Raw genomic sequence first — 288,358 nt, forward strand, 5'->3', positions numbered from 1 at the left:
CTAGCTAGAGGTCTATCATTCTAAAGGAGGAGGGTGAACAGCCTGAAGTCATAGTACCAGTGACATAGGTAGGAAAAGGGAGGAGGTCCTGAAGAGAGAACAAAAGGAACAAGGTAGAAATCTGAAAAGCAGGGCCTCTAGGGTAGTAAACTGTGGATTGCTGCCTGTGCCACACACCACCAGTAAGGGTAAGAATAGGATAATTTGGCAGATGAATGTGCAGCTGAAGAATTAGTGCAGGAGGCAAGATTTCAGATTTCTGGATCACTTCTGGGGGAGGTATGACCCTTAGAAGAAATGACAGGTTATATCTGAGCCCAAGGGGGAACAAATAGATTGGTTTGCTAGAGCTGTTGGGGGGAGTTTAATATAATTTGGCAAGGGGTTCAAAAGGTTCCAAGGTTCATTTATTTTATTATCTAAGCATGTATGCAGTATACCACACTGAGATTAGTCTTCTCCAGATAGCCACAAAACAAAGAAAACCATCAAAGAGAAAAAGCAACCCCCCATACAAAAAAAAGAACAGCAACATGTTCATCAACCCCCAAGCCTTCTCCTCAAACAAAAATTAACAAAACTCAACAAGCACATTAACCCCCAAACCTCTCTCCCCCTGCACAAAAAAAACAAGAAAGAATGAACGAAAACACAATATAAAACCATAAGACTGAAAAAGTCCATTGTTCATAGTCCAACCCATAAATGCAGAACCTCGGTAACATCATCCAATATCATCAAAAGAGAGAGACACCACATGAATGGAGAGGGCTACCCTCTGGGCACAGCAAGCTCCACTCAGCCATAGGCTGCCACAGTCTCCTTTTCTGGCAGCAGAAGGAACCAGTGACAGGGCTGAAGATGGGGCATTTGATTACATGTAAATACAGTGTTTAGTGAAACTGTGAGGAAGGACAGACAGATGATAGAGCAAAACTGCAGTCAATGGGATGAGTTAAAGTGCAACTGGGGGCCAAATAGGGTGATGAATACAGGACTGGAGATGTTATATTTGAATGCATGCAGCATACAGAGTAAGGTAGATGATCTTGTAGCATAATTAGAGATCAGCAGATATGATGTTGTGGGCATTGCTGAGTCTGGGCTGAAAAATGATCATAGTTGAATGGTTAATATTAAAGGATACACATTGTATGGGAAGGATAGACGGATAGGCTTAGGGGGTGGGGAGGCTCTGTTGGTTAAAAATGAAATTGAATCCTTAGAAAAAGATTACATAGTATTGGAAGGTGTGGAATTCGTGTGGGTAGAGTTAAAGAACTGTAAAATTACCCAATGGGAGTTATATACAGGCCTCCAAACAGCAGCTAAGATGTGGGCTACAAATTACAACGGGATATAGAAAAGGCAAGTAAAAAGGGCAATATTGAATTAGTCATGGGGTATTTCAATATTCAGGAAGATGGGAAAATCAGTTGGCTGCTGGATCTCAAGAGAAGGAATTTGTAGAATTTCTACGAGATAGCCTTTGACAAGATACCACACGCAAGGCTGCTAAACAGTTTAAGAGCCCATATGTCATTTGGTATATTTAAGGCAGAGTTTGATATGTTCCTGATTAATCAGTGAGTCAAAGGCTACAGAGAGAAGGCAGGAGAATGGCCTTGAGGGGGATAATAAATCAGTCAATGGTGTATTATATTTGATGGGCCAAATGGCCTAATTTGATCCTATGTCAAATGGTTTTAAGGTTTTATTATTGGTGTTCCACAAGGATCTGTACTGGACCTCTACTGTTTGTGATGTATATAAATGATCTGGATGAAAATGCTAATGAAGTGTGCTAGTAAGTCTGTAGATGATACAAAGACTGGCAGTTTCATGCATAGCATAAAAGACTGGCAAAGAATACAATGGGATATAGATAAGTTGCAGATATAGGTGGAGAAATAACAGATGGAGTTTAACCCAGCCAAATGTGAAGTTTTGCACCTCAGTAGAGCATTGTTAAGGGCAAGACTCTTAACAAAGTTATTGAGCAGAGAGGTCTCAGGGTCCAAGCTCATAGCTCCCTGAAAGTGGCTATATGGGTTGATAGGGTGGTGAAGAAGGCTTGTGGCATGCTTGTCTTTATTAGTTGAGGCATGATTTTCAAAAGTTAGTAAGTTATGTTGCAACTTTATAAAACTAGTTTAGCCACACATTGTGAACATTTCTGGTCGCCCTGTTATGGGAAGACTATAGAGGCTTTGGAGAGGGGTGCAGGAGAGTTTTAACATGCTGCCTGGATTAGAGGACAGGTGCTATAATAAGAGCTTGGACAAACTTGGGTTGCTTTCTCTAGAGCGACAGAGGCTGAGGGCAGATCTGATAGAGGTTTATAAAATTTTGAGAGGTATAGAGAGTACACAGACAATATCTTTTTCTAAAGCTTGAAGTGTTTAGTACCATAGGCATGCATTTAAGGTGAGAAGGAGTAATTTTGAAGGAGATGAGAGGGGCAAGATCTTTTACACAGAGCATGGTGGGTGCTTGAAATATGCTTCTTGGGGTAGTTGTAGAGGCAGAAACATTACAGAATTTTAAGAGACATTTAGGTAGACACATGAATGTGAGGAACATGGAAGATCACAAGACAAAGGAGCAGAGGCAGGCTATTTGGCCCATCGAGTCCACTCCGTCACTGCACCATGAGCTAAACTATTCTAGTCCCGTCTAGTTCCAATTTCTGGCTTTTTTCCCATATGGATATTGTATGGTATGGATATTGTGTAGGCATAAGAGATTAGATTAGTTAGCCATTTGATTACTAATTTAAGTGGTTTGGCACAACATTATGAGCCAAAGGGCCTATTCCTCCGCTGTCTTGTTCAAAGTCCTATGAGGGTATACAGTATGTGTCTTCAAATTCCATGTATTGAACAGTGGAAAGCGTGCAGTACCTTATAAATATGAAGGACATAGATAAAGTATTATAGATATACGTTTTTAGGTCGGTTTCGTTTCATTAGGTGTTTGAAGAGAATTGGTATATCACTAAAGATTCTACAGATGTACCATTCTGACTGGTTGTTTCATGACCTGGTATGGTGGGGCCACTGCAAAGGATTGGGAAAATCTGCAGAGTTGTAAACTCAGCCAGCTCCATCATGGTTTGTTTTTCCCAGCTTTTTACAGAACCTAAACCAGGAGATTCAAAGTGAGGTGATGGAGAAAGATGATTCACTCCCCCCCAAACACACAGAAAATGCCCCACCCATTGTGAAAGTCAAGTTGATTTTTATCCGCACAAGTACAAGTATGCACCGGTGCAATGAAAAACATATTTCTAGCTGCATCACAGACAGAAGGTATTAGAAACATATTCACAATAAAAACAAATTATGCACAGTTGTTACAAGAAAGAACACAAGCAGCACAAAAAATCAACAAAGTCCATTTCAGTGCAAAGTGATCAGAGTGGTCATAGCATTACTAAACTGTAGTTATTGGGTTTGCAAAGGTTGGTTCATGAAACAAGTAGTTGAAGGGAATTAACTATTCTTGAACCTGGTGGTGTGGCACTTCAGACTGTTACATAGGCACACCATGTATATCTACAGGATGTGCTGCTTCAAGAAGGCAACATCCATCATCTCCACTATCTGGGTAATGCCATCTTCTTGCAGCTTCCATTGGGCAGGAGGTACACAGTCAGGCATCTGTATCTCCTGTCCAGTGATTCATGTAAGAAGACTGCACAGCCCACATAGTGGGGATCCTTGATGATGAATGCTGTGCCTTCTGTAGATTTTTCCTAGAATAGGTCAAATGCATTTTATACTTCTTTACAGTTTTGTCAATTTATTGTCAATAATGAAATGTCACTCACATCATGTGATATGCTCACAGGCAGCATACTAACTACATCCTGCTGGCTATTACACATTCACCAACAAAAGCCCTGACAACAATAATTTATCAAATGTCCTCTTTTTTCAAGCTATATTTAACTGAAATTCTGAACAGAGAATAATGTACATACACAGTATTATAGTAATATATAATAAATTACCTATAATAAGAGTCTTGACCCAAAAAGTTGACCATCTCTTTCCACAGATGCTGCCTGACCTGCTGAGTTCCTCCAGCAGTTTTCTTTTGCTCCAGATTCTGACATCTACAGTCCCTTGTGTCATTTGAATAAGTTTAATGATCAAATCTCATTCAAGTCTTTTACATACTACTCATGATATGCGAGTACAATTGGATATATACCTGAAGGACTAAGCAATAAATAGCAGGGGACGTTGCAACCAATTGGATGTTGTGCCGACCCAGGAGCAATGGGCTAACTGGTTTCATAGAAACATAGAAAACCTATGTTTCATTCAGTGCTGGTACTCTCAGTTGTCACTTTACCAGGGACACCTGTACGCCTGCTCGTTAATCCAAATATATAATTAACCGATCATAAGGCAACAATGTATTCCATAAAAAATAAGCAGACCAAACATGAGAAGGGGAAAGAAATGTGATTTCAGTGACTGACTGTGGAAAGATTGTTGGTGCCATATGGGGTGGGTTAAGTAGATCAGAAACTGCTGATCTGCTGGGATTTGCAGTCTCTAGAGCATACAGAGAATGGTGTGAACAACAGAAAACATGCAGTGAGCGGTAGTTCTGTGGATGAAACAGACAGGAAGACGACAATAACTCAAATAATCACACGTTACAACAGTGGCGTGCAGAACAGCATCTCTACCCACAACATGGCAAACCCTGAAGTGGATAAGCTACAGCAGCAGACAACCATGAAGACACACTCACTGGCCATTTTATTAGGTACAGAAAATTGTATCTAATGGGAAGCTTTTCGGAAGGCTGACCTATAGGCAGTGGGTCGAATGGTTTCCTTCAGTCTTGCTTGTTTCATTAACACGTTGTTCCCCCACAATTATACTATTAGGGAGAGATTTATGATATCTTGTGTTGGAAGGAAGTAGATCATTTTATATAGCAAGTGTTCAGTCTGAAATTCAGCTCTCCCCAGGCTCATTTTGCCTGATGTACTCCAGTGATGGAATGACATCAAACTACAAAGTTGAACTCTTCATTCCCTTCAGGAATTTTCTTGACTAGTCCATGTGGTCAAAGTACTAAGCAATGCTGTGGAGCAGTTAGTTCCAGGTTTTGACCCAGCAACAATGAAAAAAATCGGTGATACAAACTGTTTAGTTTTCATTCAATACTTTCACATATATTTGTTCCAAAGTTATTCAGCTGGTTGGCAGATGTGATGCTTCTGTACTCGCAGACATGTTGTCCTCTATGCACTGCAGCTGTACACATGGGATACTCTGCAATCTGATAGAGAGTTGAGATGTAAGTCCCTTTGGTGTCCTTCCACTTTCCCCTTTCTCTCACGGTCCACAGACATCCCCTATCAGATTCCTTCTTCTTTGACCCTTTAGCTCTTCCACCTATCACCTCGCAGCTTCTTACTTCACCCTTCCCCCAACTCACCTACCTTCCCCCTCACCTGGTGTCACCTATCATCTGCCAACTTGTACTCCTACAGCCTCGGCCCAAAACACTGACTGCTTATTCCTCTTCATAGATGCTGAGTTCCTCCAACTTCTTTTGTGTGTTGCTCTGGATTTCCAGCACCTGAAGAATCTCTTGCATCTTTGTAAGTGCTAAAAGATTGACTCATGACCCCACATCTGTGCTGTTATGGTGTTACACTGTACTTTCTCTGCAATTTACACACTTTATTCAATATTCTCATTGTTTTACCCTGTTCTACTTCAATGCATTGCATAAAGATTTGATTTGGTATAAACAGTATGCAAGACACACAAAATGCTAGAGAAACTCAGTAAGTCATTCAGCAACAATGCAATGGAATAATATCAGGTCAAGACCATTCATCAGTACTCGAAAGGAGAGAGAAGATGCCAATAAGAAGGTGAAGTGAGCGGGGGGAACACAAGCTGGCAGGTGATGGTTGAGACCTGGTGACGGAGAAGGTTGGTGGGTATGGGATGGAGGGAATGATGCAAGAAGCTGGGAGGTGATAGGTGGAAGAGGGCTGAAGAAGAAGCTAAAAGATTAGCTTTATGTGTTACATGTACATCAAAACATAGAGTGTTATATGTCACATTGTTCCTCTCCACGCTTGCTGGCACATCAGGCAGCAACCCTACCACTTCTTTAGCATTTGTCTGGTTTTATTAATAAGTTGCTAGCTTGATGGTCAACCCAGCACAGACGGAAAGTGTGCAAGGAGCAGGCCAGATTCGAACCCGGGACCACTTGCTTTGAAGTCTGGTCTGGATGCCACAATAATATGTCATTTGCACCAAATTAAATCAGTGAGGATGGTGCTGAGCAGCCAGCAAGTGTGACCATGCTTCCAGTGCTAACAGTACAATATGCCCACAGTTCACTAATGCTAATCCGTATGCCTTTTAGAATGTGGGAGGAATTAGGAGCACAAGGAAGAAACCCACAAGGTCACATGGAGAACGTGAAAACTCCTTACAAACAGCAGCAGGAATCAAATGCCAACCTTATTCAGCTGGCTCAGTAAAGCATTGCTACTGTGCTGCCCAGCAGATCAGGTTGGCATGGACTAGATGGGCCAAAGGGCCTGTTGCAATGCTGTATTGTTCTATTACTATATGTCCCAATAATCACTTGTGTAACTAAAAATTGCCACATGTACTGAAGATACCAAAGATCAAAGTCTGAAGGATGATTGAACATCTCGAAGTAGAAGCTTGATGACCAAAGCCTTGATGCCTGTTGGCCTGCCATAGAGTAGGAGGACTATCATGTATGTTGGTTGGAGGGAGAAGAGGTAAGGGCTATTTTGTTGGTGTTGTTGCTTGTTGTGTTCGGTGTTGTTCTGCCAAGCATTGTGAGCATGCTTGTTGGTGCCGAAATATGTGTAGATACTTGTGGGTTGCCCCCAGTACATCTATAGGTTGTGTTGGTTGCTAACACAAATGACCCATTTCACTGTATGTTTTAAGATACATGTGATAAATAAATCCAAATCAGAAGAAAGCATTTTGACTCAAGAGATGACGTGGGCACATTGTGAATCTGATACAAGGCAGATGGATACTTTTGCAACAAGATGTAAACCTTAGTTTGAAGAATGATGCCAACAGCCCACAACCAATGAAAGAAAAAAATCAAAGGCATCACATGTGCCAAAGCAGAGTTGGGCTCATTCCTAAGAATGGTGCAATACAACTCATCATTCCTTCCAGACCTTGAAGTGTTACTCAGACCATTGCAAAACATGTTGGAAAAGGATCTAAAATGGGTATTGAGCAAACAACAAAATGCATGCGATGAATGTAAGAAAAGGTCAAATGTTAAAGCTCTTTTGATTACTTTGGGCCTGTATGTGCTGGAGTTTGAAAGAATGAAGGGAGATCTCACTGAAACCTATTGAATATTGATAGGCCAAGACAGAGTAGAAATGGAGAGGGTATTTCCTATATTGGGTGAGTCTTGGACCAGAGCATCAGAATAGAATGTTCCTTTAGAACAGAGATGAGGAGTAATTTCTTTAGCTAGAGCATGGGGAATCTGTGGAACAGATTGCCATAGATGATTGGGGAGACCAAGGCATTGGATATATTCAAAGTGGAGATTGATAGGTTCCTGATTAGGAAGGGCAGCAATGGTTATGGGGAGAAGGTAGGAGAATGAAGTTGAAAAGGATAATAAATCAGCCCTAAAGGGAAGGTGGAGCAGACTCGATAGGCTGGATTGGCAAACTTTGCTCCTATGTCTTGTAGCCCTGTGGCGACCCATTTCCTGGCACATCCGAACCGACTCACAATTAGATAGCCTACGGGGGTTTGCGAGCACAGAGCTTTGGAGCCTCTGCGCCATGGGGGGCAGGTTGAGGGAGGCTTAAAAGTGAGGCTGAAGATTTCGAATAAAGTTTTTTCCTTCGACTGCAGTTACCGACTCCGTGTCGTAATTTTAGCGCTGCGTGTAGCACACCGCTACAGCCCTACGGTTTTATTGCTTGTAACAATACTAATTGTGCACTGCATCAGTTTTATGGGAGATGTGCCATGATGTATGATGGATAATGGGTGATGGGTGAATACAATCCATTGCCTTCACACTTTTCTCTCCCAAGGACAGTGTAAAAGTTAAGATTCAGATTCAGATTCATTTATTCCTTGTACATTGAAACATACAGTGACAACGAACACACCCAAGGATCAACATATGTTGTGAAATAAGTTGCTTTGTGGCAGTAGTACAGTGCAATAAGAAATATATAAAAAATAAAATAAAATAATAGGTAGAGTTCATGGTCTGTTCAAAAGTCCGATGGCAGGGGAAGAAGCTGTTCCTAAAATGTTGAGTGTATGTCTTCTAGCTCCTGTACCTTCTCCTTGATGGTAGCATTGAGAAGAGAGAATATCCTGGGTGATGAGGTCCTTAATGATAGATATCTCCTTTCCGAGGTATTGCCTTTAGAAGGTGTTCTCGATGGTGGGGAGGCTAGTGGCCATGACAGAGCTGGCTGAGTTTGCAGCTTTTTCAGATCCTGTGCTAGGAGCAGCCTTCAAGCATCGCCACACATTCTGTAACTAAAATAGCATGGCCACCAAGTCGGCAGCACAACACACCAAACAAGAAAACAGAACACAATAAGCAACAAAATAACATCAAAACAAGCCCCTTCCCTGTCTCCCGGCCACCCGTGCACAAACCTAGTCCTCCAATCCCAGGACAAGCCATCTTCTGCATCCAGCGGACTTGGATGAGGCACAAAATCTAAGCAATAACAGTGAAGGAATAAACCTGCTTCCAAATCCAAAACCAGACTGTAATTGTTTTCCAAAAGCACATATTTACTGCTCCTTAAAAAGAGAAAAATATTTGTAATTATGAATTACTTAAAGCATATATATCAATGAGATACTTTAAAGTTCAAAGTTAAAGGTAAATTTATTATCAAAATACATTATATTCTACCTTAAGGTTTGTTTTCTTGCCTGAAGAAGAGTCTCATCCTTTGACTGCACATTTCCATCCATAAATGCTGCCTGGCCTGCAGAGTCCCTCCAGCACTTTGTTTATGTTACCCACTCACTTTTTTGCAAGCATTTACAGAAAAAAATACAGCAGAATTTATGAAGATCTATACATAAACAAAGGTTCAAAGATTCAGTTTATTGTCAAAGTATGCATGCACAATACAACTGATATCTGTCTTCTCCAGCCAGCCATGAAATGCAGAAAGAAAAGACAGCAATGCCCCCTCCTGCACATATAAGCAAATGAAAAAAAAACAAAACTAGCAAACTCCAAACCTCTTCCCATAATTCCCTCCCTCACACAAAAAACTAACAGATCACCCATGGCAGGAAACCTGAAACCCACACCCCCAACCCCTCCCTCACACAAAAACTAACAGAGCGAACATCCAAATCCCCAAACCCCCAACCCCCTCCCTCGCAAAAAACAGCAACAATAAGATCAAACCCCCAACCCCTCTCCCACACACAAGAACTAACAGATCGCCCACACAGAAAACACCAACAAGAACATCAGAATCCCCAACACTGCACTCACAAAAAAAGTAACATATCACCCACCCAGGAATCAGCAACAGGAAAGAAAACACAGAAAACTGAAGGAGAGTATTATAAACTATAGTCTGATAACTACAAATCTAAGAATTTCTAAAACATCTTCCCATCACATCGAGGAGAGTGGCCACACGAACTCTGTCCTTCTGTGAGGAGCGACTGTCATCGATCACATCGCCTCTATGAAGAACAACAAGTAACCTCCTCTGCATCCATCTCGTTGCTTCAATCTTCCTCAACGCTTTGAAATGTCGTCGCTCTGGTCTTTTCAACAAGGCAACTTGTGCTCTTGGTCCTCTGGGGACAGCAGAGTGCTAAATCACTCGCTCAGACTCCAAACTGTACATCACTGGCTCCAACAGATTCTGAAACACAACCAAGGCAAAAAGAACAAGCAGAAGATGTAGGGAAAGTGAAATAATTGAAGAGTTTGGCTATCTGAAAGACGTCACCTGAGAAATCATTGTTCACTGGCACTACCTTGACCAGAACAAACAATGACTGACAAACATTGTAAGGAAATAGCTGTTCCTGAACCTGGTGGTGTAGACGGAAGGCTTCTCTACCTCCTGCCCAATGGTAGCAGTGAGAAGAGAACATGGCCTCGATGGTGGGGGTCTTTAATGATGGACGCTAATTTCTCCCAGGGTTTCCCAACCTGAGGTCCACGGACAACTTAGTTAATGGTAGGGGTCCATGGCATAAAAAAGGTTGAGAACCCCTGCTTGTGGCAGTGCTCCATGTAAATGCATTCAATGGTTGACTTAAAATTCCAATGATGGTATGGACAAAAATATACTTCTTGGGTAAAATGAAGCAGATTGTGCCTCTGCATGCATGGACATGCTGTTCTCTTTATAGCTATATGTGTTGACATACTGTAATCTGCTGAATAGCAGAGTCATGAGGTGTGCTTGCTTTTTAACAAGGCAATAGTGACACCGACAGAACATCAAGTCTGTAATAGAAGTTTAAAGACACGACATGTACATTCAGTGGCCAGTTTATTAGGTATACCTTTTCTTGTATGCAAATATCTAAATAGCTAATCATCTGGTAGCAACTCATGCATAAAACAATGCAGACATGGTCAAAAGATTTAGCTGGTGTTCAGACCAAACATTAGAATGGTGAAGAAATTTGATCCAAGTGACTTTGATTGTTGGTGCCAGATGGGATGGTTTGTATGTCACAGAAACTGCTGTTCTCCTGGGATTTTCATGCACAATACTAGTCTTTAGACTCTACACAGAATGTGTGAAAAACAGAACAACATCCAGTGAGCAGCAGCACTATGGGCAAAAATACCTTGTTAGTGAGGGAGGTCAGAGCAAGATGGCCAGACTGGTTCAAGCTGATAAGAAGGCAACAGAAACTCAGATAACCACGCACTACAACAGTGGTGTGCAGAAGAGCATCTCCAAATGCTCAACATATCAAATATCGAAGTGGATGGGCTACAGCAGCTAAAGACCAGTGGCCTCCTGTACCTAATAAAGTGGTCACTGTGAGGATATACTGCTTTCAATGTATCTGTCCTATCTTTATGCACTGATGAAAATATTACTACTGTCACCACTGAAAAAACAAACAAATGGGTGCCTTCCTTCATCTGTGAGAACACATGGTGTAGAGATTTCCCAAAGGACAGAGTTCATTATGCAACATGTAAAGGGAAGCAAAATCATCAGAGGTCACCTTCCAGAGGAAGACCACCTGCTCAGATCAAGTCACCTGAAGAGTTGGCCCATCCAAGTTAAGTAATAAAACCTACAACACATGAAATTGAACTGGTCATTCATGAAAATGAATTGTTTCCAATTCTGAATGATATTCCTTTGGAATTGGAATTGGTTTATTACTGTCACATGTACCAAGATACAGTGAAAAGTTTTGTCTTGCATACTGTTCATGCAGATCGTATCATTATATGGTGCTGTGAGGTAGAACAAGGTAAAACAATAACAATGTAGGAGTGTGGACTGTTATTTTGAACAAACTGTTGATCCCCATGATGATCAGAACATATGGCTTAGAGATGCATATGTACCTTGCAGGAAAACTCACCTTTCTCTTACAAGCAATAATGATTCCCTAAGACACACACAAGACTGAGACTGAGTCCAAATGTCACACACAAAATGTTGGTGGAACACATGAGGCCAAGGCAGCATCTATAAGGAGGAGCACTGTCGATGTTTTGGGGACAAAGGATCTCGACCTGAAACGTCGACAGTGCTTCTCCTTATAGATGCTGCCTGGCCTGCTGTGTTCCACCAGCATTTTGTGTGTGTTGCTTGAATTTCCAGCACCTGCAGATTTCCTCGTGTTTGCTGAGTCCAAATGTGTTTCAGTTCCTACTACCCCCCTCTCACAGCTTCTGAAATAACTCATGTGGCAATAAAGATCAATTTTGGCACGATCTTTTCATCTCTAATCAGGGCAAGGAACTACAGGAGCTCAATTACAGATATTCTACTCTTTCCTGAGGTTCAGGTCTATTAATTTTGTCTCGCACCTTCATCTGTTTGAACAGCCACCGAATGCAGAAAGGGCAACTAGGGATTCAACCAAGCATCCAAGAAGCAAAGATGTGATTTTTTTGTTCTGATCTCTGAGGCGGAGCACCACTTTGACAGCTGGAACATTGTGTTTCAACATTCTGCAAGCTGCTGGTCTCCAGCCGATAAATCACCTTCCAACTCTGATCTTCTTTGTAGACACACTGTTGTCAATACACTGTACGCTTTGATTTCTAAAAGTACATCTAGAAGTGACATTATCAAATGGAGATCCAAAAAAGCTAATTTACCAAAGTATTTTGCTAGGAAGGTTTGCATGGGATTGTTTTGCAAAAATCCTCAAATTCAGCCATTTGTACAGGTTACCTGTGAATGAATGCACATTTTATATTATCATTACCAACAGACTGCAACATGTTGTAGCCATGAGGGACTTATTGTATGCATGTCGTCAGTCAGATGTCTCAGCTACAGCAGTGACCATATTCTTAAAGCACTTAAAAATTTAAGCTCAACCACAGGTGCTGGAAACCTGAAATAAAAACAAACAAGAAATGTTACAAAAACTGAGTAGGTCAGGCAGCATCTGTGCAGAGAGGAGCAGTCAATGTTTTGTGTTTGTAACCATTCATCACATCTGGGAAAGAGAGAAGTACAAGTTAGTTTTCAAGAGGGAAAAGGGCAATCGAGGAATATGTAAAACACGGGATGTATGTGGTAGGGCAAGTTGGAATGGCTACACAGGGGCAGTTAGCAGCACATGGTTTCTTGGTCTGTGTAAAGTGTTATTAGTGATAAGACCTGCCTCATGCTAAAATCAAATGTGAATTTGAGTCAGAGTGATACAGCAGAGAAACAGGTCCATTGGCCCAATCAGTCCATGCTGACCAATTTCTTGCTTTCAATCTATCTCCCTCCAAGCCCTGGCTTTCCATTTCTCTATCCAAATGCTTCTTAAATAATACTTTATGTACTTGCTTCAGCTGATTTCTCTAGCATCTTGTTCTACATACTCACCACCCTTTGCATAGAAATGTTGCCCCTCAGATCCCTTTTATGTATTTCTCCTCTCACCCTAAGCCTATGCTCCTATTGGTCTTCCCCTCCCTGAGGAAAAGACTGTTACCATCCACCTTACTTATGCCCCTCACAATTTTAAGCATTTCTATAAACTCATCCCTTCATCCTCCCATGCCCCAAGGAGTAAAGACCCAGCCTGGCTAACCTCTCCCTGTAACTCAGGCACTCTAATCCTGGCGAAACTTATCTGCACCATTTCTAGTTTAACTACATCTTTCCTATAACAGGGTGACCAAAACTGTACACAGTACCCAAGTACAGTATCACCAACGACTTACACAAGGAATTGCAGGTTCAAACACAACATGCAATATCTCTCTAGAAGTATAGACCAGTCAAGGCAGGTTTTAGTTTTGACAGAAGACAAAACTGAAATAATATTAGCTGTAAGACTGAGCTCCATGGGCCAACGGCAAATGTAAGCGTCAGTTAATTCTGTCAGTGTGATCCACAGTAGGGGAGTTCGTCGCCCAGGGCAAACAACGTCCTAAAGCTGAAACAGCCTGCAAACTCTTTGTATTGAAAAGAAAGAACATTAGTCCATTCAGTCCATCAGATTCTTCCCTTTACTGCTACTTTTCATATTGGGATTGGTGCTTTGTGAAAGCCTTTAACTGCCATAACAAATACATATATGTCACCATATATTACCTGGAGGTTCATTTTCTTGCAAGCATTCACAGTAGAACAGAGAAGTACATTGGAATCAATGAAAAGCCATACACAAAGACTAACAAACAATGTGCAAAAGGCAACAAACTGTACAAATAAAGAAATAAATAAATAATACCAAGAACATGAATTGTAAAGTCCTTGAAAGTGAGTCCATGGGTTGTGGAATCAGTTCATTGTTAAGGTGACTGAAACAGCATAGTCTGGGTGGTGGGGGTCCTTGATGATGGATGTTGCTTTCTTGTCAATAAACCCATCCTCAAGAGCAAAGGCCCTGATAACATTACCAGGGTCCATATATTGTGCAGGCAAGCCTTCACATGCGCTTCTTCCATTGTCATGATCAGAGCTAGTGCGGGGTCAGCTCATCAGCTGGATGGGAAAGTCTGCATCCAAAGAGCTTCCAATGCCAGAGGTCACCACTGAGCCCAACGTAGTTTGGATGGATCCTTCAACAATAAGTTGGAATGCACCCATAATATACGCTCTGATTAATACGAGGTTTTTCCAGATCCAGAAATCCAGAGCAACGCACACACACACACACACACACACACACACACACACACACACACAGAGTGCTGGAGGAACTCAGCAGATCAGGCAGCATCTATGGAGAGGAGTAAACATGTTTCTGGCAGAGACCCTTCATCAGAACTGGCAAGAAAGGGGGAAGAAGTCAGAATAAGAAGGTGGGGGTGGGCAAGGCATAAAAACGGGCAGCTTATACAGTAGGTGAAGCCAGGTGAGGGAGGTTAAATTGGTGGAGGAGGAGGGATTAAGTGAGAATCTGTGAGCTCCTCAGCACTTCAGCCTTTCTCTACCCACATTTCCCTCCTGCTCTGCTCACTCTAAGGCTGACCTGTTCCAGAAACCTTGATTGATGCTTTTATCCCCACCATCCTTCTCCTACTCGTACTCCTCTCCCTCCCCTTCCCTACTTACTTATTCTGGCTTATGCTCCCTTCCTTTCCAGTCCCGATGAAGGGTCTTGCCCTGAAATATGGACTGTTTATTTCCCAACCATAGATGCTACCTGACCTGCTGAGTTCCTCCAGCATTTTGTATACAGGTTGTCCCCAAATTACTAACGTCTGACTTACGGACAACTCGTACTTACGAACTGAGGAAGGAGAACGCTGTCCGCCATTTTAAGTCGGATCACGACACCATCTGCCATTTTAAGTCATTGCCATTGACACTGTGTTGAGTATTTAACTTTGTATTTGGCTTAAATATTTCTTAGGAAGATTCACCCTGACCCCTGACCCCCCCCCCCCCCCCCCCCCCGTTCCGGTTGGCTGGTGGCGCAGTGAGATCAGCACCAGGCTGAAGAATGGAGGTTTCCGAGTTCAATCCGGTGACAGATTGCTCCCGTGCCGGGTTGATATCGATCCAGTGACTCCCGTACCATCTGTGCTGGGTTGATGTCGAGCTCGCAACTTGACCTCGTAAAAAGAACACTGCCACCTCCAGTTTAAATTCCCAGGCGGAATATTGTGGATGATCAAATACCCAAACCCAGCACAGCCCCCACTTGTCCAATTTAGCGTGTCTCAGTGCGGTGGTCCTTAGGACCCAGTGGACCTCGGGAGCCGGCACAGCTCGGGTCCCGCCGCCCGCAGTGTTTCTGTTCCATCGACATGAAGCGATCGTGATTGAAAATAAAGTGGAAATAAACAGCGTTTGGAAAGAGATTAAATGCCATTGGACATTAGAAAAGCATTAGGCTACAGTCGGTCAATGATTGGAACAATTTTAAAGGATAACAGATAAAGTGAGAATAATGGAGCATGTGAAAGGCCCTACCCCGATGAAAGCTACAATTATTACGAAGCAACACAGTGGTTTAATTATCGGAATACATACGTTCCTTAAGTGTTTTATATGCATAGAAAGATAAAATATATACTAAGACAAATGTTTGACTAACTGACACTAAATAATACCAGATGTACTTGTTCCGACTTACATACAAATCCGACTTAAAGACGGACTCAGGAATGGAACTTGTACATAACCCAGGGACTGCCTGTATTGCTCTGGATTTCCGGTATCTGCAGAGTGTCTAATGATATATGATAAACTCTTCGTGGTGCTCAGATGCAATGGTCTTGTCACACTCTTGCTCTCCTGAGCTGAGACATTTAATGATTAAGTGTTGACCATTCTACTTACTTAGAGTTTTCTTTTCCATGATCCTGACATACAGCAAAGGCTGATTTAAAGGCACACACTCGAGGTACTGAGTGCAGTGATTAGCAAACCAGAAACAACCTACTCCGACACCTTTCAGATCATTGTCGGGGAATTCAATCAGGCTTGTCTGAAGAAATCTCTGCCCAGTTATCATCCACGTATCACCTGCAGCATCAGGGGTCCCAACACATTCAACCACTGTTATACTGGATTAGGCATACCTAATTGTCCATTGATAGACTGAATTTTGGGCAATCTGATCATGTCGTTCTCCTCCTTCTATCCGCATATACACAGAGGCTGAAAGGCAAGTCTCCAGAGAAATGAATAACAAGAAGGTGGTCATTGGATGTAGAAGAGTGGCTACAGACTTGTTTCAAGTTAGTGGACTGGCCTGTGTTCAAGGACTTATCAAGAGATTTGAATGAATAAGCCACAATTATCACTGGCTTTATAAAAACAATCATAGACTGTTTTATCCTCACATAGTCATTCAGAGTCTTCCCAACCAAAAGCCCTGAAGGAACCAAGCAATATGCAATTTACTGAGAGCCAGATCAGTAACATACAGGACTGGCGACCAAGTAAAATACAAGAGGTCCAGGTACAACCTCCAGAAAGGCATCTCACGTGCAAAGTGGAAATTCTGGACCAAACTTGAATCACTGAAGGATGCTCAATAGCTATCACAAGACTTGAATGCTATCACTTCCTGTAAAGTGCAACCAAATGACATAGGTGACAACAAGGCTTCACTTCCAAATGAACTCAATGACTTTTATGCTTGTTTTGAGCATTAAAACATGGGGGCACCTTGAAAATCTACCACAGTCCTCGATGACCCTGTGTTTTCAGTCCCTGAAACCAATGTGAGAGCATCCTTCAGGAGGGTGAAACCACGGAAATCATCTGAGCCAGACGGGGTATGTGGCCTAGTACTAAAGACTTCGGGGTTCACCAATATCTGTAACGTCTTGCTCCAGCAGTCTGAGGTACCCACCTGCCCCAATGACTACAGCACAATAGCACTTGCATCCACTGTGGTGAAGAGCTTTGAGAGGTTGGTGATGAATCATATCAACTCCTACCTGAGTGACTTGTATCTGTTCCAATTTGCCTACCATCACAATAAGTCAACAGCAGATGCTATTTCATTAGCTCTTCACTCAACCTTGGGACATCTGGACATTGAAGATGCATACATCAGGATGCTCTTCATTGACTGCAGCTCGACATTCTAGATTATCACCCGCTCAAAACTAATCATTAAGAGCCAAGCCCTTGACCTCAATACTTCCTTGTGCAACTGGAACCTCAATTTCCTCATTTCCATACCCCAGTTAGTTTGGATTGGCAACAACATCTCCTCCATGATCACCATCAGCACAGGTTCTAGCTGTTTTACACTTATGACTGTGTGGCTAAGCACAGCAGCTCCATTGCCATATTTGCCCTCAAATCTGCCCACAGGGATGTTGGTCCTCCTCAGGTTCAGGTGCAACCCATCCCTTTTGTACACATCATACCTTGCCCAGAAGAGATCCCAATGATCCATAATTCTAAACCCCTGCCTCCTGTACCAGTTCCTCAAAATTCACAAATATGAGGTGCAAAGGGACTTGGGTGTCCTTGTTCAGGATTCCCTAAAGGTTAATTTGCAGGTTGAGTCAATGGGGAGTAAGGCAATGGTAATGTTAACATTAATTTCAAGGGGACTAGAATATAAAAGCAAGGATGTAATGTTGAGGCTTTATAAAGCCCTGGTGAGGCCTCACTTGGAGTATTGAGAGCAGTTTTGGGCCCCTTATCTAAGAAAGGACATGCTAAATTTGAAGAAGGTTCAAAGGAGGTTCACAAATATGATTCCAGGATTGAAAGGCTGTCATATAAAGAGCAATTAATGGCACTGGACCTGTCCTCACTGGAATTCGGAAGAATGAGGGGTGATGTCATTGAAACTTGAACCAAAGGGATTAACATCACTTGACCTCACTTACCCAACACAGAACTGTTCCGACATCTATGGAATCTCATTCAAGGACTCTTCACCTCATGTCTCAATATTTATTGCTTATTTATTCATTATTTTGATTTGTTTTTTTTTCTTCGTATTTACCCTGAAACCAAGAAAGTTCCTGTCCCCTCCCAGTAGAGTAGCCATTGTCTGTAACAGCAGCAGACACAAGTAAGACAGGCAGGACAGACAACATCCCAGCTGAGTACTCAGGGAGTGTGTATACTAGCTCACTGACACTTTTACTCATCCAGGCTGCTGTCCCCACTTACTTCAAATCAGCCACCATCATCCCTTTACCAAAGAACTCTACACCTTCAGTACTAAATGACTACTGCCTAGTAGCTAATCATCATGAATTGGTTGATAATGATCATGATTGGCTGATAATGGCACATATTAAAAACTCCTTAGAACACTCACCAACATGCTCTACAGCAGATGCTCTAGCATCTGTTATGAACCTGGCCCTGACACACCTGGAGAATAAGTACACTAATGTCAAAATGCTGTTTCTGGATTACGTTTTTGGCATTCAACACTACTGCCCCATGAACCTTGGAGAACGCACTCCTACTCCTTGGTCTAAGTACACCACTGCACCACTGAGTGTTGAACTTACTAACAAGTAGACCTCAGAGTCAGGATGCACAACCATTCTTCCCTCCCCTGCATCCTCAACACCAGTGACCACCACCCTCCCCCCCCCCATCCCTAGCTTTGTGCTGAGCCCACTGATGTATACTTTGATCATAGATCACAAACACCCAAGCAATCACATTGCCAAGTTCGCCAATGACATAACAGTGGTATGGCTCATCACCAACAACGAGACAGTGAGGAGGTGGGGGAACTCGAGGCCTGGTGCTGGGCAAATAACCTTTTCCTTAATGTCAACAAGACAAAGAATAAGGTTCCTTCAGGAGAACTCTTACCATTTACAGCACTCCCCCTTTACATCGGCAGCACAGCAGTGATAACTGCAAGCAGTTTCAAACTCCTGGGAGTGCACAGCACATACAACCTCTCATGGTCCCAGAACACATTCTACATGGGACAGCCACAATGACTAGGTCTCCAGCACCAAGTCTGGTGTTGTGGCTCAAAAGAGACGAGAGGTGAAGAGGACTGCAGTAGCAATATGAAATCCCATAGTCAGAGGAACAGAGACAAGATTCCATGGGTGTGATAGAGACACCTGGATGGTATGTTACTTCCCTGGTGCCAAGGTCAGGAATGTTTCAGATCGAGTCCATGGCATTCTCAAGGGTGAGGGTGAGCAGTCTTGGAACATATTGGCATAGGCAGAAAAGGTAAGGAAGTCCTGAAGAGAAGTTTTAGGGAGTTAGGTAGAAAGCTCAAGAAACAGGATCTCCAGAGTAGGAATCTCTGGACTAATGCCCATACCACATGCCAGTGAGGGTAAGATTAGGATGCTTTGGCTGATGACACAAAGGATGGGGGTGTTGGGGATAGTGTGGAGGGCTGTCAGAGGTTACAGTAGGACATCGATAGGGTGCAAAACACAGTGAAGAAAGGCCTTTTCTCCTTGGAGAGATGGAGAGTGAGAGGAGACCTGATAGAGGTGTATAAGATGACAAGAGGCATTGATTGTGTGAATAGTCAGAGGCTTTTTCTCAGGGCTGAAATGGCTAGCATGAGAGGGCACAGTTTTACGGTGTCTGGAAGTAGGTACAGAGGAGATGTCAGGGATAAGCTTTTTATGAAAAGAATGGTGAGTGCATGGAATGGGCTGCCGGCAGTGGTGGACGTGGATATAATAGGGTCTTTTATGAGACTCCTGGATATGTACATGGAGCTTAGAAAAATAGAGGACTATGAGTAACCCTAGGTAATTTCTAAGGTAAGGATATGTTTGGCACAACACCTGTATTGTACTGTAGGTTTTCTATGTTTCTATGAATGCATGGTTGAGGAACTGGTGCAGGAAGCAGGAGTTCAGACTTCTGGATCATTGGGATCACTTCTGGAGAAGGTACGAGCTGAACAAAAAGGACAGGTTACCCCTGAACCTGAGGGGAACCAAGATCAGGTTTGCAAGAGCTGTTTGGGAGGGTTTAAACTAATTTTGTAGGGGCATGGAAACTGGAGTGATAATGCTGAGGATGACGTAATTGGCTTACGGAGGCAGCGTGTAGTGAGACTGCTAGCAAGAAGACTATCAATACAGTTTGGTATTGTGGGCAAACTTCACAACACATGCCAGTGATAATAAACCTGATTCTGATCACTGAATCATAGCTGAAAGGAGATTTATAGTTGTGTGTTTATTGTCCAAGGATACACATTGAATCGATAGGATAGGCAGGTTGTCTGAGGGGTGATGTGGCTCTGTTAGTAAAAAATAAAATGAAATCAAATCATGAGAAAGAGGTGACATGGGGTCAGAAGGTGTTGACTCAATGTGGGTAGAGCTAAGGAATTGAAAGGGTTAAAAAAACTTCAAACAGTAGTAAGAATATGGTCTACAGATTACAACCGAAGATAGAAAATGCATGTTAAAAGAACAATGTTATGATAGTCATGGGGTGATTTCAATATGCAGATAAGATTGGGAAAATCAGGTTTTTGGTAGATCCCAAGAGGGGGAGTTTCTAGAATATCTACAAGACGACTTTTTAGAGCAGCTTGTGGTTGGGCCCACTGGCTGATCAGCTATTCAGTACTGGATGTTATACATTGAACCGGAATTGATTAGAAAGCTTAAGGTAAAGGAACCCTTAGGGTAACATGATCACGATATGATAGAATTCATCTTGCTATATGAGAATGAAAATCTAAAGTCAGATGTTTCAAATTACAGTGGAGTAAAGGGATTTATAGAGGCAGGAGAGAGGAGCTGGTCAAAATTGATTGGAGACAAACACCAGTAGGGACGATAGCAGAGTAGCAATGGCTGGAATTTTGAGAAGCAATTCAGAAGGTGCAGGATATGTATTTCACAAAGATGAAGAACTATTCTAAAGGCATTACAACACAACCGTGGCTAACAAGAGAAGTCAAAGCCAACATAAAAGTCAAAGAGAGGGCATTTAATAGAGCAAAAATTAGTGGGAAGTTAGACAATTGGGAAGCTTTTAAAACCCAGCTAAAGGAGTCAACTAAAAAAGTCATAAAGAAGGAAAAGACGGAATACAAAGGTCAGCTAACCAATAACATTAAAAAGTTTCTTCAGATGCATTAAGTTTAAAAGAGGGGCAAGAGTAAATATTGGAATGCTGGAAAATGATGCTGGACAAGGGAATGGCAAACTGAATAAGAATTTTCCGTCAGTCTTCACTGTGGAAGACCAGAGAGTCAGGGGGCATAGGTGAATGAATTTGCCATACTAGGGAGAAGGTTCTTAGGAAACTGAAAGGTCTGAAGGTAGATAAAACTTGGCCAAGTTTGTGGATGATACAAAGATAGGTGAACGAGTAGGTAGTGTTGCAGAACCAGAGAGGCTGCAGAAGGCCTTAAACAGATTAGGAGAATGGGCAAAAAAGTGGCAGCTGGAATACAGTGCAGGGAAGTGTATGGTCATGCACTTTTGTAGAAGAAATAAAAGCATAGATTACTTTCTAAGTGGAGAGGTGAAGAGAAAAATCTGAGGTGCAAAGAGACTTGGGAGTCCTTGTGCAGGATTCTCTAAAGGTTAAATCTGCAGGTTGAGCCAGTAGTGAGGAAGGCAAATGGAACGCTAACATTCATTTTGAGAGGATTAGAATATAAAAGCAAGGATGTAATGTTGAGCCTTTAAAAAGCACTGGTGAGGCCTCACTTGGAGTATTGAGAGCAGTTTTGGGCCCCTTATCTAAGAAAGGATGTGCTGAAAATACAAAATTCCCTAGAAGTGGTGTCACAGGTAGATAGGGTCATAAAGAGAGCTTTTGGTACATTGGCCTTTATAAATCAAAGTATTGAGTATAAGAATTGGAATGTTATGATGAGGTTGTATAAGACATTGGTGAGACCAAATTTGGAGTATTGTGTGCAGTTTTGGTCAACAAATTGCAGGAAGGATATTAATAAGGTTGAAAGAGTGCAGAGAAGGTTTACAAGGATGTTGCCGGGACTTGAGAAACCGAGTTACAGAGAAAGGTTAAATAGGTTAGGAGTTTATTCCCTGGAGCGTAGAAGAATGGGGGGAGATTTGATAGAGGTATATAAAATTATGATGGGTATAGATAGAGTGCATGCAAGCAGGCTTTTTCCACTGAGGTTAGAGGAGAAAAAAACCAGAGGACATGGGTTAAGGGTGAACAGGGAAAAGTTTAAAGGGAACATGGGGGGGGGGGGGGGCTTCTGCACACGGAGTGGTGGGAGTGTGGAATGAGCTGCCAGATGAAGTGGTAAATGCAGGCTCACTTTCAACGTTGAAGAAAATCTTGGACAGATGTTGTAAACTATGTATACCTGTCTGGACACGCCCCTCTGCTGACTGCTCCTGTGGCTCCTCCTGCAGACTCCTGTATAAAGGCGATTGGGGCACTGCTCCTTCCTCAGTCTTCGAGATATCATGCTCCCTTTTGCTGTTAATAAAAGCCTATCGTTCACTTCCAGTCTCCAACAGTTATTGATGGTGTATCAACAGGTACATGGATGAGAGGTGTATGGAGGGATATGGTCCAGGTGCAGGTCAGTGGGACTAGACAGAAAAATGGTTCGGCACAGCCAAGAAGGGCCAAAAGGCCTGTTTCTGTACTGTAATGTTCTATGGTTCTATAAGATTGGAGAGGGTTCAAAGGAGGTTCATGAAAATTATTCCAAAATTGAAAGGCTTATCACTAGTGGAGTGTTTGATGGCTCTGGGTCTTTGCTCACTGGAATTCAAAAGAAGTGGGGATCTCATTCAAACCTATCGAATTTTGAAAGGTGTAGACAGAGTGGATTTGAAGAGGATGTTTCCTACGGTGGGGAGTCTAAGAGCACAGTCTCAGAATAGTGGGACATCCATTTAGAGGAAGAATTTCTTTAGCCAGAGTGTTGTGAATTTATGAAACTCATTGCCACAGTCAGTTGTGGAGGCAAAGTCATTGAGCACATTCACAGCAGAGGTTGATGGATTCATGATTAGTCAGGGCATGAAGGGTTTCAGGGAGAAGACCAGAGATTGTGGCTGAGAGGGAAATGGATCAGCCATAATGAAGTGGCTCAGCAGACTCGGTGGACCAAATGGCTTAATTCTCTGCTCCTATATCTTACAATCTTATATATACAGAAAAGTGCCAGAGAACGGCCAGTAATGTTATGAAGGATCCCACACACACACTGCTCACAGTCTGTTTGTCCCACTGCCATCAGGGTGGAGGCTACATAGCATCCACACCAGGACCACCAGACTCAATAAACAGTTACTTTTCCAAGCAGTAAGTCTGATCAACAGTCCTAATAAGAGTGTCTTGACTATTTACTCTTTTTCATAGATGCCGAGTTCCTCCAGCATTCTGTGCGTGTTGCTTGGATTTCCAGTTTCTGCAGATTTTCTCTTGTTTGTGATCAACACCTCCACTCATTAACCCCTCCAGTCACTTTTATTCCCCACCTTATGTGCAGCCTAACATCCCTTGTGGACAGGCAAGCAATCTATGTAGATATAGAAGCTCTCATGTATTTACATTTACTGTGTTTTTTTATTATTGTCGTGTTCATTATCTTCTGTCCTTTCTTTGTGCTGTATCAGATGCAGAACAATTCTTATGTTCCTGTTTTCACTTGTGTACAAGAAATCACATTAAACAACTTTGAATTGTGAATGGTCATGAAATCATAAATTTTGGGGTTGTGTTTGATGACATACATGTACTTTATTAATACATTTACTTTGAACTTTAGGATTAGGTTATTGTCACATATTGTACAATACAATAGTATAATATCTTGTAGTAAAATACCTTACTCATGTGAAGTTTCCAACGCACAATAGTAAAAAATGCAATGACAAGCACAAAACAACTGAATGGTGCAAAAACAGAGGTACACGTTAAAGAGAATTAGTAACGTGACAGGAATTGAAAGGGGTATAATTAAGGGTTCATGCCCCTGGGAAAGGGTATGTGAATGAGGTGGAAATGACAAAAAGAAAGGAGAATCAGAGGCAAGTGATGGGGAGGTGAGGGAAAAAGGTTGAAGAGGGTCACAGCAGGGCCTCTCCTCTGCTACCTTCCCTCTGACACCTTTGCTTTCTTCTCCCCATTCTGGATCAGGAAAGGAAGGGGGCCGAAGCCAGAATCAGTAGGTGGAAGGTTGGGGGGGGGGGAGGATTGCAAGCTGGCAGGTGAGGGCAAGGGAGGGAGGAAAGGATGGGGTGATCAAATAAGAAGCTGAGAAGGGATAGTCAAAAGAGATAAAGGGATGAAAGAAAGGGAAGGAGGAGGGGAACCTGATGGATGTAATGAGGGTGGAAGAGGAAAAGAGAAGGGGTGAGAGGGCCATGGGAAGGGACTGCCAACATTTTGTTTTCTTCCATTCTGGCCCTCCCACCTACATACCTAGAGCAATTTATAGTGAGTAATTAATCCACCAGCCCACACGTTACTGGGACGTGGGAGGAAATCAGAGCATCCTGGGGCATCCCACATGGTCACAGGGAGAACTTGCAAACTCCACACAGACAGCAGCCCAAGTCTGGATGGAACGCAGGTCTCTGTCACTGTGATGCAGCATCTCTATGCATCCCAAATTATATCTGGAGTAAATCCAATGGTAGATGCACGGGACATAGAGTGAATAGAAGGCAGAAGCATCACAGGTTTAGTTTCTCACGTTCAGTTCTATTTTGGATGTGTGGTCCCATAACTATTCCTTGTTTGGATGGCTTGTTACTGTTATATTAGTGATTACTTCAGTGACAATATGTGAGTTGAAAACAAACATAACTAGTCAGCCCAAGCAGATGGAAATATTCAGATTTGGCTGTAATCCAAATGACATCATGGCTAGATTATAGGAAGTTAGCTCACTGTAAAATTATGGGAAATAACATGATGTTTATAAAACCACTGTTCTTTCAGTGTATATAGATGACATCTTAAAGCCAGAGAGAACCACATTTCCCTTCCACACCAAAGTTCTGAATCTGACTCTCTTTATATAAGCCATCTAATCCAGACAGCATTTTGATAAACCACCTTCCTAAGCCTCCACATCCTTCTTGTAATGGAGTAACCATTACTGCAGGAGAGGCCTGACAAAGACAGACATAGTCATCGTTATCTTTGAAGTAGATTATTGGGCCTAGGAAACAACTGAGTGGTGTCGGTTTCCTCCTCTTGTATCAGACACTGACTGCTTAGAGGAAAAGCCAACCTCTTTTTTTTAAATCAGAAGTTCAAGGTTCAAAATTAATTTATTATCAAAGTACATATATGTCACTGTATACTACCCTGAGATTAATTTTCCAGAGGCCAAGTCATTTGGTGAATTTAAAGTGGAGATTGCTGGGTTCCAGGTGGGTAAGGGAGTTAAGGGTTATGGAGAGTAGGTAGGAGAATGGGATTTTTAAAAACTCAGCCATGATTGAATTGCATTATTCTGTTCCTAAATCTTATAATCTTATGATGGCACATGTCACAGTCTTGGTTTCAATTAAATCAGCTAAAGCATGCATGCAATAAGATCAAGAATAAAGTATGCAGCTCTTCAAGCCCATTTTAATAAGATCTTGGCTTGTGCTCCACTCTCCTGCCTGCTCCCAATAACTGCTGACACCCTATAGACCAAAATCCTGCCTATCGAAGCCCTGAATATGTTCACTGGCTCTATCTCCACATTGCTATAAGGTAAGGGATTACAGAGTCTCACCCTTCAGAGAAGATAGTTGTCCTCATCCCCATCTTATACAGGTAAATGCTTACGGTGAAACAATAGTCTTTAGGTCTACCTCCTGTACCTAATAAAGTGGCCACTAAGTGCATCATGGTTTTCTGCTGCTGTAGCCCATCCACTTCAAGGCTCAATGAGTTGTGCATCCAGAGATGGTCTTCCAGACACTACTGTTGTAACATATCTGAGTTAATGTCACCTTCCTGTCAGCTTAACCAGTCTGGCCATTCTCCTCTGATCTCTCAGAAAACAAGGCCTTTTCACCCACAGAACTTCCACTCATTGGATGTTTTTCTTTCCACACCATTCTCAGTAAACTCTAGATTTTGAGCATGAAAATCCCAGGACATCAGCAGTTTCAAAGATACTCAAATCACCTTGTCTAGCACCAACAATTATTTCATGGTCAAAGACATTTAGATCACATTACTTACCCATTCTGATCTTTGGTCTGAACATCCTGAGCTGGTCTGCATGCCTTTTTTGCAATGAGTTGCTGCCACATCATTTGGCTGATTAGATATTTGCATTAGGTGTATCTAATAATGTGGCCACTGTGTGTACATCAAGGACTAACTCATCAACTAATGGTCTGCCCAGTTTCATTGCAATTAATCTCAGCAATTCTTTGACTGAGTGGTTTAATGAGACACTTCAGTCAAGAGTCGACCACACAGGAAGCCTGCTAGAATCAACAGGGGGACGCTGGAGGTCAGGACCAAACAGAAAACATTCAAATTGCACGGACAATCATCTATAGGATAGGATAAGATTAACATTCCTGTTTTTTTGACCTTTCATCTGAACTGAGTTAAAAATTAAAATTGAACTTTAAAGGTAGACTATGTGGAGAAAAAAGAAAAAAAGGAAGGCAGAAACTGATGTGGATGGTAAACTACAAGCAGTAATAGAATTGAGAGAGTGTCAAAACCAGATGTGGAGGAGGTGTAAACATAAGACAATACCAGGAGGATGTGTGAGACAAAGGCTGGAATCACTGATTATCTGTATTTGTTCCAGCTGCCCTCTCCTCTTTTCTCTGAATCTTAGAACTTGCTCCATTTCTAACTTTTCCTAAATAATCACCCTGAAACACAAACCATGTTTCAGTTTCAAGTTCCTGGATCTCTGAAGGTCTATCCTCCACGCAACGTATTGATGCAATTATGAAAAAGGCATGACAAGGGCTACATTTCATTAGGTGTTTGAGGAGACTATGCATGTCACCAAAGACTCTACAGGTGTACTGAGGGGAGCATTATAATTGGTTGCATTACCACCTGTATGAAGGCACCAATGCACAGGATTGGTAAGAGGATTACAAACTCAGTCAGCTCCATCATGGGCACTGGCCTCCCCAGCATTGAGGTCATCTTCAATAGGCGATGCCCCAAAAAGTCTGTATCCCCATCCCCATTAAGGACCCCCATCACCCAGGACATACCCTCTTCATATTGTTACCATCAAGGAGGTACTACAGGAGCTTGAGTACACACACTCAGTGTTTTAGGAATAGTTTAGATTTATGAAAGGTTAATGAACACGTGAACTCTATCTCATTGTTTTGCTTTCATTTTGTACTACTCCTCTCCGCAGTGAACTGCCTCCGTGGCTGTGGGCCCACTGCTGGGGACTTTGAAAGCCATATTCTGTGTATTATTTGTTTACTTATGTTATTGTTTGCACAATTTGCTCCTTTCCTCACACACTGGATGTTTGCCAGTCTTTATTCTGTGTTGTGTGGATTCTATAGTGTTTCTTTGTTTTGTGGCTGCCTGCAAGAAGATGAATTTATTTATAAAATTCTAAATGTATTTATTTATGAATGATTACAGTTGTTTAATTATTTATTGAGACACACCACGGAGGACGCCCTTTTGGCCCACCAACCTCCGATTTAATCTTAGCCTAATCACAGGACAATTTACAATGACCAATTAACCTATCGACCGGTATGTCTTTATACTGCGGGAAGAAACAGGAGCACCTGGAGAAAACGCATAAACTCCTTCTAGGTAGTGGTAGGAATTGAATCCACATCGCCTGTACTGTAAAGCATTGTGCTTTACTGTAAACCACTAATCTACTGTGCTACCTTCTATATGCTATACCCATTTTGATAATAAAAGTACTTGTAGCTTTTAAATTTGAAATTGTTTTTATATATATACATATTTCTTATTATAATTTATAAAGCAATTAATGTACTACACTGGACTGTTACAGCAAAACAACTAATTTCACAACTATGTCAGTGATAATAAACCTGATTCTGATTTTGATTCTCTCTCCACTGATGCCACCTGACCCACTGAGAACCTGCTTTGTCTTGACTTGATCTGGCCCATAAGTGACTCCAGCAATGAGCTGGCTCTCACTGAAGTGACCCAGCAAGACCACTTTGTCAAACTGGACATGGATCAAGAAGACGTTAACTGCGAATCACAGCCTTTAAGAGAAAAGGGATCAACCAAGATGTTCAAAATGAAATTAAATATTATTGGTTATTTATTATTTTTCCACAAACACCATGATACAGTAAAAAGCTTGTCTTGCATACTGCTTCAGACAGACCAATTCGTTAGGTGGCACAGTAGCATAATGGTTCGTGCAATCGGCAATCAGGATTCAATTCCTATTGCTGTCTGTAACACATTTGTATATTCAACCGGTGACCATATGATTTTCCTCTGGGTGTTTCGGTTTCCTTCCACATTCCAAAGATGTGCAAATTAGGGCTAGTAAATTGTGGGCACACTATGTTGGTACTAGAAACATGGTGACACTTGCCAACTGATCCCAGTATATCCTCTGACTGGGCATGTCTTAGACAAAAATGATGCATTTCACTGTATGTTTCAATGTACATATGACAATTAAGGCTAATCTTTATTATCTTAGACCATAAGATCATAAGACATAGGAGCAAAATTAGGCCATTCAACCCATCGAATCTACACTGCCGTTCCATCACGGCTCATCCCGATCCCACTCAACCCCATACACTTACCTTCTTGCCATGACGTTTGAAGTCCTGACCAATCAGGAAACTATCAATTTTCGCTTTAAATATACCCATGGTCTTGGTTTCCACAGCTGTCTGTGGCAGAGCATTCCACAGGTTCACTACTCTCTGGAAATTCCTTCTTACTTTTGTAATAAAGGGTCACCCCTCAATTCTGAGGCTGTGCCCTCTGGTTCTGGACACCTCCACCACATCCACCTTATCTAGTCCTTTCAACATTCGGTAGGTTTCAAATAGATACACCCGCACTCTTCAAAATTCCAGTGAGTACAGGCCCAAAGCTGCCAAATAATCCTCATATGTTAACCCCATCATTTCCAGAATTATCTTCATAAACCTCCTCTGGACTCTCTCCATTGACAAACATCATTTCTGAGATATGGGGCCCAAAACTGTTGACAATACTCCAAGTGCAGTCTGACTAGTGTCTTACAAAGTCTCAGCATTATCTCCTTGCTTTTATATTCGATTCCCCTTGAAATGAATGCCAACATTGCATTTGTCTTCTTTACCAGACTCAGCCTATAAATTAACCTTCTGGGAGTTTTGCACTAGGACTCCTAAGTGCCTTTGCCCTCTGATGTTTGAATTTTCTCCCCATTTAGATAATAGTCTGCAATATTGTACCTTTTACCAAAATGCATTGTCATACATTTCCCATTACTGCCATATAGTCATACATTTCTCATTCCATCTGCCACTTTTTTGCCCATTCATCTAATTTGTCTTCTGCAATCCATTGCTCCCTCAGCACTACCTACTCCTCCACTTATCTTCATATCATCTGCAAACTTTGCCACAAAGCCACTGATTCTATTATCCAAATCACTGACAAACAATGTGAAAAGTAGCAGTCCCAATACTGACCCCTGAGGAACACCACTATTCACTGGCAGCCAAACAGAAAAGGCCCCATTTATTCCCACCTGCTGTCTCCTGCCTATCAGCCATTCCTCTAATCAGGCCTGTATCTTTCCTTTAATGTGATGGGATTTCATACTGTTAAGCAGCTTCATGAGTGGCACCTTATCAAATGCCTTCTGAAAATCCAAGTAAATGACATCCACTGCCTTCTTTTTCCACCCTGCTTGACACTTCCTCAAAGAACTCTAACTGATTTGTCAGGCAAGATTTCCCTTTACAGAAATCATGCTAACTTTGACTTATTTTATCATTATTTTCCAAGTAACCTGAAATCTCATCCTTAATAATGTTATACAACACTTTCACAGCCACTGAGGTTAGGCTAACTGGTTTATAATTTCCTTTCTTTTGCCTTCCTCCCTTCTTAAGAGTGGAGATCTTCACCTTTACTCAGCTGTTAGTGCCAGAACTGATTTCATGAACCAAATGCATATTCCCAAGTTGGTGTGCTTCAGATTCCGATTCAAGTTCATATTCAGATCTATTTATCATATGTAAATCGAAACATACAGTGAAATGCACCACTTGCATTAACAACCAACACACTCGAGGATGTGTGAGGGGCCACCACACATTTTGGCATGAACCTAGCATGCCCACAATGCTCAGCATTACACAACCAGCAACAACAAAATCAGCAAAACAAAACGACAACACAAAATAAGCCCCTTTCCCATCCACTCACACACACAGACAGGCGTACGACAGGCAATTTGGACTTAAGTCTTTGGATCCTAGCCTCAGAATTGACGGTCCACTAGCCATTAAAGACTTGACTGGCCCAGTGGCTTCCTTCTGGGCTCAGTTCAAGGGATTGATACCAAAAACTGAAGCCAAATGTCGATCGGCACCCAAAGCCCAATGGCCAAATCTTGGAGAGCAGAGGCCCAGAGGCCTAGGGTAGGAGGATTGTTTGTGTGTGTGGGAGGGAGGAAAGGAGCTTGTTTTACAGCTGTTGTTTTTTTGCTTGTTGTGTTCATCTTTGTCGTGTTCTGCCAAGCAATGTGGACATGATATTGTACGGTAATGTAATGGGTAACAGGTGACACATACTATTCATAATAGAAGCTGTTCTACATCATTCACAAGCACCGTCTTTGAATTGTTGTGTTCACTTTAAGAGATCGTGTCTGATGTACTGATGTCAGTGGAAGGCGATGACGTTTGGGTTTGTTTGTAATGGAAGTAAAAGGCTGTGGCTTTTGTTAAGCACAAAAATGGACCCTTGCCTGATTTATTTGCAAAATCCTACACTATGTTTTTGGCAAAATGTGTGGTGACGCTTGCACGCTGCCCCCAGCACACACTTAGTTTGTGTTCATTGTGAACACAAATGATGCATTTCACTGTATGTTTTGATATACATTTGTTAAATAAATATATTTGAATCTGAACAATTCTAACTTAACCAACTATACCACTGTACTTTCTCAGCAACTGTGACAGGCCTCCTACTGCCAGAGATCAGATTATCAACTTTGCCTGAACTAGGTGCCTCTGTGACACAAGATCTGTTGCATATGTTGACTCATCAAACCAATCAATCTCAATTCTGTTCACTAACAGCAGGCCCAGATGTTCAATGAGGAAACTCTAGTCAAGAAGAGTGCTTCAGGGATCAGCCAGGTGGTCTATTCATCCCAACAACTGTCAAACTCGGTTTATCATAAGCCTTCTGCTGCTTATTGATTATTACCCAATACTGGCTTCTTAAATAACTATATACATTTTCAACGTGTGTCTAATTATTAACTTCTATAGAGAAAAAATGTTGTAAGGCAGAATTGCCTAGAAAACGGGGGCAGACTAGGACCAGCAGGCTCAGCCTCCGAATTGAGGGACGTCCCTTAAGAACAGAGATGAGGAGGAAAGTCTTTCGCCAGAAGTGATGATTCTGTGAAATTCATTGCCACAGATGACTGTGAAGGTCAAGTCATTGTGTATATTTAAAATAAAGTTTGATAGTTTTTTGATTAGTAAGGATGTCAATGGTTACAGGAAGAACCTAGTAGAATGGGGGTGAAAGGGGTAATAAACCATCTGTTGGAATGGCAGAACAAACTCAATGGGCCAAATGGCCTAATTCTGCTCCCATGTCTTATGGTCTTATAGTTTTAAATTCACGCTGGGTATTGTTGCTAAATATCTAATATAGTCAATGAAATTGCATTCTGTACTCAAGGCCCAAGATGTTACCATATTTTATAGATTATTCATCATATCAGAATCAGAATCAGAATCAGATTTATTATCACTGGCATGTTAAATTTGTCAACTTAGCAGCAACAGTTCAATGCCATACATAATCTAGCAGAGAGAGAAAATAATAATAAAAAATGAAACATAATAATAGACAAGTAAATCAATTATGTATATTGAACAGATTTTTAAAATGTGCAAAAACAGAAATACTGTATATTAAAAAAGTGAGGTAGTGTCCAAAGCTGCAATGTCTGTTTAGTAATCAGATGGCAGAGGGGAAGAAGCTGTTCCTGAATCGCTGAGTGTGTGCCTTCAGGGTTCTGTATCTCCTACTGATGAGAAAAGGGCATGCCCTAGGTGCTGGAGGTTCTTAATAATGGACGCTGCCTGAGACACCATTCTCTAAAATGTCCTGGGTATTTTGTGGGCTTGTGCCCAAGATGGAGCTGACTAGATTTACAACCCCCTGCAGCTTCTTGTGCAGTACCCCCCCCCCCTCAATACCAGACAGTGATGCAGCCTGTCAGAATGCTCTCCATGGTACATCTATAGAAGTTTTTGAGTGTATTTGTTGACATACCTGTGGTGAACTACGTATGCCTGTCTGGACACGGCCCCTGCTGACTGCTCCTGTGGCTCCTCCCACAGGCCCCTGTATAAAGGCGATCTGAGGCCTATGCTCGGCCTCAGTCTCCAGGACGTAATATGATGGTCACTCACTCCTGGTTCCTTCTTCCAGTCAATAAAAGCCGATATCTCGCCTTACGTCTCAGAGTGAGTTATTGATGGTGCATCAATACCAAATCTCTTCAAGCTCCTAATAAAGTATAGCCGCTGTATTGCCTTCTTTATAACTGCATCGATATGTTGGGACCAGGTTAGATCCTCAGAGATCTTGACACCCAGGAACTTGAAGCCGCTCACTCCCTCCACTTCTGATCCCTCTGTGAGAATTTCTAAAAAACTCTGTTACTTTACTATGGATTTGTGCCTATTTCTTTAGATAAGGGTTAAGGGGGGAGGGTTAATAATATTTTTCTCACTATTTTATCATCACATTTATTCTTTGTCATTTTCTAAAATTTAATAAATAAATAAATATTTTTTTAAAAATAAAAAAAGAAAGAACTGTAAGTCTAGATTGCTGATAACTAAAAGACGGGGGCTGCACAGTGACACAGTGGGTAGAACCATTGGGGGGGATGGATTACAGTTGAAGAGAATGTGGGGATAATAAAAATTGACATTGATATCTGCTTAGTGTAAATAGGTGGTGCATGCTGGTGTAAACTCAGTTGGCCAAAGGAAAAGGTGGCCCCTTGAGTCCTGATGACGTCTCAGCCTGAAATGTCCACTATTTATTAAACTGCATAGATACTGCCTGATCTGCTGAGTTCCTCCAGCATTTTGTGTGTGTCACCAAAATGAAACATCTCAGTTACGAGGAGAGACCAGAGGGGCTGGGTTTGTTTTCCTTGGAGCAGAGGAGGATGAGTGGAGGTCCAGACTATGATACAGTGGCACAAACAAGCTAGATAGGAGGGAGTTTTTTTTCTAGTAGCAAAGATTTCAAAACGAAGGGCACAAGTTTTTGGTCAGATAGGAGGCTTCTGACGAAGATTTTTTTTTTCACTCAAAGGGCTGTTTGAAATCTGTAATGGATCCTGATGCTTTTTGCGATCGAAAAGTTCTTCAAAAGTCAAGAATGAGGCATAAAACTTGTTGCTTACAATCATTTTATTAAGTGTAGCAAGAGCAAAGGAAAAGCATTGGGAAAGACTAAGAAAAGAGAAAGACTAAAAATAATTGTGGTTTTCTCATACCAAACAAAACATAACAGAAATTCCATTGATCACAGTTAGCCAATAAGATAGCCAGATTCAAGTAGTATGACACCCACCACAGAAATCAAAAAGTTTCCAGAAAAATATAGAGGTACGTTTAACCACTGGAAAACTCACAGAACATGAATATTGGCGATTGTATAAAAGTACAAACAATCCATAGGAAAGATAAACTACACGAAGTCGCATCAAGGCAGAGGCTACCCAAGACCACCAGACTCAAAAACAGTTTCTTCCCCAAAGCCATCAGGTTGATCAACATCTCCACCCATTAACCAATCACCACCATTTATCATTTCCTGACAGTCACCTTATGTGCAGACACTCATCATTTCATAAACATACAACAGTTATGTATATAAGCTAATGACACAAAGGTGGGGAGGCTGTGGATAGTGTGGAGGGCTGTCAGAGGTTACAGCGGGACATTGATAGGATGCAAAACTGGACTGAGAAGTGGCAGATGGAGTTCAACCCAGATAAGTGTGAGGTTGTTCATTTTTGTAGGTCAAATATGATGACAGAATATATTATTAATGGTAAGACTCTTGGCAGTGTGGAGGATCAGATGGATTTTGGGGTCTGAGTCCATAAGACACTCAAAGCTGCTACACAGGTTGACTGTGGTTAAGAAAGCATACAGTGCATTGGTCTTCATCAAGCATGGGATTGAGTTTAAGAGCTGAGAGGTAATGTTGCAGCTATATAGGACCCTGGTCAGAACCCACTTGGAGTACTGTGCTCAGTTCTGGTCGCCTCACTATAGGAAGGATGTGGAAACCATAGGAAGGGTACAGAGGAGATTTACAAGAATGTTGCCTGGATTGGGGAGCATACTTTATGAGAATAAGTTGAGTGAACACGGCCTTTTTTCCTTGGAGCGACAGAGGGTGAGAGGTGACCTGATAGAGGTCTATAAGGTGATGAGAGGCATTGATCATTTGGACAGTCAGAGGCTTTTTCCCAAGGCTAGAATGACTAGCATGAGAGGGCATAGTTTTAGGGTGCTCGGAAGCAGGTACAGAGGAGACATCAGGGTTAAGTTTTTTACACAGAGCGTGGTGAGTGCGTGGAATGGGCTGCCAGCGACGGTGGTGAAGACTGATAAAGTAGGATCTTTTAAGAGACTCCTGGACAGGTACATGGAGCTCAGAAAAATAGAGGGCTATTGGTAACCCTAGGTAATTTCTAGGGTAAGGACATGTTCGGCACAGCTTTGTGTATTGTGCTGTAGGTTTTCTAGATTTCTAATCTTCATATTTATTTTTATTCACATATATTGTGTTCTTCATGCTTATCGTGCTATTTTCATGTTGCATCATATCTGGAGTAATAATTATTTTGTTTTTTTTACACTTGATGAATGAATAAATAATCGAATATGGAATTTTGAAGAAGGAACAATTTAACAGCCCAATCTAACATCTGAAAGATGTTTCTGGTAGATGCACTCACAACATTCAAGAGGAACCTAGTGAAATAGTTAAATTACCAATGCAGAGAAGGGTACAGGGGCATAAACACAAGGGAGTCTGCAGATGCTGGAAATCTAGAGCAACACACATGAAAAATTCTGGAGGGACTCAATAGGTCAGGCAGCATCAGGCTGAAATGTTGATTCTCTTATTCTTTTCCACAGATGCTGCCTGAGCTGCTGAGTTCCTCCAGCATGTTGTGAAAGCTACAAGAGACTTTGTGCTGTAAATGAGACTAGTGTAGGTGGGTAACTGATGGTTTGACATGGTAAGTGGTGAGCTGAAAGGATGGTTTCTGTGCCATATGACTCTATGAGGTCTAGGTAGCCAGAGTTCAGTTCGAGTTATCCAGGGTTATTTCCCGTACACATTTAGATGTTATCTTCAGTTTCAGAGTGTGCTGAGACACAACTGGACTTAAGGCTTTTTTTGCATCTGTAGCTCTAGGATTTTACCACACTACTCTTCGGGCAAAGGTGACAGCCTTTCTGAAGGAGCCGCCTTTGCCAAGTCCTCTACCTGCTACGGGCCTAGTTCAGATACATCATGGCTGCAAAGCCAGCACAAGCTCATTAAGAACCATTCAGGGGCAGTGTTTCCTGGTTTAAAATAACTGTGCTTCATGATACGAATCTGATAATTACATTGTGACTGTGATTTAGAGTTCTAAAGAATCAAACAGCATAGCAGCAGGCCATTTGGTCCAACTCATGTTCTTTGTTGAGTGAGCTAAGACTTTTCTCTTCAGAGCATAGAAAGACGAGAGGTGACGATCGAGGGGTACACAATGATGAGGCACAGAACAAGTGGACAACCAGAGATTTCCTTCCAGGGTGGAAATAGCTAATATGAAGGCCATAACTTTAATGTGATTTGGAGGAAAGTATAAGGGGGATGTCAAAAGTAGGTTCTTTACACAGAAAGTGGTGGGTGAATGGAAGAGGTGGTGGAGGCAGATACATTAGGGGCATTTATGAAACTCTTACATAGGCACATGGAGAGAAGAAAAAAGGATAGCTAGTGGGAAGGAAGGGTTAGATTGATCTTGGAATAAGTTAAAAAGCCAGTACAACGTTGTGGGCCAGAAGGCCAGTATTGTGCTGTACTGCTCTATGTTCTATTCATGCCAATCAATGGGCACCTCTATATTACTCCCATCATTATAACTTGGTCTTACACCTTCTATGCCTTTGCAACCAAGTGTTCACCTGGACATTGCTTAACTGCTTTCAACAATCTGACTTCAGCCAGTCTCTCATGCAGCATTCCTGGTTCTTACTGGTCTGTAGGTGAAGAAGGTGTCTCTTACATTATAAACTCCACTGGGTCGCTGGAAAAAACCCAGGAAAGTCCATTACAGGACCTAAGCTAGTCCCATTGTTAGGTCCACATTCCTCTAAGCATTTCCTATCTATGTACTGTACCTGTCCGAGTGTCTCTTAAATATTACCATTGTTATTACTTTCTCTGACAGATGGTAGTTTCTCCCAATGTTGACCTTAAATGGTACAGCCTATACCCTGAGGCTGTCCCCTTTGCCCTAGACACTCTGCCACTGTGAACGTCCTCTCTGTCAAGCCTCATTGGATTTGGTGGGGGGTGGGGGTTCCTCCTAGGCAGTATGAAGGTGGATAAGTCCCAGGTCTGATGGGATTTACCCCAGGTTATTGAAGAAGGTATGAGACGAGATTGTTGGGCCTTCACCCATATCTTTGTGTCCTCTCTAGCCACAGCACTGGTGGGTGGTTACTGTTGTACCACTATTTAAGAAGGGAATCCTGGGAACTATAGACCAGTGAGACTCACGTCACTTGTAGGGGAATTGCCAGTGAAAAATCTTAGGGATATATATAGAATTATCTTAAGGGTAATTTTTAGGGAAAATTCTCAGTGTATAAGGAATAATATTAGATCATTAGAAAGGAATGACATAGGATTGGAAGGTGTAGAGTCTCTATGGGTTGAGTTAAGAAATTACAAGGGTAAAAGGACCCTAATGGCAGATGTATACAGGCCTCCAAACAATAGCCAGGATGTGGATTACAAATTACAGCAGGAGATAGAAAAGGCATGTCAGAAAGGCAATGTCATGATAATCGTTGAGGATTTTAACATGAAAATGGATTGGGAAAACCAGGTCAGTACTGGACCTCAAGAGTCTAAGGGATGGCTTTTTAGAACAGCTTGTTGTTGAGTCCACTAGGGGATCGGCTGTGCTGGACTGGGTGTTGTGCAATGATCCAGAGGTGATAAGAGAGCTTAAGGTTAAGGAACCCTAAGGGCACCATTCGAGTTCACTTTGAAATTAGAGGAGAAACTAAATTCCAATGCATCAGTATTTCAGTGGAATACAGGAAATTACAATGGCATGAGAGGGGAACTGGCCGAAGTTGACTGGAAAGGGACACTAGCAGGAAGGACAGCAGAGCAGCAATGGCTGGAGTTTCTGTGAAAAAAGGAGGGAAGTGCAAGACAGATATATTCCAAATAAGAAGAAATTTCGAATGGAAGGAGGACACTACTGAGGCTGACAAGTGTAGTCAGAGCCCAAGTAAAAGCAAAAGAGAGGGCATACAAGGAAGCCAAAGCTAGTGGGAAGATAGAGGATTGGGAAGCTTTTAAAAACTTGTAGAAGGAAACTAAGAAGGTCATTTGGAAGGAAAAGATGAGTTCATGAAAGAAGCTGGTGACTAATATCAAAGAAGATACAAAAAGCTTTTTTAAGTATATAAAGGGTAAAAGAGATTTGAGGGTAGATATGGGACCAATTGAAAATGATGCTGCAGATATTGTAGATATGAGACCAATTGAAAATGATGCTGGAGATATTGTAACGAGAGACGCAGAGATGGCAGAGGAACTGAATGCGTATTTTGCATCAGTCTTCATAATGGAAGACATCTGCAGTATACTGGACATTCAAGAGTGTCAGGGTAGTGAAGTATGTTCAGTGAAAATTACGACTGAGAAGGTGCTCAGGAAGCTTAGTGGTCTGAGGGTGGATAAATCTCCTGGACCTGATGGAATGCACCCTCAGGTTCTGAAGGAAGTAGTTGGAGAGATTGCAGAAGCATTAACAATGATCTTTCAGGAATCGATAGATTCTGGCATTGTACTGGATGACTGGAAAATTGCAGATGTTACTCCGCTATTTAAGAAGGGTGGGAGGCAGCAGAAAGGGAACTATAGACCTGTTAGCCTGACATCAGTGGTTGGGAAGTTGTTGAATCGATTGTTAAGGATGAGATTACTTAGTACCTGGAGGCACATGACAAGATAGGCCAAAGCCAGCATGGTTTCCTGAAAGAACAGTCTGCCTGACTAACCTACTGCAATTTTTTGAGGAGGGTGGACAAATCAGATGCAGTAGATGTGGTGTACTTGGATTTTCAGGCCTTTAACAAGGTGCCACACATGAGGCTGCTTAGCAAGTTAAGAGCCCATGGAATTACAGGGAAGTTACTAGCATGGCTGGAGCATTGGCTGGTTGGCAGAAAACAGAAAGTAGGAAGAAAGAAATCCTATTCTGGCTGGCTGCTGGTTACCAGTGGAGTTTCACAAAGGTCGGTGCTGGGATCGCTGCTTTTTACGATGTATGTCAATGATTTGGACTATGGGATTAATGGATTTGTGGCTAACTTTGACGATGAAACAAAAATAGGTGGAAGAGCAGCTAGTGGTGAGGAAACGGAGCCTGCAGAGAGACTTAAATAGTTTAGGGGAATGGGCAAAGAAGAGGCAAATGAAATACAATGTTGGAAAGTGTATGGTCATGCACTTTGGTGGAAGAAATAAACAGGCAGACTATTATTTAGGTGGGGAGAGAATTCAAATTGCAGAGATGCAAAGCGACTTGGGAGTCCTTGTGCAGGATACCCGGAAGTTTAACCTCCAGGCTGAGTCGGTGGTGAAGAAGGCGAATGGAATGTTGACATTCATTTCTAGAGCTATAGAATATAAGAGCAGGGATGCGATGTTGAGGCTCTATAAGGCACTCATCAGACCACACTCGGAGTAATGTGTGCAGTTTTGGGCTCCTTATTTTAGAAAGGATACACTGACATTGGAGAGGCTTCAGAGAAGATTCACCAGAATGATTCCAGGAATGAAAGGGTTATTCTATGAGGAACGTCTGGCAGCTCTTGGGCTGTATTCCCTGGAGTTCAGGAGAATGAGGGAGGATCTCAAAGAAACATTCCAAATGTTAAAAGGCCTGAAAAGATTAGATATGGCAAAGTTATTTCCCATGGTAGGGGAGTCTAGGACAAGAGGGCACAACTTCAGGATTGAAGGATGTCCTTTTAGAACTGAGATGCGCAGAAATTACTTTAGCCAAAGGGTGGTAAATCTGTGGAATTTGTTGCCACAAGCAGCTGTGGAGGCCAAGTCATTGGGTGCATTTAAGACAGAGATAGATAGGTTCTTGATTAGCCAGGGCATCAAAGGGGGAGTGGTGATGACTGGAAGAATTGAATCAGCTCATGAATGAATGGCGGAGCAGACTCGATGGGCCAAATGGCATATTTCTGCTCCTATATCTTATAGTCTTACAGGATATATGAGCATTTGGAAACCCATGGCCTACTTCGTGAGAGCCAGCATGGCTTTGTGCATGGCAGGTCGTGCCTTACCAACTTGACTGACTTTTTGACAAGGTGATGAGAGAGATTGATGAGAGAAGGGCAGTGAATGTTGTCTACATGGATTTTAGAAAGGCAGTTTAGAAAGTCCCTCATGGGAGGCTAACCCAGAAGATTGAGATTCATGGGGTCCATGGCAAATTGGCTGTTTAGATTCACAACTGGCTTGCTCCTGGAAGATGGGGATAGTGGCAGAAGGGACTCATTTGAGCTGGAGATCTCTAATCACTGGAGTTCCGCAGAGATCTGTGCTGGGACCTCTGCTGTCTGTGATGTATATAAATGACCTGGATGAAAATGTAGGTGGGTGGGTTAGTACGTTTGCGGATGATACCAAGATTGGTGGAGTTGTGGATAGTGCAGAAGACTGGCAAAGAGTACAGCACAATACAGATCAGTTCCAGATATTGTCTAAGGAATATCTAAGAGTTTAACCCAGATAAATGTGAGGTGTTGTTCCTCAGTAGGCCAAATGCACAGAGACAGTACACTGTTAAGGGCAAGGTCCTTAACAGAGTTGCTGAGCAGAGACACCTTGTAATTTCCAAGCTCATAGCTCCTTGAAAGTGGCTACACAGGTCGACAAAGTGGTTAAGAAGACGTATGAAATGCTTGCTTTTACTGGTGAGGCATTGAGTTCAAAAGTCAAAAGCTTATGTTGCAATTTATAAAACCCTGATTAGGCCCCATCTGGAGTATTGCGTACAGTTCTAGTCATCCCGCTATAGGAAGGATGTTGAGGCTTTGGAGAAGGTGGGGAAGAGGTTCACCAGGATGCTGCCTGCTTTCAGAGAGCACGTGCTATCACGAGAGGCTGGATAACCTTGGGTTGTTCTGTCTGGAGAGGCGAAGGCTGAGGTGAGATTTGATAGACACTTACAAGATTATGAGAGACACAGATATAGTGGACATATATCTGCTTTCCTGGGTTGAAATGTCTAATACCAGAGGGCGTGCTTTGAAGGTGAGAGGGACTAGGCTCAAAGGGGATGTGAGGGTTAACTTTTTTACTCGGAATGCGCTGCCTGTATGTTGGTAGAGGCAAATACATTAGAGACTTTTAAGAGACATTTAGATAGGCACATGGATGTAAGAAAGATGGAGGGATATAGATATGGTGTAGGTACGAGGGATTAATGTTTGAGTGTTTTTGATATCCTTTTTAGCTAGTTCAGCATGGCGTCTTGGGCCAAATAGCCTTTTCCCACATTGCACTATGCTCTATTCTATGAAAAACTATCTGAAGTTTCTAAACTCGGCAAGTCTGCAGTGAAACAAAAAAACAGGATTAATATTTCAGGTCAATGACCTGCTGAGTATTTCTATCACTTTCTGACTTTATTTCATATTTTCATACATCTGCAGCCTTTTAGTTTTTAAATCCTGGACTATAATGGAGGGTTGGTAATGTAACCTTAGAAAATTACAGTCTACTTGACAGGATGGATCGACTTTTGAGTCTAGAGTCACATATAAGACCATAAGACATAGGAGCAGAAATAGGCCAATCAGCCTATCAAGTCTGCTTTCTCTGTCATATCATCATGGCTGATTTATTTTCCTGCCTTCTCCCTGTGCCTAAAGTCCAGACCAGGTAATAACGACAGATTCCCTTCCATAAGACCATAAGATATAGGAGCAGAATTAGGCCATTGAGCCCATCGAGTCTGCTCCGCTATTCAATCATGGCTGATCCAATTCTTCCAGTCATCCCCACTCCCCTGCCTTCTCCCCATATCCTTTGATGCCCTGGCTAATCAGGAACCTATCTACCTCTGCCTTAAATGCACTCAATGATTTGGCCTCCACAGCCGCTCATGGCAACAAATTCCACAGATTTATAACCCTCTGACTAAGGTCATTTCTCCCTCAAGGGCATTAATAAATCTGGTGAATCACTTTGGTATAGAGGGTGATAAGCCAAGTCCTGGGCAATAGGATGAATATGAAATGGTACCTATGGGTTGGCATAGATAAGTTGGGCTGAATGGACTTTTTCCATGTTGTAGGATTCTGTGTTGCTCTTTTCTTTAACAAAAAACAATTATTCACCATCAAAGCACCATATCAGGGTTTCATACCTGGGCACAAACATAACCCCCAAATAAGGGCAATCAATCAGCTCAGGCAGAGCCCTCGACTTGCTCCTACCTACTCTGTGTGACTTTAAACCATTAAGTTATGATAACCTAGTTATGTCTTGGGCACTACTGAATTCCAGATTCATTTAATTTCTTGAATTTAAATTCTCCAGCTGGGATTTGAATTCATGCCTCTGGATCAGCTGTCCAGAGCTCCTGATGATAAGTTCAATGAATTAATCATTGTGCCACAGTAATTACCCAATGAAGTGGCCCGCGATGCATGAGTTGACAGCTGATAAAAGATTAACACTGGATGATCCCTGCATCAAACCTCCTGAAAACTAGGCTGTTCCCTTTGCGTTTCTTAACACTTAGCCTTTCCTGAAGTCCAGATGGTATGTCAAACTTACCAAATCTACACATCCCAAGTCCTTGCAAGTGCTCTCCTCCTAAACACAAGATACTCTGCAGATGCTGTAAATCTTGAACACCACATATAAAATGCTGGAGGAACTCAGCCAGTCAGGCAGCATCTACAAAGGGGAATAAACAGTCAACGTGTCAGGATGAGCTCCTTCAACAGGACTGTCCAGCATCACCCTCTGGTGCTCCTTTCTCTTTCTGTTTCTCCCATGGTCCGCTCTCCTCTATCAGATTCCTTCTTCAGTCATTTTCCTCTTCCACCAATCCCTTCCTAGCTTCTCACTTCATTCCCACTCACTTGGTCTTACCTAACACCAGACAGTTTGTAGTCCTTTCCCTCCCCCATCTTCTTATTCTGGCTGCTGCCCCTTTCCTTTCCAGCCCCCAATGAAGGGCCTTGGCCTGAAAGGTCATCCTTCATTCCTCTCCATAGATGCTGCTTGACCCACTGAGTTGCTGCAGCATTTATGTGAGATGCACTCCTCCTAACTGGGTGCTGCTTTGCTGACTCCTTGCCATCTCCCCTCTAATTATTGATCCATATCACCACATCTCCACTGCTGGGAAAGACCATAAGCCATAGGAGCAGAATTAGACAATTCGGCCCATCAAGTCTTCTCCACAATCCCATTAGGGCTGCTTTATTATCCCTTTCAACCTCATCCTCCTGCCTTCTCTACTGTAACCTTTGCCATCCTTACTAGTCAAGAACCTGTCAGCCTCAGCTTTAAATATAGCCAGTGACTTAGCCTCTAGAGCCATCTGTGGCAACGAATTCCATAGATTTACCACCATCGGGCTAAAGAAATTCCTCTTCATCCCTATCTTGTATTCTGAGACTGTGCTCTCTGGTACTACCCTCCTCCACTGTAGGAAACATTCTCTGCACATTCACTCTTTCTAGGCCTTTTAGGCCTTTCAATATTCGATGTGTTTCAATTAAATCTGCCCCCTTTCTTCTAAGCTCCAGCGTCTACAGGCCCAGAGCCATCAAACACTTCATTTGTTAACCCATTCATTCCCAGCATCATACATATTCACCTCCTCTGGACTCTCTTCAATGTCAGCACATTCTTTCTTACTTAAGGGAGTAAGCCTTCCTGAGTGGGCTCCCTCTAGAATATCTGTGGCACCCCACTTCCCTCAAGGCTACTTGCTGGATCTGGAGGCTCCCTTTCACTCTCGTACATCGAAGCGCAGGAACAAAAAGAAATGCTGCAAGCTAGCACACACTGCAGGTGTAAGACAGTGTCTGCCTACTCCATAAATCAGAGGCAGCAAGGGAAGGAAGGAGGGAGGGATAGTGAATGCTTACAGGCAAGTGTCGTCACTGTTTCCTCCGTGAGGCTGCAACCAATCAGACGCTTCGCTTCCCCTAACAGATGGGCACATAAAGAGTGCTGAGCACTCTGCAAAACCATCCTGCATAAAGTCAAGGAAACAAGTGTATCACAGGGACTGTGTGCAAAGACCATCAGTATCCCTGACTAATCCTTTTTTTTATTTTGAGAAACTGCGTGCGTGCGTGTGTGCGTGGAAGTGTGAGTGTAGGAGGGTGTGTGTGTGTGCGTGTGTGTGTGTGTGTATGTGTGTGTGCATGCGCGAGTGCCCCTGTGTGTGTGTGTTTGCGTTAGTGTGTATGCACGCGTGTGTCGTGTGCACGCGCGCCTGTGTGCAATACTTTATGTGCATCGAAACCAACCCTCGAAGGCAGAAGAGAAAATAAGAATTTGACAACTGTGTCGATATTTTATTTCCAACGAGACACACAGCTGCATCGGACTTAAGACATCGCCTCTCTGCACATTAAGAATGGTCACTGTAGGTATTTGTGGTCTTTTTTTATTCTCATTCCTTGCGGCTTTGACCACTCCTTTATTCTCCCTCCTCTTTTATGTTGCCTTTTGTTCTAGTAGCACTGTTGCTAAGACTTGTGTTAAGCAGGCTTTTGTGCATGTTTCTTATGTAAAATGGCTCCTCTCCTTCGCTCTCTTTCTCTCTCTGAGAGAGCTGGGGTGGGTCTTTATTCTCCAACGACATGGGACAGACAGAGGGCAGGGAGACTATGGAGACCTTGTTGCCCCCCCCACACTCTGTCCTCCTCAAATTCACCCACCCCAAGGTGCTCGGTCGAGCCTTACTGAGCCTTCGGCGCAGCCGGTCAACAGAAGCTTTGCGGTGGAGATGGCTCTCCTTGCTGCTCACTGTATCTCGGTGCAAGTTTTGGAATAGGGAGGCAGGCTGAGAAGGGAACCTTCACTGAGCTTGTCACCACCCACCAGGGTACAGCACTCATAGCCAAGTGCCCGTGAAACCATCCTACGGGACCGGCAGAGGGGAGGGGGGTGAATAAAGGCAGATGGAGGCATCGCCACGCTTGCAAATGTGGCGTGTTCAAACTCATCACACAATTCCAGGGAAGACAAAAGCAGGAGGGAATTTTTATTTTAAGGAAAATGGATTTCTTTGCCATAAGAGTAATGGAATTAAAAGCTACATTTCTGATTCGGCACAGAGCCAGGATAAAGCAATTTCCTTTCTACTGAATTTGTGCTTTGCTTAGCAAGGGACTAATATTGACTGAGGGGGGATTCAGGGGACTCCTCCCTCCTGGTACACCCACCACCTCATACTGCTTATTTATCATCATCCTATTTAGCAAAATGAGAAGGAGGAATATCGAACACGTGTAATAACCCGGTCAGTTCCCATCAAATGCGACCTGCTTCCTTACCCCCTCCCCACACCCACCAACCCTCCGAGGACAGAGGATGGCAAGAGCATCTGATTTAGCATTCCAGGTCAGGCGGGGCTGGCTGCATCTTGTCGGGGGAACAGCGGGTTTAAAATGGACAAAAGGAGCAGTTTATCCGCAGAGGTGGCAATTCCAGTATTGTAATCCAGTAATGGTTTCCTGTAAATCCTTTTGAAATGGGCAACGTGTTTAGTGCCTCTCAAATATCAGGTCGACTTGTTCGCTGACTCCGGTACCCGGCTCATTGCATAACAAAGGCCGTAGTTTGTTTGCCGACATGTTCCTCCTTTTTCTCTCCAACGCCAGTTCTCCCCACCCGTGCATCGCTCACGTCAGTTCTACACCGCGCGCACCCGCACCCCAGCCCCTCCTCCTTCCTCTGAGGAAACGTGAGCATTGCTGAGGAATTGCTGGAATCCAACATAGCAGTTCAGACCGTTGCAGGGTTTGTCAGGTGGATACGTGCACAGCATTTCACAGAAGCAATGTACGCTTGCCTTTCCAGCACTGGCCAGCAGAACCCAGGGAATGGAGGGCTGAAACCTCTGCCCTGCCTCCAGAAGGCTCCGGATTAATCCAGCCGTACCTCAGGGACAAGTCCAAGCTGTCAATGGGTCAACACTCTAATTGCCCCAGAACCCCACACAAAATAAATAGTTCTCACTCTTCGCTGACTTATGTGGAGCAAGGATTAGGCCAAAAATGGGGCCGCATCCATGCCAGAACCACCATGGCAGGGCTCCAGGGCTGGAGGGCAGCTGTTAGAATTGCCACTAAGTTCATGGATGACTGGACAAGGGCAGCCAGTCAGCAAATCAACCGCACCAGGCTGCCCCTCCACTTAATCCGAACCTATGACAAAGTGGACACCAGCCCCAACCGCACCCAGCTGCCCCTTCACTTAATCTGAATCCACGATGAGGTGGACACCAGCCCCAACCGCACCCAGCTGCCCCTGCACTTAATCTGAATCCACGATGAGGTGGACACCAGCCCCAACCGCACCCAGCTGCCCCTGCACTTAATCTGAATCCACGATGAGGTGGACACCAGCCCCAACCGCACCGAGCTGCCCCTGCACTTAATCTGAATCCACGATGAGGTGGACACCAGCCCCAACCGCACCCAGCTGCCCCTGCACTTAATCTGAATCCACGATGAGGTGGACACCAGCCCCAACCGCACCCAGCTGCCCCTGCACTTAATCTGAATCCACGATGAGGTGGACACCAGCCCCAACCACACCCAGCTGCCCCTGCACTTAATCTGAATCCACGATGAGGTGGACACCAGCCCCAACCGCACCGAGCTGCCCCTGCACTTAATCTGAATCCACGATGAGGCGGACACCAGCCCCAACCGCACCCAGCTGCCCCTGCACTTAATCTGAATCCACGATGAGGTGGACACCAGCCCCAACCGCACCCAGCTGCCCCTGCACTTAATCTGAATCCACGATGAGGTGGACACCAGCCCCAACCGCACCCAGCTGCCCCTGCACTTAATCTGAATCCACGATGAGGTGGACACCAGCCCCAACCGCACCCAGCTGCCCCTGCACTTAATCTGAATCCACGATGAGGTGGACACCAGCCCCAACCGCACCCAGCTGCCCCTGCACTTAATCTGAATCCACGATGAGGTGGACACCAGCCCCAACCTGGGCAAGTAGCCTCCAAATATAAAATAACAGGGGGAACAAACCAGTTGTCCCTCCCTCCCACAGCGGCTGGGCCACGGTCCCTATTATCCAAAAGAAAAATGATTTGTACTCGGTGAAGTACTTAGGGAAGCCAGTCCTGAATAATCTCTCCGGCTGGCTGTTTCTCCTCCAGTACATTTCCAACGAGTTTACACACTTTCCCCGCACAGTGGGAGATGCTCAATTTACTTCTTTTCCTTATTACCTTGAAAGCAAAACATCCCAGCATTTAATGTCCTCGATATCAGATTAACCAGGAATTAATATCATTCGGGCTGCTAACAAGAGTCTCCTGAAAAAGCTCTGGAGGTTACACACCCACAGCCAGTGGGTGAGGTTTATGGAGGATAGAGGGGTGGTTCAATCTGCACGGCTATCGGTGTAGAGCCCTTTACTTTTGTGTGGCTATTTTCTCTTTATTTTTAATTAAAGAAGGGATTTAGTCAAATAAAATTAAGAAACCCACTTTGATGAATCATGGAGAAAGTGTAAAGATGGTTTTCTTCTGAAAAAATAATGCTTTGGTAAAGAATAGGGTTGAAATAAGCAGAAGTAATGCATTTTGTTTAAAATTAAGCTTTAGCTTTTTGCTGATACCTGTGTAAAAACCTCCTGTGATTGCGTACTCACTAATGTCTCCATCACCCAGCCCATGCCCACTCCCATACCCAGAACGTCCTTTGTTCTTGTGTCTCTGTGGGTAAAGGCCACAGTGGAGAGCAAATTTATGAAACCTCACTGGTGTCAATGATAAACACCAAGGGTACTCTTTGGTCTGTAGGAGCCCCTCATCACTGCAAAATACCCGGAGTGCAGTTGTAACAAAGGCGGCGGTCGATGTTTTGTGTAATCGAGGTGGGTGTTCTTGGGGGCCCTCTGATGTTCTTACTCTACAGAAACAAAAAGTAGCAACCTTATTTTAGTGGACTCAAACCCAGAGAGAGACAGACAGACAGGGAGAGAGAAATCGGGAGAGGCAGAGAGAGATGAGTAAAAGAGTCAGAGAAAGACACAGAGACAGAGAGAGAAGAGATATAGAGACAGAGAGAAAAGGGGAAAGAGAGACAAATAGAGACAGAAACATACAGATAAAGAGAGAGTGAGAGACTACAGCAGATTTTAATCCATAACGCATACAGCAATAACTGCACCTGCTTTACTGTAGGCATTTATTTAAAGAGGGTTTCTTGTGGCTATTTGCCTAATGCTTACTTGTGACAATTACCTCTTCTAAAGACTCATGGAATAAATAATCAGCTATTAGCAGGCTTGGCTGCATTAGCAGACAAAGAGGCAGGAAATAGGCCAAAAGAGATGAGAGAGAAAATGTATAACAAATCTAAATTGATTCCCTATTTATTTAACATTTATTCAAATTAAATCATTCAAGATTTATACATCTCGAGGATGATTTAGTAATGTGCACAGCACATAATCTGTTAAAAGGCACACTTAATGGTGGGGATATCTTTTTAAATGGGACCAGTTTCTTTAATTAACTGAAGCCCCACCCCTCAGACATTCTCTGCCATTGTGGCTAATTGGAATAGTGGAAGAAGGGGCGTATTCTTCTCACAAAGCGAAGTCCTTGTTAAGATGTTCCTTTTGAAAGGGAAAGTTATTGTTTGTCAAATTTAGGAAGGCATGTCCCTCATTTTCTCTAAGGTACTTGGGCTCCTCAATAGCTCCCTGGTATGACACACTTCTGACGAAACGACTCACTCTGTCTTCCAAGGCACATCAACGGCAGGGAGACAACACCCACTCCTTGGCCACCACCACTCAATCACACCCGTCTCAAAATCCTTGAACCTCACCGCAAACTATGCTTCTTTTCCTGGCTCCCAACCCTCCTCCAGCTCTGCACCCTCTCAGGTCTCTCTGCCCTACTGATTTTGACCTGGATCGTGCTTGGAAATAATCACACCATCATCAGTGAATTGACCGTAATACATATGAGTAGAATTAGGTCTTTTGGCCCATTGAGTCTGCTCTGCCATTCCATCATGGCCTATTTATTATCCCTGTCAACCCCATACTCCTACCTTCTCCCTGAAATTTTTGACACCCTTACTAATCAAGAACTTGTAACCCCTGCTTCAAATATACCCCATAACTTACCCAATAACTCTCTGGCAATGAATTCCACAAATTCATCACCCTCTGCCTAAAGAAACTACTCCTCATTTCCGTTCTAATGGGGTGCCCTTCTATTCTGAGGCTACGCCCTCTGTCCTAGACTGCTCCATTACTGGAAACATCCTCTCTATATCCACTCTATCTAGGCCTTTCAGTATTCAATGGGTTCTAACGAGACCCCACCTCATTCTTCTAAATTCCAATGAGTAGATGCCCAGAGCCATCAAACGATCCTCTTACATTAATTCCTGGTATCATCCTCATAAAGCTCCTCTCGACCCTCTCCAATGCCAGCACATCCTTTCTTAGATATGGGGCCCAAAACTGCTTGCATGACCCAGAATCTCTGAAAGTTCCACCCTCCTGCCACTTCCCCATATACTTCTCACCCTCAACCTCCCTCTGCAACATACTATTCTCCTTTCCTAACACCTTGGTGTTTCAACACATTGGTTCTCAATTTTATCAGTAGGAAATTGGTTTGGAAAATTTTAATTCCCTCGTGAAGGCAAGTTGTTGGCAGCCAGCAGCGCATTCTGGCCATTCTAAAAAACACTGAAAACATATGCATCTATCTTTGTGGGATTCACTCCCTTCGCAGCCTTTGCCAAGGGGGATAGTGAGAACATTCTTTCCAAGATGTATATTAATAATCACTTCCTTATGAATTTTAAATCAGTGTAATATAATCTGTAATTACTAATCTTCCATTACAGTCACAATAGGCTGTGATCATTATCACATTTTTCCATACCATCAGTACATGAGCTGTGTTATCCCAGTCGAGCCTTCGAAATATATTCAGTGGCCACTTTATTAGGTACACCTGTGCACCTGCTCATTAATGCAAATATCTAATCAGCCAATTACGCAGCAGCAGCAGCTCAATGCATAAAAACATGCAGACATGGTCAAGAGGTACGGATGTTGTTCTGACCAAACACCAGAATGGGAAAGAAATGTAATATAAGTGACGACTGTGGAATGATTGTTGGTGCTAGAAGGAGTGGTATAAGTAGTTCAGAAACTGCTGCTCTTCTGGGATGTTCATAGATAACAATCTCTGGAGTTTACAAAGAATGGTGCGAGAAACAAAGAAATTCAGTTCTGTGGGTGAAGATGCCTTGTTAATGAGAGAGGTCAGATGAAAATGGTTCAGGTTGACAGGAAGGTGACAGTAACTGAAATAACCACGTATTACAACAGTGGTGTGCAGAAGAGCACTTCTGAATGCACATGTCTAACCTTGAAGTGGATGGGTTAGCCAGCAGACCACACAGGGTTCCAGTTTGGAGCAGGATTCCACTGAAGGTGTTTGGTACTTCAGTTAGTTCAGTCATAACAATATCTATTGGTGCAGAATTTTGGAATGGATTTTATCTATATTAAATATATTGCTGGTCACCTTTTAATTCCCAGTCACTGGTCATATGCTCTGTCTATTCATGTTCAAATTTTTGGATTTGTTTTAATTTTTGCTTCAATTCAAGTTTGCTTTTAATAGTCCCTATCAAAACTGAATTATTTTTAGGGATGCATCAACTTCCTGTCTCCCTCCAAAGCACCACATCCGACACTCAAGTGAGATTGGTTAGCAGCATTTACGTGCATTCTGAGAGCCCTATGTGGCATTCTCAAAGAAAGATGAATAAAAATTGTAGATTGTACAAGGCTGGGATTTATTTCCACCAGCATATTATATCACTGAAAAAAAATCTCTGAAAGTAGTCCTTTGGACATGGGGAGGGGTGATAGGGGGTAAGGGAAAGGTTGCCAATTAAAACCAAAAATTCAAGCCTCACTCTCTTCGTTCTTGGGATACAGCCCTGTTGTAGTCTTTCCACTCAGGGGGAGTAAAGGGGTTGATTTTTTTAAAAATCGTAACCCAGCTTTCTTGGGAGAAAAGCTCCACCCTGAGTCTGTTAATGAGAAATATCCACATGGCAATTAAGCTGTCTCCTTTCTCCAAATGGATCCTATTAATGGGGGAGGGGGAAAGAGTTCACATTAATCACGACAGAGAACGAATGAACAGCCAGCTCGCTCAGAAACAAGCACTTGCAACATCATTGACTGCTATTCGGCTGCTCAAAATGGTGGCAGAATTTCTGAGGCATATGTTTCCAAACATCTGGTAAAATCAACCAGTAGGCAAGGCACAAATGTTTCATTGATAATTTGATCAGGGTGAGAGTATTTGTCAGACTGTTACAGATACCTCCCTCTGAATAAAAGAAAATGGAGTCTTTAACAACCGAGTGAATTTCAAAATTCAAGATTGTTTATTGTCATTCTTCAGCAGGGAGTGTAAAGGAGGATGAAATAACTGTTACTCCACATCCAATGCAGCATTAAAAAAAGCACAATAAATATAAATATCAAAGCCGCAGTCCTATAAAACACAATACACAAGTAGCTGTTGAGTGCAGCCGTACAGTGTGTATGTATATATGATCAGTTTATATACCCAATTAAAATATTACAGAATTTAATACTTTTATGTGACAGTGAAATTTGTTATTTTGTGGCAGCAGTACAGTGCAAAGATATAAAATTACTATAAATTACAAAATCAATAGCGCAGATAAAAATGAATAATGAGGTACAGGGTAGATACGAGGGAATATTTTGATTGGATTTAATCTTGTATATTTGCATGCAAAAATTCAAGATATAAGCATCTCCTAAAAAGTCTGCCTTTTATTAGCTGGCTGTGACTAATGGGGATTGTTTGAGCTCTGGTGTACGAAGAGATGGGTGATAATAGAATCCATCGGTGTCTGGTATTGGACAACGGCTCAGGGCAGTGCACAACTCAAAGCTTCATTGTTAAACTACAGAAACCTCTGACTCATTGTGCATGTTTTATTTCATTTTATTCCTCCCCAACGGGAAAAAAATAAATAAAACTCAACAATGAAAGGACCCTTTCTGATTTGGAAAGCACGAGGTGTCGCCTGTTTTATTTCAGAGACTGTACCGTCTGCCCTTTGTTAAGGAAAAAAGATGCATGTAGGAATTGATTTTGTTTTTAATGTTGTCCAGATTTTCCCCAGTTCTGGTCAGGATATCACACAGGGTGAGAGGACTGCCGAAATATCATCTGTCCCCTTCCCCTGTGTCACTTCAGGAAGAGGTGGGATTGAAAGCAACATTTCAGAAAGCTTTCCTCACTTGCTCAATATGTAAAAAAGATCCCAACCCTGAATTGCTTAAAAAATAAAAGCCCTCTAAATCCATAATAGGCACAAGCCTCCCCACCACCGGAGACATCTTCAGAAGGTGGTGCACCCATAAGACAACATACATCATTAAGGGCCTCACCATCCGGTGCAAGCCCTCTTCTCATTACTATCATTAGGAATGAAGTACAGGAACCTGAAGATTCACACTCAACATTTTAGGAATAGTTTCCGACTGCATTTGCCTCCCCACCTTTGGAGACTTCTTCAAAAGGTGGTACCTCAGGAAGGTGATGTGCCCTCTTCTCATTACTAATTGGGAACAAGTACAAGAGCCTGAAGATGTGCACTCAACATTTTAGGAATAGTTTCTGACTCTTCACTGTCATATTTCTGAATGGCCCATGAACCTGTGGACACAATCACACGATTCCACTTTGCACTGGTTATTTATTTTATTGTAATTTATGCCTGCACTGCCACAAAACAAAAAACTGCATGGCACAAGAGATTCTACAGATGTTGGAAATGCAGAGGAACACTAACAAAATACTAGAGGAACTCAGCAGGTCAAGCAGCATCGATGGAGAAGAATAAAGATGCGCTGATTTGGGCCGAGACCAAACAGGACAAATTTCACATGCGAGAGGTGATTGATAAGTTCGTGGCCTAAGGTAGAAGGAGTCAATTTCAGAAAACCTAGCACATTTATTTTTCCTACATTTACACACTTAGTCCAGCAGTTGTGGAGCATACAGGTCCTTTCTTTGTAGAAGTTGGCGTTTTGGACCTCCAGAAGTGGTCCACAGCATGGGGTGATTGACAAGTTCGTGGCCTAAGGTAGATGAATTATTAACTTCAAACTTTCTGCATTTTCACTCAAAGAGTTGAACTGCACATGCATGTAATGAGAGCTGTATAACTCATCTCCTTCTACCGTGGGCCACGAACTTATCAATCACTACTGTTGTGGACCACCTGGAGGTCCAGGATGCTCTCGTTACATGCACGTGCAGTTCCACTCTTTGAGTGACAATGCAGAAAGTTCAAAGTTAATAACTTATCTCCTTCTACCCTAAGCCACAAACTTATCAATCACCCCTCGTATGTCAAAGTTCAAAACTTAAAGTAAATTTATTAACGAAGTACATATTTGTCACCAGATACAAATCTGAAATTCGTTTTCTTGTAGGCATACTCAGTAAATCCAAGAAACATAATAGAATCAGTGGAAGACCAAACCCAACATGATGGTCAAACAAACAATGTGCACAAAACAACAAATTATGAAAATATGAAACAATAATAAATAAATAAACAATAAATATTGAGATAATGAAATACAAATCCCTTGAAAGTGAGTCAATAGGGTGTGCAACAATTCAGTGGTGGGGCGAGTTGAGTGAAGTTATCCTCTCTGGTTCAGGAGCCTGATGGTTGAGGGGTAATAACTGTTCCTGGACCCGGTGGTGTGAGTCCTGAGGCTCCTCTATCTTGTTCCTGATGGCAGCGTCAATAAGAGGGTATGTCCTGGGTGGTGGAGACCTTGATGATAGTCATTGATGGTGGAGACCTTGAGTGCTTTCCTGTGACAGCACTCCATGTAGATATGCTCAAGAAGCAGGGCTCTACCTGTGATGGACTGTGCCACATTCACTACTTTTGTTTGATTTTCCATTGAGGGGTATTTGGTGTCTCCATACTAGGCTTTGATGCAGCCAGTCAATATACGCTCTACCATACATCTGCAGAAATTTGTCAATGTTTTAGATGTCATCTGAATCTTCTAAGGAAGTAGAGTAAGGGCGTATTCAGTGACTATAAACATGATACTGAAATTGCAGTTCGGGCATTTCCATGTTGGACATGGTTGATCAAATTAACTGCCTGGGGGAAGAAGTGTTAAGATGGCATGAAGTGTTTGTCTTAATACTCCTATAACGTGTTCTAGAAAGGAATTTTTGGAAAAGGCAATTTGCAGAATTGGTAGTGTCCACAATGACTTTTCCTGCCCACTTCTTTTTCCTGGGCATACAAGTTCTGCAGTAATGGTAGACTGTAGCCAGTGACCTTTTCTGCTGACCTGACAGTTCACTGCAGTTTTCACTTGTTGTGAGAAGACGCTCCACCGAACCAAACCAGACAACAATGGCTGATAATAATGGGTGTGCTGCTAGAAGTGAGGTTTGTTCCAGGGATGTAGTGAATGCAGAGTACACCATTAGGTGTGATGAGGGTAGAGAGGCCCAGCTCAGTGGCCTGGTCCTGTTGTGGGGCATGGGAGAAGTATTTTAATACACATCAGAGGCTGTCTCACTTTGTTCTGTTGCAAGATGAAGTGGAAGAAGAAATGTGGAATAAGACATATTAAACACAAGAGATTCTGTAAATGTTAGAAATCCATAACAACAGACAAAAAGTGCTGGAGGAACTCAGCCAGTCAGGCAGCATCTATGGAGAGGAATAAAGAGTTGAGGTTTTGGGCTGAGACACTTCATCAGGATGAAGGCATTTTAAAGGCAAAGGTACAAACACAGGTGAAAATTAAAAGAGATAAAAACATAACCAGTGTTGTGCCAACATACGTTTCCCAGAGAATTTCCCCCTTGCCTGCTTCCACTTTCCGCTTCTGGTCTGGCTGACTATGCCCACACCACCTCATCCCCAGAGACACCCCAACCCGGCATCTAATCTAATCAACCAGTCTAGTTAACACCCAACACCCCCCTCCCCATCACTGCACTGCACTGTAAACACTTCAAACCACCTTTCATAATGCTGCTTACATTGTAAACACGCACTGTGATTTATACACATTTTATTCCATATCCATACTTCAAACTCCAAATTTATTATTTATATAATTCTTTATTCTTTATAAATGTCATACCCTGACCAATAGATCACATCAAATTTCTAATACATGTACAGTAGATGTCTGTGGTGAATAAAGTTAATCTAAGCTTTCACTGTCCTCTCAAGGTGGATATAAAAGACCCCAGTGCACTGTTACCCTGCTTCGCAGTGGCCTTTCATTCCATGCTACAAAGATATACTGACTCAGCCTTCTCCCTTGTTAGTGCTCCCTGTGTTTGAGTTTAGTCTTATCACTTCTTACATCACAGCAGTGAAAGGCTTCTTCTTCAGATTTATTTATCACATGTACATTGCAACATACAGTGAAATGTGTCATTTGCATTCACAACCAACACAATTTAGGGATGTGGTGGTGAAGGCACGAGAGTGAGTTTGAGAGGGATAATAAATCAGCCACGATTGAATGGTGGAGCAGACTCGGGCCAAATAGCCTAATTCTGCTCCAATATACTTATGTAATGGGGAAAGCCCACCAGTGTTGCCACACTTGGTTTAGTAACACACACACAATGCTGAAGAACACAGCAGGTCAGGCAGCATCCATGGAGAGGAATAAACAGTTGATGTTTTCGGCCAAGACCTTTCATCAGGACACAAGAAGGCACACTTGGCTTCTTGGCTTTTCCCTACATTCCAATAAAATGATGGATGGAAGCTGACATTCCAGCTCAGTAAGGACTGGCTATATGGTGCCAGGGGTTGGAGATGACCACTGTGGTCAGGGAAGATCCGAGGACATGACCTCAGTGTAATCTCCATTAGTGTGCCAGTAAGTGTGGAAAGCTGTAAAGGGGTAATGTGCAAATTGGCGTTACTCTAAGTGTGTTGGTGGAAAAAAGTCACACAGCAAGAAGCCAATATTGTTATTGCAAGCGAGGAAATCAGAAAGTCCATCCAGTCTTTACTTGCTCTTAGACTGGCATTTAAGAGACTCTTAGATAGACAAATGCATGAATGAAAAACTGAGGGCTATGTGGGAAGGAAGGGTTAGATTGATCTTTGAGTAGGTTAAAAAATCAGCACAACAACTTGAGTCTTGATGTGGGCTAGACCAAAAAGATGACTGTGGACCCTAGGAAGATGCAAACTGACAACTCCTCACTGCACGTACATGGCTCTTCCATGGACAGATTTAAGAGCACCAAGTTTCAGGGAGTACACATAACAGACGATTTCACCTGATCCCACAAAACCCCCACTTTGATCAAGAAAGCACAGCAGTATATCTACTTTCTGAGGAGACCGAGCCATCATTTTAAACTATTTTTTACAGGAACACCATCGAGAGTGTCCTGACTGGCTCCATCACTGTCTGGTACAGGGATTGCAGGGCATCTGACTGCAAGTCCCTACAAAGGATTGTGAGGACTGCTGTGAGGATCATTAAGGCTTTCTTCCACCTATTAGAGATATTTTTCAGGAGCATAGGGCCCTTAGCATTGTCAATGATACCTCCCATCTGTCCAACAATCTCTTTGACCCCACCCCCCCACCATCAGGCAGGAGGTACAGTAGCAATAGGACCTGAACTATTAGGATGGGAAACAACTTCTTCTCCTAGGCCATAAAACAACTGAACTCCTTGCCATCACATACGAAGACCCAGTAGCATGGTTTACTTTTTAACTTGTATCATATATGCACTTGTTATTTGTTAATTTACTTGTGCTAATATTACTTTATGGGTGATGTGTGTGAGTTATGTGTACTGTGTGGCGCACCTTGTTCTGGAGGACCATTGTTTTATTTGGTGATATACATCTGTATTGCTGAATGAAGATAAACTGAAGTTGAACTTGAATTTGAACATCATGGGCGGAAAGGCCTGTGCTCTGCTGTGAAGTTCTATGTATTAGAGGAACAACTTCATCAGTCCCATTTGCCTTTTGATTCCGTAACTTGCACCCCTGTGAGGAGGTGGGTTCCAGATCATCACAACTCTAAAAGAAAAAGTTTCTCCATATACTACATCCTGCCCCATCTTCTGCCAAGAACATTAACTCTCTGCCTCATCACCCCCATGAGCATAAGCTATTTACCAATGGGAATAGCTTGTCTTCATGTGCCTCTCTATGCCACTCCTAATCTTGTATGTGTCCATTTCATACTTTATGCGCCTAAGTCATATCCTTACCTAATTGCCGATATCCTCCGGATTACTCATAAAATGTCAACATCGAAGAAATTGTAATTCAAACCTGCATTTTGTTTGAACAAGTGAGAGATCCTTACAACCTTACATGGCATTTCATTCAGAATTAAAAACTCAGTTGTTAACTAAAATCCCTTTGCCTTCCAAGACTGAAACTACAGCCAAGTGGAATTCACTTAAGAAGTTGTTTACACCTGACAGTTTGTGAGGTCAGAAAGTGGATAAATTTGAACTATATTCAGGCCCATAGTCTTGGGCATTTTCAAAATGAGAGGGATTCTTACTGAAAAGTGTAGGATTCTAAGAGAAATTGACAGGCGAGAGCCTACAGGAAGTGATGGACTGGGCTATATCCATCACAGAAAAAAGCCCCTCCACCATTGAGCACATCTCAAAGGAGTACTGCCACAATAAAGCAGCATCCATTATCAAGGGGCCCCACCATCCAGTCCATGCTCTCCTCTCACTGCTGCCATCGGGTAGGAGGGTAGAGCCCATACCAGCAGGTTCAGGAACAGTTATTACCCGACAACCATCGGGCTCTTGAATCAGCATGGATAACTTCAATTATCTCCACTCTGAACTGATCCCACAACGATTCTGCAGCTCACGTTCTCAATACTATTTATTTTTATTTGCGCAGATAGTCTTCTTTTGCACAGCAGTTGTTTGTCAGTCTTTGTGTAGCTTTTCATTGATTCTATTGTATCTTTGTCTACTGTGAATGCCTTCAAGGAATGAACCTCAGGATAGTATATGGTGTCAAATGTATCTTTTGATAATAAATATACTTCAAATTTTGAAATAGCTCTCTCATTAGAGAAATCTACAATTAGACACAGAATAAGCGATTGCCTGTTTAAAATGGAAATTAGGAGAAGGTGCTTAATCAATGGAATTCATTATCTCAAAGAAGTGTTAAGATGAAACCACAAAACATATTCAGGAGTGAGATAGATTTTAGTCTACAAGGACATGTTTGGTTTATGAAAAGGCTGCTATTTTGTTTAACGTGGAGACCAAAGGTGATTTCATAGATAGAGTGATAGATAGAGTGATTTCTTAGATAGCATAGATAGAGTGAATGTGTCAAATCATGAGGACTATAGATAGAGTAAATGAACACAGTCTCTCTTGCAGGGATATGGGCAAGAAACTAGAGGTCATGGGCTAAAGGTGAGAAGTACAGGTTTAAAATGGATTTGAGGGCAACCTCTTCCCACAGGAGGTGGTCATATATGGAACAAGTGGTTGGGAAGGTACATTAACATCACTTAAAAGATGAACAATCTGCAGGAGGGACTCTGCAGGTTGAGCAGCATCTGTGAGGGTGGGGGGAAGAAAACAATTGTCAATCTTTCAAGGTTAGTTCCTGATACAGGGATTGAATGTGAAACATCAATAACTCCTTTCTCCCTTCAGAAGATGCTGCTCGATCCATTGGGTCCCTGCAACAGTTGTTCTAGATTCCAGCATCTATTGTCTCTTGTGTCAACATTTAAAAGGCACTTGGATTAATGTATGGATAACAGGATTATGTGGAGAGGAAGTGTAGAGGGATGAGGGCCAAACATGGGCAACTGGGACTAGCTTGATAGGCTGCATGGTTGCCATGGACTAGTTGGGCCAAAGAGCCTGTTTCCATGCTGTCCAACTGGATGACTCTCACTATACACTCAGTAGCCACTGTTATCAGTTACTTCCTGTACCTAATAAAGTGGCCACTCAGTATATTCCTGTGGTCTTCAGCTGCAGTAGCCAATCCAATCAAAGTCCAATGTGTTGTGCATTCAGAGATACTTTTCCACACACCACAGTTGTAATGCATGGTTAGTTGAGTGACTGTCACCTTCCAGCCAGCTTGAACCAGTCTGGCCACTCTTCTCTGACCTCTCTCATTAACAAGGCTTTTTCACCCACAGAACTGCCACTCACTGGATGTTTCGTTTTTCACCATTCTCTATAAACACTAAAATTTGGTTCCCATACTTACAAAAAAATAGGATTAAATACATAGGTCCTTTGAAGATAAAATTATAGTAATTGGGGAAAGTAAAAATAAATATCAAAATTATTTTGAACTCCATGGAGCATGTGGGGATCCTCCGATATCCAGGCAATCTTTCTCTTCCTTCCTTTTTTCTCTTTCTTTAGATAAGGGTTAGGGGGGCAGGGTTAAGGGGAGGGGGGAGGGTTAATATTATTTTTCTTACTATTTTATTACCACATTTATTCTTTGTAATTTCTGAAATTTAATAAATAAATAATTTTTTTTTTTAAAAGACTGTTGTGTGCGCAAATCCCAGGAGATCAGCAGTTTCTGAGATACTCAAACCAACAATCATTCCATGGTCAAAATCACTTAGATCAGATTTCTTCCCCATTCTGATGTTTGGTCTCAACAACAACTGAACCTCTTGACCACATCTACAAGCTTTTCTGCATTGAGCTGCTGCCGTATGATTGGCTGATTAGATATTCACACTGAGTATATGTACAGGTGTACCTAATAAAGTGGCCATTGAGTGTAAATTTGAATCTGATAAGTATGTGGAATGGAGAGGTCTAGAGAAATATGGTGGCCACCATGGTTGGCATGGACCAGTTGGGCTATGATGTATGACTCTAAGAGTTGAAGGTTATGGGGAGCAAAGCATGAAAATCATGCTGAAGCCAGAATTACACCATCTGCAATCTTACTGGATGGCAGAACAGGCTTGAGGGTCAGAATCTACTCCTAACTCTGATGTTCGTTTTCCTCAGTTTCGACTCCATCATTTTGTTGTCTGATTACCGTGCCAGTAACTCACGTGATTTTTACCATCGTCTGTATCCTCTCCCCATACGTGTACATCTTCTGACGCTAACTTATCCCTTCAGATGAAGTACCTGTTGACTCACTCAGGCTATTTTTAAATGAAAATGACGACAACGTAATTTTTTTTTAAAGTTGCTGATATGCAAATCCTGTCAAAAAGTCTTGCTGTCCAGCAGTCAATCAGAGAGACTCAAAAGATTTGTTTTGTGGCTGTCAGTTCCAAGCAAGTATTTAAGAAAACGTAATTTTTGTGAAATTTGGGTCTTCTCCTTTTCAAACTGATAGATACACCGCATTCAGATGCAATTCTTAACTGATTATTACAACTCAGGACGTTTCAGAGTTCAGTTCCAGCACTGTTCTGTGAGTAGACTGTATGTCCCCCCCCCCCCACCTGGGTTTTCCCCAGATGCTCTGGATTCCTCCCACAGTCCAAAGATGCACTGGACAGATTACTTGGTCATTGTAAATTGTCCCTGATTTGATTAGGGTCAATTGAGTTTGTCAGGGGTTGTTGGGACGGCATGGCTCGATGGGCCGGAAAGGCTGACTCCATGCTGTATCACTAAATAAAAATAAAAATAAAGTAAAATAAAACAGACAACACAAGAGATTCTGCAGATGCTTGAAATCCAGAGCAGCACACACAGGATGCTGGAGGAACTCAACAGGCCAGGCAGCATCTATAGAGGGGAATAAACAGTCGACATTTCAGGCTGAGGCCCTTCATCAGGATCGGGAAGTAAGGAGGGGAAGCAGCCAGAATAAGATGAGAGGAGGGGTAGGAGTACAAGCTGGAAAGTGATAGGTAACACCAGGTGAGGGGAATGTGTAAGGCAGAGAACGATGAAAATACTCAGTAAGTGATGAAGAGTCTTCGCCCAGAAACTTGTCTACACTGACACTCTCTACACAGATCCTACCTGGCCTGTTGAGTAGTTCCAGCACTTTCTTCTTCCTGTCCCTGGTTGTTTTTCACTAGATAGTCAATATAACATTTGAGGGGAAGTGGGTGTTACTTCTAAACTTTTCTTCCTTGAATCTTGAGAAAGCAGAGACTGACTGCACTTTATCGTGTACTTGGGTGTCTTTAGTTAAGGGTCAGAGAATTATCGAAAACTTGCAAGACAAGAGTCCAATTGGCCCATTGTGTCTGTGCCAGTAAATGAAGGACTTCCCAGGTCATATTCGAAGCCCTGGAGGTTACAACACTCTGAATAACCACCTGAGTGTTCCTTGAATGCAATGAGGTCTTTGTTCCCCATCCCCCTATTAGACAGTATGGTGCAGATGTATTGCTCCTCTCAGCCTTCCAACAGTTACTCTGCCTCATTGTTAAGAGAAGACATAAGAAATTGCAGATGCTGAAACAATCTGCTGGTGGAACTCAGTGCATTCGGCAGCATCTGTGGAAGGAAAAGAAATTGTCACAATTTTGGTTTGGGTCCTGATGCAGGGTTTTGACCCAAAACATCAACAGTTTCTCTCCTCTCACAGATGCTGTTCGACCCACTGAGATCCTCCAACTGATTGTGTGTTATTTTCCTAAAGATTCAAGATTGACTTTACTTCTCACAAGTACTTCAAAACATTCAAACATACAGTGAAATGCATTGTTTGTGTCAAAGACAACACAGTCCAAGGGTGGAGCATCTCGCAAGTGTCACCATACCTCCAGAACCAATGCCCACAACTTTTTAACCCATAAGTTGGAGAAAGTTAAAGCACCGGGAGGAAACCAATAGGGCACGTGGAAAACAAACTCCTTACAGACAGTGGCAGGAATTGAACTGCTATTGCTGGAGCTGTAAAACATTACACTATTGTGATACCCATTGTCTTAACATCTGTCTGAACAGACTGATCAACAACAGAAAAAGTTGATACGTCTGTTCAGACAGACGTAAGACAATAGGCAGCACAGTAGCATATTATAGGTCTGCTTTATTTTATCAAAACCCATTTAAAATTATTCACCCTGGTTCAGTTACTCTTTGGCTTCCTCCGTTCCAAAGAAAACATCTACACTTTCCACACATCCCCTACACTTGCATGTATATTTCAACTCCACAGTATGAATACAGATTTATATCTCAGAGCACACAGCAAAGCCCTGCAGAAGGTGCAGGGAGGAGGCCCTAGAATGCAGCCAGCAATTAGGATTGTCAAATATGTTGACATATTCTAAGTTCAAAGTTTAAAGTGAATTTATTATCAACGTACGTATCATGTCACCATATACTATTCAGAGATTCATTTGCTTGCAGGCATTCACAGTGAATACAACAGAATCAATGAAAAACTATGCACAAAGATTGACAAGGAACCAATGTGCAATAGATCAACTGTGCTAAACAAAAGAACAAATAATAACATCAAAAAAAATGTAAATAAGTAATACTGAGTTGTAGAGTCCTTGAAAGTGAGTCTGTAGGTTGTGGAGTCAGTTTAGCATTGAGGTGAGTGGAGTTATCCACACTGGTTCAGGAGTCCGATGGTTGAAGGGTAATATTTGTTCCTGAACTTGGTGGTGTGGGACCTAATTTTCTTGTATCTCCTTCCCAATGGTAGCAATGAAAAGAGAGCATGACCTGGATGGTGGAAGTCCTCGATGACAGATGTTGCTTTCCTGTGGAAGCTCTTCTTACAGATGTACTCAATGATAGGGAGGGCTTTTCCTGTGATGAGCTGTATCCACAACTTTCTGTAGACTTTTCCATTCTCTTATTCCATTCCATTATTTCCACACCAGGGTCTGAAATAACTACTGAAATTTGTCAAAATTCTAGATAACGCTGCTGTGCTTCTCCACTCTGATCTGGCTCATGGACTCGTTGTTTGGCATAATGCCTAACCAGGTTAAGGGGAGGCTTTACAAATAAGGATTTTATACAGACAGGCAGAAGGGGGAAATAATGACGACTGGACATGCAACTAGCTGTAGATGCTGGAGCAAAAAATGAGATACTACGGAACTCAGCGGTCAGTGGTCAGGCAGAATCTGTGGAGGGAAATGGAGAGTCAATGTTTCTGGTCGAGACCCTTTTTCTGTACTGATCCTTCACCAGTCCTGATGAAACGTGTCAACCCAAAACGTTGACTGTCCATTTCCTTCCATAGTTATTAAGGGAAAATGAAATCAATGAATTTGCAGATGCTAGGAATCTGAAATAAAAACAAAATACTGGGAAGACACAACAGGTCAGGCAGTGTCTGTGGAGAATGAAACAGAGTCAATGTTTCAGGTTGAAACAGTTCTGATGTAAGCACATATACCTGAAACGTTAGTTCTATTGCTCTCTCCATAGATGCTGCCCCGCTGGCTGAGAGTTTCCAGGATTTTCTGCTTTTATGTTTATTTCCAAACATTACTTTCTGCCATGTAAAGGCAGATGCAACAAGAACCTAAAAATGTCACATAAAGTTGATTGCCATGTGCACAAGTACAGTGAGGTACAGGTACAATGAGAAACTTGCTTGCAGCAGCATCTCAAGCACATAGGTAGAGGTCAACACAGGACATAAACACAAATTACACAAGACAATGATGAAGAAAAGACATAGTAAGACATTTGTACAAAAAAAAACCGTGCAATCAGAGAAAAATTCATGGTAGTGGAAGAGGTGGTCCATAGTGTTCTGTTGCTGAGGTAGGGTTAGGGTTGTACAGATTCTGTGCAAGGAATCTGATCGATATAGGAAAGTGGCTATTCCTAAACTTGGTAGCAGAAAGAAGGCAGCATGATTCAGATGTTGGGAATCCTTAATTAATGAGAGATGCCATGTCCTTAAGGAAGTGCCACTTACAGATTTGCATTGGTACTGGTTTATTTACATGTACAGTACCAAAATACGGTTAAAAGCTTGTCTTGCATATTGTTTATACAGATCAAATCATTACATGGTGCATTGAACTGGAAGTGAAACCATACAATGCAAAACAAAATGTGAAAGCATCCAAAAAGCAGGTAAATGATAAAGTGCAAGATGATAACAAAGTAGATTTGAATTGGTTGCACAACTTACAGAGGGATATCTGTAGGGCTGTTTGCAGAGAGCAGTGACAGACTTATTGGAAAGCTCTATCAAAGAGCTGGCATGGACACAATGGACCAAATGGCATTCAGCAGTGCACAAATTATGTGGTTCAAGAAGGTAACTCACTAGTATCTTCAGAAGGCAAACTCAGAGGGAAAATAAATGCCATTCTTTTCAGCATTCTGAATGAACATAACCCAAAAGAATAGTAGTGTGGGTATAAACAGCACAACATTTGTAGGATCAGATATGTCAATCAATGGTCTGGCATAACACAGCAAGCAAAGTCATCAGAATCAGAATCAAATTTATTATCATTGACAAATGTCCTAAAGTTACTTGATTTGCAACAGTAGGACAGTGCAAAGGCATTACCAAATCACCATAAATTACAATGTACTGTAAAGAAATGTCGTGCAAAAGAGCGCAAAAAATTAGGTAGTTTTCATGGTCTGTCATAAATCTGATGGCGGAAGGGAAGACGCTGTTCCTAGACAGCTGAGTATGTACCTTTAGGCTCCTGTACCTCCTCCCTGATGGTAGTAATGAGAAGAGGGTGGTGATGGATGCCGTCTTCTAGAACCTTGATGGAGCTGGCTGCATCTGCACCCTTTTCCGATTCTGTGCATCAGCACCTCCATACTAGGATGTTGATGCATTCAGTCAGAATGCTCTCTGCAGTACAGAAATTTGCTCGTCTTCAGTAATACACCAAATCTCCTCAAACTCATAATGAATCATAGCTGCTAATATGCCCTCATAATTGCATGAATACAGTACAATACTGTGCAAAAATCTTGGGCATCCCAAATTTATTATATGATTTCAGGTGGTATGTCCTCCACTGAGCCCTGATCACAACATTATTGAGGTTGTCTGAGATTACCTGGAGAGACAGAAGCAAGAAAGAAAGCTAAAAGTCTGTAGAACTGTGACAAGTCCTCCATGCTTAGAACCTACCAGCTGATTTTCTTATGAAAACTGCACAACAGTGTACCTTAAGAGAACTGATTCATTTCCAAAGGCAAGAGGTGGTCAAATCAAATACTGATTTCAGTTTTTAGTTTACAGCTCTGTATAGTTGTTTTTGATATTTAGAAACTTTTCATTATTTTTGAAAGCATCTTTGCTTTACAGAATTATTTTACATTTGCCTAAGACTTTTGCACAGTACTAATGTATATTACGTTCAAAATAAATTTTTGAGATGTTGACACCTGATTGTTAGCCAGTCTATCTCAGCAATAAACACTTCCTCAGCACTATCTGAGATTCTGCCGATTTGGTGAATTGGCGGGTTCTGGTGTCCAAAATCCAGGCATCTAGTCTCACCTCGATAGGGAAAGACCCGGAATTACCAGATAGATGCTGGAGCTATTCGCAACATCAGGAACATTCAAAACCAGAGCAGAACCTTGCATGGTGTTCATTGCTGAGTGCAGGAGTTCTGAAGGAGAGGGACTGGTGGATCCACATGATGTACTACTAGTAGTGTGATCACTCAAGTATGATGTTGTCTTAAGGCACTGTCTATAGGTGGGTTCTCAGGTGACTGTAGAGGCCAATCCAGCATCCACAAGGCCTATGTATACTACGAACTATGGTGCCACATTTAAAAGCTTGTCTCTAAAATTAGGTTGGGTTTTATGTAAAACTAATCCCTAGACCATGCTAATCCTGAATTGGGCCATTCAGTTTATCAACTCTGCTCCATCATTCAATCATGGTTGATTTTTTCTCAAACCCATTCACCCTGTAACTCTTCACCCACTTACCAATCAGGAACCTATCAATCTTTGCTTTTAATACACACATTGACTTGGCCTCCACAGGCATCTATGGAAACAAATTCCACAGATTTACCACCCTGTACCAATTGAAAATTGCTCACTCCGCTAACCCAGGTCATGTTCTTCTTCTTCAGCCCAACACCCCTTCTCTGGGGCACAAGCCACGGAACAGCAGCTTCTCTGGGGCACAGGCCACAGAAAAGCAGCTTCTCTGGGGCACAGGCCACGAACAGCAGCTTCTCTGGGGCACAGGCCATGGGCAGCAGCTTCTCTGGGGCACAGGCCACAGAAAAGCAGCTTCTCTGGGGCACAGGCCACGGACAGCAGCTTCTCTGGGGCACAGGCCACAGAAAAGCAGCTTCTCTGGGGCACAGGCCATGCACAGCAGCTTCTCTGGGGCACAGGCCATGGCACAGGCCACAGAACAGCAGCGTCTCTGGGGCACAGGCCATGGAACAGCAGCTTCTCTGGGGCACAGGCCACTGACAGCAGCTTCTCTGGGGCACAGGCCACGGACAGCAGCTTCTCTGGGGCACAGGCCATGGATCAGCAGCTTCTCTGGGGCACAGGCCACGGACAGCAGCTTCTCTGGGGCACAGGCCATGGACAGCAGCTTCTCTGGGGCACAGGCCATGGACAGCAGCTTCTCTGGGGCACAGGCCACAGAACAGCAGCTTCTCTGGGGCACAGGCCACGAACAGCAGCGTCTCTGGGGCACAGGCCATGGACAGCAGCGTCTCTGGGGCACAGGCCACAGAACAGCAGCGTCTCTGGGGCACAGGCCACGGACAGCAGCTTCTCTGGGGCACAGACCATGGACAGCAGCTTCTCTGGGGCACAGGCCATGGACATCAGCTTCTCTGGGGCACAGGCCTTGGACAGCAGCTTCTCTGGGGCACAGGCCATGGACAGCAGCTTCTCTGGGGCACAGGCCACAGAACAGCAGCTTCTCTGGGGCACAAGCCACGAACAGCAGCGTCTCTGGGGCACAGGCCATGGACAGCAGCATCTCTGGGGCACAGGCCACAGAACAGCAGCGTCTCTGGGGCACAGGCCACGGACAGCAGCTTCTCTGGGGCACAGGCCACAGAACAGCAGCTTCTCTGGGGCACAGGCCACGAACAGCAGCTTCTCTGGGGCACAGACCATGGACAGCAGCTTCTCTGGGGCACAGGCCACGAACAGCTGCTTCTCTGGGGCACAGACCATGGACAGCAGCTTCTCTGGGGCACAGGCCATGGAACAGCAGCTTCTCTGGGGCACAGGCCAAGAACAGCAGCTTCTCTGGGGCACAGGCCATGGAACAGCAGCTTCTCTGGGGCACAGGCCATGGAACAGCAGCGTCTCTGGGGCACAGGACATGGACAGCAGCGTCTCTGGGGCACAGGCCACGGCACAGGCCATGGACAGCAGCTTCTCTGGGGCACAGGCCACAAACAGCAGCTTCTCTGGGGCACAGGCCACAGAACAGCAGCTTCTCTGGGGCACAGGCCACGAACAGCAGCGGACAGCAGCTTTTCTGGGGCACAGGACATGGACAGCAGCGTCTCTGGGGCACAGGCCACAGAACAGCAGCTTCTCTGGGGCACAGGCCATGGACAGCAGCGTCTCTGGGGCACAGGCCATGGACAGCAGCTTCTCTGGGGCACAGGCCATGGAACAGCAGCTTCTCTGGGGCACAGGCCATGGACAGCAGCTTCTCTGGGGCACAGGCCATGGAACAGCAGCTTCTCTGGGGCACAGGCCACGAACAGCAGCGTCTCTGGGGCACAGGCCATGGACAGCAGCGTCTCTGGGGCACAGGCCACAGAATAGCAGCTTCTCTGGGACACAGGCCACGAACAGCAGCTTCTCTGGGGCACAGGCCATGAACAGCAGCTTCTCTGGGGCACAGGCCATGGAACAGCAGCGTCTCTGGGGCACAGGCCACGGACAGCAGCTTCTCTGGGGCACAGGCCACAGAACAGCAGCTTCTCTGGGGCACAGGCCATGGACAGCAGCTTCTCTGGGGCACAGGACATGGACAGCAGCGTCTCTGGGGCACAGGCCACGGCACAGGCCATGGACAGCAGCTTCTCTGGGGCACAGGCCACAAACAGCAGCTTCTCTGGGGCACAGGCCACGAACAGCAGCGGACAGCAGCTTCTCTGGGGCACAGGACATTGACAGCAGCGTCTCTGGGGCACAAGCCATGGACAGCAGCTTCTCTGGGGCACAGGCCATGGACAGCAGCGTCTCTGGGGCACAGGCCATGGACAGCAGCTTCTCTGGGGCACAGGCCATGGACAGCAGCGTCTCTGGGGCACAGGCCATGGACAGCAGCTTCTCTGGGGCACAGGCCATGGACAGCAGCGTCTCTGGGGCACAGGCCATGGACAGCAGCTTCTCTGGGGCACAGGCCATGGACAGCAGCATCTCTGGGGCACAGGCCATGGACAGCAGCTTCTCTGGGGCACAGGCCATGGACAGCAGCTTCTCTGGGGCACAGGCCATGGACAGCAGCTTCTCTGGGGCACAGGCCATGGACAGCAGCGTCTCTGGGGCACAGGCCATGGACAGCAGCTTCTCTGGGGCACAGGCCATGGACAGCAGCTTACCAGAGTCCTCTGTCCTTGGCCACATGGCTTTCACTTTCACAACACAACTTCATATCTCTTCTAGTAGAAAGTTCTTCCTCTCTCAGGGATGAGGTCTTTGGTGCTTCTTATGGAATTACTGTGGCTCTGGGTTCTTAAAGGATGAGTTTCCTAGTCTCATGCCCAACCCTCCACCTTTCGCAGCTTGACTTGGGACCATCCATGGATGGAGTTTGGTCATTTTCCCTTCTCCCTATAAGCCCACCCAGCCTGTCCAAAGACGACTTTGGCATCACCAGATAGTCCTCTACCGAGCATCCTGTTAGCAAATGTATAGTCACTGGAGAACATGATTGGGGACTTCAGGACAAGATTGCTGTACTGGAAGAAAATGAGGGATTGGTGTGTTCTGTGTTTCATGGAGACATGGCTCGTTATGGACATACTCGATACATTGGTTAGAACTGAGTGCTTCTTGATGCACCAAAAGGTGGGAGTCTATGTTTCATAATAAACCCTTTGTGGTGCTTGGACATAGTAGTCTTGTTCCTCCACCAGGAGCATCTGATCTACTTCCAAGAGAGTTCTCCTCTGTGATTCTGACTGCAATTTATGTTTACATTCTGAAAAAAGATGTTGAACAAGCACTCGATGCTTTTAATGGCATAATTAACAAAAAAGAGTCAGGTTACCAAGACATCATAGTCAGAGACTTCAATCAGGCTTGTTTGAAGACATCTCTGCCCAATTATCATCAATGTATCACCTGCAATACCAAGGGTTCCAACACATTACACTTAAGAATGCCTACTGTTTCATGCATTTTCAGGAAACCTGATTACTTAGCTGAATTGCCCCTAACTGCTTACAGGAAGGGACTAAAGAGCAAGGCTCCAGAAATAAGAACAACAAAGTCATGAGAGGCTGAGGAGCAGCTGCAGGATTGCATCGAATCAGTAGACTGGGCCATGTTCAAGGACTTACCTGGGGATCTGAACAAATACATCACAGTTGCCGACATTATAAATACATTCATAAGCAAGTGTGTCCCCATATAATCATTTAGAGTCTTCCCTAACCAGAAGACATGGATGAACTATCAAATCTGCAATCTGCTGAGAGCCAGATCAGTGGCATCCAGGTCTAGTGACCACATTAAATACAAGAGGACAAGGTACGATCTCCAGGAAATCATCTCACACATGAAGCAGCAATTCCGGACCAAACTGGAATCACTGAAGGAAGCTCGACGGATGTCACAGGGCTTGAATGCTATCACCTCCTACAAAGTGAAACCAAACGACATAGGTGACGACAAGGCTTTGCTCCCAGATGAGCTTATTGCCTTTTATGCTCACTTTGACCATTAAAACATGGAGGCACTTTCAAGAACCCCCACAACCACCAATGACCATCTGATTTCAGTCTGAGGCCAACGTGAGAGCATCCTTCAGGAAAGTGAACTCACTTTCAAGGGCCCTTCATTTCATGTTCTCAATATTTATTGCTTATTTATTTATTTATTTACTTACTTTCTCTTTTTGCATTTCCCCAATTTGCTGGGGGGGGGGGGGTTTGGCACATTGGGTGTTTGTCGGTCCTGTTGGATATGGGCTTTGATTGATTCTATTCTGTTTCTTTGCATTTATTGCGTATGCCCACAAGAAAATGAATCCCAGGGTTGTATATGGTTACATATATATATATATATATTGATAATAAATTTACTTTCAACTTTGCAGAATCAACGAAGTAGAATCACAGTTATAGAACCAATTGTTACATAGAGAGCAGAAAAATGTCTGAGTGCGTAATTGTCTTGGACACCGAGTATTTTAGTAACTGGAGACCGTAATCACAGCGAAGAGTGTCTCTTGTCTCAGGGGGAGGAATGAAATGGATTTTGTTTTGCCGCCGAACAATCCATGATATTGGACACAGTAATTTCAGCAAAATTAACATTCTGCTGGTGAATTGGCTGTCAGCTTGCAATGTGACAAGGTTCAATCATTCCCTCTTTGGGGAATTCGATTAAATGAATACAAGGTGTTATTTAAATGTTACATTGTTTCTGTTTTGCCTTCATAGCATTGGAATATAATGCATATTCCACGGTTCCACTGTATAATTTGATAGCTTGATACACTAAGCCATTTCAAGGTTACTTTTGTGTGTCTGAAAATTACAGTGAGTGCTTTATTCTGAATTTATTTTTCTTTTGTGCATTTTCCCCTTTTGACTTACAAAGAAAGGCCTGTCACAGCCTACTGAAATGGCACATCACACAGACAGCAAATTACCTCAAAGCACAGTGACTGTTGTTAGCCGGGTAGATGGGGAAGCCATTTTATACACACAGAGGATGAACTATTAACAGGCAGGGTTAGGTTGATCAAAAACAAACAAAGCAGAAGAAGCCAGAAATATATGGCAGGCCAAGCAGCATCTGTGTAGAGAGAACCAGATCAGCTTGATACACTTCTCTTCCTGTGGAACTTGGTGATCCTGCTGAGGGTTTCAGGCATTTCCCACTTTTGTTTTGGATCTCCAGCTTCTGTAGGTCTTTGTTCCGACTGTCAGAGTGGTGTGAGGTAAGGAAGGATTGGTGACTGGTGAAAACAGAAATTCTTTAGTCCACTTTATGAGGATATGTTGAGTGAATGAGGGCTTTTCTCTCCCTGAGACAAACGAGGATGAGAGATGATTTGACAGGGGTGCACAAGATGCATAGGTCAAATGGACAGCCAAAGACTGTCTCTTAGTGCAGAAGTAGCTAATATAAGGGTGCATCATTTTACAGCGACTGGAGGAAAGCTGAGAGGGTTATGTCAGAGGTAATATTTTTTTACACAGGGAGTGTTGGATTTGTAGAATGTGCTGCCAGGGGTGGCAGTAGAGGCAGATACATCAGGGGCATCTTAGATAAGACATGTGGAAAATGGAAAAATGGAGGGCGACATAGGAGGGAAGGGGTGGAGTGGGTGAAAAGGTTGGCAAAGCATTGTGGGACAAAAGGGCCTGTACTGTGCTGTAATGTTCTATGTTTTAGGTTCGATTTTCTGGTCTAGAGGGTGTTGGCCTCCTTGTTCAAGGAGGATTTTCTTGCAGTGCAAGCAGTGCAGAGAAGGTTCACTGGGTTGATTCCCTGGAAAATAAAGTGGGATGTGCAGCCTTACTTTGAATGGGAAGCACCGTTGATGGTCAGCATGGGCTCGATGGGCCAGGAAGTCTGTTTCCACACTGCATCAATCTGTGACCTGATGAGTAACAGGAAGCCATGGATTCTTTACAGAAGAAACCAGATTTTTTCAGTCATGTTATCCTCACAAACAAATCCTGTTTCCCAGTAACTTCCAAAGGTGTGATCAATAGTGTTGGAAACAGCATATTTGTGGAAATGTGTTGCTCTTGTTGAAAAATCTACTCTCTCCTATCTCAGACACAAGCTGACAAGCCTGAAGCTGCACATCAGAGATAGTCTTGCTTGAACAAAATAGTGGGCAATTGTCACACACTTCACACATCATTCTATAGCTGTGCAGAAGAGAGCATCCTAACAAGCTCCACTTCAGCTTGGTACAGAAACAACACTATGGCGGACAGGAAGACTCTATAACAGGTAGTCAAAACTGACACCAGCCGACCCACCATCGAGGATGTATACACAGAATGGTGCCAGAAATAGGCCAGTAACATCATAAGTGATCCCACACACCCTGCTTATGGACTGTTTGTCCAACTCCCATCAGGAAGAGGTGACATACGTCCACGCCAGGACCACCAGACTCAAAAACAGTTACCTTCCCCAAACAGTAAGGTTGAACTCACTAACCCACTCCTCTACCACTTCTTTATTATTTCCTGTCTGTCACCTTATGTACAGACACTACTGCTCCTCGCGTCACTTTATGGGCATACAATCAATCTATACATATAAGCTATCTTATGCATTTATGTTTTTGTGTTTTTATTATTGTTATTGTGTTCTTTATCTTTTGTGCTTTTGTGCTGCATCGGATCTGGAGTAACAATTATTTCATTCTCCTTTACATTTGGTTATTAAACCATCTTGAATCTTGAACATCAACTTCAAGCCATTACTTGAGATTTCAAATAAATAAGCCTCTTTATTATCTAAGAAACTGAGTATCTGATTTATTCAGGGCTGTTAAGGACTCCTACCCAAGGACCACCTCAGCCAGAAGACAGTGCAGAGAAAAATATCATGTTAATACAAAGATCCAAGGGAGAGCTGCACTGTCTGAGGTGCCTCCTTGCAATGTCAAATCAAAGTTGGATTTATTGTCAGATGCACAAGTATATGTATGTACAGGAGCAATAAAAAACTTGCTTGCAGCAGCACCACGGGTGTACAGCATCAGAGACACTATTTTAACAAGAAAGACAAATTATACAACAAAGAACACAATTAGAATAAAAAAATAGGTCCATTGTGGTGCAATCATAATGTTGCTAAACTGCAGTGATTAGGATTGTGCTGGTTGGTTGAAAAATCAAATGGCTGAAGGGACATAGCTTTTCCTGAACCTGGTGGAGTGAGATATTAAGACAAGGTCATGTTTGTTGACTGAGGCGATTCCTTGGTGTTATTTGAAGGAAAATAGGTAAATTTCCCTGGTGCTCAGATCATCCCTGTTACCACTGAGGAAAAGCAACTCCACAGTCATTTCATGTAAATACTCTGTGGGATTAGCTGCCTCATGAGCCAAAAATTAAACCTCTTGAATAAAAAATCAGGACATTTGATTAAAAACTTAACCAAATGTGGGAATTCTGTTTCTTTATTCATTCTTTTCCAAAAGTTCCCTTCTGAAAAGCACTACACGACCATTAAAACAAAAACTACCCACCACCTTAAAAAATCATTCCCTCAGGCAGTTAATCCGATCAACCATTCCAGTTAGTCCCCTCGCCCCCTCTATCTATCACCCTCATTACTGCAGAGCACGGTAAATACTTTAAACCACTTCTTATAATGTTGCTTACATTGTAAATAACCTACTCATATTTGTGTATTTATGCTCATTTTAGTCCATACTTTAACCTCTAACTTTATTTTTTATATAATTCTTTATTCTTTAGAATCATTGAGTGTTGTTATTTTTGTCAATGTCACACCCTGACAAACACACCACAGCAAATTCTTAATACAAGTAAATGTATAAGGAGAATAAGGCTGATCCTTGATCCTTGGCCCATTGAGTCTCTCCGTCATTCAAACATGGCTGATTTATTTTCCCTCTCAATTCCATTCTCCTGCCTTCTCCCCATAATCTTTGATACCCTTATTAATCAGGAACCTATCAAACTCCGCTTTAAATATACCCAATGACTTGGCCTCCACAACCATCTGATTGCAAGGGCATCAAAGATTACAAGAAGACAAGATAATAAGACTAGAGAAAGTGTAGAGGAGATTTACCAGGATGTTGCCTGGATTAGGGAGTATTTCTTAGGAGGATAAGTTGAGTTAGGACTTTTATTTATTTATTTTATTTAGAGATACAGCATGGAGTAAGTCCTTCTGGCCTTCAAGCTACACTTACAGCAATTCACCAATTTAACCCTAGCCTAACCACAGGAAAATTTATAATGACCAATTAACCTTTTATAATAATCAATTACATCTTTGGACTGTGGGAGGAAACTGGAGCACCTGGAGAAAACCCTCACATTCCACTGGGAGGACGTACAAACTCCTACAGAGAATGCTGGGATTGCACTCTAAACCCCGACGGTGTGAGATGTAATAGCATCACGCTAACTGCTCTGCTTCCCATGGCGCCTTGGTGAAGTGAAGGAGCATTGATGCTTGTTAGAGATGTCCAAGATGATAAGAGCAGACATTTTCACAGGGTGGAAATGGCTAAGTCAAGGGGCCGTAATTTTAAGGTGATTGGAGGAAAGTATAGGGGGATGTCAGCGGTAGGTTATTTACACAGGGAGTGGAAGCTGTGTGGAATGCACTTTCAGGGTTGGTGGCAGAGCCAGATACATTAGGGACATTTAAGAGACTCTTACATACAACAGATGATAGAAAAATGTTGGACTATGTGAGAGAGAAAGATTAGATCAATCTAAGAGTAAGTTAAAAGGTCAACACAGTATTACGGGTCAAAGATTGCCTACTGTGCCGGAATGTTCCAGGTTCTATGTTTTCACAGATAATCTCAATGTGATGTACTTTGAAACATAGTCTCTATTGCAATATTGAAACTGTGTTTGCCAGTGCTCAGGGGGTTCATTGTAAGTGAATGCAAGAAACACATAAATCATATCAGAGCAATTAGTAGGAAGAAAAGAAATATTAAAAATAGGATTAATGTAAGACTACAGTAAGTTGATGGTTGACGGTTGACCTGAACTCAATGGGCCAAAGGGTCTGTTTCCCTGCGATCTATGACTGCATCTCTAAATAACCACCTACAATACCTTCATTAAGGAAAAAGGCTATCAAGCTCAACAATCAGGGCCCCTAATAAAAATCCTTCAATCGAGAAAACTCTTAAGAGAATAAAGCCCTGTAAATCTCTGCCAAGTCATGAGCATCGATAAAGGCGCTGATAAAACAAAAGGTTTAGCAAGGAGTTATTTCTGGTGTTCTGCCCAAGAGACTGCCTGTTCCCTGGCGAAATTTACCAGCAGATGACTCAGAGTCTCATTCTGTCATTTTATTGCAGACTGCCCCTCCTCCTCCCTCAACACCACCCCCCACACACACGCACACCTCCTCCATCTTTTCTTCCCCTTCTCCTACCCTTCTACTGATATGATTTCCATAGAACCTAAGGGTGCCAATGCCTATTCAGAGGCACGTTGTACAAATAGGATTAAACAAAGGAGCTGAATGAAATATAATCAATTGTAGGGAGAGGAAGGAAGGAGGAAGGTGTCAATTGGGGGGGGCGGTGTGTGTGTGTGTGTGTGTGTGTGTGTGTAAGTGGCACTGGGGGTGGGGAGGAGAAGGGATAGAATAGAAAAGGCAATGAATAGTTGCCAAGGCAACAGGCTCAGAGATGCCAAATGTTCGAATGTTCGGGAAAGAAATCTCTAAAGGGGACAGGTGTGATGTTTACCCTAATGCATAATCTGAGCTATTGTCCCATAGCGCCTGGTATCAGAAAGGGATCCCATGGTTTTTGACAGTGAACACAATAGGATTAAGCCTGGGGGAATTTATTGATGATTTGTCAGAGCAAAATCTGGTGTATTGAATATCGAAAGTGAGCTAGTTAAAAATTCACTGGAATATTGACAGAATCAGCAGCATATATTTTGCCCAGAGCTCGATACGCAGAGTAACCACATTCGAGGCCAGCAGTATCTTTGTCAGGTTCAGGGTGCGTGACATTACGACATTTTCTCTTCCATCTCGGAACAGAGACTTTGTTCTAACTGTTCATTCTTGTAAAAATTGTATATAATTTATAAAACTAGAACAGTATACCATAGCACAGGTCCTTCAGCCCATAATGTTGTGCTGACCTTATAACCTACTCCAAGATCAATCTTCCATTTTTCTATCATCCATGTGCCTATCTAGGAGTATCATAAATGTCCCTAATGTATCTGCCTCCACCACCACCCTGCCAGCACATTCCACGCACCCATCTTCTATGTAAAAAACTTATTTCTAACATGCTCAGTAAACAGAATGTGTCTGTTGGGTTTGAGCATGAGATAATAGAGAGTCTGTGTGTTTGCCTAAGGGATATGGACAGGAGGCTTCCTATAGTGGGGGTGTTTAGGGCAAGAGGGCACAGCCTCGGAATATAGAGATGTCTCTTTAGGACAGAGATGAAGGGGAATTTTTTTAGCCAGAGGGTGGTGAACATTGCCACAGACAGTTGTGAAGGCCAAGTCTTGGGTGAAGGTTAACAGGTTCTTGATTAGAAAGGGCGTCAAAGGTTACAAGAAGACAAGATAATAAGACTAAGATTGAATGGCAGAACAGACTCAATCGGCCAAATGGCCTAATTCTGTTCCTATGTCTTATGGTCTGATGACTTGCAAAACTCCCCACTTATTCACCAAAATACAGCGGTAATTTGAAGGACGTCATTTTAGGTTTAGTTATAAGACGTTAAGCAAGTTTTAAAATTATTTAATTAAAGTAATTAAATCTTCCCAATAATGCCAGACACAAATAAGCCATTTAGCCCATCAGGTCTGTACTCTACAACACTCTTACCCCACATAATCACCTCATATCTCCCACGTGTTTTCCTTCCTCTGCTTAACGGGTATATGTTTTCTCCAAAACTGGATAGTGGCAGAGATAGAGTGAATACTCACAGTCTTTTTTCCCAGAGTTGGAAAATCAAGAACTAGAAGCAATAGAACTAAGGTGAGAGGAAAGATTAAATAGGGACCTAAGAGGCAATTTCCTCTCGCAGAGGGTGGTCAATGTATGGAACAAAATGGAACAAAATGAAGCAGGTACATTAACAACATTAACAAAATACCTGGACAGATATGTGGATAGGAAAGGTTTAGATATGGGCCAAACATGGGTAAATGGAATTAGCTCCAGTGGGTATCTTGACGGGCATGGACTGGTTGCACTGAAGAACCTGTTTTTGTGCCATATGACTATGTATAAGATTAACACTATAATAGTACAATTACATTTTAATTAGTTAGCAGTATAGTTATAGTTTAATATCTTTTCCTTTATCAAAGGGCAAAGGTTTAGTACAAGTCAGAAGGGGCTTAGGGGGGATCAGAGGAAGAATTTCCTTCACCCAGAGGGTAATTGTGAACAGGAGCACACTGCTTGTGGGCTTGGTGGAAGCAGAGACTTTTGCTATCTGGATGAGCAGTTGAACCACCAAGGCAGTGCAAACAGTAGAGCAAATGCTGATATATAAACAAAGGACCTGTTTCTGTGCTGCTTGCCGTAACCAAATATTCCAGAGTTTTTGTACAGATGACAGCCCTCAATACACAGACATTTAAGACCATAAGACAAAGAAGCAGAAGTCAGCCATTCGGCCCATCAATTCTGCTCCGCCATTTCATCATGAGCTGATCCAATCTCCCCTTTAGTCCCATTCCCCTGCCTTCTCACCATAACCTTTGATGCCCTGACTACTCAGATACCTATCAATCTCTGCCTGAAATATACCCAATGACTTGGTCTCCACTGCCATCCATGGCAACAAAGTCCTTAGATTCACCACCTTTATATATATAGTTATAAGTTATAAGTACCTTTTTATAGTCAACAAAGAGAATATATTTTAGCCTTAAGCTGCGGACTTAACTGTATATTATTTTATGGAATCAAAGTTCATTCAGGAGAGCCCATGTAACCACATTATGTGTTATTAATCCCCATCTTCTGAGCAGCAATTGTACTCTTAGCCTCTGTACAATTCCAGTTATCTTTCTGTCCTTTCCTCTGCATGAGTGAACCAGTAAACATCGTTCACCTCCGTATAAAGTTCTGAGCTAAAAAAACTGACCCATTTGTCACTGACATCAAACGATTTTAAATCAACTCCTCCATTTGATTCTGCTGAGGTTAGTCATGATAATCACATTCTTATCGAAGGAAGCTGACAGCATCTGTAAATTATAGCTTTCTGAATCACATTTAACAATTCACAGAAATCCACATAATTTACAAAATGGAAACAGCATCTGGTCCATGTTGGCATTTCGCCTCAATGAGATTGCAATCTTAGTCATATCCACCTGCCTTGTTCCCATGTTTAGAAGTATTTGAACTCAAAGAGGGACATACTTCATACTCAAAGGCCCCATCTGCCCCAGACATTTGCTCTTCTCCCCTCTCCCATCAGGCAAGAGATACAAAAGCCTGAAAGCATGTACCACCAGGCTCAAGGATAGCTTCCATCACACTGCTCAAAGTTCAAAATCCATTTATTATCAATGTATATACATTGTACAACCTTAACAGGCAGCCACGAAACAAAGAAACCCCAAAGAACCCATACAAAAGAGCTTTGAACACCCAACATGCAGAGTGAAAAAACACATAATGCAAACAATAACTGGAAGTAAGTAGCATACTGAACTGAGGAGAGCCCTAATAGTTCAGTGCTGAGCCAAGTAGTGGAGCACTGATCTGAATCAGCCCGGTCTGCGCCTCGGACCCAGGCATCCTGACCTCTTCAATCTGATCCAGCACCTAGACTGACTTCCAAGCTCCAATCCGCTCTGATGCCTGGATCCCGCTACCTCAATTTGGCCTGTAACCGCCTTTTTCAAATCAGCCCTGTGCTTGAGTCTCCATCCGAACATTGACTTCGGTCACTTTGGTATGCTCTGGTGCCCGAACCTTGCCGCCTCGACTTGGCTTCAGCAGGGTGCTTAAAACAATCAAAGCTCGGTTCTTCCTTACTCTTAGCAATGGGCCGACCGCCTTGCCTTGCCTCAGTTCTGCTTCATCGAATTGCCTTCAAGTCCAATAGGAAGTTACAGACTATTAATTGCAATGATCGTTTGCCAGGAGAAGTGTGACTAACAAAGTATTTTCTCCTTTTCCTTGTTTCATTAGCCACCAGCCAGGAAGTTTATCAAAGAGTCTGATCTCAGATTCTTGTATAATATGGTGGACTTTTGACCTAACTGGCTACAGTCTAACTCTTGCAATTATTCATATACCTGCACTGCATTTTTCTGGTAATATTTACATTTTATTCTGCAGTGTTATTGTTTTACCTTATTCTAGCACAATGCACTGTGTAATGATTTGATCTGTATGACAAGCTTTCCACTGTATCTTGGCACATGTGACAATAATAATCAAAACCAAACATACTTGTCAAGTAAGCTGTGCAGATAAGGTTCACCATGTTGATCCATGGGATGAAGAGGTTGTCATATAAAGAAAGATTGAACAGCTTGGATGTCTACAGTACATTCAATACACACTGACAGGACTAATGCAGGTAGAGAAGATGTGGAAAGGATGTTTCCATCAGTAAGAGGGAGTCTAGAACCTGATTGCACAAAATCAGAATAAAGGGACATCCCTGTAAAACAAAGATTAGTAGAAATTTCTTCAGCCAGAGGGTACTAATTCTGTGGAATTCATTGCCACAGACAGCTGTGGAGACCAGTCATTGGGTTTATTCAAGGCAGAGATTGATCAGTTCTTGCTTGGTGAAGGAGGTTAAGGGTTATATGAGAAAGAATGGAGAAAGTATTTAAAATCATAAGAGGCACTGACAGCAGCCTTTCCCCTAGGGTAGAGAAGCTCAAAGTTAGAGGTCTTAGATCTAGGGTGTGAGGGGAAATGTTTAAAAGGAACCTAAAGGGCTACCTTTTCACACAGAGAGTGATGAGGATATTGGCTGAGCTGACAGAAGTGGTTGAGCCAGGCACAATAGTATCATTTAAGGAGGATTTGGATAGGACCACGAAGGGGTGGCTCTTGGAGAGATATGACTGTACTCAAGAAAATGGAAAGAGCTGGGAAGATACCATGGTCAACATGAACTAGTTGTGCTGAAGGGTCTGGTACCTGTACAGTATTGCTCTATGGCTCTACAGAGGTTGGAATACAAAATCAGCTATGATTGAATGGTGCAGCAAACTCAATGAGCTGAATCACCCAATTCTGCTCCTAATCCTTCTGGTCTTATGGAAGAAGGACAGGACATCTTCTGAAATAATGGTAACTCTGAGGAAACTTGACAAGGTGGATGCTGAAAGGGAAGATTCAAAACCAGGGGGTAAAGATTCAAGAGGATGAGTCTCACATTTAAGGCAGAAATGTGAACGGTTTTTTTTTCTCAAAGGATTGGTAATCTTCAGAATTCTCAACCCAAAAAAGCTAGAATCAGAGACACTGGATGTATTCCAGGCCGAGATCTGCCCTACAGGCTGAAGGTTTGGGGAGCTTCAAGAATGCAGAGGTGACCCCAAGATCAGAACAGGCATGATCTCCCACTGTGGCATAGCGGATGGAGCCATTGCCTCAAGCTCCAGAGAGCAGGGTTTCATCCTGTCCTCTGGTGCTGTCTGTGTGTGAGGCTTGCGCATTTTCCCTGTGACCAGGTGGCTTCTCCTCCCCTTCCCAGGGTGCTCCAGTTTCCCCCACATCCAGAAGATAGGCCAATGTAAATGGGGACACAGATGTTGGAGCTCCAAGGGTCAGGCTGCCTCTGTGGGGGCAAAGAGATAGCTGATGTTTCAGTGCAAAGGGGTGCTTAATTATCAGTATGGAGTAAGTGCACCAAGAGGCCATCTCCTACAATGTCACCCCACAGAATGCTGTAGCAGATTGAGGAAGCTTATGGCCAACTCTCTTTCCTGTCTGTGTTCACACACTTCATCCTGTATCAGCAATAATTCATGGAACATATTAATGGACAAGGATATTACACAGACACCATGATAAATTCTGAATTCATTCAATTTTAACAGACCAGAGGAGACCCAGTTATTACCTGAATCATCTAACCTTCCCTGAACCATCCATTCTCTTTTTAAAGACCATAAGACAGTGGAGCAGAATTAGGCCATTCAGCCCATCAAGTCTGCTTCACCATTCCATCATGGCTGATTTATTGTACCTCTCAACTCCTCGAAGCCTTTGATGCACTTAATAATCCAGAACCTATCAACCTCCGCTTTAAATATACCCAAAAACGCCACAGCCACCTGAGGCAGTGAATTCGACAGATCTGGCAAAAGAAATTCCTCATCTCTGTTATAAAGGAACATTCCTCTATTTTGAGGCTGTGCTCTTTGGTTCTCGACTCCCTCATTATTGTAAAACTCTCTTCGCGTCTTTTCTATCTAGGCATTTCAATGTTGGATAGGTTTCAATGACATTCCCCTCATTCTCCTAAACTCCAGTGACTACAGACCAAGAGCCAACAAATGTTCCGCATACATTAACCCTTTCATTCCCAGGATCATTCTTTTGAATCCACTCCAGACTCTGTCCAATGGCAGCACATCATTTCTTAGATAAGGGGCCCAAAACTACTCATGATATTCCAAATGCACTCGTTCCCCTTATCCCCCCCTCCCACCACCCCCAGACACTCCCTCAAACTTCAATGTAGGACCAAGCTTAACCACCCTAATAATAACTGTCAGAGAGCTCAGTCTGTTGATTAATTCTGTACTGCTCCATGGGACATTGTAATACGTCAAAGTCACAGCACATCCAAGCTGTTAAAAATTCTATTTAACACCTCATTATTGGATGACACTTATAAATAATGGAGCACTCACTCAATATGAACTATAACTCCGGAAAGTTCTAGGCACCAATAATCCCATTGGATTTTATTAACCAATAAGTAGTTTTGTTTCTAAATTTTGAGAATAACATGTACAAAGCACAGTAGCATAGCATAACGCTATACGGCATTGGAGAGCCAGGTTCAATTCCTGCTTTAGTCTGTAAGGCACTTGTACATTCTCCCCATGACTGTATGGCTTTCCTCTTTGTGCTCTGGTTTCTTCCCATATTCTGAAGATATACGGGTTTGTATGTTTATTGGTAATGTATGTAATTAGGAGGTGCGGGCTCATTGGGTGGGAAGCAAGGGCCAGTTACCATACCAAAATATTCATTAGTCAATTATTAGTGTTTCATGAATTTAGATAACTCAATTATTAAGAATAACATGCAAAATTCTGAAGGAACTCAGCACCTATGGAGAGGAACAAAAGTTTCAGGCTGAAACCCTTTATCAGTCCTGCCTAGTCATTGGATATATTTAAAGCCAAGGTAGATAGGTTCTTGATTAGTCAGGGTGTCATAGGTTCTGAGGAGAAGACAGGTGAATTAGGTTAAGATTGATAATAAATCAGCCATGATGGGATGCAGAGCAGGCTTGATGGGCTGAGTGGCCTGGTTCTACTCCAATGTCTTATGGTCCATTATAACTGAGAGATGGTGCCCATTCAAAGGTAGGGTGAAGGGCAAATCAATGCTCAAGCCCAAATGTGGACTCCTCAGGAAGGAAATTGGAATCCCCTACTTTGAGAGGAGATAAAGAGAGAGGGTACAAATGAAAAGATCTGAGCCAAATCACACTGACAAAGGTACATGAGAAGTGATTCTTGTCAACTCTGGGTACCTGGAGTCTTTGACCCTCTCTACCCTAACCAACTCCCATCAGATTCCTTCTCCTTTAGCCCTTTATCTCTTCCGCCTATCACCTCCCAGAGTTTTACTTCATCCCCCTCTCCCCCACTGACCCCCTTCCCCCTCGCCTGCCAGATGGTACTCTGACTTCTGCCCCCTTCCTTTCAGGAGTAACACAGTAACATAGCAGTCAGCTGAATACTTTGAAAAGTCAACTAGCCAGGTTCATTTCCCATCGCTTTCTGTAATGAGTTTGTACACTCTCCTGGTGACTGTGAGGGTTTCCTCCAAATGTTCTAATTTCCTCCAAAGACATACAGGTTAGTAGGTTAGTTGGTGACATGGGTGTTATTGGGGGGGGCATGAGCTCATTGTGCCAGAAAGATCTGTTATCATGGTGTATCTTGAAACAAAAAATAAAAATAAATTAATTTCCAGTCCTGAAGGAGAATTTCAGCCTGAAACACTGAATATTCTTCTCTATTAGTGGAGTGTGCAGGGCAAGCTTTCATTTTACACAAAGGTTGGTGGGTGCCTGAAATGGGCTGCCAGAGGAGGTGGTGGAAGCAGATAGGCCAGAAATGTTTAGGAAGCTTTTGGTCACATGAATATGCATGGAATGGAGGAACATGAACAAGAGAGAATTAGTTCAATTTGACATTTTGTTCATCACAAGTATCATGAGCTAAAGGACCTATTCTTGTGCTGTACAGTTCTATGTTCTTTGATGCTTCAGCTTCACTGGCTAGGCTACTTCAGAGGGGACCAAAGTGTTGGGCTACATAAGGCTGGGAAATGACCGGTTGCTGTTTGTGGAATCTGCCACTAGACAGTTTTCAGTTGGTACCTGTTTCTGTGATATATTGTACTGATTCTAAAGAGGTTGGAAAATAAAGTCTGCCATAATTGTAAGGTTGAGCAGACTTGATGGGCTAAATGGCCAATTTTGCTCCTATACATTCTGATTTTACAGAGGTTGGAAGAAGGAGAGGTCATCTTCTGAAATAAAGGTGACTTTGAGAAGGTTGACAAGGTGGATGCTGAGAGAAAGTGTTTCCCCTCATGGGGGATGATTTAGAACAAGCGGCATAAGTTCAGGAGGATGAGTCTCAGATTTAAGACAGAAATGTAGAGGAGCTTCTCTCTCCAAGGGCTGTGAATCTTTGGAATCCTCAACCCAAGATAGTAGGAAGGCAGAGCAGTGAATGTATTCCTGGCTGAGATATGCACTACAGAACAAGAGCAGGTACGGGGAATTATATGAACATGATCTGGTTTTGGGCTGGGAAGAGGAGACGATAGGCGGTACCAACTCAAATTGTCCAGTGGCAGATTTCACAAACAGCCACCAGTCATTTCCCAGATCACTGCATGACTCTACGATTCCTTGAGAAGCCTTAGGAGGCTTTGCCACATCAAGGGGCAAACATGAAAGAAAGATTTTGTTGTTGCTGCTGCTTGATGAGCAGATGTTTGAGAGAAGAAGATAGCTGAGTAGTAATTTGAGTCTCAGTGGAGTACCGAAACAGCAATCTCCAAGCGGAGAGCTCTAGAAATGAACCAAATACATCAGAGCAAAGAGCTGATGGAGTACTAATTAACCCAACACAATATAAACCATCCACTGGATTTATCTACTGGTCTTAGATCTTTGGGAATTGTATGATAGTACCATAAACATTAGAGAATAAATGGCTTTTCAAAGTCCTTAATCGCATAGTTGACAATTATGAAGGGACTTGAATAAATTTTGCCAGTTATTATTTGGTCTCATAAAGGATCTGGATAAGGAATACTATTGGGAATGCACTTGACATGTTCCCTAAGTGAAGCCACTTGCACCAACAAAGCTAGTAGCCAAGAGTTTTTAGATTTAAGATAATTGGTGAAAGGAAGTGAAAATTGAGGACTTTTTGTTCAAAGCAGTGAGCTGTTATGACATACTTGGATGAATGGGTGGTGGAAACACATTCAATTGTGATGTCCAAACAGAAAGAAGAGCAAATATTTGGCAAGGGATCATGAAGAAAATGTGGGAATAATTGGATCCATCTTTCAAATAGGTGATATCTCAATGAGCAATAGGTTTATAAACCACACACACACACACACACACACACACACACACACGCACACACACACACACGCACACACGCACACACACGCGCGCGCACACACACACACACACACACACACACACACACACACACACACACACACACACACACACACACACACACACACACACACACAATGCTGGAGGAACTCAGCAGGCCAGGTAGCATCTATGGAAAAGATGCAATCTATGGAATAGTCAACACTTTAGGTACGCTGTCTGGCCTGCTGAATTCCTCCAGCATTTGGATTTCCAGCATCTGCAAATGTTCTCAGGTTTATAAACCAGATGTTATACAATATTGTGTTTGGAAGTTTTAGACACAAGGTGAAAGTATCTGCTGTCATAGACCTTGAGAAAATGTCATCTCTGATGTCACAGAGTTGTATAGCATGGAAAAAGACCCTTCTGGCCATTCATGGTAACACACACAAAATGCAGGATGAACTCAGCAGCACGTATGGAGAAAAATAAAGAGTTGGCGTTTTAGGCTGAAACCCTTTGTCATAACATTTATATCCACACCAAACAAAATATATAGTCAAGCTAATCCCATATTCCTAGCACTAGGCCCATATTCCTCTAAACTCTTGTCATCTATATACCTGTCCACATGCTTTTTAAATGTACCTAATATGCCTTAACCATCTCCTCTGACAGCATGATCTCCCACCCATTCTGTAAAAATCTTGCCCCTCTGGTTCTTATTAAACCTTTTACCTCTAACCTTAAAACTACACTGATGAAGAGTCTCATCCTGAAAGTGACTGTCGATTCCTGTCCATAGGAAAAAACCTGATCCATTGAGCTCCTCCAGCGTGTGTTGCTTAGGTTTTCCAGCATCTGCAGAATCTCTTGTATTTACTACTATTGATGTCCCTCATGGTTTTATGCAACTTTATGAGAGCACCCCTCATTCTCTTTCACTCCAAGGAGTAAAGGTCAGGCCTGTCTACCCTCTTCCTATATCTCAGTCCCTCAAGTCCTGGCAACATCCTTGTAAGTCTTTTCTGTACACTCATCAGTTTAATGATATCCTTCCTATAAGAGGGTTACCAAGACTGAATTCTTAGTACAATTACAACATAACCTCCCAAGTTCTAAATTCATTGCCCTGATTGATGAAGGCCAGCGTGCAAAAAAGCCCTCTTTGCTGCCGTGTCTATATGTGACTCCATTTTCAAGGAACTATGCACCTGTACTCCAAAGTCCCTCTGTTTCAATATAGTACCCAGGGCTCTTTCATTCATGGTATGTCCAGCCATGATTTGTCCTTCTGAGATATTACACTTCACACTTATCTGAACTAAATTTTATTTGCCACCCTCTGCCTATCTACCTAGCCGATCAAGACTAGTTATTTATTTAACACGGTAATGGACGCTTCCAGCCCAACGAGCCCAAGCCACCCAATTACATCCATGTGACCAATGAACCAACTAACCCATTCATCTTTGGCATGTAGAAGGAACCCAGAGCACCCAGAGGAGGCCCATTCAGTCACAAAGAGAATATACAGAACAAACTCCTTACAGACGGTGGTAGAAAATGAACTCAGTCACTGGTGGTGCAATAGTGTTACGCTACCATACTGTCCCATAGTCCCACTGCAATTCTTGATAATCTTCTTCATTCTCTATAACACCACCTACATATACAACAGCTGCTCTCATGCCTGTCTCCAATACATTTCTATTAGGGAGTTAGCCTTATTTCAATGCAAGTCACACATGCCCCAGAACTACAAGACACAGAATTATACCCCACCTCTCTCGGGACCTGAGCTTGAAATCCAGCTGATAAAGGGATCACTGAACAGATGGACATGCCATCTTCCAGATGGGACTTTTAGCCAGGGTTCTTTCAAACACTTACGGTATTCTCAATAGGGGTAGCGGAGATCATCATGACCAATATTTATCTGTCAATCACATTCTACCAAATCACATTTGTCTGGTCTCATCCCCTCTGTGCCGAGTTGGGTCTTTACAGCATATTATAATCACAATACTATGATAATAAAGTCAAAATCAAAATCAAAGTAAATTTTTGATCAAACTACATTCATATCACCATATACTACCTTGAGATTCATTTTCTTAAAGGGATTTACAGAAAAGTGAGACTGTAGATTGTGAAATCAGTACAGAGTTGTGGTGAGTGTAGCTATCCACACCAGTTCAAGAGCCTAATGGTTCAGAATCACAATCAGGTTTCTATCACTAAACCTTGTATGTAATAAGTGTTCCTGACCTGGTGGTGTGGGACCTAAGGCTCCTGTACCTCCAACCTGATGGAAGTAGCGAGAAGAGAGCATGACCTAGATGGTCGAGGGGTCCTTGATGATGGATGCTGCTTTCTTGTAACTACACTCCACGTAAATGTGCTCATGGGAGGGAGGGTTTTGCCTGTGATGGACTGGGCTGTGTCCAACACTTTTTGTAGGCTTTTCTGTTCCTGGCCATTGGTGTTTCCTTAGCAGGTCGTGATGCAACCAGTCGCTGTGCATACAGCATATAATTTTATTATAATTAACATGCTACTTTATAACAATGAGTACACTTCAAAAGTTCTTAATGTAAAATACAGATACAGATTAGGTGCTACGTAAATGAAAGCTCCTGATAAAAGATGTCAGATATCACAGCATGAAAATGGTTAAGAATATCAACCATTCTAATTCATGAGGTAAGGTTAATGCATAGTCTTTGTCTCAGAGTTTGGGAAATCAAGGAGTAGAGGGCTTAGATTTAAGGTGAGGGAGAGAGGTTTGAGGGGAACATGAGAGACCATTTTTTGCTTTAAGCAGAGAGTGGAATAAGCTGGCAAAGGAAGTGGTTAAGGCACTTACAATACCAACATTCAAGAGACAGTTGGATAGATGCATGCATTGGAAAAGTTTAGACAGTTATGGATCAAATAGGTCAAGCTTGGATAGGGCATGTGGACTGGCATGTACCAGCTGGGCCAAAAGGCCTGTGCTATATGACTCTGTTAACCTCAAAGCCAACAATTTTAGAACTCTAGCAATTAAGAAGCTTCAATTTTTTTTTAATTTCTCATTTCTTCTGATCAAGGAGGTCACTCAATCCAGTTGGTTTATGCTATCTCTCAGAATTCTCCCATCAATTCCATTCCTCACCTGTTTCCTGAAACTGATTCTCTCGGACGTTCCCATCAAATCCTTAATATAATCAAATACCCCACTTATCACCAAGCAAGACTCCATGTTGTACTAAACTACTGCTAAGAGTCTAGACCACCAAACACTGGCTAGGCCAGCATAACCAGTTGATCTGAAGGGCCTATTACTGAGCTGTATGACTCCATGGCACCTGCTAACTGGAAGGGCAATAAATACCAATAATTTTCCAGTAATTGTCCTCCAGAGAATGATCAGACGAACAGAAATACATCTGTTTCCAAGAAGCAGCGGAAATGAGAGACAGAGTGGAATAAGTGGCTACAGATAATTTGAAGGACAATCTCTAAACTGGAGGAAGACATTTTGAAACTGAATTAAATGTTAGCGAATGGAAAGATGACTCAACATTACTGAATTAATTTTCTACCTGAAAAACAGCACATTTAATACATGTTGACATATTTGCAGCCAGCCAGTAATTTTTTTCTTGTTATTTATTTTTTGCAATTCTAAATGCATCATGGAAAATTCTTTGTGTTTTACCGTTGGGAGTTTGTTCTGCCACGCTCTATAAGAGGCGATGCAGTAGTCACAGCTTGGAACAGAAATTTTATCTCCATTGGGACCATGCACAACTCAAAACAGCTAAACAAAAAATCTTTTTTACCTTTGAAGGTAATACCACAGAATTTTTAAAATAGAAACTGTCAAATCTAAAATCTTTTATAATTCCTGGCTGAACTTCCAACTTTGAAACTTTTAATTTTTTAAGTAATTATTTTTGTCTATAAACGTATCTGTGTTTTAATGACAGAGACTGAACCTTTGGAATTACACTTGCAGTATTTCCTCACTGCAGATCTTTATATATATTTTAAATTTATACACTCTTTAAATACCTCCTGTACCTAATAAAGAGGCCACTGAGTGTGTGTTCATGGTCTTCTGCTCCTGCAGCCCATCCACTTCAAGGTTCAATAGATTGTGTGTTTAGAGATGCTCCCCTGCACTCTGTTGTAACATGTAGCTATTTGAATTACTGTCGCCTTCCAGTCAATTTGAACCAGTTTGGCTATTCTCCTCTGACCCATCTTACTACCAAAGCGTTTTTGCCCACAGAACCATCACTCACTGGATACTTATTGTTCTCCGCACCCCTCCCTGTATACTCTAAAGACTGATGGGTGTGAAAATTCCAGGAAATCAGACCACTCCATCTGGCATCAACAACAATCCCATGGTAAAAGTCACTTAGATCATATTCCTTCCCCATTCTGAAGTTTGGTCTGAACAACAACTGAACCTCTTGACCATGTCTGCATGCTTTTATGCATTGAGTTACTGCCACATAATTAACTGATTAGATATTTGCATTAACAAGCAGGTGTACAGATGTATCCAATAAAGTGGCCACTGAGTGTATCTATTTTTTTAAATTTATGTATAAATTTGCCATTTTTTACTACATATTCCTAATTGCCCTAAATTGAAGGGGCAGATAAGAGTCAACTGCATTGGTTGGTCTGGAGTCACATACAGATCAGGTTGGGTAAGAACAACAGACTTTCTTTCCTGGGGAACCAGATGGTTTTTAAGCTAATCCAATTGTTGTTAGAGAGACTTGCTTTATACACCAGATTTATTTCTTGAATTAAATTTCCCAAGCTACTGTAATTGGATTCGAACTCACTTCCCTGGATCAATAACAAGCAATTAAGGTATATGCTGCAGTCTTGCTTTTTTTTTGTCATTAATGCTGCTCTCAGCAGAACAAGATCCAAATGCATTCCCCAAATATATGACCCAATCAGATTGCAATGCAATTCTCAAGGCCAACTGCACCAGTCCTTGAAGGGGACTGATTGGCTGGCTGATGTTATTTTTTGTTTGTTTCCAAGAGCAAGTTGAGCATTTATTAAGTATTATACAGTAGCGAGCAGTGAGTGCCATGCTTTACAACAGCAGATGTAAGATCAGGGTTTGATTCCCACCGCTGTCTGTCAAGAGGTTTTACCTTCTCCCTGTGACTGCATTGGTTTTGTCCAGTGCTCTGGTTTCCTCCCACATTCCAAAGACATACTGTACCAGTTATGGCTAGTGAGTTGTGGTCATGCTATGTTTGTGCTGGAAGCATGGTGACTCTCACGGGCTGCCCCCAGCACATCCTCCGACTGTGCTGATCTTTGATGTAAATGATGAATTTCACTGTATGTTTCAATGTACATGTGACAAATAAAGTTCATTTCCACAGACACTACCCACCCTGCAAACTAATTTTTCCAAAAGCTCCCTTCTGTTTAGTGCTATTGGACTAATAAAACAAAAATCTTCATGCATTTTAAAAGTTTCTTCCCACAGGCAGTTAATCTGATCAACTATTCTAGTTAGCATAACCCCCCATCACATATCAATCTGTGACCCCTGCCACTGCACTGCACTGTAAAGACTTTAAACCACTTTCTATAATGCTGTTTACTTTGTAAATACATACTGGTATTTATGTGTTCATGCACATTTTATCTCATATTTGTCCTTTAACCTCAAACATTATTAGAGGCCACAGTTTAAGAATAAGGGGTAGGCCATTTAGAACTGAGATGCGGAAAAACTTTTTCACCCAGAGAGTGGTGGATATGTGGAATGCTCTGCCCCAGAAGGCAGTGGAGGCCAAGTCTCTGGATGCATTCAAGAGAGAGTTAGATAGAGCTCTTATAGATAGCGGGGTCAAGGGATATGGGGAGAGGGCAGGAACGGGGTACTGATTGTGTATGATCAACCATTATCACAGTGAATGGCGGTACTGGCTAGAAGGGCCAAATGGCCTACTCCGGCACCTATTGTCTATTGTCTATTGAATGTTGTTTTTTGTTACACGTTGCACCAACACACCACAGCAAATTCCTAATGTATGTAAATGCATATGTTAAGTAAAATTGATCTTTGATCCCAATCTTATAAACTCTTTAATCTTATTGTCCATCCACATTTGTTCTTGAGAAGATGGTAAGATCTTCACCTTGATGAATAGTTGCATTGCATCTGGTGAGGGCACCCCCCCCCCCCACACACACACACACACACACACACACACAGAGCGATGTTGGGGAGTTCAATTGTTCATAGGGAAAGTCGGAATTGTGAGACCAAATTCAATTGTACTTTCAAAGAGTTTGCAGAAGCTTGACCGAGCAAATCAAAGACATATGAGTTTATTGTCATATGCACAAGTACAGGGTTGTGTTCAGTTCTGGATGCCTAATTATAGGAAGGACGTTGGAATTTTAGAGAGGGTGCAAAGGTTTACTAGGATGCTGCCTGGATTGGAGAGTGTGGTTTATGAGTATAGGCCGAGCAAACCGGGGATAATTTCTTTAGAGAGGTGCTTTGACAGAGGCGTATTGCATGATAGGCATAGATCAAGTGGATAGCTAGAGACTTTTTCCCAGACTTGAAATGGTTACTATGAGGGGGCATAATTTTAAGGTGTTTTAAATTTTAAAATATAGGAGCAATGTCAGAGGAGGGTTTCTTTTACACAGAGAGTGCATGGAATGCTTTGCCAGGGTTGGGGTGGAGGCAGATATAGAAAGGACACTTAAGAGACTCTTAGCACATGGTTGAAGGACTGTATGGGAGGGAAGAGAAGGGTTAGATTGATCTTAGAGTAGATTAAAAGATAACATCATAGGCCAAGAATTCTGTTCCATGTTCTACTGTTTTACGTTCCATAAATTATGTAGAATTTTTACAAGAAAGAACACAACTGGAACAAAAAAAAAATCCCATTTGGTACCAAGTGATCAAATTAAGTGTTGCTGTTCTGAGGGAGTGATTAAGGTTATACAGCGAGTTGAAGAATCACATGTTTGAAGAGAAGTAGTTGTTCATGAAGCTGTTGGTGTTAGACTTCAGAGTTCTGTACTTCTTTCCCGATGCTAGTTGCAAGAAGATGGCATGTCTCAGAGATGATGGCGATCTTAGACGATGAATTCTAGTCGTCCTGCAGATATTACCAATGGTGGGAAGGGATCGACCAGTGATATATTGGGTAAACTGCCTTCCAGTATTTTTATAAAGTTTACTAATTAAAGATGGGATTGTAAGGCGCATGAACAAACACAAGCAGGTTTTCATGCTAAATTTAACAAACCAGTTCAAAACAAATTAAAGTCAAAATACACCTTATTTGCACTAAACATCTGAGGCAATAACATATCCATATTGAATCCATGTTTAAAGTTCAACAAATGATCCATTCCAAGCCATTCAATGGAGGTTTCAACAGCGTTATTGTGTCAGGTTACTGTTCAGAGACACATAGAGTACTACTAAACAAAAACAGGCCCTCCAGTTCATCTAGTCCACACCAACCAGTTCTCCCTCCTAGCTCCTATCTACCTGTACATGGACCATTTCCCTCTAAACCACTCCCATCTATTAATCTATCCAAACTTTTCTTAAGTGTTGCAATTGAACCTGCATCTACCACTTTTGCTGGCTGCTTTCACACATGCACCACCCTCTGTGTGAAGAAATTTCCCTCAAGTTCCTGTTATTTCACATTTCACCCTAAACTTATGTTCTGGACTAGAACACCTCTAGTTCTACTGTCACCCAACCTGAGGGGAAAATACTGAATACATTTACCTGATATAGAGTATATCCTCACGATTCTGTATACCTCTATAAAATCTCCCCCCATTCTTCTACTTTCCAGGAAACAAAGCCCTAACTTATTCAGCCTTTCCCTATAACTCAGGTCCTCTGGTCTCAGCACCACCCTTGTAAATTTTCATTGTTCTCTTTCAAGCTTATTGACATCTTTTGTGTGACGAGAACTACACACAGAACTCCAAATTCAGCCTCACCAATGCCCTATACAACTTCAATATAACTTCCCAACTCCTGTCTCAGTGCCCTGATTTGTGAAGACCAATGTACCTAAAGATCTCCTTAAGGTCCTGTCTACCTGTGATGCCCAAGTCAAATCTATTTCCCCATAAATATTCTTTAAACAGGTTGCCATCTGCTTTAATGTAATGAACAAATAATTTGGCACAAATATGGCAAAGAATGAACTATCCCTAAAGTTTACTACCCCCAGAAGGGTTTTCTTTCTGGGTACTTCACTGTGAAGGTAAAGGGCCTTAATATTCAAGTGTGTCTTATTTATAGGTGTCTTACTGTAATTAATGTAAAATGTCTGCTTCTTCACACCCCTGAACACCTGCCTCCCAGTTAATGGGCTTCCCGTTAGTTCAGCAGGTAACACATCCTACCAAATGATGTACAGATAAGACAGCAATCAAGAGCCACATAGTCCAAATACAAGAGCTCTCCCAGTAACCACGGATGTCACGGTAGCGTAGCAGCTAGAGCAAGGCTGTTTCAGCGCAGGGCATGAAAGTTCAGAGTTCAATTCCGGCGCCGGCTGTACGTTCACCCCATGACTATATGGGTTTCCTCCAGGTGCTCCAGTTTCCTCTCACATTCCAAGAACATAACAGTTAATAGGTTAATTGGTCATGTAAATTGTCCTGTGATTAAGCTAGGGTTAAATACATGGGTTGCTGGACTGGAAGGACCTGTTCTGTGCTGTATCTTTAAGTAAAGAAATAGATAGATAAATAAAAAAACTCCACATTACACGAAGTGTTGTTATTTGAGGTCTGACTATCTCACTAAACCCAATTCACAATAATTATAGAGCTGTGATCATTCTTTCAACACTAACGTACACAGAAAAAAATGAGCTTCAAAAAAAAAATCCCAGACAGAAATCTGATGGTGCTTAAAACAGTTAAATACAAATCTGTTTCTATTTGGGGAAAAGGCCCTCATATTCAGTTGTAAAGTTGCACTTCATGACTGTGAATGTAAAATGTAAAGAACAAACCCTGTCAGTGGTAGACCCGTAACTGTCACATCACAAGTCTATGATGGTACTAATTGGGTAATCTCAATGTGAAAGGCCCCAAGGATAAAGAAAATGGAAGAATAGAATTCAGAGCGCAGGCGGAGGAGTTTGCTCTGAAGTAGGGTTAAGCATATTTCTGGAGCACTTGAAATGAGCCCCAGTTTCCTCTTAGCCCACAGCACAGTGCCTTTGATATCTCAACTTCTAAGCAAAGTAGAGATGTAACCCCATCCCCACAACTGATACATATCATCATGGAGAATGAATGTAGTTTCATTTTTATCTTAAGGGATGTTAATTTTTACAGGCTGTCCAAGTTAGAGAGCCCTGCTGTCAAATGAAAACTTCCAGATCTCCCGCAAAAAAATGAGCAAAATGCGAATCAAAGAGAAACAGGCCCTGCCATTCCATACTAATAGATCATTTCCTGTGGTAAAATGAAAAAAGCAGCTTCATTTATATTAATTTATGGGACGTGGGTGTTGACGAGGAGACTCGCAATTATCGGCCATCCCCAATTGCTCTTGAACTGTGTGTTCCACGTGTGTGCTGGAGGGGATGATGAACAGTCCAGCACAATGTCAGACCAAGTTATGGCAGCAATCCTTCACTGGACCAGATGGGCTTTCAACAGTCCAGTACTTTGATCATTGCCAATTCTAATACTAGGCTATCTTTAAACAAAATTCCAGATTTATTTAATTAACTCTAATTAAGCGCTCAAGCTGCCCATTGTAGGATTTGAACTCTCCCCAGATCACTGACTCAGGTCTTTGATTACAAGTTCCTTTGCCTGTACTTGAGCAGTTCCTTAGTGGACTGTTGAGGTAGCTGGAAAAGAAACAGAACAGTACAGGAACAGTCCCTTCGGCTCACTGTGTCTGTGTCAAACATTATCCCTAAACTAATCCTGTTGCCTGTACAATGTCCATATCTCTCCATTCCTTGCCTGTCCAAGTGCTAGTCTAAATGCCTCTTAAACAATGTTATTGTATTTGCTTCCACCACCCCTGATATCCCTTTCCAAGTACCCACCACTCTGTGAAGCACAGAAGTTCAAGCAACACTTTACCACAGTTGGCTTTAAGATCTGAGTTCGATTCCTGTTGCTGTCTAAGAGGAGTTTGTACATTCACCCCATGGGTTTCCTCTGGGTGCTCTAGTTTCCTCTACATTCCAAAGACGTATGATTAGGTTTATGGTCAGTGAGTTGTGGGCATACCATGTTGGCACTGGAAGTGTGGGGACAATTATGGGCTACCCAACACAATCCTCGCTGATTTGATTTGACACAAACAATGCATTTCAATATATGTTTTGATGTATATGTGATAAATAAAGCTAATTGTTTCATATTTAATACCCGCATCACACATCTCCTTTAAACTTTCTCCCTCTCATCTTAGACCTGGACTCTCTAGTATTAGATATTTTGACCCTGGGAAAATGAATCTGTCAACCTTATGCTTCTCATAATGTTATAAACCTCTATCCAATCAGATCTTCCCTTCAGAAAAAACAATCCAAGTTTGTCCAAACTCTCCTTATTGTCCTTGCCCCTAATCCAGCAGCATCCTGGTAACACACACAAAATGCTACAGAATCTCAGCAGCTCAGGCAGTGTTTATGGAGGGGAATAAAACAGATGACATTTCAGACCAAGACCCTTCATAAGGACTCATGGCACATCTAAAAACAGCACTGCCATAAGAAAGAAGCATCCATCATCAAAGAAGCCCCTCATCCAGGCCATACTACCTTCTCGCTGAGTCCTAGGTCCTGTGCCACTAGTATTACACTTCAACCATCAGGCTCCTGAACCAGCATGGATAACTTCACTCACCACAACACTGAACTGATTCCTGAACACAGAATAAGAATCAGGTTTAAAATCCATTGAAGAAGTGGAGCGGATACAAAAATTGTCATGATCTTAGACCGGTGGAGAAGACCTGAGAGGCCACTGACCAGTTAGTTAGATCTCATATTTCTTGACTAGCTAACCACACCAACTCACAGAGACCCATAAGACCATAAGACATAGGAGCAGAATTAGTCCATTCAGCCGATCAAGTCTGCACCCTATTCCATCATGGCTGATTTATTATTCCTTCCAACCCCATTCATCTGCCTTCTTACCATAATCTTTGACATCCTTACTAATCAAGAACCTATCAATCTCCGCTTTAAATATATCCAAATGATTTGGCCTCTACAGCTGTCTATGGCAATGAATTTCACAGATTCATTGGCTAAAGAAATTCCTCCTGATCTCTGTCTAAAGGGAAGTCCTTACACTCTGCAGCTGTGCCCTCTGGTCCTAAACTCCCCCACTATACGAAACATCCTCCTCACAGCCATAACTGCTTTTCAGTTATTGACTTATTCTTGTGTGCATCGTTGGCAAGACCAGCATTTATTGCTCATCCTTAATAGTCCTTGTCAAGGTGGTGATGAGCCATCTTCTTAAGTTACTGTGCTAGTGTTGTGGTGCTAGTGTTCCTGCAATGATGTTGGGGAGCGAATCTCAGGGTGCAAACCCAATGACAAGGCTCCCCATTGTGCTGAGATAGTCCGGGAGGTGCACGCACAGAAGCGCAGGTACAGGGAGTAAGGGGTATGGGCATCAAAGTAGCATAATGGTTAGTGTAACACTATTACAGTGCCACGGATCTGGTTCAATTCCACAATTTTATGTAAGGAGTTTGTACATTCTCCCCCTGACCACATGGGTTTCCTCTGGGTGCTCCAGTTTCCTTCCACGTTTCAATGGCGTAGGGGTTAGGGCTAGTAAGCTGCGGACATGCCACATTGGCACCAGAAGTGTGGCAACATCGGAGTTAGAATCAGGTTTAATATCACTGACATACTGTACGTGTGAATTATTTTATTTTGCAGCAGCAATAGAGTGCAATTTTTTTTCAATCTATAAATTACAGTAAGAAATATAAATTAAATAAGTAGTGCAAAGAGAACAAATGAGTAAGGGTAGTGTTTATGGGTTGGTTCATTTTTGGACACTTGCGGGCTGCCCCCAGCACATCCTCGAGCTGTGTTTGTTGTTGATGCAAATGATGCATTTCACTGTATGTTTCGATGTACATGTGACAAATAAAGCTAATCTTTTAAGAGTCCCATTTAAGCTAGTTCCATTTACCCACATTTGACCTTTCCTATTCTTGGTCGTCAAGTACCTTTTAAATGTTGCTGACTGCATGACTGGAGGGTGGGGGATGATGTCCACAATCCATAAAGTTCTAGAAACTTGTATTGTCCCTCATTTTGACTCAGAATAATTTATACTTCTGCCATCTCTAACTTGCTGCATTATATCAGGAGTTTTCAAAAGATTTGACAGGCCTGGTTCCTTTTTTTGAATGATAATATAACCGTAAGATGTAGGAGCAGAATAAAGCCATTTGGCCCATCAAATCTGTTCTGCCATTCGATCATGGCTGTTTTATATTCCCCCTCAACTCCATTTTCTTGCCTTCTACTTGTATACTTCTACTTGTACCCTTACCAATCAGGAACCTATCAATCTACGCTTTAAATATACCCAGTGACTTGGCCTCCCCTGCAATCTGTGGCAATAAATTTCACAGATTAATTACATTTTAGCTAAAGAAATTCTTCTTCATCTCAATTCTAAATTGATGTCCTTCTATTCTGAGGCTGTGCCCACTGATACTAGTCTCCGCCACTATTGGAAACAAACCAATAGGTTTCAAGAAAACCAATTCCAGGTGTGAGCCCCTGAACAATTTGCCCACAATTTTCAGGCTTGCAGCACCTCTCCATCTCTCTCCCGCCCCTTTGAAATCTAATACACAATCCTGTACTGATGCGGAGAATTTTCTCTTACACAGTTCAAAATATCCACCTTCAATCTCTGATGAGCTAATGGCCAGACTCACATTGTCTAGCACTTGCTAAAATTAAATCATCTATTAATGGAACCCAGTTATCATGTAACAAATTTACCAGAGGCTTGTTATTGCTCCATTCTCCATAAGGCAATTACCCCAGCAAGCTCAACCAGGCCGTTGGCACATTTATCACAGAATAGTAATGGCAGCACTTCATTTTCAAGGCCACTGACCCTTCTGCCACAGAGCATGTTAAATCACAGGCTATGGAATCCACTCAAGCCTTGACAACTGAGAATGTCGTACTCCCACCACAAGGTACATTGCCTTGTAAACATATTCAGCCCCAATCCTTTGTTCACATAAATGTGTATTACAATTTAACTAAAAAAAATTATTTGTGAATCACATGTTCCTGGTTTTCACAGTAGAGCCCAAAAAAAAACAAACTGTAAAACATGAAAAACTAAAAATTAAAAACGGACATGTCAGCAGTTCAAAAGTATTCATTCCCCTTTTGCCTAGTACTTTGTTGAAGCACCTCTCGCAGCTATTACAGCCAGAAGTCTTTTTGAAAATCTCTATTAGCTCTGCACAACGTGCCCGTTCCTCCTTGCAAAATAGCTCATGCTGTGCCAGGTTAGTTGAGGAGCAGCACTGGACAGCAATTTTGAGGTCTTCCAGAGATGTTCGATCAGGTTAAGGTTAGGATTCTGACTGGGCCACTCAAGGACACCAATTTTCTTCATTTGAAGCCACTCCATGTTTGATCTGGCAGTATACTCTGGGTTGCTGTCCTACTGAACAATGAGCTTTAGACTTTCTGACAGAAGCTGGCAGGTTTTTATCCAGGATCTCTCTATATTTAGCAGCATTCATCTTCCCATCAATCCTGGCCAGGTTTCCAGTCCCTGCTGCTGAAAAACATCCCCATAGCATGATGCTACCTCTACCATACTTTACAGTAGGATTGGTGTTACCTGGTTGATGTGCAGTATTAGATTTATGCCACACATACCGCTTAGTGTTGAGGCCAAGAGTTCTGCTTTATTCTCAATCAACCACAATACTTCCTTCCACATCTTCACAGTATTTTCTAAGTGATGCTTTACAAAGTCTTTTGGCAAGGATATGCTTTTCTTTAAGCGAAGAGTTCTTCCTTGCCATAAAAGTCCTTTTTGTGCAAAGCTTTAGAGATTTTGGAGACATGAACTTCAGCTCTAGTTGTAGCCAGTGACTTCTGCAGCTCACTCAGAGTGGCTGTTAGTGTCACAGTAGTCTCTCTTATAAGTGCCATTCTTCTGCAGCAACTAAGTGTAGAGGGGCAGCCTGTCCTAGGCAGTGTAGCTGTGGTTTTGTTTTTTCCATTTTTTTTACAAAGGATTGTACTGAGCTCTGAGGTATGTTCAGAGCCTTTGAAATGCTCTTTTCCCCTCTCCAGATTTGTGCTTTTCTATTATCTTTTCCCTGACTTGTCTTGAATGCTCTTTTGTCTTCATTTTGGTTTGGTCTTTAAAAATCCACCATACTGCTGGACCTTACAATGGAAGAGAGTAATTATTCAGGTGATCCTTCAATTTTCTACATCAACAAATTGGGAGAGTTGGTAATATAAAGTATTGTACTTGAAGAAAGTTAGCATAGTAATTACAAATGGGATGAATATTTTTTCACCCTCACAATTTTGGTTTTTAGTAAATTTAGCAGATTTTGGAATTTTTCTTTTGATTTGACATGATGCATAATCCTCAAAAATATCCTACTTTAATATATTTTAAAATTAGAAAATGAGACAGAAACATTTGAAAATAGTTGTGGGGGCTGAATACTTTTTCCAAGCACCATACAATGATGAATTCGTCTGACAGTAGGGGCTGTCAGTGAGAAAGATGGACCTCTTTTGGTTTCTGGTCAAGACGCTTGTTCCAAATAGGACATGATTTTGTGGGGGATGTGGAGAGCAGGAATTAAATTTGACAGAAGTAGTTACAAATCTCTATTGAGATTTAGAAACAGTACAAATCTATTTCCAAAGTACAAGAACTGGTAAACAAGAAATGTATATTCAAAACTAAATGTTAAAAAAGATCAAGAATAAGTTGACTGCAACACACATAAAATGCTGGAGGAACTCAGCAGGTCAGGCAGCCTTTATGGCAAAGAATAAACAGTTGATGTTTTTGGCTGAGACTCGTCATCAGGACTGAACAGGAAGGAGGAAGAAGCCAGAGTAAGAAGGTAGGGGGTTAATTGATTAGTTTTGTGGAGAAAATGGCCTAATTCTGCTCCTATATCTTATGGTCTTATGGTTTTTTTTTACGAATTTTATTCTGGAGATTTTGAAATAATATTTATTTTAGGTGTGGTGGACTCAGCAAAGCACCACTGGTCAAAACAGGGAGAACATGTTGAGAACAGAGTGAATCAAGCAAGACTGATAGGCCTATAAGAACCTACGATGCACAATTTATCAACACACACAAAATCAGAGGAAGTGACAGGATTCAGTCCTGATGAGCAGTCTCAGCCCAAAACATTGTTCATCCCACTACATAGGTGTTGCCTGGCCTGCTGAGTTCCTCCAGCATTCCATGTATTTTGCTCACGATTTCCAGCATCTACAGAATCTCTTGTGTGACAGTAGCAATTAGAGTGGCACAGATTCTATCCCTTTGGGTGGTTATCAATCTAAGGTGCATTGACAAAAACAGATGTTGATCCCCCTCCATTTCAGTCCCAGTCTTTAGCCCCTTAGGGTTATTCTGGGGACAAAATAATTCCATTTCTCATTCCCTAGGTCAAAATTTCATGAAACCCAGCATCCCAGCCCCTCTTCCTGTCTGCAAATACTAACTCCAAATAAAACTGGGTTCTGCTCTTCATATGGGTCCTAGGAGATGGCTTTGAAGAAGGGAGGAAGGATTGGTTGTCCTCTAGACTAAGGGTTCCCAACCTGGGGTCTACGAACCCCTTGCTTGATGGTAGAGGTCGACGGCATAAAAAAAGTTGGGAACCCCTATTCTACGGCAATGTTTATTCCTCATTCATTACCCTAGAAATTATCTTCTCACTTCCATCTTGATGGTTAGGAGGATAAGAAAGGGGTATGAGATTATAATAGGCATAGAGAGAGTGAATAGCCACTGCCTTTTTTCCAGGGGGGCTGTGGCAAATACCAGACAACATTCTTCTAAGAAAGGTTCAGGGGATATATCAGAGGTACAACTTCTTCTTTTTACACAGAGTGTAAGTGCATGGAACAGACTGCCAGGGGTGGAGCTGAGGTAGATACATTAGGGATGTTTACGTGCCTCTTAGATAGGAATATGGATAAACTGAAAATGGAGGGCTATGTGGGAAGGAAGGGTTAGATCGATCCTGGACAAGGTGAAAAGGACAACACAATATCATACACTGAAAGGCCTGTACTGTGCTGTAATTTTCTCTGTTCTATGTTTCTGGAGCCCACACTAGAGAAACAGTCTGCCTTCTCCAGCAGTGACTACATTCACTGAAACTTTGGTTCCTTGAATGGTGTTGTAAAAACCTGCACAATTTGCTGGAGGAACTCGACGGGTCAGGCAGCATCCATGGAAGGAAATAAACAGTCAGCATTTGAGGTCAAGACTCTTCACCTGAACTGGACCTGTCCATTCCCCCTACGGAAGCTTCCAGACCTGCTGAGTTCCTCCAGCAGATTGTGTGTTACTCCCGATTCCAGTGTCTGCAGGATAGACTCATTTCACTTTGTCTGTCCAGAAAATACTAGTCTGCACAAGCAAAATTGGCAATATTTTGACACCTTTCTTTTTCCAAAGAACACCACTGTAGCTTACCTAATTGCAAATAATGATGAAGGAAACTATCTGGCCTAGTGGGTTGAAGCTAACTGCCACCCCTCCCCCATCTTTTAGTCCTGTTCTTCCTCTTCCTGTACATGTAGCCTTCAAGATGTCAGCAACACATTGTTGTCATGTTCCCTGCATTCCATTAGTAACCACATGAGTAACCTATTGGTTGTGGAGGTACTCTGCCCTGGGTTACATAAAAATCAAATAATTATCAGGAGTCAAAGTGGTGCAATGATTACATGGATCAGTCCTGACCTTGGGTGCTGTCTGTGTGGAGTTTACACATTCTCCCCATGCCTGTGTGGGATTCCTCTGGGTGCTCTGATTTCCTCCCACAGCTCAAAAATATGCAAATTAGCAGGTTAATTTGCTGCTGTAAGTTGCCCCTTGTGTAAGAGGATGGCAGAAGCATCAGGGGAAATGAATGGGAATGTGAGTAGAATAAAATGGATTAGGGTAGGATTAATGTAGGATTAGGTGCTTGATGATTGACACAAATTTCATTTAGCTGAAATACAAGTCTGTATCTCTCTACCACTCTACAAAATAGACCATACGAACATAAGACATACAAGCAGAATTAGTCCATTCAGCCCATTGAGTTGGCTCCACCATTTCATCATAGCTAATTATTATTCCTCTCAACCCCATTCACCTGTCTTCTCCCTGTAACCTTTGACGCCCTTACTAATCAAGAAACTATGAACCTGCACTTTAAAACACCTAATGACTTGGCCTTCACAGCCATCTGTGGCAACAAATTCCACAGATTCACCACCCTCTGGCTGAAGAAATTACTTTCCATCTCTATTGTAAAGAGATATTTTTCTATTCTGAGGATGTGCACTCAAGTCCTAGACTTGTCCACTGTAGGAAACATCCTCTATCTCGGCCTTTCAATATTTGATAGTTTTCAATGAGATACACCCCTCATTTTTCAAAACTCCATCAAATACAGGCACAAAGCCATCTATAACCCTTTTCATTCCTGGAATCATTTTTGTGAACCTCCTCTGGACCCTTTCCAATTCTAGTAGAAGCTTCCTTAGACACGAGAGACTACAGATACTGGGAATCCAGAGGAATACACATAAAATGCTGGTGAAACTCAGCAGGTCAGGTAGAAAAAATGGCAGGGAATAAACAGTCAACACTTCAGGCCAAGACCATTCATCAGGACTGGAAAGGAAGTGGAAAAGAAGCCAGAATAAGAAGTACAAGCTGGCTGGTGCTAGGTAAAACCAGGAGAGGGGTTAATGGAAGAGTGATGAAGTAAGAAGCTGAGAGGTAAGAAGGGAGAAGAGGAGAACCAGAATAGGGGAATAGAAAAAGAAAGAGGGAAGGGGGTGAAATCCAGGATGGACAGATTTGGGTTGTTTTCTCTGGAGCAGCGGAGGAAGAGGCTGAAGTGAAATCTGATAGATGTTTATAACAATATAAGAGACATAAATAGACAATATATTTTTCCAAAGGTTGAACTAATACCAGAGGCCATGCATTTAAGATGAGAGAGGGTAATTTCATAAGAGATGGGAGAGGGTAGTTTTTTTTTACACAGAGTAGTAGGTGCCTGTAATGCTCTACCTGGGCTGTTGGTAGAGGCAGAGACATTAAAGAGTTTGAAGACACATTTAGTTGGGCACATAACCATGAGGAACATGGAGGATATGGACATTGTGTAGGCAGAAGAGATTGGTTTTGAATTTAATTGGCTCAGCACAACATTGTGGGCTGGAGAACCTGTTCCTGAGCTATACTGTTCTATGTTCATGCCATAAAGCTGAAGGTTACCCAGACAGAATATGAAGTGTTCCCCCTCAAACCTGAATGTGGCCTCATCATGACGAAGATAAGGGCCCCATATCCTTCATTGACTTTTTTTTTAAACTTTTGATCACCCTCAGGCAACCGTTGAAGGCAATGTATCTATATCAGGTGGTTGAGAGGAAGATAATGCTCCACCCTGCTCTATCACACTTACAGTACAGAGTGTGGATCACTCTGTTCTTATTGTGAAGGACTCCACAAGTGGTTCTTTATATCTCTGGTCTGTTCTCCCACTTCAGCTTTGCCATTTCCTTGGCCTATTTGAGTATACTCCTTTTTTTAAGGCAGCCTCAGGTCATTGGCTGCAGTATACCACCACTGCAGGACTTGCCTATGTCCAGGACCAAGAAGCAGACAGGAAAAATCATTGCAGCCACTACCCACTTTGCAAACTGCCTTTTCCAAAAGCCTCCTTCTTAAAAATGCTAATGGGACATTAAAACAAAAACTTCACTCCATCTTAAAAGCTTCTTCTCCCAGGATCAGAGTTAGCCCCTGAACCACTCTATTTATTACCCTCCCCCCAGAGACTGCTCTGTGCTGTAACCATTTTAAACCACTTTTTACAATGCTGTTTACATTGCAAATACATGCTAGTATTTATGTATTTATACAAATTTTATTTAATTTCCATACTTTAACCTCTAACTTTATTTTTATATAATTCTTTACTCTTTATAATTGTTGAAATGTTGCTTTAGTTGTATGTTGCACCCTGACCAATGTATCACAATAAATTCCTAATACATGTAAATGTATATGACAAATAGAGTTTGTCCTTAATAACTGAAAGAATATTGAGTGAGGAATGATGTGTCACCATTTAATGAGACTATGGCAGGAAGGCAGCCCACTAAAGCAAGCTACAGTATTTGTCCCATTGGTTCAGCTCTACCCCAAGCCGTAGTTCTGAAGATCCCTACTATGAGAAGCTGCACTGAACAAACACTCACTTCATTCATAGTTTTAATTACACAATGGATGAGGAAAATAAGATTCACCTTGCATCATTTTCTGATGCTGAAGTTAGACAAAAAAGTGTTGCCAAATGTTCTTTCCCTTTTGATTGGAATTGTCCCAGGCTTGTTTGCACCTTATCTCCTGGCATCTGAATAAGTTTTCCAAGGCTATCTTAATGCCTGGAGTTTATCTATGGCATTATTTTGTTTTAAAAAAGTAATTCATAGCTTGCTTTTAACAATTGCTTTAAAGATGTACCTTGAGGGGAAAACATTTGACGTTTATGTTCTAAAATGAATAATTATTAGATTCCATCCACTCTTGCTTCTAATCAGAGTACTGGTAGTGGTACAAAAGCTATGGTACACTTTCACAAATGCAGATGAAATATGAAATTAGTATAGACACATAATAAATATATTTTCAACTTTTGACTCCCATGCTCATGAGGGGATAGATGTCAAGAATCAGGACTGTTGTCCTGCAGGATAGTTCCAGTGAGTTAGCCAAAGTCAAAATAATTTTATTTTCGAAGTACAAATATGCCACCATATACTAGTTGGAGATCTATTTTCTTGCAGACAAATAAAGTAATACAATATAATTTATGAAAAGCCAGACATAAACAAAGATTAACAAAACCAATGTGCAAAAGAAGACAAATTCTGCAAATAAAGATACGAATAATATAGAAAATATGAATAGTAAAGAGTGAAAATGGAGGCACTGCTTTCTCCTTATTAGGGAGAGAGAGAACCCTATGTCGAATACCGGGTGAACGAGCAGACTTTGGGGTAACTGCAAGTCTGTGTCTTTACTGTTGCTTTGCTCACGCTTGAGTGCTCGGTGGTGGTGCCTTTTTTTGCCGGTGGGGGGAGGAGGATTGTTGCTTGCTGCCACTTACGCACAGGAGAGAGGAGCTGGGGGAGAGCTTCGGGGTTCTAACATTTGACTGTCATTCATTCTTTGGGGCATTCTTCTGTTTTCGTGGATGGTTGTGAAGAAAAAGCATTTCAGGATGTGTATTGTATACATTTCTCTGACATTAAATTGTACCTTTGAACTTCTGAACCTTTGAAGTCGGTAGGAATCAGTTCAGAATTGTGACCAGTAGAGTTATCCACAATGGTTCAGGAGCCTGATGGTTGAAGGGTAACAACTGTTCCTGAACCTCATGGTTTGGGAACCAAGACTCCTACCTGATGGTAATAGCTAGAAGACAGCATGGCAAAATGAGGAATAATTTCTATGGCTCGAGAGACCTGATTAGGGAGGGGGTGGGTTGGAACTACAGATCAGGAGACAGCAGGGAGAAGATAGGCCAAATCACCACCCATAGTACAGTAACCATTCTATAAGACTGCATACGTTTCTGACTTGGACAAACATGGTGTACCAGAGAAAAGGACTCTACCTTCCTCAGGTGGCTGTGACTGAGCTCTCTCTCTCTCTCTCTCTCTCTCTGTTCCCTCGGGAACAGCTTATCACAAGGTGCTAAAAAAAGCACTCCAATGACTTTGCAGGGCCTCACTGACACGATAATAAACAATTTATATTTTTATTTCACAAAGTCACATGCTGTGGCTGCATTTAGATGGTGGCTTTCACAGCCTCTTGAAGTACTTCACAGTTTCTGAGGAGTATGCACTGTAGCGGCTGAATTTGCACACAGCAAGATCCCACAAGTAGCTGTGCAACGTTGACCACACCTTCCACCTTGTTGGTGCAGACTGAGGGTAAATAATGGCCAGGACACTGGGAAGAAATTCCCAGCTCTTCCAAAATTAAAAGCACAACAGAACTGTTCACACAGCTTGACATCTCACTAGAAGAGCAGCGTGCACGGTGAGGAAGAATTTGCAAGAGTATTAGGAATTTATAGAGAGTGGCGGGTATGTGGAGTACACTGCCGGAGGGTGGTGGTGGAGGCAGATACATTAGGAATGTTTAAGAGTCTCTTATGTAAGCACATGAATGATGGCGAAATGATGGTAGGAAGAGTTAAATTGATTTAGAGTAGCTTTAAAGGTCGGCTGAACATTGTGGGCTGAAGACCCTGTGCTGTGCTATACTGTTCTATGTTCTTAAATGCCATCTCCAGATTAAGGTAATTCTGTGCTTTACTGTTCTACGCTCTGTGGTACAGAAAACTGGTTGTGAGATGTGCATGGAGAGAAACAGCATAGATATAAAGGACCAAATTATGTCCTTTGGTGCTGTAACTGTTTTATGAAATTAAATTACAATTCTGACTTAGATTTAGGTCATACACACACACACACATGCACACAAAATGCTGGAGGAACTCAGTAAATCAGGCAGTATCTATGTAGAGGAACTGACAGTTGATATTTCAGGCTGAGACCTTTCATCAGATCCTGAAGAAGGGTCTTGGTCAACAAAAATAACTGTTTGTTGCCCTCCATAGATGTTGCTTGACCTGTTGAGTTCATCCAGCATTTTGTGTGTGTTGCCCTGGATTTCCAGCATTTGCAGAATCTTGAATTAACAGTAGATTTAGATGAACACTACCCTGGATCAAAATCCTCCTCATCCAATGCAGAGATTTCCCAATTTAGTCACCCCGCTTTCCAAACCCGTAAGATCCTCACTCAGAATCACTGGGTTGTGACTGACATTTGAATACTGCATTACCATGACATGCAAGGCTCCTGGGTATCCCAGATGTATAACCTTCCCTGAAAAACAAGCTGGCTTCTTAAGAAATACAGAAAGTAAAAGATATTTGTTGGCAAAGCTGAAACTCTTCATAACCATCATCTGAACCCCATGATTCGATTAGTGCTTTGAAAACACTCTCTTGTATTCTACCTTCTCTTTACTATTCTAATGTTGTGTGGGAGTGTAATTCAGATTTATGTCTTTACCTTAAGTCTCCCTCAGCTAGGCTGCACCAATCCTTTTCAGCCAAAAGGCAAATAATTTGCTGCTGATTTACCAAGAAATAATTTCCAACTAAAACTCTGGGGAATCGGGTTCTCAAAACTGAGCTTCTCTGTTTTTAATGACGGTTTGCTCAAGGCCTCTGATTGGACAAGTCAGGGCTTGTCTTACTCTGTTCCAGATTGGCCTAGTGTTACTATTGTTTGCAATTGGTTCTCCCATTGTCGTTTTCCAACATTCCTGATCCAAATGGACATGATCCAAAATATATTGCTCTTCATTTATACATCTTATAACATTACAACATGCTGAAATTGGTTTATTATTGTCACATGTACCAACATACAGTGAAAAGCTAGCCTTGTATACTGTACATATGGATCAAATCATTACACCGTGCTTTGAGGTAGGACAAAACAATAATAATAAAGTGCAACAGCTACAGAGAAAGTACAATTAATAACAACGTAGATTGTGAGGTCAAGAGACTATCTTATCATTCAACCGCGTAATAGAGGTTGTCCTTGAGCCTAGTCGTACATGCTTTCAAGCTTTTGTATCTTTGGCCCAATGGGACAGCGGAGAAGACAGAATGTCTGGGGTGGCTGACTGCTTTACCAAAGCAGTGAGAAGCATAGACGAGACTCCATAGGGGGGAGGTTGGTTTCGATGATGTACTGAGCTGTGTCCACACTCTCAGCGGCTTCTCGCGGTCACTGGCAGAACCGTTGCCATGCCAGGCTACTGTGCATCCACACAGAATGCTTTCCTTTGTATATTGATAAAAATTGGTGAAGTCTGACTGCGCTTCATATCCACATTTACTACATATCAAAATTAACTCTCATAGCACAGCAACAGGCCCTTCAGCCACAAATGTCGGTGCTGAACAATGTTAAATTACATTAAGTCTCTTCTGCCTGTACATGATCTCTATCCTCCATTCCTGTACATTCATGTGTCTATTTAAAAGTCTTTTAAACATCTCTGTCATATCTGCTTCCACCAGCACCACTGGCAGCTCATTCAGGCACCCACCACTCTGTGTGGAAAAAAACTTACCCTGAACATCTGCTTTGAATCTTTCCCTCCCCCACCTTAAAGCTAGCCCCACTAGTGTTCTAATATTTTCCTTCAAAATCTCCGCAAATGAGCTGTTCACTTGGGCAAGGCGAACAATGGCCTGGCCACACAGACTTCTCCTACAAGACAGTACCCCCATGTGGAGAGCAAGCTAATATCTGTTTGATAGAGGGAACCCTTCCACTGGACACACAGCCAGGCCTAAATCTTCTCGACTCTTATGCACATAAAGTACCACGGCATGGAATCAGGCCCTTGGCCCATCATGCTCTTCCCAGCCATTACCATTTATATTGCCCTCCTTTATTCCCCATCCCTTCTCATCAATTGCACCTGCGCTAAATTCCACCGCTCAGCAGCACACCAGGCGCAATTAACCTGCCAACGTACATATCCCTGGGATTTGAGAGGAAACCACAATACTTGCAGGAAAACACAGGGGGAACATGAAAACTCCACACAGTCAGTACGAGAGATGAGGACTGAACCTAGATCACTGGAGTTGAGAGGCAGCAGATCAACTGGCTGTGCTGCAGTGCTTCTTTTGTAGCAAAGTCAGTTGGCAGGAACAGCAGCCGAAACCTTGGCTGATTTTCCCTTCTTTATTCCAGGGGCATTGGAGCAATTGCCTCTCCCTTCTCCCCTCAGTTTGGCTGAGATAAAGTTAAAAACCAGGAATGGAACCTGTATCTTTAGCAGTACATGTGGTTCAGCTACTCATTTCATGAACTCTGAGTCCATCAGATTTGATGACAATTCTGTGAAAGACAAGCTAAGTACTTTAGACAGCTGGAAGTCAACCTCAGGTCAATGTCATTCCCCTTACAAGTGAAATAATCAGACCCAGGCAACTTTAAAGTAACCATTCAATCTTACAGCAAAGAGAGAGGCCACTTAGCCCTGTGCTCCTGTGTTAGCTGTTCACCAAAGTAATAGTGCATGTCATATCACAGTTATATTCCTCTCCCAGTCCTACCTTCATCAAATAAATTCAAGTCGTCACTTTTATTGTCATTTCGACCATTACTGCTGGTACAATACATAGTAAAAATGAGACGTTTTTTCAGGACCGTGCTGTTACATGACACAGTACAAAAACTAGACTGAACTACATAAAAAACAACACAGAAAAAACTACACTAGACTACAGACCTACCCAGGACTGCATAAAGTGCACAAAACAGTGCAGGCATTACAATAAATAATAAACAAGACAATAGGGCAGTAAGGTGTCAGTCCAGGCTCTGGGTATTGAGCAGTCTGATAGCTTGGGGGAAGAAACTGTTACATAGTCTGGTCGTGAGAGCCCGAATGCTTTGGTGACTTTTCCCAGACGACAGGAGGGAGAAGAGTTTGTATGAGGGGTGCGTGGGGTCCTTCATAATCCTGTTTGCTTTGCGGATGCAGCATGTGGTGTAAATGTTTGTAATGGCGGGAAGAGAGACCCCGATGATCTTCTCAGCTGACCTCACTATCCGCTGCAGGGTCTTGCAATCCCAGACGGTGCAATTTCGAAACCAGGCAGTGATGCAGCTGCTCAGGATGCTCTGAATACAACCCCTGTAGAATGTGATGAGGATGAGGGGTGGGAGATGGACTTTCCTCCGCCTTCGCAAAAAGTAGAGACACTGCTGGGCTTTCTTTGCTGTGGAGCTGGTGTTGAGGGGCCAGGTGAGATTCTCCATCAGGTGAACACCAAGAAATTTGGTGCTCTTAACAATCTCTACCGAGGAGCCATCAATGTTCAGTGGGGAGTGGTCGCTCTGTGCCCTCCTGAAGTCAACAACCATTTCTTTTGTTTTGTTCACATTCAGAGACAGGTTGTTGGCTCTGCACCAGTCCATTAGCTGCTGTACCTCCTCTCTGTAAGCTGACTCGTCGTTCTTGCTGATGAGACCCACCATGGTCGTGTTATTGGCGAACTTGATGATGTGGTTCGAGCTGTGTGTTGCAGCATAGTCATGGGTCAGCAGAGTGAATAGCAGTGGACTGAGCACACAGCCCTGGGGAGCCCCCGTGCTCAGTGTGATGGTGTTGGAGATGCTGCTCCCGATCCGGACAGACTGAGGTCTCCCAGTCAGGAAGTCTAGGATCCAGTTGCAGAGGGAAGTGTTCAGGCCCCGTAGGCTCAGCTTTCCAATCAGTTTCTGAGGGATGATTGTGTTGAACGCTGAACTGAAGTCTATGAACAGCATCCGAACGTATGTGTCTTTTTTGTCCAGGTGGGTTAGGGCCAGGTGGAGGGTGGTGGCAATGGTGTCATCTGTTGAGCGGTTGGGACGGTATGCAAACTGCAGGGGGTCCAGTGAGGGGGGCAGCAGAGTCTTGATATGCCTTATGACGAGCCTCTCGAAACACTTCATGATGATGGATGTGAGTGCAACGGGACGGTAGTCATTTAGGCAGGACACTGAAGACTTCTTCGGCACAGGGACGATGGCTGCAGCCTTGAAGCACGTTGGATCGGTGGCGCTGCTCAGGGAGATGTTGAAGATGTCAGTGAGAACATCTGCTAGCTGGTCTGCACATCCTCTGAGCACTCTACCAGTAATGTTGTCTGATCCAGCAGCTTTCCGTGGGTTGACCCTGCACAGGGTTCTTCTCACATCGGCCACAGTGAGACACAGCACCTGGTCATTTGGAGGAGGGGTGGACTTCCTTGCCACCAGATCATTTTCCGCCTCAAAACGGGTGTAGAGGTTATTCAGCGCATCTGGGAGGGAGGCATCACCCTCACAGTCAGGTGATGTTGTCCTGTAATTGGTGATGTCCTGGATGCCCTTCCACATCTGTGTTGCCGCTGTCCTGGAAGTTACTGTGGATTCGCTGGGCGTGTGCACACTTTGCCCCTCTGATGGCTCTTGCTGTTGTTAGGGCTGCCTTGTCACCTGCTCTGAAGGCAGAGTCATGGGTCCTCAGCAGCGCACGCACCTCCGCAGTTATCCATGGCTTCTGGTTAGCGCGTATAGTGATGGTCTTGGACAGAGTAACATCATCAATGCACTTGCTGATGTAGCTGGTCACTGATGCTGTGTACTCCCCTAAGTTGGTAGAGTCGCCATTGGTTGCAACCTCCCTGAACATGTGCCAGTCAGTGTGCTCAAAGCAGTCTTGAAGAGCAGAGATGGCTCCCGCTGGCCAGGTTTTCACCTGCTTCTGAACTGGTCTGGAGCACCTGACGAGCAGTCTGTATGCTGGGATTAGCGTAATTGAGGTGGGGCAGGGCTCTGCCCGGTACGCGTCAGGGATGTTTGTATAAACCAGGTCCAACACGTTCTCCTCCCCGTTGCAAAGTCCACATACTGATGGAATTTGGGGAGCACTGACTTAAATCCTGGATTACTGAAGTGTTACTGGAAATTTGTAAATTAGTGTCACATACCGAAATACAGTGAAAAGCTTTTATTTCTAAGTTCAAAGTAAATTTATTATCAAAGTACATATATGTACATATAAGTACATTGAGATAGTAGAATGCACAATATAGTGTTACAATTACAGAGGAAGTGCATTGCAGGTAGACAAAGTACAAGGCTTGTGACAAGGTAGACTGGGAGATCAGTGCTCATCTTTATTTAACAAGAGATCCGTTCAATAGTTTTTTTTATAATAGAAGCCGAGCTGAAGCCTGGTAGTGCATGTTGTCAAGCTTTGGCATTTTCTGCCTGATGGGAGGGAGAGAAGGAAGAATGTTCAGGTCCTTGATCATTTTGTTTGCTATTCCAAGGCAATGGAAGTGTAGACCAAGGTACATCCACAGCTCCTTGAGTTTCTTGTGGTCAAGGGCAGAGCAGTTGCCACACTAAACTGTGATGCATCCAAATAAGATTCTCTCTATGGTCCATCTATAAAAATAGGCGAGGATCATCAGGCACTACAAATACCTAGAAAGCCAAGAACAGTCCTGTGTATAGTTTTGCTCTCTCTACCACAATGAAGAGCATATTTGTTTTGTAACATAGCCTTGCCAGACTGGTTCCAGTTAGAATGTCAGAGCAGATTCCATGGCCTAATTTTGCCCCCGTCTTATTAATTGTATTTATTTATTTAGAGGAACAGGTCTTTCTGGTCCTTCAAGCCAAGCTGCTCAGCAACCCCCAACTTTTAATTTAATCTTAACCTGATCATGGGACAATTTACAATGATCAATTAACCCTACTAACCGGTACATCTTTGGACAGTGGGAGGAAACAGGAGCACCTGGAGAAAACACACACATTCCATGGGGAGAATGTCCAAACTCCGAACAGAGGACAGCAGAACTGAACTCCAATGCCCCAAGCCGTAATAACATCATGCTAAGTGATATACTACATATGGCCTTGTGTACAGTCCTGATATTGGCCACTAATTTTGTTCCATTCTCATTACCACAAGAAGCACCCCAATCACTTTTAAAAAATTATGTCTTTTAATTAGCTTGTTCATGGCTTTTGCCTCAACTCATGGCTTTTGTCTTTCTACTTTAGCAGATACTCAGCACCATGGAAACTCAGGTGGCAAATGGTCCTACAAGCAACAACACATCCAACGGCCCTTCCCTGAACAGCACAAACTGCTCCATACCAATGATGGCTGGGCCTTCCGATGACAGCAAGACTAACCTCATCGTCAACTATCTACCACAGAACATGACACAGGAAGAGTTCAAGAGCCTGTTTGGCAGCATTGGGGAGATTGAATCCTGCAAACTCGTTCGTGACAAGATCACAGGTGGGTCACTGAGGTATATGTCATTGACATGTGAGGCAGCTACTCTACCAGATGCACCACTGAGCCACTCTGACATGTTTAGTCTTTTACAACCACCTGAGAGAGCAAACAGAAACACCAGTTATTATAACATCCAAGGTGAACCATGACCTTCAGACTCAGAAGTAAGACTGAGCTATAGTTCACACGACTAAGTCATAAGGCTTTCGTCAGCTTGTATGTTTACAAGGACTTGTATGTTTATCAAGCTCATCAAAATTTTACTACTTGCTCAGAAAATTCTTTCAGGATTAAACCACAACATCTGTATTCCAAATGCAACCCAAGCCAAATTAAGTTATTTGCAACATTAACAACATAAATGAAACACTGTTATTTTACTTCAATTGCAAATAAACTGGGTGACTTTCTGAAAGAAGCATAAATCTGTGAAATCAGTTCCATAACCAGATACCTGCCAAGTAATGGGAGGAAGCCATTTTCTGCCAACTACCAAAAAAAACCTACACCATTTCCTGCGGTAGACAAGAAGTTCTATTGCATTGCTTTTTACAGCAGACAGGAAATTGTGCTACATTTCTTTTCAAAAAAAAATCTCGACATAAAATCTTATTCTATATTTTGTGAATAACCGACAATTCAAAAAAGAAGTTTGTAGTAAAAATTTGTATATTAAATTGTCATTGTGATAACAAAATGTGGACAAACGCCATTTTTAAAAAGTTCTTACATGTGGAAAAAGGCCAAGTGAATGGTTGAAACTACATTGTTACATAAATGTACTGGTAAAGGAAGGGCTGTCTGCTTCTCTGACAAACTCCTTGCTTTCCTCCTTGGTCCAAATCTCATTCAATGTGGCCCAGGATATTCACCACCATATAAAAAGACATCATCAATGCTCACAAAGCCTCAAAGATCAGGCAAAAAATGTGTTACTTACTCATGGACATCTCATTGTTGCTCATTGTAGCAAACACTAGACCTCTTGAAAGCTTGTACAACCGGCCACAAGGACAGCTGTTATAAGAATATTGAATGGACCTCTTCTATGTTGAAGGTGATCTCTTAACTTCACAATTTTCCTCAACGTACCCTAGCATCTTATTGTCTCTGTAATCGTAACATTATATTCTGCATTCTATTATTGCTTTTTTCATTTATATGTCAATATACTTATGTTTTGATATGATAGAACGTAAAACAATCTTTCAAGTTCCAAGAGAGCAAAGTGGCAAGGGTTTTAAACCATAAGACTATAAGATCAGAATTGTTCCTTTGGCCCATCAAGTCAGCTCTGCCATTCCATCTTGGTAGATTTATACCTCTCTCAACCCCATTCTCCTGCCTTCTCTCTGTAACCTTCGATGCCCTGTCTGATCAAGAACCTGTCAATCAGGTGGCCATCCATCGGTTAATGTCAAGCATGGATGCTGCATCCTAGCTGTCTAGGTTGTTCATGCAGCGGTCTGTGGCTGACGAGACTAATGCGAGAGTGAAAAAGTCTGTTACAAAGGTCGCAGCCCTGTTGGAGCAGCAGCGTTCCTTTCTGCCTGTTTGTCTTCTGCTACTTTCAGGAACTTTTGTCGCCTGACTGGCTGTTTCAGGGCACTTCTCTACCTGGTGCAGTTGGCTGCAAGTTCCTCTCTGGACAGTGTTCGTGTCCAGCACCTTCAACTCCCACTTGCGGACATCCTTGTAGAGCAGTTGCAATTGATGAACTGTTTTCTTGCCTGAAACCAGTTCACATGAAGATGTGTTTTGGGATGTGGCCATCCTGCATGCAGCAGACGTGGTCCAGCCAGCGCAGCCCGAGCAGGGTGTACACACTAGGGAGTCTGGCACAAGAGGGAGTTTCAGCATTGGTTACTCTGTCTCTCTCGGAGATGACAAAGATGTGACGACGTGGAAGGTGTAAGCATTCTCTCATGCTTAGCGTATGTAGTCCATGTCTCACCGTCATACAGCAATGTGCTGGTAACACAAGCATTGTACACTACCAACTTTGTTTTGACTGAGTGTTTAGTGTTTTCCCAGTCTTGTAAGGCAGGCAAGAATTGTTTAGCCTTCCTGATGCATTTTCCGATTTCTCACTGATGATGGGCTTCAGGTATGTGAAGTGATGAACACCATCCAGTTTGTCATTATCAATGGCAGTGACTGGTGGTGCCTCCACGTCTTGTCCCAGGATGTTTGTCTTTTTCAGGCTGATAGTCAGACCTAATTCCTTGAAGACCTGGAAGAAGCGATCCATCAAGCTCTGAATTTGCTGCAGAGTGTGGGTTGCAACTGCTGCAGCGTCAGCAAACAGCACATTTCTGATCGTAGCCTCATCCACTTTGGTTTTGGCTCTAAGGTGGGCTTCCATCTGAACTAGTGTGGAGATAGATCCCCTCTCTTGTGGACAAGTGCTTGCCTAGGGAGAATGGCAAAGAAGATCCCGAAAAGTGTTTGGACAAGAACACAGCCTTGTTTGATGCCATTGTTTATGTCAAAGTGCTCCAAAGAGCTGCTGTTGTACTGCACAGTCCTCTTTACATTGTTGTGGAAGGCTTTGACCTTGGTGAGCAGCCTACCTCAGAGAGGCTCTGAAAGAGTCTGCCACTGCTGACCAAGTCAAATACATTGGTGAGATCAATAAACACAACACTTCTTTTGTTCTCTGTACTTCTCCTGGAGTTGCTGGAGAGAGAAAATTATGTCCACAGTTGACCTTCTGGCACAGACACTATTTTATAACTCTGGTAGACAAATTCAGCCAACTTCAGTCAGTGGACCAAGAAGACTTGGGCAAAGAGTTTGTCCAGTGCCTTCCCTGAGGCAAAACTGCTGATTGCCTTGCTGAGCTTCTCTAGTGTCAGTTCTGCATCCAGTTATTCCATTGTCAGCAGGCACTGAATGGTATCCAAGACTGATGACAGTATTCACTCTGGTCTTCCCATCTCCCCATCTGTTTGTCCCTGTCTGTGTTTACATCCCTATTGATGGATTTCAGGGGAACCATCTTGCTCTGAAAGGGATCAAGGGCTTACTAGATGTCATCAAACATATTCTTAATATTGCCCGAGTGTTGTGCTCTGGATGTCTTCACTAAGCTATATCTAGTACTCATTAGCAAAGAACCGACAGTCTGCTACACTTTATTCTAGCAACCCTGAAGATCTGTAGGCTCCTCGCAGCTGGCCAATGCTTACATTTGGCTAGTTCAGTAGATTTGGCTTCAATGATGGGGGGTTTATCTCATTGGATTTGGCTTCGAACCAGTCATTTGCTTTTGAAGTTTTCTTCCCAAAGGTAACTAAGATTGTGTTGTCGATGGTATTCTGCAGAAGTTCCCATTTCTCAGTGATGGGTTTCCAGGCTGCCAGGCACTCATTCTTTCTCAAAGGGCTCAGCAAACTGCTCCAGTAGGTCCGGGTGAGACACTTTGCTGATGTCAATGCAAGGATTCCCTTCTTGTTTAGCACAATGGAATTTCTTTGACTGCAATCTAATCTTGCAACACACCAGTGAGTGGTCTGTGTCACAGTCTGCACTACAGTAGGGATGTGTTAAAAGCACACTGCCAAGGAAGGATCACCTGACCAGGATCGAGTCTAGCTGGTGCCAGTGTCTGGAGTGAGGGTGTCTCCAAAAAACCTTATGATGAAACTTGGTTTGGAAGTATCAGTTTGTGATACATAGATTAGGAGAACAAGATGTTTCTTGCTGGGGGTATTCCTGATGGCGGCTACAATATTTTTATAAAACTCATCATTTTCCTCAAATGGGGAGCACAGCGCGGGAGCATACTCACAGACGAGATTAACTGGACCTTTGGTGGTGTTGAGGTGAGGCATAAGGAATCACTAAAGATACATTGTTGCCTGGTTCCACCATCTTCAGCAACGTGCTCCTCACTGCATAGCCCTCTCCATGCTCTCTGGGCTTGTCAGGGCCCTTCCCATGCCAGGACTCATGCAGAAAAAGATGCAGTCTTTCTCCTTTGGTGTGCCCAAATCAGCCAGACACATTCTCTGGAGGTTGGCTATCTACATGTGAACTCTCTTGATGAGGCTTCTGTTGGTCAGAGTCCACCATGGAAGTTGCATCCAAGCTCGTTAGATATGCGAGCCAGGGCAGTATGATATGGAGTGCTAGCTGTTGCCCATGCAACAGGCTCCCCCTCTCCACACAGCTAATCAATCTGAAGAAATAGAAGAGACTGATAGTTTTGCACCAATGGTGCCGCAGGAGTTGCCAGTCAGCGCTGAACTCAACGTGGGACTGCCTTAGGGATTCCAGCTCCATATTTTTCCTCTGGATTTATTCCTGAAGCCTTCCCCATAGCCACAAGGTAGTAGATGTTTGAAATCAGTGTTTTCCTTCTCCTGAATGAGCTTCCAACCATGCCTAATTAACCTCATCTGCCTGAAGTGATGGGTTTCCAGGCACCAGCCACCCGCCTTTGCTCCTTCTCCTGTCAGAAGAAACCGTTCATCTTCTGGGCTTTGTAGCTGAGCCACACATGAAGGCAAGGAAGTAGCCTTGTTTGTCAGCAGCTATAGTTATGTCTGTGGTACTGGGAAGCTGGGTGACCGTGAATAACACACACGAGAGACGGAGTGGTAAGGAAAATGCATGGAGCTGTTTATTTTGCTTGTAAGTCTTCTCATCAGAATGCCCTGTCACATTACATTCAGTACGCAACACACAGGGAAGCTTGAGAGAAACCCATAAGGGTCAAAATATACACAAACATATAACATATCCCTGTCCGCTTACTTTAACGGTTTCTCCCCCTTACCATACACAGAACGGCTGCTGAACTATTAACATTCAATGGAATTATCATCAAATTTAACCAACAACAAAAAGTACTTTTTTTCTAAACTGGGGAAAGAGGGTAGACTGCTCTAGTCCCAGACATAACCCTGGGGATTATTCTGCCTCGTGTGCTGTGCGTTAATCACTAAACTAGAGATTCAATCCTTCTGGAGGCCGCCTGTTCCGGTGAGAGTACTGATGACGAGGGGACAATGCCAAAGTCACTTTACCTCTTCACCTGGGTACTGCATTGTTATTGCAGGGCACCTCATAAAGCACAGGTAATGGGGAAGCATAGGCTGTTTCATTATCTCAGAATCCTGTTCCATTTCTACAACTGGATCTGGATTGGTCAGTTTCTGTTGGTTTTCAGTTGCCTCAGAAGTGGGCAACAGCTGATCAACATGTCTTCTCCATATGTGGTCACTGGTTTCCACTGTGTATGACACAGGACCAGTTTGTGCCACCACCAGCACAGGTACCCACTTTGTTCCAGAGATGTAGTTCCAGGCAAGTACTCTCTCTCCTGCTGTGACAGTTCTGTAATGTGCATTTGCTGGTCTACATTTGGGTTTTCTGTTCATTTAGCACAATCTGCTTTGTGTTTGGGAGTCTAAGCAGGTCAAGACTGGTGTGAAGGCATCTTTTTCATCAGTGCAGTGGCTGGAGCTGTTTTGGTGGTGGTGTGAGAACTGTTGTATGTCAACAAGAAATGGCTAAGATGCTGGTTGAGGGATCCACTTCCCACTGAAGTTTTGAGGACTTGTTTCATTGTACGAATCATTCAGTAAGCCCATTTGCAGCCGGATGATATGGTGCTGACTTGATGTGCTAAATAACATTTGATTCCATAAATGCCTTGAATTCTTCAGACAGGAGTTGAGGAAGTCCAAACTCACTGATGCCTTGGAGGTTATCAGAGAGGCCAGTCATCATAGTTTTAGTACTGGTCTCCATGTTGTGTTGCTTGCCTAGTGCAGCATTGTTGGTCTGCAGTTCAGATAATACTGAATCCCCATGCACCTAGTCAGGAAAGCAGTCTTTGGCTGGGCAGCACCTTTTTGACTGGGGCTGCCCAACTTAAGATGGACAGTAGCTGTCCAGTGAGATCCAAGAATCTCTTCCACAGTCTGAAGCAAACCCTGGTGTCACATTCGACCTTAGTCGAGCATAGTGGCCTTGTCCACCAGAGCTGACTTCACATGCTGGGACAGGCATGTCCCTAAATCACCTGCGTATGAGGCCCATTGGCTACCTTACCTGGTTTAGCCCACCTGTCTAAGTGTCATACCAGGGTGCAGCCACTGTCACTTAAATATGGCGACAGAGCCACAGGTGAGAGCTCAGTGCCTAGTGGGGCCCAAAGGTTAGTGAGTTGTCCCAGAATAGACACGACAAGCTTGTTCACCGAGGTGCTGCTCCTCCCTAGACACCCCATGCACTCCAGAATCCATCCTAAATAGCCCTTCATTTTTCTTTCATCCACGTACCTATCTAGGAGTTTCTTAAGTGTCCCTGATGTATCTGTCTCTCTGGCAGGGCATTCCACACACCCACTCTCTGCATAAAGAAATTACCTCTGACGTCCCCTGTATTTACCTCCTTTCCATGTTCCACTGTTCTTTCCACCTTTGTGTCATGTGAATTAATATGCATCTCTGTACATTTTTGGTAAGAAGCTCACAGACAGAACGTCAGATTTTTAAAGATTAGCTTTATTTGTCACATGCACATTGAAACACTGAAACATACAAATTCCTTACAGACAGCATCAAATTAAACCCCAATCTATAGTGCTGTAAAGCATTATGCTAACCGCTACACTATCGTGACACCCCAGATGACCCCCGTATTATGGGAAAGTTGCGTTCCAAGAAAACTGCCTGTATCACCATTTATCATAAAGTGAAAAATATCCACTACAAGAAGTGGAAGTGAAATAAAGTAAACTTTGTGTTTATTTACAGCTAAATTTCCAGCATCTGTAGATTTCTTCGTGTTTGCTCTTTGTGTTTATTCATTTACTTTTCTTTTGCATTCTGTGAGAACTCATTTTATTCCATATCCCAAATGTTTTGGCAGTGATTTGTTAATTTCACAACAACGAAGTTTCACATAATGGATGGCCAAACTGTAGGGGTCCCCTGTGTGTAGAACCTAATCATAGACAGTCAGTAACAATGACAGGGAGTATTGAAGATCAGGAAGAATGGAATGGGTTGTTGTCCTTATAACATAGGGCTTTATTTGACATTTTGAGACATTTTTAGTCAAAGTAAATTTTGAAGTGATTGTTGGTGTGATTTTAAAATAAAAATTTCCCTAACCATGTTGCATGCAGTAGGATTCTTGTGAGACAATAACATTGTCAAAGTCAAAGTCCAAGTAAATTTATTATCAAAGTATATATTTGTTACCATATACTAATTTGACGTTCATTTTCTTGCATTTACAGGAAAATATAATAGAACTTATGAAAAACTATACATAGATACTGACAACCAATTTGCAAAAGTAAAAAATTGTGCAAATATAAAATAAATAATACTGAGAAACTGAATTGTAGAGTCCTTGAAAGTGAGTCTGTAGATTGTGGAATCAGTTCAGATTTAAGTTATCTGTGCTGGTTCAGAAGCCTGATAGTTGAGGGTAATAACTGTTCCTGAACCTGGTACTGTACCTCTTGCCCAATGTTATTTTTAAATGATTTAGATTCTAGAATAGATGGCTTTGATGCCAAGTTTGCTGATGATACGAAGATTGGTGGAGGGGCGGGTAGTATTGAGAAAACAGGTAGGATGCAGAAAGATTTAAACAGATTAGAAGAATGTGCAAGAAAGTAGCAAATGAAATACAATGTTGGTCATGCACTTTGGTAGTAGAAATAAATGTGCCGACTATTTTCTAAATGGGGAGAAATTCCTGAAATCTGAGATGCAGAGGGACTTGGGAGTCCTTGTGCGGGACACCTCGAAGGTCAACTTGCAGGTTGAATCGGTGGTGAGGAAGGCAAACACCATGTTAGCATTCATTTCAAGAAGCCTTAAATACAAGAGCAGAGATGTAGTGCTGAAGCTTTATAAGGCAGTTTTGGGCCCCTCATCTTAGAAGAGATGTGCTGGCATTGGAGAGGGTCCAGAGGAGGTTCAAAAGGATGATTCCAGGAATGAAAGGGTTGTCATACATTTGATGGGTCTGGGTGTGTACTCACTGGAATTCATAAGGATGAAATTGGAAATGGTTTCTCATTGAAACCTTTCGAATGTTGAAAGGCCTAGGCAGAGTAGATGTGGAAAGGATGTTTCCTATGGTGGGAAGAGTCTAGGAGAAGACGGCTCAGCCTCAGGATAGAGGGGCGCCCTTTCAAAACAGAGATGCAGAAAAATTTCTATAGCCAAAGGGTGGTGAATTTGTTGCCACATGCAGCTGTGGAGGCCAGGTTGTTGGGTATATTAAGGACAGAACTTGATAGGTTCTTGATTGAACATGGCATCAAAGGTTATGGGGAGAAGGCCAGGAACTGGAGTTGAGGAGGAGGTAAAAGAAGTATCAGCCACGATTGAATGGTGGAGCAGACTCAATGGACCAGTTGGCCTAATTCTGCTCCTATGTCTTATGGTTAGTCGTTAGTAGTGAGCAGAGAGCATAACCCAGCTGGTGGGAATCCCTGATGTTGGATACTGCTTTCTGTGGCAGCGCTCCATATAAATGCCTGTGGAGGACTGGCTGCATTAACCACTTTCTGTAGGTGTTTCCATTTTTAATCAGTGTTCTGCAAAATCAGTTAATTTTGGCTGTTTGCATCAAAAAATTTTCTCTATAAGCACAATTGAGGAACGGTTTCTCTAGCTGATGGGTTCTGCTTGTGCACCAATTTTGTGAACAATACGTTGAGATCCTTCTGTGATTTGACATCTTATTTCCATGATTCCAGTGGAATACACATGCAGGGGACTTGCACTTGTTAGAGGAGTTTGCAGATTTCACAAGTCATGCTGTTTTATTGAAATATGCACAGGAGGGGAAATGAGTTTACGTTACAATCTGACAACAAAGGGATTTAGCACCTAAAGCAATACCCATTTACTGAGGTTGTCACTAGCTGGAGAATTGCAATAAAAGGGATGTAGCAGCGAAATAAGAAACTGTTCATTTTAAATTATTTGCCTACCCTTGTTTATGTATGGTTTTTGTAGATTTTATTGTATTGTTTTTACTTCTCCTGTAAATGAATCTTAGGGTAGCATATGGTAACATACATCACATGTATTTTGATAATAAGTTTACTCTGAACTTATTTCAAATTTTGGTTTAAGTTTATCATCACTCAGTGGCCACTTCATTAAGTACCTGTAAACCTACTCGTGAAAGCAAATCTCTAATCAGCCAATTATGTGACAGCAACTCAATGTATAAAAGCATGAAGACATTGTCAAGAAGTTCAATTGTGTGGTTCAGGCAAAACATCAGAATGGGGAAGAAATGTGATCTAAGTGACTTTGACCGTGAGATGATTGTTTGTGCCAGATGGAGTGGTTTGAGGATCTCAGAAACTGCTGATCACCTGGGATTTGCACACACAATGGTCTCTATGGTGCAAAATACAAAAAAAAAGTGAGCAACAGTTCTGTGGGTGAAAATGCCTTGTTAATGGAAAAGATCAGAGGAGGAGAATGGCCAGACTGCTTCAAGCTGACAGGAGGTGCGTAATAAAGTGGCCACTAAGTGTACAAGCAGGGTATAACTAGCAGGAAGGAGTTCAAGATTGAAATTAGGAGAGCCAGAAGGGACCATGAGAAGGCCTTGGCAGACAGGATTAAGGAAAACCCCAAGGCATTCTACATTTATGTGAAGAGCAAGAGGATAAGACGTGAAAGAACAGGACCAATTAAGTGTGACAGTGGAAAAGTGTGTATGGAACCAGAGGAGATGGCAGAGGTACTTAATGAATAATTTGCTTCAGTATTCCTTACGAAAAAAGGATCTAAGCGATTGTAGGGATGACTTGCAGCAGAATGAAAAGCTTGAGCATGTAGATATTAAGAAAGCAACAAGTTGGATAAGTCACTGGGACTGGATGGGATGTATCCCAGGCTACTGTGGGAGGCGAGGGAGGAGATTGCTGAGCTTCTGGTGATGACCTTTGCATCATCAATGAGGATGGGAGAGGTTCTAGAGGATTGGAGGGTTGTGGATGTTGTTCTCTTATTCAAGAGAGGGAGTAGGGATTGCCCAGGAAATTACAGACCAGTGAGTCTTACGTCAGTGGTCGGTAAACTGATGGAAAAGTTCTTGAGAGGCAGGATTTATGAACATTTAGAGAGACATAATATGATTAGGAATAGTCAGCATGGCTTTGTCAAAGGCAGGTTGTGTCTTACAAGCCTGACTGAATTTTTTGAGGATGTGTCTAAACGCTTTGATGAAGGTAGAGCAGTAGATGTAGTGTATATGGATTTCAGCAAGGCATTTGATAAGGTAACCCATGCAAGGCTTATTGAGAAAGTAAGGAAGCATGGCATCCAAGGGGACATTGCTTTGTGGATCCAGAACTGGCTTGCCCACAGAAGGCAAAGAATGGTTGTAGATGGGTTATACTCTGTATGGTGGCCGGTGACCAGTGGTGAGCCTCAGGGATCTGTTCTGGGACCCCTACTCTTTCAGTTTTTATAAATGACCTGGATGAGGAAGTGGAGGGATGGGTTAGTAAATTTGCTGATGACACAAAGGTTGGGGGTGTTGTGGATAGTGTGGAGGGCTGTCAGAGGTTATAGTTATATATAGGATGCAAAATGAGGCTGAGAAGTGGCAGATGGAGTTCAACACAGATAAGTGTGAGGTGGTTCATTTTGGTAGGTCAAATATGATGGCAGAATATAGCATTAAGTACAAGACTCTTGGCAGTGTGGAAGATCAGAGGGATCTTGGGGTCCAAGTCCATAGGACACTCAAAAGCTGTTATGTAGGTTGACTCTGTGGTTAAGAAGGCATACTGTGCATTGGCCTTCACCAACTGTGGAATTGAATTTAGGAGCTGTGAGGTAATATTGCAGCTATATAGGACCCTGGTCAGACCCCACTTGGAGTACTGTGCTCAATTCTGGTCACCTCACCACAGGAAAGATGTGGAAACCATAGAATGGGTGCAGAGGAGATTTACAAGGATGTGGCCAGGATTGGGGAGCATACCTTATGAGAATAGGTTGAGTGAACTCAGCCTTTTCTCCTTGGAGCGACGGAGGATGAGTGGTGACCTGATAGAGGTATACGAGATAATGCCAAGCATTGATCATGTGGATTGTCAGAGGCTTTTTCCCAGAGCTGAAATGGCTAGCACAAGAGGGCACAGTTTTAAGGTGCTTGGAAATAGGCACAGAGATGTCGGGGTAAATTTTTTTATGCAAAGAGTGGTGAGTACGTGGAATGGGCTGCCGGTGGTGGCGGTGGAGGTGAAAATGATAGGGTCTTTTAAGAGACTCCTGGACAGGTACACGGATCTTAGAAAAATAGAGGCCTATGTAGTTCTAAGGTAAGGGCATTTTCGGCACAGCTTTGGGAGCTGAAGGGCCTGTATTGTGCTGCAGGTTTTCTATGTTCTATGTTTCTATAAATGTCATTAAAGTTCACTGAACAGTTCTCCTTTGAGAAGCAGTGGATTTCTGTAATTCTCTGCCCCTGGGAGTGGTGGAGGCTGGGTGACTGGATATATTTATGGTGGAGGTGGCTAAATATTTGAAAGATCAAGACCCTGAGGGTTCTTTGAAACATATGGAAAAGAGGTGAGGCCAGATACAATAGCCATGATCACAACAAATGTTAGGGGGGAGGCCAAGCGGCCTACTCCTGCTCTGGTTTCCATGTGTTCTTATGAGGCTGCTCTCTTGATTAGGTGGTACAAGTGGAACAGTTAGTGTCCTGAACATTCACCCTGTGACCACATTCACCCTGCTTCCCCCAGTGCCCTGGTTTCTTCCATCACCCCGAAGACATGGGTTAGTGGTGGGTTAATGGCTATTGTAAATTGCCTCCAGTGTGTGGGTGACTGGTAGAATCTGCGAAGGGAATAAAAAGTGGGATTAATATAGAATTCAGGTAAATGTGTGGTTGATGGTCTCACGTGGTTTAGAAAGAACACACGAAATGCTGGAGGAACTCAAGAAGTCAAGCAGCATCTATGAAAGGAATAAGGTCCTTTCCTTCTTCCCCCTTTCTTTCCAGTCCTGAAGTAAGGTCTCGGGCCAAATTGTCCACTGATGGTGCCGAACTTGCTGCATTCCTCCAGCATATTGTGTGTGTTACTCAAGATTTCCTGCAACTGCAGAATCTCTTATGTTTATGAAAAATAATCAGGATATGACTGCACTGGAGAGGCTGCAGAGGACATTTACCTGCAGTAGCCTCAGGATTCAAGTTTATTTCTCACGCAGACATCAAAGTATACAATTAAATGTGCTGTTTTCGTTATCAACCAACACATCTGAGGGTATGCTGGGGACTGCTCACAAGAGCCCAGCACCAATACAGCATGCCCACAATGCTCGGCAGGACATCACAGAACAAGCAAACAGCAGCAGCAAAAACAAGCCTTGTTTCTTCTTCATTCCTTCCCAGGCACATACAACAGTACTTTAACCCCGGGACAGGTCTCCATCCTCCAGCATCCAGTGGGCATGGAATCAGGCCAGTAGACACCGGTCTTTGACTTCCCCAGACGTCTCACAGAGATTTGCAGAGTCGAATGGAACATTTCAGTTATCAGGAGAGGCCAGTGGGTTGGTAGGCTGATAGACCACAGTAAATTTCCTCTAGTGTCTAGGAGGGGGTAGAATCCAGGAGAATTGGTGGGAATGTTGGGGAGAATAAAATGAGATTCTTACAGTGAAAAAATGATTCAGGGTTAGAAAACATAGAAAACCTGCAGCACAATACAGGCCCTTCGGCCCACAAAGTTGTGCCGAACATGTCCCTACCTTAGAAATTACTAGACTTACCTATAGACCTCTATTTTACTAAGCTCCATGTACCTATCTAAAAGCCTCTTAAAAGAGACTATCGTATCCACCTCCACCACTGTTGCTGGCAGCCCATTCCACGCACTCACCACTCTCTGTGTAAAAAAACTTACCTGATATTTCCTCTGTACCTAGTCCCCAGCACCTTAAACCTATGTCCTTTTGTGGCAACCATTTCAGCCCTGGGAAAAAGCCTCTGACTATCCACATAATCAATGCCTCTCATCATCTTATACACCTCTATAAGGTCACCTCTCATCCTCCTTCACTCCAAGGAGAAAAGGTTGAATTCACTCAACCTGTTTTCATAAGGCATGTGCCCCAATCCAGGCAACATCTTTTTAAATCTCCTCTGTACTCTTTCTATAGCTTCCACATCCATCCTGTAGTGAAGCGACCAGAACTGAGCACAGTACTCCAAGTGGGATCTGACCAAAGTCCTGTATAGCTGCAACATTACCTCTCAGCTCCTAAATTCAATTTCACGATTGATGAAAGCCAATACAACATACCATAATGATATTTGAGTTCAGTACAAACTGTGTTTGGTTATAACAGTAATAGAGTGAAAGAGTGGATGCAGGCCCTTCAGCCCAACCAGTCCACGCTGATCATCCAGTTTAGTCCAATTGGCCTGAACTTTTCCCACTAAATCTTTATTTTGAAAAATTGATATAAATTCTGTGTGGTTACCATTCACTAACAGCACTAATAAACTACATCTTTCACAAATTTCTTTTTACTATATAAAACTAAAACTTGGTTAAAACCAAAGATTTGTACTCCTGCTTCTCACCAGGAAATAACTAAGTTAAATGAAAAATATAACAGTAAGTTTTAACAGCTCTAGTTCTCAGGCACTCCTCAAGGATGAGTGCTTATCCCACTGGTCTACCCTCTCTACACTCCTAACTGTGTTACTTGGCATAGTTCAAATGCTATCTATAAATTCACAGATGATACCACTATTGTTGGCAGAATTTCAGATGGTGATGAGGAGACATATAGGATTGAGATGGATTGGCAGGTCGATTGGTGTCACAACAACCTTGCACTCAACATCAGCAAGACCAAGGAATTAAATATGGACTTCAGGAAGGGGAAGTTGGGAGAACACACACAGGTCCTCATTGAGAAGTTAGCAAAGGGAAGGGTGAGCAGCTTCAAGTTCCTGCATATCAATATCTCAGAGGATCCATCCTGGACCCAACATATTTATGTAATCACTAAGAAGGCACACCAGCAGCTATATTTCATTGGGAGTTTGAGGAAACTTTGTATGTCACTAAAGACTGACAGATTTCTACAAATGCACTGTGGAGAGCATTCTGATTGGTTGCATCACCATCTGGTATGGAGGTGTCAAGGCACAGGATCATAAGAGGCTTTAGAAGATTGAATATTCAGCCAGCTTCATCATGGGCACAACCCTCCTCACCATCGAGGATATCTTCCAAAAGCAGTGCCCCAAGAAGGTGGCATCCATCACTATGATCTCTCATCATCCAGGACACGCCCTCTTCTCATTTCTACTATCAGAGGGGAGGTACAGGTGCCCAAAGACGCAAACTTAATGTTTTATTTATTAATTTATTTAGAGGTACAACACAGTGATAGGCCCTTCCAACCCAATTACACCCATCTGACATATTACCTTCTAGCCTGTACATCTTTGGAACGTGTTCAGAACAGCTTCTTCCCCTCAGCCATCAGATTTCTGAACAATCCGTGAACACATGAACACTACCTCACGATTCCTCTTTTCTAATATTCATTTATTTATTTTTATTGAAACTTATAGTAATTTGTTATGCCTGCACTGCACTGGTGCCACAAAACAACAAATTTCATGATTTATATCAGTAACAATAAGCCTCATTCGGATTCTGATTCTGAAGAGATTATACATAGTTTACAACATCAATCAATGATGTCTCAGTCATTTTGTTAGATTATATCCCACAATCTATTATACTACACTTATGTCATTTATATTTCAGAAATAATGTGACTGCATTGGATCACATTGTAATAAAATTTGCAAACACTATTTCTTATATAACATAAAGCAGATCATTTTCATTTCCTTTACAAAGTTCTGTTCTTATTTTCTTGTTTTAGGGAGGGATGATTAATTTTAAAATTACTACTGTCTGTGAGAAATAGAATTATTCAGGGTTTTTGTTTTGTTATCCTGAGCACAGAGGACAGAACATTACCAGAAAGATGTGGAGACTGTGGAGAGGGTGCAGAAGAGGTTCACCAGGATGCTGCCTGGATTAGAGGGCCTGTGCTCTAAGGAAAAATTGGACAATTCTCCTTAGAGTATCAGAGGCTGAGTGAAGACCTGATGGTGACTTTTAAGATTATGAGGGGTATAGATAAGGTAGACAGTCAGAATCTTTACCTCAGAGCACAAAAGCTTTTAAGGTGAGTAGCGAATATTTAAAGGAGATTTCAGGGCAATTTTTTTTACACGAGATGCATGGCATCACCAAATGAAGTTCGATTCCTACCACATTGCTGCATAAATGTGTGGGTGCTCCAGCTTCTTCCCATATTCCAAAAGCATATGGCTTAGTGTTAGTGATGGGGATGCTATGTTGGCACTGGAAGCATGGAGACACTTGCAGGCTGTCCAGCACAATCCTCGCTGATTTTATTTTATGTAAATGATGCATTTCACCATAGGTTTATATGTTTTCATGTACAGGTGACAAATAAAGCTAATCTCTCTTGTTCTGGCAGGAGTTAGTAACAGAGTCTCCACTGCCCTCAAAGGTAGAGAGTTCCAAAAATGTTCCAACCACTGAGTAAAAAAAAATCCTTTCAATCCTAAATGGCTTACTTCTTGTTATTTATTCAGAGAAACCGTGTGGAATAGGCCCTTCCAGCCTTTTGTGCTGCACTGCCCAGCAAACCCCGATTTTACCCTAGCCTAATCACGGGATAATTTACAATGACCAATTGACCTACTAACCAGTACACCTTTGGACCGTGAGAGGTAAGCGGAGCGCCCTGAGGAAGCCCACGCATTTCACAGGGAAGATGTATAAACTCATTACAGAGGATGCCAGGACTGAAGTCAGAACTCCAACGTCCCGAACTCTAGTAGTGTCCTGCTAACCACTATGCTACCATTACGTCTGGTTTTGGGATTGATAATCATTCTATAGAAAAGTTCCTTACAGTTAGAACATAGAACATGGACCCTTCAGCCCACTATGTGGTGCCAACCCTTTAATCTACTCAAAGATCAATTTCACCCTTCTCTCCCACATAGCCCTCCATTTTTATTTCAACCCTGTGCCTATCAAGAGCCTCTTCTATCATCCTAATGTATCTACCTCTACTACCACACCTAGCAGGGCATCTCATTCTCCCACCACTGTCTGTGTTAAAAGTTCTACCTTGACATCCCCCCATACTTTCCTTCAATCACCTTAAAACTTTGCCCTCTTGTATTTGCCATTTTCCTCTTGGGAAAAGGGACTGGTTGTCCACTCGATCTCTGAATCTTAACTTATACACTCCTACAAAATCTCTTTTCATCCTCAAATTCTAAAAGATTGCCGTCTCTAAATTCAGAGGAGAAAGCTGTATCCTGTTTCTGACATACAAATGTTAGCAGGTTCAAACTTCACTCAGGTATATATTGGCATCTAGAACAGTAGACATGTCAAGGTTGTAGTTACAGTAGTTTGCATTTAAATGATAAGAGTCATAAAGCTGTACAGCACTGTCTTCGGCCATCATCTCCATGTCAATTTTTATTCCCATCTACACCAATCCCACTAGTCTCATTAGGACCTCAAAGTGACATCAGGTACCACCAAGCTCAAGGATAGTTTCTATCCCGCTGCTATAAGACTACTGAATGTAAGATAAGATGGACTCTTGACCTCACAATCTACCTCATTACTGTCTACTTGCACTGCACTTTCTCTGTAACTATAATACTTTATTCTGCATTCCATTATTATTTCCCTGTTGTACTCAGGCAATCATCTGTATGGGTGGCATGCAAAAAAAAACTATCCGTAATTCTCCTGGCACCCACTTACATTAAAGGGCGTTTTTCAGTAGGCAAAGAGGCCAATGAATCCTTGTGTCATTTTTACCAGAATCAATGGATTAGCGAGCCACTCAGAATCAGACTCAAAATCAAGTTTATTATCACTGACATACGTGATGAAAAGGACTTCAGCCTGAAATAAGACTATTTATTCCTCTCCCTATATACTTCCTGGGGTCTTTAACTATGCTGGCTGCTTTACTGAGGCAGCAAGAAACACAGACAGAGTCCATAGAGGCAGAGCTGGTTCCTGTGATGTGCTGACTTCAGCAATCTAAGGTGCGTACTTGCTTCAGTAATACCAGTGCCTAAGAAGAACGTGGTAACCTGCCTCAATGATTATCATCTCGTTGCATTTATATCCACTGTGATGAAGTGCTTTGAGAGGCTGGTGATGAAACATATCAACTCGCCTGAGAAGCAACTGAACTTGGATCCACTCCAATTCGCCTCCCTTCACAACAGGTCAAAAGCAGATGCCATTTCATTGGCTCTTCATTCAACCCTAGAGCAGTAGACTGTGAAGAATCAGGATGTTCTTCTTCCAATACTATCATCCTCTTAAAACTAATGAATGCTTTAAGTCATAGGCCACAATACCTCCTTGCACAAAAGGATCCGCAACTTCCTCACTTACAGTCTACTCAGATTGGCAACATCTCCTCCACAATCTCCATCAGCACAGGTGCACCACAAGGCTGTGTGCTTCACCCCCTGCTCTACTCACTTTAGACTTATGACCGTGAAGCTAAGCACAGCTCCAATACCATATTCAGGTTTACCGATAACATCACTGTTGTACACCAAATCAAAGGTGGTGACAAGTCAGATTATATGAGGGAGGTTGAAATATCTTACTGAGTGGTACTATAACAACCTCTCACTCAATGTCAGCAAAGCCAAGGAGCCGGTTATTGACCTCAGGAAGAGGAAAGCAGAGGTTCATGAGCCAGTCCTCATCAGAGGTGCAGAGGGTCAGCAACATTCAATTCCTCAGTGTTATCATTTCACAGGATCTGTCCTAGGATCATCACATAAGTACCAAGCAAGCAAGCACAACAGCGCCTCTACTTTCTTAGAAGTTTACGAAGATTCGGCATGACATGTAAAACTTTGGCAAAATTTTATAGATATGTGGTGGAGGGTACAGTGCCTGGTATGGAAACATCAATGCCCTTGAATGGAAAAGCCTACAAAAAGAATTGGATATGGCACAGTTCATCATGGGTAAAGCCTGCAGAAACATTGAGCACACTTAGTTGTGTAGTTGAGAGTAGTACCTTAGAGACTTCCAAATCTAAACTTAATGGTTATTTCAACACACTGTGTGAATAGGAATTTGGCAAGCTTTGTTGGGCCAAATGGCCTGTTCTTGTCAAAAACTTTCTAATATTCTAATCTGCAAGGAGCACTGTTGCAGGAAAGCAGCATCATCAAGGACCCCACCATCCAGGCCCTCCTCCCTTCTCCCTGTTGCCATCAGGAAGCAGGTACAGGAGTCCCAGGACCCACATCACCAGGTTCAGAAACAGTTATTACTCCTCAACCATCAGGCTATTGAATCAGAGGGGATAACTTCACTCATCTCATCACTGAACTGTACCCATAACCTCTGGACTCACATTTAACGACTCTTCATCTCATGTTCTGGATATTTATTGAGTTTTGATGTATTATTCTTTGGAGTTCTTTTTGCTTTTCTTTTTGTATTTGCACAGTTGGTTGTCTTTTGCATATTGGTTGTTTCCTGATCCTGTTGTGTGCAGATTTCATTGATTCTATTGTGTTTCTTGGATTTACTGTGAATGCCCACAAGAAAATGTATCTCAGGTTTGTACTGTATATATTACATATACATATTTCAATTATAAATTTACTTTGAACTTTAAGTGATGAACTTTGAATTCTGTTCTCAACTCTGCAGTTTCTTGCGATCACTGGCAGACCAGCTGCTTTATCAAACCGTGATGCATCCGGACAGGATGTGCATCAATAAAAATTGGTGAGGATCAACTTGACTCAGTGAATCAGACACATTCCGAGTGAACCGGAGCACAGGCAGCCAAAACATAAATTTGATCGACCAAAAGTGATTTGTACCTGCTGACTGGATTATGTCTCTGCACATGGCACAACAATTTTTGTGAGACTGTCATGGCAACATAGCACTCTAAAAATGGAGCAAAAATAGCATCACTAAATTTCCAGAATTTTTTTTGAATATAGCTGAAGGCAGGATACTAGAGGGAAAAAGATCGATTTAAAAACCTTTGCTTCCAGTGTTCAACAATATACACACTTTCTAAAATACAGTACATCATCTGCAAACTGGAGAGGTTCATGCATTTTTCCCAAGCAAGGATGCAGCCCTTCATACACCATTAGAACATAAACCATAGAACACTACTGCACAGTACAGGCCATTCAACTCATACAGTGGTGCCAACTTTTAATCTACCCTAACTTCAATCTAATCCTTCCTTCTTACATAGGCCTCCATTGTCTTGTCATCCATGTGCCTAGCTAAGAGCATCTTAAATGTCGACAGTCTATCTGCCTCTACCAGCAACCCTGACACCCACCATTCTCTGTATTAAAAACTTACCTCTGACATTCCCCCTATACTTCCCTCCTTAAAATTATACCCCTTGTATTAATCAGTTCCATCCTGGGAAAAAGTCTCTAAGCTATCCACCCAATCTATGCCTTTTTATCAGTTTGTACACCTCTATCAAGTCACCTCCTGTCCACCTTCACTGCCTGCCAATAGAATCTTTCTCATTATTATTCCTACTGGAACATAAGTACCTTCTTCCTTCTCTCTGTAGGTCAGAGCTTAGGATACGGTTTCGTAAACTACGTGGATCCAAATGACGCCGACAAAGCCATCAACACTTTAAATGGACTCAAGCTACAGACTAAAACTATCAAGGTAAGCACGAACCAAAACATGAACTGTTTATTCATCTCCATACATACAGCCTGACCAGCTGAGTTTCTCCATCATTTTGTTTGTTGCCCTGGCAAGCACAGACCTGGCTCCATGTACTTTCCAGCTGTAATAAGCAGAGGGAGAAGGGCAGGGTGACAGGTTGAAAGGAAGAACATCCTCTGAAACGTAAACCTTGGTTTGAGCATGAAGGGCTGAATGGCCTGTGATATAAACACTGAGAGTTCTATGTGTTTTCCTGTTATTTCTCCATTATATTTGCCTGTGTCACCAGCCCACAGTGGTGGTGTGGGGGGGGGGGGGGGGGGTGCCGGTTAGAAAAAATTATTTGTTTGTGACTCATCCCAAGCAGTCTCCTCTCCTCTCTCTCCAAACCACATCACACTTCTAAACACCCCTGTTTATTTCTCCTTTCCATCTTCCTTCACTCGCCTCCACGGCCTACATTCATCCCCAGGGTCCTACCGTTCTAACTCCTTTTTACCTATCACCCATCTAATCACCTCCTGTGTTGAACTACATATACCTGTCTGGACACGCCCCCCCCCCCCGACTGCTCCTGTGGCTCCTCCCACAGACCCCTGTATAAAGGCGATTGAGGCCTGAGCCTGGCCTCTCAGTCTCCAGCATGTAGTATGGTGGTCACTCACTGCTTGTTCCTTCTTCCAGTCAATAAAATCTGATATCTCGCCTTTACGTCTCAGGGTGAGTTATTGATGGTGCATCACCTCCCACTTCTCATCAGTTCTCCAACTGCCTACCTCCCAACCTCGCAGTTCCTGAAGCTCCCAAACCATGCCACTATCTCTCAAGTTTCCACTTTCCTCAGCTCAACTACCAGCCCCATCCACCATTTCCCCATTTGAAGATTAAAAATTAATTGTCACATGTACGGTACACTGAAACATCACTGTGAAATGTGACAATTTGTGTCAATGACCAACACAATCCAAGGATGTGTTAGAGGACAACTCGTAAGCGTCGTCATGCTTCCCGTGTTAATCCAGCATGCCCACAACCTAACCCAGTACATCTTTGGAGTGTGGCAGCAAACTGGGGCACCCGAACAGGCACATATGAACTCCATACAGTGAACCCAGGCTGCTGGTACTCTGAAGAGTTACACGAGCTGCTACACTATCATGATGCTCTCTATGTTGCAATGATACCATCTACACTCTGTGCTACCCGTTCTGATGGAGTACAGGCCAGTGTCAGACAGAATGAGAAAGGGCTCACGTTTCCATGGCAATGTGGTGATGTATGTGATGCACCATCAATAACTCTGAGACGTGGGTTAAGGTAGGCTTTTATTGGCTGGAAGAAAACACAAGAAGCAAGCGACCACCACACTACATCCTGGAGACTGAAGAAGGAGCTGTGCCTCCAATCGCCTTTATACCAGGGTCTGTGGGAGGAGCCACAGGAGCAGTCAGCGGGGGGGGGGGGGGGGGGGGCCCGTCCAGACAGGTATATGTAGTTCACCACAGTATGTCAGGTAGGAAATGATAATGCAGACACAGGAGACTACAAATGCTGAATTTCAGAGCAGCACAAAAAATGACGTAGGAATTTGGTAAGTTAGGTGGCATCTGTGGAGAGAAATGGACAGCTGACATTTCAGGTTGACACCCTTCATCAGGACCAGAAAGGAAGGCGGGGGCAGAAACTAGAATAAAAAGGGAGTGGGTGGAAAGTGGAAGGAGTACAAACTGGTAGGAGACAGCAGATAAAGGGTCTTGACCAGAAACATCCCCTCCATAGATGCTGCCTGACTAGCTGAGTTCCTCTAGCATTTAGTGTACGTTTCTAGATATCCAGCATCTGCAGAATCTCTTGTGAGTCAGTGATAGGTAAGACTAGATAAGGGGGAAGGTAGGTGGGTGGGGAAGGGGGAAGGTAGGTGGGTGGGGAAGGGGGAAGGTAGGTGGGTGGGGAAGGGGGAAGGTAGGTGGGTGGGGAAGGGGGAACAAAGTGAGAAGCTGGGAGGGGATAATTAGAACAGGTAAAGAAATTTGCTGCCTGACCCACTGAGTTCTTCTAGCGCTTGGTGTATATTGCTCCAGAACAGAAACCCTTGGCAAGAGCCAACAATTTTCATGTCAAAGACACGGAGAGTGTGCACTTACAATAGAATTACATAAAAAGCTATGACAACGGACCTGACAAATAAGTCACACTGGCTTCTATTTATAACACGGCGATGGAAGATTCTGGGTTGTGCTATTTTGAGAGAAGTTAAAGCAATGCTACAGATATTCAGCGAGCTGTCAAAGCAACTCTATTCCAGTGCCGGCTGCTCCAGAATTTGCTGCATAATTATTTACACTAAGTGGCCACATTATTAGGTACCTGCTGTACCTAATAAAGTTGTGAATGAGTGTACATTGTAGTCTTCTGCTGCCCATCCACTTCAAGGTTCAACATGTTGTGCATTCAGAGATGTTCTTCTGCGCACCACTGTTATAACACGTGGTTGTTTGAGTTACTGTTGTCTTCCTGTCAGCTTGAACCAGTCTGGCCATTCTCCTCTGATGACTTTCATTAACAAGGCATTTTCACCCATAGAACACTGGATGTTTTTGTTTCTCACACCATTCTCTGTAAACTCTAGAGACCGTTGGGCATGGCAGGAGATCAGCAGTTTCTGAGATAGTCAAGCCACACCATCTGGCATTGACAATCATTCTACAGTCAAAGTCACTTAGATCGCATATCTTCTCCCATTCTGACATTTGGTCTGAACAACTGGACCACTTCACCATGTCTGCATACTTTTATGCATAGAGTTGTTGCCACATGATTGGCTGATTAGATATTTGCATAATAAGCATGTGCACAGTATATCTAATAAATGGCTGCTGAGTGAATTTAGGCTCAATCCACCTCTTCACGGCAAAGAAAAGGATCAGAACCTGCACAGATTAATCTAATTGCTATAGTGTTAGAAACTCAGCCTTCCAACAGAGGATTGAGATTCACCAAGCTCTAGTTGTAAGGGATTTGTATGTTCTCTACATGATAATGTTTTCTGTGGGCGCTCTGGTTTCCTCCCACAATCCAAAGATGTACTGGTCGGTAGGTTATTTTGTCATTGTAAATTGTCCTGTGATTAGTCAAGGATTAAATCAGGGGATTTGCTGGGCAGTGCAGCTCGAAGGGCTGTAAGTGCCTATTCTGCCCTGTATCTCAATTTTTTTTTAAATGAAGATGTTCCTGCTGAAGTGATGTCCTTGTTACCTCCAACAGTAGTGGAAGTCTTTGAGAGGTATGTGCTTATACATGCTGCTCACTATAGCCTCCTAGTGTGATAAGATTGACTTTTGGGCTCACAATCTACCTCATCATCCCCTTGCATCTGATTGTCTCATTTTCTGTTACTGCAATACTTTATGCTACCTCAGTACTACCTTGTGCTACCTCAATGCACTGTTTTAATGAAATAGCCTCTGTGGACGTGTAAATAGACTGTGAGAACTACAACAACATGCATTTATATACCATCTTTCCTAAATAATTCACAATCACATTAACACAGTTAATTGGTTCCTGTAAATTTCCCTCTAGTGTGTAGCTGAGTGGTAGAATCTGTGGGGATTTCTTGAGTACATGGGAGAATAAAATGGGATTAGTGTAAATAGGTGATTGATGGTCAGCACGAACTCTGTGGACTGAAGGAACTGTCTCATTGGCTCTTCAACAAACAACACTGGACATTGTGTTAGATGGACACAGAAGAGAAGTGAATCAAAATTAATTCTAAAGAATAACACATACAAAATGCTAGAGGAACTCCAGCAAAAACTGATATGGCAGAGCAGACTTGATGAGCCGATAGGCCTAATTCTGCTTCTATGTCTTATGATCAAGATCAGGTTAGGTAGCATCTGCAGGCAATCAACGTTTTGGGCCAAGACTCATCAGAACTAGAAAGGGTCTCGGCCCAAAGCATTGACTCTTTATTCCTTTGACCAGACCTGAGCCACCCACCTACCCCTTTACCTGGTCTTATCTATCACCTGCCAGCCTGCACTCTTTCCATACCCGCCACTTCTTATTCTGGCTTCTACCCCCTTTCTTTCTAGGCCTGGTGAAGGTCTCAGCCTGAAATATCAACTACTTATTCCTCTTGACAGATGTTGCCTGACCTGCTGATTTCCTCCAGGCTTTTGTGTGTGTCACAGACAAGAGAAAATCTGCAGATGCTGGAAATCAAAGTAATATACGCAAAATGCAGAAGGAACTCAGCAGACCAGGTAGTTTCTATGGAAAAGAGTAAACAGTCGACATTTCCAGCCAAGACCCTTCTTTAGGATCAGCATTTTGTGTGTGTGCTCTGGATTTCCAGCATCTGAAGAATCTTTTCTGTTTGTCAGTCAAAAACTATAAGTTGTAGTCAATATCCTTAAATGAGATATCACGTTCCGAGACAGAATGGTTTTTGGGGGGGGGAATGCTGATATTTTAGATACTAACCAATGGATGTGTGGGCACTGAAGAAGGGGAAAAGAAAATCAGGGATGTATCCGAGAACATAACTAAAGGAAGGCAGAGCCCTTCAAGGAGTAAAGATCAACTTTATTCACCATTTACACGTATTAGTAATTTGCCATTGTGATTTGCCATTGTAATTTGTCATTTAATTGTGATTTGCCATTGTAATTTGTGTTGGTGTAACTTGTGATAAAACTTCTGAGCCATTTATTATGGGTTCCATTCTCACATAGATCTGGACTGGTGTTCCACGTAGGACTGAGGTACTTAGGAGTATTTCACTGGCTTTTTGAGATATTTTGAAAGGTACTTTATAAAACATAAAAGCACATAACAGTATAACACAGGAACAGGCCCTTCTGCCACTATGTTATGCTAAACTAATTAAACTGGATATTAAGCACTTGACTAAATGAATCCCTTCTAAACAATGTCCATATCCCTCCATTTATGTGTCTAAGAGCCTTTTAAACACCTTTATCAACCCTGACAGCACATTCCTGGCACCCAGCACTATATGTAAAAAAAAATTGCCCCACATATCTCCTTTGAATTTACCCCTTTTCACCTTACTCTCACATATTAGGCATTTTAACCCTAGGAAAAAGACGCCGGCTGTCTACTTTATCTGTGCCTCATAAAATATTTAAACTTTAATCATATCTTCCCTCAGCTTCTGCTGCAGAGAAAATCACCCTGGCTTGTCCACCCTCTCCTTATAGCATGTGCCCTCTAATCTAGGCAATATCCTGATAAACCTCAGCTGCCCCTTTTCCAAAGCCTTCAAATCCTTCCCATAATGGTGTGACAAGAATTGAATGCAATACTCCAGAAATGGTCTAGCCAGTATTGTCATTAAACACAAAAATGCAATACCTTTTCATTTAGGTAAAGGGTAATAAACAAATGACTTATCTCCAGGGAACTGATTGGAAATATTTTCATTTCCAACCACCGTCACTAAAAGCTAATTCGTTTTTCTCTGAGGAATGTTGCTGTACACAAGTTTCCTATTCCAAAGCAACGTACACAAAATGCTGGAGGAACATGGCAGGTCAGACAGCATCTGTGGAGGGGAATAAATAGTTAGCATTGCAGGTCGAGACTCTTCGAAAGTCTTGATATGAAAATATCTCACTCAGAGGGTGGTGAGAGTATGAAATAATTTAAGTTCCTTCCTCAGGACTGGAAAGGACGGGGGCAGAAGCCAGAGAAAGAAGATGGGGACCTTTGCTGAGAACAGGAAATGTGATTCTGGCCTTTCCTTTCCAGTTCTCATGAGGGGTCTTGACCCGGAAGTTCAACTATTTATTCCTTTCAACAGATGCTGCCTGACCTGCTGAATTTCTCCAGCATTTTGTGTGTTACTCTGGATTTCCAGCACCTGCAGAATTTCGGATGTTTCCTCTTCCTGAGCCTTGTATAGAAAAGGAGGCTCTTTTATTGTGGATTTTTTTTTTAAAAAGCTTCACTGCCTTTCAAACAGCGTTTAGCACTCTACTTTGGTATAAGTTGGATTTCAGCTGTGAAGTATCAAGACAGATTTGGCACATTAACCAAAACCTGGCAGCATTCAAGACAGAAGGGCTTTTCAGTATTCGGCTATTGTTCCCCGAAACACGCTGAGAGTTCTCCATTTCACATATGTTCCTGCCCATATGTGAGAAAGTGGGACACTGATTTCCCCTCAAACACCGAGTGCAACGTTAAATGGCCAGTGTGCATTTCACCTCCCACAGGCACATCCAATCCCATTTCTTTATTCCCTAGTGATGGCATCACCCCCACACTGTGGCAGCCTGGCAATTAGCTTCTCAGAGCACCAGATGGGACCCCCATCAAATCTGTTCTATATCCTTGGCTGCCTCTTAATTATAATCACGTGTAAAGAGGGAGTCCACTGTGCAGTCCTCCTGACCCCAGAGATATTGTCTAAAGCACAATATATCTCTGCTGTCTGGCTTGTTGTCAAAGGGGAGGGCCATATTTTTCTGTTGATTTTATTATTAAGATACACAGCTTCAATCCCTCTGTGAACAAGCTCCTATACAATAAAATGGACTCTTCTTAGTTCAAAGTAAAATTTATTACCGAAGTATATGTCATCATATATCCGAGATTCATTTTCTTGTGGGCATTCATAGTATACAAAAAATACAATAGAAACAATGAAAAACTAGCCACAAACTAATGTGCAAAAGAACACAAAAATAAATTATATATAAAAATGAAATACTGAGAACATGAATTGTGTAGTATTTGAAAGTGAATCAATAGGTTGTGGAATCAGTTCAGTGCTAAGGTGAGTGAAGTTATCCACTCTAGTTCAGGATCCTGATGGTTGAAGGGTGATATCTGTTCCTGAACCTGATGATGTGGGGTCCAAGGCTCCCCGACGGCAGCAATGAGAATACCGGGTGCATCCTCCATGTGGAATGTGAGGGTTTTCTTCGGGTTCTCTGGTTTCCTGTCACTGTCCAAGGACATACATGGTAGGTTAATTGGTCTTTGTAAATTGTCCTGTGATAAGGTTAGGGATAAATCAAAATTGTCGAAGGTTGCAGGCGGTGAAACCCAGAGGCCAGAAGAGCCAATTCCGAGCTGTACCTCAAATTAATAATTATAAATAAGAAAACACAGCCTAGATGGTGGGGGTCATTGATGATGGATGCTCGGCTTTACAATCTCCCTCATTACAATCTTGCGCTTTCTTGTTTTGCCTTATTTTAGCTCAAAGCATTATGTAATGATTTTATCAATCCGAACAGTATGCAAAATGCTTTTCACTGTATCTGGGTACATGTGACAATAATAAACCAAGTCAAACCAAATTAACTATCAGGCTGATCCGACAAATCCTTCTCAAGTGCAGTTACGATTGCAATGTGGAAAGCACAGTAACCAACCTGTGCAGGGTAAGCTCCCACAAGACAATGGAATAAAACAGGTTGATTACCTGTCTTTAACTGTCAGTTACTGTTAGTTGGGGTAATTAGCTGAAAGCTTCCAGTCTTTTACAAATTCCAGGCATCCACATCAAGTTCAGAATAATAAATTTAACGGCATCGATAGAATGGGCAGCCAGCACGTTTTCCCAGGGGGAAAATGGCTAATATGAGGGCATAATTTTAAGGCAATTGGAGGAAAGTACAGGGTTGATGTCAGAGGTAGATTGTTTTTTACACAGAGTGGTAAATCTGTGGAATTCACTACCGGGGTCATGATAGATTAGATTAATTTTAATAGTCACATGTACATCAAAACATACACTGAAATGCATTGTTTGCATTAACAACAACTGGGTGCAGCCCACAAATGTCGCCATGCTTCCAGTGCCAATGCTTCTGTTGTGCCCACAATTCTGTGCTGCACAGAAAAGATGCAGCCAACATACAAGATGACAGGCACAGCAACAGAAAATCAAACCCCTTCCTACCACCCACTTCGTATCAGGGATCGCCAGCCCTCATCCTTAAGGCACAGACCACGGTTCATGATCACAGGTCTTTGTCCTCAGCGCCTGCTGATCTGACCTCCATCCTCATGACATCCGAACCTGCTGACCAATTTCATGCTCCGGACCTGCCAGCTAACCTCAGACCTCCGACCCCAAAGTACATTAGGGAAATTTAAGAAACTCTTAGATAGGCATACGGATGATAGAAAGATGGAGAGCTATGTGGGAGGGAAAGGTTAGATTGATGCTGGAGTAGGTTAAAAGGTTATCACAATATAACAGGCCAAAGGGCCTGTAGCCTGCTGTAATGTTCTATAAAGCATCATTCTCATACAGTATGGAAACCAGTCCTGCAGCCCATCGGGTCCATACTAACCATTAAACACCCACTTACAACACTCTTTCAATCTCCTTGTATTAACTTGTCACTAGTTCTACCACTCATCCGCGGACCGTGGGAGTTTTCAGCCTGTTCATCTTTCAGATGTGGAATTAAATCCCCATGCAGTCATAGAAAAGACCGTATATGAGTGTGAGTATTAGGCCATTTGGCCCATCTCCTCCTCTGATCAATTATGGCTAATTTTTCTTTCAACATTATTCTCATATCTCCTCCCTGTAACTGCTCACCCCCTTACCAAACAAGGACCAACCAATCTTTGCCTTCAGTACACCTAATGACCAGGCCTCCACAGACATCCAAGACAATGAAGTCCACAGATTCACAACCCCCCAGCTAAAGGAATTCCTTCCTGTCTCAGTTCCAGAGGGATGCCCCCTTATTCTAACACTGTGCCCTCTCCTAGGAATGAAAACATCCTCTCTACATCCACTCTATCCACGCCTCTCAGTTTCCAGAAGGTTTCAATGAGATCCTCCCATCATCCTTCAAAACTCCAAGTGCAGGGCCATCACATGCTACTCATTCATTAACCCTTTTATTTCTGGGGTCATTCACATGCAAGCTCCACATGGACAGCACCGGAGGTCAGCACTGAGCCCAGGTGACCAGAGCTATGAGACGGTGTCTTCTCCAACTGTGCCATCTCCCAGTACTGGGTGTCACAGAGTGACTTCACTTCCTCATGCTCTTACAGTGGTGATAGTGTGTTGGTTAAATTACTAGTCTCGGAGCCCAGGGTTCAAATCCCACTGCAACACCAATTAATTATCTGAATTTTTTTCAGTTGAGAGAAGCAGCTGTTATTAGTCATAATGACCACAAAATTACAGGATTATTGTACAAATTAATGTTCTTCAAGGATAAAAATCTGCAACCCTTCCCTAGACCAGTCTGTTTGTAACTCCTGGCACACAACAACATTATCGATGCCGAAATGGCCTGGTAGACTAAAGGGTGAGTATTTAAGATGAGACAGGATGCATGAATCAAGTTATCTTTCACAGAGAGTGATGGGTGCTTGTAATGCACTTCCAAGGGTGAAGACCATAAAACCATAGATTTTGCAGCAGAATTAGGCCACACAGCCCATTGTGTCTACTTTATCATTTGATCATGACTGATTTATTATCGCTCTTAACCTCATTCTTCTGCCTTCACCCTGTAACCCTTGATGCCCTGATCCATCAAGAAACTTATCAACTTCTGCTTTCGATACACCCAGTGACTTGGCCTCCACAGCTGTCTCTGGCAATGAATTCCACCATCTGGCTGAAGAAATTCCTCACTGAATGTGCAGAGAATGGTGGAGATGGACATTGTGTGGGCAGAAAGGGATTAGTTTAATTAGTTTGACACAATGTTGTGGGTCAAAGGTCAGTGCTGCACTATTCAATGTTCAAAGCTACTGTTTAGGGTGTGGCGTAGTAGTGAAGTGGCTAGCTTTATAACACAAGTAATCAGAGTTCAATTCCCACCACAGTCTGTAAGAAGTTTGGGCATTTTCCTTCTGACTGCTTGGATCTCCTCTTTACCTGGTTACCTCCCATTTTCCAAAGGAGTATGACTTAAGGTTAGTAAGTTGTGAGCATGCTACACTGGTGCAGAATGCACGCTGACATTTGCAGGCTGCCCCCAGTACGTCCTCGGGCTGTGTTGGTCACAGTCATAGAGCACCACAGCACAGAAACAGGCCTTTCAGCATATCTAACAACGCATTTCACTTTATGTTTTGATATTTTTATGTACTCGTGACAAGTAAAGATAATCTCTAATGAGGGAAGCGTATTAAATGCTGGACACACCCATGTCCTGAAAAATGTATTATTTATCAGAAGAGGCTTCTAATCAGAACAATCGATCAATAGCTGACATTATTCTAGCCCTGAAGCTGGTTTGGGGACCAGCATTTTATTTAAGTTGCAGAGTGAGGATGTAAATGAGCAGTCAGGAAGTACTTTGGCTCAGGTAGGGATGGAGAGTGGCATATTACTCTCAGAATTTCAGATCGTAAGTCGGGAAGGATTGCAACAGTTTGTGCAGAGTCAGAGAAACATACAGCACAGAAACATGCCCTTCGGTCCGACTAGTCCGTGCCTACCAGGATTCCCATATATGCTAGTCCTAGTTGCCCACAATTGGTCAACAGTTGGCTACGTAGGTTAGAGAAAGTTGATTATATCAAGAAGGCTGAGAGAGCAATCTTGGGTGACACAGGTTGAGGTGATGCAATAGGGAAGGTTTCTTTTTATTATCTTAATTTGATTCTGGGGTTGCACAGTGAAACCGTGGCTCTGCTGTTCTCAACAGGAACCAAACAACTGCAGTTAAAGCCACTGTTGGTATAACAGACCTTCAAATTTCCTTTCCCTTCAAAGCTGGTTAGAAGAATGAAGGAACGGAGTGTTAGTTACCAGAGTAACCACAAACAGCCAACTCCATCCACTGTACCACACAACAAAACTCTTAAAGCCAGCAGAGGCCTCCTGTGACTGGCTTCTAATGAGCACCCAAGCTCTTCCTCTCCCAGCAACAACAAAGAAAACTTATTTCCAACATTATCCTCATTTATATTTTTCTTTTAAACAACCAGGAGGCTGGGTCGTTGACAGAAAGGACGTGCATGTGTTGGAAGTTACCATGGAGACAAGGGTCCCTGAGGGTTAATTTATGAAACATTTTGCACTTCGTCCCCTGGGATGTCACTGTAATGAGTGTCTTAGTTCATAATGCTGGCCTTTCCTTGCCTTGTGTGCATTGGATTAGACGAGCGACTTTTTTAAAAGCCAATTTATGTGACAGATGGAAGGGCCTCATTATTACCGTGGCAAAATTAGCTCGGGAATTCTCCTGAGAGAGGTGGCTTGGGTTGTGATATGTGATGGATTATGGAGAGGTCACTACAGTAAGGCTCCACTATACAATCTGTTCAATGTAGTTGGCAATTAATGGCTTGTTTTAACAGGATCGGCAACATCAGCTGAAAAAAGAGATTCTAACCTTTTGCAAAATGTATTAACAGAGTAGTCGCCTTTTATTTTGCTTTTCAAGTCTGAAAGGTTGCTGGAACCTTTATTGCTTTGCCACTTTCAATTGTGTGGATATTTAATTGGATTGGTTTTCAAATAAAAATGATAGATGTCCCCAGTGAGATACAGAATAGCCACAAATAGTCAAGATGGTGTCGAGCTGCTGACCATCTAGATCGTGGTCAGACTGAATTGTTTTTTAAGTTCATAGGAACGGTTTTGGCAACAAAGAAGAGAGTTGGGGATAAGGTTATGATTTAAGGACAAGGATCTAGGAAAGTTAAAGGACAGACTAGGGTTTAGAGAAGGGATATGGGGGAGTATTATTAACTTGTTATTATTTAATTATTTATGGTTTATATTGCTATATTTCTTCACTATTCTTGGTGCGGCTGTAATGAAACCAAATTTCCCTCGGGATCAATAAAGTATGTCTGTCTGTCTGTGAGTAGGAGTTGAGGTCTCTGCTCTGAGCTCAACGGGCAGCAATATGTCCAGCTCTTCCAGATCAGTGGATTCATGAAAAGCGAGAAGCACTCGGGTCAGTCTGCAGGCACACCTGGAGTTCGAGCCTGGAGTTTGGGAAGAATTAGAAGAATGAGAGGGGATCATAAGGGTCATGGGGAAAAGGCAGGTAGGAGGGGCTTAGACATTGGCCAGATCAGCCATGATCTTACTGAATGGCTGAGCAGGTTCACCAAGCTAGATAGTCTAACCTGGCTCCTCTTTCTTATGATCTTACACACCAGGACCCTGCATGACTTACAGGCCAATTGGCCTCTTTCTATGCTGTAACAATATTCAAAAGTTCATTTATTATCAAAGTATGTATGCTGCATACAACTCTGAGATTCTGCTTCTCCAGCTAGCCAAAAAACAAAGAACCATGGAAGTAAATTCAAAAAGAAACAGTAAACCCACCCCCCGCACAATAAAGAACGCCAACACTATTATCAACCCCCAACCCTTCTGCCACACAAAATGCAGCAAGAACATCAACCCCCAAACCCATTTGCCCCACACAAAAAGGAGAAAGAATGTGCAACAATACAGAATATAAAAACTGTAAGACTGAAGAAGTGCACAGACCATAATCCAAATCCATAAATGCAGAACCTCAGCAAAATCCTCTGACATCATGGAAGGAGAAAGACACAGATAGAATACAGAGGTCTACCCTCAGGACACAGCAATAGGCCTCACAGGCTCCTTGTCCAACAGCAGAGGGATTAAAAGGCAAGTAGTCGCTGCTGAATGCTTCTTTACCTTCTGCATTTGCCTCAATGTTTCAATCTTCCTTGTCACTTTAATTGGTGAATAATTGAAGCTTTAAACATCAAAATGGAGGCAATCGCTGGTTCACAGCCTATCTCGAAATTTCTTTGACTCAAGGGTTCAAGCTCAAGCTTGAGCTCCCTTCCTGAAATCTTCTCCGCGACAGCAAAGTGCTGGATTACTCAATTGATCTTCAAACTGTAAATCACAGGCTCAGTTTCAGAAACACATTTCAGATGAAAAACAAATGTAAAAGAAGCAAAATAAATAGGTTTGTGATCTATCCAGAAGATGTCAACCAAGAGAGCATTGTACACAGGTGCCATCTTAGCTAGGTTGTGACTTATTTCGCCTCAGTTACACCATACTGAACCGGTCACATATTAAGCACAACTATTTCTACCCAACACACACAAAATGGTGGAGGAACTTAGCAGGTCAGGCAGCATCTAAGGAAAGGAATAAATAATCAACATTTTGGGCCTAGGACTAAAAAAGGAAGGGAGCTTAAGCCAAGGTAAGAAGGTAGGAGCCATCGACAAGAGGAAAACTTATTAGGACTTCTACCCTCTTCCTTTCCAGTTCTAATGAAGGATCTCAGCTCAGAATGTCCATTGTTGAGTCTCCTCCATAGATGCTGCCTAACTGGGGGGAGGGGAGGAGTGAGTGAGTGAGTGAGTGAGTGTGTGTGTGTGTGTGTCTCTCTCTCTCTCTCTCTCTCAACATTTACAACATCTGCAGAATCCTAACTCTTTCTTCCAGGTTTCCTATGCTCGACCCAGCTCGGCCTCCATCAGAGATGCCAACCTGTATGTCAGTGGACTTCCCAAGACCATGAGCCAAAAGGAGATGGAGCAACTCTTCTCCCAATATGGCAGAATCATCACGTCACGCATCCTTGTCGATCAAGTTACAGGTACGACTCCTGTCAGGTCTCTGTGAGTCAAGTCAAAACTGGGGACAGAGGGTTCGATAAAGACCATAAGACTTGGGAACAGAATTAGGTCATTCCGTCCATCGGCCACACATGAATGTTTATCCTCCGTGCTGAGTTTCCAAATACAGTAACAGAATACTAAGTATACAGTGCAAAAAATAAAAGTTGGGAACCCACTACCTTCTGATATAGTGGTGAGAAATTACAGCAGTCAAGACGGGGGTAAGCTACTAAATAATAGGTTCACATTGTACCTAACGTATGTAAATTATTCTCTGTTCATACAGACTCTACATTATTTTGCATTCTTACAACAGGGGTTTCCCGAGGAGTTGGCTTTATACGATTTGACAAGAGGATAGAGGCAGAGGAAGCAATCAAGGGACTGAATGGCCAGAAACCTCTAGGGGCAACAGAGCCCATCACAGTGAAGTTTGCCAACAACCCCAGTCAAAAGACCGGCCAGGCTCTGCTGTCGCAACTCTATCAGTCAAGCAGCCGACGATACCCTGGTCCATTGCACCACCAGGCACAGAGATTCAGGTGAGGCCATCATCACCAGTGGCATGTACTAGTCAATGTCTAAGATGGCCAAGTGCATTGTGGATCTCTCTTCACCACCCCGCCCCCACTTCCGAAATTCAGCTCAGAATCACAATCAGGCTTATCATTGCTGACATATGTGCAGTGCAGTGCAGTGCAAAACTAAAATATGCTATGACTTACAATAAGAAATATATACTTAAATGCAAAAAGAGAGCAAAAATAGTATCTCCATGTTCCTGGGCCAAGGACCCAAAGCCCCTACAATGCACTACGTTACCAGAGCAGAGTGAACGGGTGGTTGAGGTAGAACACACCAGACATGACTGCTGAAACAGATTGTGCATAGTCTCGTATGGTGCCTGCAAATTTCAGCACTTTAAATGCATTACTGAAATGTCTTAATGCAAGAATATTGCTTTGTATGAGTTTGATTTTAAAAATTAGATAGAATAAAACATACTGCTAAATGTATTTAATTCCAGCCTAACTATTTCAAATTCTTGGGCTCTAGTAACTAAATATTTATTTAGAAATACAGCACAGTATTTCTGGCTCAACGAGTCTGCTCTGTCGAGTTACACCCATGTGATTAATTAACCTACTGACACATACATCTTTGGAATGTGGGAGGAAACCGGAACACCCAGAGGAAACCCACTCAATCACAGGAAGAAAGTACAAACACCTTACAGCCAGCAGCGGGAATTGAACACTGTGATAACATCATGCTAACTGCTTTGCTACTGTGCCACCATTAATATTTAACAACCTATTAACCAATCATTTGGAAGGAAAGTTAAGACCACAAGTCTAACCTCATGAGTTTTATGCTATTGGAGCTTTATAAGTAAGAATACAGTCGGCCCTCCTTATCCACGGGTTCCACATGTGCAGATTCAACCAACCACGGATCGGGAAAACCTGGAAGTTCTCTCTCCAGCACTCGTTGTTTGAGCATGTATGAACTATTTTTTCTTGTCATTATTCCCTAAATAATACAGTATAACAACTATTTACATTGTGTTAGGTATTATAAGTAATCTAGAGATGATTTAAAAGTACAGGCAGTCCCTGCGTTATGAATGAGTTCCATTCCTGAGTCCGTCTTTTAAGTCGGAACAAGTACATCCAGTATTATTTAGCGTCAGTCAAACGTTTTTCTTAGTATAAAGTATATATTTTACCTTTCTATGCATATAAATCAATTAAGAAACATACATTTTTCAATAATTAAACCACTGCGTTGCTTAATAATAATTGTAGCTTTCATTGGGGCAGGGCCCAATATGCTCCATTAAAATAGTTCTGATCGTTGACCAACTGTAGCCTAACGCTTTTCCAATAACTGATGGCATTTCACCTCTTTCCGATTGCTTTATTACTTCCACCTTATTTTCAATCGTGATTATTTTCGTAAACAGAAACGGTGCGGATTTGGAGCTGAGCCTGGTTCTAAAGACCACCGCACTGCGACGTTAAATAAAGGACTTGCGCATCCGCGTATTTTGGTATCCGCGGGGAGTCCTGGAACCAATCCTCGTGGATAAGGAGGGCTGTAGTCACAAATCACTCACAGTGATAATGTCTTGCATGTTAGCACTCATGACAGTCAGATTGGTTACGGTAATTAATATAAGATCATGGTAAATTGGTGGTTGGTGGTTAGCACAGGCTCAATAGGCCTTTATTTCCCTGCAGCATCTCTTTATTACTCTTAAGTGCATCCCTAAAGAATCAACGATTAAGGATCAACTTTATTTGCCATATACATTTACACATATTAGGAATTGCAGTAGTGTATTGGTCAACATATGATGTGCAACAAAAAGTAACAACATTCAACAATTATAAGGAACAAAGAGACATACGGGTATGGAGTAAAATGTACATGAATACATTCACACAGACTTCTACTTGCAATGTAAACATCATTAATAAAAGTGGTTTAACGTATTTACAGTACAGTGATGGGGCAATAGATAGAGAGATGGGGAGCTGTCTAGAATGTTTAGAAGTAATCTGCTAGTTACTTGCACCTTCATTCCTGTTGCCCTGGGGGCCAGCTGCTCACTTTTGCGCATTGAATACTCAGTCGCCATTTAATAAATGGATGTGTGTTTAAAGCTCATCTAAGATCAAGCCAAAATTGCAAGGTAGACATACCAATTGAAGAGTTCTTTCCCATGAACAGAATTACGTAGTCCATCAGAATCCAAAGAAATGTGATCAAGACAATCCATAACAGAATATCCCAGATCATCCCAGTAAAAATGAAGAAGCTAGGTAAAGAATAGCAAATAACCAGCCACACAGAATTGTAGTGTCCAAGAGTAATACAGTATGGAAACGGGTCCTTCAGCCCAAAATACCCCTGCCAACCAAGTACCCACCAAGCTGGTCTCTTTTACCCACATTTGTCCCACACCCCTTAAAACCTTTCCTATCCACATACTTATCCAATATCCTTTTAATATTGTTATTGTACCTGACTCAACTACTTTCACTGCAGATTTCTCTATAAGATCATAAGATGTAAGAGCAGAATTAAGCCATTAGGCCTATTGAGTCTGATCCACCATTCCATCATGGCTGATTTATTGTCTCTCTCACCCCCTTTCTCCTGCCTTCCCCCATAACATTTGAACCTTTACTAATCATAAACCTATCAACCTCTGCTTTAATTACCCAAATACTTGGGCATCACAGCGTCTGTGCCAATGAATTCTCTGCCCTCTGGCTAAAGAAATTTCTACTCAGTTCTTTTCTAAAGTGATGTTCTGTCTGAAGTTGTGCCCTCAGGTATTAGACTCCCCCACTATTGATAAGAAAATCTCCACATATACCCAATGATTTGACCTCGACAGATTCACCACCTTTTGCTGAAAGGAATTACCCCTCAAGTCCCTTTTAAATCTTTCCTCTCACCTTAAACCAATCGGTTGTCCTTCCCTGGGAAAAGGTGAGTGGCCTCCAACCTACCTTGTTCATTCCAGCAAAAAAGCAGCACTTAGCCTGTTCCTACATTGTCCATGAACTTGCAGATTACACTACCTTTCGAGAATGTCCAGTTACATTCACCTGTACTGATAGCTCCTCCCTCCATCTGTGAGTTCCAATCTCTAGACAATGAGAAATTTTCTTCATTTCCTTTCTGATAGCTCTGGCCTGTACTCACTGGAGTTTAGAGTAATGAGGGAATATCTTATTGAAACTTATCAAATATTGAAAGGCTCAGATGGAATGGATGTGCAGATATGTTTCTTATAGTGGGGGAGTCCAGGATCAGAGGGCGCAGCCTCAGAACACAAGAACATCCCTTTAAAACAAAAACAAGAAGAAATTTCTTTAGCCAGAGGGTGGTGAATCTGTGGAATTCATTGCCACAGACAGTTGTGGAGGCCAAGTCATTAGGTATATTTAAAGAGGCGGTTGATAGGTCCTTAATTAGCAAAGATGGCAAAGGTTACGGGGAGAGCATGAGAGAATGGGGTTCAGAGGGTTAATAAATCACCTATGATGGAATGGTGGAGCAGATTCAGTGGGCCAAATGGCCTAATTCTGCTTCTATGTCTCATGGTCTTAAGCTTTTATATGTACCACACTTTGCAGAATAAAACTTTCCCCTCAGGTTCCTATTAACTCTTTCTCTTCTCATATTAAATTTGTCCTCCACCTCCACAGCCAAGTGGTAATTAACAACGGGACTTGAATTTGAAGCAGCTGATTGGATCAGAATGACTTTAACACCATAAAGACATTGGAGCAGAATTAGGCCATTCAATCCATCAAATCTGCTCTCCCATTCCATCATGTCTGACACGTTATGTGGAATGACCTGCCAGAGGAAGTGATTGAGGCAGATACAATAACAATTATGAAAAGACAGTTGGGCAGGTTCATGGATAAGAAAGGTTTATAAGGTTATGGGCCAAATGCAAGCAAGTGGGACTAATTGGGCATATTGGTTGGCATGGACAAGTTGGGCTGAATGGCCTGTTTCTGTGCCGTATGACTTTTATCATTTATCATTTTTTATCATTGTGACAACCAAATGCGGTGATTGAGTAAAGCCTGTATAACCATCTTTGGATAGTGTGTGCCATTTTAATTCAGCAGTCATGTTAACTTTATGTTTCTGCCTACTTTTAATTGAAAGTATTGATACTCCTATTGTCATGTATTTGCTATTGGTCTGTGTCTTTATCTACCTCTCTCCCTCTTTCTGTGTATCTTCAAATAAAGGCTCAACTGTTTCATAGATACTAACATCCACCCTTCCTTCCATCTCTCCTTCCTTCACAGGCTGGACAATTTACTTAATATGGCCTACGGCGTAAAGAGGTAATTAATGTTCCAAAGGGCATCTAGTTGGCAAAGACCTAGAATTTAATATGCACCCCAGTAATCCAGTTAAATTTACTAGGTTGTAAATGTTTACTTGGTTGCCACTGATCTTCAGAACTGTTGCCAGCTCTTCTATAAATGTCAGCGATACATACTCTATTTACTTGTTGTTTACTTTGACCATCCCATACCAAACCGACCCAGGATACATTTGTTTTGCTTTGAAATATCTCTGCTCACTTTCCTGTGGTTCAGTGTCCAATTCTTTGGCAATTTTTGAAATGCACCCAAGCAGACAAATCTTATTCTTAAACCACCAGCCCTTGTTGTTTTCCCGAATGTGATGTTTTACTGGACTTCCCTTTTGTCCGACAAAAGATATCGGAGCAGAATTAGGCCATTCAACCCATCAAGTCTGCTGCACCATTCCAACATGGCTGATTATTCGCAACCCCATTCTTCGGCCTTCTCCCCATAACCTTTGATACCCTTACTAGTTTTGTAGCCTGTGGAAAAATACACACGCAGGACAATAAATACATTTCCGGGTCTTAAATTCCTTTATTTGTTTTAGATGTTTTATTGCAGAAAAAGCGTATTAAAAATAAAAACGACAAGATAATTTTTTTTTTAAGTTCCCGCTATTGCAATCTCAGTTTGACTTAGGACCACACCGTTGTTATGCAGTATGAAAATAACTAAAAATATACAAATCCAATTCGGCAGTAGCAATTCTTAAAAAAAACATTAGAATCCCACCATCCTGCATGACATCAAAAATACGAATGAATATATCTCACCTGAACTAAGAGATATACTCACATTTGACACACCAGATCTTGACTTCCAAACACATGTAGGCTAGACCTTGAAACGAGTTCTCACGCTACGTGAACAGAGATTAACACATTCACATTACTCTGTTACATTCATATTCAGTTATGAAACGATAAAGAAAAACAAATAAACTTTTACAATATATTGCCTCGTAGTTGAATTACTAAAAAGGCGAACCGAGTAGGCCGATTAAAGAAATTCGCAATCACGCTATTCCAGTGTCGATCACTTTTACTCGCGAAAATTTAAACCATCCACATGTAAATCACGTCAGATTACTGATCTTCTAGATTTATAAATGAATTTACATGGATATTATCAAATATTATTCACCTTTCCTCACCAAACCTGTGAAAAGCATTCGAACGTCGTCCTTTCCAGAACACGGCACCTCTTCCTTCCACCCCACCCATGCCAAATGACGTCACCGTCTGCTCTTAAAGGCACAGGCACCTATTTTTAGCATGACCAAGGTGAATAAATATGCACATGGTTACACTAGTGTAAAAGTGAGTGAAGTCATTCTTGCTAAAGTTTTCCCAGAGAGGAGTCAAGAAAAAAGAAAAGTTATTATACCAGGGATGTGCATTCCCAAATCTGCTACACTCTAGCTGAGCTGTTTCCATACAGTCACATTCTGTGAGTAATCGCCCAAATCTGCCTTGTTCACACCATAAGACCTAAGGTGTAGGAGCAGAATTCCGCCATTTGACCCATCAAGTCTGCTCCAGCATTCGATCATAGCTGATTTATTTCCCCTCTCAGCTCCATTCTCCTGCCTTCTCCCTGTAACCTCCGACAAATCAAGAACCTATCAACTTCCGATTCAAGTTTTCCCAATGACTTGGCCTCCACAGCTGTCAGTGGCAGTGAATTCCACAGATGTACCACCTTCTGACTAAAGAAATTTCTCCTCATCTGACTTTTAAAGTGATGTCCTTCTGTGCCCTCTGGTCCTTGACACCCCCACACAAGGCATACAAATCCAACCCAGCCTGTTTCTATGCAATTTATCTACTGTCAAACCTCAACAAAATCATGGAAGTCATATTCGATAGGACAACTATGCATGCTAGGGCTTTTCTCTTTGGAACAAAGTCGGATGAGAGGTGGCTGATAGATGGTAAGAGGCATAGATCAAGGCGACGTCCAGAGATGTTTTCCTAGAGCAGAAGTGGCTAATATGAGGGGCATAATTTTAAGATGATTGGAGGAAAGTATAAGGGGGATGTCAGAGGTAAGTTTTTTTACAGAGAGTGTGGTGGGTGTATGGAACACCCTGCCAGTGGTGGTGGTAGAGGCAGATACATTCAGGGCATTCAAGAAACTCTAAGTGGGCACAGGGATGATAGATCAAAGAAAGACATATTTGTGATTCATTTTGCACATGGAACAGTCCACAGTTTGCTGCAAAGTCTAAAGAAGGCTGAGAGGAGATTTGATTGAAATGCTCCAAATCACCGATGGTTTTGATAGTTTACATAGTGAGACTACTGGGAAACCAGAAGACATGATTTTCACATAATTGTCAGAAAAGCCAGAAGCTACAGGGGAATATATTTCCTGTACAATCTGTTGCGATGATGTGGGATGTACAAGACTATGGAAGTCAGGTCTAGGAACTGGTGTCATCAAAGAGATGGTGCTGGAGCAAATGGCCTCTCACTGTAAGAGTCAATGGTGACATCAATAGTGACCATAATATGATATGTTTTAACCTTGAATTGGAGGAGAAGGGAAAATCGGTTGTGTCAGTATTACAGTTGAACAAAGGGAACTATGGAGCTATGAGGGAGGAGCTGGCCAAAGTTCAATGGAACAATACCCTAGCAGGGGAGACAGTGGAACAAGAATGGCAGGTATTTCTGGGAATAATGCAGAAGGTGCAGGATCGGTTCATTCCAAAGAGGAAGAAAGATCCTAAGGGGAGTAAAGGGCGGCTGTGGCTGACGAGGGAAGTAAAGGGCAGTATAAAAATAAAAGAGAAGAAGTATAACATAGCAAAGATGAGCGGGAAACCGGAGAACTGGGAAGCTTTTAAAGAGCAACAGAAGATAACAAAAAAGGCAATACGCCAAGAAAAAATGAGGTACGAAGGTAAACTAGCCAAGAATATAAAGGAGGATAGTAAAAGCTTCTTTAGGTATGTGAATAGCAAAAAAATAGTTAAGACCAAAATTGGGCCATTGAAGACAGAAATGGGTGAACTTATTATGGGGAACAAGGAAATGGCAGATGAGTTGAACAGGTACTTTGGATCTGTCTTCACTAGGGAAGACACAAACAATCTCCCAGATGTAATAGTGGCCAAAGGAACTAGGGTAAAGGATGAACTGAAGGAAATTTATATTAGGCAAGAAACGATGTTGGATAGACTGTTGAGTCTGAAGGCTGATAAGTTCCCGGGACCTGATGGTCTGCATCCCAGGGTACTTAAAGAGGAGGCTCTAGAAATTGTGGACACATTGATAATCATTTTTCAATGTTCTATAAATTCAGGAACAGCTGATTGGAGGGTGGCTGATGTTGTCCCACTTTTCAAGAAAGGAGGGAGAGAGAAAACAGGGAATTATAGACCGGTTAGCCTGATGTCAGTGGTGGGAAAGATGCTGGAGTCAATTATAAAGGAGGAAATTACGACACATTTGGATAGCAGCAGAAGGATCAGTCCGAGTCAGCATGGATTTATGAAGGGAAAATCATGCTTGACTAATCTTCTGGAGTTTTTTGAGGATGTAACTATGAAAATGGACAAGGGAGAGCCAGTGGATGTAGTGTACCTGGACTTCCAGAAAGCTTTTGATAAAGTCTCACATAGGAGATTAGTGGGCAAAATTAGGGCACATGGTATTGGGGGCAGAGTACTGACATGGATTGAAAATTGGCTGGCTGACAGGAAACAAAGAGTAGTGATTAACGGGTCCCTTTTGGAATGGCAGGCTGTGACCAGTGGGATACCACAAGGTTCGGTGCTGGGACTGCAGCTATTTACAATATACATTAATGATTTAGATGAAGGGATTAAAAGTAACATTAGCAAATTTGCTGATGACACAAAGCTGGGTGGCAGTGTGAAATGTCAGGAGGATATTATGAGAATGCAAGGTGACTTGGACAGGTTGGGTGAGTGGGCAGATGTTTGGCAGATGCAATTTAATGTGGATAAATGTGAGGTTATCCACTTTGGTGGCAAGAACAGGAAGGCAGATTACTATCTAAATGGAGTCAAGTTAGGAAAAGGGGAAGTACAACGAGATCTAGGTGTTCTTGTACATCAGTCAATGAAAGCAAACATGCAGGTACAGCAGGCAGTGAAGAAAGCTAATGACATGCTGGCCTTTATAACAAGAGGAACTGAGTATAGGAATAAAGAGCTCCTTCTGCAGCTGTACGGGGCCCTGGTGAGACCCCACCTGGAGTATTGTGTGCAGTTTTGGTGTCCAAATCTGAGGAAGGACATTCTTGCTATTGAGGGAGTGCAGCGTAGGTTCACAAGGTTAATTCCCGGAATGGCGGGACTGTCATATGTTGAAAGATTGGAGCGACTGGGCTTGTATACACTGGAATTTAGAAGGATGAGAGGGGATCTGATTGAAACACATATGATTATTAAGGAATTGGACACGCTGGAGGCAGGAAGCATGTTCCCGCTGATGGGTGAGTCCAGAACTAGAGGCCACAGTTTAAGAATAAGGGGTAGGCCATTTAGAACGGAGATGTGGAAAAACTTATTCACCCAGATAATGGTGGATATGTGGAATGCTCTGCCCCAGAAGGCTGTAGAGGCCAAGTCTCTGGATGCATTCAAGAGAGAGTTAGATAGAGCTCTTATAGATAGCGGGGTCAAGGGATATGGGGAGAGGGCAGGAACAGGATACTGATTGTTTATGATCAGCCATAATCACAGTGAATGGTGGTGCTGGCTAGAAGGGCCAAATGGTGTACTCCTGCACCTACTGTCTATTGTCTATTGTCTATTATCAAAATTGCCTGGAGCTGATTAACTCACTAGTGAGGGGAAAGATATTGACCCAAGATTGGCTTCCAGCTGTCTAAAATACTTAAAGTCATAGGAGAGTATCTGAACTCCTTCCAGACTGCAGTGGGAATTGAACCCTGGTCTGTGATCTGGCACTGTTATAGCATTACACTAACTGCCATGCCATCATGGTGCCCCACAAGTCAGGAGTGTAAATTGGATGCTTCACAGTTGCAAGGATGATTGTAGCTTCAACTATCCTCAAGATGCCCAGCACAACTGAAGTCAAGGCAGCCCGTGTTATCAGCATCCCATTCTCCATTGGTTCTCTTCACCAAACGACTGCAATGTTTATACAAACATGTCCAGCACCCCCCCCCCCCCCCCACCGCCACTACAAATCACATATCAGAATCAGAATCAAATTTAATATCACCGGAATATGTTGTGAAATTTGTTAACTTTATGGCAGCAGTACAATGAAATATGTGATAAATAAATATAGCGGGAAAAACTGAATTTTAATATATATATATATCTACTAAATAAGTAGTGAGAAATAACAGAAATAAAAAAGTAGTGAGGTAATGTTCATGGGTATCATCCACCTCATCTTTCCATCATGTCTATATCCTGGAACTCCCTCCCAATGGGGACTGTGGCCTCGGCAGCATCTTTACCAGAAGGACAGTACAGCTGGGTCAAGGGTTTGCTCTTTACTGGAGCCTGTTTCTCCAAATCTATCATCTTCTGGGGTCTTCCTCTTAGCACTTTGTTATCAATAAGAATGTTGTGTTCTGTGTGTTTCCATTGTGACAAAGATAGAACATAGAAAATGGAACATCTCAGCAAAGTAGGGGCTGACCATGTCCATAAGGTGTGGAATTATACGGTAGGGAAACAGGCCTAACTCTCCCATGCCTACCAAGATAGTCTGTTTTGCCTACATTTAGAAAATAGAACACTACAACACAGTACAGGTCCTTCAGCCCACAGATACTATTCCAACATTTAATCAACTCTACTATTACTATACTATTTAATCAACTCTGAGATCAATCTCACACTTTCTTCCCACAAAGCCCTCCATTTTTCCGCTATCCATGTGCCCTATATAAATGCCATTAATCTATCTGTCTTTACCTCCAGCCCTGATAGTGTTTATACATAGTTGCCATTCTCTGTATAAAAAACCTGCATCTGACATCCCACCTATACTGTCCTCCAATCATTTTGAAATTATGCCCCCAGGTATTAGCTATTTCCACCCTGGAAAAAATGTCTCTGGCTATTCCCTCAATCTATGCCTCTTATCAGCTTGTACACCTCTGTAGGGTAATAACAACAGATGACACATATTGTTCATAATAGAAACTTCTACATAATTCACAAACACCATCAACAAGTTGCTGTGTGTGTGTTCACTTGAAGAGACGATGTATAACGTAATGGCATCAGTGGAAGGCAACTGCTTTTGGCTTTTTCGTAGTGGAAGTAAAGGGCTACTGCTTCTGTTAAACTCATAAAATGACATTTGCATATTTCAGTCACAAAATTCTACACCTCTATCAGGTTGCCTTTCATCTTCCTTCACTTCAAAGTGAAAAGCCCTGGCTCACTGAACCTATCCTCGTAAGACGTGCACTCTAATCCAGGCAGCATCCTGGTAAAATTAGCAGGAATTCACAATCTTAAGGATGAAAATACATACCACTTTCGTCCTTCCACAACCAAGTAAACCCAAAGCTCGAGAGTTATGCAGGCAGAGAGAAGACCTCCTTGTCATTCCCGTGCCAGCTCTTTGGAAAGTTACATGCATTGGTGCCATTCTACTCTATTTTTCATTAATCATATACCCAATTCCCTTTAGAAGGTGAATCTGTGCAATAAACAATTCAGTCTACGTCACACAGAGGCCTGTCAGAAGTGCTCCCACTGTTCAATCACCAATCGTCTTCAGCCCTGCGGTTACTGAGCAAATGGAACCATCATAAAAACTAGACCTCATAGGTTAATGGTGAAAGGAACCTGAGCGGGAACTTCTTCACTCAGAGCGTGGTTGGTGCAAGTGTGGAATGAGCTACAAGCAGAAGTGGTGGATGTGGGTTCAATTTCAACATTTAAGAAAAACTTGGATAAGTACATGGATGGGAAGGGTATGGAGGTTTATGATCTAGGTGCAGGTTGATGAGACTAAGCAGGGTAATAGTTCAGCACGGACTAGGTGGGCTGAAGGGCCTTTTTCTGTGCTGTAGTGCTCATTAACTCAATAAACTCTCATGTGATCTCATTTCAATCTTCCTTCAGTCTTTACTTGGGCCGTAGAGCACTACAGCAGAGAAACAGGGCCAACCCATCCATGCCAAACAAGGTACCCACCAAACTTATCCCATCCGCCCACGCTTGGTCTAACACTCTTCCTATCCTCATACTTATCCAAATGTCTTTTCAATGTTGTTACAGTACCTCCCTCAAACACTCCCTCTGCCAACTCATTCAAAATACCAACCACCCTCTGCATCAAGAAGATGCCCTCTGCTTCATTTTATACCTTTCACCTCCTGCCTTAAATTTATGTCCCCTAGTTTTAATTTTCCCTTCCCTGGGGAGAAAAAAAAGATCACATACATTCACCCAATCTATATTATACTGCTCTAAAAGGTCGCTCCCCTCGATCTTCAAGGAATAAAGTGGTAGCCTGTCCAAAGCTTTCCCCATAATTCAGACCCTCAAATCCTATCGGCATCATCATAAATCTTCTCTGCACTCTCTCCAGTTTAATGATGCCTTTCCTAAACCAAAGTGACCAAACTGTCCACAAAACTGCAAATGTTTCTTCATTGGTCCTCTTGAAGTTGTGGACTGGGGTGTTTCAGTTCTTACCTCAGAGAATGCAGTCTTTGTCTGCAACAGTAATTAGTAGAATAACTGGATTACTGTTAAATTCTAGTCAGTGCCTCATTTATATTTCTGAACTAACATTTTCTTTCCCCAGCATGGGATATGTTTTAATTTCTTTTTCAATGCGTAGTCTCTCAGTTGCATGACCTTTATTCTCCTCTTCCCAGTGGCTTATTTGTGCTGCTTTTATTTAAGTACCTCTTTCTCAGCATCTCATGGTTTTATTATTCAAATCTAATCGTTTACATTTCCATACCTGGAGTTTTCTCCTAACGCATGTTTCGATATTTTTGTTATGTTGTTGTTGCTGCATATTTTAAATGAGAGAAGCAAGTTGTTTTTTTTCTAATAATGTACAAATGTGTCAAAATGTGACTTTGATTTCAATAGCGCACACACAAAATGCTGGAAGTGAGCAGATCAGGCAGCTTCTATGGAGGGGAATAAATGGTCGATGTTTTGGGCTGAGTAGGTCTCAACCCAAAATGTTGATTCCCCTCCATAGATGCTGCCTGACCTACTGAGTTCCTCCAGCATTTTCTGTGTGTTTCTCTAGATTTCCAGCTTCTCATGTTTATGTTTTTGAATTTAACAGATTAGTTTACATTTTATCTGAATATTTTATTCTTTTCTGTGTAAGTGGTTGGCATTGCTGCAAGGGTGACCACTGTGTGGTGTGTTGAGGATGGATTATTTGAAGGTGGTTTTATACTGGGGGGCAAATATCATTCACAGTGACTGTAACTCCTCACCTCCATTTGATTTCAACAGCACCCTTAAAAAAACCTGTTTAATGCAAACCTAACTGGAAGTATGAAATGTCCAGTAGATACCCATCTTGAATTCTTTGTGGGGAGGAGTGGCTGGCTTATACCTCCATTTGTGGTTAAAAAAAAAATGCTTCCTGGGAGTCCTTGTATAAGATTCCTGAAAGGTTAGCTTGCAAGTTGAGTAATTAGTAAGAAGGCAAATGCAATGTTAGCGTTCATTTCCAGACAACAGGAATATAAAAGCAAGGCAGTAATGCTGAGGCTTCCCAAGGCATTGATCAAACCACACTTGGAGTATTGTGAGCAGTTTTAGGCTCCTTACCTAAGAAAGGGTGTGCTGGCCTTGCAGAGGGTCTCACAAGAATGATCTTAGAGATTAAAGGGTTAACTTATGAAGGGTGTTTCATGTCTCCACACCTGAACTCACTGGAGTTCAAAAAGACGAGGGGGATCTCATTCCAACTTACCGAATATTGAAAGACCTGGATAGAGTGGACATGAAGTGAACATTTCCAATACTGGGAAAGTCTAGGGCAAGAGGGCATTGCCTCAGATTAGAAGGATGTTCCTTTGGTACAGAGATGAAAAGGACAACCAACATAGTATGCTTGTAACTCAGGCCAAATGTGAGGTTTTGCATTTTGGTAGATCAAACGTAAAGAGATAGTACACTGTTAATGATCCCAAACTGTGTTGATGAGCAGAGAGATCCTGGGATCCAAGTCCATAGCTCCTTGAAAGTAGCTGCACAGGCTGATAGAGTGGCAAAGAAGGAGTATGTCTTTACTAGTCAAGTAATTGATTTCAAGAGTTGGGAAATTATTCTGAGCTTCAGAAAACTAGTTTGGTTATATCTGGAGTTTTGTCTGCAGTTGTGGTTGTCCCATTATAAGGACGATGTGGAGACTGAGCAGAGAGTACAAAAGGGCTTCACCAGGATGCTGCCTGGATTAGCGGACTTGTGCTATAATGAGTGGTTGGACAAACCTGGCATTTTCTCTAGAGCAGCAGAGGCTGAGGGGATGTCTAATAGAGATTTATAAGATTATGAGAGGCATGAATAGAGTAGCCAGCAGATATATTTTTCTAAGGGTCAAAAGAGCATGGATTTAAGATGAGAGGGGATATGTTCAAAGGAAGTGTGTGGGGCAAGTTTTTTGTTTAACAGAGAGTAGTTTTTTTTACTGCCTGGTTTAGAGAGCATGTGCTATCACGAGAGGCTGGATAAACTTGGGTTGTTTTCTCTGGAGCATCGGAGGCTGAAGGGAGATTTGATAGAGATTCATGAGATTATGAGAGGAATTGATAGAGTAGACAGAGTGTATTCATTTCCCAGGGTTGAAATGTGTAATACCAGAGGGCATGCATTGAAGATGAAAGGAGCTGGGTTCAAGGGGGATGTGAAGGGTAAGTTTTTTTACTCAGAGAATCATGGATGCCTGAATTGTGCTCTCTGATATGGTAGTCAAGGCAAACACATTAGAGGCTTTTAAGAGTTGTTTGGATAGACACATGGATTTGAGGAAGATGGAGGGATATGAACATGGTGTAGGTAAGAGGGATTAGTGCTTGGATGCTTTTGATTTGCTTTTTAGCTGGTTTGGCACAACTTTGTGGACTGAATGGTCTGTTCCTGTGTGTTCTCTTCTAAGGTCTATGTTCTAAATGGACATTCCTCTATTCTGAGGCTGTGTCCTCTGGTCCTAGATTCTCCCACTACATGAAACATCCTCTCAACATCTACTCTTTGTAGGCCTTTCAATACTTTAATAAGTTACAGTGAGATTCCCCCCTCATGCTTCTAAACTTCAGCAAGTACAGGCCCAGAGGCATCAAGCACTTCTCATATATTAGCCCTTTCATTCCCAGGATCATTCTCATGAACCTCCTCTGGATCCTCTCCAACGCCATTGCATTTTCTTAGATAAGGGATGCAAAATTGCTCACAGTGCAGTCTGACCAATACCTTATAAAGCCTCAGTTACATGCAGGACAACGCATGGACTGGAATGTATTCTGCATGAAGTGATTCATAGACTGGATTGTGTATGATCCACATAGGGCAAAACAACTTTGTTAACATTATAAATGTTTGGAACAAGAAGCACAGTGGTGACACTGAGACAAGGAGAGAGGCAGGTGACCAGACGTTTGGTCAGAGAGATCAATGTTAACAAGTATCCAGAAGGAAGAGAGATGAGGAGATGTTTGGAGAGGAAATTCCAGATCTTAGGGCCTACTGATATTTGTATTATCACATGGACCAAGATTGAAAGAGTACAGAGAAAATTTACAAGGGTGTTATAAGGGTGTAGGTAAGACTTCAGGTAATAGACTTCAGCAACTGAGATATAGAGAAAGTTGAATAGATTAAGACTTTATTTCCAAGAGTTTAGGAGAATGAGGGGAGATCTGACAGAGTTATACAGATTTATGAAGGTCATAATTTTTAGGTGACCGATGTAATATTTAAGGGGAACCTGAGGGAGGACATCACTCAGAGGGTGGTGCAAGTGTGGAAAAGTCTGCCAGAAGTAGTAGATGTGGATTTGCATCACTGAAGAGATGTTTGGATAGGTAGATGGATTGGAGGAATATGGAGGACTATGGTCCAGGTGTGGATTGATGGGATGAGGCAGAATTGTAGTTCAGCACCGTCTAGGTGGGCCAAATGGCCTGTTCTGTGCCGTAGTGTCCTATGACTCTGTGACTTTATGAAATACAGTGAAAGGCCTTTGTTTGTGTCATCCAGACAGAACATTCTGCACATCTACATCAAGGTAGTAAAAAGAAAACTACAATTTAGTAAAATTCATTCTAACAGTGCATTGACATAGTACAAGAATGCAGAATGTGGTGTTAGTTACAGAGAAAGTGCAGTGTAGGCAGACAACGAAAGTGCAATCAGGTAGATTGTAAAGTCAAGATTCTATCTGTTCATGCCAGAGGTCCATTCAGCTGTCTTATAACAGTAGGTTGGAAGCTATCCTTGGGCTTGGTGGCACATGATTTCAGTCCTTTGTGTCTTACGTCCAATGAGAGAGGGAGAAGAGAAAATCTCTTTGACTATATCATCTGCATTCCCAAGTGTAGACAGAGTCCGTGGAGGAGAGGCTAGTTTCCGTGCTGTGCTGAGCTGTGTCCACAACTCTCCGCAGTCTCCGCAGTCTTGTGGAACCCTACCTGATCCTCCGGAATGGAAAAAGGGATGGGGACCTTCTAGAAATGTCACAAAACAGAAATCCTACCTTTAATGGATGTTGAAGATGACCTAGAGTTCTCTATGCTGAACTAATACTTCTACTTTCAATTGGTTATAATTAAAATAAAATCAGAAGACCAGGTTCTTCCTGTTTGTGGGATCTTCGTGTGCACCGTACTCTGCAGTACTTCCTGTCTGTAGCATAGTTCATCACAGGCAGAGTTCAGGATGTGGCACCGCATTTACAACAAAAGAGCAATGCAGGCAGCCAAATAATGTGCAAGAGCTGATACAGGATAGATTGGGAGTTCCTCCTTAGCATGTGAAGCTTTTAGTGCAAGAAATAGTAATGGAGCAAATCAAATTGCAGATCCAACCATTTCAAGGAATTGAAGAAGATGACTTAGACAAATGAGACAGCATTGAGCATCTGTAAATAAATGTGTGGATTTGAAAGTTGAGGCCTCTGTGCTTTATTTAATCAACCCAGAAGCAATTTGATGATCTTCACCTCTGCCTGGTAACCCAAAGATGGGTTATTGATAAAGGTTGGTCAGGCCCAGAAATGTGATTATCATCCCTGGGCTACAATTTTCAGTTTCAGGAATATAAATGGAATAAAAGTGGGTATCACCACTGCCCCACCTGTTACCTAAGTTGTATAATAGGCTTAAAAATATTCCCTTGTGAATTATTTCATTAAATGTACAGTTGGACCAGATGCTACTTCTTGTTTAGAACAGGTTTTTTGTACCTTCAGGGACAAGAGCTGTTCTCCTAATCAATCATTAATTTCTCACACACCTCACCATGCAGGAAGACTCTGCCTCTTTGTGGGTGACATTTTCACGTTAACCCATGTTCTGATTTCAACCCAGTATTAGCAGTGGCTAGCACTGAGTTATGATGTGTAGATTTAATTGCCACAACAGCAATCTGGTAGAGTTACTGTCAGCGAGTTTAGGTCCCATCATGGCAACTGCAGAACTTAAATTTGATTTATTAAATAAATCTGAGGGTGAAGTCAAAGTCAAAGTAAAAATGAGAGGGGGTAATCTAATTGAAATGTATTGGATATTGAAAGGCCCAGAATGAGACCTGCTCTCTAAATCCAGAATTAGTTTGGGACTTGAACTTAAATCATCAGATCAACAGTCTAATTTCTGCGCTTGAGGAGAGTAAGAGAAAAAGAAGAGAGAACAAAAGACAGAGAGAGCGAGGAGAGTACAAAGCAGGAAAGATATGAGAGATAGAATGACAGGAGAGAGAGGGGGGAACAGAGAAGATGAACCTGCAATCTTTGTTTTGTAAGCTTTTCCATTCAAGGGCATTGGTGTTCCCATACCAGGCCATGATGCAACCAGCCAGCATATTCTCCACCACACACTTATAGATCCTGTGTGCAATGTCATTAGAAGGTCATTAGCCAAGTGAACTCTTACCTAAAGGGTTAACATATGAGGAGTGTTTGATGGCTCGGGACCTATACTTGTTTAGAATAAGGGGGGGATCTCATTGAAACCTACCAAATATTGAAGGGCCTAGATAGAATGGATGAAGAGAGGATGTTTCTAGTAGTGGAGGCATCTAGGGCCAAATGGCATGGCTTCAGAATATAAGGATATCCCTTCAGAACAGATATAAAGAGGAATTTCTTTAGCGAGAGGGTGGTGAATCTGTAGAATTCGTTGCTACGAAGGCCAAGTCCTATTTAAAGTGGCAGTTGATAGGTTCTTGGCAGCACAGACTCGATGAGCAGAATGGCCTAATTCTGCTTCTATGTCTTATGGTTTTATGGTCAAAGTTCAAAGTAAATTTATTATCACAGTACATATATGTCACCACATACAACCCTAAGATTCAATTTTTTGCTGGCATACATAGTAAATATAATAAACACAATAGAGTTGATGAAAGACTGCACCCAACAGGGCAGAAAATGTGCAAAAGACAACAAACTATGCAAATACAAAAAGAAAAAAAGAAACAGTAATAAATAAATAAACAATAAATATCCAGAACATAAGGTGAAGAGTCCTTGAAAGTGAGTCCATAGATTGAGGGAATAGTTCAGTGAAGGAGCAAGTGAAATTAACCCCTTTGGTTCAAGAGCCTGATGGTTAAGGGGTAATAACTGTTCCTGAATCAGGTGGTGTAGGTTCTGAGGCTCCTGTAGCTTCTTCCTGATGGCAGCAGAGAGAAGAGAGAATGGCTTGGACGGTGGGGGTCCGTAACGACGGAGGCTGCTTTCCTGTGACAGTACTCTGTGATGGGGAGGGTTTTACCCGGGTGGACTAGGCCATATCCCTACTTCTTGTAGGGTTTTCCGTTCAAGGGCATAGGTGTTTCCATAACAGGCCGTGTTGCCACCAGTCAATATACTCTCTACCGCACAGAAATTTGTCCTACCTGATCTTTGCAAACTTCTAATTAAGTTGAGGAAAGGTCGTGCTTTCTTTGTAATGTAATTTTTGTGTAGGACCCAGCAGGGAATCTCTGAAATGATTACATTGAGAAATTTATAGTTGTCATTCTTATGGAACATCAATGATTTTGAAGTAACTGTTGATGATATTGAAGTTCTTTTTGTTGTTGTGTGTATGAAGTGGTTAAATATCTGATTCACACCCAAGCAGCCCTCTCTCTCTGTCCACCAGGTTCTCTCCAATCACAATAGAGGGGATGACAAGCCTGGCAGGAGTGAACCTCTCAGGCCCCACGGGCACTGGCTGGTGCATCTTCGTGTACAACCTATCCCCCGAAGCAGATGAGAGTGTCCTCTGGCAGCTGTTCGGGCCTTTCGGAGCCGTCACCAACGTCAAAGTCATCCGCGACTTCAACACCAACAAGTGCAAAGGCTTCGGCTTCGTCACCATGACCAACTACGACGAGGCGGCCATGGCCATCGCCAGCCTGAATGGCTACCGCCTCGGCGACCGAGTCCTCCAGGTGTCCTTCAAGACGAGCAAGACACACAAGTCGTGAAGCCACCTCACGTACGCGCGCGAGAGAGAGAAAAACAAACAAAAAAAAACAAAACACAGAAGCGCCCCTTCGCAACACAAAAAAAGTAAAGGAAAATAATCAATATGCCACCAAACACACACACAGCAACAGAACAGAACAAAAAAAATCAAAAAAAAATCCATTAATATAACTGGGCTTACAGTGAAACACAGAACAGACTTTTTCTCAAGAGCCAGTGTTAGCATTATATTGATACAGGACATGTTACAACAAATAATCAGGAAGCTATTTCATAAACAACTTTGAATACTTTTTTCATAGCTCTTATTATATGAATATAATACATATAAAACAATACTACGCAGGGGGTTTTAACCCAGCCTAATATTAATAATAATGCTTATAACTGCCTTCTTTGAAGGTGATAATCTGTTGAAAGGGCAGAACAGAGAGCTGGGAAACTTTAGAACATTTTCACTAAGACCTGTTTTCGTGTGGTTGCAATTGACATATAGAGAAAAAAATCTTTTAAAGGGGAATATTTATGAATTACAGCTCATAATTAATTTACCTTTTTTCTCTTTTTCCTTGTTCCTTCCACGGTTTCATTAACCAAGAACAAAAAAAAATGTGCAATACCGAGCAGCTAAAACATTTGGGCTGGGCTCCGACAAGCAATGAAGTGCGTTACTGTAAACTAATTTTCAAAAAGTCTTTACTGAGTTGTTCACGGGTCCCTGCCAAGTGTTCTGTGCCATGAAAGGCGCATCCAGTTCATAACTTTGCATCCCTCCATGGGCAGTTCTTGCACAGAAAGTCTCTTTCAGTGCCAGCATCCCAAAAGAAAGCAGGTCACAGTCTGGAGTCATGAATAAGGAACAGTTTGGGTGTAAACTGTGTACCACGATCTTATTGGCAGAATTAGCATTTTGTAACTCGATGCATAAAAAGAAGTCTTGACCCTACTGAGGCTTATTATGGTCCCTACTCTATGCACACTGCAAGAAGGGGTTTAAAAGCACCTGTCTAACAGGGAGGGCAAAACTGCAAAGTGGACTTAACCTGCAGCACAGTAGCATGGTTTCAGAACACTTAGTAATGGATTGTGTCTGTTGAGTTAAACTATTTTCAAAATAGGTTTCCCCTTTAATAAAACGCTATGCATAATCTCATCTTAAAAATGACAGTGCCCCCACTTCAAAAATATTTGAGGGATACTTTTCTAGCTTCTGAGTAATTGTTATCTGACCTCCTCCATGAGAGAAACCGTGAAGACACTGAAACAATGTTTATGGCGTTCACCAAAAAAAAACTTGTACGTAAGCAGCATAGTTGTGTAGCCAGTTGCATGGTCTTTGTCTCCAGGGGCAACTTTGGCTGGCTAGATAGCACCAGGCCTAGTGTCTACGTGTGGGAATCTTTTATATGGGCAAATTAGCTCAGAGGCTTCAAGCTGTAGAGGTGGGATCTTCTACCCTCTCCTTTTGTTAGTGTAAGCCTGCTCTCTCTGGTTACCTGCTTTAAGCAAAGAATGTAGATTAGTGGCTAATTTCACTAAGACAGGATGTGGTTATACAGGAATATTTGTTCTTAATGGACCATTTACAATTTGTCAGTTATGAAGCAATCTTTTTTAACACAAAACTCATGGCATTGAGCCATCCTGTCGGACAGACCCTCGAACTTTTGGGAGGATGTAATGTAAAAATGTGCATTGATATCCCTATATTTATAAAGTAAAATTGAAGTATGAGATTCTTTCCTCTTTAAAAAGTGAACTGTTTACATGACAGGCTTCCTGGAGTATAAGAAAGGAGAGAATGCTTAACCTGTGGATGCCTTAGCAGGAAAAGTTTGCACTTTCTCAACTTCCCCTTACCGTCCTGTTGTTGTCTGTGCCTCTGGAAGGCTGAGCTGGGGAGGACTGTTCACATCCCCTGTTACAGAGCGACTCCTTATCAGACCACGTCGACCGCTGGCCACCTTCACCTCATGACTCCAGGTCGCATCTCCTTGGTGTCCTTCACACTTGCTGGTTCTTCGCAGAACTTCGTCTGACATTGAGGAAGGTTGGGGCAGATCTTCAGTCAGCTCTTGGTCAGGTACCTAATGACGCCTTGTCGCGATAACCAAAGCAGGACAGAACAAAGTATCAAACATTACCAACTACAGTAGGGCAGTCCAGCCCTGGTCTTAAAGTCAAACAGGCAGAAGACATTTTAAAATTATCCCTGTAGTGATCTCTCAGTCCCAATCCCTCCACATTCTGCAGACCTCTGCCCTCGTTTCGATATCCCATCTCATTAAACTCAAATCCAAGAACTCAAAACATTTACAGTACAGTACAGGCCATTCAGCCACGATGTTATGCCGACCTTTTGACCTACACCAAGATCAATCTAATCCTTTCTTCCCACATAACCGTCCACTTTTCTATCATCCATGTGTCTATCTAAGAGTTTCTTAAGTGCCCATAATGTATCTTGCTTCTTCCATCATCCATAGCAGGGCACCCACTACTCTCCAGTAAAAAAAATTTACCTCTGAATTTTTCCCCCATACTTTCCCCCAGTCACCTTAAAATTACGCTCTCTTGTTTTAGCCATTTCCGTCCTAAAAAAATGTCTCTGGCTGTCCACTCGATCTATGCCTTTAATCATCTTGTACACATCTATCCAGTGGTCATTCATCCTCCTTTACTCAAATAGAAAAGCACTAGCTCGCTCAGCCTATCTTCATAAGACATGCTCTCTAGTCCAGGCAGCATCCTGGTAAATCTCCTCTGCATCCTCTCTAAAGCTTCCACATACTTTCTATAATGAGGCAACCAAAAATGGAACACAATACTTCAAATAAATACTCTAGTACTGAACACAATACTCCAAACAAATATTTCAGTACTAAACCCAATACTCCAAATAAATACTCTAGTACTGAACACAATACTCCAAATAAATATTTCAGTACTAAACCCAATACTCCAAATAAATACTCCAGTACTGAACCCAATACTCCAATTAAATACTCTAGTACTGAACACAATACACCAAATAAATACTCCAGTACTGAACCCAATACTCCAGTTAAATACTCTAGTACTGAACACAATACTCCAAATAAATACTCTAGTACTGAAACCAATACTCCAACATCCTGGTGAATCTTTTCTCCCTTCTGAAGGTCCTGACCAACGCAATTTTCACCACCTCTATAAACAGTGAGTTCTTGATCATAACCATTCGTTGCATAAAATACCAGGTCCTCGCTTCCTTTTGTATCTTACTATTATTGCTCTTCCTATAGAGGCGACCAGAACTGGACACAACACTCCAAGTGTGAATATATCACAATATTCTGAGTAGATTCAACTGTCAGCCATTACAACAGTGCGAGCAGTGAGATGTTCATTACGGAGAATATATCATCTTGTGATAAAATCATTGTGTTGGTGCTGGCAAAAACCCTTCTCTTGTGTGCTAACTGTGGGAGGCTTCTCCTTTAAGGTAGAACACTGATGAGGTTGCCTGCATAATGCTAAAGTTCACAGGTTGGTCCCCATTGGTTGGAAAGGCCAGGCTGCTTCTTTGCGGTGACATGGCTAGGAGTTATGAACTGAGAGTCCCAGTGTTGCTGAGACTATGGGAGCTGCCCACTGACGGGTGGTCAGGTAGCACCCTCTCTTCACTGCCCTTGATTAAGACAGCATGGCCTGAGTGGTGGGGACCCTTCATGATGGATGTGCTTTCCTGCTCCTTGTAAATGTACTTCCCAGACCCACAATATTAGAAAGAGCCAATAGGATCTGAATGTTCTCTGTTCAGTCTCACCTAACTGATGAACAGAAGAGCATATGAAGGTTAGTGTTCTTTTTGCACTCTGCACATTTGACTCAAGAATCAAGTTTATTTATCACATGTACATTGAAACTCGCAGTGAAATACGTTATCTGCATTTACAACCAACCCATCTGAAGGTGTGCTGGGGGCAGCCCTCAAGTGTTACCGCACATTCCAGCATGTCCACAATCACAACATCAGCAAAACAAGCCCCATTCCTCCCTCCCTCACACCCACATACATACACAGTCCGCTAACCCTTAACGCAGGCTCTTTTCTTCAGCCTCCATCCGACTTGTGTGTGCATACTTGCAACACTCGTGGCCACAGCTTCAACATCACCCATAACAGCCACTTACTGTTTTCCAGCCCAGAGTGTTGTAGCAAACCACTCCTTCACATTTCCCACCATTAACACTCACTCACATGCAGTCACTTCACAGGACACTGCAGAGAATCAACAAAGGCTAATCTGATACCTTCCTTTCCACGCGCGTCTATAAAATGCACACACATCCACCCTCAATGGCCATGAACAGTTACAAGTACACGACCTTATATTAAGATCACTCTTGCATTGTTATTTGCACTACATCACGTGATGGCACGACGGAGGAAAGTCTTCCCTCCAGTTGCTGAGATTCCCAGGTGAAGGTAACTCTCCTACAAGTGTATTGTGGTCTGTCTCCTGTCCTGTACTGCCGGTTTGGAAATCAGTCATCTCCCTTCAATGATCGACACCTTTCTGTTCAAAGGAATAGGTGATGTTGGATGGGTGATGTAATGAGTTGGTAAACTCTCCTCCGGACAATTGAACCCTACACCCACGAGCTATCCCACAAGTAGAACAGAAATCTCCAGCTTTCTCATTTATCCATCATACTTCACCGCTTGTTGCTACAGCCCTCATACCTTCACTGCATTATGTGAATGAAGATGATTTAAAACTGCAATAGTACAAATTTCTCAGTGAGGTATAAGGACTGCTCAACACACCAAATCAAAGACAGAATTTATTGGAATTCAGCACTCTCCTGGTTGTCATGGAGCCAGCACACCCAGTTACAAAAGACAATGTCTACAAAAACACCCTATGAAATCATTCACTAATTTCACACGTTATATTTATCCTGACCCTGACCCTGCTATCGCCAGACTTAAAGGGACAGTGCCACTTTACTTTCACAGTACCGGTTCTATACCTACTTTCCCCATCCTCTTTTGTAAGTGCAGAAGGTTAAGGTTACAGTCCAGTGAAAATAGAGCGACTGAAGGGGATTAAACTGAGTCCCCCTCCTCCCCCTCCCAAGGACAGGCATTCTCTGACATTTGAGGACGCAGGGGAATGTGAGTAGGTGCAGAAATGCGTGACAATCGGCAATCTTTTTTGCCAGCTTAGGAATATTTTGCATTTCCGGGATGAGTCTGCAAGCAGGGACCTGGTATGGGAATGCAAATGTTTGGTTGACTACATCTTGTGTGGAGATGTACCTTGCGCACATGTGTATAACTTTCATGTAACAGATACCTAAGTTTCTCTGCTGATGAACTAATTCATAGTGGTGATTCAGAGATTTATCATTTGTCCGGATTGAGGCAGAGTGATATCATGCCCCAAGCCCATTAGTAATTTCTCTTGCTGAAAGAGAAACATTTTCCAATTGACGCCAGTGAAGTGACTTATTACAACTCTGCCATTTACTCAAACTTCAGGCTTTGGGACTCCCTCTCAGACTGGGATGACCTCTTTCCAAGGGAGAAAGGGGTGAGAGTAGATGCTGACGTCACCCCAGTGTTTTCTCAAGAATCCTGCAAGGTCTGCTTTTCGAGTCAAGTGCAGGAACTGTGTTCCCATGTAGAGTGCTTACACAGCTGTCTTCTCCTTGGAGCTGAATTGGTATTGGGCTCCCCAGCTATGATGTGCCGTTTATGTGAAACTTCATTTTTGTTGGTAATTCTAATTTGTCACATGTGTACGTCAGACTTGAGACATCATTATTATTGTACTGTAGCTCTTAAGTATAACATCTTCTGATATACTGTATCTTCACCTCCATTAGTTCGTAGGTAATCTGTGGCTCCCTCTAATAGGGAAACCAAATAACTCACTCTGTTCTCTCTCTCTAATACTCAGTAACCTTTCTTCTCTATATTTATTTGTGATATATCATTACCATCAGTAACATAGGTTTATAATTCTATAATTAATCGACGCCATATAATGCACGCCAGGAACAAATGGTTTCTCACCGTGGTATAATATGCTCAACACATGACATGAACTGCTTAGACCTCCCTAGGTGATGCAATGGCCATTTAAGTCAGCACCTCTCACTGTTGCTTTGCTACTTTGCATGACTATTGAAGAGACGATAATAAACTAGTCAAAGGATACCTATATGAGAGGTTCATTTTATCATGACAGCATTTACTCATAATGGTTAGCAATCTCATCATGAAACAGTACAGCAAGAATCCAAATTTTGTGGCTATTTATGTGCCTGAGACGCAAGTGACTATTGGAGAAGCATAAGCCTTGTTAGTTTAAGAAAGCTGGAAAGGGTGCATATTGCACACAATCACTTTCTTTTATGCTTTCTGAGATCTTATATTGCCTCTCATTAAGCAGCTGGCCACAAGGTACCCAGGAGGAAATACTTTGCCGAGTGGTCCTTCCAAAGCTCTGGGCTCCATGCTGTGTATCTAGATGGCTTTGTGTATGTATTAATAGAGCCGTTTGGGAAATATTGCTGTACAAATTGCTACCAAGATATAACCAGTCAACAAAACAGAAGCTCAGACAGGCCAGCAATAGCAGAGAATTATTCTTTGATTTTTTTTCAATTGAACTCTATTGACTTCCCCTTTCCATTGGAGACAACATTGGTTTTCCAAGCAACTACAGATAGATGTGATCCCACCCTCCCCATTAAAACACATTTTGGAGTTGTTTTGAAAAGCAAATTAATTATCTCCCCCTCCCACTTTTAACAATGGTTTCCCAATGCCCTCTGTACCATTTGGCATCAAACCACCTCTCAACCTCGTATTTCACTGTTTAGTTAAAGAATCAAAACCAGAATACAGAGAAAGTTGTGGAGATACAAAGATATTCTGTAGTGTTATCAGGATCTAAACTCTCATTACATCAGAGGTGGAGGTGAATTAAGCTCATCAAACCATTAAATACAGATGGATAACACACCCAAAATGTTAGCGGAATTGAGCAGGTCAGGGAGTCTTGATGAAGGGTCTTGGTCTGAAATGTCAACAGTTTATTCTTCTCCATTGATGCTGCCTGACTTGCTGAGTTCTTGCAGCACTTTGTACATGTTACTCTGGATTTCCAGTATCTGCAGAACCTTCTGTGCTTATATACAGAAGGATGCCTGTAGATAGTTCTAGAGAAGGTCTATAGTGTTCAGAACAAAAATGTCTCTAACAATCCTCTGAGTGTGGAAGGACTGACAAAGAGAAATGAAAGGTATTAATGTATAGGCTTTGTTAAAGATAAAATTCATAAGTGATTCCCTTTACAATGTATCTAAAAATCCTTAAGACCTGTTGAAGGAATACAATGCAGACTTTGAACCGTTCGTCTCCCCCTTCCGAGCTCTTCCTATTGTGATAGATAGATTATTGTAAAAAGTCCATATTACCATGCTGGGATGGGAGGGTTCTAACAGAACAACATTGGCAAAACATTTGATGACTTTTCATATTATAATAAATCTTGCCAAAGAGGCGATCTCTTTGATGTGAATGGGTTTAAAAAAATCTATTTTTATAAAAAAGAAAAAGACCTCATTGAAAATTTTTACAGAACCTTGATTGAAAAAAAAGAGAATATTTTGACAGGCTACGTTCTTTTAGTGGGAGGGGAGGACAGTTTTGTCACGTGTGCTCTAGATTGATAACTTTTTAAGACAAAAAAAGGGAGCATAAAACACATTGTTTACGAGCAAGAATTGTAAGTTTGTACTCAGTGATACTGAGAGCATATCGTTTGATGGGAGCACTTTCTCAACAGTACAGGTTCCACACAGTGACATCATAACAGCTGACAAGATTTCGTTGAGGCCTTCCTGTTTAGTTGCTGTAATAGATCGACATTTTTAAAGAGAAGATTGCCAAAAAAATAAAAGTCAATTGACTTTCGATTTCCTGGCTTAGCCGGTCTTTGAAACCTGTTTTATTTGAACAAGACGGGAAAATTGTCATGTTCACAAGGTCCTTTTTTTACTTTCTTCCTTTTGTTGGTGTAAGTTTTCATTTTGAGGAAAATAATTCAACATTTCTTCTGAAGTACGCATTGTTGTTCTCCCTCTCAGCATTTGCAAAGTCATTCATTATAGATGAAGGGTTTGAGTTGATTTTGATAGACCCAGTAAGATGCTATTAAAATATGTTGTGTTTCTTACCTAATTTGAATGTCTGGCCCCAAAGACAGTTTATGGCAATTTTTATAACAAAAACTTCACCCTTCCCCCCTAAATAAAGTTATTGTTCATTTACACAGTTGTAGAGAAGTGTCAGACTTTAGTTAGATCTTGTCTCTTTAGTTAGTTATGTCAAGCAGATATCTGTCCAGTATGTGGACAACTGCCTAGTGTTGGTTGGCACTAACACAGTCCCGCTTGGTGGAGCATAACACCAGATGTCACCGACTGTTAAGAGATTTTTCTAATAAGTCAAGGAAAACCAGCTGGGACAGGCGGTCTCTGCGGTGAAGACCTGGTCTTAGTGATTCATCCAGACCCATTCTCAATATTGTGCCTCTGACCACTAACGCGGCTTATGAAGACCGACCAACCACAATGCCACCCCCGCCCCCTTCCTTCTGCTGTTTTTGCTGGATGTTAAACACTCAGCAGCTCAGAAAGGGAGAAAGCTGGGGTCTTCTAGAAAGAGCCCAACTAAAATTTGGTCCGGAATACCAAAGTCGTAGGCACGGGAATTAAAAGGACGATGTCAAGCTTTTTTATTTTTGACACTATTCTCTTTAATCCAAATAGTTTGATCATTTGTTTGAGGGCCTCAGTATATTTATTTATCTTTACCACCTCTTTAAAATTTGTTATTCTTCCTTTTTTGGGGATGGTAGGTGCTAATTGATCCTTTGTGTGTTCCTGAGGAAAGGTTTTTGGAAAGCTACTGACGCAAGCCCTACCTTAACTTATTCAAAACTGAGCAAAGCACTAAAGGCTCTGCTACCTTTTAAATAAAAGCTTTAGATTTCCAATTTTGCTTTGACCCATGTTGACGTTGTGTGTGGGGGTGGAGCTTTTTTTAAAAAATTCCCCCTCCTCTCCCCCCAGGACTTGACTATTTACCAAACTTGCTAGTTAGTTTGCATTCTCACTTTTTTTGCTATTATTTTTTCTCTCTTTAACGTCAGATGTTTCTTTGTGTCCGGAACTCTATGTGTAAAACATGGGTCTCATTTTGTTAGAATAGTTTTTAAGATTAAAAAATGGTTAAAAAAAGATTTTCTATTGTTTTAAAACCGTGTTAAGTGTATTGTACAAATCTGTGGTAGCTTACATTACAGAACAAAAAAAATGTAAAAAAAAGCACCATGACCTAGTTAATATTTTGGCAATTAATAGCTTCTTGTAGCTTAACTTATTCAGAGATTGAATATATATTATTGCATTGTAAAAGTCGTTCTGTGTATATTTATGTTTCCTTTATATTTGCAAGTTTTAAACAAAAAAAATGACATTAATTTTACCAATATGTGGTTTAGCTTAATTTATTCTAAGGGAACAAACTTAAAGTTTGAGGATGGCTCTCCTTAGTCAGGTGCACTGATTATGTCGTGATTCATACGAAACAAAAAATATTGAGTATTAGGAAGTTACTTTGTGTGATAGTTGTTATAACTTTGCTATTACTTTTGTCTTGTTAAACATTTTCAGTCTTATCCTAATAGTAGTGTCGATGGATTTTAACATGTTATCGCTTGGTATTTCTTTGCTTCCATTTGGCCTCTTTGCCAATCCTCTAATGGCGCATTGAGTAAACGGTGACAACCAAAGGGAAACTTTAACAAGTCTCGGAGATACTCGCGGATGATTTTTTTCCGAATGAGAGAAGTCCAGCTGACTGGATTATAAAGTCAGGGGTTGGGGTGGGGGGGGGAATGGGAGGCACGTTCAGGGTTCATGAAAATACTGAACAAAATGTATCCCTGAACTTGGTGGATCGAGTGTACAAAGCATTAGCGGGGAGGCACAGATCTTTTTTCTCTTTGGTGTATTTAGTTGGGGGAGAGGGTAAAAGTTCCCACGATCCTTTAACTTAATATTTATTTCGATGGTAAATTATGGCTGATTTCTTGTTGGAACAAACTTGCTAGTTTAGAGTATTTATTACTGGGAATACAAATGTGAAAGCTGTAAACATTTTTCATTGAACTGTTTGATTATTTGTACTTTTCATGCCAGACAATAAACTTCAGAATCTTACTGCAGATTCATGCTGTTGTCATATCTTTACAACCGGTCCAGATTTAAAGCTTTTTAAGGTTTTACGAGATGCTGTTGTTAAAATACACTCCTTCACATTTCCCACTTGTCTAATATGTTATTGAGTCATTGTGTTAGCCCTTTGGCCTAACTCGTCATGCTGGCCATGGGGCCTACCTAAATTAGTCCCATTTGCTCACATTGGGCCAATACCTCTCTAGCTGTCCCCTATCCATATACTTACCCATTGTCATATAAATGTCTTAAAGTCAAAGAGCAGGGTAACAGGGCCTTTGGCCCACCTTATCCATGCTGATCAAGGGGCCCATCTAAGCTAGTCCAATTTGTAGGTATTGGGTCCATATCCCTCTAAACCAGGGGGTCCCCAACCTGGGGTCCACAGATCCCTTGGTTGTGGTTATGCTCCATGGCATAGAAAAGGTTGGGAACCCCTGCTCTAAACATACGCTATCCATCTGCACATCCAATATTGTTAATCCCATATCAGAATCAGGTTTAAAATCACTGGCAAATATTGTGAAATTCATTGATTAACAGCAGCAGTGCAGGGCAATACATTAAAAACTATAAATTAAATAAGTAGTTCAAAAAGAGCAAAAAAATGAAGAAAAGATAATGAGGTAGTGTTCATGGCGGTTCATTGTCTATTTAGAAATCTGATGGCGAAGGGGAAGAAGCTTTTTCTAAAACATCGAGTGTGCATTTTCAGGCTCTTCTACCTCCTCCTTGATGGCAGCAATAAGAAGAGGGCATGTCTTGGGTGATGGAGGTCCTTAATGATGGATGTTGCCTTTTTGAGGTACCAGCTTTTGAAGGACTCCTCAATACTGAGGAGGCTATTGTCGTGGATGGAGCTGGTTGAGTTTACAATGTTCTGCACCTGGTTAGAATGCTCTCCACAGCTACACTCATCTCAACCACTTTCTCTGGCATCTCATTCCATGTAGGGGGCATGTCAGAGGAAGGTTTTTACTCCGAATCTGGTAGGTATATACAGTGCACTTCTGGGGGCGGTGGTAAAGACTAATAGATTAAGAAACTCGCACTTAGATGAAAGAAACATGGAGGGAAGGTTAGATGGATCTTAGAGTAAGCTAAAAGCTCAGCCCAACAGCCTGTGCTGTTCTATGTTCTATACTGACCCGACTCTGCATGAGGAAGTTGCCCCTCAGGTTCCTTTTAAATGTTTCTCCACTCACCTTAAACCTAGTTTCAGGGCTCCAACCTGAGATATTGACTGCCCATTTTCCTTCCACAGAAGCTGCCTGACCTGGTGAGTTCCTCCAGCGTTTTGTGTGTTCCACCAGACTGCAGCAACCGTCGCCTCTCATGTCTCCTCTAGTTTTCAGTTCCCTTACCCTGGGAAAAAGAGACGAGTGCATTCACTGTATCTCTGCCCCTCATGACTGTATACACCTGTTTCTGCAGACAGTGGGGGTTGGGTGCAGGGGACATTTAAACAAGGTTATCATACAGGGTGGAGAAGGTGCCCTGTCTGCCTCTGCAGACGGCATGGTAACTGGGGCCTTAGAGTTAAGGCAGCTGATAGAAATATGAGAGCAAAGTTGATGAGATATCTTCCCAGCCAAGAAGACCTACACCATCCCATTCACCTCCTCCCTCACCACCACTCAAGGCCCCCAACAGTCCTTCCAGGTGAGGCAACATTTCACTTGTGAGTCTGTCAGGATTGTCTACATTATCCAGTGTACTTGGTGCGGCCTCCTCTACATCGGTGAGACCCAATACAGATTGTGGGAACTGCTTTGTCAAGCAGCTTCACTCACTCCATAATAGACAATATTTCTCAGGGTAAACTATTTCAATTCCACTTCCCATTCCTCTACTGCCATGATGAGGGTACTCTCAGGTTGGAGCAGCAACAACTCATATTCCACCTGGGTAACCTCCAAGCTGACAGCATGAACATCAATTTCTCTAGCTTGAGGCAATTTCTCTCCCCTCACCCTTCTCTCTTTTTCCATTCCCCGTTCCAGCTCCCCTCGTACCTCTTCTGTTCTCCTCACCTCACTCTGGTGCCCTTCTTTCTTCCTGTTCTCCTGTGGTTTACTTTCCTCTCCTATAAGATTCCTTCTTCTTCACCCCTTTACCTCTTCCACCAATCATATCCTGGCTTCTTACATTATCCCACTCCTCCACGCACACACATTCTCCCTCACTTGGTCTCACCAATCACCTTCCCACTCATTTTCTTATTCTGGCTTCTGCCCTCCTTTTTTTCCAGTCCTGATGAAGGGGCTTGGTTGGTTGGTTTATTATCTATGTCACATATTCTGAGGTGCAGTGAAAAGCTTTGTTTTGTATGTCATTTGTACACATCTATTCTCCACATTCAAGGCGCTAGAGCAATAACAAGGGGCCTAGAAACGGGGGGGGGGGGGGGGGGGTCACAGTCTCACAGTAAAGGGTAGCCATTTTGAACTAAATGAAGAGGGTGGCCAATCTTTGGAATTCTCTACCCTGGAGTCAGTCTTTCAGATAATTCCAAACAGAGATCAATAAATCTCTGGATTTATTGGAAAGAAAAGGAAATTAAGGAAACAAGAATAATGTAGGAACATAAAGATGAGACTCCACTGGACAGGATAGCAAAAGGTCGCGGAGGATCATAGGCCCAGACAGCTCCATCACGGGCACAACCCTCCCCGAGATCAAGGACATCTTCTTCACCAGGGTGGCATCCATCACTAAAGACCCTCAGCATCCAAACATGCCCTCTTCTCATTATTACCATCAGGAAAGAGGTGCAGGAGCCTGAAAACAAACACTCAATGTTTCAGGAACAGCTTCTTCCTCTCTGCCATTAGATTTATGAAAGTACCACAAACCCATAGATGCTACCTCATTCTTTGGTCTTTATTGCACTGATTTTTTATATATATTTCTTATTGTAAATTAAGGCAATTTTTAAAATATATTGCACTGTACTGCTGCTACAAAACAACAAATTTCATGACATACTCTATGCCATTGATAATAAACCTGATTCAGATTCATTTTAACATTTAAACATATTTAATTATTTCAATAGTACCACTAGGGAGGAAGTACAAGACCCTGAAAAGACCCATACTCAGCAAATCAGGAACAGCTTCTTTTCCTCTTGCATCAGGTTTCTGATTGGTCCATGAATCCATGAACACTACCTTGTTATTCCATGTTTTGCACTATTTTTGTAATTTATAGTAATTTTTATGACTTTGCTCTGTATTACAAAACAGGTCATAAGCTAGTGATAATAAATAAGATTGTATTCTGAGTTTAAAGATCAGCTATGATCTTGATGAAAGTTGGAGTCGCTCAAAGGGCTTGTGGTCAGTACCTGCTCCTCCAGTAAGTAACTTGGTGCCCTACGCAATGTAAAGAGCTGTCTCCCAGCACAGCCGGACACTAGTCCTGGAGACACAGCTAAAATGGAAAGTAAAGATTGAAAAAAAAACACAAAGAAAATTCCTTTTTTCTACTTATTGTCATTTTTTGACTTCAAACAAAGACTCGGCTTGGTGGGCAGAACTTCAGTAGTCCGCCCTAAAATACTGCCCCTCGGCCGGCAGAGCCTTCTGAATATGACCCTGTAAGGGCGGTGGTACTTTGTATTTTTGTTCACTTGGCCGCAGCTGGTTGTGCAGCATCTATCTGACCTCAGTGGATGGACCTAGTTACAAATTTCTGTTATAGAACCATAGAACCATTATCTGCTCAGGCAAAAGGATCAGCAAGCAAAGGTAACCACATTCATCAACATACAGTCACACATTCAAGGATTCTACAACTCAAAATAAAAAAATATTTTTTATTTATTTTATTTGTGTTCTTTTGCACATTGTCTTTGTTATTTATAGCTTGTCATAAATTCTATTGTATTTCTTAGTTTTCTAGTAAATGCCTGTAAGAAAATGAATCTCAGGGCAGCATGTGGTGACATATATGTACATTGATAATAAAGCTACTTTGAGCATACTTTATAACTCTCCTTCGGTTTTCTGCAGCACTGCCCTCACTATTTTCTCACCTAGCTTGAGAGGGGTTCCTTGTTCACAACCTCCACTCCACCAAGACTGGAGATAAATTTCCTCCATCTTCAACACCAAGATAGAATAGTACTCAGGCAGGTACCCCGACTGGGCTGGGTTGTATTTGTCATATATACATGGAAACAGAGTGAAATCTGTCATTTGTGTCAAATCAAATCAGCGAGAATTGGGTAGGAGACAACCCACAAGTTTAACCACATTTCCAGCGCTATCATAGCATGTGCATAACTTACTAACCCTAACCCATCGTTTGGAAAGTGAGAGGAAACCAGAGCACCCAGAGGAAACCCACACGGTCAAATTTCCCTCTCCCCTTTCAGCATTCCAAGGGATTAGTCCTTTATCTCTTCTAACCAACCACTTTCCTTCCCATGGGACCACAATGCACAACACATGCACTTTTCCCACTCCATTATCACCATCCAGGCAGATGAACAATCCTTCAATGCATCAGTGATCGACTTACACTTCATCCATAAATGGTGTTCAGATCTCATTATATGGTTTCTTCTACTTTGGAGAAATCAAAATCAGATTCAGAATCAGTTTCACATGCAAACATACGGTGAAATGCACCATTTGCGTCAATAACCAACACACCAAGAATGTGCTGGGGGCAACCTACAAGTGTCAACACACATTCCGGTATTAACATAGCATGCCCACGATACTAAAAAAAACAAGGCAGAGCACAAAACAGAACAAGTGACAAAGCAACAACAGCACAACAGACCCCATTCCTCCCTCTAGCCCCCAACGGAGTCGAGGATTCACAAACATTGGGTCTTTGACTTCCCAGTGCACTCACAGAGATTCACAGATTGGAGACCATTTGGTAGAACTCCTCCATCTGATCTACAGTGGAAACCTGGAGATTCCAGTTAGCTGCCATTTTATTTCTCTGAGAGGGCCCCATTGAAAAGCGTAGGAAGTAGATATTGACTATGGAGGAACAGCACCCTATCTTCACCAGTGACCCTCAGGACTCAAACAAAGTTCCAGCTTGTTATTAATGAAGTTTTCAGTTTTGGTCAGCCTGCTATAGGAAAGATGCCATTAAGCTGTGAAGGGTGCAGAGGAGATTTATGAGGCTGTTCCCGTCCTCGAGGGACAGAGTTACTGAGGTTGAGCAGTTTTTGAGTTTTTCATTGGAGTGTAGGGAGATGAGGGGTGATCTTATACAGGTGTATAAAATCATGAGGGGCAAAAATAGGGTGTCTTTTTTTCCAGGCCTTGGGAAACCAAGAGCAAAAGGACATGGGTGAGAGGGAGGAACCTGAGGGAAAACCGTTTCACCCAGAGAGTGGTGTATATGGAATAAGCTGCCAGACGAAGTGGTTGAGGCAGGCACATTAAAAACATTTAAGAAGTACTTCAATGGGAACATTAATTGGGAATGTGCAGTGGCTCCCAAAGCAGGTGATATCGCACCCCCCCCCCCACCATCCCGGGACTGTGGGAGTTTCTAAGGGGCCAATAAAGATTAAGGAGACTGTGGGAGGCACATGGTAACAAGAGGGCATCTAAGGGATTACAGGCTTAATTTAAGAAATTAATTATTTTAATTATTTCTTATAAGCTTTTGATCATCAGTGCCTCATAATTGATCACAAGATCATACAATCACCTCATCTCTTGCTAACCCACTGTTCTCTCAGACTTTGCTTGAAGCACATTATAGTTTTTGAAAAGCACTTCTGCATTTGGCATATTGTGAGAAATCTGGAGATGGCAAGGCAGTGTTGGTGAATCATGGCAATGTGTTGCGGGTTGCTTATAAAACTTCTAAATATACTCCCTCTGAATACTCACTGCAATTTGCAACCTGTGGTGGTTGTCCATCATGTCCAATGATGACGGGACACTTGTGCAGGAGAGTTTTTAAAACTGGAAAAGCCATAGCACTGGGTCAGTTCTACCCTCTTGACCTCAGAAGTCCTGGCCCAGTGGTATGAACAAACATCACAGACTGGTGTCCTCCTTGGTTGCAGTAGTTGACGATGACGTCTTCTGTGCCTTGTCTTGTCCTTTGCTCTCCACAGAGCTTTGCAGTACCACTTTCCTAGCCATTGGATCGCACTGCTAGGACAGGGTTGTTCCTGTCTCACTGGGGTATGAGGCTGCCAGCTAACCTCTCCTGCATTAGCCAACCTGTCAAAGCAGTGCATCAGGCCACTGTTGCATGCAAACAATCTCTTAACTGAATGTCCAGTGGGGACCAAAGGTGAGTGAGCGAGCTGCCGGAATGGACAGGACAAGCCCCTTCACCAAAGGTGTTACCCCTCCCTGGACACCCCATCTGCAGCCTGTAATTTGCCTTTGAACAATGTACTTTTGAACCACATTAATGAACAGGCGATTTCATGATCCTCTTAAAGAGCTCGGCAAACTTAACTCTCAAGCATGCAGGTACAGTATCCTTACATGAAAAAACGTACGTCATCATAGTTGGAAGAGAGAAAGGAGGGGTGGACTTCAAGTCAGAGTAAAAAATCCAAGGAATGAAAAACTTGCTACCCAGCATCTGCTAGCAAAGGTTCAATTGCTGGAGAAGACTGAGGACCAAAGGCAAGATTGCTATTTCAGAGGGAAATGAGGAATTACTCTATTCTGTGTTTCATGGAGACATGGCTCACTCTGGACTGGTAGGTATGTCAGTAAGACCCAAAGTCATCTTGACCGGACTGCTGATTTGGAGAAGCCAAAAGATGGGTTTCTGTGTTTCATGATCAACTCCTTGTGGTGCCTGGGCACAGTGGTCTTTTGTGTTTGTGCCCCCAACCTGGAACATCTAACAATTAAGTGCCGACCACTTAAGAGAGTTCTACTTCTTGATCCTTACTGCAGTGCACCCACCGCCAAAAACAGATGTTAATCAGGCACTCAAGACTTTGAATGCCGCTACCACCAAACAAGAAATAGCCAACCTGGACACATTTCAAATCATAGTCCGGGATTTCAATCAGGCTTGTTTGAAGAAATTCCTGCCCAATATCATCTACATGTAACCTGCAGCACCAGGGGTCCCAACACATTCAAACGCTGCTATACTACAATTAGGAATGCCTACCATTCCAAGCCTAGACTGCAGTTCACTAAATCTGATCTCTTGACTGACCTTTTCCTACCTGCATGGAGGCAGAGGCTAAAGAGCACAGCTCCAGACATTAGGACAACAAAGAGGTGGTCGAGGGAGGCAGAGGGGCAGCTTCAGAATTGCTTTGAGTCAGTGGATTTGGCCAAGTTCAAAGCCTCAACAGAGTACCCGAATTAATACAGCATGGCTGTCACAGACTGCATAGAATCAGTTATAAATGAGTGTCCCCCCCACAAAAACATTCAGAGCCTTCCCCAACGAGAAGCCCTGGATGAATTATGAGATCTGCAATCTGCTGAGGACTAGATCTGCATTCGAGTCTGGAGAATATAGGAGTTCCAGATACAAACTCCAGAAAGCCACCTCACATGCAAAGTCGCAATTCTAGACTAAACTTGAATCACTGAAGGATGCTCAATAGCTGTGGCAGGGCTAGAATGCTATTACATCTTACCAAATGAAACCAAGTGACATAGACGACAATAAACGTTTTGTGTGATGGAACACAACAGCTCTTTTCTGAGAACAACCTGGATCTATTCCAATTTACCTACTGTCACACAGGTCCAGAAAAATACCTAGGGTTTTGGCCCAAAACATTGATTGTTTACACAGATGCAGTCTGGCCTCCAACATTTTGTGTGTGTTGCTCAGATTTCCAGTATCTGCACATTTTTTGTTGTAGGTGACAATAAAGCCTCCCTCCCAAATAAGCTCAATGTCTTTTATGTTTACTTTGACCATCAAAACATGGATTCCAGCAGCCCCCAATGACCATATGATTTCAGTCAGTGTAGCCAACATGAGAGCATCTTTCAGGAGGGTGAACCCATGGAAAGTATCCAGCCCAGGCAGGGTACCCGGTCATGTGCTAAAGACTTGTGCTGATCAACTGGCTGGAATGTTCACCAATATCTTAACCCTCTCACTAAGGTTATCTGAGGATTCCCCTTGTTTCAAGCAGGCTTTAATTGTACTGGTGCCTAAGAACATGGTAACCTGCCTCAATGACTATTGTCCGGTAGCACTTACATCCACTGTGATGAAGTGCTTTGAGAAGCTCGTGATGAAACATAACTACTCTTTTCTGAGAATGATTTGGATCTATTCCAATATGCCTACTGTCACAACAGCTTCAAAGCAGATGCCATTTCATTGACTTCACCCAACCCTGGAACATCTGGACAGCAAAGACGCATACAGCAGGATGCACTTCATTGACCACAGCTTGGCATTCAATACTACCAACCACTCAAAATTAATCAAGAAGCTTCAAGACTTCACCTCAATACCTCCTTGTGCAATTGGATCCCTGATTTCCTAATTTGAAGACTTCAGTCAGCTCAGATTGACAAAAACATTTCCTCCACAAACTCCCATCAGCACAGTTGTACCGCAAGGCTGTGTGCTCAACCCCCTGCTTTTCTCGGTTTATACTTATGACTGTGAGCCTAAGCACACCTCCAAAGCCTTATTTAAGTTTGCTGATGACACTGCCATTGTCTGAATCAAAGGTGGTGATGAGTCAGCATATAGGAGGGAGATTGAAAATCTGGTTGGGTGGTGCTTCAACAACAACCTCTCACAATGTCACCAAGACCAAGGAGCTGATTATTGACTTCAGGAGAAAACCAGAGGTCAATAAGCCAGTCCTCATCATGGGATCAGAGGTGGAGAGAGTCAACAAGCTTAAATCATTTCAGAGGATTGGTCCTGGGCCCAGCATGCAAATGCTATTATGAAGAAAGAACTGCAGTGCCTCTACTTCATAAAAAGCCTGTGTAGATTCTAAAACTTTGGCAAACTTCTATAGACATGTGCTGGAGATATTGACTGGATGCATCACAGCCTGGTATGGAAACACCAAAGCCCTTGAATGTGTAATCCTACAAAAAGTAGTGGATATGGCCAGTACATCATGGGTAAAGCACTTTCCACCATTGAGTGCATCTACACGGAGTGCTGGTGCACGAAGGCAGCATCCATCATCAAGGATCTCCACCATCTAGTCTATGTTCTCTTCTCGCTGCTGTCAGTGGGACTAACATATGGGAGTCTCGGGCCCCACCCCACTAGATCCAATAACCCCTTAACCAGCAGGCTTTTGAACCAGATGGGGTAATTTCACTTGTTCCATCACTGAACTGTTTCCAAAACTTATGGATTCTTCTCCTCATGCTCTTGACATTTATTATTTTTCCTTTTGCCTTTGCAGCTTGTTGTCATTCCACATTGGTTGTTTATCCTGTCGGGTGCAGCATTTCATTGATTTTATTGTGTTTCTCAGATTTACTGTGTATGCTGGCAAGAAAATTAATCTCAGATTTGTATATAGTGACATGCACACACTTTAATAATCAATTCACTTTGAAGAAAAACATTATGGCCATTCACCATTGTAGTTCAGTGTTAGCTAGTATGATTCCCATACTCTAATCATGTAGCGACACAATTTGTGAACTAGGCTATGGCGTTCAATGGGGTAAAGTTCAAAATCTGCTCTCTCAAATGGTCTTCATCTCATTTCCCTAGCCCAGGGGCAGGCAAACTTTTTGACTTGTGGGCCACAAAGGGTTCTAAAATTTGACAGGGGGGCCGGACCAGGAGCAGATGGACGGAGTGTTTTGGTAATACACCTCATAAGAGAAAATAAAATATCATGGATATGTAGAAAACATGTGCTTTAATTTCAATTGAAAATTAACAAATACATTACAACAAAATATCTGTCTTTGAAGTCCCATGGTATTTAGCTATTTATTGAAATGACTTTTAAAACACTGAAAATCAAATGAAAATACAGCTTTTTTAAATAGTAACAGTTATTATTTTAAAGCACTGAAAATTCTGTTATCTTCAAGATATTATCATCATCACTCTCCTCCTGACTGTCTTTATTTCAAAAACAGTAGGAGATGCAGGTCTACTTGTCCTGCTCCTTCTTATTCAATTGTCCCCTGTGCCAAAACTCAACAACGACCAGCACAAAGACAGAACAGTGGTAGCGCGCCAGTATGCGGAGCGCGTTATTTATTTTGAGAACGTACATGCACCTGTGCGCTACTCATGTCCATCGCTTAACAGAAATGACATATAACATGTAAGGCTTATTGAAAGAAATATTTTCAAATGCATTTTTTACATAACACAACGAATAAACTTATTTTTAATTTCAGTGGGAACAGTGTTGTTGGTCTCCCTTTTTAGCCAGCGCATCAAAGTCTGGATTTAGTTTCGTTGTGGCGATTCTCAGGATGGATCTGAGGTGTTGGTCAGTTAACTTGGATCTATGGCTGGCTTTGTTGACGTTCATGACGCTGAATGCCCGTTCACACAAATAGGTCGAGCCGAACAAAGAGTAAAGCGCAAATGTGGAGTAATAAGCTGCATCTCAACAAAGGTCAATGTATATAGAGTGTGTCATCTATTGGGAAAACGCCAGAATTGCGGGGAAAAAACGTTAACAAGGTTTATTAATATAATTTCATCAAGTTCTGCTGGCCGGATTAAAAAGTTTAATGGGCCGCATATGGTCCGCGGGCCGTAGTCTGCCCATGCCTGCCCTAGCCCATAGCCCAAATGAGGTATCACTGCTCCACTTCATGCATCTTCAGACAGTCAGGTTTTGCCTGAGCTATGATGCCATCATAACTTTCCCCTTTATTGATTGCTATGCTTGAGGTTGGATTTAAACAATTAGTGATTGTCCATGGTCATTAATACATAATGAAAACAGCAGAAGCCAACTAAATGAAGTGTAGACAGTATAATGTGGAGATTCTGAAATGTGGGTCTGAATGTGTTTGTTGTGTGAAAAAAGCTTTACAAAGCAGGCAATGAAACCGTCCAGAACCCCTGAACATCTTAAGAGAATACACTGTGACAAAGCAAACCGGAACTTGACTTATTTTCAATCACTTCATGAGTACATTCAGGACTTTTGCCAGCACTTCACAACAAAATAGTGATGGTTGTGTGCTTCATACATCATTTCATTGTTCGTAGCTAAATCTGGAAATTCCCATATAATTGGAGAACTAATTCTACCTGCAGTAAGGAAGGTTCTGAGTACAGTTTTATGCAAGTTGGAGACATAATAATTAAAGGTATTCCATTCAGTGACAACTCTGTTCAAAGGAAAATAGGTGAAATGTCTGAGAATGTGGAAGACATTATGCAACATACTTAGGGCAACAGAATTAGCTTTGCAGTTGGATGAGTCAACTTTACCAGACAACAAATTATTGCTTCATGATTATGATCACTTCATAAAAGATGAAAGCAGGGCTCATGAGTTTATTCAAGAGCTCAAGAAATAGATACAAAGGGAGAGTCAATATTTCAAGTGCTGAGCAATTTTTCCAAAGAGGAAGGACATAACTCTCACTAACATTCTTGCTTGAGCGACAGATGGGGCACCATCAATGACAGGGCACCACCTTAGGGTTATTCATTTCTTGAAAATAGCTGTATCAAACATATTTACCATTTGCTACATAAATCAATGGACATTGCCACAAAAAAATCTAAATGATCAGCTAAACAAGTCATTACGTTTTGTTATCATAGCTGTAATTAAAAGTGCCATGCTCTCAATTCTCAACTAGTTCAAGAACTTTGAATTGAGAATGATGAACAGTTCAAATGCTTGCTGTTGCGCTCAAAATTCAGATAGCTCTCAAAAGGAAACTGCCTGAGACACTTTGTGCTTTTTGAAACTGATAAAATTCTTTGAAGAGTTGAACGCTTCACTCAATAATCAACTCAAGAATGTGAGGCGTGACATTGCTTGTTAGAATTGTTTGCCAAGTTTAATGAAATCAATCTTCAATTTCAAGGAAATCATGTGAATCTTATCAAAGTAAAATCAGTTGTCTCCGCATTTCAGTCAAAGTAAACCCTGTTCAAATGCAACATTGCCGATCACAACCTTTTCCAATTTCTGAGCTCGAATTGGAAGAAAAAGAAATACCATACGATGATCTTCCTAGTATACTGTGCCCACCTGGGGGAGCTGCCTAAAGACATGTCAGAGAGATTTCATGATCTTCTCACAATCCAAATTCCAGATTGATAATAAATCCATTCCTGACTACTTGCAATGAGGAATTAACAGGAAGGATGGAGGAAGAACTGATCTTGCTACAAAATGACTGAGCAGAAGCAGAGGTTCAAAAACAAAACCATATCAAGACTTTTGGTTGCAGAAAGAAATCTCTGAACGCTATCTTGCACTGTGGAAAAAGGTCAAGATGTTCTTAATTCCTTTCCAACATATTTAGTGGAGCAGTTTCAGTGCAGTTGCTCATCTTCTTTCAAAAAAATACTGAATGTGGGGATCTGAGACTCCTGAGTGACATTCAGCCTGCTGATGAGATGCTGATATCGTTGCACTGCCCATCCAATTGAAAACTGAAAGAGCAATGAAGCAGTGAAAATCTGGACAACTAATGTATACTCTAAAATATTGATGAAAACTGTTTTTATTGTAATTAATTTATTTGTAGCTTTAAATCAATTTGGGTAATTTTTGCAATTATTTGTCACTGCTTTTAATTTACAGTTCTCATTTTCTTTCATTGCATCGTAAATCAAAGTTCCTTATAGTTCCTAAATGGAAAGGAAGTGGGGGGGGGGGGGGGTGCGCTGGGGAGGAGCTTAGGAGCCAAGTGGGCGGTAACCCATACAAGTTTGGGAACCACCAGTTTAGAGAGATACAGATGAAACGCAGGCAAAAGGAACTAGCTTAGATGGGTACCCTGGTCAGCCTGGGTCAATTGGGCTCTAGTGTCTGTTTCTGTGCTGGTTGACCAACTAGCTACACAGTGAAATCTGCAAAATCGATGGGGAATAAGGAATGAATAAAAGAGACATTACATTTTAGAAACAATTCACGAGGTGTTGGATTGAATGCGAAACTGCCCATCACAAGTTTTAATAAGAATTCACACAAACCCTGATGTTTCCGATGGATGAAAACCTGACAGATCTACAGATCACAAGTATACTTGAACACGTGTGGGTGTTGGGAGTGGCAGGCATCCAACATCCAAGGCTGCTGTTTTGGATTACTCTGGTATACTACTCCAGAGGCAGAGGCGCGTAGGTCAAAGCCCTGGGTCAATGTATCTGGAAGTTGGAAGCCCAATGTCTGTGAGTCCAGGCAAGAGACTAGAGATTGGAGGTGTGGGTGTATGCGTGTGAAAGGAGCTCGTTGGCTGTTATTGTCTGTGTTGTTCTGCAGTAGACTGTGGGCATGCTATGATGGCATCGAATGTATGACCACACTTGCAGGTTGCCACCAGCATTCTTAGGCCGTGTTGGTTGTTAACGCAAACAACACCTTTCACTTATGTATGCTTCAAATGCAAATGTGATCAATAAATGAATCCGAATCTGTTGCAGAACTGAGGGCAGGCAATTTAGGTAAGGTCTAGCCAAATCTCTGATAAATTCCAAGATGAAATAACTAGTCAAGAGTCTGATTCAGCAACAGTACCAGAGAAGATCGAAACACAACACATCAGTACTTCTGAGAAAAACAATTTCAAATTCAATTTAATGCAAACAGATCTTGTTTATTGGCTACTAGGCTATTGCAAAACCCACAAAAAGCTGCTTGTGTAATCCTACACCATGTTACTATTGATTTTCTCTCAAGCACATAGCTAATAGCAAAACTTTTTTTAAAATGGAATAGTGAAAAACGACGCCAACTGGATTGTTCTGCATTTATCTCATGAGATGCTTACCACCAGCAAAAAAAAATTACTTTCTTTTTTTAAGACTGCAAACTTGTTAAAATTGAGGGGCATGTGGGCTGGTGAAACTGTGTGGATGAATCAGAGTAACACCAAGATATCAGTTGCAGAAGTAATAATCGTCCAGAGAAGGGAGTTCAAATCCTACCCAAGACGGTGCGAGAATTTAAAATTAGTAGTTCAAGTGTGCAAATTACTGCCATCTTCTCAAGGGCAACTAGGAATGGGCAATTAAATTCTGGCTTTGCCTTAGAAACCCACATCTCTAACATATCTACAAAAACTATAAAGATCTATAGATAGATTGGACCTTAAAAGTATGCTTCAAATAGTGGGAGAGTCTTAAACAGAGGGCACAGCCTCAAAATATAAGGACATCCCTGTGAATCTGTGAAATTCATTGCTACAGATGCCTGCAGAGGCCAGCTCATTGAGTATTTAAAGTGGAGATTGATAGATGCTTGCTTAGTAAGGACATCAAAGGTTACACAGAGAAGATAGGAGAATGGGGTTGAGGGGTATAGTAAATAAGCCATGACCAAATGGTGAAGCAGACTCAATGGGCCGAATGGCCTAATTCTATTCTTCGGTGTTATGGTCTAAAATAATCTTGAACATCAAAATAAACTTTTTAATGTCAACCATATAAATTGGTCTGACCTTCCGATGTCCTTGTTCAGTCCAGAAATGTAAGAAACTGCAGAGAGTAGGGGACAGTACTCAATACATTACGGTACATCCCTCCCCACCCCCTAAAGATCCTGTAGCACTACAGGAGGTGCTGCCTCAAAGAGGTAACATCTATCAAAGATTCCCCCACCATTTGGGCTATGCCATCCTACCATCAGGCAGGAGATAGAGAAGTACATATTCCCACAACATAAGGAGTTGGAGGACTGTTCATGTGTATGGGAGGGTGGTTTGGAGGGACGGGGCTTGTTTTGCTCAACCTTGTTGTGTTTTGCGTTGCTATGCTGAGCATTGTGGATTTGCTATGTTGCCGCTAAAGTGTGTGGTGACATTTGTGGGCTGACCACAGCACATCTCTGGGCTTGTCGCTAACAGAAATGACACATTTCACTGTGTTTTGATGCAGGTGGTAAATAACTCTGTATCTGAATGACCAGGTTCAACAGCTACTTGAGACGGCAATAGCATGCCCAAAACGAACTCACGTTAACCCATGTCTTTTGGAATGTGGGACGAAACTGGAGCACACAGAGGAAACACAGGGACAACACACAAACTCCTTTCAGTGGTGAGATTGAACCCAGATCACAAGCCCTGTAAAAGTGTTGCACTATTACGCTACCATGCCACCGAAACCCAGCCTGTGTGGCACATATTAAATCCAATGCATGAAGGTCTGTTCAATGTGCTTAGAAGCATCAATTGTACGTGCAATCAACACTTTGTTGATTGCAAGCAACGTTTTTCACAAAGACACAAATAAGTGAAAGGAAAACTCCAGCTCCAGTCACCAGTTTATTTTCTTCTGTCACATAAGGTACACATTTAATATAATTTTTCTTGACCACAGCAGTGCGTGACTGTAAATAGCTGACAAGGCAGCCGATCACTAATCGGGGAACAACTGGTGATGTTTGGTCACCTATGGAAAGATAGTTTTGGTCAGATTTTAAAAAATACCATGATCCTACTCAAGAAATTTTTAGGACAATTGCTTGGTCAGAGACACCCAGAGCATCATACAAAATCTGGGTTTGACTCAAGTGCATTGAAGATGTATCTAACAGGGCCGATATGAATCATATTTACCGTGATACTGGTGGGGACGGAAAGAGGGGTGAGGAAGTCACATCACATAGAAGCAGATGTGAGCAGCATGTCAACATAACCAAAGATAGCTAGACTCTAAAACTGTAGCCAAAACAGGACTTCCTGCTTATTGCATGTTCAAGTAATACACACTTCCTGGATTTCACACTGATGGTACAGCAAAATATAAAAAGAAAACCCACGTGCCCCTTGTGAAAGGAAAATAAAAACCCCAGAAACCCCACTCACTCCGCATGAATTCAGCCAACTGAGTAGCAAGAAACACCTGTTATTAAAGACCCATCACATTGACTGCCTTGGTCTCCCGTAGAGAGAGAACACTGAGGTCTCAAGCACTTGTTAAAAGGAGAAAAACCTTGATGGTGGATGTGCTGGAGAGTGGAAACAGGGAAGTCAAACAAATTAGAAACAGTTCAGACAACTGATGTGACTTTCATGTTTAGAAGACTTCTGATATTAACATAGTGGAAGCCGCCTTCTAGGAGTGGGATTCAGGGGAGGGAAGAGCATGGAGGAAAGGAAGTTCCTCTAAAAACTTGCAGAGGCAGCAAGTCTACAACCAAGTCCAGAGCAAATAAAAAAAACAGGTGTGATTTAGTAATTTCTGTAGAAACATTAACCGACCACATCTCTAAACCAGTCCACCATTTTTTTTCTGCCCAAGTTTTAAAATCATAGAAAATTACAACTTAATTTCAAAGATTCTGCTCAGGACTGGGTTCTACCATAATCTATAGATGTAATAAATGGAAGAAAAAAGGAAAAAAACATTAAAAACAAGACTCTGGTAAAGTTTCAATTAGCTCTGGGGATGAGGCAGGGAAGGATTGAACAATTTAATGTCCTGGAAATAAAGGAGGGTTTTGGAGATCTGTCCATTTGGTAGAGTTTCAACTAAAAGAACAAGTCCACGAGAAGAGATGCTTGCCAGGTTGGCAGTGCTGCAAGCTGCTCTAGTCTCATCTCATCCATTTCTTCACAACAACGATGCATTAATCTACAAAAGAACAATCACATTTAGAACTCAGAACAAATACTAAAAAGTGTCCCGTATAGCTTTTCCATCCAGACTGGCTTGATCACAGTAGTTAATGAAGCCAGTGTTCTACAATTGCACAACTTCAGCAGATGTACTTATTGGCAGGATGGCGAGTAGTGTGTAGGAACAGAGGGAAATACAACCCAGGAACTATGGAAAGGAATAAAGAGTCAATGTTTCAGGCAGAGGCCCTTCATCAGGATTTCCAGCATCTGCATTATTTTGTTTATGAAAGACAAAGTTAGTTTTTCCATCCATTCCTTTAGTATATACCCTTCGATCCAGACAGCATCCTGGTAAACCACTTCTACACTTTCTCCAAAACCTCCACATCCTTCCTATCATGGAGCAACCAGAAATGAATGCAGTATTTCAAATGTGGAAACCAGAGTTTTATAAAGCTGCAACATAACTTCCCTATAATGCCCCCACTAATAGCAAGTGTGCCATGCACTTTTTTTTGCCACCCTTTCAACTAATGCAACCAATTTCAAGGAGCTATGGAACTATACCTCATACGCTCTCTGTACATTAACACTGCCAAGGGTTCTGCCATATGCCAGTGACAATAAACCAGATTCTGATCAAGGGGGAAGCCTGGCCCACTGAACTATTAAGCTCAGCTGGCTGAGTAACAAACAGTAGCAAAGAAGATTAAGACTGTAAACACATGTACAATGTACTGTGTTTGTAATCAAAATGGCTTCTTTGGTTTGCTTGAGTAGGAATGCTTTTATGTCTAGTAAGTGTTTTTCTTCTCACAGTTGTTTAGCTTTGGACTTGCTGATATGGGGAATTGTATTCATTTGTTAACCAATGGGGAATGTTATTTTGTCTTGTGGGGCTGGGAGCTTGGGGGGGTTTCGCGGTCTTTTGAGGGGAGGCAGGAAGGAGACGCCGAGAAAGGTGGACGTGCGCTGCACTGCTCGGTTGACCACTGGAGTGGTCCCAGGTGCGAGGACTTGGAGGTCAGAGGCAAGCGACAAGGGGTCGAATGGTTCGATGGTTGAGCTCCAACGATGTGCACTAAACTGACTGAACTTTGATAAGTTGGCACCTTTTGCTTTATTTTCTTTTCCTTCATATATACTGTATTGCACAGTACTCTTTTAGTTTTAGTAAAATCTTTAAAGTGTATTCTGTAACGGTATCAGGTGTGAGTTTGATATTGTGTGGTACGCGCGGCATAAACTTCGATTCTCACAGCGCCTGCGTGTACAGGAGGTGGGGTTGGTGAGTTGCAGGATCTCTTTTGCCCCTAGAAACATACCAGCCTGTTGGGTAAATGTTACATTTGTGGGGGCTCGTCCGGGATCTCTCTCGGAATGGGGTGTCCTCTGTCACCCGGATGGTGTGGCGAGTGTTTTTGGAGCAGCCCACATCAAACTCACCCCAAGAAAAAACAGCTTCCATCTTCAGCATCTTCTCCACTAGCCTGCGTTTCCACTCCAGCGACACTGGAGAATCCCCGAAGTTAAAGGCTTCAGCGGTCAGCTCCCTTCGATGCTCCAATCCCCCCCACCCCCCTGTTAGGGGTCCTCACTGGTGTGCTAGACATTACCATCACCAGGAACAGATGCGATAGCAGCATTCCCCTCTTGAAGGTGATTTCTCACCGTAGTGTTCCTGACATTTATGGCTATATGCCTTGCATGTACCACCCCTGGTCTCTGCACTTTGGGCCTCACCAGCACCCCGCTGGAAATCGTGTCTCCCCTTCAAGATCATCCGGGGCATCTACTAACAGGACTTAGCCCGTCGGCACTCCGGGGAATCTGGGGGTCCCCATCACGAGTGCTACCTCCCCTGGTCAAATCACCTTGGACCTCGCCTGCGTACACCACACCGTACCTCGTTTACACTCTGGGTTCAGCCCTTGGGGGGGGGGGGGCAACCCCTTCTTCGAATACCGCTCGAATGCACCGAGAGGATCTCCAGAAAGTGCCCCCCCCTCTTTCTCCTTACAAGCTCCCAGGTACTGTCGCACAACGGGGGAGTTAGACCCCACCAGGAGGGCAGCACCACCGGGGTGGTCCCAGGTGCGAGCAGTGCGGCACACGTCCACCTTCCTCGGCGTCTCCTTCCCGCCTCCCCTCAAAAGACCGCGAAACCACCCCCCCAAGCTCCCAGCCCCACAAGACAAGATAACATTCCCCATTGGTTAACAAATGAATACAATCCCCATATCAGCAAGTCCAAAGCTAAACAACTGCGAGAAAAAAAAACTTTAGACATAAAAGCATTCCTACTCTAGCAAACCAAAGAAGCCATCTTGATTACATACACAGTACATTGTACACACAAGAGATCCTGCAGATGTTGGAAATCTTGAACAACATGCAGAAAATGTTGGAGGAATTCAACAGGACATACACCATCTATGGAGGGGAGTAAACAGTTGAAATTTTGCCTGAGACCCTTCATTAGGGATGTAAGCTGTCCTCAGCCTTTCTCACCTGTTACATCCACCACACAGGGCTCAAAGTTCATCATGTTCTGAGCCACCATCTTGAACTTCCTGACAAAAGGCTGGAGTTGAAAATTCCATCAGGTATTCACACCGGCTGGGCTCTGAGGTCGACAGTACAGCAGTCTCTTTACCACAAGAAAGCTTCACCTGTAGGTAATTTACAAGTGCCTTTAAACGTTGTGAACAGGTTAAATAATAAAGTACCTTCCTTCTCACTTCCCTTTCAATTGTTTACTCCTCTTTGGGCTGTGGATGAGAAAATCTTGAGTTAACATCTGAGACCTGTCTGTGAATCTGAGAGTCTGGGCCAGGGACTGAAGGTCAGAGACGCAGAGGTGGCCTGTCCTGGGGTTAAAGGCCTATCTGTATGTGTGGGAGGGTGTTTCGTTTTGTAGTTGCTGTTGCTTACATTGTTCTACTGAACATCGTGGGCATGCTAAGTTGGATACAAACACAAGACACATTACACTGCATGTTTTGATGTACATGTGAATTTGAAGCCTTCAACTCAGAAGTGAACACACAGGTGGAGCTGCTAAATCAATCGATTACTGACAGCTAAACCTACACAGTACACTCCACACTGACAGAGCGAGTTCAGATGACGAAACCTTGAACTCTGGACTTACATACCTAATGGGTCTGAAACCACCTGCCCACATGGACTTTCCAATCCTGCTAGGGAAGTGGGGTTGGTGGGGGGGAGAGAGAGAGAGGCCACCCCTGGTACTTGCTGGTCTTCATCAACAGTGTTTTCCAGCCTGGTATCATCGTCTACCTGATTGCTGGCCTTTGAGTGTAGAACGGAGGTCTAGACTCCAGCCTGATCTCTAAAGCCCCATAACCCCATTCCTAAATCCTAACCTGACCCTTAACTCCCTTCTCTGTCCCCAAAACAACCCCAATAAACCTAAAATACAATACAACCAAGATTACAGCTCGGCGCCATCTTAACCAGAAGATCCAGCAGCACTGAATCTCACAAGTCAAAACAGATTATTCATAGTGCTGTTGATCAAACCCAAATGTACTTACAGTGGTGGATCGGTTGGGCCCCTGCCAGCACCCTGTGCCATGTTCATATTTCATGATACTGAATTTGTTGTCTTCCGGGCCAGCCCATGAACCCCACACACTGCAAGGAACAAAATTGTTACCATTAAGCACATATGAATGAAATTAAACTAAATTATCAGAGCACATAGATATCACTTCACCATTACTAACCTCACTTACCCTGGTGCGTACCACTACATCTCCATGTTGGAAATGGAACTTATTATTGACGCATACACCAAGGTACAGTGACAAACTTGTCATGCCCATTGCTTATACAGATCAAATCGTTCCACAGTGCATTGAGGTAGAATAAGGTAAAACAGTAACAAAATGCAGAATAAGGTGCAACAGCTACAGAGGAAGTGCAGTGCAGATAAACAATAAGGTGCAAGATCACAACAAGGTGGGTGATGTCAAGATGCACTTTATTGTACTGTACTTGGGAACCAGTCAATGGTTTTATAACAGCAGGGGAAAAGCTAACCTTGAGCCTGGAAAGCACATGCCTCCAGGCTTTTGTACCTTCTGTCCAAAGAGAGGGTGGGGGGTGGGGGAAGAGAATGTCTGAAGTGAATGGGGTCTTTCATTATGCTGCCTGCTTTACTGAGGCAGATAGAATGCCTTCTACGGGGCACTGAATTTTAAAAAAAATGCAATGGTTGACAGGGACATAGCAAATTTCTTTTAGCTACCTGAGGAAGTAGAGGCATTGATGTGCTTTCTTGGTTCTGGCATCTATGTGGTTGGACTAAGACATGCCCTGCAATAACCTTGGACCACTTAGTTTGTCCATTAATCATAACACCACAAACCAAAATACCTTAAGACACAAGAGCAGAACGAGGCCATTCAGCCCAGAGTCTGCTCTGCCATTCCATCGTAGCTGATTCATTATCCTGCCCTCGCCCTGTAACCTTTGATGCCCTGACAAATCAAGGACCATCAACCTCCACTTCAAATATACCCAATGACTACAGGTGCCTGTGCCAATAATTTCTGCAGATTTACCACGCCGCTAAAGAAATTCCTTCTGAACACTGTTATAAATGGATGCTCCTCTATTCTGTGGCCATGCCCTCTGGTCTTGGACTCCCCACTACAGGAAACATTCTCCACATCCACTCTATCTAGGCCTTTCAACATTTGACATGTTTCAATGAGATCCCCCACATTCTCATGAACTCCAGTGAGTAGTGGTACAGATCCATCAAACGCTCCTCATACGATAACTCTTTCATTCTCGGAATCAATTCTCCTGAATCTCCCCAGACCCTCTCCAACGCCAGCACTTTTTCTTAGATAAGGAGTCAAAACTGATCTCAATACTCCAAATGCAGTCTGACCAATGCCTTAGAAAGCCAAGGCATTACATCCTTGCTTTTATATTCTAATCCTCTCCAAATACTGACATTGCATTTGCCTTTCTTATCACCCACTCAACCAGCAACTCCACAAGGACTCCCAAGTCCCTTTGCACCTCTGATTTTTGAATTTTCTCCCCATTTAGAAAACAATACATGCCTTTATTTCTTCTAAAGTACATGTCCATACACTTCCATACCATATTCCATCTGTCACTTCTTTGCCCATTCTCCTAAATTGTCTTTTTCTGCAGACACCTCGCTACCTCACACCTATCTTCGTATCGTACACAAACTTGGCCATAAAGCTCATCAATTCAGTCATCTAAATCATTGGCATATAATGTAAAAAGCAGTCCCAATACTGACCCCTGCAGAACACCACTAGTCACCAGCAGCTGACAAGAAAACGCCCCCTTTATTCCCACTCTGCCTCCTGCTAATCAGCTAATCTTCTATCTTCCTTGTAATACCTTATCTTGTTGTCCAGCCTCATGTGTGGCATATTGTCATAAAAATCCAAATATACAACATCCATTGACTCTCCTTTGTCTATCCTGCTTGTTATTTCCTCAAAGAATTCCATCAGTTCTGTCAGGCGAGATTTCCCCCGGAATGTCTCTCTCACATCCACAATCTACAGTCTGCTCCTTGAACTTTGCAATCCCCAAAACACTAATCCACTCCTCTCCAATATCCTTTTGAGCCACAAGGCCAGACTCAGTACCAGACTGCTAGGGTTTTCCTCTGCTAGGTCATTCCCCCCCACCACCCCAGTAGTATACGAAGCAGTATATTTGTTGTGGGAACAGCCAAAGGGGTTACTCTGCACAGGCTGTCTATCCTGTTTCCCCATCCTGCTCTTTGGGTGTAATTACCACCCTGTTTCACCTGTCAATCAACCCCTCAGCCTCCCAAATGATCCTGCTCCAGCTTCAGTTCTTTAATATGATCTTAAAGAAGTTGCACTGGATGCAGTTCTTGCAGGTATCATCGCGAGGGACATCGAAGGTCTCCCTGCCTTCCAACATTCTGCAAGAGAAGCATTCCATTATCTCGGCTGGAAAGAAAGATTGAAAAATTAAACAAAAAAAAAATCTATCTACAGCCTTTTCCTCAACGAGCCAAACCTGAGCTCTCCCCTCTAACACTGGCCTACTCAGACAACGGCCGCTGTGCTTTTAAACTTTTCTTTTTAAAATTGGCCCTTACTACGTGCCTAAATGTACACAATCCAATATCTCTTCGAGAAATATCATTCACAGAATGTCCTGACTCTTTCAACTCTTCTTTAGCTCTACTTCCCACTACATAATTCAATGCTCCTCTGGAACTGTGGTACACAGAATGTTCCAACTGCCTCTGCTTGCTTCTTTTGAACTCCCTCTGCCACCATGCAAACCCACATTTTCTTGAGAATTGTGGCATGAAGAAGTTTAGTCAGAGGATATTCCAAAATCAACCAATCTTCAGCATGTGTACGCCTTCCTTCTATGGTGTAGAATTCCATGTCATCAAAAAGCAGGTGGATATATTACATCAGGACACTCCCCAGTTTTTAAGTGCTTCAATGAAATCCCTTCACTCTGAAAAGGTAAGCTGCAGGGCAGCAGAGTAGAGTAGCAGTTAGCACAAGATTCTGCAGTGCCAACAACCCAGGTTCAAATCCCACCTCCGTCTGTAAAGACTTTACACATTCTCCTCATGATCACATCAGTTTCCTCTGGGTGTTCTGGTTGTCTCCCACATTTCAAACAGACTGGTTAGGGTTAGTTAGTAGGATTGGTCTGGTGACACTTCCGGGCTGCCCCCAGCACATCTTTGGACTGTGCTGGTTATTGATGCAAACAACACATTTCACTGCATGTTTCAATGTGCATGTGACAAATAAAGCTATTCCTTAAGTGCGAACTTAAGGAAGAACACTGAATCTACACCTGGGAAAAGCTAAGGGCTGGAATGTAAATTGCCCGATTAAACAAACTTTCTCAGTTGCCAAATACAAGGCTTTTTGTACTCAATTTCAGCAATGGAAGTACTTTAGCTTTACTAGAGCAGGGAGCATAATAGCTGACAATCTTAATGCTATTTTCATTTTGTTCAGATGCTATTCACCTGCATCTGATATTTCTGCTTTTTTACTAAAGACATCACTTGGGAAAATCAGAACAGCAAAACAAAGTCCATTATACAAGGCATGACTTTTCACAGTTTTTAAGCTTAGATTTGAACTACCTCTATAAACATATGCAGGTATATGGGTTCTTAAACTGACAAAGGATTTAAACAAAATTACAACAAATAGATTCTAATAGGTGGTTTTAGAAATCTTACTGAAGGTGAGGGTAAAAAGTTTCAGCTTGATTCAAGATGGTTACAAGATGTTTAAATATTTAATAACTTCATTTTTAAAAATGGCAGATTTTAATGCCATTGCATTTTTTTCATATAGCAGAACTGAATTGCTTACTGACAAAAGGGGCAGTCAATGTCAGGAAATCTCTTCCATGCTAAAGCAAAAAGTATTTCCCAGAGTTTCAGTACTAGAAACAGCCAACAAATATTGCAAGTCACAACTGGATTAATGGTCTTTTCTCCACAAATGTCGAATGGCCGACTGAGCATTTTCTAAATGAGGAAAAAGTAATTCAGAAAGTGGCGGTGGAAAGGTTCTTGGGAGACCTAGCACAGGATTCCCTTAAGGTCAACTTACAGGTTCAGTCCGTAGTAAATAAGGCAAAAACAGTGTTAGTTTTTATTTGCTAGAATTGTCCTGTCCTCGATCTGAAGGCACCATCCCAATCCCTAAGCAGTGCACGAACCTCTGCAGTCATTCATGGCTTCTAGCTTGCCCTGGTAGTGTAGTGCTTAATCACAGTGACATCCTCAATGCGCCTTCCTATTTAGCCATTTACTGATCCTGCATACTTATCAATGTTGTCGTGATGATCATATGTAGCCACCTCCCTGAACATGCTCCAGCCCGTGCTTTCGAAACAGAGCTCATTTCCCTGTGAACTGGTTTTCTTGTTTATGCAGGGATTAGCAAAACGGATATGTGGTCTAAGAATCCGAGATGGTGGGGGGGGGGGGGGGGGAGGGGGCTAGCCTTGTAAGTAACTCAACTTTGGTAAAAAACCAGATCTATTGTTCTTTTCTCTGGTTGCAAAGTTGACAAGTTGCTAGTACTTTGGCAAGACTGTTTTTAAGTCGGCGTGATTGAAGCCACCAGCAACAATGAAGACATCATCCAGGTGAGCAGCTTCAAGGCTGCATATGGCGTGTAGCTTCTTCCCCTCCGTCATCAGATATCTGAATGGTCCATGCACCCATCAATACTACCTCACAATTTTGCTCTCTTTGTGCAATTATTTAATTTTTAAAAATTACATTTATTATAAATTACAGCATATTTTAGGTACTGTACTGCTGCATGGGGGCAGTGGGGAGGTTAAAACTGGAGTTGCAGGGGAATGGGAACCAGATTGCCAGAACAGGAGTGAAGAGTTAGTGGACAGATGTTAAGACCTCACACAAAACTGGGAATCAAAAGGTTTAGCACAGTGCGGTTAATGTCCTGGGCTGTTTATATTTCAATGCAAGAAGAATTTTAGGAAAGGCAGATGAGCTCAGGGTATGGATCAACACATAGTATTATGATATTGTAGCCATTAGTGAGACTTGGAGGGGCAGGACCGGCAGCACAAGATTCTGGCGTTCCATTGTTTTAGACAACAGAGTTGAGGGGTAGATTAAGGGGGTAGGGGTGGCTTTACTAGTTAAGAAAAATATCATGTCAGTGCTTAGACAGACAGACTGGAAAACTCATCTAGTGAGGGGATAGAACTGAGGAATAACAGAGGCACATTAATAGTGTTATTTTATCCACCACCCATTAGTCAAAGGGAATTAGAGGAACAAATTTGTAGACTGTTGCAAGAAACACAAAGTTGTTAGAGTAGGTGATTTTAACGTTCCATATATTGACTGGGACTCCCATATTGTAAAAGGACTGAATTGTTTGCCAAATATATTCAGGAAAGTTTCCTTAATCAGTACGTAGAAGTTCCAATGAGAGAGTGTGCAATACTTGATCTGCAAAGAAGGAATGAGACAAGGCAGTAGATTCTGGAATGGTAATTTTCCAGTCTTCCAGAACCAATATCACTCCACTCTTCAAGAAGGGAGAGACAGGAGGAAACGATGGGCCAGTTAGTCTGACCTCAGTGGTTGAGAAGATGTTGAGTCGATTACTAAGGATGAGGTCTCAGGGTACTTGGAGGCACATGATAAAATAAGCCATAGTCAGAATGGTTTCCTCAACGGGAAATCACAGCCTCAGAATAGAGGGGTGTCCTTTTAGAATGGAAATGAGTAGAAATTTCTTAGCCAGAGAGTGGTGAATCTGGGAATTCTTTACCATAGGCAGCTGTGGAGGCCAAGTCTTATGCACATTTAAGACAGAGGTTGATAGATTCGTGATTGGCCAGGGCATGAAGGGATTGGAGCTGAGGGGAAAATTGGATCAGCCATAATGAAACGACAGAGCCAAATGGCCCAATTCTGCTCCTATATCATAGTAGGTGACAGAAATTTACGTAGGGGAACACTTTACATCTAGTGATCATAATGCCATTAGCTTCAAAGTAAATATGGAAAAAGATTGGTCTGGTCTGCGGGTTGAGATTCTAAATGGAAGATGATATCAGGAAAGATCTGGCAAGTGTGGAGAAGAACATGCTGTTCTCTGGAAAACATGCACTTGGTAAAGTGGGAGGTCTTCAAAAGTGAAATATTAAAGAACAAAGATTGTATGCGTCTATCAGAATAAAAAGTAAAGATAACAGGTTTGCTGTGAAACAAACAATAAAGGACTGGCCCCATATCTTAGAAAGAATATGCTGAAACTGGAGAGGGTTGAATGGAGGTTCAGGAAAATGAGTTGAGAATTGAATCACTTGTCATGTGAAGAGCATTTGATGGCTCTGGGCCTGTATTCGCTGGAATTAAGGTGAATGAGGGGTGACCTCATTGAAACCTAGCGAATGGTTGGAGGAACGACACCTTATATTCCGTTCAGGTAGTCTCGAACCTGATGACATACATGTTGATTTCTCAAACTTCTGGTAATGCTCTCCACCCCCCACACCTCCTTTCACCATTTCCCATCCCCCTTTCCCTCTCTCACCTTATCTCCTTGCCCACCCATCACCTCCCTCGGGTGCTCCTACCCCCACTCCCTTCCTTTTTCTTTCTTCCATGGCCCTCTGTCTCTTTCACCAATCAACTTTCCATCTCTTTACTTCATCCCTCCCTCTCCAGGTTTAACCTATCACCTGGTGTTTCTCTCTTCCCTCCCCCCACCTTTTAAATCTACTCCTCACCTTTTTTCTCCAGTCCTGCAGAAGGTTTCAGCCCAAAACGTCAACTGTAAATGCTGCCCAGCCTGCTGAGTTCCTCCAGCATTTTGTGTGTATTGCAAAGCTTCTCCCTGCCTGTCTGGCTTCAGACACACTGCCTGTTCGGAGACTCCCTGCCTGTCTGGCTTCAGACACACTGCCTGTTCGGAGACTCCATGCCTGTCTGGCCTCAGACACACTGCCTGCTCTGAGACTCCCTGCCTGTCTGGCTTCAGACACACTGCCTGCTCGGAGACTCCCTGCCTGTCTGGTTTCAGACACACTGCCTGCTCGGAGACTCCCTGCCTGTCTGGCTTCAGACACACTGCCTGTTCGGAGACTCCCTGCCTGTCTGGCTTCAGATACAGTGCCTGTTCGGAGACTTCCTGCCCCCCAGCTTCTCCCTTCAGACACATTGCCTGCTGAGACTCCCTGCCCACTAGCTTCTCCCTTCAGACACACTGCCTGTTCGGAGACTCCCTGCCCCCCAGCTTCTCCCTTCAGACACATTGCCTGTTCTGAGACTCCCTGCCCACTAGCTTCTCCCTTCAGACACACTGCCTGCTCTGAGACTCCCTGCCCACTAGCACTTGAAGGCATTTGTTTCACATTTATTGCCATACTCTGATGAAATACTTCACATCATATAAATAAATGTATAGGTATAATTGCAAGGTACAGTCTGTGTTTTAAGCTGATAGTGTCATCAGGTAATTAAGTGGCCTGGATGATCATCAAGGAATTGGACATCCTTGATAATAATGGTTTCCGTCTGACCACAAGACACAGGGGCAGAATTAGGCCATTCAGGTAATCGGGCTGATTCATTACCCCTCTCAGCCCTAGTCTTATGTCTTCTCCTTGTAACCTTGAATGTCCTTACTAATCAAGAACATAACAATTTCCACTTTAAATATACCCAATAAACAAAAGGCAGTATTAGAGCACCAATATACTGCTCGTGGCTTTCTTTACCCCTTCTAAATCGCCGCTAGTTAGCAAAGTTCATGCACAGTAATCCCAATGGAAACTATTCAGCCATATAATTTTGGAATAGAAGCAGGTACAACACTTGACAAAATCAGTATGCTTTTTAGAATTATCTTACCCTAGACTAGTTTCTGTACCTCCGTGCTTTGGTTTTTGCGCCACTTTGTTGAACGGACAGAGTTTGTAGATGTACCTGCAAGAAAAGGAACCCATGGTTAAACAGAATCCCGAACAGCTCCCATTACTCCCATACCTGCCATTAATGACTGGCGACTTTAAAGTTCAAAATTCACAGTACATTTACTATATTTAGAATATGTACAAGCATATATGCTAAATACAACTTTGAGATACATCTCCCCACAGACGGCCACAAAACAAAACAAATAAAACACATTAAAAAAACACGGTCATATACGCAATGTGCTCAAAAAATAATCATGCAAACAATAAAACTAAACAAACAACATTCAGAACTGAAATTCACAAAAGTGAGTCCACAGCCATGAAGCCAGTACCGGCCGATTCAGGAGTCTGTTAGCTGCAGGCCACAGCCTCAGTTCAGCACAGAAACAAGTAAACCTGCCCATCAGGTGAACACCAGCCCGCCCCTCAACTCCAGCCCCAACACCCTGACCTTCGCAATCTGGCCCGGGGCTTAAATCCACCAAACCCCTGGTTGTGCCTCACTCCTGGACCCAATCTCTGCTGCTTCAATGTGCTCTCGGGCCAGGCCCTGCCGATTCAATTCAGCCCGTACTCAGCCTACTCAATCTGGTCTGGCACTTAAATCAATCAAACCTTGGGTTTTCCCTCACTCTTGAGCCTGGGCCCTGTTGCTTAAATATGCTCTCAGGCCTGGGCTCCACTGGTTCAATTCGGCCCATGCCTGACCTTTCCCATCTGGCCTGGTGCTTAAATCAACGAAACAGCAGATCACTCCTCGCTCTCTGTCCCAGACCCCCGTTCTGCACTTCAGTTCTGCCGTTTTGAAACAACTCTGTCCACTCCAGCAGTGGCCAAATATTGGCTCGTTCCCTGCTCTTGGGCCCGGGCCGCTGCCTCGATTTGGCCTTACCCGCCAAGACGCAACTGTCCTACACCTTCAAGACTTCAGTTCGCACCACAAAAAATGCCAGGTTGTACAGATGTTTCAAAAGCACAATTCCAAAAGGGAAATTGAAATTTATTGACTGTAGTGATAGTTTTTTTGAGAAGTGTGAGGTATAAAGTAATTACTGGGTGTATTTACTGCCAGCAAGTCATCGCTGTGCTTTACCAGCACCATCTTAAACCTTTATCCCATCTTCTTGAGTTTACTGGTTCATTGTCCACACTTGAATTTCCACAGATCTGTAGGTTTGTAAATGACTACCTTGAGAGTTTTACACAAAATGCTGGAGGAACTCAGTAGATCAGACAGCATCTATATAGAGGAATAAAGAGTCCACATCTGCTCTTTAACCTCCAACCTTTTTTCCTATAACTTATTCTTCATAATTGTTGAATGTTATTGTTTTTGCATCAACACAGCAAATTTCTAACATGTACATGTAAATGGTAAATACTAAAGTTGATCCTTGATGTACATGTGACAAATAAAGCTAATCTATCTTATCTCGTGTCTGCGGGGGAGAAATTGGGACAATTTCACTGAAAAACAATAACTCCAATTAGTATAGTTTCCACGTAACTAAAAACCTTCTGACAAATTACTTCTCAATCAGCCTTGGGCATTGGTGTTAGTCTCGCTGGTCAGTCTCTCATCTAAGTGGCCATGTCTCAGTTGTCAACTTACAGCAAGTACTGGTGACCCATCATCAACATGCTTGACGACAGAACTAATTCCCAGAAGCAAAGCTTGATCTTAAAGCTCTCTTCCTGAAAGAGATTCATTTCATTTAAGTCGTGTACATTGAAACACAGTGAAATGCGTAATTTGCACTAACAACCAATGCACCAAAGGATGTGCTGAGGACAGCCTAGAAGTGTCATCACACATTCTGACGCCAAAATAGTATGCCCACAACAAACAGACAGAGACAGACAGATAGATACACACACAGACAGAGTCCTATAACTCCAGGACAAGCCATCTCCAACCTCCATTGACTTGATATTCACAGACTTCCCCAAATGCTCTGGCCAACCAGTCTTGACTTTTAGACTTCCAATTGACTATAGGAGTTCAATCTTTGGTATAGATCCCAGAACTTTCCATTACAATGAATAAGGATCCTGGATGAAGACCCAAACATTATGGTTTTGAACACTGGACTCTCTGATGACAGGACCCTGAACACTAAGCCTTGAACTCCAGTCTCGCCAATTTGTCTACTTAGTGGGCCACTGTCACTCATGCCTCCAGCTGCACGGAACTCCAACCCTGGAATTTGACGACTCGCTCCTTACTTTCAAACTTTGGCTCCATCCTCCACATCTCCCTAGCTGGCTCTACAAAATTCCAGGATACTACTCCGAACACACAGATTCTACTCAGCTGAGAGTCACACCTTCTCTGGAAGTCTAGCTCAAGTCTTCTGGAGCCACAAGAGGCTGCAGATGTTAAAATCTGCAGCAACAAACAATCTGCAGGAGAAACTCAGCCTGTCGAGCAGCACCTGGTCCTGATGTAAAGTTTTGACCCAAAAGATTGACAATTCTGTTCCTCATGCAGATGCTGCTCAACCTGCTGAGTTCCTCCAACCCATTGATTATTGCTCTAAAATTTTCTGCTTTGCTCCTCTCAAGAGGGAAGTTAAAAACAAGACAAGCTGTAAAAACTAAACTTCTTTTTGAATACCAGCATATTGGATAACCTTTACTCAGCAATATTCCTGTGAAAGGGACTACATGTTTTGCTGTGTTCAAAAGTCCAAAGTAACTTTATTATCCCACAGTATGTACATGTCACCATGAAACTTGACCTTGAGATTTATCCTTGCAGGCATTCACAGTTGAACAAAAAATACAATAGAATCAATGAAAAAACATACAAAGACTGACAAACAATTAGAACAATGCAAATAACAAAATAAATGAATAAGCAAATAATATTGATAACATGAATTGTAGAGTCCTTGAAAGTGAGTCCACAGGTTATGGAATCAGTTCAGAGTTGAAGTGAGTGAAGCTATCCCCTCTATTTCAGGAGCCTGATGATTGAAAGGCAATTACTGTTCCTAAACCTGGTGGTGTGGGACCCCAAGACCCCTGTATGTCCTTCCCGGAGGCAGCAGAGGGAAGAGTACATGGCCTGGATGATGGGAATACCTCATGATGGATGCTTCATGAATTATACGGTTGCGAAAGTGCATATTAATACAGTATCTACATGTGTCGAAATTTCAAAAACTCTAACATGAGGTACATCCCTTTGAAGCAGAAGCCTCTTGAAACATTTGGTTAAATGGATTCAATTAGAAATGTGATCAAGGATTATTTTGACATCTCTATGATTTCATTTCCTACATAACTCGTTATGTTGAAATTATGTCGGTACATACAAGTGTAAATGTATAAAAAGGAACAAGTACATGCTGAAAGCAATGCATGCTACAAAAATCATAACATGCGAGTGCTTCAATTCACAGCGTACAAAATGCTGGAATGACAAACATCCCATGTGATCTGAGGTCTAAATGAATTCATTAGAGTTTGCAGATACAGACTTAAGTAGGGAAAGCACAGATATTTGGAGTTATACAGCATGAAAAATGGGCCCTTTGGCCCAGCAAATCAATGGCAACCAAGACTCCCTTCCAAGCTAGTCTCATTTACTTTCATTTGGCCCATAATCTTCTAAATCTTTCCTATCCATGCGCCTTCCCAAGTGCCTGGACAAGTCGGCGAGCACTGTGAGGGTGGGTCATGTTTTTTGACTTCTCCAGTGCGTTCAACACCATCTGCCCTGCTCTGCTGGGTGAGAAGCTGACAGTGATGCAGGTGGATGCTTCCCTGGTGTCATGGATTATTGATTACCTGACTGGCAGACTACAGTATGTGTGCTTGCAACATTGTGTCAGACAGAGTGGTCAGCAGCACTGGGGCTCCACAGGGGCATGTCCTCTTTCCCTTTCTCTTCACCATCTACACCTTGGACTTCAACTACTGCACAGAGTCTTGCCATCTTCAGAAGTTTTCTGATGACTCTGCCATAGTTGGATGCATCAGCAAGGGAGATGAGGCAGAGTACAGGGCTATGGTGGGAAACAGTCACATGGTGTGAGCAGAATCATCTGCAGCTTAATGTGAAAAAGACTAAGGAGCTGGTGGTGGACCTGAAGAGGGCTAAGGCACCGGTGACCCGTTTCCATCCAAGGGGTCAGTGTGGACATGGTGGAGGATTACAAATACCTGGGGATACGAATTGACAATAAACTGGACTGGTCAAAGAACACTCAGGCTGTCTACAAGAAGGGTCAGAGCTGTCTCTACTTCCTGAGGAGACTGAGATCATTTAACATCTGCCGGACGATGCTGAGGATGTTCTACCTATCATGTTTGTTGTTGTGTGCTGGGGCAGCAGGCTGAGGGTAGCAGACACCAACAGAATCAACAAACTCATTCGTAAGGCCAGTGATGTTGTGGGGGTGGAACTGGACTCTTTGATGAAAAGAGGATGCTGTCCAAGTTGCATGCCATCTTGGCCAATGACTCCCATCCACTCCATAATGTACTGGTTAGGCACAGGAGTACATTCAGCCAGAGACTCATTCCACCGAGATGTAACACTGAGCGTCACAGGAAGTCATTCCTGCCTGTGGCCACCAAACATTACAACTCCTCCATCGGAGTGTCAGACACCCTGAGCCAATAGGCTGGTCCTGGACTTATTTCCACTTGGCATAATTCACTTATTATTATTTAATTATTTATTGTTTTATATTGCTATATTTCTACACTATTCTTGGTTGGTGCAACTGTAACGAAACGCAATTTCCCCTCGGGATCAACAAAGTATGTCTGTCTGTCTTATCAAAGCCGTTATTGTACCTGCCTCAACCTATTTTCTGGCAGCTCAATTCTTGTACTGATCATCCTTCCTGTTTAAAAAATTGCCCATCAAATTTCTTTGAAATCTTGCTTCTCTCACTTTAAGCCAATGCTCTATTGTTTTTGATTACCCTACTCTGGGGAAGACTTACCATCCACCTGATCTAGGTCCCTCATAATTTAAAAAATTTCCATAAGATTACTTTAAGATACATACAGCCAGATTTGGGAACAGCTTCTTTCCAACTGTGATAAGACTGCTGAACAGATCCTGACCCGGATCTGGGCCGTACCTTTCAAATATCTGGACCTGACTTGCAGTACCATACTTTCCATTTTCTATTTTCTAATTATGATTTATAATTTAAATTTTTATTATAGTTACTTTGATTTGTACTTCAGGGAGCGCGAAGTGCAGAAACAAATATCACTGTTATGATTGTACGCTCTAGTATCAATTGTTTGGTGACAATAAAGTATTTGTATTGTATTGTATTTGTATATTGTCCTATGTTTCAAGAAGTCCTAGCTTGTCCAACCTCTCTGCAACTCAGTCGCTTGAGACCTGACAACATCCTTGTCAATCTCTTCTGCGTATTTACACCTTCTAGTAACGCCTTTCTTATAATGGAGTGACCAAAAATGAACACAATACTCAGTGGAGCTTCTCCAGATTCTTATACAACTAACATATCTTCCCTACTCAATGCCCTGACTGATTAAGGTCAGTACACCAACAGCCCTCTTCACTACCCTTTCTATCTGTGATTATTTTCAGGGACCTGTGTACCTAACTCCAAGATCTTTCTGTTCTACATCACCTTCTTGGGCCTCACCATTCATTTGAATGTCCTTCCTTGATATGACTTTCCAAAATGCAACACCTCATACTCACCTGAAATAAACTCCGTATGCCATTCACCTACACCTCTAAACAAGATCCTCCTGTAATTTCTTCACTGATGATACCACCTATTTTAGTGCCATCTGCAAAAGTTGCTATTTTGCTCTAATGTCTAATTTCCAAAGCTTTAACTTACTTTCAATACTTTCTAAATTTACTTAACTGTCAATAGCTCCCAAAATATCTGAATGTCAGAACCTATATGATTTCCACTGTACTAAAGTAATCAGCACCAATCAAGGGGGGTACACTGACTAAAAGTGAGTGAGACATTTAACCTGCTATGCAGCACATGATCTTATCATCCTCAAGTAAGTGGTGTTTGTAAAGATTGGATGATAATTACAGGTCAGCAGGATCCAGCCCTTGATGCAAATGTAATGGTAAAAGAAACTATTCCACTGTAGATCCTAACCAAAACAAAGTTGAGTTTATTGTTATATGCACAGGTGCAACAAATAACGTCCATACAGCAGCATCACAGGCATATAACACTGTGCAAGCAGAAGACATTTGTAAGCCTCGTTACAAAAGCTCATCATCACTCAGATTTCAATGATTTGCAATGGAATTCAAGTAAGCTGTGGATAACCAGTTAAAGATGTTAATGAGTTCTATCCTTAGATTAGGGTTTAAACTGTTATTTATATCTTGTGGTTTAACTTTCCTCAAGTTTTGTATAATCAACTGTTTGTTGGTAAACGTTTAATGGACTTTCAGTAATTTGTAGTATAGCTGATTCCGTATTTCAGTAGTTTCATTGTCTCTACGCCTGCATCAGGGTAACGTAAATCAAAACTGTCCTTGGTGACTCACAGGCAGTTCAGATCGGAGAGATTTCTTTATCTCTTCAGCTTAAGTCAGTTATTAGCATAAAGACCAACCACGAGGCAGGTTTTTTGTTAAGTCTTGGTTACAATTAGAGTTGTTACCTGCTGTTGTGTTACTTGCTCACTGCACTTTACTATGTTATGAATGCTAATAAAAAAGTTGCAGGAAAGTTTGCACCTCATTCTTGACTTCCAAAGAACCTTATGAACAATATCATCTATAGATCCAGCACACTCCACAGTTTTATCACTCATTTTCAGATCAAACAACTCTAGAATCACAGTCTAGTAGGCTGATCAGAGCATGAGGGGGCACTGGGTGTGTGCTCAAATGAAACATCAGTGGTTGAATCATGCTAGAAAAGTTTGTGACTATCCAGATCAGGACCGTTTACTTTACAAAATAACTCAGCCACTGTTGAATAGTGCATAGAACACAAAAGAAAAGTTTAAAAAAAAAGTTGGACTCGGGACTGAGTCTTGGTTTTATTCTTGAAGACAATAATTTCCAGTTACATTAAAACCCAAATCATAAGGACATAAAAAAAATGAACACACACAGGGGAAAAATAAAAGATAAAAATGCCACTTACTCATTTGTTGTCATTTCATAGCACTGACTGAACATGTATGAAAATTCTCCATCAGGTCCGAAGTCCACCATAAGTTCCTTCTCGAGACTCCTGCAAACAAGTCAAAGAAATGATAAATAAGGATTGCATGCTCTCAGCGACAAGTTCTGATGTTTGAAACTGCAACTCAAAGCATTCCAAGTCCTGTCAACAGTCACTAACCCGAACAAAAATCAAAGCCAATAAAGTTAGAAATGTGCCTTTAAAATAAAAACAGCAACTGTTACTGACCAAGTCCCACAGCCCTACTATAACTCAGTAAGTCAGAGATAAAGCATCCTCGACCAAGCCAATACCCCTTTCTGACTTCTTTCCCCTTCCTTTCCAGTTCTGATGCAGGGTCTCGGCACAAAATGTTGACTAGTTATTCTTCTCCATAAATGCTGCCTAACCTGCTAAATTCCTCCAGAATTTTGTGTATTACTCCTTTTAGAATGCCCTTTTGTTCTGTTGTCAGAGCAATTACACTAACGTATGGGGCACACAGAGTCAAATAGTTCAGTACAACTCGTCCACGCTGACCATAGCGCCCAGCAAGCTAGCCAGATTTCCCTGTGCTTAGCCTATAATTCTCTAAATTCCTCATAACCATGTGCCTATCCAAATATCTTCATATGCTTTCTGATTTGCCTCAAGCACTTCCTTTGATACTTGTTCCATATACACACCATCTTCTGCATGTTATTGCCAGTCAAGTCACTTATATCTTTCAGCTCTCACCTTAAACATCTGCCCTCTAGCTTTCAAGTTTCCCTTCCCTGGGATAAAAAGATAATGTATATTCACCCCATCTATATCCCTCATGATTTTGTACAGCTCTATAAGGTCACTCCTCAATCTCCTACACACCAAGGAATAAAGTCCTAGATACCCAAGTTCTCATCTCAAGTCCTGGCAGCATCCTCGTAAATCTTCTCTTCACCTATTGCTTCATGGGTTAGACAATCTGCCAGGCAACTTTCTAATGGTTTGCTGTGTGGGAGGGAAAGAAATAATTCTCCTGATGGGTCCTGAAGAGTCTCAGCCCAAAATGTCAACTGCTCTGCCTCCTCCATTGATATTACTTGACCCACTGAGCTCTCAAGCATTGTGCTGAAATCAATCTACATACTGTGCAAAACAAGTTATAGTAATGTGCAAGTGTTTTAGGCACATATTTATCCAAGGTGCCCAAGACCTTTGCACAGTACTGTATTTGTCAATATGGAACAGTTAGCAAGTTTATAAATCTGGCAGAAGCAAAGCATGTTGGAATTGGCAAGCGTGGGGCTCCATTAAAGGAATGGAGGGACAGGTGGTAGGAGGAGTTCCGGGGCAGGGGTGGTGCAGGTACAGGCACATCCAGCCCTGACACACCAGGCCAGCTCATTTTATTCCAAACAACTGGTTTATTGATCAGTACAGAATGTCTCTCTGGTGCTTCCTGCTCCCTCCCCTCTCCCTTCCACTTTTCCCAACCATGATTCCCCTCTCCCTGCCCCTTTCCCACTCTCAGTCCACAATAGAGACCCATATCAGAATCAGGTTTATGACTCGCATATATCATGAAATTTGTTGTATTCTGTGGCAGTAGTTAAGTACAGAATAGTACATAAAATTACTACAGTACTCTGCAAAAGTGTTAGGTACACTAGTTTTATATTTGTGGCTGAGACTTCTGCATATTACTATATACTGAGTGCATTTCACATTGGATTTGCCACACTTTGAGCTAATCTAAGAATCTAGGTTGAATTACTTTAATTGTCCATCTGGATTGGTCTAGTTTGGGGCACAATAAAGGCAGGACATTTAGCTTCAGTTGATTCAAGGACGTGACAAGCCCCTAGCATCCCCTCAACACAATAAAATAAAAGTGCAGCTGTCCTCATGACTGGTTACTCTCCAGCAGGCACGAGGGACAAGAAAGCTTCAGGCTGCGAAGCATCATGCAATGAAACAGCCTGTCAACACTTGCAACCCAACCTGGAGCACGGGGAACAGTCAAAACTGATGACACATGTGCAGCTGCACCTCAGAAGTCATCACTGCCTTCAGCATAGAAAGGAAACTTATTTTTAAGAAAATTTTACTTGGAGAAAAAGGGAAAATTAAATGTTGACAAATTTATGCCAAAAATAAATGCACTGCGCTGTTATCTAGTCTTCCTCTACTTAACATTAGCAGCAACTCAGATGGTGACCCTCTCCAAGTCAGAAAAATGAGAGTTCAAGCCACCCCTGGGACTGGAGATAAAATTTAGGTCAGTATAGAAACAAGGGAGTAAGTGTATGATTTTAGCCAAGTTTTGTGAGCAAACTCTCCAGGTTTGGATATTACAGAGATGCAAACTTCAGAAACATTGACACAGGAGGAAAGGAACAATCGGACATTGAGGAACACACAGAATGCTGGAGGAACTCAGCAAGTCAAGCAGCATTTCCATCTCCATTCATTTGGGCCATGACCCTTCATCAGGATCTGCCCAGTTGAAGATTGGAGGACAGAGAATGTCCTAAGGAAGTAGAGGTGCTAGAGAGTTTACTCAACCTTGACGTTGACATGGTTGGACCAGGTCAGACTACTGGTGATGTCCACTTCTCGGAACGAAGAAGGTCTTAACCTTCTCAACCTCAGCACTACTGATGCAGTCAGCAGCACATACACCACTCCACATGACAAGTGGCGAGCTCGCCACTCAACCCAGCACGGATGGAAAGTGTGTCTGGGAGCGGCCCAACTGGATTCGAACTTGGAACATTCGCTCTGGAGTCCAGCACTGATGTCACTGTGCCACCAGCCAGCCTAGATACGCATAGGTAATGGAAGGCTATGTGGGAGGGAACAGTTAAATAGATCTCATAGTAGGTTAAAAGGTCAGCACAACATTGTGGATCAAAGCGTCTATACCGTGCTGTAGCATTCCATATTCGATGACAGCTATGTCAAGTGCAGAACAAACTTCTTGGGATTCTAACTGAGCTGGTGTCATGACATTAGTGTTAGCCCTGCAATGGCAGGTGGTAAATTCACCTCACTAAATGATACACAGATAGAGGAAATGTTTGCTAACAGCCAGAATCAAATCTAAACATTACATGAGCTTATTTGTCACATGAACATCAAAACATACAGTATTAATGACCAACACACTCCTAGGATGTGTTGGAGGCAACCTGTAAGTGTTGCCATGTTGAAGAGAAATTCCCTCTGCATGCGAATGAGGGCTCAACCACTTTGATGGCCTGGTCAACACATGCAAAATGATGGAGGAACTCAGCAGGTCAGAGGAATAAACCACTGACATTTTGGGCCAAGATCTCTCATCAAGATTGAAAACTCAGGGGATGAAGTTGGAAGAAGGGATACAAGCTGACAGGAGATAGGTGAGACAAGGTGGGTGGATGAGAGGAATCAGGTAAGAGGCTGGAAAGTGGACCATGCGAGAAAGAGCAGCAGGAGGGTCACCAGGTGATTGGCAGGTGAGGAGAAGAGAAGGGTCAAGAGGGAAGATGAAGTTAGAAGCTGGGAGGTGATTGATTGCCTCACTGTTACCAAATACCAAATATCCTCTAAATCAAAAGTCTGACAGTAAATGCCAAAGGGCAGAGATTGCTAGATCCTTGGGAGCAGATTTTATTGAGCTAAGTTCTATCACTTCAGAAATAACAGCAACATTTTGTCTTAACAAATTCCTTCCTGAAGCCAAGGGCAGCAATTTCTGATTATATGCACATCCAAATGGAAACTCCCTTCAGAGATTCTGTTCAGATGAGGAAGGAGAACCAAAGAGTTAAAGGAGTGCTAGCCCACGAATGGATCCCATCATCTAAAACACATCCCTTCAAACATCCAAACACAGTAAGGTCATTCAAAGCAAAGTAATTCTACTTCCTTTACATGAAGTGGAAAGATGCTGTGTTTCTAGACAGTCACTCTGAGCCACATTTTAATGCAAGACCATTTTATCCTAATACTTGACACAGTGGCATAGCAGTTAGTGCAATGCTTTATAGCACCAGCTGTGAGATTAGGGTTCGATTCCCACTGCGGCCTGTAAGGAGTTTGTAAACTCTCCCCGTGACCACGCAATTTCCTCTGGGTGCTCCAGTTTCTTCCCACATTCCAAAGACGCATGATTAGGATTAGTGTATTGTCGGAATGACATGCTGGTGCTATTAGCCCAGTATAATTCTTGCTGATTTGGACACAGACAAAACATTTCACTGTATGTTTGGATGTACATGTGACAAGTAAAACTATTGTTTAATAAAGCTAATCACAGCTTGTTGGCCTGAAGAAGTCACTGTGTCTGGAACAGTAGACTGATTCTACCAGTGAGCCAGTGTTAACTGATTAGTGTTGGTGAGTTGTGGGCATACTACACTGGTGTTAGGAGCATGCCGACACTTGCTCAGCACAATCCTTGCTGACTTGATTTAATGCAAAAAGCACATATCTCTATGTTTTGATACACTTTATGTTTACAGTTACTGAACCCAACATAGCATATTTCTGGCACTAAGGTCTTCAGTGATAGACCAGGATGGAAAAAAAACATCTCCCATGTTAATTATGTGCACTCAGTCGGTAATGGGGCAGTGTGATCAAAGTCTTAGCACTTCCAGCACAGAGAACCTTGGTGACACCTCAGCATGTGGTGTTTTGGAGCTCAGAGTTCAAGTCCAGCACTATTCTGTAAGGAGCCTGTATATGTTCTCTCTGGGTTTTTTGAGTCCTCCGGTTTACTCCCACAGTCCAAAGACATATCAGGTAGATTAACTGGTTATTGTAAATGGCTCTGTGATTAGGTTAAGTTTGTTGGGGGGGGCTGTTGGAGCAGTGTGGCTTGAGGGGGAAGAAGCGCCTACCCCACACAATATCGCTAAATAAACCTTTTCCTATGCCGCCCCCCCATCTGCAAAGATTAGATCTTCCTCTTGTTATTTCTTAACTTCAGTGGGAATATATGAAAATCCCCATGCTCTGGGGCAACAGGTCAGTGATTTTCTCAGCTTTCTCAGAGTCAGAGTTACACAGCATGCATGCAGAGCCCCTCAGCCCAACTTGTCCATGACTAGCAACATTCAAGATCGTTTATTGTCATTCATCAGTACACAAGTGTGAAGCAGAACAAAATGATTGTTACTCCAGATCCAATGCAGCATAAAAACCCAACGAGCATAAAGAACACACCAAGAAGAAATCCCAATCAACATAACTACAAAGATTAGCTCACAGACTGATTGTATGTGCAGTGCAGAAACTGCAGGATCCCCAGCTGAGCTATTTAAATTATTCTTAGCGATAGGGGAGGTACTGAAGAATTGGAGAATAGCTAATATTGTTCTACTGTTTAAGAAAGGCCTGAAAAATCAACTGGGAAACTATAGGCAAACACAAGGAAATCTGCAGATGCTGGAAATTCAAGCAACACACAAAATGCTGGTGGAACACAGCAGGCCAGGCAGCATCTATATGGAGAAGCGCTGTCGACGTTTCGGGCCAAGACCCTTCATCAGGACTAACTGAAAGGAAAGGTAGTAAGAGATTTGAAAGTAGGAGGGGGAGGGGGAAATGCAGAATGATTGGAGAAGACCAGAGGGGGTGGGATGAAGCCAAGAGCTGGAAAGGTGATTGGCAAAAGGGATACAGAGCTAGAGAAGGGAAAGGATCATGGGACAGGCCTCGGGAGAAAGAAAGGGGAAGGGAGCCCCAGAGGGAGATGGAGCCATCCCTGATTTATTTATTTTCCCCCCCTCCCCTTTTTGTTTTCTCTCTGCCCATCACTCTGCCTGTTCTCCATCTCCCTCTGGTTCTCCCTTCCCCCTTCATTTCTCCAGAGGCCTCCTGTCCCATGATCAGGCATGAGGCAGTGGTTGATTGGCAGGAGGCTAAGAGTGGGAATAAAGGGAGCCTTTTCTGTTGGCTGCCGGTGATTAGTGGTGTTCCACAGAGGTCTGTGTTGGGACCGATTCTTTTACGTTTTATGTTAATGATTTGGTTGATGGAATTGATGGATTTGTTGTAAACTTTGTAGATGATATGAAGGTAGATGTTGGGACAGGTAGTTTTGAGGAAGTAGAGAGGCTACAGAAGGACAGACAGATTAGGAGAACAGGCAAAGAAATGGCAGTGTCAGGAAGTGTATGGCCATGCACTTCAGTAGAAAAAAATAAAAGGGTTAACTATTTTCTAAATGGAGAGAAAATACAGGAGTCCTTGTGCAGGATTCTTTAAAGGCTAATTTACAGGTTGAGTCTATAGTGAGGAAGGCAAATGCAATGTTAACATTCATTTCAAGAGGACTAGAAAAGAAAAGCAAGGATGTAATGCTGAGGCTTTATAGAGCACTAGTGAGGACTCAATTGTGAACTGAGTTTGTGAGCAACTTTGGCTGCTTTGTCTTAGAAAGGATGTGCTGAAACTGGAGATGGCTCAAAGGAGGTCACAAAAATGATTCCAGGATCGAATGGCATGCCTTATGATGGCATGCATTTGATGGCCTGTATTTACTAGAATTCAGAAGAATGAGAAGTGTCCTCCTATCAAATGGTGATCGGCCTTGATAGAGTGATGTTTCCTATGGTGGGAGAGTCTTAGACCAGAGGACACAGATTCAGAATGGCGGGGGGGGGGGAGAGATGTCCTTTTAGAACAAAGATGAGAAGGAATTTCTTAGCCAGTGGTAAATTTGTGGAATTGTCACAGGCAGTTATGGTGGCCAAGTCTTTATGTATATTTAAGGCAGAGGTTGATAGATTCTTGAATGGTCAGGACACAAAGGGATACAGGGAGAAGACAGGAGAGTGGGGCTGAGACGATGGGCCAAAAGGCCTAATTCTGCTCCTACATCTTATGGTGTGATGGTCTTTATGCCTTGGAATGTAGAAGATTGACGGAAGATTTGATAGAGGTATACAAAATTAGAAGTGGTATAGGTAAAGTAAACGTAAGCAGGCATTTTCCACTGAGGTTGTATGGGACTACAACTAGAGGTCATGGGTCAAAGATGATCAGTTTAGGGGGAACGTGAGGGGAAACTTCTTCAGTCAGAAAGCTGCGAGTGTGCAACAAGCTGCCAGCACAAGTGGTACATGCGAGTTTGATTTCAACATTTAAGAGAAGTTCGATTAGGTACATGGATGGTAGGGATATGGAGATTTGTGGTCCCAGTGCAGCTTGATGGGACTACATGGACTAAAGGGTCTGTGCTGTACTTTTCTATGACTCTCTGCATTAAGTGACGCAGGGTGCAGGAGTGTCAGTACACAAAGTGCATGCCTACTTGAACTAGTCTCATTTGCCTGTGTTTGGGCCACACCTTCTAAACCAGGGGCTCCCAGTCTTTATCATGTCATGGACCCCTCCCATTAACTGAGTGGTCCATGGGTTACCTTCCCGATGCATGTGCCTGTCCAAATATCTTTTAAAATTTGAATCATTCCTGCCTCTATTACTTTTTCTACTAGCTCATTTCATATACCCACCACCCTCTGTGTGATAGCTGTCCTTCAAGTCCCTTTTAAATCTTTGCTCTCACACCCTTACATGCACACTCAGTGATCACTTTATTAAGTACTCCTGTGCATTCGCTCATTAATGCAAATATCTAATCAATCACATAGCAGTAACTCAAAGCATGAAAACATGCAGACATGGTCAATCGGTTCACTTGTTGTTCAGACTAGACATCAGAATGGGGAAGAAATGTAATCTAAGTGACATTAACCATGGAATGATTGTTGCTGCCAGACAGGATGGCTTCAGCATCTAGAAACTGATCTTAGATTTTCTCACACAACAGTCTCTAGAGGTTACAGAGAACGATGTGAAAATGCCTTATTAATGAGAGGGGTCAGAGGAGAATGACCAGGCGAAAGTAACTCATAACCACGCATTACCACAGTGATGTGCAGAAGAGAAATGCACAACCCATCAAACCTTAAAGTGAATGTGAGATTTAAGTGGAATAGGTGGCGACTAATAAAGTGCCTACTATGCATGTCAGTCTGGTTTTGGACTGCCCTACCCTGGGGAAAAGACTTTCTTTTTAGACCACAAGACAAAAGGAGCATTGGTCACTTTATCTTAAATATCAACAGATAAGAGAGATACATTACCCAATTGAACTCTCCACCTCCTTCAACGATTTCTCTGCTTCAGAGAATTCATTTCGGGCTTTTTCTGCAACTGAAAGAAAATGACATATAGATGCAATGTCTGCAGTTTTTGATCCAGCATTGAGCATGACAATTCAACCTCAACCAGGATAATTAAGTAACAGAAGAGATACCAGTTAAGAGAAGAGCGAAGAGTTACAAAGTGACACCGCAGTGTAGAGGTTGGTGTGACACTATTATGGTGCCAGCAACTTGGATTCAATTCCTGCTACTATGTGTAAGGAGTTTGTATGCTCTTCCCTTGACTGCATGGGTTTCCTCCGGGTGCTCTGGTTTCTTCCCATATTCAAAGACGTACGGTTTAGTAGGTTAATTGGACACATGGATGTAATTGGATGGCACGGGCTCTCTGAGCCAGAAGAGCCTGTTAGCATCCTGCAACTCTGAAGAAAATAAATAAAATGGAACTAGCAGCTAGAGTTTAGATTCCTTACCCCAGCAGAACCCTGAATCCCAATAAGGCATCTTGAGAAATGAAGTTCAGTAATTAAATAAAAGGATAATAAACAAAAGGGATTCTACAGATGTTGGAAATTCAGAGTAACACACCCAAAATATTGGAGGAACTCAGGTCAGGCAGCATCTACACAGAGGAATAAACAGTTGACGTTTTCGGCCGAGGCCCTTCAGAAACAGAAAGGAAGAGGGAAGAAGCAGTCTTCCTTCCTTTCCAGAATTAAAAGAGGATGCAGTAAAGTATGAAACTACACCTGTAAAAATTCATCTGTTTCAGTTCAGAGGCAAATGGACTGACTACCCAATCTGGGTTTCTTGTGGGTCCATGCTCACTAATGCAGTTGACTCTAACCTCCCTTCTTTGTCTACAGGGAAGCTGGAATGAATAATAATTGCAGATATTGCCAGCAATGTCAGCACCTTAGTAACAAATAAATATAAAGAGCAAACTTTGAACTGATGAATACCATTTAATTTCTTCACAAGAATGATTGTAATGATAACATTAATAGGACAGATGGCACATTGAAATGCCTCAAAGTACTTTATATAAATTATAACACAGTTACATGAAGTGCTATGTGCTGACACAGAATATTGGTATGACAATGCTCTCCAGTTGCTTATGTACTTGCATACTGCATAGCACAAGGAAAATAGTGAGTTCTCAGCTAAGCATTCCTTAGAATCTGAGGACATCGATAATTTCGTTTAGTTAAGAGATACAGCACAGTAAAAAGGCCCTTTTGGCCCATCTACACTCATGTGACCAATTAACCTACTAAGCCAAGTCTCTTTGGAATGTGGGAGGAAACTGAAGCACCTGGAAGAAATGCACAGAGTCACAGGGAGAACGTAGAGGCTTCTTACAATGGCAGAATTGAACGATGATTGCTGACATGTACTTATCCTATCTACAGCTCTCATAACTGTGTATACCCCTCTAAGATGCCCCTCATTCTCCTATGCTCTAGGGAATAAGGCTATGCTCAGCCTTTCCCTATAACTCAAGTCCACAAATGCCGACAAGATCTTGCAATCTTGTGGATGGGTGACCACAATTGCACACAATATTCCAAATTTGAACTCACCAATCCCAACTCCCATATTCAATACTGATTTATGAGAGTTGGGCAGCATCAAGTTCCCCCTCATGTTCCCATTAAATATTTCATGCTTACCCTAAACCAATGACTTCTAGTTCTAGTCTTGCCCAAACAGAGGGAAAAGCCTTCATGTATTTACCCTATCTATGCCCCTCATAATTCTGTATATCTCAAAGGTTTCCCTGCATTCTCCTAAGCTCCAGGGAATTGAAGACCTTCAAAGAGATTGATAGAACTGGAAATGCTCCAGAAAGGAAGTACACAGTAGGTTAAAAAATAAAAATCGAAGCTCTCTCAAATGGTCCTACGAGAGCGTACAGAAGCTCAGCTCTGGCAGGCCATGGCGCCACAGAGCCTGCAGCCTTGAGCACAGAGCCGACAGTTTAAGTTGGAAAATGGAGCCTTATCCTCCCAGCAGGAACCCACACCTGCCATCCTCAGAGAGAGTGACATCAGCTTTATGTAAACTGACATAACCACTTACACAAACATCACCTTCCCTCCTGGGATTACAACCTCTCTATATTTCATAATGATCAATTTTTTAAAACCTGCTCACTATGCAAAGTTTCATTTTATAAGTAGTACACAGCAATCTATTTTGCCCCCATCTAAAAATAGTACAAGTTTACAAAATGATTTATAAAATTAAATAAAATGTTGTGCTGATGAAGAACAGGAGCAGATTTAATTAAAAGAGGTTTTATCAAACATGTTGTGCCCCAGAGCAGTTACGTGCCAGGCTGCTGACGAGTGAAATGCCAAACTGATGGCCTTACCCAGGATCAACAACAGGGTCAGAATTTCAGGGGGCAAAAAAAACAGGTCACAAGCTATGACAATTTCACTCTGACACCTGAATGACTGAATATCCTGCAGTCCCCTGTGATTAACAATTAGACTGTTCAATTATAATCCTCAATATGTGGCTCCGCTTTCAATAAAATTGCGTGCAGGCACACAAGGGGGAAATCTGTGGAGGAGGCAGGCTCAGCACTGACAGTTGTCAAGGGTCTTAAGAGAATTAACCCGGACCCCACCAAACTAATTTGCCAATGTTGCTGAGGGAAGCTGATGACCAGATGTATCCTTTTTCATAAAGATGCAATTAAGATGTAGTTAATTTAAGATGTGCACAATAAGTAAGAGGCAACCTTGGGTTAGTCCAACCTCAGCTAAACAAGATCATTCAGAGCTGAATGGTTGAGCCAATCAAAAGAAGATAAGATTAGCTTTATTTGTCACATATACATCAAAGCATGCAGTGAAAAGAGTTGTTTGCATCAAATCAAATCAGTGAGGATTGTTCTGGGGGCAGCCGACAGGTGTCACAGCGCTTCCAGTGTCAATTTAGCATGTCTGCAGCTTACTAACTAACTAATCTTTTCTATCCCATCTTCTTACTGTTGAGGAACACTAGATTTTCTTCCCCATAAGGGGGCACAGATCTAGAGTTTCATGCCAAGGTTGGTGAGCACATGGAACAAGCTACCAGAAAGTGGTCCATTTGTACTACTTCAAGAAGTGGTTGGATAGGTACTTGGAAAGATGTGGGTGAGACGCAGCAAGTTTGAACAACTGGTTGGCATGGAATCATTGGACTGCAAGGCCTGTAACCGTGTTGTATTGTTCAACGACTCTAAGCTTTCATGATGCCTGGCAATATTTCCAAGTTGGTGTTTTTTTTAGAATAACCAGGTTCAGCAAAATGTCCAGTATTTCCCAAAAGCAACCTATGAGTACAGAAATGCCTTACACTTCAACTGATTCTATTTCTCCATTGTTCAAATAAAATAGTTGAAAATGGCAGCTGAATAATTTTATATTACTGGATGTAATAAAATCCAAATGCATTTACAGAGCAAATAACTAAAGCAGAAAGAAAAATTCAGACACTGTTCTGTGCACTGGGATCAGAAAGTTTCAGACAAGCATTTTTTCTTATTTTGTTGTTTCATGCCTTGAACTTTAAAGCAAAAAAAAATTCTCTTTGCTTTGTCTAATGACTTGACATCCGGTGGGCAGCTTCACCAATCCAAGACACTTTCATAGACAGAAGCCTGAAAACACCCCTGGCGGAAGGATAAGCACTGGCAGAAAGTTGCTGGCTCAGCTCTGACCTGTCCTTTGATCTGTTTAAAAACGAAAGATAAAAAGGATACAGCAAGGAAGCGGGGAGAAAACTAGCAATGGCAGCAGATTTCTGCTGCGGCAGCAGCTCTGCAGAAATAGTGCAGTTAAGTCTGTAGTGGCCTCTCCTCGTCCTCAACTATCAGAACAAGAACTTACTCAGCAGAGAGCCCAAATTAAAGGAAAGCCAAAAGCATTTCAATGATAAACTTTATTCACCATATATATTTCCATGTGTTTGCAATTTGCTGTGGTGTGTTGGCCAGGGTGTGACAGGCAACAAAAAAAATACAATTATATAAAAAAAAGCACATAAAATAAGATATGGAATAAAATATGCATAAATTAACACCAGTAGCATCTATGGAGAGGAATAAACAACTGACATGTCAGGCAGAGACCCTCCTTTAGGATAGCCAGACCTTAGATAAGTTTCTCCAGTAACTTATGTTTGCTATTCTGGATTTTCAGCATCTGCAGAAATTTGTGTTTAGCATTATACCATTTTTTGGTAGACCACTTTCCAGAAGGGAGTTTTTGAAAAAGGTACTTTGCAGGATGGGTAGGGTCCACAATGATTTTTCCTGCCATCTTTGTCCTAGACACATGAAAGTACTGCAGTGATGGCAGACTGCAGCCAATAACTGCATCTGCTGACCTGACAGTTTGCTGTAGCTTTTGTATCAGTCTCTATCCTCAGGTTGGAAGCAATGATACTGGACGAATGTTCATGACAAAATGTGACTAGAAATTTACATCAATTAAGGGATCACATCTGTAGTACAGTATTCCTTGTCAGTTAAGGTTACTGCATATTCATATTTATACAACCAACACATCCAAGGATGTGCCGAGGGCAGCCTGCAAGTGTTGCCACACATTCCAGCCCCAACATAAAAATGTCCACAATGTTCTTCAGAACAAAACAGAAAACAAGCCCCTTTCCTCCCTCCCACCCACACAGACTGTCCTCCAACATGCCGGCACTGGTAGGCGATTTCTCCCAGCCCATCAGCAAAACAGTTAAATTCTTCCTCTTCACAAACAACAGATGCTGGAAATCCAAGCAACACACACAAAATACTGGAGGAACACAGCAGGCCAGGTAGCATCTATGGAAAAGAGTAAACAGTCAACATTTTGGGCTGAGACCCTTCATCAGGTCCCTTCAGGAGGGTTCTCCCTCTTCTAATGTCTCTATTTTCCTTTTCAGGGTAACTGGAACCCTGTTGGGTCTTTGATCTACGACGGCACTCAAACTGCAGTTCTACAAGGAGGCATGTTCCCATTCTTGGAGCTCACTGATTGGCCACATTTTCCTTATGTCCAGGTTTGGTCTGAATTCAGGTTGCTTTAGAGTGCAGCCTTGCATGGCCCTGTGGACACAAATTCTTGCCAGCAATGTAAACTGAAGCGTAGCAGGAACGGAATATTGAAGACAGCAAGAGTGGCTGTAAAAGGCCTCTGTACTCAAGTGATCGATCACTCCTTTTCTCAATGATGAGTGAGTTTGCTGCCAATTCTCAAGTAGGGGAGCTTGAAATAAAAAGCAACGTTACAGACTGACTGCAACCATCGAAACAGTGGCTGTTCGTCTCCTTTCTCACTGTGGAGAGAGCAATACCTGTCTCTCCCTTCTTAGCAAGAGAGGTAACCTGTGGGATGTCAAAATGTTGAGGAAGTGAACAGTTAGTTTTTGATGTACCATAGACCATGTTCTCTCTTTGAGGGTTTTGGTGTTGCTTGCATGGTGGATGGTGGGAATGCTGATGGCTTTATATCAGAGTAAGTGAAGGGAGGGTTGATACTGCTTGTGCATGGGAGGGGAGTTTTCTTAAAACTGTCCTTCATTCTTTGGGTTTATTTTCTGTTTCGAGGATGTCGGCAGAGAGTGAGAATTTCAGGTTGTATATTCTATACTTTCTCTGATATTAAATGGAATCACGGAACTCCAGGACTGGTCTCTGGGCCTCCACTCTTAGGCCTTCAAGCTTCAACTTCTGATCAACTTCCGGGCTTCGATCTTCAGTATCAGCCCCAAGACTAGCTGATGACAGAATTCTGAACTCCAGGCTCAAATTCCATTCTCACCGATTGATTAGTCCTTGTACCTCTTGCTAACATGGATATCCAATCCGAAACCCACTGACCTGAGACAGCACACCTTCCTTACATGTTCTTCATAACCCATCCACATTACTGGCTTTACGGCCTGGACACTAGAGGGTTTCTTCTTTTTGTTAACTAGCAGGAATGCTAATTTACTGATAACGAGAATGGTATTCCTTTGTAAACCAAATGGGGATTAATGTTCTTTCTTCTGAGTCTGTAAGCTTTTGTTGACGGGCTTTTAGGCAGATCGGCGCGAGGGGGTCGTGAGAGAGGACGCAATGCTCTAAGCTGGGCGAGGATCGGACCCCAAAGGGGGGTCCGAGGCCGGGAGATTCTCCGGGGGGGGGGGGGGGGGGGATGAAGCTAGATGTGCTTGGTTGACCACTCGGAGGGTCCTGAGCTGTTTGGAGAGTCCGAGGAGTTCGGAGGGTCCTGAGCTGCGAGTCGAGGAGTTCGGAGGGGATCGAATGGTGGCCAGAAGACTTCAGAAATTGAGCTCCAACGGCTGTGCACGAAGTGGTTTGGACTTTGATAAGTTTGGCGCCTTTTCTTTAATTTTCTCTTCATATATACTGTATCGTTATTAATCACTTAGTTATAGTAACCTTTATAAATTGTACTCATTTAATCGCATATGGTGTACTGTCTGGTTTTGGGTGAGGCGGGGACATCACACAGCATCCACACCAGCTGATTACCCAGTTTGGCGGGGCTGAAAGCTGCTCCCCCTAGACGAGAACGAGCTGAGCGAGCCTGAGGCGACCCAGGGGGGTACACTGGCTTTACGGCCTGGACACTAGATGTCCTTTGTCCCATGTCCACATTGCTACCCTATGAGAGGGGGGCAGAGCTCTAGACTCCAAATATCCTTTGTCACCCGCCCACATCGCTGGACCTAAAACACAGAATGTATGCCCAACTGGTCCATGCCAGTTCCTATCCATGCGCTTGGCTCATATCGCTCTAAACCTTTCCTGTCATGTACATGTCCAAATAACTTTTAAATGTTATTAATGTACCTAATTTTTATAAATATATAATTTTCGTGCACTTATTAAATATTTTTATAAAACACTATTCATCTCAGCAAGTAGCTGCCCAAAGATCATTATCATGATTAATCATAAGCCTTGGTTCAAACAATGACCAAAACACCTGACACCAAACTGGTAAGGTTGATCAACTACAGATCATAGTTAGAGTTAATTAATCAATACCAAACTGCACTACAGATTGAAGATGTACTAGACTATGGGAATTCAGAACAACATATTAAAAAACTGGAGGAACTTAGCAGGTCAGGCAGCAGAGGGAAACGGACAGTCAACACTTCAAATTGAGACTTTCATCAGGACGGGAAAGAAAGAGGGAAGATAGCCAGTATAAAAAGGTGAGGTGGAAGGTGATAGATGGATCCAGGTGAGGGGGATGACAAGCAGGTGGGGGAAAGGAGAAAGTGAAAATGATACAAGAAGCTCGGAGGTGACAAAGGGCTGTAGAAGATGGAATTTGATAGGAGAGTGGACCACAAACTTTGTCAGACAATTTGAAGAATGGTGGAGGAACAGGTCCTGTTGAGGTCTGCAGAAGGACTTAGATTGGGAGAATGGGCAAATAAATAGCAGATGAATATACTATAGGAGAGTATATGGTCATCTACTTCAGCAAAAGGAATAAAGGCAAACACTATTTTCTAGATCTGGGAAAAAAATTCAGAACTCAGAGGTGCAGGGGAATGGGAGTCCTCATGTAAGATTCCCTAATGGTTAACTTGCAGGTTGAGTCAGTGGTAAGGAAATCAAAAGCAATGTTAGCATTCATTTCAAGAGCACTAGAATATAAAAGCAAGGATGAGATGCTGATGCTTCATAAGGCATTGGTCAGACTGCACTTTGAATACTGGGAACAGTTTTGGGCCCCTTATCTAAGAAAGGACGTGATGGCATCAGAGAGGGTTCAGAGGAGGTTCATGAAAATGATTCTGGGAATGAAAGAGTTAACATATGAGGAGCATTTGATGGTTACGAGCCTGTACTCACTGGAGTTTAGAAAAATTAGGATGGAATCGCATTGGAACCTATCAAATATTGCAATGTCTAGATAGATTGGACATGGAGGGCATGTATCCAATTATGGGAGAGTCAAGGATCTCTCAGCCTCAGAATTCAAAGATGTCCCCTTAGAATGGAGATGAGGAGGAAAGTTTCAGCCAAAGACTGGTGAATCTGTGGAATAGTTGTCAGATGGCTGTGGAGGCCAAGTCATTGGGTGTATTTAAAGCAGACGTTGGTAGGTTCTTGATGAGTATGGGAGCCAAAGGTTATGGGGAGAAGGCATGAGCATGGGATTGAGAAAGATAATAAATCAGCCTCAATAGGCCAAATGGTCGAATTATGCACCTATGTCTCAAAATCCAGGTGAGAAGGGGAGTGAAAGGTAGATGGGAGAAGAGGGAGAGTGGGAATGATGCAAGAAGCTGGGAGGTGATATATGGATGTGACAAAGGCCTGAAGATAGAATCTAAGAGGAAAGGACAGTAGACCATGGAATAAATCCATTCATGTAAATGATTAGAAAATGCACTTTGAGCATACAGTTCATACACTTGATTTGGAATCAAAAATGCAGTACAGCACAGAAAGAGATGTTTGCATTCTCACACCTTCGATTCTGTCTCGTTCAATGGGAATTACATCAGCTGAATGTTATACCTAGTTATGGTGTAGTCAAGAAAGGAATATTAGATAGCACGTAGCTGTCATAAATGGTGCTTAAACCAAAAACAGGATATGTTCAGTGTTAATCAATATCTGCAAGAGAAAAGAGGTAATCTGATTGACTTCAGTACTCTCCTGTGTATTTCTGGCTACGTGCTTATTTTGGACTTCCAGCAATCATGTTCTATTTTGACTCATTTAACTTGAGCTCCAATTTCACTTGGGCATATTGGCTTTGTAAATAATGCATCTCCAATGCAAATACCACTTGGCTCTGCTTCTCGCATAGAGAATCAACGAACAATAGAGACGCAATCATCTCTGTCTGCATGCCAAATTCTGCATGTGTCAGGGAATGAGACAGAACTAACCCGGAGACAATGGGTGCCCCATTAATCTAAATCTACCTTGCTTTAAGTGCAGTTTAGTCAGAATGAAACCTGAACCTAGAATACCTGAACAAACGTGCCTCAACCTGCAAAAACCCTGGTTTCATTTTGCACTTGTATCATATAAACAAGCATCAGACACCCATATGAATAAAACAGCGACACACCTGTAAATTATAAAGAGCAGGATGGTTGTAAATAAGGTAATGAGGCACCTGCTCACTCCTTCAAAGTATGTCTATTTATTACAGGTACAACTAAAATATGCAGAAGGCGTGCAGCCCCCAAAGGCGATCCTGACCTCATGTTTTGTTTCAGTAATTGCAGGGACAAGCCCCAATGGCAAATGACACTTAATATTTGCTGAATTGTCAGTTCTTGTCTAATCGCTGTTGTGACTGTTCCTACCCAAAGGGGAACTTTAAAAAAATAGCTGTTTTCATATCTTGTGTAAGCCAAGTTGTTTACTTTCCAGTCAAAAACCTGTCTCAAAGGCAGGATGAATGTAAGCATTACCTGATACCTCTGCTTGGTGAACTGACCTTGGCATTCACAGTGCCACAACCGAGGGTGCCAGTATGGTTAGGAACACAAGACTACAAGTCAGACAAGGTCCTTTGCTTTCTCGTGCTAGGATTCTGGCTGGGTTCAGCAAGGACTCAGCTGTGATGCCTCCAGTGACTCAACAACCAGACTACCATGACCACATTTGAAAAATTATCCACTAGACGTCTGATACTCCTGACGGAACTTCCCCAGCAGGAGTTTTGGGAGGCCAAATAAGGGAATAATGTACAAGTTTCTTACAGACAGCGGTGGGAATTGACCCACAATCACTGGCACCATAAAGCAATGCACTAACCACTACACTACTGTGGCACCCCAACATAGACAATGGAAGATATGGGGAGAAAATGATGGATAATTAAAACAGACTACAAATCAGAAAGATATAAGAGAATAACGTGAAGGGTCACAAAGGAATTATATAATTATAGCGAAGACCTAAGACAACTATGGTCCAGATCTCAGCCTATGCTGGTCCGACCTTCAAATCTCTGAGGCAGAGTGCTCTGTCCTCATTAAGGGCCTCACCTTTGTCCCCGTTCACCCACACCTCTGAGTTCCGCGTACGCCATGACACTGAACTCTTCTTCTGCCAGCTCCATCTCCAAGCTTACTTCTTTGACAAGGACTCTCCTACACCCACTGATGACCCCTTCTCCTGTCTTCAACCCTCCTCCTCTTCATGGACACCCTGCTCTGGTCTTCTACCTGCTCTGGATCTCTTTATTGCTAATTGCCGACGGGACATCAACAGTCTTGACTTCACTGCACCCTGTTCCAATTCCAACCTCACTCCTTCCGAACACTCTGCTCTCCGCTCCCTCCGCACCAATCCCAACCTCACTATAAAACCTGCTGATAAGGGGGGAGCTGCTGTTGTCTGGCGTACTGACCTCTACCTGGCCGAGGCACAGCGACAACTCTCTGATACCTCCTCTTACTTACCCCTTGATCATGACCCCACTAAGGAGCACCAGGCCATTGTCTCTTATACCATCACCAACCTTATTAGCTCTGGGGATATCCCATCCACTGCCACCAACCTCATAGTTCCCACACCTCGCACTTCCCGTTTCTACCTCCTACCCAAGATCTACAAACCTGCCTGTCCAGGTAGACCTATTGTCTCAGCTTGCTCCTGCCTCACTGAACTCATTTCTGCATACCTTGACACTGTCTTATCCCCCCTATCTTCGTGACACTTCTCATGCTTTGAATTTTTTCAATGATTTTAAGTTCCCTGGCCCCCACCGTCTTATTTTCACCATGGACGTCCAGTCCCTATATACCTCCATCTCAGTAGATGGTCTCGAAGCTCTTCGGTTTTTTTTGGATTCCAGACCTAACCAATTCCCCTCTACCACCACTCTCCTCCGTCTAGCAGAATTAGTTCTTACTCTCAATAATTTCTCCTTTGGCTCCTCCCACTTCCTCCAAACCAAGGGTGTAGCCATGGGCACCTGTATGGGTCCCAGTTATGCCTGCCTTTTTGTTGGCTTTGTGGAACAGTCCATGTTCCAGGCTATACCGGTATCCATCTCCCTCTTTTCCTTCGCTACATCGATGACTGCATTGGCACTGCCTCTTGCACGCGTGCTGAGTTCGTCGACTTCATTAACTTTGCCTCCAACTTTCACCCTGCCCTCAAATTTACCTGGTCCATTTCCGACACCTCCCTCCCCTTTCTTGATCTTTCTGTCTCCATCTCTGGAGACGGGCCTATCTATGATATCTACTATAAGCCTACAGACTCTCACAGCTACCTGGACTATTCCTCTTCCCACCCTGTCTCCTGCAAAAAGGCTATCCCCTTCTCACAATTCCTCTGTCTCCGCCACATCTGCTCTCAGGATGAGGCTTTTCATTCCAAGACGAAGGAGATGTCTTCCTTTTTTAAACAAAGGGGCTTCCCTTTGTCCACCATCAACTCTGCTCTCAAATGCATCTCTCTCATTTCCCGCACATCTGCCCTCACCCCATCCACTCGCCACCCCACTCTAGATAGGGTTCCCCTTGTCCTTACCTACCACCCCACCAGCTTCCAGGTCCAACATATAATTCTCCGTAACTTCCGCCACCTCCAACGGGATCCCACTACCAAACACATTTTTCCCTTCCCCCCCCTTTCTGCTTTTCGCTGGGATCGCTCTCTATGCGACTCCCTTGTCCACTCGTCCCCCCCATCCCTTCCCACCGATCTCCCTCCTGGCACTTATCCTTGTAAACGGAACAAGTGCTACACCTGCCCTTACACTTCCTCCCTCACCACCATACAGAGCCCCAGACAGTCCTTCCAGGTGAGGCGACACTTCACCCGTGAGTCAGCTGGTGTGGTATACTGCGTCCAGTGCTCCCGGTGTGGCCTTTTATATATTGGTGAGACCCGACGCAGACTGGGAGACTGTTTCGCTGAACACCTACGCTCGGTCTGCCAGAAAAAGCAGGATCTCCCAGTGGCCACACATTTTAATTCCACGTCCCATTCCCATTCTGATATGTCTATCCATGGCCTCCTCTATTGTCAAAATGAATCCAAACTCAGGTTGGAGGAACAACACCTTATATACCGGCTAGGTAGCCTCCAACCTGGTGGCATGAACATTGACTTCTCTAACTTCCATTAATGCCCCTCCTCCCCCATCCCTGACATATTTGGTTGTTTGCCTATTCTCCATCTCCTTCTGGTGCTCCCCCCCGCCTTTCTTTCTCCTGAGGCCTCCCGTCCCATGATCCTTTCCCTTCTCCAGCTCTATCACTTTCGCCATTCACTTTTCCAGCTCTTAGCTTCATCCCACCCCCTCCGGTCTTCTCCTATCATTTCTTATTTCCCCCTCCCCCCACTACTTTCAAATCTCTTACTATCTTTCCTTTCGGTTAGTCCTGACGAAGGGTCTTGGCCCGAAACGTCAACAGCACTTCTCCCTCTAGATGCTGCCTGGCCTGCTGTGTTCTCCCAGCATTTTGTGTGTATTGTTTGAATTTCCAGCATCTGCGGATTTCCTTGTGTTTGCTGGTAGATAGTCCACTTTAATTAATTCAATATCATATTCACCCAAGGATGCAGAAAGAAACAGAAAATCTGTTTTTAATGAGGACCTCATGTGAAAGGGTGAAGTCTGAACGCTGACAATTGAATAGCTGAAATGGAGAGGTTTTCCTACACTTCAATGAAGGGACATGAATGGTTAAAGACCTAAGAAACCAAGTGGAAGTGGAACTCTACAGAAAAAATACATCAATTCAAAGTTAGCTTCAATGAAAAGGAACATACCATCGATTAGAACCTGTGTTTCTTCATCATACGCTGGCATCTTCTCTTCCTCCTCTTCTTCCTTTTCTGATAAATTCTGTCGATTCTACAAAGAGAAGGACCATTATTGGACTGGCAGCTTAAAGTTCTTTGTTATACATGAGATAAGTGCATACATGACATGGTCTCGAGGAAACAGTGTCTGACTAACGATACCAAAAACTGACTGGCAGTAGGGATCCAAAACACTGTTGGGTGAAAATAAGTTGCTGAAAAGATTTCCGCATTCAGGACTTGAATCAGCAGCACTGCACATGCAGTGGCTCCAGCATTGTCAAAGACCTCTCCCATACTTCAAACAATCTCTTTGACCTCCCGGTGTTGGGTAGAAGATACCGCAGCAGAACCAGAACTGTCAGGCGGGGTAACAGCTTCTTCCCCCAGGCTGTTAGATTTCTTAACACCCTGCTGCCACCCAGCACACATGTACCCCCCATCTGAATGCCTTGCTGGCTCCCCCACCCACGCACAACTCACAGACATTCTCATCCTGCACTGGTCGCTTTTCATCTTGGGCTTCCCTTCGTCCGAAGGAGATGTCCTCCTTTTTTAAACAAAGGGGCTTCCCTTTGTCCACCATCAACTCTGCTCTCAAATGCATCTCTCCCATTTCCCGCACATCTGCCCTCACCCCATCCACCTGCCACCCCACTCGGGATAGGGTTCCCCTTGTCCTTATCTACCATCCCACCAGCCTCCAGGTCCAACATATAATCCTCTGTAACTTCTGCCACCTCCAACGGGATCCCACTACCAAACACATTTTTCCCTCCCCCCAACTTTCTGCTTTTCGCAGGGATCGCTCCCTACGCGACTCCCTTGTCCACTCATCCCTCCCCCCCATCCCTTCCCACCGATCTCCCTCCTGGCACTTATCCTTGTAAACGGAACAAGTGCTACACCTGCCCTTACACTTCCTCCCTCACCACCATTCAGGACCCCAGACAGTCCTTCCAGGTGAGGTGACACTTCACCTGTGAGTCGGCTGGTGTGGTATACTGTTTCCAGTGCTCCCGGTGTGGCCTTTTATATATTGGTGAGACCCAACGCAGACGGGGAGATCGTTTCGCTGAACACCTACGCTCGGTCCGCCAGAAAAAGCAGAATCTCCAAGTGGCCACATATTTTAATTCCACATCCCATTCCCATTCTGATATGTCTATCCATGGCCTCCTCTATTGTTAAAATGAATCCAAACTCAGGTTGGAGGAACAACACCTTATATACCGGCTGGGTAGCCTCCAACCTGATGGCATGAACATTGACTTCTCAAACTTCCGTTAATGCCCCTCCTCCCCTTCTTACCCCATCCCTGACATATTTAGTTGTTTGCCTGTTCTCCATCTCCCTCTGGTGCTCCCCCCCCCCCCCCCGCTTTCTTTCTCCTGAGGCCTCCCATCCCATGATCCTTTCCCTTCTCCAGCTCTGTGTCACTTTCGTCAATCACCTTTCCAGCTCTTAGCTTCATCCCACCCCCTCCAGTCTTTTCCTATCATTTCACATTCCCCCCTCCCTCCACTACTTTCAAATCTCTTACTACCTTTCCTTTCAGTTAGTCCTGACGAAGGGTATCGGCCCGAAACATCGACAGCGCTTCTCCCTATAGATGCTGCCTGGCCTGCTGTGTTCCACCAGCATTTTGTGTGTGTTGTTGTTTCATCTTTTATTGTTGCTATTTCACATATATATGTAAGGAGGGGAGGGGTTTCTTTTTTGTATTGAGGTTTCTTCTTTTTCTTTGTTACTGCGTATGCTAATCAAAATGGCTTCTTTGTTTTGTTAAAAGTAGGAATGCTTCTTTGTTATAAGTGCTTTCTCCATCAGTTTGTTTGGGTTAAAATTCACTGATAATGAGAACTGTATTCGTTTGTTAACCAATTGGGATTAATGTTATTCTCTCTTCTGGGTCTGTAAACTATTGTTGGCAGGGAATTGGGGAGTCGGCACGAGGGGGTGAGAGAGAGAGGACGAGATGCTGTAAACTGGGCAATGGAACAGACCCCGAGTGGGGGGTCCAAGGCCAGGATTTTCGGCAAGGAGAGAAGACGAAGACAGGTGTGCTGGGGGTGCTTGGTTGATCACTTCGGGCAGTCCTGAGCTATGAGTCGAGGAGGTCTGAGGGGATCGAATGGTGGCCAGAAGACCTCGTTAATTGAACTCCAACAGTTGTGCACGAAGTTGTTTGGACTTTGCTAAGTTTTGGCGCCTTTTCTTTATTTTCTTTTCTTTCGTATACACTGTATCGTTATTAATCACTTAGTTCTAGTAATATCTATAAAGTGTAATCATTTAATCACATATGGTGTACTGTCTGTTAATTGGCGGGGTGGGGACATCACACAGCGTCTACAGAAGCTGGTTACCCAGTTTGGCGGGGTTGAAGGCTGCTCCCCCTAAACGGAAGCAAGCTGATTGAGCCTAAGGCGTGCCAGGGGGCTACATTTATATGACAATTTGTTTTATTATAATAGTGCCAGTAACATAAATATATACCTTGCCCTTTATATCAACCTGCATATCTTCAGGCCATGCCACTCAGGGACTTGTGCTATTATTTTGGTGGATTATAACAAACATGCTTTGTGTGACACATACTATGCTTTGCACCTTGACCCTAGAGGAATGACGTTTGTTTAGTTGTATAGGAGTGTATGGCCGAATGACAATAAACTTGAAGTGTCAAAATCAGTCACTCTCAAATGTGTATTTAAAGCAAAACACTGCAATATTAAAACAATTGGAAATGCACTAAAAATCTGAACACATCTCTCAAAATGAACTAATCAAGCTGCCAATGCCTGTAGTTTATTTAACCCACTCCAACATTCTGCTTTCTATTTTATCACAATTAGTCACTTGTACATTGTTCCATCTGGCTGCTCAAAAGACTACATACAGTGCCTATAAGAGGTATTCATCCCACCCCTCCCCAAAAGTCTTCATGTTTTATTGTCTTACAACAGTGGATTTAATTTGGCTATTCTGACATTGATCAACAGGAAAAGACTAGTGTCAAAGTGAAAACAGATCTCTACAAAGTGATCTCAATCAATTAGAGATACAAAAAAAAATAATTGATTACACAAGTATTCACCACCTCCCCTTAATATGACACACTAAATCATCATTGTTGCAGTCGGTTGGTTTTAGAAGTCAGATAAATAGTTAAATGGAGATCTGTTTTTGGAGACCTGTGTGTAGTCAAGGTGTCTCAATTGATTGTAGTAAAAATACACCTGCACCTGAAAGGTCTGACTACTGGTGAGTCAGTATCCTGGCAAAAGCTACACCATGAAGACAAGAGAACACTCCAAGAAAAGGTTACTGAAATGGTACAGGAGATGGATACAAGAAAATTTCCAAGTCACTGTATGTCCCTTGGAGTATAGACACATCAATCAAGAAATGGAAAGAATATGGCACAGCTGTAATCTGCCTACAGCAGTCTGTCCTCAAGAACTGAGTGACCATGCAAGAAAGGGACTTGTGAGGAAGGCCACCAAAAGACCTATGACAACCCCTGGAGGAGGTACAAGCTTCAGTGGCTGAAGAGACGGCACATACAACTGTTGCCCGGGTGCTTCACCAGTCACAGCTTCATGGGAGAACAGCAAAGAGAAAGCCACTGTTGAAAAAAAAAACTCAGGAAGTCTCAGCTAGAGTTTGCCAGAAGGGATATGGGAGACTCTGAAGTCAGCTGGCAGAAGGTTCTATGGTCCAATGAAACCAAAACTAAGCTTTTTGGTCATCAGACTAAATGCTATGTTTGGTGCAAGCCAAATACCACACATCATTAAAAACACACCATCCCTAACATGAAGCATGGTGGCAGCTGCGTCATGCTGTGGGGATGTTTCACTGCAGCAGGCCCTGGAAGTTTTGCGAATGTAGAGGGTATAATGAATGCAGCAAAATAGAGGAAAATCCTGGAGGAAAACCTGATTCAAGTGTGCAAGACAACTGTGACTTGGGAGAAGACCTCAAGCATCGAGCTAAAGCTGCACAGAATTGGTTTATAAACGACAACACTAATGTCTTGGTGGCAAAGTCAGAGTCCAGGCCTCAATCCCATTGAAAATTTGTGGCTAGACTTGAAAAGGGCTGCTCACTCATGATCCCCATGCAATTTGACAGAGCTTGAGCAGCTTTGTAAAGAATAAGGAAAAATTGCAGTGTCCAGATGTGCAAAGCTGATAGAGATCTATCCACACTGACTCAAGGTGCCAAAAGGTGCATCAACAGAAGGGGGTGAATACTTATGCACTCAATTATTTTGTATTTTTTATTTGTAATTAATTTAGATCACTTTGTGGAGATCTGTTTTTACTTTGACATGAAGTAGTCTTTTTCAGTTAATCAGTGTCAAAAAAGCCAAATTTAATCCACTGTGATTCAATGTTGTAAAACAATAAAACATGAAAACTTTTAAGGGGGAGTGAAAACTTTTTATAGGTACTGTAGGAGCAGAATAGCAAGGATGTAATGCTGAGGCATAGGTCAGACCGCACTACTGACAGCAATTTTGGGCCCCTCATCTCAGAAAAGGTGTGCTGGTATTGGACAGGGTCTAAAGGAGTTTCATGAGTTATTCCAGGAATCAAGCGGTTCATGTACGAGTAATGTTTGACAGTTATGGGCTTGTACTTGAGTTTAGTATTGAAAGGCCTAGGTACAATGGGCGTGTTTCCTATAGTGGGTGAGTTGAAGAAAATGGATTTGAGAACGATAATAAGTCAGCCATGATGGAATACAGAAGCCCACTCAATGGGCCACATGGCCTAATTCTGCTCCTATGTCTTATGGTTTTACTGCAAATGATGCAGCATTAAACTTGTGCAAGCTGCCACTAATTTGATAAATTTAATTGTGGGGGTTCAGAAGGAACCACATTCTGGGTTGTTGAGGGCAAAGGAATGCTATTAATACTGCTGTTTGCATGTGGATCAGATGCCTCTTTCAGCTGATAGTGTAATGTAATGGATATGGTGAGAATTCCCATGAATGTTTTGGTAACCTGTATTGGCTTTTTAAAGGATCACCCTCAGGCACTCATTTGAATTATTACACAAAACAAAATTACTGACAGAATTCAGAAAGAAATTTTTCAATTCATACAGAGCTATAACAATATTACTTTGTATTAGCTGCATAGGGTGTAAAGATGAATGAGAACCCACTCCATCCGGTTGCATTCTCAACATTTTCAGCTTTGTCAGTAATCATTATTGCCTGTGCATTCCACAGTACATGTCATATCAGCAACCAGAGTTTGCAGAAGGAACATAAACATTTTCATTCTGAAAACTTCCAAACACACATCCACAAGCAAGAAAAGACTACATCTCTTTTTGGAAAAGGGAGAGATTCAAGTTGTGTTCCAGTCTCCAGGGACTATAAATTGACAGTGGGGTCTGAGGGGAGGGGCCATACACCTCACACTCAGTGGCCATTTATTAGGAACAAGTAGTGTGGTCTTCCACTACTGTCCCCTATCCACGTCAAGGTCTGTGCGTTCAGAGACATTTTTCTGCATATTGCTGACATGATGTGTGGCTATTTGAGTTACTGTTGCCTTCCTGTCAGCTCGAACCACTCTGGCCGTTCTTCTCTGACCCATCTCATTAACAAGACATGCTCACCAACAAAACTGCTACTCACTGGTAGTTCTTTGTGTTTCACACCATTTTCTGTAAAATCTAGTGTTGTGCATGAAAATCAGCAGCTGAGATACTTAAACCACCCCATCTGGCACTAACAAAGTGACTTGGATCAAATTTTTTCTGTATTCTATTTGGTCTGAACAACAGAACCTACTGACCATGTCTGCATGCTTTTATGCATTGAAATGCTGCCACATGACTGGCTGAGCAGATATTTTGCATTAACAAGGTACACAAATGTACCTAATAGTATGGCCACTGAGTGAATTTCTCCCCAGACTGCTACTGACCTGCTTTTGGGTCAGAAAAGGTAATTAGACAAAAGATCAAGTGGAAGAAATTTAACCCTGCACAAGATTATGAAGTTTTAGCTGAATAAATCAAGGGGGAAAAAAAAGAAAATTCCAACCAGAAAAAGAGACAAGTTGACTGTCCAAAAAACATCAGGATACTTGTTAGTTTTGATACAAGAAAGACTGCAGATTCTGGAAATCTTAAGCACTTAAAATGTGTTTTTTCTTGTAACATTAACTGTCCATTTCTCCTAATACTGTCTGACCTGCTGAGTTCCTGCAGCTTGTAGAGTCATAGAACACTACAGCACAGAAACAGGCCCTTTGGCCCATTTAGTCCATGCTAAACCATTATTCTGCCCGGTCCCATCAACATGCACCCAGATCATAAACCTCTATATCCATCTCATCCAAGCTTCTTTTCAACGTTGAAATCAAGCCTGTATCCACCACTTCTACAAGCAGATTGTTCCATACTGTCATCACCAAGTGAAATTTCCCCTCATATTCCCTTTAAACATTTCACCTTTCACCCTTAACCCATAACTTCTAGTTGCAGACCCACCCGAACTCAGTGGAAAGTGTGCTTGCATGTACCATAACTATACCCCTCAACTGTTTTTTTAATACCTCTAGCAAATCTCCCTTTAGTCTTCTACATTCCCAAGGAATAAAGTCCTAACCTACGCAATCTTTCTTTAGAACTGAGATCCTCCAAACCTGGCAACATCCTTACAAATGTTCTCTGTACCCTTTCAATCTTTCTTACATCCGTCCTGTAGTTACGTGACGAAACCTACATACAATACTACAAATTAGGCCTCACCAACACCTTATAAAGCTTCAACATAACATCCTAACACCTGTACTCAATACTTTGATTTATGAAGGCTCATACGCCAAGATCTCTCTCTGCTATCCAATCTACCTGTAATGCCACTTATAAGGAATTATAGAAATGTATTGAAATGAATTGACGCTAGTTCTTACATCCTTCACATACATGAGTAATATATCGTATATACAACAGGACAGTCAATATAGCATAGAAATATAATTGTATCAGCATGAATTACTCAATCTGATGGCCTGGTGGAAAAGCTGCCCCAAAGCCTGTTGATCCTGGCTTTTATGCTGTGGTACCTTCCCAGATCCCTCTGTTCTAATGCACTCTTCAGTGCCTTAAGCAAGACACGCTTTGTGTGTGTTTAGAGAGTGCAAATTGGCACCTGGAATGCAGTAAGAACAAAGAAAGCAGGCTCAAAACAACTCTCCAAAGGAACTATGATAAAGAGTTGGAGTGAAAACATTTACTGGACCACAAGAAGAAACCAGAGTGGGATTACATGGATATATCTTTCAAAGAGCTGCCACGGGCACTACAGCCAAACAGTTGTTACATCTTATGATTTTGTTAGCCAACAAAGTAGTAAAGAAAGTATGATTTTCAATTTGTGAAACAAATGCAGAGCACCCCTTTCCTTCCACTGAGAAGTCAGAACACCGAGGAGCAGTCACTGAAAGATAGCTGCCATGGTTACAGTCGATGCTTGACGAGAGAGAGTGAGAACTCCACTCTTACCTGCTGTTACAGAAAACTGGCCTGAGATAGATCATTTTATCAAATGTAAAAGACAACTATCCTCTTCTGTTCTAGGACTCAATGCTGTATATTTGCATAAATTATTAGCCCATTTTTATATTTTTTTCTAAAATTTTCATTTATTGAGATACAGCATGCATCAGGCCACCCAGCAATCCCTTGATTTAACCTAGCAGGCCAATTTACATTGACCAAATAATCTACCAACCAGTACATCTTTGTACTGTGGGAAAAAAACTGGAGCACCTGGAGGAAATCCATGTGCTCACGGGGAAAATATACGAACTCTTTACAGGCAGCGGTGGGAACTGAAACTGGGCCATTTGTCCTATAAAGCATTGTGCTAATCACAATGCTATCAATATTTGAATCAGTAAAACACAAACAAGTTTTTCTTTTTTTACCTTATAATCATCTTCCCCTACATCATCATCATCATCCTCCTCTTCAAATTCATTATCACTCTCACTGTCATCCTCATCAACACCATGATCCTGGTCTTCCCCATAATCCTCATCATCGGTCTTCCTCTGCTCTTCAAGGTCTGGTCGAGGACTACTGTCTGCTCCACCTTCCACAGGAATCTCTGTGGTAAGGGAGACCTCGTTGACAGCCTATAATAGAAGAGGAAGTGATGGTCTGAAAAGGAGTAGTGAAATACAAAACCATATGGCAAAGATACAGATGTACTGAACTCAATTCTTTTAATTGTTTCAACTGCACCCCAGCTGTGGACCCTGTTAAGGTATCTGCCATTGTATGACCAATAAGGAAGGAAATCTCAGATTTGACTCTTGCATTAAAATTCCTTGGAATTTTGAAATTAGAAATCTGGAAATTAGTGTAATGCTACTACAGCACCAGCAACCGAGGTTCAATTCCCACTGCACTTAAAGGAGTCTGTACATTCACCATGTGACCACGTGGATTTCCTCCAGGTGCACTGGTTTCCTCTAACATTACAAAGTAGTATGGGTTAGTGGGTTGATTGTTCACGTGGGTATAATTCAGTGACACAGGCTCGTTGGGCCTCTTACTATGCTATAATCTCAAAAATTAAATAAATTTCAACAACGGAGAGCTGTAGACAGTTAGTTAAGTGCATACAAGATTGCAATCAATAGATATTAGGGCAAAGGGAATCACTGGACATGGAGATCAGGTGGGCAAGTGAAACAGAGCACCAGGACAGAAGCATGTCTTACTCCTATTTCCAGTTCTTATGTTAGTTTAGTAGATGAAAACATAACAGTTTCCATATTAAACTGTTTTCCATTGTTATCAATGTGCTAATATTAAACAGGAACAAATCAAGCATGGTTACTATGTGCCCAAGGTCAGCATTTGCCCATGTCCAATCAACCTCCCAACAAAGGTTCACAAAATGCTGGAGGAACTCAGTAAGTCAGGCTGAGACCCTTCATCAGGAATGAAAAGGGGCAGAAGCCAGCATAAGAAGATGGAAGGAGGGAAAGGAGTGCAAGCTGGCAAGATCTCTGCTGTCTTAGTGACTATTTTAAAGGACAGACAAGTTAGATTAGATGAGATTAACAAACAAAATGCCGGATGAAATCAGCAGGTCAGGCTGAATAAACTGGAGAAGAATAAACAGTTGGCAATTGGGTTGAGACTATTCGTCAGGGCTGGAAAGTAAAAGGGACAGAAACCAGAAAAAAAGCAGTGACATGAGGTTGGAAATTCCTGTCCTGTCCTCTCCCCACTTTTTTTCCTGCATTTTTCCCCCTTACTTTGTTTTCCCTCACTCTGATAGCCCTCACACCTCTTCTCTTCCCCCATCTCATGACCTGCCCATCACCTCCCTCTGGTTCCCCCTCTTCTTCCCTTTCTTCCATGGTTCATTGTCCTCTTGTCAGATTCCTTTTTCAGCCCTTTGCCTCTTCCACCTATCATCTCCTAGCTTCACATGTCATTCCCTTCATCACCCCTTCCCCCACCCAACAACCCTCACTGGGATCCATCTATCACCTGCCAACTTCTACTCCTTCTCTGATTCCAACTTAATTAAGGTCCCTACGCTCTTATATTCCAGTCCTGATGAAGGGCCTTGGACTAAAAGGTTGACTATATATTCCCCACCACAGATGCTATCTGACATGCTGAGTTCTTCCATAATGTTGTGTGCGCTGTTCTGGACTTCCATCTCCTCCTAATGTCCCATCAAAGGTTCATGCTGAGTCATTTCAGTGAGGCAAAGGATAATCACTATTAGGGTATCATACTCCAACATAAAAACAATGCACAGCTGATATACATTACAAATTTAGTGCACTGAAAAGCAATAATGTCATTAAACAAAATTCACTGACCTCAGACTTATACTTGCCCTGGATGCCGGCCCAGACAGTCTCCTGGAAGCTGGTAACATCAACCTGATTGGCACCTCCCAGTAGCACCTGAAGGAAAATCAGTCACTTAATATGCAGTGACATATTTAATCACCACAAAGAATCATTCATCTCCATCAATTCTCAGAGTTTAAAGTAAAATTATCGTACAGATTATGACACCAGACGCTTCCCTGAAATTCATTTTCTTGCAAGTATTCAAAGTCGAACAAAGAAATACAATAGGATCAATGGAAAACTACACAAAGACTGACAAAAACAACAAAGTGCAAACAAAACCTGTGCAAATAAAAATAAATAACACTGAGAACATAAGTTATAGAATCGTTGAAAATGAGTCCATAGGTTGCGGAATTAGTTCAGAGCTGAGAGTTAAGCAATTCTGATTTTCTGTTAGAAATCATACAATCCCACAAACGTGGATGTGAAAGAGTACTGAAGATGAAAGGAGGGAAAATTTACATGGATGTTGTTGGGGCTTACAGGGATAGCTTGACCAGGTTAGACTTCATTCACTGGAGTATAGGAGACTGAGTGGATGACCCTAATGCATACATAACTATGAAGGAGGTGACTATAGGTTGTATGCTTACAAGCTTTTCCCCTCAGTTTGGGTGAGACAAGTCACAGTAATCATAGGTTTAGTGTGAAAGATAAAATATTTAAGAGGAAACAGAGGAGAGAGCTTCTTCTTTAAGAAGGTGCTGCAAGTATGGGCTGAGCCCATGTATGATGTCAACTGTAACATTCAAATTTAGATAGGTACATGGATAGGAGGAGTATGGGGGGGCTATGGCCCAGGTGCGCACTGATGGGACTAGGTAGAAGACCAGGCTGGCACAGACTAGAAAAACTGGGCCCAAGCTTATCAGCTTTGGATCAGCATCAGACAAGAGGTCATCTGACTTGGATAAGTTGATCAAAATTAGATTCAAGAGCTTTCAGCACTATTTGTGAAAATCAGCATCATAGCAATGCCAATTAACAGGGACACATTTGCATCCACAAGTTAATTATACCAATTATAGTCTAATGGTCAATAAATCAAAGGAAAGAGAAGAGAACACAAGAACTGGAACGTAGAACATCAGTTCTGGTCGCCTCACTGCAGGAAGGATATGGAAACCATAGAAAGGGTGCAGAGGAGATTTACAAGGATGTTGCCTGGATTGGGGAGCATGCCTTATGAAAACAGGTTGAGTGAGCTTGGCCTTCTCTCCTTGGAGCAGTGGAGGATGAGAGGTGACCTGATAGAGGTATACAAGATGATGAGAGGCATTGATCATCAGGCATTGGTAGTCAGAGGCTTTTTCCCAGGGCTAGAATGGTTAGCACAAGAGGGCACAGTTTTAGGGTGCTTAGAAGGAGGTATAGAGATGTCAGGGGTAAGTTTTTTTATATATACACGCGCAGATAGTGGTGAGTGCGTGGAATGGGCTGCCGGCGATGGTAGTGGAGGTGGATACGGTAGGGTCTTTTAAGAGACTTCTGGACAGGTACATGGAGCTCAGAAAAATAGAGGGCTATGGGTAACTCTAGGTAATTTCTAAGGAAAGGACATGTTCAGCACAGCTCTGTGGGCCGAAGGGCCAGTATTGTGCTGTAGGTTTTCTATGCTTCTATAACATTACAGCCATCCATTTTTCTTTCATCCATGTTTATACGAGTCTCTTAAATGCCCCTAATTTATCTGCCTCTACCACTATTCTGACAGTGTGTATCCATGACTCTGGAGGGAAAAAAACAATCTCTGACAATTTCCCCCCCATATTTTCCTCCAATTACTTTAATATTATGCCCCCTTGTATTAGATACTTCCATCTTGTGGAAAAAGGCTCCGGCTATCCACTCAATCTATGCCTCTTATCATCTTGTACACCTGTGTCAAGTTGTCTATCGTCCCCTTTCATCCAAAGAGAAAAGCCCCAACTTGCTCAACCTATCCTCAAATGACATGCTTTCTAATCCTGGCATCACATTGGTAAATCTCCTCTCTAAAACTTCCACATCCTAAAATGCAGCAACGAGAACTGAACACAATATTCTAAATGTGGTCTCACCAGAATGTTATGGATCCATAACATTATCTCTCAGCTAATACCCTGGTTAATGAAAGTCAACATACCATAAGCCTTTTAAACCACCCTACCAATTTGCGCAGCAACTTTAAGACCATGGAAGATTTAACCCAGCTTCCAATATGGTTGCTGACCCATGGTGCATCAGTAACTGTAACATCTATTTATTGAGAAAAATCATGGAATAGGCCTTTCCAGCCCTGAACTGAACCACCAAGAACCTCTGGCCTAATCATGGAATGATTTACAATTAACCTACCAACCAGAACACTTTTGGACTGTGGGGAGAAACCAAAGCACTCAGAGAAAACCCACACTGTGGTGAGGAGAACCTACAAGTTTCTTACAGACATTGGCAGGCACTGAACACGTGTCACTAGTACTGTAAAACATTGTGCTAGCCACTACACTACTGTGCCGCTCCACATTACAGCTGCTGTTAATCTATTCATGAACTGAAGGTCAGAGGAGTGAGTTCTAGAAATGTTAAAATTGCTGTTATACCTCAGCTTCTTGCTCAGAAACCACACCATCTCCATCGCTATCCAGCTCCGGATGAGTCTGAATTTCATTCACTGTAATGCTGAAATGAAGGAAGTGTTTAGTCGAAACTTCATTTCCTTTATATTGGGCTCAAAAATCAATGCAGGAAAATCAGAGACCACAAACTTAAATTGATCTAACAAGATAATGGACACTGATCAAATTACAAATTTGAGAGTATAAGCACATGAGATGGGTAAAGAAAGCCTTGCTATTCTACATTTAAATTTCACTTGATTTGTTTATTAATTTTTATTTAGATATGCAATACAGTAAAAGGTCCATTCAGCCCAATTATATCCATGTTACCAATTAATCTACTAATCAATATATCTTTGGAATGTGGGAGGAAACTGGATGAAACCCATGCAGTCATGGGGAGATCATACAAACTCTTTACAGACAGTAGGAATTGAACACAGGCCGTTGGTGTTCTAATAGCATTATGCTAACTGCCACTCTAACTTGTGGCCCATTATATATTTTTGATTATTTACATTTTGACAACCTATTTTTAAACTTTTTAATAGCTAAAAGGGGAGACTGTAAATACTTCCATGATTGTAGGCTCGATCTTACTTTTTATTCAGTGAAAATATTAACCTGCAATATAAAGAATATTACACTGCTTGCTGTCAACTCAGCCAACTTCATCATAGGCACTAGCCTCCCCACCATTGAGGATACATACAAAAAGCATCCATCATTAAGGACCCCCACCACTCAGGACATTCCATCTTCTCATTAATACCAGAGAGGAGGTACAGAAGCCCACCCACACTCAACATTTTAGGAACACTCTGCCATCACATTTCTTAATGATCCATGAACCAATCAACACTACCTCACTATTTCAGCACTGCTTATTTAATTGCTGTATTATTTGCCAATGCCAAAAGGGATGGAAAAGAGGTAAATGTCAACCTCAAATCTTTTCTGTGTCAAGATTCATTCCTCCTATGGAATACCATTATCTTCATTAGTATTTATTATCATTAAAGAGCCTCGCCATGCAGACCATGCCCTCTTCACATTACTATCGTGGGATCTTGATGCTTTTGCGATCTATTTACTTACTTTTAATTGTGATCCATAGTAATTTTTTTTAATGTATTGCACTGTACTGCTGCCACAAAACAACAAATTTCATATAATACCAGTGATGATACACCTGATTCTGATTCTTTGATGTACAGCAGTTGTCCAAAAATAAGCACACTGCTGCAAAATAATCTTAAACCACCTGCCAATTTTTTGATACAGAGAAAAGAAATCTAGTTGACCAGAAAGAGTGTTAAATGAATGCTCAAAAAGAAACAAGTACCAGCAAAGAAAATGCAAGATGAGCTTATTCAGAGAAATTACACACAAGATTTAAGAATAATGGGCAAGAAAAATCTCTAAAGTAAATTTGGAGAAAGTCCAAGCTTGAGAGGAGAGATGAATTGTTTTCAGTCCCACTAACTCAACCAGAATACAAGGGTGACTAATTTGTAAGACTTTTTTTGTTCAAGATGATAACTGAAAAGGGAAATCAGAGCAAGCTGATGTACTCACAAGCCATCTTCATTGTCATCTAACTCCTTGAAGGTTTCAGCAGCCATAGCTTTGTTCTTCTCCAATTTGTGTGCAGCTTGGACTTCTGTCAAAGGAAAAAGCGCATTAAGAACCATCTAAAGTAACTATGGGAAATGATTAAACCTACAAATAAAAGTTACATACAGTTCCTTTTTTTTAAAATATAAAAAGCTTCTCTGTCATTGCCTTCTAAAAAGCCTTTTAATTGTTCGCTACCTAAGGTCAAAATATAGTGATAGCTCCCAAAAATGGTTCTGAGAAAGCTGGCAGAAAACAATGCTAAATAGTGTTTTGTCATCATCAGAAAAAGCTGTAATACTTTAGCAAGCATTCTCTCGTCAAGGACATAAAACATGGTGACAGCTGCAGCTAATATAGAGGAAAAAAAACGTTGCAAAATTGAATTGGAAAATACTACAAAGAAAACCGCACAGATTGCAAAGGGGAGTTCAAGGCTGAATATTATAATCTCAGTTTAGATGTTGACCATAAAATGATTCAATCTACTCTGCTGCTGCTCAGATGTCATCAAAAACCCACCTCCCCCCCCCCCACCTTGATTAAGATGGCTTGGCCAGGTATTTCTTTCTGTAGATACCACAGTACTGAATCATATGTGCCCTGCACATGCTTAAAAATAATTTGCTCGCATGAATTATTTATTAGCTGGCAAGCTGCTCTTCATTTTCAGGAGCACAAATGGCACACGAGGATTTGAGGTGTCTTTTCATTTGATGAGTAAAGGGAACCTCTCACGGTGACAGTGATTTCCAGACACTCGCTCACTAAATGCAAATGGAATCAGTTGCTCAGTTTTGTCAAGGTCTTTTGTAGCAGAGACAAAGCAGCAGTAGCTTGTCACTGCTAAGCTGTAGGAACACACTTTACCCAACCTAGCAATATTCCTGCTCAGTTGCAATTAGCATACCACCAAAGTCGCTTGTGCAACAGAGATGGCCCACTGTGATAACCCACAGAACCAAGGGGAGGCTGCGTTTAGCTTTATTTTGCACATGTGCATTGAAACATGCATTGACATGCATCATTTTGCATCAAAGACCAACACAGTCCAAAGATTGTGCTGAGGGCAGCCGGCAAGTGTCGCAATGCCTCCAACATTGCATACCCACCACTCACTGACTCTAATCCATACGTCTTTGGAATGTGTGTGGAAACAGGAGCATCTGGAGGAAACCCGAACAGTCATGTGGTGAATGTGCAAACTTCTTAGAGAATTGAACTCTGACCAGTGATTGCTGGCATTGTACTATGGGAATTCTTGGAGACTTCCAGCCTCCTGGATAACCTTATCTGCACATGGTGCATCAAGCCGCAGCTCTTCAGAGAAAGTGGTAAAGAACTGCAGCTCGATGACCTTTGGCCCATACAGGAGACTGAAGTGATAGATATGAGCTACGGGGAGATAGTCACCCCTAGATTGCAGGAAGCGGGTAACTGGGTGACTGTCAGGAAAGAGAAATGGGCAGGCAGTGGAGATACCTATGGCCATTCCCCTCAATAAATATTAAACTTTAGATACCAGGGGTGAGCTGCAGCGATCGGGTCTGTCACTGAGTCTGGCATTGTGGCTCAGAAGAGGAGAGGACTGCAGTAGTGATAGGAAATTCCATAGTTAGAGGAATGGAGGCGAAATTCTGTGGATGCGAGGATCTCCAGGGTAGTAATCTCTGGATTGCTGTCTGTGCCATGTGTCAGTGAGGGGAAAAAAGGATGATTTTGGCCAGGTGAAAGTGTGGCTAATGAATTGGTGCAGGGTACAGGGGTTCAATTTTCCAGAAAACTGGGATCTCTTCTGGGGAAGGTACAACCCGCACAAAAGGGACAGATTACACCTGAACCCAAGGGGGACAGACCTCCTTGTGGGCTGGTTTGCTGGAGCTGTTTGAGCAGGGGGATGAGAACCAGAGTGATAGAGCTGAGGATGGGGTAAGTTGGTTTACAGATAGAGGTAGTGTGTAGTGTGACTGCTAGCAAGGCGAAGCTGATGATAGGGCAAAATTGCAGTCAACAGGATGAATTGAAATGTAAAGTCAGAACAAATTCAAAAACAGTGATGAATACAGGAATAAAAGTGTTGTATTTGAATGCATCCAGTGGAATAAGGTAGATGAGTTTGTAGCATGGTTACAAATTGGCATGCATGACATTGGGGGCATCACTGAATCATGATTGAAAGATTATAGCTGGGATCTTAATGTCCAAGGATATGAATTGTCTCAAAAGGATAGGCCAGTAGGCAGAGGGGGTGGGGTGGCTCTGTTGGTAAAAAAAAATGAACTCACACCATAAGGAAGTGACATAGGATCAGAAGGTGTATAATCATTGTGGGTAGGGCTAAGAAACTGCAAAAGAGTAAAAAGACCCTGATAGGAGTTTTATACAGCCTTCCAAACAGTAGCAAAGATACCGTCTACAAATCACAATAGGAGACTGAAAATGCACATCAAAAGAGCAATGAGCAAGTATATTGGGAAAATCAGGTTGCTGCCGGATCCCAAGAGGGGGAAATTGTAGAATGCCTCTGAGTTGGCTTTTTAGAGCAGCTCATGGTTGAACCCATGAGGAGATCTGCTATTCTGGACGGGGGTTTGTGCAATGAACTTGAACTGATTAGTGAGCTTAAGGTAAAGGAACTCTTAGGGGACAGTGATCATAACATGACAGAATTCACCCTGCAATTTGAGAAGGAGAAGCTAGTGTCAGATGCATCAATATTGCAGTGGAGTAAAGGGAATTACAGAGGCATGAGAGGGGAACTGGCCAAGACTGATTAGAAGGGAAAACCATCAAGAGAAAAATCTGCAGATGCTGGAAATCCAAGCAACACATACAAAATGCTAGAGGAACTCATCAGGCCAGGTATCATTTATGGAAAGGAGCAAACAATCAATGTATCGGGCTGAGACCCTTTATCAGGATTGGAGAAAAAAGATGAGAAGTCAGCAAGTCAGCGTAGGAAGGTCAGGGAAGGGGAGGAAGAAATGCAAGTTAGTGGATTATAAGTGAAACAGGGAGAAGGGGAAGAGGTGAAGTAAGAAGCTGGGAAGTCGATTGGTGAAAGGGGGAATCTGATAGGAGAGGACAGAGGGCCATGAAGAAAGGGGAGGGGAGGAGCACCAAAGAGATGTGATGGGCAGGTAAGGAGATAAGGTGAGAGTGAAATGAGAATGGGGAACTCTAGCAGGGATGACGACAAAGCAGCAATAGCTAAAATTTGTGAAAGCAATTCAGAAGCCACATCTCAAAGCAGTAGATGACAGAAGAAAGCTTTGTGGCCAAGTTTACAGATGATATGAAGATAGTTAGAGAGGGCAGGTTAGTGCTGAGGAAGCGGAGTTTACAGAACAGCAAAGACAGTTTAGGAGACTAGGCAAAGAAGTGGCAAATAGAGTAGTGTCAGGATGTGTATGGTCATGCAGAAATAAAAGTGGATTATTTTCTAAATGGAGGGAAAATTCTGAGGTACAAAGGGACTCAGGAAACCTTGTGCAAGATTCCATGAAGGTTAATTTACAGGTTGAGTCAATAGTGAGGAAGACAAATGTAATGTTAACATTCATTTTGAAAGGAGTAGAATATAAAAGCAAGGATGTAATGTTGAGGCTTTATAGGGCACAGTTTTGGGTCTTCTTATCTAAGAAAGGATGTGCAGAAAGAACAAGCAGATAAAGGAGAAAGGAGAAGTGGTAAATGTTGTGAGGGGCTCAGGGAGGTTCACAAAAATGTTTCCAGAATTGAAAGGCTTTTCAAAAGAGGCTATGGGCCCATACTCACTGGAATTCAGAAGAATGTGGTGGGATCTCATTGAAACCTAATCAAGTGTTAAGAGACCTCGACAGAATGGAAATGGACATGAACATGATGTTTTCTATGGTGGTGGAGTCCAAGACCAGAGGGACATGTCCATTTAGAATGGAGATGAAGAGGAATTCCTTTAGCCGGAGTGGTGAATCAGCTGTGGAGGCCAAGTCATCAGGTATATTTAAGGCAGAGGTTGATAAATTCCCGATTACTCAGGGAATGAAGGGATATGGGGAGAAGGCAGAAGATTGGGCTGAGAGGAAAATGGATAAGCCATGATGAAATGGCAGAGCATACTCGATGGGCCAAATGGCCCAATTCTGCTGCTATGTGTTATGGTATCATGGTCTAAAGTGTGCAAAAATAATGAGGCAATCAAAGACAAAAAGCATCATCACTGTAAAACCCTATTTACTACTTAAGCTTCAATTCATGCTTGGAATGCAAAGTCACAAGAACAGCAAAATTAAAATGGCAATATACACGCAGGCATGGAGGAGGAAACCTGACTTCTCCTCTGGACAATACACAAACACGGTGATTTCACAATGACACTCCAAGTAAATTTCTGCACCCTGAAGATTATCCTGTTGTCGATATAATCAAAGCTGTCGAGAAATTCAACCACTTACTACTAAAAAGGCAAAACAACATGAAATCTTGTTGAATGAAGCATGACTAAGGTTTATACGTTTTGCAAAGCCATATTTGACCCTCATGTTAAATATTACCCTCCCAAGTATCTCCTGTTCCTCTATTTAAAGTTGCAAGAGTTAGTCCCTTTTAGACCTCGAGTGTCAGAACACTGTATATAGCCCTGAGCTTCATAGGATATCGCAAATGATAACCCTTACACCAAAATAATTTTACACATGATCAAACACTTTATCACACTTCCATCAGGCAGGATCTTCATTATGAAGGATCTCAGCCTGAAACATCAACTATTTATTAATCTCCAGACACTGCCTAACCTGCATTTGTGTGTGTCGTTCACTATTTCCAGCATCTGCAAAGACATATTTTTACAATGTTTACAATTTTACACATGGATTACCACTCCCTTGAGTCATTATTTTAAAACTTAAATTTTACATTTCAACATTCACCAGGCTTGTTTTTTAGTAGCTTCCCCACTCTATTTCAGTTTATAAACTATTCAAATAATTTTAAAAGTGTAGAGAGCCACAGGATTGCAGATGCTGGAATCTGGTGAAACAAACAATATGCTAGAAGATCTAAGCAGGTGAGGCAGCATCTTTGGAGGGAAATAAACAGTCAATGTTTCAGGCCAAAACCCTTCATTAGTAAGTGCTATCTGCTGGAGAAATTCAGCAGGAGGAACAACACTTCAGATAGATACAGGGTCTTGACCCAAAACATCAACAGTTCCTCTCCCCTCCCCAGCACATCACCTGACCCAATGAGCTCCTCCAGTAGATTGCATGTTGCCATTAAAAAAAGTTACTTTTTTTCCCTCTTTCTGGTTTGCAGCTAAGTTTTCAGTGATTGAATACTTGCTCTACTTCACAACATGACCAATGCCATATCCTTAGATTCCCAAAAACAGAAGATAAGCCATGTGCTGGCATTTGAGGGAGCAGAGAAGATTCTGAGTATAATCCCAAGGATGTAAGGACTATCATATGAGGAGTGTTTGATGATGTAGTCTATTTAATATTTCAGCAATATTTGAATAACATTGTAAATATATTGTTTGATTAACCATTCTTTCTTTACAAAATTCATTATGGGCTATATTTAAATATTGAGTGGCATACATTATGCCACCACGTCATATGTGTGTGCCTCACTAAAAAAATAAATTCAAAAGGCACTTGTGTCCAAGCACTTGTGTCTTTCTTTCAATCAATTTCTTGAGTTTCAAAACATAAATCAAGATGGCAGCACAACGCAGCTTGCAGCGGCCACTCCGGAGCTGATATGTTATTTCTGAAGCAAGGTGCCATGCACAATCCTAATCTAATGAAAAACGGACATGGGAGCATGGAGTAACATCTAAAAATCTCCATGAAGGCCCTCTTCGTTGCTGCTGCTGCTGTGAGGTCCAGGTCTCTGCTGAGAAGAACAGGCCCCCAGTCCTCGGGGTTGTGTTACCGGTGGCCATTGGTGGGGGTGTCTTAATACGATCGGCAGAGGATGGTGCTTGGAGAAGCTGTGCCAGAGGGGATGGTCAGAGGCTCGGAGGTTTGACGGACTCGGAGTCCGCTGTGGTCAGGTCGCTTTCAGTGTGTGCTGTGTCTACGAGGCTGGGTTCGACGAAGCTTTCATTGTGTGCTGTGTCTGGGAGGCTGAGTCGGGCAGCGCCGTGGAAGTCCAGAGCAGGGGTATTCCCTTCTGCCACCGGCGTGATATCCGGGGATATGCAGCAGCCTCTCCGGACTCTGGATTGGGGATTGCCAAACATTATGTGGATTTTCTGGTGCAGTCTATTTTGTCATGTGCTTTGTTGATATCATTCTGGAGGAACATTGCCTCATTTTTTAAACTGCATTGCATTTGTGGTTTTTAAATGACAATAAACTGAATCTGATTAAGTGGTGACAAGGAATTTTTAAAACAAACCCAAGACAACTACCTGCCCATTGAAGCGCAGCACACATTTCTTCGGAATGGAGAGAGACATTCCAGTTTAAAAATACGGCAGAGAGTGGATGAAACTAACAAGCAACACGTATGGTCACAGGTTCATAAGCAGCAAGTACTGGTGGTAAAAAATATAATTTGTTTTAAAAAGCAGAAACGTGTGGCTTCATCGGTAAAATAGAAGTTGATTGCACAGCAGATAACTGGATGATGTATACTGCGTGAATTGAGCAGTATTTTGAAGCAAATGAAATAGCCAATGAAAAACGAGTGCTAGTGTTATTGAGTACAATCAGTAGAAAAGCATATAGTTTGCTTAGAAGTTTAACTGCTCCATTCAAAATTACCTTTGCTGATATTGTAAACATAATGCAGGAATATTTAGAACCAAAACCATTGTTGACTGCAGAATGCTTTAGAATTCATAAGTGGGATCAAAAGGAAGGGGAGACTATTTCAGCTTGCGTGGCTGAATGGAAGAAATTGTCCAAGCATTATCGGTTCAGCGATAGGTTTAATGATGCACTACTAGATGGTTTAGTTTGTGGAATCATACAATAAAGCATTCAAAAATGGTTTCTAGCTGAAGAACAACTCACATTTAAAAGAGAGTTGAAATTACTGTATCAATGGAAACAGCACCAGATATGCAATTGAGTTGCAGACAGGAATGAATGCAAGCATGAACAAAACAGCAGCATCTAAACAAAAAACTACCCGGCCGGGCAAATCATGTTACTGTTCTGGCAGGGGTTCACATATACCAGACCAATGCAGATTTAAAGGCAAAGCTTACAGAAAATGTAAAAGTAGGACACATACAAAAGAGCATATTGGGCAAACAAAATTACATGGACTGCAGAGGGAAGAGAAGATGATTAAATGTCCAGTTACAATTTCAAAAAGAGCACTAATCTGCAACTGTTGATGAAAAATCAAATAATGATGAGAATGACAAAGAACTGAGTAGCCTTGAAATTTACAATGTAAAATCTAACAAGAGACAGGCAATATGGCTTACACTAGAAGTGAACAGCAAATTAATTAAAATGGACTTGGCTGTTTCAGTCATTCCAGAAAGTGAGTGAACGGTAATTCAAAGATACTGAAGACTGCAGATATTCAACTAAGAACTTATACTAGAGAAAAGGTAACTCCTATGAGAGTGACATTCACAATAGTGCAATGCAACAACCAACAAGCCACATTGGGCCTGTATGTGGTTTAAAAAACACCAGCAATGTGGAGCTGTGATTAGCTGAGAGAAATACAACTTGACTGGGGGTCCATCCGCAATTTGCATGCCATATCCCCTGCAATAGAATCAACTGAAACCTAATTATGAAATGTACTGGATGATGCAGTGTACAAGGATGGCATTGGAAAACTCAAACATACCAAGGGCAAAATGGTTCTAAATGAAAATGCCACATCCAAGTTTTAGAAAGCCCAACTGGTTTCTTATTAAATCCATGATAATGTAGTCAGTGCACCAGAACAAGGTCGAATTGAGTTCACAGGCATTGTCAGAGGACCCAATAGCCAAGGATAGACCTGTATGGATCTGTGGTGATTTTAAGGCCATCATCAACCCAATACTGAAAGTAGATCAATACTCTCTGATCTGTATAGTGGATATCTTTGCCAAGTTTTCTGGAGGGAAACATTTTAGCAAAGTGGACTTTGTTGAGGCCTACCTACAGATGGAAATGTTAGAGTCCAAAGAGTTTCTCACCATAAACACTCACAAAGGACATTATTACTATAATAGGGTTATTTTTGGAGTAGCATCTGGACTCTGGCAGAAAGCGAAGTATCAAGTACTGCAGTGCTGCCCAGGCACTCATTGTGTTACTGGGATGACATCATTGTTACCAGTGAAGATGACAAGGAGCATCTCTAAACTCTCAAGGCAGTGTTAAAAAAGATAAGATTATGGGCTCAGAGCATGATACGACAAGTGTGAATTACTTAAACCAAACATCACTGACTGTAGTCACACAATTGACACATGTCACACATGTAGTCCTTTTAAGGGTTTGTCACTTACTGTAACAGATTCTTGCCAAACCTGGCTACTGTGCACCATCCATTGAACTCATTGCTACAGATCGGGAAGAAATGACAATGGACAAAGTATTGTGAGGTAGCTTTCTAAAAGTCAAAGGAGATGGTGACATCAGACACAACACTCACACATTATGATTAAAATTGTCCAATGAAGTTTTGCCTTATGGTATTGGAGCAGTCACGGCACATGTTATGAGTGATGGAAGCCAACCACTCCCCCCCCCCCCCATAAGCCTTTGCATCATGTCCCTAACCACTGCAGAGAAAGATCATGCACAGGTTGAAAGAGAGGCTGTCAGTATCTGTTTGAGAGAGTTTACCATGATTACTGATCAACCACTGGTGTCCATTTTCAATCCACAGGAGGGTGGTCAACAAACAGCAGCAGGATAAACGCAGATATGGGCTATGATTCTTGGAGGACACAATGACCAGATCAAATTCAAGAGAATGACTAATTATAGAAATGCTGATCTATTGTCCGGTTTAGCCTTAGAAAAGGAAATGCCTAAAACATTTACAAATGAAGACACTTTTCTTGACGTATTCTCTCCAATCCAAGTCAAAAGTTTACCTTTTACAGCAGAGATGGTCCAAAGGGAAATCAGAAATTTTAGGTCTACGTGGCCACCCAAAATTACTGGAATGTGCAGCAGAAACTCTAATTCCCCCACTTTTACCAGCACCGGGACAAACGTCCTTGACAGGAGTGCCTGGCAGAGGATTCATGTGGATCTTGCCAGCCCATTCACAGGCACAAATTTCTTGGTAGTCATGAATGCAGCTACAAAGTGGCCAGAAGGGTTCCCAATAGCTTCACACACTGTCGTGTGTTGAGAAGCCTCTTCTCAGGCATTTGTGCTCCAGAACACTTAGTCACTGACAGTGGACCATAGTTTTTTTTTTAATGGAACAGTTTGTCATTCCTGAAAATGAATGAAATAAGACACCTGCACCATATGGCTTGGCAGAAAGGTTTGTGCAGAGTCTAAAGAACGCACTGCCAACAGTGTCAGCACAACACACTATAATGAATCAGAAGCTTGCCAATTTCCTCCTTGCATATTGCAATGCAGCACGCTCCATAACAAACAACTCAGCAGCTATGCTGTTGCTGGGACATCTCTTCATTCACGCTTGGATATCCTCAAACCCAACCTCAGCTGCAGTGTACACAGAACAAACAGATGAGACAAATTGAGGGCTCCTCAAACAAGGAGATTTGATGTTTCACTCCTGGTCAAGCAGTTTGGAGAGGGACTATAGAGACAGTTAAAGGTGGGCACTTGGAAAGATTAACGGCAGAACTGGACAACTCTCCTTCACCATGGAGATTGTGTCTGAAACCATCCGGAGACAACACATTGATCAGTTGAGGAGAGCAGAGTGATGCCCAGAACTGTCAGAACCACCTCTTGTGGTCCAGAGTCAACTGCTACAACAACCAAGGAGGCCCAGAGGCCCCTATACACAGACAGATGACTAGAAAAAAATATTTTCCTATTAAATTGGAGTTTATAGGTAAGTATTATACATTTAATATTTCAGTAATATTTGAGCAATATTTAAATATTATTTGATTAAGGATTCTTTACTTGGTTACTTTATTAAAAATAGGTTATATGTAAGAAGTACGTGAATGGCATACTTCATTACTCCACCACTTCACACACAAGTGCCTCACTTTAAAAAAAAAGGGGGGGGGGAATATACTGGCTCTTGTATTTCTTCTTTCAATTAATTTCTGGAGTTAGAAAGAAAATCAGGTGTCTCTGTGCCCATATTTGCCGGATCTCATTGAAATCTACCATTGAAACGTTGAGAGGATGTTTCCAATCAAGAGGAAGTCTAGGACCAGAGGGTACAGCCTCAGAATACAAGGACATCCCTTTAGGACAGAGGTGAGGAGGAATTTAGTTAGCCGGAGGGTTCTGTATCATTATCATTGCTAACATATGGCTATTGAGGCCAAGTCACTGAATATAGTGAAAGCAGAGGCTGACAGGTTCTTGATTCGGGCATCAAAGGTTACAGGAAGAAGACAGGAGAATGGGGTTGAGGAGGATAATAAATCAGCCACGATGAAATGGTGGAGCAGACCCGTAAGGCTGAATGGCCTAACTCTGCTATTAAGTCTTATGGTCTTAGCTGGGTTACTCAAGCCTTGAATCCTCATGGACAGCTCCCACCATCCATGCTGTAATTTTGCCACTGACTGCAAATCCACATTCATCTTCCAGACACATTCATGTACATTTTCTTCTTTAAGACTAGAAGGCACTTGAAAGTCACTTATGGTACACAAACACGTTTTGAGCTTGTGGGTGATCACTATGCATTAAATGTGTGACAGACAACTATGTGCAAAACACAAACTGTGCAAAAACAAAAAAAACAATAACACTAAATAAGTAATAAATAATATTGAGACCGAGTTGCGAAGTCCAAGAAAGTGAGTCTGTGGGTTGTAGAATCAGGTAGTTGAGGTGAGTGAAGTAATCCACCCTGGTTCAGGAACCTGATGGTTGAGGGGAAATAACTGTTCCTAAACCTGGTGGTCTAGGATCTAAGGCTTCTGTACCCCCTTCCCAACAGCAAGAGAGCTTGGGGGTCCTAGATCATGGATGGTTCTTTTTTGTATCAACTCTCCTTGCAGATGTTAAATATAATACTTTCATATAAGCCTATCAGAGGTCTTCAAAACTCACACTGCTTTTATTTCAATCTTCAAGCAATGACCTTGCAATTGATTTATTCACCATCCCCACATACTCATGCCACATTATACCATTCTTCAGAAAATGACGGGTCTGTGGTTATAAGATCCTGCAGTCAGCCTAGTCAAAGGAGGCACAAAACTCGGTATGAGACCCTGGGGTCATTATTGCACGTCTGTACACTATTTACTGGTAAATTAAATTTTGATGCTGACAATTTTCCTTTGAATTAAATGAAAATATTGGTTTGATCTTGGTTGTTGATGTACTTTCCAAAACTGTACAGCAGCAGTTTTTATCTTCAAGACTGCAGAAGGCTTTCAATCTAACTCAAAGATAACAGACCAGAACACCAATCTCTGAAGATAAGCAGTAAACCGCAGTATTATGTAACTGAAATGAGTTTGTTTCTTATTCATCCTATGAAGATCAAGGCAATATATACTGCCAGCCAAGTTCTCAAAGGGACTGGCACTTAGCAACGTTAAAATTAGAGATATTTTGGACTGTGATGTTTAGTCAGAGTAGTAAGATGTGGAGTCTGGCGCCACTGTGTGGGGAGACAGTGTATTCGGAACTCCCCATAGGAATCAGTTATTCAATAACTTCCTCCTCCAATAAATAGCTCAATGAATAACATCAGAATTAAGTTCGTCACTAACAAAGTCGTGTAATTTGTTATTCTGTGGCAGCCACACCATCATCAGTGGTCACTTATAGTCCAGTACAGCTCTTCCGGTGGTTGATCTGATCTCGAGATGACTGAAGAGGTCAATCCGTGATCCATGAGTCCTTTTGCAGTGTTGGCAGGCGTAGGTCATCGAAGTGGTGGTGGATGTAGCTGGTTGGGCCTTTCCCAGTCTCCCCTTACGTTGAAGCTGCTTTGTCTCAGCGGCACAGTAGAGATATCTTTCAAGCTGAGCAGTGCCCTCATAGACAGCCCTTCTCCAGCTTTCCCTATCCTGTGCTAATCTCTCCTATCCACTCAGGTTGATGAGGCACTTCCTCAGGTGGATCTTGAACTGCCTTTTTTTGCTCTCCAGGAGTGCGCTTTGCATCCTTGAGTTTGCCGAACAGGAGCTGTTGCGAGAGTCAGGCATATGGATAATATGGCCAACTCATCTCAATTGGTGTTGAGTTACGATTGTGGCTTTTGAGTTTATGTTAGCTTCCTTCAGGATGCTGGAGTTAGTATGCCTGTTCTTCCAGCTAACTTTCAATCTTCTGGAGGCATCTTTGATGGGAAGCTTCAAGGGATTTTATGTGCCTGCTGTATATTGTCCATGACTCTGCTCCATATAGCAAGGACAGGAGGACTATACCTTTATAGACCAGAAGTTCAGTGTTGGTCTTGATATCTCGATCTTCAAAAATTCTCTTTCTCAGCCTGGCAAAAGCTCCACCCACAGTCTATTCTGCAATTTATTTCAAGGTCAATGCTGGCTTTTGAAGAATGGCAGCTGCCAAGATGTGGGAAATGATCAGTGTTCTCCAGAGAGATATTGTCAACTTGGATGGTTGGAGGCTTAGGAGCTTGATCTGGAGCAGGTGGATGCAGGATTTGGGCTTTCTTGATGTTTAGATTAAGTCCCAAGAAGCTTGGATGCTCTGGCAAAAGCATCCAGTACGTACTACAGATTCTCCTCAGAGTGAGCTACAATGGCATTGTCGTCTGTGGCAGCAGTTCAGTGCAGGCATAATTATTCTATGTTACAATACAAAATAAATTAGTGCAAGAGAAATAGTGAGGTAGTGCTCATGTGTTCATGGACTATTCAGAAATCTGAGTGCAGAGAAGAAACATTTCCTAAACTGTCCAGAAGGTGAGGTACTTTATGATAGATACTACCTTTCTGTGGCACTGCCATATGAAAGCATCCTCAATGGTGAAGGGTTGTGCATGTTCAGCATACATCCCAGGAATCAAGAGGCAAAAGCAACAGAAGTTGACCAAATGGCCTCCTCCCTCTTTGCTCTACATCCCAAAATAGTTAATTTGAAGTTAAGATCCAAGGCCATCAACATAAATCAGATCCTGATTCCCCCATAACCTGACTCCTCCAACCAAAAGCCTATCATGGCCTTGAACTTCACTGTATTTCAGAAAACCAGCACAGTGAACAAAGGTCAAGTTTCCCCAATTAAGCAAAGTCTGCTGTGGAGTCATTGCAATTTTTGAACTTCTTTCACTGCCTTAATATGCACATCATCCTAGCATTTGTGGGTAATTAAGACAAGTTAACATTTTACCTTGTCCACTATTGTGCATGAAAAGATGCCAAGTTTAAAAAAAACAGCAAGACCTCAGATTTTGGTTGTTGTTAACTTACTTCAGCTCCATCAGGACAGCAGTTGATATCCAAGACAGTTGTAGTCAGGCTAGGAAAGAAACAGAAAAATCTACACCAAGCCTCTAAATACATGAGATTCTACAGACGCTAGAAATCCAGAGTAACACACACAAAATGCTGGAGGAACCCAGCAGGCCAGGCAGCATCTATGGAGAGGAATAAAGAGCCGACGCTTCAGGCAGAGATCCTTCATCAGGTCCGCTAACCAGCATTCTAACCAGTGCCTACAAAGTTATGGACCAGCTTCAACCACAAGAGGAATGCAAGCCTGACCTGATAGGCCTGTACTCTGACCTGACAGAGAAAAACTAAGTCTTGAGGGGCATGAGCAGGGTGAAAACACAGTGGGGTGCTAAATACAAGAGGGCAAAGATTTACGATCAGAAGTGAAAGATTTAAAAGCATCAAATGCAACTTTTTCCACACAGAAGGTGGTGGATATTAGGAATTAGCTGCCAGAAATAGTGGTTGAGATGGGCACATCAACTGCATTTACCAAAACGACTGTCTCCATGTTCTATCACCATTTCCAGAGATTGCATTGATATAAAGGCTCTTTCAGTGCTAAACAGGCTGGCAGTAATTACATTTTATAATACCATTATCAATTTTAGAATGTCTTAACATTTTACTTACAATGTTATGAATAAACCACAACTTCTAGTGTATCGAGTTGGTATCAGTCAAGTAAACCAACTTGACATCCTTTCACTTATTCCTATTCTATGTCTCCTGATGAGGTAGCTTGTGGGAGACTAACTTCCCAGCTTTTGCATCTGACTACACAAAAGTGATGGAAGTTACAGTTTAGCTGTGAATAAAGTATTCACTGCTAGTGTCCTCCCTCACTAAATCTGAAGTGAACCTGTCCAAGTCAGGAGAAGCACTGTGGGAAATGGAACATGATGTTGAATGTGGCAGGGAAGTTAAAGTATTACTTCAGGAAATGTTCACTGATACACTTAACAAGAATGGTTTGGGGTTTCAAATATTCCTGTATCGAGGGTTCCTGTAACCCTTTTCAAAAGGTAATGTCTCAAAAAGGCAGTATCCATCATAAAGGACCTCCATCACCCTGCAAATGTTCTCTCCTTATTACTACTAGAGAGAAGGAACACAAACCCAAAAACAAACACTCAATGCTTTAAGATCAGCCTATTCCTCTCCACCATCAGATTGGATTTCTGAATGGACAATGAACCAACCCACAAATGCTACCTCACTAGTTTTGCAATATTTATTTATTACACATACACGCAGTATTTCTTATTGTAATTTATAACTTTTTAAAAAATGTATTACACAGTACTATTGTCACAAAACAGCTTCCCAGTGATATTACATCTGATTTTGATTATCAGAGGCAGACTGAGGAACCCATTAGCCATCAGCAAGTCACAAGTGACTAAGAGTTTAGACTGTTTTTCATTTAATGTGCTTTAGGACATTTTAGATGGAAATTTACAGGAGTCAGAAGCAAGAGTGAGAGTGGAACTTAAAGGGAAATTAAATCAAATCTCCCCAAGGCAGCCTGATGATAAACCAGGCAGAAGAGTCATAAAGACCAGATGGCGAAAGTCCAACATAAATGTACATCACAGCTACAATTGATAAGTGATGGCTCTGTGCAAAGGAAATTCCTAACATCTTAGCAGAAAGTACAATGTATCCCTTCACCTTTGGATTAGGAAATTGAATAAAAAGATTCCTAGACAATGTATCACTGTCACCGTACAATCGCCCAGTAGGAGGTAATGGGCAGGGCAAGAATCCAAGAGGGGCATTTAAAGTCTCTGGGACTGTACTTGGAGTTCAAAAAGTGTAATGGCAAGCTGAACCAACCAATGCCTATTGATCAGCTGGCAACCAATCCCAGGCTGACTTTCACTGATCGTTCCCATCAATGTTCTCGGGTAAATATAGAAACATAGAAAACCTACAGCACAATACAGGCCCTTCGGCCCACAAAGCTGTGCCGAACATGTCCTCCTTAGAACTACCTAGACTTTACCCATTGCCCTCTATTTTTCTAAGTTCCATGTAGCCATCCAAGAGTGTCTTAAAAGACCCAATTGTTTCCACCTCCAGCAGCCCACTCCGCACACTCACCATTCTCTGCATATAAAAAACTTACCCCTGACATCTCCTCTGTAGCTACTTCCAAGCACCTTAAAACTATGCCCTCTCATGCTAACCATTTCAGCTCTAGAGAAAAGCCTCTGACTTTCCACTCGATCAATGCCTCTCATTATCTTATACACCTCTATCAGGTCAACTCTCATCCTTTGTCGCTCCAAGGAGAAAAGTCCAAGTTCACTCAACCTATTTTCATAAGGCATGCTCCCCAATCCAGGCAACATCCTTGTAAATCTCCTCTGCATCTTTTCTATGGTTTCCATATCCTTCCTATGGTTTCCACATCCTTCCTGTAGTGAGAGGACCAGAAATGAGCACAGTACTCCAAGTGGGGTCTGACCAGGGTCCTATATAGCTGCAATATTACCTCTCGGCTCTTAAACTCAATCCCACGGTTGATGAAGGCCAATGCACTGTATGCCTACTTAACCACAGTGTCAACCTGCATAGCAACTTTGAGTGTCCTATGGACTTGGACCCCAAGATCCCTCTGATCCTCCACACATCCAAGAGCTTTACCATTAACACTATATTCTGCCATCATATTTGACCTACCAAAGTGACCGCCTCACACTTACCTGGGTTGAACTCCATCTGCCACTTCTCTGCTCAATTTTGCGTCCTATCTACGTCCCGTTGTAACCTCTGACAGCCCTCCACACTATCCACAACACCCCCAACCTTCGTATCATCAGCAAATTTACTAACCCTTCCCTTCACTTCCTCATCCAGGTCATTTATAAAAATCACAAAGAGTAGGGGATCTCAGAATAGATCACACCAGTGGTCACCGGCCTCCATGCAGAACATAACCCGTCTAAAACCACTCTTTGCCTTCTGTAGGCAAGCCAGTTCTGCATCCACAAAGCAACGTCCCCTTGGATCCCATGCTCCTTACTTTTCCAATTAGCCTTGCATGGGGTACCTTATCAAATGCCTTGCTAAAATCTATATACACTACAGTCTCTCAGGATCTTCTCCTTCAACTTACCAACCACTGAAGTAGACTCATTGGCTTATAAATTTCTGGGCTATCCCTACTCCCTTTCTTGAATAAGGGAACAACATCTGCAACCCTCCAATCCTCCAGAACCTCTCCCATCCTCATTGATGATGCAAAGATCATTGCCAGAGGCTCAGCATTCGTCTCCCTCACTTCCCACAGTAGCCTGAGGTACGTCCCGTCTGGTCCTGGTGACTTATCCAACTTGATGCTTTCCAAAAGCTGCAGCACATCCTCTTCCTTAATATCTATATGCTCAAGCTTTTCAGTCCACTGCAAGTCATCCCTACAATCACCAAGATCCTTTTCCATAGTGAATACTTTAGCAAAGTATCTATTAAGTACCTCCACTATTTCCTTTGGTTCCATACACACTTTTCCACTGTCACACTTGATTGGTCCTATTCTCTCAGGCCTTATCCTCTTGCTCTTCACATACTTGTAGAATTCCTTGCTGTTTTCCTTAATCCTGTCCACCAAGGCCTTCTCATGGCCCCTTCTGGTTCTCCTAATTTCATTCTTAAGCTCCTTCGTGCTAACCTTATAATCGTCTGGATTCCTATCATTACCTAGTTTTTGAACCTTTCATAAGCTCTTCTTTCCTTCTTGACTAGATTTTCAACAGCCTTTGCACACCACGGATCTTGTACCCTAACATCCTTTCTATATCTCATTGGAATGTACCTTCTCAGACCCCACGCAAACTATTTATATTGTCATGCTTTGGGATTGTTTTGAGGCTTTTGTAGTTGTGTGGTTTTACTGAATAAAGGCTTATTTCAAGTTCTGGCTTTGTTGCTCTCCTGGCTTTGGGTCTCATCGGTAGTTATATGCGAGTGAAAAGAACAATTTGGCAATAAGGCAATTTCAGCAGAAGACTCGTGTGCAACTCTACGTCAGTACTAATTTGAGGTGGCCCAGCTCCACCAGCAGGCTCAGTGAGTCAAATACTGAACATAACTCATGTGAGTAAGTTGCAGCACCCATTACCAGCTTTCAGTTTGATGCCCCGTAAGGAATTACATTTGAATCATGGTTCAAACATTACGGATATATTCCAAATTGAGTTCACCTGTGAATACAACTTAAGGAAGACATGCACTTTGCTCCAAAAATTGGGTACCTCTGAACATGAATGTTATTTCAACTTCATTCTGCTTAAGAACCCAAATGGCCTATACTTTGACGAAACTGTCTGACAGCTAACAAGCATTTTCAGAGAGTAGTCTTCAGTGTTTGCTACCATTGCCTAAAACTCATTAAACATAGCACCAATGACTTCATCACATTTGGTGGTGTCATCAGTCACTGGTTAACATGACTGAAACATAGTTCCAATGTCTGATTTTTATTTGTGGACTTCAGGAACCTGGCACTGCAGACCTTTGCAAATGGCCCCAGGCCAGACAGGAGCAAGACCCTAATTCGATTCTACAAACCGACAAGAATGTCACCCCAATTGATCAACTTGAAACACGATTCCAACCTGATTGAACAGAACCATGTCAATGCAGTTTCCAATTGCTCAGACATGATCAATCAGCAGGTCCTTATCAGTACTTACAGGCAAACAAACACAACATAAGGGATTTTATTGAAACATACCAGTTATTGAAAGGCATGGATAGTGAACATGGAGAGGATGTTTTCATAGGTAGGAGGGTCTAGGAGCAAAGGGCACAGTCTCAGAATGAAGGAACATCCCTTTAAAACTGAAACAGCGATTAATTTCTTCAGCTAGGTGGTGAATCTATGGAATTCATTGTCACAATGGCAGGAGGTCAAGTCACTGGGTATGGTTAAGGCAAAGAATGATAGGTTCTTGAGGGGTAAGTGGGTTAAGGGTTGCATGGAGAAGGCAGGAAAATGGGGTTAAAAGAAATCAACGATTGAATGGCAGAGCAGACTTGATAGCCTTATTCAATTCATGTGACTTAGTTATATGTCCCCAATGAGATGTTGATCAATTTAGCTACCTTCATGTCAGATTGAGGTGGCAGAAAAACATATGAACCTCAGTGCCAGCCAATATAGGCAGACTGCATCTGAATCAGGACTTACAGGAACTGTTTACTTAAACAGTCAAAACTTAATGTTTCCAGAAAACAAAGACAAATACATTACAGACATTTATGAAACTCTACAAAGGTTTGGGGTTGATAGAAAAATGGAGGGCTACATGGGAGGGATGGGTTAGATTGTGCAACATTGTGCACTGAAGGACCCGTACTGTGCTGTTATGGTCTATTGAAAAGGGGGAACAGCAATATCACCAAAGAAAAGCAGCATTAGTTCTGCAGAGGGAAGGATTGGTGCCTAATGTATTCTTCCAGAACCAATGACAGTCACTTGCAGCAATGCAGCCATTAGGTTTGACAGAAGGGGCAACTGTCCACCCACCTTGAACAGAGGGGTGAAAGCCAGCTGAGATACTGGTGTGGAGAACTCATCCTCATGAACAGAAAAGGAGAAAAGCTGGGAGAGCAAGGAAAGGATATTAGTACAGATTTTACTTTGATTTTGATAAGAACTTGATGGTCCATATGTAACAAGGTAAGCCAAAGGTCCTTTTTCTTTGCTGGCTGCCTCTAACTCCAATGCTTCAGAGGAACTTAATAAGTACCTGGTTAGGAGGGATCTCAATGGCTATGGGCCAAATCAAAGCAGATGGGGCTAGCTCACTGGGCAACACAGTCAGCATGAATAAGTTAGCCGAACAGCCTCTTACCATACTAGATGGTATACAAGGACTTGATGCAGATTCCTTCCTTTGAAAATCAGACACAATGGGCCAAATGTTCTAATTCTGCTCCTATGTCTTATGGGCTCTAAATCCATCACTGTGTTATTTCATAAATATACATTTCATTAATTATTCTTAGTGTTATGCACACAGTATCAAATATAAGATTACCTTCCCAGGCCTTTTTATGCCTCTCTTTAGCCTCCTGTTCAGGCTTCTCTGCAGCTTCCTTTACTGTTTTAAGAGCCTCGACTTGCGTTTCCCAGTTGATCTTCTCCTTCTGCAACACGGCAAGCTTTTGCTGTGGAAACACAAGATGTCAACCACCACTTTCACACACCTCAAAATAGCGTAGTTACTGCACAATCATGATCCATATTTGGCAATGTGAGATACTTGAAGGGACCTCATTTACAGTAAAATGGACTCTGACTCACAATTTACCCTGTTAGCATTCATTACAAATAGAATATAAAAGCAATGATGCAATACTGAGGCTTTAAAAGGCATTGCTCTAGTTCGAGTGGAAATGGAGAGGACATTTCCTAAAGTGGGAGAGTCCAGAATAGAAGAACGTCCCTTAATAATAGAGCTGAGGAATTTCTTTAGCTAGAGGGTTGTAAATCTGTGAAATTCATTGCCATAGACAGCTGTGGAGGCAAAGTCATTGGTATATTTAAAACTGTGGTTGATAGGTTCTTGATTAGTAAAGCTGTCAAAGATTATGGACAGGAGGCAGAACGAGACTGAGAAGGATAATAAATCAACCATGATGGAATGGGAGAGCAGACTCAATGGGTCAAATGGCCCAATTCTGTTCTTATGTCTTATAGTTATATGATCTTGCACCTTATTTACCTGGATTGCATTTTTTCCAGTGGCTTTTGCATTTCATTCTGCATGATTATTGCTTTACCTTACTCTAGCGCATAACACTGTGTAATGGTTTGATCTGTACGAAAAGTATGCAAGACAAGCTTTTCATTGCATCTTAGTACAAATGAAAATAATAAACCATTCTGCAGGACTGTCTGTCAATAAAATCCATCATCCACTCAAATACAGCACAGACTGTACATAATATGGCCCTTTGGTCTTGTTTTGACAATATGCCTTACACCTTTCTCTGTAGAGAAAAAAAATCACAGATCACTGTCTGCAGATAAAAGTGTTGCAGTCTGTTCCTGCACATATTATAAATAATCTCAACTCAAACACGGCTAAACTGAAGCAACACACAAAAAAGATGGAGGAACTCAGCGAGTCAGGCAACATATTTGGAGGAAAATCCAACATTCTGGGATGAAATTCTTCATCTAAACTGAAAGTTAGAGGGAGATGGCATTCCAGAAGAAAGATGAACTAAAGGAGTGTAGCAAGAACTGACTAGTGAGTGGCGGTTTGAGGTGAGGAAGAGATGATTGTAAATCAGATGAGCTGGTGGGGGGGCGGGGGAAAAGAGTGGGAATGGTGTCAGAAGCTGGGAGGTGGTCAACAGAAGTGGCAAAGATGATTTAGATGATTGAAGCTGATAGGACAGGAACCACGGACAAAGAGAAGTCAGACTTCTACTAAACTAAACCTAATGTAAACCCAGATTTCCAGCATACTGAACACAGCCAGGCTCCTTCAAGAAGCTCTCCCAGTCCTCAGGCCAACATTAATCATCACTAAAATATAGCAACTTTCAATGCCGTTGATGACTTGTTGAATAGTGATTGGGTTCAGCCTTTGGTGAGGTTAACAGTAGAAACTGTTCATAAGTGGTATTTTTTTAAACTTTAGATATCTGGAGCATATGAACATCATGTAAATGCTATATGAAGTTATGCTTGTTGTGCTTCTAAAACTGTGCTGCAAATGCAAAAAGCTAACCTCCATAACATTTATGCCCAAGGAATGTATAGCTAAGAAAATAAACTTGAACTAGCTCAAGTACCTCTCCCTGAGAACCATGAACTAAAGCTCACTATTTAGAATAACAGAGGGATGCAAGTCCATGTCTGAATTAAGGCCTTTCAGAACATGGAAGACATTTCCTTCTGATCAGTCAAGACTCCAATATCCAGAACATTTGGATTTCAAGTGGCTTGGGTAACATGGTAGTGTAGAAGCTAGTGTAAAACTTTAGAGTACCAGCAATTGGGAGTCAATTCTCACGGCTTTCTGTAAGGAGTTTGTATATACTCCCAGTGACCACTTGGGTTTCCTCCAGTTTCTATGGCTTCCTCCCATATTCCCAACACAAATCCTACATGTACAAATCATTTTTCAGTGTGAATTATTTCTGCTTTATAGTGAATGATTATTGATGTGGGATTTGCTATCGGGGACTTGATTCTTTAATACCATGGGGATTTTTAGGATTACCTTTATCAACAACTTTAAGCCTCTAGTATCAGTCATCTAACAAAGTAGCATTCCCTGACTTTTGAATTGAAGTATTTGCCTAGGTCATGAATGGATTTTGAAGAAGTTATTAAGTTATCAAATTATGTGTGAATGTAAGAGTCAACCTGGTTATATGGGATTTGACTCACACAGCAGTCTGTAAAGAGTTTGTACATTCTCCAACAGGGTACTCTGGATTCTCCACATACAGGTTGGGGTTTGTAAGTTGTAGGCATGCTATGTTGGTGCTGGAAGCATGGCAACAATTGCAGGATACCACCGGCACATGCTCAGACTGTGTTGGTCATTGACACAATCAACATACTTCACTATATTTCAGTGTATATGTGACAAATAAAACTCATTTATTAGTTGTTAATCTAAATTCACCAAGTGATGTATCCTACATTCCAACTAAATTCACTGTGGCATGTTCCTGCATTACCTTAAACTCATGGGATCATTGGAAAATGTATAGTACTGTTTAAACATCTAAAACTAAAATTAAATGGAGGCGGAGCGAAGTGATGATGGTGCTGAATGGCGACTCCTTTGCTTGCATCTTTGGAAACAGCTCTATTTCTATCTTTAATATCTCTCTCTATTTTTCCCTTTCAGGGCTCTTCTGAAGACCCTGATCTGGAGTTACACGCTGACTATGGTTCTATGCAGGAATGGGACCAACTCTCAGGGTTTCACAACTGGCTGTTGTTCAGCATGCCAAGGGCTCGGCCTAAGAGTTGGGCTTGGCTTTGGAGGCCTAGGATCTCGGGGCTCTGGAGACAGGCAGATTGAAGGTCGGTGTCCTGGATGGGTGCATCGTGGGAGCTGGAACATCTTTCACTACGTGCCCAGAAACCCAAGATCTTTGGGCAGAGCTCAAGAAAAGCAACACAATGGACTTTTAACATCGGAAACCAGTGAGTTGTTCGCTATGTCTCCCTTTTCACTGTGAAATGGAGACATTTCCTTCTCCCTTACTAGGGGGAAAAAACAGAGCAACTGTGGTATGCCAAATGCTGGGTGAACAATGTAGTCTTTGCAGTCCTACAAGTCTCTGTCTTTACTATTGCTTTTGCTGCATGCTTGAGTGGTGACAGGTGCCGATGCTTTTTTTTTGCCGATGGGGGGAGAGGGGATTATGTTTACTACTGCTTACGTGCAGGAAGGAGGAGAGCTTGGGGGGACTTTGGAGTTCACTCTTTGGGGCATACATCTGGTTTTGTGGATGGTTGAGAAGAAAAAGCATTGCAGGATGTCTATTGTATAAATTTCTCTGACATTAAATGTACCTTTAAAACATTTGAAATTTTGGGGTATTAAAAAATACAGTCAAATTAATGTGATGGTACAAAGATCCCCAGTGTGCAGGATTAAATAAATTATACTATAGTGGCAATTTTCCACTTGAATGTGACAAAGCCATACCCAACTATGTTATCCTCAGAAAACCTGAGGAAATTATAAATTGTTTACTAAAAGGACTGCTAAGTGTCTTTTAATGCGCCTACACATTGGTTCCTGGAAAACAGGAGGGGATGCAAAATGCTTATTAGATCTTTACAGGGACATTCAGAAAGACTAGAACAATTTTGAGCTTATTCCCAGCAAGCCAGAAGAAACCTTACAAGTAGCATTATAAATACAAAAGCACAAACGTATGGCTATTCCACAAATTGCAAAGTTTAAAACTGGGCATTTCGTGCACCAACATCAAAAAACAATTAAATAGAATTTGCAGGACCATACATCTTTAAATTACTTCTGTGGAATTTAAAGCAGGAACAAACCTGTTTATCTTCTCGGCTTCTCTTGGCATCTTCAATTAGCTGCTGTTTCAGCTTGAATCCTTCTTTCGCAATTTCTGCCATTTTCTGCAGAGCTTCCCTCTCTTTGCGCCCTTGTTCCCTGCATTGTTGGAAAAACTGCACAGTTACATCTCCTGAGATTCTTATTTTGACACAGAAGACCAGTCAATCCCACCAGGTTGGTGGCACAGGCAGATACAATTGGGTAATTTCAGAGACTTATCTAGGCATATGGATGAAAGAAAAAATGGGTGGCTATGTGGGATGGAGGATTAAATTGATCTTGGAGTAGATTAAACAGTTGGCACTACATCATAGTCAGCACTGCACTCCGCTATTCTATGCTCCAAAACCTAATTGCTGCACCACTGAGTCCTGAAAAGGGGTCTCAACCCTGTAATGTCAGCTGTTTGCTCCCCTCCATTGATGCTACCCACATTCCTTCAGCATTTTGTTTGTTCCTCTGGGAGTCTGGTTCAGTCCAGACTTCATGGTGAATTTTGTATGTTTTTGTGATCACGTGAATTTCTTCTGGATACATCCAAAAGACCTGCAAGAAGATTAATTGGCCTCTAAGTCATTGCTTGGGAGAGGTAAATGGTTAGAACTTTCCAGGAAGAATTGATGATATACATGTAATTGTTCAGTGAATTTTCCAGTACTTACAGCATAGTTACTTCAGTATTTTTCTAGAAACTTCCTAGTTTTCAGTAGCAGATGTCACACCACTTGAATCTGGCTATTTTACTGGTAAATTATTATCACTGGAATTTTGTTATCTCTAGTCTGAAAGAGACAATGATTACTTTTGCCTTTGCTTTCTTTGAACTTAATAAAATTGCAAGCAATAAGTTTTATGCATCATTATTGACTTTCAAAGAAACTGGATCATAAATGCATCAGGATCCAACACTGAGTGCAATCCTGACCACTGGTGCTGCCCTTGTTGGAGCTTGCACGTTCTCACTGTGACTGCATGGGTTTCCTGCCACATCCCAGACGTATGAACCGGGATTGTAAATTGTCCCGACTCGGTACATAAGTAGCAGAAACCAGGATGGCAGTTGATGGGAATGTGCGGACAATACTGTGACTTTCATTATTGGCTATTAAATTAGGGTAGCACAGCATCACAGTGGTCAGCACCAGCGATCAGGGTTCAATTCTTGCCGCAGACTGTAAATAATTTATGTTTACCCTGTGTCTGTGTACATCTACTCTGGCTGGTCCAGTTTCCTATCACATACCAAAGACACGTATGGGTTAATAAGCTGTAGGCATACTATGTAGGTGCTAGGAGCATGCCAACACTTGTTGGACTATGTTGGTCATTGATGCAGATGCCACATTCTACTTTTGACATACATGAAACAAATAGAGCTGATCTTTAAAAATCTTTGGTGTAACTGGGTGCCTAATGGTCTGACGCCAATTCAGTGGGAAAACTGTCCATTTTTGTGCTATGTGATGATACCTGAATGACAACCAGCACCTCCTTCACTCAGAGAAATCGCCGCTGAAGCTTCTGTTTATGGCACTTGAGACTAGTCTGAATGAATTGGACTTTAAGAATAAATCCTACAGTGAAATTTAAAGCATGTCCCAAAATAATCTCAACCATTAACAAGCAAATGATTTTCAATGCACATCAGCATTGAACCCAACAATCAAAGGCAGACGGCAGCCAGCAACAGCACTCAGAAGCAGATAACAGGAGATGAACGTATTAATTTCTGCAGAAATAAAACCAAGCCACTAGCTTGCAGAACTATAACATGAGACAAGTTCAAAATTTGTTATGAAGACGCAGGTTTATATCGTGCTAACATTGACCTTAACAGTTGAATAAACAAGATTCAAGATCAAAGCTTATTCGTCACTTGTATATCAAAACATACAATGAAATGTGTTATTTGCATTAACAACCAACACTCCTAGGGATGTGCTGGGTGCAGCCCACAAATGTCACCACACATTCAGCCTCCAAAATAGCTTGCCCACAATGCTCAGAAGAACACAACAAAAGCAAAAACTGTTCCTCCATCCAACCCACACACATACACAGTCTTTTAACTCCAGGATAGGTTCCAGCCTCTAGCAGATATGGACTCAGGCCTGCTGACACCAGTCTTTACACATTCCTTCAAAATTCATTCTTTATGCAATTACGATATTGGAAGATCAACATGATGTACTTACTTGCAGGTGTTTATACAGAAAGCCCCACTATTGTACTCGTCAGAGGTATCACAGCAATCTACAAAAGTGACAAGAAAGGAATGGTCTTTTATATCAAGACAAACGGCATTCGTAATTTTAAAAAATTACAAGAGTAAACTGTACAATACCTTTCGCATTGTCAATCATTTCAGTATGGCTCAATTACACTCCTTAACACCAATAGCATTGCTGCCACTCATGTGGCCCCTTGGGAAGATGCCATACTACAATAACAGAGGGGCTTCCTCACCCAACATGTCCTCTCCCTCTCACTTAGCAGAAGAAAACTATATGTGGTCCATCCCCCACACCAAACCCTCAAGAACAAAGAACACAGAACATTTTCACAGAATAGTCTTATGAATCAATGACTCTGAACACATATAACCAAGGGAATTTAAACCAAGTTGACCAAAATTTACCAGCGAGGATGTGTCAAATTCCCAAAAGAATTTCAATAAAACTGTGCCAAATACAAATCCCAGCCCTGCAGGCAGAACTTAAATTCAGGAAAGAGCACAGTTCTAGAGAATTTAACTCGACACAAATAATATTTCTAGCAATGTGAATAGTTTTCTTCCATAACTCTTGTGGGAAAGCAGCATACCAAGCCTAACCCACGGACTGAAATTCAAAGGAATGCAGAATGAACAGGGGCTAAAACAAATTTACATACATGGGAGATGGAACACACAAAATGTTGGAGGAACTCAGCAGGTCAAGCAGAATCTATGGTTGAAACAGTCAACGTTTTGGGCTAAGAACCTTCATCGGGACTCAGAGAATTAGTAGTTATAGTCTAACTCAGCAGAGGGTACACAAATTTCAGCAAGCAAATCTGATTTGAGTAATAACACTAATAGATTAGTTATCAAAAGTGAAGCACACATTTCAGCTACACTATTACAGAAGTTAGGTTTCCCCTCCCTAAGGTTTCTGTGCATATTATCCTATCCACTGCTCTAGCAACTGCCTGGCAGGTATATTTAATAATCGGCATTTTATTCCAGATTTTAGTTACAGTGGATTATGGTTAATTGGTCTATCAGTCAATCGGTGCAGCTGCTTATTTGAGACAACTCTTAAAGAACAAGCACAGTCAGGATTCCCAAGGCACTTATTTGGACAGGAGACGCTTGCCAGTTTCTAACTAGCGTCAGTTAGACACTACACCGTGCCGAGAGCAAAGAGTTTTTAAATAGCATCAGTTGCATGTTTGTGTTCAAAAACCAGCGATTTTTGTCATTGGTAGTTTGCAAGAAATATTTATTTATTGATTAACAGTGAGGAATAGGCCAGCTGGCCCTTCGAGCCACATCATCCCACAACCTCAATTTTACCGTAGTCTAAACAGAAGATAATTTACAATGACCAATTAACGTCTTTGGACCATGGGAGGAAACCAGGATACCTGGACAAAGCCCATGCAGTCACAAAAAGAATGTACAAACTCCTTACAGTCAACATCAGCAATAAAACCCAGGACACCAGGGTTGTAGAGCTTTATGCTAACCACTACACTACCATGCCATCCACAGTTTGATCATCAGCCATAAATCAATTTAGAATTGTTTTGCTAACTATGATTTCAACCATTCAGGCTTGGAGTTGCCAGGAAAAGCTGGCAGTGAAAAATGGAGATTTCACTCTTCAACAAGTTAGGAACTAGGAAGAATTTGAAGGTATTGACAATCATCTTGAATGCTACAATAAAAATGGAGAATGAGGATGTAATCATCAAAAGCATTGTTTGAAGGTATCCTTTAGTGCACTAGATGTCGGTGTTGGTTGTCCATGATATCTGACAATAATAGTGAAACGTGCCCGGGGAGTTTTTAAAGTGGAAAAGCTACTGCACTAGGACAATGCACTGAGAGTTTCACTCTCTCGATATTGGAAGTTGGGGTCCTGTGGTACAGATAGTTGTCACAAACTAGGGTTGCCCTTGGCTGCAGTGGATAACCATGACTTCTTCTGCGCCTTATCATGCCCTTCACTCTCCATGAAGCATTACAGAACCACCTTCTTGGCTGTTGGATCTCATCCATCCAGTACTCTGAGCTGCCTTAACATGCTAGGACAGACATGTTCCTATTTCACTAGGGTATGAGGCCCACCGGCTGCTTTATAAGTGGTGTACTGCAGTTGCATGCAAACAGCTACTTGGAGCCACAAGTGTGAACTGAGTGTCCAATGGGGACCAAAGGTGAGTACACTGCCCTAGAATGGACACAACAAGCCCCTTCATCAGAGGTACTACCTCTCCCTAGACACCCCATAGCATACACCGGACGAATTCCTCCATTGATTGCTATTAGGAAGTAGTACAGTTTTACGGTTCTGAAGCAGCATTGGTGGTGTTCTAATTTGTTCTACATTTCATTTAAATGCATAATTTGTTACTCAGTTAAATGGTAGTTTGTCTTTTTATACCTCTTTAACTATTTTCACAAAGCTTCAGCTAATTCAGGCAGCCACTAATTGGGCAAAAACATATGGTCCCAATGTGTCCCAATTAAACAGAATTCACTGTACTTAAAAACCAATGATTCTGTGGTAGAATTTGAGCTATCAAGTTTACAGGCCATTAGAAACCTCGCCCAGTAACTTAAGTCACCAAACCCTTGTAATACATGTATGATACAGAATTATTTGCTTTGAATTGTCAACTTGGATGGTTTGAAAGGCAGTCAAGAGCAGGAATTCATGTTTGTTTTCTACTCAAGGCCAGACGAAAAGAGCTTCCCAGCTGTGCTCAGCAGAGAAAACCATGAAGCAGCTTGGCTTAGTGCTGCTTACAATACATCCATTGACCAGTGAACCAACATCATGAAACATGGCTTGACTTGCCTTTAAGGAAAGAATGCACGCAACTATGCCCCAACTAGCAGCATGGAATAATCTTAACCGCATCAACTAGCACTGAACTATTAATCCAAGTATTAAGTATCTTTCCTTGATACAAACCTGTCAGAATAAATCTTAGCTGTAATAACACCAAGTTTGCCATCACTAATTTGTCAGGGTGATAAGGTTTTGAAAATTAACAAGTGCCATTTAGCTGTTCAAGTAGATCCACAAAATCTGAATATACCCAACGATTTTAATAAATTACATGGTGAGCATCGAAGAGTACAATAGAACAGATGGATCTGAGAATATGGATCCATAATTCCTTCAAAATGGCATCACATGTAGATAGTCATAAAGAGCTTTTGGCACATTAGCCTTCATAAATCAGCTTTTAAAGTACAGAAGTTGCATAAGATATTGGTGAGGCCTAATATGAAGTATTGTGTGCAGCGCTGGTCACCTACCTATAGGAAATAAATAAGATTGAAAGAGCACAGAGAAAATTTACAAGGATGGTGCCACGACTTGAGGATCTGAGTTACAGGGAAAGGCTGAATAGGTTAAGGCTTTATTCCACATAGGAGAATGTGGGGAGATTTGAGCAAGGTATATAAAATTATGAGTGGTATTGATAAAGTTAAGGCAAGCAGGCTTTTTCCATTGAAGTTGGATGAGACTAGAACTAGAGGTCATAGGCTAAGAGTGAAATGTGAAATACTTAAAGGGAGCATGAAGAGAAACTCCTTCACTCAGAGGGCGGTGAGAGTGTGGAACAAGCTGCCAGAAGTGGGGGATTTGGTTGATTTCAACATTTAAGAGAAATTTGGACATGTTCACAGATGCGAGGGATATGAAGGACTATGATCCAGGTGAGGGTCTATGGGACTAAATAGAGTCATTGTGGGGCATGGACTAGATGGACCAAAAGGTTTGCATCTGTGCTGCAGCATTCTATGACTCTGTGATGTTCTCCTGAACATAATCAGCATATTCATCACAGCATATTGATAGCCACTGCTTGCTGTTGAAGCAGAGATGAGACAGAAATGAGATAGAAGTGGCATGTTAGCATAACACTATTACAGTGTCAGTGACTCAGATTGAATCCCTGTCATGGTCTGTGAGGAATTTGCACATCCTCCCCATGACCACATGGGTTTCTTCTGGATGTTCCAGTTTCCTCCCCCATTTCAAAGATGTACATACAGGTTGATTATTAGCTTAATTGGTCACAGAGGTACAATTAGCTGGCACAGGCTTGCTGGGCTGGAACAGCCTGTTACCATGCTGTACAAGCAGTCCCCAGCTTACGTACGAGTTCCGTTCCTGAGTTTGTCTTTAAGTCGGATATGTACGCAAGTTGGAACAAGTCCATCCGGTATTATTTAGCATCAGTTATTCAAACGTTTGTCTTAGTATATAGTATATATTTTACCTTTTTTATGCATATAAAACACTTAAGAAACGTATATATTCCAATAATTAAACCACTGCATTGCTTGGTAATAATTGTAGCTTTCATCGGGGCAAGGGCCTTTCACATGCTCCATTATTCTCACTATATCCTTAAAAATTGTTCCGATCATTGACCGACTGTAGCCTAATGCTTTTCCAATGACCGATGCATTTCAACTCTTTCCAAACACTATTATTTCCAATGTATTTTCAATTGCGATCACTTTCTATCAACGGAACAGAAACACTGCGGGCGGCGGGTCCCGACCTCCGCCGGCTCCCGAGGTCCGCTGGGTCCTCCTGCATTGAATTCCCCGAGTTCGAAAGTCCACCACACTGAAACAGGTTAAATGGGACAAGTGGGGCTGTGCTGGGTTTGGGTACTATATTTGATCCTCCACAATATTTCGCGTGGGAATTTAAACTGGAGGTGGCAGTGCTTCTTTTACAAGGTCGAGTTGCATGCTCAACATCAACCTGGCATGGATAGTACGGCAGTCACTGGATCGACATCAATGCGGCACAGGAGCAGTCTGTCACTGGATCGAACTTGGAAATCTCCATTCTCAAGTCCAGCGCTGATCTCACTGTCCCACCAGCCAACCGGAATGGGGTGGGGGGGGGGGGGCGGTCAAGGTGAATCTTGCTAAGAAAAATTTAAGCCAAATAAAAAGTTACACACTCAACACAGTGTCAACGGCAACAACTTAAAATGGTGGACGGCGTCGCAATCCGACTTAAAACGGCGGACGGCACTCTCCTCCCTCGGTTCGTAAGTATGAGTTGTCCTTAAGTCAGACATTCGTAACTCGGGGACTACCTGTACCCTTAAAGAAGTGGACACAGAACATGGTGAACTAAAGGAATCACAAGTACAGATATACCAGTTTGCCAAAAAGTCTAAGCTACAGCTTCCCAACCACTACTATAAATATATTAAGTACATTAAGTTTGCTGTGCTCTGGAACAAAAACTTTGCACCAAAAGCAAAGCAATGTTTATTCCTATTTATAAAGTGATTCTTACAACACATTTACAAATAAGAGACCATTGAGTCATAGGAAAGGTTAACTAAGGGTTATTAATCAGTAACTGAATTTTTATTGCTTTATGAATATTTATTAATAAATACAGAACTGCAATTAGAAGTTTCGCTATTTATTCTGAAATCATTCAAAAGACCTTAAGACAAAGGAGCAGAATTAGGCCATTTTGGCCTACTGAGTCTTGTAATCCCTCTCAACCCCATTCTCCTGCCATCTCCCCGTAACAATTGATGCCCTTACTAATCAAGAACCTATGAATATTACTTTTAAATATACCTCATGACTTGGCCTCCACAGCCATGAATTCTACAGGTTCGCCACCCTCTGCCTAAAGAAATTCCTTTACATCTCTGTTCTAAAAGGAGACACTTGTATTGTGAGGCTGTGCCCTCTGGTCCTCGACTGCCCCACTATAAGAAACCTCCCCTCCATGTCCAATCAATCTAGGCCTTTCATTGTTTGAAAGGTTTCAATGAGATTCTCCCCTCATTCTTCTGAAATCCAGTGAGGACTGGCCTGGAACCATCAAAAGCTCCTCATATGTAACCCTTTCATTCCTGTAATCATTCTTGTGAACTTCCTCTGGACCTTCTTCAATGCCAGCCCATCCTTTCTTAGACAGGGGCCCAAAACTGCTCACCATATTCCAAGCTGGTGGCAATGTCTTCTAAAGCCTCAGCATTACATCCTTGCTTTTGCTTTTATATTCTACTCCTCCCGAAAGGAGTGCCGACATTACAATGCTATCAATGCTAACAAAATCTTAAAAACAATATCTCATTCCTGCAACCACAACTTACATTAACTTAATGAGCCATTTGTGCAGTTCCACTTATGGCAACCTTGTCCCTTTATAGCTCTGGATTGAGAAAAGTGTTCATTATTTATTTGAAGAGCAGTAGTTTCTGATATGGCTGGAATACCCTAATCTTGTAATAAAAGCAAGCAAACCACATAAATTAAATAAAAATTATTGTGGAAATGGAGGAAAGATTTTTAGACTCCTCCATGCCAATAGCAGATGACAAATGTGATATCAAGGTCAGCTGGTCCAGATCAAGAACACAGGACTCAAGAGTAACATATGCAAAATGCTGGAGGAACTCAGCAGGTCAGGCTGCATCTATGGAAAGAAGCAAAAAGTCAACATTTTGGACTGAGATCCTTCATCAAGCCCTGATAAAGTGGTTCAATCTTAAAAAATACACTGACTCTTCATTCCTTTCCATTAATACTGCCTGACCAGCTTATTTTCTCGAGCATTTTGCATGTTACCCTGGATTTCCAGCTTGTGCAAGATCCCTTGTGTTTATGTACAGGATTCAAGAGGCTTTTTCACAGCACTGTACTCCTGCATCAAAAAGAACTACATTCAATCATTCCTAGAATTCTTGCCCCCAGTGACTGCTTATCCCTGAAGCATCCAATCACTGCTCACAGAAACCTCAATAAGAAACCAAATTTGTAAAAGTTGGCAGAAATACTCTATGGTACACTGAACCATTATCCAGGAAACCTGGAGCCAGAATGGCAGTTCAATCTGCTGGCTCTATGCCTCCATGAAGGAGGCATCTAATGCAGACTGGTTTACTATTGCCACATGTACTGAAATAGAGTAAAAGTTTGTTTTGCACGTCATCCATGCAGACCATTTCACTGCATCAGTATATTAATAATGCAGAATATAGTGCTACTGTTAGAGTGAATATAAGACACTAACAATAAAAATAATTCTTTCTCCTCTTTAAAACAAATTTTAATTAAAGAAAAAGTTCTAAGATCAGAATGCAGTCTATTTCTGCCCACCAGTTATAAGAGCACTTACCACATATGCCGTCATTCACACGGGAAGAGGGAATGTACCGAGGTCTGTGGCCTGCATTGGTGCAGTGGAAGTTGCCATTTGGACAGGCTGATGTTCCTAGTGAAGAGAATTCAGATCAGGTATTAACAACTCACTCAAAGCACAGTTAGCTATTCCATAAAGGGAGTTCAAAAAAAGGACCAGACTCTCTGCAGAAGGTTCTCTACAATGAATTCATTTGGTCCACTGATTCTGCTCTGGCATTTGATTTTGTATCTATAACTAAATGGCCCAAAAGGAGGAGAATCCTGTAATCTACCCACCACACTACCACAACAACAGGCAGCTGGTGTACACAGGCTGGATTTATATACAGGTGGCCCACATTTTTCAAATGTTCGCTTTATGACACCTCGCTGTTACGAAAGACCTACATTAGTTACCTGTTTTCGCTAACAGGTGTTTTCACTGTTGCGAAAAAAAACAGCCAAGCTGCTCACCTGGAACTCATTCTAGCCGCCATTGCTTAAACACATGGTTGTGAGCATCTGTGCTTTACGTTGATTTATTTTGTGCATCCGTTAGCAAGGTGAGTTCTAAGGTATCGGAAAAGCCTAAAAGAGCTTGTAAGGGTGTTATACTTAGCATAAAACTAGACATAATTAAGCGTTTCGATTGTGGTGAACGAAGTAAGGACATCGTCCGCGCGTTGAACTTGCCTCTGTCCACCATTCACACTATTTATACGCAGAGAGAAAGAATCCTGAAAGCTGCCGATGTTACTGCTGGCTCTGCTCGTAACAATGTGGTCTCTCTTTTTTGTACACCAGTCGGCATCCAATAATGGATAAAATGGGAAGTCTGTTACTTGAGTGGATTGATGGGTGTACAAAGCATAGTGTTCCATTAAGTTATCTTATACTCAGGAGAAATCAGTCTTTTTAATAAGCTGAAACAGAAAGCACTAGACGATGGTGATGAAAGTGTTGCAAAAGTGGAATTTAAAGATAGTCGTGAGTGGTTTGATCAGTTTCTGAGGTGAGGGCAGCTTCATAGCTTAAAGTTTACTGGAGAGAGTGCTTCAGCTGATACTGAAGCTGCCAAAAAGTTCCCAGCAGAACTGAAGAAAATAATTACAGAAGGTGGTTATTCATATAAGCAAGTGTTTAACTGTTACAAAATTGCAATTTATTGGAAAAAATTGCCGAGCACCCCAACCTCCAACAACTCAACCTAACACATCATCATCAGTGTGCTTGCAGTCTTCCTGATTCCAGTAAGTGAAACTACACTGTACATACATTATTTTTACTTTATATAGGCTGTGTATTTTTATGTGTTATTTAGTATGATATGGCAGCTTCATAGCTTAAAGGTTACTGGAGAGACTGCTTCCGCTACACTAATAGTGCTACGTAGTGAGATTTTCGCTATGCTAGACAGTACTGCAAAGATTGCAGAAAAGTATTTCTACTTTATATAGGCTGTGTATTTATCATATCACTCCTGCTTTTACTATATGTTACTGTTATTTTAGGTTTTGTGTGTTATTTGGCATGATTTTATAAGTTATTCTTTGGGTCTCTTTGGGTCTCACAAATTTTTCCCATATTAATAAAAGGTAATTGCTTATTCACTTTAAGACATTCTGGCTTACGAACCGTTTCATAGGAATGCTCTACCTTCGGCTAGCGGGGAAACATGTACTGCTGTTTACAACCTCGGGAGCTCTTTAAGCGTTTCACAATTAAATACAACCACAATGTGGAAATACAGAAGATAATCAGCATGTATGAATTTGCCAGTCAGCAGAGATACCTTTTTTTAAAAAAAAACAATGTTAGTATTAATGTAATCAGCCAGGACAATAGGAAAAATGACCCCTGATCAGTTCAAAATGGTGTTGCTGTATTTCTTTATAAATCAACCTCAGAACAAATGGCAAAAGACAAAATTCAGCCTTAGTTAATATAGTGAGACATAGCTCACAATAGATCTGCTCCCGTCACTGGGAAATCCCTGGAATCCACTTAGTTGGTATTGGAAAATTGTAACAGTCATGTAGTTAACAGTTTTACAAAAGGGAAATAGTATTTGATAAACACAAGGGCTTCTGATGCAAAAAAAACAGCGTGAATGAAGGTGAACCAGGAGAGGCAAGGTATTTGGCCATACAGAAGGAGCTAAAGGTCTGTGCACAAGATAAAGAGTGCAATGGAGCCTGGAGACCCAACATCATTTCCTCCTCGATATCAACATGCCCTGGATTATCTGTTATCTCGCTATCCTCCCTGGTAAATACCAATGCAAAGTACTTGTTTACCTCAGCCATTGCCTCTGGTTCTAGGCATAATTTTGGCCTCTGAGTAATCCTATCCGGTCCTGTTACCCTATTGTTCTTAATGTATAAAATAACCTTTAATCCCATTCATCAGTGAGTCATGTAGCCTGCATTTGCTGTTTAAGCCTTCTCCCACTTAATTAATATTCCTCTAAGGATCTAACCAACTTCAACTTCCTAGACCTTTATGTATGGTTCGCTTTGCTTTTTGAGTAAATTTACAACACATCTCATCAAGGTTCCCAAACCTTGCAATCCTTGCATTTCTGCCTCAGAGGAACATTTTGATCCTGAACTATGACCAGCCAACCTTTATGTCAGATGTGGCCTTTCCTATTAACAACTGCACCCAACACATGTTCCCATCTATGACCAACACTGTCATAACTAGACTCTCTCGCGTTTGAGTCTTAACCACATCTGAAAACTTGGGGAATTATGATCACTGTTCCCAAAATTCTCTCCCACTGAAGGGCAGGTTCATTCCCCAATTCAAGCTTGAGGAGGTCCCCATCTCTTGTTGGATAAGCTACATCAAGAAACTCTCCTGAATGCACCCAATAAATTTTGCCCCATCTATGTGTCTGGCACCGAGTTCCAGATGATGGCAAATTCCAGAAGATTTACGTTGAGTTAAGAAACATCATACTTGGCTCTATGCAGCTGTTCAGACTATTCCCCACAGTAAGAGACAAAACAGGCTCACAGCTCCATCACTTTAGATGACCATCAGCAGCACCATGTGGAACAGGCAAGTTTATAAACTGGTACATTAACAAATCTGCACAGGCAAATTAAATTTGCACTTAAAAGTGACAGTCTTACACTCTGAATTCTCACCAAAAATAAATTTGCTAACAACACTTAATAAGAACACCACCTTCAAAAAACTGGTTTAAGGATAACACTTCAAGAAGGAACTTAAGATAATTCAAGATGCAATATAATCTTGAAATTTTATGTACCCCAAATGCAAATTTTAATGACAACACTGGTCCCACATTTATGCAACAAAAAGTGACAAGTTTCTTTAGTTCTCCTACATAGATCACTGAAACACTTAGCTCATAAGCTATGTTAAATATAAATATATTTCACTGGGTATAAAATTAGTTTTTGCAGATGAGATACACTTACAACCTGTGCCCATCAAATGCTTTAGAAATTAGCACACCAACTGCCCTCAGAAAAAGAAACATGTCAAGAAATTATTAATAGATCTTATTACTAACAAGTAGGCATAGAGGACAAACTTCTTTTAATAACATACTAATCTTAGAAATTATTGTCTTCCATTTTATTGACACCAGGAGACTACACTGTGTTAAGGCCATTCAAATTACAGAAAATCGCCCTTGAAGACATCACGTTATCCAAACTTTATTGTTTTTAAATGTGTTTCTTGATGTGCATATAAATGTGGTTTTGAGTTACAGAAAAATGTAATAAAGGTTCTTATTTTACTAAACAATGATCACCCGCCATCTACCTCCCACCATAGGAGTCATCTGTACAATACACTAACACATAAACATACACAATGAAGAATGAATCGCTCAATTAGTAATGCAGAGGTAATCAAACTTTCAATTTAGTTCAATTTTAAAATAATTCATCTAACCTGGTTCATCCGAGCCATCCTTGCAGTCACAGTAATCATCATTCACCTCATGGAATGGAATGGTTTTCGAGCCGTCCAGACACGTAAATGGTTTGTTCTCCTCGTAAAACTGCTGATCTACTAGAACAGGACTACAAGTTACAGGTGAAAAGTCTGGATTTTATCCCCCATGCAATTCTTCCCACTAGTTCCATCGTAACTGAAAAAGATTACAATTGTCTGTGTTCCCCACACCTTCTAAAACTTCAGGAAGGCTGAAGTGTTACTTTTTCTCCTAATGAACTACAATCTTCAGTCATTATGAGGGGATTTACTGGTATTTATGCAAATATCCTACGTCAAATAATAGTCAGCCAAGTAGTATTGGAAAAACAGCTACCAACTCTCAGTATCCATCCTCATACAGCATACTGGTCAATATCAGGATCCTTTACAACCTTTACTTTCCCTTCAAGCATTTATACAGTTCCTCCTCGAATGCATACTGGTTATTTTTCATCCAACTTTACTTGTCTTAATGGCTCTGATGCATGAAAGCCTGGCTTGGTTCGCAGCCAGTAATGATAAAGACCACATTTCATTGGTGCAGTACCTAGACATTAGATTGTCAAGACACAGATACACCACACTACCAACTGAAAATTGGCCTGGAACATTTGCTTCCATCACCACCCCAGGCAGCATATGAATGAGATGTTTAAGAGGCTCTTAGACAGGCACATGAATGTGCAGGAAATGGATGGACAGAGACATTGTGTAGCCAGGGGCGAGATTAGTTTAGTTGAGCATATATTTGCTAATTTAACTAGCTCATCATAACTTTGTGGACCAAAATTCCTATGATCGTGCAGTACCATTCTATGTTCCAACTGAATGTCTGTAAATGCCATTGTCCCTGATAAGCAGCACCATTTTAACTGACTCACATGGTAGCTAATTTAGCAACTTACTCAATATGGTTGGTAATCTATAACTACATTAAAACACTTATGAAGTACAGTCACTTTTGTAAGTGCCTCAGACAATTAACACGTTGAAAAGCCTCCAGAACATTTAATTCTGGAAAGATAGAATAACAGAAGTCCACCATCTGAGCCTGCACCACCATTTGACCACAATCATGGCCAAGAATCAAAACTCAGTACCCTACCACAAACATCACCCCATACTCCCTGCAATCTTTAGAAACACATTCTATTCCTTCCTGAATATGTTTAATGATTTGGTTGGTAGACAAAGTCGCATTTATTGTCATATGCACAAGTCCATGTATGCACATATGCAATAAAAAGCTTACTTGTGGCAGCATCACAGGCACATAGCATCATGGCAGTAGGTAATTCCACAGGGTCACCACCATCTGTGAGGGGGAATCTTCTCATTTCAGGTCTAAAATTTCACCCCTTATCCTTAAAGAACATGAATCCTGGTCCTGGACTCCACAGCAAATGGAGACATTCTTCCTGCATCTACACTGTGCAGTCCTGTTAGAATCTTGTACATTGCTATGAGATCCCCAAACCTCCATGGGGGGGCGGGGGGGGGTGTGGAGGAGAATAAGTGATATCCAGGCATACAGAAATCGTCCTTTATCTTCCAGTGCTGTCCTGTGTCCTGTCGCACTACCACCAAAGATCTTTACTAAAGGTTTTGAGGATCAGCTGGAAGGACAGGTACACTAACACCAGTGTTAGGCCAACATGAACAAGAACATGAAATTGCGGAAACTTGTAAAATTAGTTAGCTCCATCATGCGTACTAGCCTCTGTAGTATCAAAGACATCTTCAAGGAGCTATGCCTTAGGAAGACAGCAACTATCAGTGACGACACTCACCACCCAGGTCATACCCTCTTCTCATTGTTATCAACAGAAAGAGGTACAGAAGCCTGAAGGCACATGCTCAGCAATCAGGAACAGCTTCCTCCCCTCTGCCATCTGATTTCTAAATGTACCTATTAACACTACCTCACTACATTTTTTTTTACACACTAGTTATTTTAAATATATACACACACATGCAAACGCACTTACTATAAATCAATTTTTTCTCCTCTACGTTTATCAAGTACTGCTGCCATAAAGTTAAAAAATTACATAACATATGCCAGTGATGTTAAACCCAATTCTAATTCTGACCCCCATCATGATAAAGCAACACCAACTCCCATGGTCATGTCATCCAGATGCCTAACTCGCGTCGTCTCCAAACAGATCCTTTACTCTATATTAAAAGGTCAGCGAGACCCTGGTGGGCAAAAGAAATGCTTCGAAAATAACATCAAAATCAGCCAAATAAATACATTACATCCAAAAGCTGAGGAGACATTGCACTCAATAGACACACCTGCAGGAAATTTGTTCAAAAGGGAGCTGTGCTACCTTGACAGCAATCTTTGTTGGGCCAGAGAACAAGCAGCAGCTGTGAAAGCAGAGACTGAACAACAAAAAGACCATCTACTAACCACAGCTGCCATTTACTCTTGCTCGCACTGCATCAGAACATGTGGATCCCAAGTCAGCCTCAACAGCCACCTGAAGACCCACCAATATCTCAGTAACATCTGGATCTGACGAATTCAATAGATCAAATTTGAATGAAGTGATTGCACGACTATAACCTATATTACAACCTGAACTGGCATACATGATCTCACTGTGACATTTTCACTGAAAGGCCAGAACTTTTCACAGTACCATACGGAACACTGTCTATGTGCTGGACTCTTTGGAGTTGGAATGGAACTTTCTGACAGAGGCAATAGTACAATCAGTGAGCTCAGGTTACCACGTGATACTCATCTGCCTCATTTATAGTAAACTCAAAGTTAAACCTAGGGGAGACATCACGTGATGACGTAGGATCGAGACGTGGAAATCCAGCTCTCCCGTAAAAAAACTAATAAATTAATGTTTAATCGAAGAAAAGTTGGTAAATATTTTCTAAAGACTATGTCTAAACTACTCAGGATTTTCCTTAGATATGCCTCCTAAACAGACAAAGAAGAAAACTTCTACTTTGAAGACAGTACAAGCTGGTCCGGCCACCATGAAGAAGCCAACTGCATCTGCATCAACTGCACCTCACCTCTGGCAATACAGAACAGGAATCGGCGACAACATCAACAGTCTCCAAGAAGGAACAACAGGAACTGCGCGTGCACGCAGGAAGGGGCATGCGCAAATGTGAGCAATTTGAATTACAAATCCCAGCTACGATTGGAAGCAGAAGTGAAAATGAACCCAAGGTGGATTTGGATTCTCTGGAACATACAGATGAAGATAAGGAGGTAAAAGAAGAACAGGAAAAGATTGGAGGTTGAAGATATTCTGGAGACATACACAATAGACAATAGGTGCAGAAGTAGACCATTCGGCCCTTCGAGCCTGCACCGCCATTTTGAGATCATGGCTGATCATCTACTATCAATACCTGGTTCCTGCCTTGTCCCCATATCCCTTGATTCCCCTATCCATAAGTTACCTATCTAGCTCCTTCCTGAAAGCATCCAGAGAATTGGCCTCCACTACCTTCCGAGGCAGTGCATTCCAGACCCCCACAACTCTCTGGGAGAAGTAGTTTTTCCTTAACTCTGTCCTAAATGACCTACCCCTTATTCTCAAACCATGCCCTCTGGTACTGGACTCTCCCAGCATCTGGAACATATTTCCTGCCTCTATCTTGTCCAATCCCTTAATAATCTTGTATGTTTCAATCAGATCCTCTCTCAATCTCCTTAATCCAGCATGTACAAGCCCAGTCTCTCTAACCTCTCTGCGTAAGACAGTCCAGACATCCCAGGAATTAACTTCGTGAATCTACGCTGCACTTCCTCTGCAGCCAGGATGTCCTTCCTTAACCCTAGAGACTAAAACTGTACACAATACTCGAGGTGTGGTCTCACCAGGGCTCTATACAAATGCAGGAGGATTTCCTTGCTCTTGTACTCAATTCCTTTGTAATAAAGGCCAACATTCCATTAGCCTTCTTCACTGCCTGCTGCACTTGCTCATTCACCTTCAATGACTGATGAACAAGGACTCCTAGATCTCTTTGTATTTCTCCCTTACCTAACTCTACACCGTTCAGATAATAATCTGCCTTCTCGTTCTTACTCCCAAAGTGGATAACCTCACACTTAAGAGAAGCTTTGGCACAAATAATGTGTGAATTAAAAGAATTAAAAACATTAAAAATAATAAAAGATGATATTAAAAATATGAAGACTATGTTTGATAAAATGGCAAAAAAACAGGAGAAAATGGGCAAGAAAGTTAAAAAGCTGGAAGAAATAACGGGAGACACTATTGAGAGAGTGAATAAAATGGTAGATAATATTCTTGCCTGGACATCAGAAAGAAAACGACTGTTGGAAAAAATAGATGAGCTTGAAAATTTTAGTAGACAAAATAATATTAAAATTGTTGGTCTTAAAGAAGGGATAGAGGGAGAGGATTCAATAGAAATTTTTCAAAAATGGATCCCAGAAAATTTGGAAATGGAAGAGGGAACCCAGTTGATTGAAATTGAAAGGGTCCACAGAGCCTTAAGACCAAAACCTCAACCTGATCAAAACCCATGA

The 288,358-nt window shown here is 42.2% G+C and overlaps 2 protein-coding genes across 8 annotated transcripts in view; one reads left to right on the plus strand and one right to left on the minus strand.

The window, feature by feature from the left end:
* Positions 1–44,252: 44,252 nt before the first annotated feature.
* Positions 44,253–166,017, plus strand: LOC132405844 (ELAV-like protein 2). 6 transcript variants are annotated; one of them, XM_059990835.1, is made up of 7 exons: positions 44,253–44,327; positions 112,778–113,021; positions 132,740–132,843; positions 146,279–146,432; positions 146,771–146,996; positions 151,302–151,340; positions 165,669–166,017. In XM_059990835.1, exons 1-7 carry the CDS (start codon positions 44,319–44,321, stop codon positions 166,015–166,017), a joined length of 1,125 nt encoding a protein of 374 aa, XP_059846818.1. In that variant the 5' UTR covers positions 44,253–44,318. The 6 variants fall into 6 exon arrangements, with proteins under 6 accessions (XP_059846818.1, XP_059846822.1, XP_059846820.1 ...); XM_059990837.1 differs by lacking the exon at positions 44,253–44,327 and adding an exon at positions 159,530–159,532 and having other exon boundaries at positions 112,775–113,021; positions 165,690–166,017; XM_059990836.1 differs by lacking the exon at positions 44,253–44,327 and adding an exon at positions 155,654–155,667 and having other exon boundaries at positions 112,775–113,021; positions 151,302–151,332; positions 165,690–166,017.
* A 25,694-nt stretch (positions 166,018–191,711) lies between these two features.
* Positions 191,712–288,358, minus strand: part of prkcsh (protein kinase C substrate 80K-H) — a 106,561-nt gene continuing 9,914 nt past the window's right edge. The window contains exons 2-17 of one of the 2 annotated variants that reach the window (XM_059991896.1): positions 283,777–283,896; positions 279,836–279,931; positions 272,636–272,693; positions 270,419–270,536; positions 266,409–266,538; positions 246,768–246,852; positions 245,172–245,250; positions 242,551–242,637; positions 240,628–240,837; positions 232,629–232,713; positions 219,821–219,890; positions 211,680–211,769; positions 204,476–204,550; positions 196,584–196,683; positions 195,535–195,695; positions 191,712–193,036 (exon numbers count right to left, since the gene is read on the minus strand). In XM_059991896.1, the coding sequence (XP_059847879.1) occupies positions 195,558–195,695; positions 196,584–196,683; positions 204,476–204,550; positions 211,680–211,769; positions 219,821–219,890; positions 232,629–232,713; positions 240,628–240,837; positions 242,551–242,637; positions 245,172–245,250; positions 246,768–246,852; positions 266,409–266,538; positions 270,419–270,536; positions 272,636–272,693; positions 279,836–279,931; positions 283,777–283,896 (1,541 nt within the window). In that variant the 3' untranslated portion in view covers positions 191,712–193,036; positions 195,535–195,557. The remainder of the gene's footprint in view (positions 193,037–195,534; positions 195,696–196,583; positions 196,684–204,475; positions 204,551–211,679; positions 211,770–219,820; positions 219,891–232,628; positions 232,714–240,627; positions 240,838–242,550; positions 242,638–245,171; positions 245,251–246,767; positions 246,853–266,408; positions 266,539–270,418; positions 270,537–272,635; positions 272,694–279,835; positions 279,932–283,776; positions 283,897–288,358) is intronic. The other variant, XM_059991897.1, reaches the window with a different exon arrangement.

The sequence above is a fragment of the Hypanus sabinus genome, chromosome 16, assembly GCF_030144855.1.
Source record: "Hypanus sabinus isolate sHypSab1 chromosome 16, sHypSab1.hap1, whole genome shotgun sequence".
In the NCBI taxonomy this organism is placed as follows: domain Eukaryota; kingdom Metazoa; phylum Chordata; class Chondrichthyes; order Myliobatiformes; family Dasyatidae; genus Hypanus; species Hypanus sabinus.

Bases quoted from the DNA above. Each gene is read 5' to 3' on its own strand.
- LOC132405844 (XM_059990835.1), top strand. The intron at 113,022-132,739 runs GTGGGTCACTGA...TTCTCTCTGTAG, and splicing joins CGTTCGTGACAAGATCACAG to GTCAGAGCTTAGGATACGGT. The intron at 146,433-146,770 runs GTACGACTCCTG...TTCTTACAACAG, and splicing joins CCTTGTCGATCAAGTTACAG to GGGTTTCCCGAGGAGTTGGC.